This window comes from Pagrus major, chromosome 7, assembly GCF_040436345.1.
Source record: "Pagrus major chromosome 7, Pma_NU_1.0".
NCBI lineage: Eukaryota > Metazoa > Chordata > Actinopteri > Spariformes > Sparidae > Pagrus > Pagrus major.
The window spans coordinates 14,911,462-15,155,145 of NC_133221.1; the positions used below are offsets into that span (position 1 = coordinate 14,911,462).

Consider the following 243,684-nt stretch of genomic DNA (forward strand, 5'->3'; position numbering starts at 1 on the left):
GGCCAGGTAGTAGTTATGAGGACAACATAACAGAGCAAGAGGAAAAAGCACAAACCTTGCTGCACTTTCCTCTCATCCAGTATTATCAGCTATATACACTGTATAACTCCATTCAGGAACAGGACATATCAATCAATCAATCAATCAATCAACTTTATTTACACCCAAGAGATCATCAAAACAAAGGAAAGGAAGAACTATAACAAGGAAAAATAAAAATAAAAGCAAAAAAACCTATCTAACCTTATCTAATTAATAATAATAGTTGGAAGGAAAATAAAAGTACAGTTGTGTTAACTGGTGAATGGCGAAAAATACAGTTATTTAAAACATGTAGATGTCTTGATTCACGTTGTTGCAGTGGCAAAAAAAAAATAAAAAGGGCACCAGATGTATGCTGGGGGCCACCAGCGTGCAGAAAGTCGTGATATACTTGTAGTGAAGAGAGGGCCACGTTTTGTCCACTAGAGGGGCACCCTATAGGGCAGTGTTTTTTCAAACATGGGGGCACCAGGGGGGCGATCCCACTGCCCCCTCGAGTCCACCAGTGCATTATTGTCTGTTGCTTTACAGCAAATCCTACTGCAACAAACATTCCACAGAGAAATAAAGCAACCAAACATAATATTTCATGTGAGCTGATGCAAGTGTGAGCAATTCAGTGTTGGGAGTATGAGCTCTTTAATTTGTTAATCTGCCCGTGCAAAGACACAAAAGTATATCACTTAGACTAATGAACGTAATTAAAATGATAAAACGTTGAGTCGCGCTCAGTGTGTGAAGTGGTAATTTGCCGGCTGCTGTGCACTTGCTGTGTTGACTGGCTGGCTCCAGGTATAAGTTTTCAACAGTGAGCAGCTTTTTCTGTGGCTCAAAATGAAGAACAGAAGGTCGCCTGCAGATGCCAGAGTTACAAAAGCAGGAGGGATGGAGGGAGGGAGGGAAGGAGGAGGAGATGGACCGTTAATAAGGGAGAAAGGATGAATGGGTTGTCAAGAGGCAAGCAGATGACAAAGTTAACGCGGTTATGACAACAGAGAACATGCAGGGTCTGAATATGTGATGTGAGCACACACACATGCACACATATTTATACTCTTCACTCTCTCAGCTTGGGCGTGTAATCACATGTTAGATTTCTGCTCTCAGTCTTGTGCATGTGGTGCAGCCTCCATAATTGTACAGTCATTTTTACAAACAGCACATTACTGTCTAAGAAACTACACATTCACATTTATACTGCAGTTCCTACACGTACAGGCAGAGTCGAAGCTGTGCATAAAAACCGACCCAACTGCATCAGCCCTCTTTTTGCAGTTTCCCATCTTTGTTGCACAGATGGATGCTCCAGCTTTGATCTCAAATCCTCCAACCTCCCCTCCACAGCTTGTCACATGGGATATTTTCACATTTGACAGGCTTGCCACTTCAGTGCCGTCCATCACGCAGCGTGTGACATGGCTAAACTGTTAAACCTGCATCGCATCACACCAGACAGATGTTTCGCATCCCGCCGAGCTCAGGCCGGAGTCCGTTTGTGAGAGGTTGACCGGAGAGCGGTGTTGTGCTTTTCTTCTCACATGCTCTGCCTGTTCTACCCGGCTACAGCAGCTTCCTGTGTTTGTTATTGGAGGAGTGGGGGAGTGCTGGCCGATAAAATAAAAAGCACCAGTACACAGACACAGAGAAAAGCAGCTGAAGACTTATTTTCCCTGAGTTAGATGGCATCAAAAGCGGGTAAAGCGAGGCGAGGACGTCGTGTCTCATCCTACATGAGATTGGGTTCCAGTGTCAAGGGTCAACCCTTTGGAAACAAGAATGTGCTTACTTAACCGATCGGCCATTAGCCCCGGTGTGATCCTTTTATAGCCAGCAACTTTAATGACTATGAAATAAGCTTGTATTGGGCTGAAATCCAAAAACACAGAAACAACAATATGGTCAATATTATCTTTCTCTTCTCTCCCCTGCACACAAAGGCACACACACACACACTAACTGCATGGCAGCACCTACGCAAGAGAGCTAACAAGTGGGTGTGCTAATCTCTGGAGACACGTTAGCTGAACACTCGTAGGACAAAAAAGAGTTTAATTTGGATGCCAAGCCCTCTAGCTACAGACCAACACCATAATCAACTGAACCACAGTGAAAGAGAGCGAGAGAGACGGGCAGACAGCAGAGAAATAAGGAGTGAGAACCAGAGAGCGAGACTGAATCTACAAACTGAGAGAGGAAGCAGAGGGAGGAATGTTATCTGCAAAAGACCTTTATCAAAACTGTGTCCCCCGCCAACACCCCTGCAGGGCATTGATCTGGTCTGCATGCCTTTTCCGCCACTGTGGTTACTGCACTCTTTGAGAGAAAGAAACAAGGCAGGAGTGTCAGTCTCCTCATTTTAATAGAATTGATATGGGCGATGAGGGACATGATTATGATTTTAAAATGCTACTGAAGCAGCAGAGCTCGTGGATAATGTGTACAGATAACAGATAACTGCAAACGTCTGTGTGAGGCCGACTCTGCACAGGGCCGGGGAAGAGTTTCCAGATGGTGTGGCTTGCCAAACTCACTGCCTCTGCTCTGGGTGCTGGCAATACGGAGCAGAAATCAGAGAGAGTCAGTGAGAAAAACATTTCATCGTGCCAGGGCAAAATTTAATAGAAAACTGCAAGAAGACACAAAATCATACGTTTTATAAACACAGTGCTACAAATACTTTTTTTCCGCATGATTTTGGTGGAGTTGGGTGTGATCACAATGTCCTATCCAAGTACTAATCAGAGAGAAATGTGTTACTCGATGTTCCTGAACTGTGACAGACAACATAATAAAAACCGCTGAGAAGTATAAAGTAAGGATGCGTGATATTGATTTTTTTCAGCCAATAACGATAATAACCTGCTTCTCAAGACCGATACGGATAAGATTATCAATTATTTTCAAATTTTTGAATTGTAAAAAGAAGTTCAAAACCTGTAGTTTAAGAGGCTCAGATGCAGTGAGGAAAGACGGATGATTTAATGTCCAATATACAGTAGCTCTAATATGATTTGTTGTGTTAAAACTCTCGGGACACTTTGTCTGCTCTTCTGGTCCTTCTTCTCTTTGTTTATTGGCAGGTTGCAAACAAACTGTAAAGGTGCACACCTCTACTTACTTTATCTTGTTGAAGGGGCTCTATTTAACAGCTGGTTGCAGTTTACAATCACTTCTTGATCAGATTTAATTCCCAACCAGTCTTATCCCAGCTGTTCTGTAGTAGCTGCTTGTCTCTGTGCCTGGGAGACGTAACATCATTCAGGTGTTTAAAACTAGTGGCTAAAATGTTAAACTGCCCCCTACGACTACCGGAGGTATTGCTCAGTTGGTCCGTATCTGTAAAAGCTTCCAGAAAACAGAAATACAGACAAAATGAACGCAGAGTGTGGACAGAAGGCTCCATATCCATATGCCTTTCTAACATTGAGCATAAATGTGCCTTAAGCATATGTTGTTTAAAGCTGCTGGACTTTGGATTTCTTTGTGAAGGACTCGGGTGGATTTTCCTCAACAGTCCAATGGATGTGACTTTATGCAGAAGTTCCAAAGAGCCCCTTTAAGTCAATGAAAGCAATTTGGTTCGAATCATCCACATTTATCTGCTATAATTTCACCAATATGATAGCTATGATAAGAATTTCTCAATAGGGGGCCAATAAATTATCATCCAACGTAGAGTGGTGTAGGGATGACATATTTTTGTAGGATAACGCGAACGTTAGCATCTCCCTCGACAAAAAGCCCATGGGATATTTGAATTTGATTTTGGATTAATGCCATAAATAAACTCTGTGGCAAACACAAGGTTATGATACACGTTTTGTTCAGGAAGATAATCTTCAGACGAACACCACCTTTGTGATTTTCGAAGCGTAAATTAAATCACTAGACGTAAAAAGCTAACAGTGCGGTCACATGACTTGAACGTCACCACCACAGAGTCTTTCTACACAATTACTCCTTGCATTTTCTATAAACTGATTACTGTACAAGTTGTAAAGTTCAGGTTAGAATAGTTTGTAACTGAAGTTGGCCAGTAAAGACAGACTCGTGAGTAGATGAGTCTCCTTGTTCAGCGTGATGACGTTTAATGTCCCCGACTACCTCTGCAGTCTCATTTAGGCACTTGTTAGCAACCGCTATTTTTAAGACACGTAAGCGGTTTATAATCAAACTGTGGGACATTTAACGATGTATTTGGTGTCATAGAACAAAATGTGGTGACCACGTACCTTATTTCAGGCATTTAACTGAAAACCAATTCAAACAAATCCATTGACTTTGAAACAAGGGAGCTTTGGAACTGATTTCTGTGTTTTAGGACGCGTTACTACACCGTTTATTCCCCCTAAAAATTCAAATGGTGGCTACATAAAGCTAGGTTTACCCCACAAAACCCTCTCCGACACTGAGGTGATGCTGGGCAAAGAATCATATTAATGCCACTGCATAAAGACACATTAATCTTGCTCTTGACTTTAAGGTTTCATCCGAGGAGCGAAAATATTGTGGTTTCCCCGTGGTGTCACTGTAGGCCTGTGTCGCAATTACACTGCAGCGAAGTCTGTCTGAGACAATACCATGTTTTACTTTGTGTGCTAAGTGGTAGTGCGAAAATTACAATGTCTTTTCTCAGCAGTGTCTTCTGAAGCAAATTAATTACAGACCTCAGGCGCAAAGTTCAGACACAGAGCACCGTCTCCTTCTCTTTGTTCCTCTTGATGAGACATCACCATGATTTTACCATGGGGGCAATGTTTCATGTACTTGGAACAATCTCATTTAGTGGTTGCACACAGGTTACAAGCCAGCGATGCCATGAAATCGAAAATGTTTTTTTTGCTTGATGCCACTTTATGAACCATCTTAAGAGTGCCACTGACTTTATATAACTTTAATACTGTGCCAGCTACTATAGCAGCACAGAGGCACTGTACTCAGGCCTATCCTCCTCCTCCTCCTTCCTCCTTCCTCCATCCAAAAAGGGGAGAAAGGAGGCTGGCTCGCTAACTTTATGGGCTTGACCCCCCCACCCAGCTCTCAGTCATTTCCTCGGGTTTGGACTGGAGCGAGCACACACAGTGCCCTGACACGGTTCGCAGTGGCACACGTTGGCGGAGGAGCTGCGGTCGGATGTCAGAGGACCCCGGGGAAATACTGCAATAATCTCTAAATGTGATGAAAATATTAGACAAACTTTTTTTTTTTTTGGTTTAAAAAAAAAAAAGTCTCCGGGATAAAATCAGCCGCACAGAGAGAGAAAACACCCTTCAAGCTACAGTTTTTATTTTTTTTTTGGATTTGGAATTAATATCTAATTTCTGTCTATAAGGTAGGGGAGATGAACTTTAGACTGATTTTACTCGTATAAAAAAGAAAAGAATTATAAAGTTTGTCTGACGTCTAGAAACTGTTTAACTGTCGTTACATTGATTTGATATCAACATAATTTAGATTTAAAGTGCCTACAAAACTCTTCTGCTACATCTTGATATGCATTTTCACTTTTTTTTTGCACTTTTCATTTGTTTAACTTTTTCTTTCATTGTTGTCTAGTGTGCAGAATTTGCACCGCGCAGCGACACTTGCATCTCATTTTCTTGTTATTTCTCTGTCACGATTATTATAAGAGGAACATTATCCGTGTCATCGACCTACTTAACGCGACCTGTTTCATCCTCCGGCGCATCTGATGCTGGAACCTCTCGATCAGCTCTTTACTCCGGACTCGCACTAGATGGCGCAACGAGTCTCTGAACACTGCTCGGTGGAAGCTATCATTACTGGATGAGATTATAATTAAGCAAAAACTTTTCTCTCCACTCACTTTATTCTCTAATTAATGCACCTTTATGCTCTCACCGGGCTGTAAGTGCAGCAGGGTATGTGTAGCAGCTCTTTGAAGAGTCCCTGCAGCATCATTTAGGGAGAATAATTATAGTGAAACGTGCCAATCAAGTCAACCTCCTCTGGTACACACAGCCCTCTGCTGCCCTCAAATCCAGCCTCTGCACACACACATGGTGCTCAGATTGAAAAGTGTTGAGAGAGATGTTGCCTGAGGAATGTATTTGGTAGGATGATTGCTACGCCTTTCATCGCTGTGTTTTTGTCACATAATGTGACGCAGACAAACATATAGTTTTAATGGAAGGACTTTTTTCCCCTCATCTGTGTACGTCTCCAATAATTCTTAGCTGTCAGTGTATTTAACTAGGTCACCTTTAAAGGAAGGCGTCTGTGGAGTCAATGGTCGGCCAAGCTGATGCTCCAAATCCGTCTGTTTCCTTCCTGTCAATTAGCCAACCTGTGGGTTGACCACTCTGCACCTGCTCGCTAATCAAGTCTGTCTGTCCATCCACCTGTCTGTGTCAGCATTGTGTAAATCACAATTTTCTCTAACTTCCCCTGCAGCTTCATGTTTCCCGGGCAGAGTTCAGGTCTGAGGCCAAATCAGTGGTTACATTTTGAATTAAAGGCAGGGTTCAGCTTGAGCTCTGGAAATGTTTCATTTTCCATGTTTTCACAGTCAAATGTGCTGATTGTTCCCTTTTGGTGTTTGAAAAAGCAGCCATTGTTTACAGTCTCTATTCATAGCCCACTTATGAACTGTGGGATACGCCACATTCTTTGATTGAGGCTCATCTGCCCACAGGCACGGACCCTCAGGTCTTTTGTCTCTGATTCTGCCCTTCTTTGTTGTCCTGCATTGCTTTTTCTCTCTGTTCCTCTCTGGTTAGGCCTCGTCTCTGCAGCGTTGAGCAGCTTGCCACCACATCCAAGCTTGGCGGCAACAGAGAAGCTGCCAAACAGTTCCTTTTTTTAGGGATAGCAGTCACCAAATTACAGCCGCTGGGGCAGTTAACTCCACCCGAAACGCTCCTACCGGACCCGCCTAGCACTAACTTGTACTGTCTGAAAAGTACATGAAATTGGGTTGTGTGTTTTGTGTGTGTGTGTGTGTGTGTGTGTGTACCTGTCTGTCTGTGTGTGGAGGGAAGGAGACAGGGAATAAGGAAATGAGGGAGGCCAGCCAAATGACCACATCATTTTGGAGGTGGACTTCAGATTTTGAGACCAAAATTTATGGTTTACATACCATTCGTGTGTGTACATGTGAGTGTGTGTTTGGGCCACAAGCAAACATTTGTGTGGGTTTTCCATTTGTGATTTTTTGAGGTGTCAGTTTATTGAGCTTGGCTCCTGCTCAGAATACCATGATGGTTTGGGGGGGGGGGGGGGGGGGAATACAAAACTTCTATTGAAACAAACGAATATCCTGGAGCAACGCCCTTCAAATTAGATTTATTGTCTGCAACACAACACTGAACGTGTCAGATATTTTATGCTCCGTCAGCACTGCGATCATGTCGAGCTGCCATGTGAAGTTAATTGACACTGAGTGTTGACGTGGCGGAAGCCAGTACACCAGCGTTGTGGCGCCAGCTGGCACCTTTGGTAAGCTGCCTTCCCCACCTTAACTCTGCTCACATGACTGCAGACACAATCAAAGGAGTGCCCCTTAATGTGGACACAATGATAAAATGTGACTATAGTGTGAGGCTGCACGGATCTCCAGCTCTGAGGTTTCATTCTGGTGTCAAAGGGTTCAACGTCTGCTTAAGAGACAGACAGGAACACATAAAACGTGTGGTGATAAAAGGAGTTGTGTGATGGTATAATTTCATGATTTTACAGTCGTAGAAATTAAAACTTTCTCTGTGGGGAAAAGGTGGAAGCAACTCATATGAGCCAAGAGAAAACGGAGCTTGTGTGCACGAGTGGGTGGGAGGTATCACTGCGGTCATGGGAGACCAAACACTCCGAGAAGATGATTATTCTTGGCACCACGGAGAGCATATAGCTTAAATATATGTTTGTTTAGGTTGACGAGGGCAAAGGCCGCCTGGTGGGAACTCACATCAGAGTAATTGCGGTGGATGTGATGGCTGACATGTGCCCACCACTTGATGGATTGTGCGTATAGGAAATGTAAAGCTAATCTCAGACACCGAGTGTGGGAAACTCAAACAGCTGATGCACTCGTAGTGGTGGATCCCTGAAAGCACCATCTAACCCAGATGGTGCTTTCAGGGACAACTCAGCGTTTTATTATCAGTTGACATTAATCCATCCCTGTACCCTGTCTCATGTCTTTTTTCTCTGTTGCTCTTTTTCCCTCCTTAAGCCTGTTTTCCCCTTTTAAATCCAGGAGTAAACCACTGGAATTCACATCTTCATTCAAGTGTCTGTCTTCTGGTGCCTGTTGTAACAGCTTCAACCACTTTTGGATATGCCTGTGTGTGTGTGTGTGTGTGTGAAGAGACAGAGATTCACACTAGGCATGAGCCGACACACCTTCCACACAGACGGGGAATTTCCTCCTCTTTCCTCTCTTCTTTGTTCTCGATCGAAGGAAAGTAATCGTCGCTGCGGAGAGGATGGAAGCTAGACTGTATGGCCAAAAGTATGCGGACACCTGAGCATTAAATTCAAATGTAATTGTTTGAGCATCTCATTTAAAAAGCCATGGATGTCAGTCTGCTGCCATAACAGCTTCCACTCTTTTGGGAGAGAATCTAGCAAGACTTTTTAAAACTGGCTGCAGGGATTTGTTCCCATTTCAAGAACGTTAATGGGGTCAGACACTGATGCTGTGTGACGATTCCTGGATCGCAGCTGACGTCAGACGCTTCAGTATTATGATATCTGTCTATTTGAACTAAGAGGTGTATAAACAGCTCCAGACTAAAAAGAATGCATTTTTACACGGGTGTCCACATACTTTCAGCCACATAGTGCAGCTGCAAACTCTCACACATCCTTCTCGCCTACGCTGGTACACAACTCCTACTCTTTCTTTCTTTCCTTCTTTCTTTCTCTCCATCTGACCCCCCCCCTTACACCCCGCAGTGCCTCAGAGACAAACACAGTGCTCGAGACGAGAATAGCTGCCCATCCATCCATCCATTAAACCGCTCTTGGCCTTTTGGATGGGAGGAGAGGCCGAGGCAATAACAATTAAAATTGAAGCCTTGGGTTTTGTTTTCCTCGCAGACCGGATGTTTGACGGCTCGCGGCATAACTGCAGGGAGAGGAGAGGGATTCATACGTGCACACAGCAGGGCCAGATAAAAGTGGTTATTACAGCCAGAGAGGCTGCGTGATTGTGGGATGTAGTTTAGTCTTAACGTCATGTTGTGTTTATAGTAGTCTTACACGTCAGGATGATAGACTGTTCTTGTTCCGGTCTCCCCTTTTTTCTTCTCATCTATCATCCCCAACGCCTCTGCCTGCAAATCTCCATCCACTACCACGTCTCGACAAATCATCGGTTGGACGGATGAAAAATGGCTCCACAGATGAGAGCATGGGTGCCTTATTTTTAGATTTACGATATATAGCGTCGCTCTTATATGTTCCATAATGTTGCAGAGCACAAGTGCCGAAATTGTAGGCGTCTGAGGGTGTCTTCTGTGTACGTCCCATCTTTTGAGTGTTGCGTGTCATTGTGTGATGCTGACTATATATGCCCTCGCTGTGTCCTTTTGGCTGCATTCTTCTGGCCAAGCCAAGGCCAGTGGTGTTTTTTTCTTTTTCTGCAAAATGGTATAATTTGGCAGCTATTTTTATTGCATGGAGCAGACTACAGGGGCCAGTTATTCATGCTTCCAGACCAGGTCCATATCAAGCACAGGCTCTTTGTTTCACTGATTTTAATCTGGCGAAATAATACTTTTATTCCCTTGAATCTAGCTGAAACACTCAACAGTTGCAGTGGATTGCATAAGCAACTTAAACCACCTAAAAATGGATCCTTTTCTCATGAACAGTCCCCAAAGATTGGAGGTTATGAGAAGTCAGCAAGTGTTGAATTGATGTGTTGTAAAATCATCACCCACACGCTGCGATGTGTGTACTCTGACCACATTCTTCTTTGTGGGGTGTTTTTGTTGAGGCTCTACTTTTATAATTTAAAAGATCAGTATCAGTTTAGAGAGCATTTTTTTTCATGAAGCGTGGAATGAGAAGCATTTCCCCCCAACATTAAAAAGCCCTCAGAACCAAACTCACAAGCTTTATTATTGCAGCCTCCCTTTTAAGCCTTTCAAAGTTGAAAAAACTGAACAGTCAGTGCTGCTAAAAGTAGTCCAGGACATTAGGTCAAACAGGCAGGACGTGTGTTTAAATGGTTTCACATTAAGAAGAATGGGATTGAGACAAATTACTGTTTCAAGTTCGGGGATGTCGAAAGTTCTGACACATTTGAACAAATACTCTCAAAAACTCTGTCCAAAGTTTCACTCAAAGAAATTCGGTGGAAATGCTCTTCCTTGTTTTTAGTCTCTCTGTTTACCTTCACTCCCATTCATTACTGTTATCCCTCCCTCTCCCACCCTCTGCTCTTTAATTTGATCCATCTCTTGGTTCACAATAATGCTGACAACCAAACTTTGCATCCTGCTTCCAAAGAACATTAGATCATGTTGTGACAGGATCCTAAAACTTCCCTGGAAAGCCAACTTGCATGCTAACCACTGGCATCAAGACTTCGCAGCTGTAGGATTACGGAGCCGGGGATCAGAGGAGGAATTAACACGACGGGGTTAGAGATTATCGGGTTTTAGGTCACCCAAGGGTCCAGTGAAGGACTAGGCTTCACTTCACAGGATTAGCTTCAGGTTAGAGGTCACAGCTTCCTTGTCTGAGGATCAATTGGCCTGGTAATAATTTGTTTTTCTAGGCATTAGATCTTAGGTTGAGTGGGAGGGGCCGGCTGCTGAAGTGTTGGTTAGGTCAGTGCAGACGGGATAAAGGAAGGAAACAAACACGCATGTGCTTGCATGTCTGGTGACCTCAATTTGCAGTGTGTGTGTGTGTGTGTGTGTGTGTTTGCAGCTATGACATCATGGAGTCTGTGTTTCATGACATGAGGCTCACACACATGTACATGCACACAGACAAACTTGCACACCCAGTTTCCTCTCGAAATGAATGTCGGCTTTGTTTGACCGCTCGGCTGCAGGAATAAAGTTTTCCATCGCTGAGGTGATGTCCTGCAGACTGTATCTGATTGGCCGGTGAGAGGAGACTTGCCCTCCAGGGAATGGATTCGGTGTGCAGGAAGCAGACAGTGGCACTTCGTCAGTGTGGTTTAAGTGACTTTCTTTCCCAGAGTCGACTCCTGGCAAGTTTCCCCGGGGGAATGAGTGCATTTCTCCTCACCAGCCTGCACCTCCTGGTCTGCCTGTGAGGTGTGGTGTAAACACTGGGGCTTTGTAATTAAGGACAAGCAGACCATTTCATAATACTTCAATGTCCATTTATCGCTCACCATCACCCATAGCTATTAATTTAATGCCCTCGTGCACATGGTTGGATTAACCTGTGCAAAGGTTTGTTATTGGGCTCCTGGTGACGGCCCTCACAGTGTGCACACACACACCCGCTGTCGCTCACACGTTGCCAGTGCATTCAGCAGACTATACATGGCAGCATTATTATTTGCCCCTGAAACCAAACAGTACTTCTATGCTGGATTAAGATGGTGCCAGGTTTTTTGTGCAGTCGTCAGTCTGCGTGGATATTTGGAATAAACACAACTTGATTTAGGAATGTGTGCCACGTAAGCACAATATGACAATAAAGCTCTGAAAACTAGATTTCAGTTTTGTATTCATAACTATAATAACAAATTTACAATTAATTAAATTACAAGTATCAACTGATACACAGTAGGTGTGGGCACTGGTGGATTGGTGGCTCCCATGTTAAAAATGGATAATAATTGATATAAACAGGCTGGAAACACCTTTTAGCATCATGCAATTCAATTCAACAGCACCACAAACTAGGACAGCTCCAAAAAAGAATCAACACCTCTTTAAAAAACATAATCTAATGTTTTCATCACTGTCCATTAGTTGGTTGGTTAGTCAACAGGATTTACACAAAAACTACTGAACAGTACCATTAACTTTTGGTTTGGATCCAGATAAAGGGACGGATCCAGGAATTTTCTCACTTTCTTTAACATTGCGAGATTACAGGGCGTTTTTCTACATTTTTGCTAATTTCTCAGGGAATAATACATAAGTCTTCATCAGGTGTTTTCAGACGGCTGGTATCAAGTCAGGACAATTTGATGCAGATCCTAGTGGTGAGCTTAAATTATGGTTAAGCAGAAATGGGTGGTTGAAATTTTACAGGGCTACCGAGGTTGATATTAGATTAGGCTTGTTTGAATTAAATGGGACTGCAGGGCGTCGGCTCTGAGTGCCATTCTAATTTTGAATGCAGTATTTATTGTAGGGCTGCATTACTTCTGGATTGTTATAACCTATAAACTGCCTGCAGAGTGTATATATATTGATGTACAATAAAAGTGACACTGCTCTCCTTCCTCTTTGTGTTTCCCCATGTGTCCTCTTAGTTAAAGATGCTGCCCCATTGCTCCCTCCTGCTGCTGCTGTGCGTGGTCCGGCTGCTCTCCCCCTCCTCGGCCCTGCCCTTCGAGCAGAGAGGCTTCTGGGATTTCGCCATGGACAGCATGGACAGCATGGACAGCATGATGACGATGATGAGGGATGAGGAAGAAGGCTCGGCCGTAGAGGAGATCCTCCCCCCTGACATACCCATGTGCCCCTTCGGCTGCCACTGTCAGCTCCGGGTCGTCCAGTGCTCTGACCTCGGTCAGTGAGAGTGTGTGAAACAACAGAGATGCATGTCTGGGATGCTTGGTCATCATTTCAGAGTGTGTGTGTGTGCGTGTGTCCATGTGTGTGTGAGCAAGACCCACTCCAGCCTTGCATGACTATCATAGCTTCAGAGACTAAAGCCCCCCTTTGGTGTATTATATAAGGGAGGAATTTCTTCCTTGGAGATAATGCTGGTGTATTTTGACAAGGAAAGGCATGTCTTTGAGGGATTTTGTGTTCCAGACTTTGTGTGTAGATACTGGGTGGGAAAGGAAGACAGGGATGGTGTGAGCAGAAAAAGGAGAAAAGACTGGGACAAGAGGAGGAAGACAAAATAAGACGGAGAAAGACACAGTAGTCGACATAAAAAAGGGAAAAACTTTGATGGGAGGAGATGAAAAGTTTACAATTTCCTAACTGTCTTTAAGGAGCTGTTTCATGTTGTTTTTCGGGATGTAGACGGGATGTTTAAAGGAAAGCCAAAACAGGAGGAAGGGAGGATGGAGGGTTGGTTTTAAGGGATTTAAAGATGGAGGAGAGGTTAAAAGGAAAGGATGATAAAAGACATAGAAGTTGTGTTTATGTGTACACTTGAAGAGGTTTTGAATGAAAAAAAAAGGACGCGAGGATGATGAATATTTACAGTTATGAGTTCCAGGAGACAAATACACACATAGAGGAAAGGATACAAAAATATTTAGCCATTTCTCGATCTTAAAATATGATTTCCATGATGCTTTTACAGTCTGACTTAATTTTAGTCATGTTTCCATATAAGCACATGCTACAATTTCCCAACTGTGGATATAATAAGTGCACTCTGTTCTTCCTGTGTCTATTCTTACGGGAAGCTGCATGCACTCGTATTTGTGGATATAAAGATTCCTCACTTTATACTGGCTATATAACTCTAATAAGCTGTCTGTCTTTAGACATAATGGTTTTGCCGAATCATCATTTTACAAGCTCTATGTATTTACTGTCCCCAGTCTCTCTCTGCAGCGAGTAAATGTGGAAGCGTATAATTTCCGAGATGTCAAGTGCTTATTTAGAGCAGATGTATTTTGGCGATGGCGTCTGTCTCCTCTCAGTGTGCATCCCGGCATGATGTCGGGTATTTGTGTTCAGGGGCGCTGGGGTTTAGGAGGGTGCTAGTTTTGTCAGTTTGTGGTAAGGGCTTTGAGATTTGTGGCAGATGCGGGTGAGGTGCTGTGGTTTGGAGGGTTTAGAGGGTTAAGAGATTCAGTTAATCACGGTGTTGGCAAAAGTTTTTCTCAGGTCTGTTTATTGTGTCTGACACAGGCGTACGAATGAGAAGGTTTCCGAGAGCTGCAGGTGTTGACTGGAAGGTGAATATTTCCTACCACATGAATCCGCCTGGAAACATTCTGCACTTGTAGAGTCATATTTCTCTCACAGCAGCTGTAATAGCTTTATTATGTTTGAGAGAAGTAAATCATAGAGGCTGAGTTTGGTTTAAAACTTAATCTTGATCTTTCATCCACAACTTTAATGAATTGATCTGTGCTCCCTGGAGGCAAAAGGCTCATTTTCTTGGATGAGGCTACACCATGAAGTTTCTCTTCTCTCTCAGCACTGCGAGGACGTGGTTTGAGCAGAATGTCAGAGGGAGCTGCTCAGGGCTTGATCCTGTGTGGTGACACAGGAGGGTGTGGTGCAGTACAACCAAAGCCATATATCTAAACTTAACTCTAGATGGACAGCTCTGGGTAGAGTCCTGTGGGTCAGATGTGGTTGGTGGCAAACTGGATCCCAGTGGGACAGCTGGCGCTTTCTCACCAGCGAGTCTGGTTGCATCATGGTCGTGGTCCAGATGAGGTTGGGCCTGGTCGGGATTCGCTTACAGTGGGCTGTCTGCGCCGCTGACCACATCTGATACACCCGTCCACGTGGCTCTGTGATGTGGTCTTGTTAATGAGCACTGGTTGCTGTGTTTGTGCGTGTGCTGAGTCATTTTTCCAGAGACATCCCTTTGTGGAATTATGCAGGTGTATTTCTTAATGCTGACCAATTGATGCAACCAGTGGTGGAAACTAACTCAGTACAGTATTTGTACTTTATTTAAGTATTTCCATTTTCTGATACTTTTCGGATATTTCACTGTTCACAAGCAATTAAATGATTTTAAATTAAATTAAAATGACCAATAGAATGTGAAGAAATAAGAAATATCTACTGAAGATAGCATGCTAACCAGCTAGCCCTGGCCCGCCATGGTCATGGACCTATTACTACTGGACACAGCCTTGCTCAATGGCGCATGAAGCCAAAAGTGTGCACTACAGACTTCCCGCTAACCTACCCGGCTAACTTCTGGTATAGCGCCCGGCTAATTTGAATGGGAATAAAATAATGTAGTCGTGCGGCTCTTCTTGACTTTCCAAATGTTATTGGACCGAATGGCTCATGTTATGATAGTGAAACGAGTCATTTCTCGGGGGTTGTGAAAATGTATCCACCGTTTTACAGATGTTTCTTTCACAATATTAGCTTATGGGAAAAAGTCTTCTTGGGATGCAGTGCACCATGTAACGATGTAATTACATGGTTTGGCCACTACGAAAACTGGCTTCAAAGCCTGGCGCTCCTCCTGCGGGCTTGGTCACGGTCCAACACTCCCTTGCTGCTCCCAGTCCAAACTGCTAGCTGCAAAGCTTAGTGAGCTAACTACCTAATGGCAGCTACAGTTAGCACAGGTTACTCTTGTGATTTGCTGCCCCCTATGGGTTTGGAGGATGAATTTGACAGGCAGCCAATTCTTGCATATTGTACCTTTAAGCAAATGTAAAGGTTTATAAACATCAGCTGCAACTTTAAAATGATCATCCACATTCATATGTTCAACTTCATTAACAATCTCCAAAGTACTGTAAACAGTAATGTCAACTTTGCAACAATAATGCGTAATTAAATTTATAAAGCAATTCATTTTTTGTTACAGGGAAAAAACTCTCACCTAAGTTTATTTAACTATAAATTTACTATTTATTAATGATGGTTATCATAGTGTTTTTTTCTTCACTACATTTATTTTTACAACATCAGTTACTAGTTACTTTCCAGATTAAGTTTAATTCTACAAAATATAATCAACAGATAAATTATAATATTATTAAATCAATGGCCAATACACCTGATATATAATAGACATTATTTTGAAATGGGCAATTGTGTATACTGAGTACTTTTACCTTTTTATGCTCACACTTAAAATACTTTTACTTGAGTAAAAGTGTATTTCTACACTGTGGTAATAACAAAATCAAGAAAAAACTCCTGCACACTGTTCACTTCACTTGCAATTAAGTTTAATGACAACATTTCGGTACTCAGACCTTCATCAGGTTCTCTCATAACCATCAAACAACCTGATGAAGGTCTGAGTACCGAAATGTTGTCATTAAACTTAATTGCAAGTGAAGTGAACAGTGTGCAGGAGTTTTTTCCTGATTTTGTCGGCGCTTGGTCTTCTCCTACGCACCTGTCGATCCACAGGTGTGCAAAGGCTGTACTCCGTGAATCTTTCTACACTGTGGTATTGAAAATTTTAATTAAGAATAACATCCACTTGTTGCACCCTATTCTTGCCCTTTTTAATGTGTTGCTCGGTAATCAACACGTATAAACAACAGTAATCATAACAGCTTTTGGCAAACCTGTCACTGCGTGTGTGTCACGAAGAAGCTGAAATTAAGACACGTGCATTCCCACATGGAATGACAGCTGCACCGCTTACACATTAACACACAGCTTGTATAATTTCTCACTTTGTATGTGTCAGGGTTGTGCCCTCTCTTTTATTTGATGTGTGATTTTTTGATTTAAGTCGCATCCTTTGTGACTTCTGTCAAATGGAAACCAGATGGAAAACATCTGCTGTCCCCATCTGGCGTGAGGGGAACACACGTTTTTGTGTGTTTGAGAGAGTGTATATGTGTGTGTGTGTGTCGTTGTCAGTGACAAACGAGTAATGTTATGACGTCTCTGGGTGACCTCCATGATTGTGTCTGTGTCCACCTCTCATTAAAATAATAGTCGAGGTGGCCCAAAGTGCTCATTTGCGATTGTGTGGGTGTGATTGGGTGAATTTTTAGGCCTGAAGGAGGTTTTAAATCACACAGTGACTATTTATTTTCCAAGGTCTATGTCTGACTAAGACATCCTAAGAGCTCGCCCATTGAAAACAAACTGGTTTTTTGGGTGTTGGTTCAAAGTCATCCATGGAAGCATTTAATGGAGTGTGAGTCCCCTCTGTGTTTTTACTGGTCTTGTCCTCAGGTCTGACCGAGGTGCCAAAGAATATTCCTCGGGACACCAAGTTCCTGGACCTGCAGAACAACCGCATCACTGAGCTCAAAGAGAACGACTTCGCAGGACTCACTAACTTATACGTAAGAGACGCACACGGTCCGGTCACATTCATAATGTCCCTCTCAGCATTAGATCAGCACCTCTCAAGGATGTGTAATCGACTCAGCTCAGCTTGTGTTGGCCTCAGTGGTGTGAAATGTCATTATGACCCTCCGTTTCCTCAGAGATTTAGGGGTTCATTTCCTTTCTTTTTCGCCCTCCGCCGCCCTTTGCTCTGAGAGCTTTAATTGTATTAAAGTTGGAGCCCGAGGCCAAATGGGAGTATCCACGCTCACATCCTTGCCTCTCTGAGCAGAAAGGATTTGCTCACTCCTGACCTGCTTTCGAGAGCGCTGACCAAAAGCAATATTAAGTCTGGCAGTGTAGAAAACTCCAGACATGACATTGCACAATAACATCTCTATTAAGGTCTGTTTACCTCAGCCTACATCTGTCTCCATCTCCCAGCCAGCGCAGGTGGGAGACAGTCTGTTGGATGATGGACTGCTGTTCACACATTCAGCAGAGACAGAGGATGCAAACACGAACTCTTGTGCACACTTGTAAATTATTTTAGCCTTCTTTTTATTTTCCGCCTGTCTGGGTGATGTTTTCACACAAATCAAATGAAGTGGCTGTTGACTTTTGCCTCTCCGTTATTACTTTTTTTTATAGGGTCTGTCTCTAAGGAATAACCATATTTCCAAAGTCCACCCCAGAGCATTCGTGCCTCTGAAGCACATGCAGAAGCTCTACTTCTCCAAGAATCTGCTGACCACCATCCCCAAGAACCTGCCAGCTTCTCTGGTTGAGATGAGGATCCATGAGAACCGCATCAAGAAGGTGGCAGCTGGAGCCTTCGCAGGACTGAGCAACATGAACTGCATAGGTCAGAATTTCTGATGACTTTAACAAATTTAGGCTATATTCGGAGGTTCCCACCACTGTCTGACATTGGCAGTGGACTTTGAAGATTAAAGAGACTGTATTTTATTTCATGCCACAAATATTCTCTTCATTTCGCAGAAATGGGAGCAAACCCCATCCATAACAGTGGTTTTGAGCCTGGAGCCTTCAAGGGACTGAAACTGAATTTCCTGCGTATATCGGAGGCCAAACTGACCGGGGTGCCAAAAGGTAACAGCTCATCTGTGTGACTCACATATTTAAACATTCACACAGACATAACACAGGCTGTCTTTAAGGCAATAATATCTTAGAACACTGATACTACTGTGACATCTGGATGATAAAGATGAAGCCAGCAGCTAATAAGCTTCACACAAATGTTAGACACAAGAGGAAACAGGTGGCCTTGCTCAGAACCTCTAAAATCCATTAACATGATATATCTTATTTGTTTAATCCTTACAATGGTGTCTTCTCTGGTTGCCTGGCAACAACATAGTGACCACATGGCTCCAGGAGGTCACCATCCCCGGCAAAGAAATAATCTGCCACGCAACTGCCTACATAACCACATTTTTTTCAACAAAATCAAATCTCACACTAAAGTAAAGCCTTACAAGTTTGGTGTCTGCCTTTCAGATCTCCCAGAGAGTCTCCATGAGCTTCACCTGGACCACAACGAGATCCAGGCTGTGGAACTGGAGGACCTGAGCCGCTACAAAAACCTGTACAGGTATCTGTCGCACTTCGGCATCACACTCTTTTCCAACCACAACTAATTCCTTCCTCCCTGTGGGATTTGCTTGCATACCTGTTCTTGAGAGATACATGCCCAGCCGGCAGTGCCCCTCAGGGGTAATAATATGAACTACATTGACATGCTACTAAAAAGTGGCAGGATAACCGGTTTTAGCCAGTTCATGCTTATGAGGGATTTCCCACTATAATCAAAATAGCAGTTTCTCTCCCTCATCTATCATAAGGTGAACACTTTCTAACAAGTACCTTAAAGGGACACTTCAGCCCCAAATCAAAAATACTATCATACTGGTGTGAGTTTTGGAGATATTGGATTTAGAGATTTCTGACTTCCCTGTAATATAAAATGGAACTAGATGGCACTTGGCCTGCCAAAATATACATTTGCAAAACTCAACAGTCTCTTTCCCAAAAATCATGAGCCGGTTATAGAGCCGGACCTATTTGTGAGCAGTTTAATGTAACTATTTTCTTTCCGTATCACTGAACCACGCCTACATCGGGGTGTAAACATTAATCATTTGCTCAGCTTTAACGTTATCTTGCTTAGTTAGCTCAGTTAGCTAGCCTCTTATCCATTAGTAGATGCATGTTTTCGTCTCAAAACAAGGTCTGTGGATTATCCTGGGTGCCATCTATTTCCATTGTATTTCAAGAGAATGTCAACATCTGTAAAACTTAGCAACTCACACTCATCACACAATCTAGATGGATAAATCGCACCACAGACAAGAGGAAAAATATGTATTGTTATTTTGGGGTGAACTGTCCCTTTAAGCTGGTTTCTTTAGCAGGCCTTCTCAAAAGCACAGGCTTTCTCTTCTACTCCTTTCTTATATTACACTTCTGTAATGTAATGTGTTTTTTTATGGTCACAGGAGTATAAGGCTGATGTGGCCCTAATTCTCACCTGGCTTAGTACCTCCGCCTTGCACTGATATTTATCAGGGAATTTGCAGCTACTCATGCTCACACTCGTCAAACAGTTAAGCTAAATGTACCTTGCAGTGGCCTAATTTCTCCCAATTTCACATTTCTCCTTCTTGTCTCACTTTTTCCAGGCTGGGCCTTGGCTATAACCATATCCGTAACATAGAGAACGGCAGTCTGTCCTACCTCCCCAGACTCAGAGAGCTACATCTGGAGAACAACCGCCTCACCCGTGTCCCCAGAGGCCTCCCAGATATGAAATACCTCCAGGTGAGTCTCACATGCATAGATTTTGTTTCACACGATGCTCGACTCAACCTCTACGTCACCGCTCTGCTTTCTAGGTGGTGTACCTTCATTCCAACAACATCAACCAGGTGGCTGTGGATGACTTCTGCCCTCGGGGATTCGGGATGAAGAGGGCCTTCTATAACGGCATCAGCCTGTTTGCTAACCCTGTCAACTACTGGGAGGTGCAGCCTGCCACGTTCCGCTGCGTCAGTGACCGGCTGGCCATTCAGTTTGGCAATTATAAAAAGTAAAGATGCTGAGAGGCGGAGACAGAGAGGGGAAGGGGATGGAGGAGGAGCAGATAATTTAAATAATGAAAGAAACCTGAGAAACAGAGGGAGGGGAGTTCATATTTGAGATGATTATTATTATAATTACTATTGTTGTTTTCTGAGAGATGAGAACTGATGAGTTTGAAAGAGAAGTGAAAAATCCAAACACATAACTTGAAGGGAGTGGAAAGCAAAGTTTTTCTGCATTTTTGAATTTAAGGTTTTGAAGGTTTTGCCATCAGAAATGGATGAAACAGAGGAGACTCTCTGAGAAGAATGTTTTCCCCCGGCCTAAATCGATGAAAAATGAAAACTTGTGAAGCATTTCATTCCATGTTTTGTACACAATAGTTCTTATTGTGATAGAAGTCATTTTTCTTTTATTAACATTTTTAAGATTACGAGTTAAGAAATAGAAAAGCAATGCATTATAGATTTTTAAAAATATACATAAAAGGTGCTCTGTGTGACTTTCTGTGTGTGCTTGATTTGGGAAATATATCACATCGTCCTGTTTCACCGATGCAAAGCCATTTGGCCCTCATTTCTGTGATTAAATTGTACTGTATTCATAAACAAGTAGTCACAGATTTGGGGCTATTTTTTAATCATTTACAGTCACAAAAACCATCGTACGCAAAAAGTAGAAACTTAAATTCAAGTTAACCAGTTGAAAAACATTTTTGTACATATCATGGCAATAAGTACATTCTAAAATTCCCTCCGCCAATGCAAAACATTATTTTCTTATTGATCTGAGGTAACTGAACCACGAGCCTGCCTGTGCAAGGAGTCTATTCTGTGCCTTTACTAATATTATGCTGTCTGTATGATACTTTAATACAGTATTCCTTGAGGGGACACTGTAGTGGGGGTTTGCCCCAGTTAGAGAAAACACACATCCGCTTTGCTTTGAGACAATGAAGGCAGTGTGTTTACATAGTGCTACAAACAATAGTAGTGTTAATGCATTGTTTTGCACAGTTTTTCTGTTATGCTTTATCTGCTTCAGGGTTGTATTTAGGTTGGTAGACCTATGTGGAACTACTCTGGCCATAAGTATTCTGTCTCTGTTCTGTTTCTGTTCTGTAATCTGACAAGCTATACTGCTGCATGTGAATAAAGACATTTTTAGCCTGCTGCATAAAGCCAGAGAACAACTGATGCCCCTGGGTTGGATGCTGTGTGAATAATAAAGAAGAAATATCACTTTGTGTAGAGAAAGTTTGAGTCCACACTTTATAATGTACAATTTATAATACAAACACATACAGCAAGATGGAATGACGGGAAATTAGGTTTAGGAGGTGATATTGTGGACAGGATGTCATCAGGTCCTTAAGATGTCTTAAATTTAAATCTACTGATACTGGCCCGAAGTCATGAAATTGTCGTGGATTTGAATCCATTATTTTAAATTAATGTCAATATGAATATTTAATCTGATATTTAAAAATGGAAAACAAATTCGGAATAGCGACAATAACCATTTGTAATTTGCACACATACTTAAAGGATAAGTTCGCCCAAAAATTTAAATTCACTCATTATCTACTCACACACATGCCCATGGAAAGTCAGAGGATGTTTTGTAGTCCACACAACATTTCTGGGGCTTCACGGCAAAACAGCGTTGCAGCACTCTCCTAAACAACTGAAGTAGATGGGGACTTGTTTTAAGGTTAAAAAAAACAACAAGACAAAAAAAAAGAAATTGACCCATGCAGCTCATCCAGCATAATCCAAGTCTCTTGAAGCCCTTAGATCCCAAACTGATTTGAAAAGACATTATTCACAACCTCCACATGCCGTCAGGCTTGTGCACCGACTTCAGATGGGTGTGCTGTAACGCTTTTAGTTTAGCAGCTACAGCGGACATTTCTGCTTTAAAAAGGTGTGAATCAATTTGGGATGTCAGTACATTATGAGACTTGGATTGCACAATCGAGCCATTTTACATTTTAACATCGCATTACATTCTCAAAATTGCAATCCATGGATGTGTTGAAACTCTACACTTCCTTAGGGTGCAACTTTACAATTCTTAAGGATCCATTTTCTATTTTATGTCGTGACAATGCTGTGCTTATGATTTGGTTTGGTCTAGGAATAGAACACACTACACACGTTATGGTTCAGAAAAGATCATGTTTACTTGCTCAGCTAACAGTCTTTTTCAGATGAAAAGGATGAAAAGTGTTTAATTTATGCTCCGTGATTTTCATGTTCTTTGTGTTTGTGTCTGAGAATTATTTTTAGCTACTACACATGTACCGACTGGTCGCACCACAATTTTTTGGTCACATTCCTACTGTATTGTGAGATTCTTTTGTCTTTTCTGTGGGATTCAGTCCTACAATTTGAGGCTCTTCCCCAGATTTCCTAAGTCTGGTGCTTTCACAGAAGACTATTTACAGCAATAATGATGAACACTCACTCCCACACATTTTCACACTGGCAAAATACACTTAAACACGGGGTAACACTTTATAATATCCATCACTAATAATGGGAAATTCATAGTTAATTTAAAGCAACATCATGTCACTTCAGAATCATGTTGATGGTACAGTGTCTAGGATCACGGCGTTACATGCATGTTTACTTCAAGATACAAGTTTTCAACACATAACATTGTTATAATGTAATGAGACAGACCTGAGGTTTGTATTTACGACAGCGGTGTTGCACACAGAAACTGTGGAGGGCGCCAAACTGCACAAAGTGCCAATTTCTACATAATGTTACTTTAACGTTACTTAATAGTTATTTCACTGTTTACAGACAATGGAATGCTTAATAAACGTTTATAAACATAGGTTGTAACATTACAGCCATCCGGATAATGTTAAATCATGGTTTAAGTATTATTATTATTATTATTATTATTATTATTATTATTAATAATAATAATAATAATAATTAAAATAAACTTTATTCAGGCCAATATAACACTTTTCTTCACAAAGTTACAACGTGCTTAACAATAAGAAAATCAAACCAGACAAGGCAGATCAAACAGCAAAAGTGAAGATCAGTGAAGATCAATTAACTTAATAAAGTAATAAAGTGTTAATAAAGTGTCCCGTGTCTCTGATTTTCCATGACTTCCACACTGGCGCTGCATTCAGACGAATGAATGGCATTTATCATCCATAGGTGGCAAAAATCACCGCTTTTCAAATATGCCGCTGGACGCGTCACCGCCGCGCGCCCCGGCTCCATCTGATCCAATGGTACAGTGAGACAGCAGCGATGAGGCAGAGCGCACTTGCCTGTGTTGACACTGGACCGATATGCGGCGATGCTCTTGCGTGTGAACGCGTTTGCAGCGCTCTCTAAGCAGCCACGGGGAGATTTCGCCTCGGATGAGAGATTAGGAGGAGGAGGAGGAGGAGGAGGAGGAGGAACAGCGACCAGCATCAGGAGGAAAAAACGGTATCCGTCGGTCCATCTTCTCCTTCTCGGTGGTGGCGGCGGCGGCCCGTCGATTGTGAGAGGAAGCCGGGGGCTGGATTTGAAACGTCGCAGGGGATGTGCTGGTGAGTCGGCTGGCGCTGCAGAGCTCCAGTGCAGCCTAGAATAAAATCGTCGGATTTATAAGCGACCTTTGGGGTCTAGAGGAGAAATCCTGCAGCGTCCTGTCGAATAAATGTAAATAATGCATGCTGCCACTGGCTGCACAGGCCCAACGATGAATGCTGATAGGCTAATCACCTGAACTGGAGGCTATCCTGATAACCATGGCGCTGTTTTCTGCTCTATCGTGTGACAGCCACGATTCTAGTTTCCCACTGATGTATCCAGCTGCACAGGTTTTTCTTTAACATGTCACTGTTTGGACTGAGGCTAACTGTGGTGCTGGATTAATAGAGCTGCAGGCATCAGCGTATCTTCCATGCACGCCCCATGGAAATGTCACAGCTGAAAATAAGCCCTTCTAAATAAAGAAGCAAACATGACATTCGTTTGTAGCTGCTTGTCATTCCCCCAGCTTATTTTAGCTGACGGTAGATAATGCTGAGTACGGATGTGTTGCTGCTGTGCTCCCACTCATTCACATCTGCTCTTTTAAATCACAGAAAGCTTGATGATGAAAGGAGGAAGAGGAGGAGAGATGTGGAGCGAGCCCCTCCTGGCCCAGAAGAGGTTTTAATCAGAACCTGTGCAAATCCAGGTACATCCAGACTGACGTGATGCACAATAATAAGAAGCAATAAGTGCAATTAACCAAATATTTTTTTTTTTCTTGCTTCCCAGTGAGGTCAGGAGGTGATGGCAGTGCCGTCTGAGCTTCACCACCACTACTACCCGTTCCTACAGATGGACGCCCGCCTCCTGCACGCCTGAGCCTGCACTCAGCGCTGCCTCCTTCCCCTCCTCTCCTTCTGCCTCTCCTTGCTCATTTCCCACCTCTTCCTCCGCCCTCCTTATCCAGCTCTCCTCCCATCCCTCCATCCTTTTTCCCCTTGTTGAATTTTACTCAATTTTACTTTATTATGGCGTGCTTTGGCCGCTCTCTGGACTCCCCGTGCACACTAGCCTTGCTGGTGGGCTTCCAGTTTGCCTTTGTTCTCTACTTCTCCCTCGGGGGCTTCAGAGGCCTGGTGTCCGTCCTGGTGCACTCCACGGAGCCGGAGTTTGATTACTCTCGACCTCACGATGTCTATACCAACCTCAGTCATCTGGGAGTTCCGCCTCCCCCGCCTCGCAACTCTGGCACTGGACCCCCTGCCACGGGAGCACCGCTGAGAGACTGCCAGATCCCCTCCCCGCTGCTGGGTGTGTGCTGTTTTATGTAACACAACAGTGTGGCATTGTGCTATAGCCAGACAATCAATATCAGTCTTTTCCTTTCCCCTCCTCCAGTCGGACCTGTGTCCGTCCACCTCTCCTCTCCTCTGTCTCTGGAGGAGATCAGACAGAGGAATCCGTTGGTGATGCCAGGTGGACGCTACCGGCCTCCAGACTGTGAACCCCGTCACCACACAGCGATAGTGGTGCCATACCGGAACCGGCAGACGCACCTCCGTGCCCTCCTCTACCATCTCCATCCCTTCCTGCAAAGACAGCAGATCCACTACAGCATCTATATAGTACAGCAGGTCAGGACATCTATGAGTGAAATACTGGTGTGTTACATGTGAGGGATAATGCTTCACGAGGTGTCCATTAATCAGGAATTAATGTGGACGTGGAGGCCAGACCATTAATTCCTGATTATTGTGTCACTCTGTCACTTATCCAGAACCAGCGTTTTACATGGTAACAAGTCGCTAATCCTTGTTTCAGAGAGTGACTCGTGATTTAGTCCATGTTTCATTCATTCAAATCTAGGTTAGCGACTGTATTTAGTAAATACTGCTAACATTATTATTGCTTAGCCCACTAAGCTAACACTTCTAAAGCCTCGAAAGTACAAACAATTGTGTCAGTTATTATGATACTTTAGTTTAGTATCACCCATAATTGTTTCCCCGGTGACCTCCATGAGAAACTCATGGATGCCTTTGGCTCAGCTATTGCCAGAAAGCTAACATTACGTTATGGAAGCAAGATCGAAAATCAATAACGCTGTGTATTGTTGAATATAATCTGACGGTATGTTTATGAAAAAGACTAGCTAGCCAGCCATTTCATTGTCCCCAAAGCAATATAATTTAATATGATATAAGATTTCAACAAACAAATAATACGCCATGTGTACTGTCAGCTGCTGCCTGAAGTAGCGAGTCCGATAGCGATGGGAAGATTTTATCATTCCAGAAAGATGCAGGTGATTTTGTGGGAGATGTCAATGCACATCATTCATAGGCAACAAACACCCCAGCCAAGAACCCTTAAACCGGACTAAATTATGTAATGACGGACATCTCATGTAGATTAGTTGAGCAAAATTAGAGCTGTGCAAGTCGTGCTTTTGTTTCAAGCAGCAGAAAAGTTGTAGCATGACGTGTTTACTTGACATCGCACATCCTGCGATCTGACCATGAAGCCCTAATTAACTGGATATTTAAAATAACAATATTACAAAAAATATTATCACAAGCTGGCATCACAGTCAAGTGCTTTGTACTTAAGACTCCATGTGTAGCTGTGTGTTATATGTGTGACTGTTTTTCTTCAGTGGGGGAACGGTACCTTTAACCGAGCCAAGCTGCTTAACGTCGGCGTGCGGGAGGCCCTCAGAGATGAAGACTGGAGCTGCATCTTCCTGCATGATGTCGACCTGCTTCCTGAGAACGACCACAACACCTACACCTGCCACAAGCAGTTCCCCACACACCTGTCTGTGGCCATGGACAAGTTCAGATACAGGTAGAAGCACGGGGTGCATGTGTGCGTGGATGGACTCGTTTATAAATGTATTGTGCTGAGACATTATTTTCAAGATTGCACATTGGTGATGTGACCCTCCCAGGCTGCCGTACCCACAGTATTTTGGTGGGGTGTCTGCAGTGACCCCAGACCAGTACATGAAGATGAACGGCTTCCCTAACCAGTACTGGGGCTGGGGCGGAGAGGATGATGACATTGCTGCCAGGTGAGGAGGGTGAATCCACATACTGCATGAGTGATCTGTAAACTGTGCATGTTGACATGTTCAGCATCAGAGCGACATGCATGCGTTTCAGCCTCTCTGCTTCTTGTACTTTCTTTTACCCTCTTCTGTTACTCATTCATCTTTTTTTCTCATATTTGCTGTTTAGTTACCACATGTTCTCCTTTTCTTTGACTTTTGGTTTTATGTGTTCTCACATCATCTTTCATCTTCACATTCCCCTCCCTCTGCTCTGGCTTTGCTGTGTGTCTCTTGGAGTGGGCCCAGTGAGTACTTTGTTTGCATTGTTAAGCTCACAGTTTTGGGCTGGGTCAGTGCTGGAAGAAGTATTTAGATCCTTCACTTAAGTAAGTACTAAGTACTAAAACAACACTTTGAAAACACTCCCCCACAAGTGAAAGTCCTGGATACAAAACCTTAGTTAGTAATTAAGTATAATTAGCAAAATGTACTTCAAATTATATAAAGGAAAAGTACTAATTGTGCTGTCACTGTTATTACAAGATTATGTTTATTTTAACTACTTTGTAAACTGTTGGGTACTTTGATCAACAGCAAATGTTTATATTTTATTGGATCATCATATGTTTGTAGTGCACTGTCCTGTGAAAACCCCTTATTGGTAACACTATAATAACAATCATTAAATAAAGTTTATAGTTAAATAAGATTTAGTTAATAATTATTTAACTGTTAACAAACACTGAAATGCTTTATAAACCATTTATTAAGCATTTTTTAATTGTAAAGTTGAAACTGATGTTTATAACAATAAATGGTTGATAAATACTGTGTAGTTGATCTATAACATTTTTTAAGATGGCCATCATAAAGTTGAAACTGATGTTAATACATCTTTACAATTCAGCATTCAAAATCAACACATTAGGAGGTTGTCACTGGAAAGGCATTATGGATAACTGTATTCGGAAAAATAACTAGTAACTAATACTGTCGGACAAAAGTAGTGGAGTAAGTATAAAGCTGTATAAAATGGAAATATTTAATAGTATTTATAATTAAAGGGTAACTCCATCATGTTTGCAATATTAAGTGTGTCTACAGGTCTTGGGGAGTTCTACTTCATATGTGAAAAAAATAGTATAAAGTCTTTTGTGGCTCCAGAGGAAGCTGTGCATGTAAAAATTGCCTTTAGTGATGTCACTCAGTGGCTCACTTGCATTGTGGGTAATGAAGGCGCCAGGTTATGAAAAGCAGTCCACTGGTGTGCATTGTACTTGACTAACACTGTTGGACTCATTATGGACAGTTTTAAAACAAATTATCAATATCGATACAGAAGAGATATCAGAGATATCACCTCTGATATCACCTCTGATATATTCCTTTTTCAAAACCTGGCGCCTACATTACCCACAGACCAACCTCGCTACTGAGTGACATCACTGGAGGCAATTTATTGGATTACATGCAGCTTCCTCTGGAGCCACAAAAGGCTTTATACTACTTTTTTCCCATATGCAGTAGAAGTCCCCAAGAGCAAATTAGTGGAGTTACCTTTTAAGTACAGTACTTGAGTAAATGTGTGTACCACCACCGGGCTGGGCTGAGTGCTTACACGTTTTCAGACTAATGAGATTTCTGTGCTGTGGTCCTCTCTGCACTCTCTGCTTGTTAGCATTAACTCATTATGATAGAAACCGAATAGTACGATAAAATGTAAATTGAAAAGCATTCGCTTATTATTGCATGAAGCAAAAGTATAAAAGTGTTTTTCTTCTAGTTTTTGGAACACTTTGCCTTTCGTGCGTGCTGGTCACATCCTCAAATATATCATAAACTGCCTATACTTAGATATCTGGGGTGGTACAGAAGCAACAGAGATGGAAAAAGGGAACCACAGTGTTTCCACCTCCTATAGCCCATAAGAGTATGTTATTCTCATAAATCTCCCACAATTCTATGTTCGTTTTCTTTACTTTTCTGCTTTTAAACTAGAGGCTAGATGTACTCAGTACAGAGTGTTGCTGTTGTCTTTGGTTATAGAAAATAGCATAGAAAGTGCTAGGCTTTGTTGATGTAAGACTGCGCTGACTCGAAGATTTAGTTTTCCAGTTAAATTCCTGTGAATGAGAATCTGCGGTTCCTGTTGACCCCTGTTTTGTGCTGCTTATCCAGAGTACGTCTGTCTGGCATGAAGATCATGCGCCCTCCAGTGGCCATTGGTCATTACAAGATGATCAAGCATAAAGGAGACAGAGGCAATGAGCAGAACCCACGCAGGTACAGATGGACACACTCGCACACACACAGAAATTATGTAGGTATGTTTTCCCTTTGATATAATTTTAGGCGATAGTTTTGAACAATGAAACAGTGATTTTCACATTGTCATATAAACACTTACATCTGGCTTCATTCCCATTGATGGAGACATCAAATAATTATCAGAATGATGTTGTATTCCCCTTTTTGTCCCCACCCAGCCCTTCACATGATACGTTTCTACAGTAATGGTTGTTTCTTATTTTGCTGATACTGTTTTGTGTTGGGTTGACATTTCTGCTCTGCTTGTTCTGTCGAGCCAACAATTTCTCCTGCCTCAGGCGGCATGCTTATTTGTTTTCAGATTAAAAAAAACACATCATTTTTCTTGTCAGTGATGTTCAGCACGATTTTCTTGATTATAAAAACAAGCTCCTGCAAATCAGCTGTAGCGCCACAAGTCATATTCACATGGGAAAATATCTCAAACTTAATTAAGACTGACCTTGTTCCCTGTGTCAGGAGCACTTTATTAACTTGTAAGGAGAGGGATTGATGTGGCGTTGTTAGAGGAATAATTCGACATTTTGGGATGAAGGCTTCTTTCTTGCAGAGAATCACATGAAAAGATAAATCTCACTCTCATGTGTGTCTGTTAGCTTAGCCTAGCATGAAGACTGGAAACGGGGGGAAACTGCTAGCCTGGCTCTGTCAGGTAACAAAGTTAAAGGTGCAATATGTAAGAATTTTAGTTGAAAACATTCAATAATTCAAGTTATTCAATAATTCAGAGAGCCCAGCTCTTCCCACTCCAATGCTCCTGTTCCTAGCTTCCAGTCTGGACTGCTACCTAACGGTAGCTAAAGTTAGCAGGAGTTAGCAGTTATTCTGGTGATATGTTGACCACTATTTGTTTTGAATATGAATTCAACAGTACTCCAATTCTTAGATATTGCACTTTTAACAAAACCTGCCCACCAGAACCTTCGGATTTTGCTAAATCACACATTATATTTCTTTTATTTAGTCTGTACAAAAGCCAAAAAGGAAACAAAAATCTGTACTAAAGTGTAAAAATGACAAGTTGTGGTTTTGTAGGCCTTATGTGCTGGAACTACTTCTCTCTCAGAGCAGTGACTTCAAACACAAACTTGTTGCATTATATTCGTCTTTACAGATTTGACCTTCTGAAAAGGACCAGACTCAACTGGCGCTCTGACGGCCTCAACTCTCTGACCTACGAGCTCCTTTCCAGGGAGCTGGAGCCTCTCTACACCAACCTCACCGTCAACATTGGAGAAGACCCGCGTCTGCCCCCGGGGAAACTACCCATCATTGTGAAAGCAACAAACCCAGTCCACCAACGTAGCACCAGCAAGACCGGGGACAAACAGGAGAAGAGGCAAGAGACCAAAGGGGCTGTGGCGGCAAACGTGACTGTGGTCAAGCCTGTTGGTGAAAAGACAGAACCTGCCAGGTCGAAGGCAGCAAATCAGACAACACAGGAGAAGACAGGTGTGATGAAATAGGATGAGGTGAATAATAAAAAGACAGCATCACATCTGTAGCATAAAGTGGCTTCGCCCTTCGAAGGAGAGCAGTGTAGATCTGCTCTGTTGTGGGACATAAAGTGCACCAGCTATTTGTGCTCAGTGCAGGTCAGGGACGCTTGTGCAAAAGATCTGGTGAAGAAGCCACTTTTGTCTACAGGGGTGCGTTCAGGACCACGACTGAGTCACCTCTCAGTTTGACATCCAACGAATGTGACTCTGGCACTAGTGACTGACCCAAGTCTGTGGTTGGGCTCCCGGCCAATTTCAGGCCAGGCGAAGAATGGTGCAGGACTCAGTCAGATCCGAAACAAACTAAATGAAAGTATGACAGCAAATATATAAATCTCTGCTCTTTTCCAGACATCGCGAGTTGTAAGCAACCCATCTGCTGCCAGCAGACCTGCAGCTTCATCCAGTTAGCTCCTGAAAAACTGCTGCTGTCAGTCCGCCCCACTCCACGGTGGGTTTGTGTTTCTGTGCCTTCTCTCTTTTATGCGCATTTTATAGACTCGTATACTAGTTGCTTTTAGACGCTGACCTGGGGTTGATTTTTACCTCTCCTGCGTCGTGGCAAATGTTTGAAAGCAGGGAGGCTAAAGCTGATCCTAGATCAGAGCAAATGATTCGTTCCAGGACTGCCGTTTTATATTTGTGTGCATTGATCAGGCGCTGACCAACTCCATAGTTATCAGACAATTCCTAGAGTTTATATTTCTATAGAGAGACTTCTTTATTTGTTTACTGGTTTGTTTTACTCGTCTTTCCTTACAGTCTGGTGCCTCTCTCTCTCTCTCTCTTTCTCTCTCTCTCTCTCTGTCTGACATTTAGTTTCTAGACAATCAAATCATATGAGAACATAAATCTGTATCCAGCCACATAACGAAGTGAGGAAATATTATCATGACTATCTAGACTGTTTTCTATTATCATGGCATGATAGTTGTCGTCTAGTTTGACTATATTCTCGATACATGGATAGACCTGTGCTTCTGATATTATCTGTGATTTTATTCTTTTTCATTTAGATTAGTCAGGTACGGAAAAAAAGCAAACTTGCAGACAATATTGTAGGCACGTGGCTACACATTTTCCAATTTCAGATTGTGTTTTAATGACAATAATACTAAGAAATGGTCGTAGTCACAACAAAGCACTGTGTATAGATCTAGGTCAGCTTTTTACTAGAAGGCCTGATGTCCTCACAGAGGGTCTTTCAGTATACTACGAAAGATGCATCTAAAAGCTTATAAATGAGTCTCTCCTTGTCTTTGTTCATCTGCTTGAATGAGGCTTTTGTGTCTTGAAGGAAAGGAGACAAGGAAGAAGGAAACACGTATATATTAGACAAAAAATTTAGTAGTTTTTATTCTGAGGGTCAGTGATTTTCCTTTCATTTTTCATTGACATTCAGTTTGTTTGTCCACATCAGCTGTCTGGAATGTATTATTTAGAGTTTCGTGAAGGGAGAGTTTATCAGGTGAGCTCTCGTAGGGCATGAGGTTTGTTGCTGCTATTTGACTAGAGAAATGGTTAACTGTATAATTAATTAGCTTGAAAAATGACATACTGTAACACAGATTTTCTGGTGTGGAATTGTGTTTTTTCTCATACTAACAGGTAATGTGTTATATATGCTATTTTGAATGTATTTAATTTATTAATTTATTTGTCGAGTCACTGACAGAGCTAAATGCACCGCATTGTAGAGCAGATTATTATCCCTTTATACGACATCTCCATGTTTTTATGTTGACATTGTGCCTCATGAAATAAGACCATATTACTGAAGGACTGAAGGCATACATCTGGGTTATATGTGAGCGCCCTCAAGTGGCACAGTCTGGCATAGCGCCAGCCAAGAGGAACCAACAACTGAATGAAACTGCAGTGTTGTGACATGAATGTTAATCATTAACGTTGGCCATTCACAGGTTTCAGCCAATCACATCTTTGCATTGCTCTGTGTGGAGGGTTTCTCGTTTTGCGTAGTATCACATGATTGATCCTGCCGGCTTAAAGGCGTAGAGCAACTCTCTGATTTTCACTGGTTAATAGAACCAAAAAAGTACGTGGTGAGAGTTTTATGAATGGAAATAGTTTTATAGAAGGAATCTATGTTTATTTATGATTAAATATAAACTGTTTTAAACAAAGAGTGCTGTACAAACAGAGTAAACTGAGAGATAATAAGGCCTCATTTCTTAGCTTTATAATACATAATAGTTTAGTTGCATATCAATAGATAATATGTCCTCCATTTATCATATTGCCTGGGACAACGCCTGTATTACGTGAAGCAGCGACACACTGAAAGCTTTTAAGGACGTTATGTAATCTCAGCAGATTAATCAGCAACCTGTGTGCTTACCTGGAGATTGTTCTATATTTAATAAATAGGCTAGTTTTTATAAAGGATGTTTTCGCATAAATGTTGGAAATATATACTGTGTAGTTGAATGCAAACTCAGCAAACAGGATTGGAACTTCTTAGTAACATTTTTCATTTCATAGAGTCACGAGTTCATCCTGTCATTAATCAGTTTGAGGAGTGTAAATGTGATTGCCGAGAACAAATGAGACGTGATTAATACATTACATCACTCATAATGAAGGACCATGATATTTGTTTTTCGTCATCTTATGTTGCCTTATTTACTGACCTTGTCTGAATATGAAAACTTGTGTGTGTGAGACTGAATGTGTGTGTGTGTGTGTGTGTGTGTGTGTGTGTGTGTGTGTGTGTGTGTGTGTGTGGAGAGCAAGGTCATCAAAAAAGGCAACAGAAGCAGTGAACTGTGGACAGTGTTGTGACAGAAAGCAAATATGTCTACCAATAAAACACATGATGATAAAATGTGTCTCTTCCCATGTTTTCTCTCATGAATTCACAAAACACACTCATGCAATGACAGAAATGGAGATACACATAGACACACACATGAACAAACACTGTACTATAAATACATCTAAATACTTAGAGTGATGCTCAGTGATTACTCCCCCACAACACTCGAGGCCTCTTAATGAATACAGGCTTTAGCATTTTGATTAATGCTTCCACAGCTTTAACGTTGCGGAGATCAGATGCTCATGCTAGCCGGTAGATTAGCAGTCATATATCATCATCAACACATGAAGTAGGGCAATCTAAACCTGCGCTAACCTGTTACATCACCCTGTGTATTGCAGGCCTCAGCGTTCTATGTGGGCATAAAGAGCAGGATTAAAAAGTTGGATATGAGATCATACCTATAAATAGACAGTAACCCCCAGCTCTGTACGTTCGATCTGTTTCATAATCCAAAAAAGCTGTATGACTCACCGAGAGAGGGCAAAACACGAACTCATGAACCAGTTGGACAAAAAGAGCACCGTACCACAGATCCTGATGCAACTCCAGCACAGACTACAGCCTCAAATATAGCACATTATACTAACAGGCTTTCCTGTTCAGAAAAGGCATTAATACTATATACTGTAGCTTTACTTGAAAAGCAACCACCTTGGCAGGTGAAAAGGATGGGATAATGGTAAATGCCAAAACATGGTCTAACAGTCCCACAAGTAGAGGTAAGCCTTAAAGACAGCATTATCTCAGGGTTGATAACATTAGCTAACATTAGCCACCATAAGCTGCCAGATCGAGTCAGGCTGTAGCAGTGTGTGTTTCATCAACTCAACCCTTCATTTGTGAGAGAAAGACTGTATTATTTCCTATTTAAAAAATGTGCATAGTCCCTATTCAGCTTACTTTCTAAATAAATCATTGAACCATATTTTTTAGTGCTTGATCTCAGCTGTAGGCTGGAATTTTTGCTTAAACCCATCTCTCATGGGGAAGCAGACATAAACAAAATGGAGACAGCTTGCTGCATGTAGCGTGCTGTAACGTGTTTCAATGAGAAAATCAGAAGGTTAAACGAGTCTGGATGAGTGGAGAGACGTGGTCAACGCATGTTTTCTATTCCTCAGCGAGAACTGGAGGTGAGACATTAAGTTTCTGTCAACAGTAGTATGCTAGCCAGTGTTAGCCTCAAGGGCTACAACACAAAATAGAGATTAGCGTGGTGCAACAACTTGCTGCAGTATCACGTTGCAGTGAGAAAAAACAAAAGCAGAATGATAAATTATTCTGGATGAGTCACAGTCAACACGTTTTCAATACTTCATTGAGAACTGGAGGTGAGATTTTAATTTTCTGTCACAGACAGTATTATGCTGGCTAACATTAGTCTCAAGGGCTAGAATGTTTACCGTTGCTTGGCAGCACTGTCAGCTCAAACATGTTTGACATCAATGGACGACCCTGATAAGTTTGTGAGCAGTTCAGGAGGCTTAAGACTGAATCTGTAAACCCCTCACATTACCAGATAATATGTACCGTACAGCATATTTTGAACAGACACTACACTAGTAAGGGGAAATTAGGATCCTGGTGCCATTTCATACCTCAGCAACACAATAGGCATTTCCTTTTGGCCCATGGCCAACCATTAAATTTCAGTTTTGCCCCCTGAAGGGAAAATGGGCACCCCTGGTCTATACTAAACACACTATAGACGGATGTGGGCCTAATGTTATGAGACATCACAGCGTAATATCTTCTTTTAAAGTCGTCACACCTGGGCGTCTGTCTGCAGGACGTTCTGTGATGCTGTCACTCTGTGATGACAGCAGTGACAGGCTAGTTTGCACTTTCCCTCCAGTAGACTGACACACTGGCCTGCTGAAGTGACCGTGGCAGGCAGACGCAGAGGGCTGAGGCAGCCTTTAGTCACCTCCTGTTACTGTATAGGCCTAGGAGACACAGCTGACCTCTCATACCCTCAGCAATACTTCAGCCCTCTGAACACACACACATACACGCAAACAGAATGATATAGACATATGGTCCTAATATACTGCAGCACATAAGTCACACTAAAATGAACACAGGTGAGAAAATTGAGATAAGAAAAGAAAGAAAAACCTAAATCTTACCAGTGTTAAAATGTTTTGCTTTTATTTTGTCAATTTCCAGATCATTTCCTTATGATAATGGCATTTTCAGTTGTTTGTTTTTATTCTTTCAAGTTGACAGTGGGTTCACCATAGGACAGTCATTTTTACAAAGCTATACTAAGCATTGATCACTTTTCTTAAAGTCTAGTCTGCATCCATTTCATAACAGAAGAAATAGGTCATGCTGAATTACAGGGCAACACACATGCCCAAAATACTACTAACATGGTGAGCTGGGTTTTAATATTTGACTCAATCTCAGCTATGATATAACCTAAAAACAAAATCCTTGAAACAATCACGTAATGCCTATTCATATTCATGTCATAGTCATTCAGGGTGGTTTTACTATGGCACGTAATGCATATATACACTGTAAGTATTTGCATATGAGCTATTAAAGATCCAGTGTGTAGGATTTAGTGGCATCTAGCAGTGTGGTTGCAGATTGTAACCAACTGAACACCCCTCCTCTCAACCTCCCCTGCGGTGGCTGCTAAAAATGTTAAAGGTAGACCTCACCATCAGCTGAACATCAACACCATTACCAAGCGCCTGTGTTTGTTCGAAGGTAACATTACGAGGTAAAGTACCATTATATTGATGCCTCAATCCTCACAGACACATCATATTGTATATAGTCACATCTCAGGTTCGCTAACGTTTCTCAAACACTAGCTAACTACTTAGCTAACATATAACATTTCGCAACGTTACATTAAGAGTAGATAGTGTTCATAAAACTTCAGGGTGCACTGTAGTAAGATCTAATAAAAACTGTGGTGCCCAGCTGTACGGGACTGGCATTGTGATGTTTCTTACGGTCAAGCTTGTCCGACCTAGCAACAGTAACTAAGGGGGGTGGGACGTTCATAATCATTCATAATATCTCCATAACACAATGACAAAGGCCAAAACTTTTTAGATCAAAATTGGTTTTGAGTTTTAAAACTAGCGTCTGCTTTACGACAGGAGGAATCGAAGATTTTGCACCGCTGCCACTCTTTTAGTGTGATTCATTGCCATGCATCACTGTGACTATCCACGATAGTAGGTCAAAACATTTGGTTATATAACCACTCTTAATGTTCTGCTCTGAAAATCATCACATCATCATCGGATATGGGAATAAAAGAAAATGAGAGGATGTATCAAGATCCCGGGGGCGTCACACGCATGGGGGCTAAATAATGAGGAGGAAGCGGGATCAGCCGTCAGGGTCGACAGGGTTGGACCCTCGTCCCTGTGTCATCCCACGGCTGCTCAGCTGTTCCTGTCATCCATATTTGCAGCCTCAGTGGACAATTTGCTCAGCCGCAGGCCCTCTCAGTGCTCACAACAACACATAGATCAAGTGAATTAATTCTGCTATTGTGGCAGCGATGTGGAGATCTAGGTCATGCAGTCATGGCTCAGTTTTTTCTTGTGTGGCCACCTAAAGTCATGTCAACATCCTCCTATCCTCCTCCAACAATCTGACCTTGACATTCCCAGGTGATTTTCCACAGAGGTGTCTGTGTGCGTGTGTGTGTGTCTGTGAGCCTGTGACGGTGTGTGTAGGTGTGTGTGCCAACGTGCCTGTGGATACATGTGTGAGTATGTGTGTCTACATGTGTATGAGTGGTTTTATCTGTAGGTAGCAAAGGTATGATGAGATGTGTTATGAAAAAGAATGAGCCTGTCTATACTTAGGGCTTGCCTGCGGCTATGTGTGCATGGGAGAGAGGAAGAGAAGATAGAGAGCACAGGAGTGGATGTGGGAGGGTGAGCAGAGTGAGGGAGGCAGAGGGAGGATGACAGAGAAGTGAGTAGGGTGGGAGGGAGAGGAGGGAGTGTGCAGCGGAGGGGACTGTGACGCACGCTGATCGGCCGTGCTCGCCACTGATTGGCTGCCGCCGCTGACAGTCAGAGGAGCTGGGAGTCAGGCACTGCTAGGAGAGCAGATTATGAAGCGGAGCTCAACCAGCGGCAGTCTCCTTTCATTGTCTCAATGGCTGCACACGCGTTCCTCCTCTGCTCCCTCGCCTTGCTGTCTGCTCTCAGCCGGCCCGGGCTCTCCTTCACTGAGGAAGAGCTGCAGCCGGGACTCATCTATAACGAAGTGCCTGAAATCCTGGACAGAAGGTAAATCCATCCTCTCTATGGCTGTGAACAGAGGAGGGGTGTAGAGGAGGAGGGGGGAGGAGGGGGGGGGGGGAGGGGGGGTACGGGGAGATGCATGCAGGGATGCTGGGATGCTGATGTGGTCTCTCAGGGTCTTTCTTTCTCTCCCTCGCCTCTCCTCCCTTCTCCCCATCTCACCTTGGGTGCACCACAAATCGCAAATGCAGGCAGTGCTGGTGTGTCAGAGGGAGCTGAAGCTGCGAAGCTTTGTTTGTCTCAGTCTTGGGGACTGCATCAGACGCTGCTCATCGATCACGGATGGGGCTGTTGTCTCTGTACAGTAGTGTCGGTCTGGCAGAGGGGAGCTAAATAAGGCTGGGGCAGTGGGCCTGCAGGAGGAGAGAGGTACAAAGAGAGAGAGAGGAAAGGAGAGAGGAGAGAAGAGGGGGAGCAGCACGGAGGGAAGGTAAACAAGGATGGGACAGGGAGGAGAGGAGAGGATGCATCAGGGATGGTCTGTTGGGGTCTGTTTACTGATGCAGTCATTGAGAGAGAGAGAGACAGAGAGAGAGGGAGAGTGGAGAAGGGAATTCTAGCCGGCCATGTCTGCATAATGCACATGCAGTCCTGCAGGTCAAATCTGGATAAAATATTCAGGGCTCTAACCTGGAGGCACTCAGACCAGTGTCACAGGGACAGGACTGAGCCAGCAGCCGGGGCCTTTGCTAGTACCAGTCCCTGCCTGCTCACAGAGACATCAAGGCAATAATATTGTGCGAAAGCCATGTAAGGCTCTTGAAACTATGCCACGCTCACACAATCCTCTATAGCGCAAATGCTGCAATTTCTGACTTAATGCTGTTTAATCATTGTACACTTTCAGGACAGTAATACACTTCAGAGAATGAAAGATTATGGCTGTCATGCTTTCATTTAGTGCGCAAACAATCTTATCTGTACATATGTTAGGACACAGATAACTTGGATTAAGAATTCAATATACACTCTCAGGGGAATGCTCTCATTGCAGCTCAATCTGGCGTTTGTGAAACCCTGACAGATCCCTATCTTAACTTTTCACCGCAGTCACTCCGACAGAGACCGGCTGCGTTAATTTCTCCTGGGGTTTTGGGCCTATTCCCCAGATCAAACTTTTACGCAACTCTGCAACGTAACAGTTGCGGTCCCCAGTCGCAGCTCCATTCTCAGCTCTGACACACTCCAAGATGCTGTTATATAAGAGCAGCCTTTCATTTCAGAGGGCCTTGTAGGGTGCATAACATCGGTTGGAAATGCAGAGGGAAAGGTACAGCGAGTGCGAAGCCTCCGCTGCTGACAGACATGTGGGTTGCAGGAAGATAATGAAGAGAAAATGTTCAGTGAGCATGAGATACTATGACAAATATGGAACTGGACTGAGAATGATAGCCCAGAGCTTTACAAATAATTAAAAAATACCAACCAGAAAGGACCCACTGGATGGTTATATATTTTTCTGCTTTAACAACCCCATTCATCATCATCCAAATACTTTCTAGGAAATGTGTTAGAGGTACATTTTAGCTATAGTGATGACTTTTTCCTATTTAAAACAAAATAACTGCAGTTCAATAGGTCATAAATAATTCAACACATTCCCCATGTTTTATATAACTGTCATAATCTCTGTGCGAGCGATGTTTCAGAAACAATCCAAGCACAAACGCATTTACGCTGAAAATGAATATGGTCCAAATATGGCACCAGATTAGGGTCCAAAGACTAAATTGTAATTTTGGAAATGACCTCTTTTACTCATCCGAGGCAGAGATAGAGAATGAGAGGAGATTTTTGCAGCTGCAGCTCAAAGTTGTCGAAATTACACGATATTGATGCTGTTATAATCTTTTTATTGCATAACAACGACAAAACAATTATACATTCTGATAATAAAAACACTTGTAGGATTTGTAAACTACAAGTAACAAGTAAAAGATGCTTCTGCACTGCAAGACTTACTCGTATGAATATTTGTTCCTGTTCGTTAATCACCAGTGTCTTATGGGTTATTTTGTTTACTTTTGTTTACCTCTAAAGGTTTGTCAGTGTATCGTAACATGTGCTTAACTTTGTCTTAAAACTGTTAAAGACTGACAATCTGACACAAATATAGAAACAGATTAGTAATTTGTATTGGATTACCAGTCAGTTATCCCCTTTTCAAAGAAAGATTTTGGTTTATGGTTTTGCTAATTTTAGTAGTTTTTAAATATTTTTTAACTTCATAAGTATACATGCACTGTTGATTTTGCTGACAGACAGATTCAGAGACCAAAAAAGGGACGAAAAGTTCACATCAAAGGTGATAGTGCAGTTATGGTGTCAAAGGGTAAACACCAGCACTGGGGCACAGGAAGATTTAGATAATTCTTACACTTGACCTGAGGTCATATTCGACTCTACTATCAAAGCGACACTGAAATGGCAGCAGGTCTCTCTGAGCAGCATCCTGGTAAACTCCTAAAGCTTAATCTGCTCTAATAAATCTATTAATAGGCCAGCACCTGCACAGTGTGGGATTAAGACGTTTTCCTCCTGCATCAGAGACACTGTTTACCCAAGCATCCAGTACTTTTTAATGAACGAAATACGAAGATGCTTTACGTATACCCCCAAAATAATGCTGTCTTTGAGTGCATAGGTAGTTCAACCTGTACAGTGTGAAATACTATCATAGCTGGGTTTGAAATTTCATGTAGGCATAATATAAGGAAATCTGAGTACAAGAACATATCAGTGTAGTCTGATACACTATTGATATACACAATGACAATGGCTCTAGTCTCAGAAACTAAAATCTAATGGCTTAAGGTCCACATTCAATGGTTACCTTTGGTGTTCCTCTCATATTTCTAATACAAATAGTAATTCAACATCATGGGAAACAGTTAACTACTATACTCAACAAAACTAACAACTAGATATTACTCCCCAACACTGTATTCCTGTACACACGCTTGGATTGGCTGATCCTGGTTCACAGAGAGTCCGAGCGCAGAGTCTCAGCCCTCTGTCGTAGCAGAGGAGAGGAGGATTTGTTTACAAGTTTGGGAAGCAGGCACCACACCTTCCCTCTGCTCAGCAGCAAACAGCAGAGCCACAGATGAAGGATGATCATCAGCTATCCATCTACGATCTTGAATAAGGACGTCCAGTGAATATAAGTGTATTGATCGAGATACCATCAGTTGCATAGATGGTTCTCAGTGTTGTTAATATTTAAAGCCAGGCACTTACTTATCCAAAAGTAATTGTGATCACAGCAGACTAATAGACATTGTAATGTATTCCGGTTCATATTGTACTGTTAATATGTTATGTGTAGGGGCATGTTTGTACACTTGCGTGAGCCCATATTTAGGGCTATATGCAGAGGGAGCGAGGTGAGCCAAGGAGTGGCTCTGGCATGGCTTTGATTATATAAAGGGCCTGTTCAGCACCCAGGCACCGTGTGACAGGCTGAGCCAATGACGGGGCCGCAGCAGTCCTGGGTTGCTGACCTCGCGAAACTGGCACAGGAACAAACGACTGGGCTTTAGTTAGCACTCACACACACTCATGCTTGCACAGACTCCTCTGGCTCCTTTCAGCCAGCTGAGGCCTGGGTAGGTGCAGAGGAAGGAGTGCTTATTCACTTGAGTTTGGGATGGGCTGGGGCGAGGGGGAGGAGGCGGGTGCATATGCAGCTTGTTTGAAACGACACAAACAGTTGTTAATCGTGACTGTAGCTGAGCATTGTTAACATGGATTCATAAATATGTAAACCAGATATGACATTAAGATGTCTAGGGGGATTTTTTTAACCTTTGTGTTGTTCGGTTTCACATATCAGTGCAGGTGATAAGTGTGCAGCGTCCAAGTAGCTACCATGCTGCTGAGGTTTCAGTCACAACTGCCAAAGGCGTAGTGCTTTTGGCAGCTCATTCGTATACAAATGCTTACCCAGCATTCACCTGGGCAGATATAAATATTTAAGTAAACTGTCATTTGGTTACCCGTGAAATAGTAGATGCAGACATAGAAGGAAGCGGAATGTCTTGGTGCCAGCATGTGTGCACAGACGCAAACACACACGCAAATGCCAGAAGAGTCTCTAATTAGCCAATCGCGATGCTGACGTTGGGGCTGGCAACCGCATGGGTTAGGGTTAGACACCAGCATGTAGGCCGAAGAGTTTGTTTCCAGGAAATGACCTCAGAGTACTGTACTGTAGGTCCCTGCTGATCCCTTTCGACAAACATCATGAATTTCATTTGATGTATCGAGGAAACCCGCCTGCAAACTCTCCAGCAGTGTGACAGGCGACCCACCACAAAGTCCAAATCAATGCTAGACAATGAAAGAGTAGCCTGCATCTAAATGTTGCATACCGTGAGCTAGTCTTACTGCAGACTGTGAGCCCATCTGTTTTCTCAACCTCGTTCTTTGTTTTACTCAGTCAGTTGAGAACATGAAGTACTATTAATGGAAAAAAATCAATTATTTTTAAAAAGTACAATAGGATTATGGATGTAATGGATGAAATGGATATATTAAGTGAATATATGTGCGAAAAATTAATCCAATTATGAAGAAAAGTATATGTTTATGTTTGATTATATTCCACAAATGTGACTAAATAACCTTAAAGTGCTCCATTCAACTCAATTACAATGCTCGCGGTCAAAATTCAATTGTACTGGATGGGTGTGGAGCAGGTGCTGATTTATATTAACACTTGAACTGTCTAGAATACCGTCAGCTGTGACATCAGGCCTTAATCTCTTCATCTTGTTCACGGCCTACGTCTCTCCATATTTGGGCTCCAGTGGACCTGGCCTGTGCTTACCACTAATCCTAATCCATCTGGCACTAAACTACACAATATTGCCCAGGTGGAAACTGCACCAGACGGGTAGATAACTGCTGCAGGCTGCTGGAACTGATATGTCTGGACCTGCTAATACCTTTTCCATTTGTTAGCGGCTGCCCAATTCTGTTCACCTTAATCTTGGTCTTTAACTGCGCTGCTCTTCCAGGAACAATATGTATAATTGTTTTAAAAAATGTAAGAATGGACTAAAAGGATGCAAAAAAAGATGCCGACAGCTGTGTCTGACATCCATGGATGAATGAGCCAACAACACAGCCCTAGAGCCAATCAGTGAAAATGTCAAAGTGACGTGAGAAGATGCGCCTTTCCCTTGAATCTGTCCAAAATCAAGTTGAGATTTGAGCACGAAATGCAAGTGAAAAAACAAGCATCCCGAGATACGCACCTCCTCACACCCTTCACATTCTGAAAGGAAGAATATGAGAAGCTTTATGTGATTTTCTTGCCACCAACAACAATAACGACACCGCCATAAGCGCGATAATGTTACAATTTGAGATTACTTGTAAATCACAAGACAAAATGAAAATAAAAAGTAATGTAGTACAAATACAGGTTTTTGGTAGATTTCCTAACCCTTTCTATTACAAAAGGTTAGTGTTGCTCTTTATAGATCACTTATCTACAGTATATGGGGTAGTTCCACCATTGTCTGGTTCACTGTCTGAGAGAAACAAAGTGTGAACAGTCCATGACAACAGTAGTCACAGCTATTGACCGGCTTCTGTGCGTTTATATTTAGTATAAACATTCAGGTCATCCTCAGTCTATCTTGTGTATCTTCTTCTAAAAAGGCTTTTCCTCCAAGATCACAGCGTTACTATTCAACTAAAGATAACAGAGATGATATCACAGATGAACATCACTTTTGTTGTGCCGCAATTCATAAAATGATTTGAAAAACTCGTGACTGAAGCTGATAAACAAACAGACTGCCTGGTGACGGCACACTAAAGAAAGATTCTACTTGTCATGGTTTAGAGGTTTTAGGGTTTACCTTTAACAAGCCCATTATAACTGGCTATTGTGCGGAGATTAGCGAGCCTGGCCAGAAGATCACGGACAAGCAAGGACAGACCACACAGTCAGTCAGACTATTGGGTGGACCATCACAACAAGTAAAACTAGCCATGTCAGCGCCGCTCAGTAAGCCCATTGCTGGCGTATTATGTCTTTGATTAGACAGTTAAAAGGATCAGGCTAAGCTTTAAGAAGTCCAAGGCTATGCCGGGTTTAGTTGTAGGTGAGAGCACGACAGCGAGGGCAAGCACGTGAAGGAAAAGGAAGTGGTTTGTCCTCAGTCCCTTGTGCACTATGTAGGTCAGTCCAACATCAAAGATCTGTCATTTAGAAAAAGCAATATACCGCATGACGACTGAATTCCTGCAACATAGACACTGAACTTTTTTACTTTGTAAACTTATAATAAAATTCTGTGGGCAACTTAGTCTGTGTTTATACAGAGTGTTCTGCAGCTGTTCACTGTCCATATAAGACTTTATTGGTAATATGTTGCAAAATGTGTATATAATAGTCAGTAAATTGTACTAAAATCTTTATGCATTAAATTTAACATTATGGCCACTTCCATACATATTGAATACAACAATATACTTACACTACATTAGGGTAGTTTTGTAGCTACATATATTTTGTAAATACGATGCCATACATAGAGAATGTAATTACTTATATTATATTACTTATATTATGTTTTCACCCATGACCGGTTGATTGGTTGGTTGTTTTTTTGGTTGGTTGGTTTGTTGAGTGTTTTTTTGGTTGGTTAGTTAGTTTGTTGGTTGGTTAGTTGGTTTGTTGGTTGGTTGGTTGGCATGTCAGCAGAATTACACAAAAACTACTGAACAGATTTCCACAAAACTTAATAATAACTTTTGGTGAGGATCAGGATAAAGGGGTGGAGCTAAGGTGTGTAGGTGTGAATGTGAGCATGAATGGCTGTTTGTCCCTATATGTCAGCCCTGTGGTGAACTGGCGACTTATCCAGGGTGCACCCCGCCGTCGCCCAATGTCAGCTGGGATCGGTTCCAGCCCCCCTGTGACCATGAAAAGGATAAGCGAATTCAGATAATGGATGGATGGATAATGTATGGATCTTGATGAAAAGTAATCAGGCACATTTAGGTGGCTGGTATCTATGAGTGTGTACAATTAGATGTGGATTCTAGATCTTCAATTATGGTGAAGCAGTTATGGGTGATTTAAGTTTAGAGTGATACAGGGCTATTGATTTTGAAATTGGATCAGACTTGATTGAATTAAAGGGGACTGTTGGGCCCTGATGGAGGTATGCGCTCTACTGAGTACCATTATAGTTTCTGGTACTTAGCCTTTAATCATGTACCGTAACAAAACATGTTTTGTAGACACTAATAAAGTAGCATATAATTACACTAATATGTTGTGTGACATGTGTATAAATCATTATTGGACCAAATATGCAAACACTGTCTTCACAAAAACTTATATGTTTATTTATTTGACCACATGAAATGCTCTTGGAGGTGTTCTTTTATGTAGATGAGCCTGCAAAGCTTTTTTTGTCCCTGTGTTTGCTGCAGCTGCATCAGTACAAAATGAACTTTCCTGCTCAAGGGAAAATGCTAAATAAGCACCCCATACATTAAGGAGCATTATCAAAACAAAATAGAAAGGAACAAAGAAAACTTCCACGTTTCCCTGCATCTTGTAATAACAAGACCATGTTTTGTTTTCTGTCTTTTCCACAGCAAAGAAAACCCCAAACAAGCAACAAGAGTCACATCAAGTAAGTAACAAATGTGGTATGACACAAGGCCTGATTCAATCAGACCTGCCATGGTTATTTTGATGCTGATGTGTTGGATAGATAGTCCTGACAAAAGCATTTCATTCTTAATGCTGGAGACATCCTTGCCACACCGTAATACTAACAGATTTTGAAGCGTGACGTGTGTGTGTGTGTGTGTGTGTGTGTGTGTGATCCATACACCTCACTGGCAGTTCAGATGTGTTGTTATATTTAGACCTTTTGACAAAAGAAAAAAATGATGGTGTCGTTCCTTTAATTATGTGATTGCAAATCATATGTTTCTGGAACAGGATGAAGGGTATTTGTAAACACTGAACAATACTACCGTAACTGTGAAACAGACTGCTGATGAGTCACTGTGATGACGCAAAACAACTGGAAATAGATAGGAGCCTGAGCACCGAGGTGTATGCAGGATCTCGTTGTGCTTATGTGTGTGTGTCTGTCTGTCTGTGGCGTGTGTGGAATCGGCTGAACTTTTATGATTATGTTGCAATCTGCAATGCAGCATTGCAATCAGCTTAATATGTATACTGATATAATCTCTCTGAGTGCTGTAATGTGTGTACGTGTTTTCAGGTCAAGATGGTGGGTACGGCTTAGAAAGCGAAGAGGTTATTTTGACGCCTGAAGATGAAAACCCACTCAGGAGAATACTGCAGGTACGCACTCTTTTTCCTTCTCCCTCACTATCTCCACCATCTATCTTTAGCTGTACATGCAAACACATACACAAACAAAACAGGCCGCACTCACTCAGCCACACTGCGTGACCTTGGATGTAGGAATATTGTTGGTCTCACATTCACCAGAGGTAAGACATGCTTGCCACCCACACATATGGGAGCACTCTGACTAGACGAGGCACAGCTACATATGTTTCGTAGCCTCTCCTAAGCTACTGTATTCACTGCTGTTGCTTTAAAATGTAAATAAACAAATAATAATAACTACCTCATAACCACTGTGAGCGCCACTTTATGTGTCTTTTAAAATAGTGCTGGATTAGCCCAAATGCCCTCCAATGAGATGTGGCCTTTGAGAAAAAAGATTAAACAGCCAGAGGGGGCAGTTTTTAATATGCACAGCAAGGAAACGCACTCTAACAGCAACCAACGCTATTATGTGCAAATTCAGTAAGGAAACACTGCTCATCCCTCATTTGAGATTCAGCTGTTTGGAACACTGAACTTTACACATTACTGCCATTTCCTGGTCAGAATGAAGCTTATAAGACAGGGGCAGTTTTTTTTCTTTTTTAAAATCCCCTGTTAAATAATATATCACAGCATGAGAGGGAGCTGCAGTAGGCTATGCACCATGCAAGCTTGCTGTGGATCAGTTTTCTAGAATGAAGCAAGAGCTGCTAAATGGTGATATACAGATCACACCGACGCATGTTGTAGGAAAGGATGATCTGACTGAAATGGCTGCATATATATTGAAGAATGGGATAACATGAATGTGTCCCTGTTCAATATCTGAAACATCCAAAGACTGCATTTCCAGAATAAGGTTTTACAGTTTGCCACTTACATCAGTTGATGACTGGCCTTTATACATTTTGGCCATTTGTAGTCAACTTCCTGGTGAAAACTTGATTCAACAGTTGGATAAACAAATCATCTTCATAAAGCTAGACGCTCTTATTCAAAAAGAAAAAAACCTTTAGGGCATTTACCTTTTGTGGGCCACATCCTTTTAAGTATCCAGACACACAGCTCATGAGTATGTCTCTACATAAAAATCTGATCGCCCTCTAGAGGACAGTCAAAGAATACAAAGCTGCTCCTTCCCACACTTCAGTTGCCAGTTTACTGCAGCTTCTTTATTTCTCCTGTGCTTAATTCTTGTCTTCATATGTTTCACAGCCTTTTAACTGGCATCAGCCAGGGATGTCTCTCAGTAAGAGGAAGCTGCTCCAGTCTCTGATGGGGCCTTATGGCCCACTTAGCGTGTCTTACAATGGGAAGACCTGCATTCTGTTCAAGGCAAAGCGCCTGGCAATCCGCTACAGGAACCATACCTTCATTGACCTGACTGAGAGGGTCTTCAACCCCAACTCACCTGTAGACACTAAAGGCTCCATCTGCACCAAGGAAAAGGCGACGTAAGTCACTGACCGAATAAATGTTGGCAATTTATAAAAATATCATTTTTTTGTCACCACAAATGCAGCTGACACTGGGCTGGTATTAGAATTGGTGAGATAATACTAATAATAATAATAATAATAATAATAGCTTTTATAGCACCTTTCACAAAACCCAAGGGCGCTTTACACAGTAGGATAAAAACAGACAAACAAACAGACAACCTTATGACTGACAGCTACCTATGAAACATGGATAAAGAAACAATATGATCTAAGATACATGCTGTATCTAGAATAAAGTAATAATTTAATATTTGTTTTGATCAGCTGGGATTACCTCAGAGTTGCTGCACTAAATCAGAAGTTTTAATATCTGTGTTTTTGTTTTGCCACAGGCTTTCATTAAGGTTTGGTGATGTGGAGGACTTGCGAGGTCTAGTAATCAGGTAAAATACGTGTTTACCTTAAATACAAGTGAACATGTGTGGACTGTACATGTCACTAACTATCTGCCTTGTGTCTTCGGCCAGGCTTCAGATGTCCAACACTTTTTATGAGGCAGCTGGTCAAAACTGGTTCACACTAGACAGTGTCCACATCCACTACAACTGGACCCAGGAGGCCACATTTAACGCCAGCGAGGTCTACGCTCCTGCCACCTCATCCTACCATTGCCAGCACGTCAGCAGCCTGCACAAATATGACACCCTGCTAGTGCCCAGCTCCCACACTGACACATCAGCTAACTGGCACATCACTTTCACTGATTTCCAGGTACACTATCGCACAAGGGGCACTGCTTTTGTTGTGTAATTCTTCTCTTAATGTCGGCACATTCACTGTTATATCATAACCTTTTGCTTCCTGTTTCCAACATGTGCATGTGTCTGTATGTTTGCCAGCCATTTTACCTTTGTGCTCCGCCTGTTTGGCTGTCAGTCAGTCAGCCTGTCTGTTATCGTCTGTTTGGCAGTCTGTCAATCTGTCTGTACGCTGTCTGTTTAGCCATCTGCTAGGCTGTCTCAACCTGTCCATCTGCCCAGTGTCTCAGTGCCTGGTAAGCCAGTTGTCCTCTTTAGTTTAGCCTAATCTCATCTTTCCGCCTTCTTTCTGCGTTCTGGCAGATCCAGGCCTTCAACGTGCAGTCGGACAAGTTCGCGTCGGCCAGCGACTGTGCCACTTTCCTGACGCCGGCCATCCTGATGGGCTTGGTGACATCTCTGATCCTGCTCCTCGTCTTAGCCTATGCCCTGCACATGGTGGTACACCTCAAGCACATCGACCGCTACGAGGAGCACAAAGCCACCGTGTACTTTCCCCGCAGTCCAGAGGCCGAGTTGCCAGACAAGAACAGCCTGTGAGGGAAGCTGGAGGACGACAGTGGGGAGAGAGAAAGCTGAGAAGCAAAGCCGAGGGGAGTGCAAGTGAATACAAGAGTGAAAAAGTATCCTCCACAGAATATTTGTTCAACAAAATGACAACTTTGCCTGTTCATATGAAAACCCTCTAAGTCTTAACTACTTTAAGTAAACGCAGACCGTGGTTGGATACTTTTTCTTCTTTCCTCATTGACCTGCATTTTGGCATCCACATTTTGAAGAAGGCCTTTGGATGTTCAAGCCTCCCCCTGAGAGATGGTTCATGATCCTAATGTCAAAGGTCAAGGACAGACCCAGGGCCCTGAAGGGCAACAGCGTATACAGGCCTTTACCCCAGTCAGCCATTAAAACCACAAACGGCTAGCACCTGTAGCTAATACTGCTAACATCAGATGCTCCTGATTATACGTATGTATTACATGGTGTCATATTACAAGCGTCCATCACACACACATTGTCTTTCCAGCTTTCATTACAGTGTACTTTGTCTGATACTGCTGCAAGAAATATATACTTCAAACAGCCAGTTTTATAGCTGAAATAGCCGTATTAGCTGCATGCCATAAAAGGCTGGTCTATCTGGGCTAGCACAGTGTTTCCTAATTACAAGGATTACAGAGAGTCTTGCATGAGTACAGCTTAAAAATAAAACAACATGGCACAAAGCAAAGGGAGCTTAAAAAGCTTTGGAGTGAAGCAAAGGGAAAATATTGGGAACCACTGGTCTAGCATCTGGCTGGAGTGAACGGACCAGCAATACTGGCCCTTCAGAGCCTCTGGCGTCTCTCAACCCCACCCCTGAACAAGACTGCTGCTTGGGACTTAACTGTGAAACGGCCTTTTACAGACCAGCCAGACGAAGGGGGTTCGACAAACTAGCACAACATTGGTTAGCTGTGAAAGCACTAACTACAAACTATCAAAGACTATACAAGGAACTATGCTGCACAAGACTGCCCATCTGAGGGCGTGGCAGGAATGCGGGCCTTGCGCTGACTTGACTCTCTGAGAGTCAAGCGTTTGGACAAGGGAGGCCATGGGTTCTCCATCCACACCACTGGGTTTGACTGCCAAAGTGAAGCCACAAAGGAGTTGCCATTAAACATGGTGAGAGACGGAGTGAGACAATGTGAAAATGAAAGCTAACCGTTACAGCTATGTACAAAACAAAAACACATACATGTACAGAAGTGTCACTCTGCGGAGGTCTTTTTTTATATACAACGTAATCATGAACTACTATTAGGTACAGGATGAATATGCTAATCCTCATAACCAAAAGGATATACAAAGCTGTAGATACATTAAGATCTCTATACGATCATAGCTGTTTACTATCTTCAAAATATTGCACAACTAATAAACATAGGTACAAGTAAGACATTGTGCTATGAGGATTGGTGAAAGTATCAATGCATATGATTTTTTCTACAAAGTATTAACATAATACATTGTCTGTCTATTTGTTTTAAGCTGGGCCAGACAATGTGAGGTCCAGTCTCATCTAACTGTAAATTACAGTACAAATTCCTACCATAGAAGGACGATACTATGGAATGCCGTCCACCCACCGGGACTTATAGATGCCATTATTATGCCAGAAGCCACACTAGCAGCAGTAACAGCATCAGTAAGTCATTACTACTGATAAAAACACTCAGCATGACAGTAAATAGATATCTTAACATTCGATATGGCAGTTCTGTCAATCTGTAGCAGTGTGAAATGTGTTCTTTGGTCATAAATGTATCCTACAAACTATGAAATGAGCGGAGGCGGTTTGTCCAAGGACCGACTGATGTAGATTGAACAATAAATGATATTCAGAGGAAAAGGTGTGCTGTGTTTATATGTGTCAGAAGCTGTGTTGTACCGCATACAGGAGCACACTGATCACATATTTTTCACAGAGTTTTCCTTTCGGTTTTAATTGCATCATGTATTTCGCAAAATTTTTGATCATGTTAATTGTTACTTGACCCACAGCTTTCCTGACCAGTGTCCAGGTCTTCTGCCAACTCCATATCCCCTCCTGAGTGCCATCTGCTCTCTCCTCTCACCTCTCTGACCTAAAATGTCAGTAGCCCAACTAGGACAGTTTACCCACCGGCACCTGTCCAATCAAACCTCCCTCCGAGGAAATCATAGCCATATGATGGATTGCAATCTCAAACCAAGAGCTGCAATGTCTTTCTCATGTCTGCTGCTCATAAGATGCTGCATCCAAGAACCTTTTCCACCATTTCAACTATACAAATGAGATGCAGAGATGCATTTTCCTTATTACTCATCTTACAATGTCACACAGCATGTGCCCAGTGTAAGAGTTCAAGAGCAATCACTATCTATTGATTATTTTGAATCTGTCGGCATGCAAGGCTTCCATGACATCACATCAAAACACGTTGCTATGGTAATTTTATTCCTCAAATATTATTTTCGACTTTTTTCAACATCACAAACAGCAGTTGGACTGGATTCAATTAAAAAAAAATGATGTCCATGTCATTCACACCCCATCAAAACTCACAGTCACATTAAAAATTGGATTTTGAATGCTCAGTCAGACATGCTTGTGTGCTACAGTGACACCTAGTGGCTACAAGTGGTTCTGTAACCAGTCAAAGGAAAGGAAGTAGTAACGTGTTTTAGCCGTGTGATTAGCCTACTTTTGAATGGAGTCACAATTTAAAAGTCAGGATTAAGTTGCAGCTACTTATAGGCTCTATTGTTTTGACATCTCTGGGGTGGATTGATGGTTGGTTTCCTCAGGTGACGGACCGGAAGTGAGCAGCAAAATGAAGAGGACCTGCACACCATGAGGTAACCCAAATGTCTGCCCAGGAGTCGTCTTATTTAGGTGAAGCTAACATTACATGTTGTGTTTGAAAACTTAAAATGAGTAGTTTCTGTTTTCAGATCAGGAGTTCTGCAAGGGCGTCACTTTGTGTCTCATTTAAGTGTCCCCAGCATCCCCAGTGTAAATAGACCTCTTTCACAGCAGACATTTTGAGCGCAGGTGGAATTAATAACATTAATGATGGCTGCGTTCATTTAGGTGAGAAAAGGAATCCATTGCACCTGTGACTCGTCTCTTGGCTTGAAATGGTGAGCTTGATAAATGTACAGTACTCTGAGTTCAATCAAGTCATTAAAAGTAGCTTCTAAAAGTATCATACTAGCAGACTTCCCAGCATGCATTGTTTGAGAGTTAAAAAAAATATAATTTTAATGACATTTAACTAAAACTAATATATAGGTTCCTTGCCTAAAACATGGATATAAGCACTTTCCCTGGTTGCAAAGTCAGTGTTTTATTATTTTTTAACAATGGGTTTTTGGTTCAAAGCCCGTAATAAGGTCCACGGTTAACACAAGCTTAAGAGATTTTTATGTTTTGTTCCATTACATTTGAATCATAAAGTGTTTACGTGTCTTAAAAAAGGCGGTTGCTAAGGTTAGACCTTTCGGGGACACTAAATGTCATAATGCCAAATACGGAGACTTGTCCTTCTTTACAGGCCGACTATTACAGATTGGTCAGTGTGTAGTAGGAAGCTTATTGGTGATGACATCAAAGTCATGCGACCGCAGTGTAGTCTGTTTATAGCCTAACGTTAGCTTTTTACTTTTGCTGATTGCATTTTGCGCTTCAAAAATCATAGAAGTGAAGTGTGCGTTTGTGAAGATTATCTTTCTGAACAAAGTGTGGGAATATCGTACATTTTAGCTTGCCACAGAGCTTGCCTCAGGCCTACTTGTGTACCGAACTGAAGTTAATGAAATTTATAACTCAGCCCATGTCAAGTCGGTCCCTGATAGGAGGGCTGTGATTGCTTGTGTGACTCTAGTTAATGCACGGAGCATGTCAATTTATAATTCATCCACCAGAGGTTAAGAAAGCTATACATTCAGTAAGGTGCACAACAGTGAACATCGTAAGTCTATACTACAATACATTTACATTATTTTTCACATTGTTCATTGTCAAATGTGGTGATATTCTCCTTAATAGAGCGACCAGATACAATCAGGCCTAGTGTTTAACAGTGCTTTTTAATGTGTTGGAATTTATTTGAATTTTGCAGCAGATTATAACAAGTTTCATTAAGCTTTTCCATGAAAAGGATGTTTTTTGTTGGTTATCTGATGAATGATTTATGGGACTGTAACAAAGATGTAGTACAGAAACTATATAATAGGTTGTGTGGAAGTTTTGTCTACCCTTTAAAAGCCCAGTACTTAATTTTTTGACCATGTAGCTCTGGGCTTATTTCTCAGACATATTTATATTAATGGCTGTAATTTATGTAGAGCTGTTATCCAAAGCATTTTGCCATGTATTCACCTATACTTGCACACAATTTCGGGGAGGAGAAAGGCGTCAAACGGTGGACAACCCCCTTTACCTCCGAATGTACCTCAAATCTTTACATTTGAGTGGGACTCACAATGGTGCTTACAAAGTGTAGCGTCACACGACATGCTCTAGATGTCAGTGTTTGCTTGTGTCACAGTTCCTGTTGCTACCTCTGGTTGTTATAACTCCTGATAAATGAATTATAAAAGCCACAGTAAGTATAGCATCTACTATGAACAGTTATGAAAGGACAAGAGAGACAGGATTCAAATCTCTCTTATTCGATGCAGAGAGTAACACGGTCAGTGCCAATAACTTGTGATGACAACTTCAAATCAAATTAATCCGTGGCAGCTTGCAACATGACAGCGCCAAAGCTTCACATTAAATTGAACAAATAATGCGCGCAAACTTTCAAGGAGGATGAAAGAAGATTCGTCAACGGCTCTGAACGACTGGGGAAAAGATTCTATGTGGTGACAGTGAAGCTGGAGGCTTTTATTTAACCAAACTTCCCCTCAGTGATCCACAGTTCCTCTCTGAGACATGGACAGAAGAGTCATGTTTAGTGTTTGTTGTTAATCTCTCCCTGTGCAGAACTCCAGAGCGAGGATCCTCAGAGTGTTCCAAGCTGGGGATTCAGACTTTGTGGCCGCAGCCTGTGCAGAGGCAGATAGGCCTGCCTGTTTTATATGTAAAGCTGCCAGCCAGAAAGCACGGGCCCGCAGGGTACTCCGCACAACTCCTTTGTTGCAGCCAAACTGTGACGGGGTCCCACTGTCTAAGCTGCTTTGCATTCTGGGAGCACAAGAGATGGGAAGGACGCTAAGGATGGTAGGTGGGTAAAGTTGGACCTTTTAAGGAATCCGTGTTCTCGTGCTTTTTACGCAGCTTGCCGGGCCCCGGACGGCAGCGTCCTGTTTAAAATTGCACCGGCAGGAGACAGGAATACGCTCTCCCTCTAACTCTTTTATTCTCCAACCTTTTCTTCCATTTCTCTTTGTATATTCCTTGTTTGGCGTGTCCACCACCGCAAATACGTGGAGATAATGTAACTCAGCCCTTTCGTGGCTGGGATTACTCTGCACTGTCAATCACTGATTCAGCCCAATGGGGCACTTTGATGTGCGTTAGGACTCGATGAGTTGACTATTAATTGAACATCACAGTCGAGCCAATCAGAGCCTCCGAGTTCCTCATCCTCTATCAGCACCGCCGCAGTGAATGGCCTCATTTTAGCCTCTTGGGCATGTTATCATTGCAAATGAGTTTGTTATCAACAAGACAGCCTAGGCTAAACAAATAAACAGTCCAATGGTGGTTCGCAGGAGCTTCCCTACGTGCTGCTCGACAGTAGCTTGTATATTTTATGACTATGTGTGTTTTGTTTTGCTTTTCGGGTACAGATCGCGTGCCGTAGAGATAAATATTTGCTGTTATAAAAAGGCTGAAAATTGATTTTTGTGCCAAGTGCTTGGGCTGCGTTTCAGAATCTGACAAAATAACGCTAAACTAATATAATGACTGAGAATATACAGTGTTTGTCACTTGATTTGCAGCTGCGTAGCACAATGTTGCCAAACCAACACAGAGAAAGCGGACTGCAAGAAAGAGGCATGCTATCTGGTTCTGCTCAGTCTCACTGTAATTTCCTGTAACATGGGGCATGGCTCTGGTTCTCTAGGCAAACAGTTCGCCTTTGAAGAATGATTTGGAAATATACATTTTAATAAGGTGCACTGAGGCACGGCCAACCAGACACAAGAAAAAGATAAAAAGGAGATTGCATATCTGAAATAAGCTGATGACGGGAGGGAGGGGGAAATAAAGGAGAGACAGAAAATAATGGGGCTAAGGGAAGGACTTGTAACAGCAAGGTGTTTTTTCTTTAATTGAAGTGGCTGGGGAATGTAAAATGGAATAGCATGCTTTGGGCAAATCAGTTGTGAACATGTTGTGAATGTAGAGCACTTTTTAATCTGCTTCACAAAATAATGCAAATATTGCAGACGTCTTTGTCGGCTCGCCTGTTATTTCTCCACGTAATGAAGCCACCACTCCCATCAAGTCTTTTCTTCCAGGCAATCAGACAGCTGCTTGAGTCATTTCACACTGTTTTTTTGAAGATGGAAAAGCAAATTGACAAGTTTGCTCTTTAATACAAAAGTCAGACTTATCCAAACAGTTTGTGCAGTGGAGGGTTTTTTCTTCTTCTACTTTGTTATTGCCGTGGACATCCCTCATCCCAGCTCTCTGTCTGTCTCTCGTTTCTTCCTCTTCTCTTGTTTCTACCTCTCTACTCTCTCTTTCCGACCCCTCTATTTTTAGGTAGAGTGCTTTTAATTATGCATGTTGTCATAGTGCTTTTAGCATTACTGTCGTTTAAGAAGATGTGTGTAAGTGTGAGTGTGTCTGCGTGCGTGTGTGTATGTGTGAACATTCCCTACTTTCTGTTTGTTTACCCAGCTTGCTTTGCATCTGAACACAACCCTGGTGTGAGGACACCGTGTCAACTGTAAGCTATGAGAAGCTTTGGCCCTCAGGAGACCAGCAGTGCAGACATGACGGTTTAGAACAGGGCTGTCACCATGTTAGATATTCACTACACGATTGTTGTGGCCAAATGAATAAATGAATTTACAATAACATTATTGTTGCGATGTCTATAGGAAATTGAAAAAGAAGCGCCTTCAACCAAAATCATCTTTAACTTTGTGTTTTTGGCGAATAAATTACCCTCAAAGTACGAGTGTAGGGAGGTGGAGAAGGAGACAGTAACCAGAACTGTAAGACTGGCCTGGTTTCCTCACAGACCAGGAGTGTGTGGATCCATGCTGATTCGACACCAGGGTGACAGTCATTGATTTCCAACACACTCTAAACACCAGATTGAGACTGACAAATCTTCCTCTTTCTCTACCTCTGTCACTCTGTGCTCCAGTTTCTTATTTTTCAATTCACTGGCACCTTCTTGTTCCTTCTTGTTCATCAATCCTTGAAAGCAGATGACTCCTTCCCATCACTTCCAGTCTCTCTCTCTCTCTGTCGTCCTTTCACCTGTGTTCTCCAACTCCCTTGTTTTTCCCTTTTCCTCATTCAACACTATCCGCCCTCTTTGTCTTTGGCTTCTTTCATCTCCTCTCCAGCCATCTCTGTCCCTCCTCACCCAGGCGCTTCATTGTTTTGATATATGACCTAATTACTTGGCTAATTGAGGTTCTTGTAGCTGCCGCACAGTTTGGTGGCGGGGAACTCTGGTCGCCTTTAGAGTATGCATGAAGGTCGTGGTCGGTGTGAATGTTTGTCATTCTCCCGTTCTGCACAACTAAGGAAACTTAGTTTTGAATCGCATCGAAGGCACATAGATCATCGACTCTTAACAAAATATGCCAGTATTTCTTCGTTTCATAATGTTCTTTGTCAACTACTTTATAGTGGGTCCAAAAGACCACAATTCCCCTCCCCATTATGGGACTGGCAGTCCTCCATCGGCCTATTTCTTTTTCATAAAGGGTCTAATGTTCTGATTCTTATCTGCAAGCAAAGGAATTGACTGGTGTATAATTGCTTTTAAGCACAATTATGGTCACTAATATGCATCCCATTCTGTAGATTTTTTCAATGACAAATTAATCTTTGGCGTCCTTTAAGAGAGCCCGAAGCACTCATTTCACTCTTGTCTCCTCCTGTTGCTTTTCACAGGATATCTTGGCCTCTTCATTTCCCACTCTTTTCTTTTCTTTTGCTGAAGAAGCTGTGTCTTTCTCTCAACTATTGACTGTTTGTCAGAAGACACCAGATGTAGGACTGTGCTGGTCTGTGTCTCCTCCTGATCTGACTGCTGTACAGGAGCTTGTCTTACTTTAAACTACCTAAGTACTTGCTTAAGTAGCTATTTACTCACTTGTTGGTTAATCCGATCAGAACAGCTATGTTGATCTTGGAAGCATTTAATCAGTACATGCAATCATAAAGAGCATACATATGTACAGATACAAAATGCATTTTGGAACAGCTATACCTTTAAATATCAGCTTTAAAATCATTTTTATGGTATATTGACTTGGATTAAGGAGGATGGTTTCGTTCCCACTCCGTGCCTCAGACGTCTCTTCTTGCACAATGTAACTTCGGTCGAGCAGGCTTATTGTTAATCAGATCACCATGAACAAGAATTGTTGATTACCGTATAAAAACACAAATTTATAACGTCATTCACAGAATTTAGTGAAAGTAGATAATATTTTCTGACGTAACCCAAACCCAGTGGCCAAGGCTGGTGGAGGCAGAGTCAGCTCAAGGAATTGAGCTAACGACAGCTACAGATAGCAGCAGTTAGCGGTTACTTTAGCGAGAAGTTAAGCTATCTGTCCATCACAAAAACACTGTTTTCAGTGAGGCAGAGCAGCCTGAAGACATCAGAGGGGAAAAATTCCCCATAAAATATGATCCTGGTCGGAGCTGCTGCAGATTGCCTTGATGCGACAGTGGTGTAAAAGTGAATTGCACTGAAACTGTAGGAACACCAAATGGCAAAAAATACCAATTCTTGCACAATGCTGCGTTAAAGGTGTGACATTTAATATGCTCTTTTCAGAATGTATAATATGCAGTATAAAGAGATATAAATGAAATGTTTCATCCTTGAATAGAGTAATAAATTAGATGAGCCTTGTAGAGAGCCTTAAAAGACCAAACTATCTTGTTGTTATCTGACTTTTTTAGTAAGCACTTTTATCACAACTACATACCTCTAAGAAACCATGCTGGATGTGTTCATTAAAACCCTTCCAATCTAAACATGACCCAAGACATTTGGTTCCTAAGCAGAAAACGATATGACCGTGACTGAACAATACCCTTTCAGCAAAGTTCACTAAAGTGCAAACATAAAACATTGAAAAAAAAAGATGATTAATTAAAATACCTAAATTATTCAAAAACTGAATAGACGACTTCAAGTTTATGATCTGCTCCTGGAGGCTTTGGAGCCCTAAGCAGCTGCTAACTGTATTGTGCTTGTGCCTTAGGCCAGCAATGCAGATACTCTCAGGTGAAAGTTTGAGAGAAAATGGGAACATTAGCCATGATTGATCGTCTCTTGCGCCATTTATCCAAGAAGGAATTTCTGAACTTTTATCGCTCAGGAACTACTTTCAATCTTACAAACTGAAAAGTATATGGCATGCACCTTCTTTAATATCAGTCAGGTTTTCACACATGTCTAAAGTGTAGATTTTACATGTTATATAATAAATAATGAGTAGTTTTTTTAATGTGACTGAATTGCACCCTGTGGAGAAAACCTGCCTCACTTTTTCTAAATGTGTTAAAATGACATCTCAACATCCACAGCAATTTTCTAAAGAAGAGATGCCAGTCTGGAAAATTAGGCTACCTTTCAGCGGCACCGGAGGAATCTCAGAGTCTATCTCCGAGCATTTTGAATCATCTTTTCAACCTAGTGTACTGTATTCTGACAGCCATGATTTCTCCCAAAAGCCTTCATTCACTCTCCATCTGCTTTAACATTCCTTTTCAAAGAACTTACTTGTACAAGCACAGACAGCCTTTGCCAACATTAGACATCAAATGTTTAATTCAAGGACACACTTTCCAGTAATGGAGGAAAGCCCAGAAATCATCCTTTCTTCCAGTCCTGATTTCACAGGTGACACAGCAGGCATTAGCTCACCTCTCTCTCATCATGGCTACCACCGCCCCCTGCTGTTTGCCATGGCGAAGCTTGGTGCAGTTTGTCCTTGTTCTTCGGGCCCATGAATCTTGCATGCAGTGGATATTTTGATCCATGACAGTGCATATTCCACCGGCGGCTGCGTTCCATCTCATCAAATACGGTCGTCTGTTTCTTTGCCAGTGCTGATGGAGGAAAGACATCTCATTATTAATTGAATTAAGGGGAGTATTTCTGGAGCAAGGTGAGTTTTGAGCCTGGTAACAAAGAATTATTTATGGAGTGCTTTGAAATTCCCAGGCACTAATGGGACTGAGCTCCATCACTGTCTATACAGATAAGAACATCGATGCTGCCTCCCGCCTTCTAATGTAAATACAAACCAGCCTGAGCAGAGATGCTTTTGCTCAGCGATACCTCAAAGCATAGAATATAACAACCTAATCCCCATAATTTAACATAAAAATAGTGACTGAATGTCTAATGGAGACTGTTGTAGACCTTGAGGAAGGAAAACTTATCTGATTATGATGACCATAGCGCTGTCAGGGGTGCAATTCCCTATCCCCTGCTCACTATAGGCATGGGATCATTGCCAGTAGTCCAGTAAAAATCTGGACCATGAGGAGCATGATACAAAAGAAAAATCATACAGGAAGCTCATTGAAGTATCAGCATATCCAGTTCAATCATGCCAGTATGCCTGCGCCTTTGCCACTGATCCTTTATTCTGTAGTGGTATGCAGAATTGACCTTGCTGCTAATGAGCTGCTAGAGATACAGGATAGCTGCGAGCCCTGAGGTCAAGCTAGGGACAACAACAGAAAAGGCAACATGGCACAGTGATGAAGCTCTCATAGCCACATATAGTCATCTTTTAGTAAAGTCAACAGCATCTCATCAGCTTAGGATCAAGAACAACAACACAACATGTAGCTTCTTCGTGCAATAGTTGTTCCATATACGGTCGTCGGATGTTTTATGATAAATGCACTTTAGATGAATTATAAACATAGTTTTTTGTGTCTTTATATCCCTCCACCACAATATTAAAGATCAGCTCCAGTCAAACCTTTTTTTTTACTTGTTCCTACAGTTGAACATTTGAGCTTCACTGTGTAGAATGATGTGTGTGCAGAGTTTGACACTATGAGGCTGTTTTCTGTGTTCTGTTTTGTCTGTATTCACTGAAAAATCAGATTTTAAGGCCTATGAGCATGATTTGTGACATCACCAATAGGTTGAAAGTCAATTGAGGTCCAATCTCCAGCCAAAACAGGTGTTATGTAAGGACTTGAAGCCTCCAGTGTCAAAATGTTCTCACTCCCAATTCGTCAAATACAGCAGCTTGTTCAGTGGAACGTAAACTTCAAACTATAATACTCTGCCTACCCCTCTAGGAACAGTTTTGCATGTCGAGGGCTCTGCAGTCAGATTAGCAATAATGTCATAACATAATGTTAGGTTACACTTTCAAAATAAAGGCTCCATGGTCAAGTTAGCAATAATATGTAATATGCAACATCTGGCTACACTTTCAAAATAAAGATGGCTGACAAACAGTACGCTTACTATGACATATGATGATTTTTCGAATGTTATAAATGTTGTCAAACAGTCACAGTTTGGTTATATGTTTGGGCACAACAATGATTTTTGTCTCCAATATCTGGTTAGGCACTGGAAAGGATCATACTTTGAGTTAAAATAACTACATTCAGTCCTGCAACGTAAGTGACGTGAAGTATGTTTCGTCATTCACATATGTTAACTTACCTACGTAACATAACGTGAAAAAAAATCATTCTTGACTCTGAAGGGAAAGCCCAACCCGGCTCATCCCTGACTCGGACTCACTCTTTATACTGCTGCAGTAGAGGGACGCATCAAGGAGTGATACTAGAGGGCCAACTACAGCATCAACTTAGAAGCAAAAGGCCACTTACCAGGCTCCTGTATTTGACACACTGGAGGGAGAACGTGCTGCCAGTGCACATACACTGAGAAATCTTGTGTCCAGCAGTTAAACTTTTGGAAATTAAAAGATAATTACATATTCATAGATCCTGGAACTTTTATGGAAATTTTAATAAAGATAATTGAACTTTTGCGAGAAAAAAAAAGGACGTATCAGTCACGACTTATTATTCAAAATAGAGTGTTTTATGTACGTCTTAAAACTTGTCTGGAGGGGATCATTAATTCAGCAGAGTTGCAGCTAGTTGAGATGAGATGAGGCATTCAGGGACTCATTTATCTAGTCTTTAAAATGAACAAAAAATAATGCTCTTAGTGTAAAAAAAAAGGATAAGATAAGGATTTATCTTGTATTTGATGCTGCAGGTTTTACATTAGGGGGTCAGGGGGGATTTAAAGCCAACACTATTGGATAACAAAGGAATGGCACCATCACAGATGAATTTTCAGTATGTTTTTTTTTTTTTTTCTTCGCTGAAATGTCAGGTACAGTAGAGCCCAGTTACCACCAGCTTTGGTACACTCTGCTCTCCAAAGTCAGGTGTGATTACAGCGTTCAGCACCGAGGAAATGGCGGTTCAAGGAGAAACAAGAGGGGTTGTGGGCGTGTGAAGATGGAAACGAGCACTGGGTCATTAGTCTTTGATGTTTTTTTTTTTCCTCCTCTGATGTGACCCATGACTAATTCTTCTCCACACTCTTTGCATGAATTGTGGGTGTGTGCAGCACTTTATTATCTATGAATATATTAATAAATCTATCTATCACTGCATTATTTTGTTCATGATCTCTAATAATTTCAGGTCTTGCTCGCCACATTATTAACCTCATCCCCGTTGCGGCTGCATGCTACACCTCGGTTTCAAGGTTGACTATACTGTGTAGGAGAATCCCCTGCTAATCCAGACTTTAGCCTCCTACCTCAACGCCCCAACCATCCAGAAAATCTCCTGGGACATGTCTCTAGCTCACGTGCATGAATCTATCATTAGGAATTATGTGGAAAAATGGTCGGTCCCTGGATAGTTACAGAACTGACATTTTTTTTATGTTAATGAATAATATCACTGGAACGATTTTCTTCCCTCTCCAAACTAGCTGTATCTTTTGGAACATGGCTACAAGCTATTATAAGAATGGATTGGGAGACTAATGGCATCTCATGGGACATGAGTGGCTTTACATAGTGTTGTCTCAAGGGGGGTGAGACAGAAAGAAACAAGCCTTGGGAGTAGATAAGCCACATGAGGAATTTATGGCCATAATGTTATTATCATCAGACTTTTGTTTACCTTGAAACTGCTTCAGCGTTTACAAGTATTTGCTCAACTTAAGTTCACAAAATCATCTATCTGTATAATGGCTCCAAAAACTGGAGTAAACAAGGGAGAGCAGTCCAGACGTCTAGTGAAGGAGATCTGGAGGGTACGGCAATAAAAGGACCAGAATGGGATGAAAATAACAAATAAGAACCGAGGACAGAAATAACTTATCTTCATCCTATCCACCCTCTAGTCCTCATGGCGAAGCCTTTCTCGAACTGAACTGCACAGATATTTTTCTCCATTTCATGCTTTATGTCGGTTTTTACTTGGCCATCCTCTCCACTTACTGCTTTTATTCAGGCTGCGTAGAACTGTCAAGTGAAATGGCCCTGCTTCGCTTGGTAATATTCCTATAGACAAAAACACTCTCAGAGGAGACTTTGGCCTTGCGGATAAAACATACATTAGGTAAAGAAAAATCTGTCCGACTACAACAATTGTTGCGGGTTTCCAGGACATCTCATCTGTCATTTTGCAGATACTGTTCTTTGCAATCGTCTCCCTTAGTATGCATGAGTGTATGTGAGTGGATATGAATGTGTGGTTGTTTTTATCCTTCTTGTTTCGAGGACATTTTAAATTGTTTATTTGGTGACATTAGGAAGAGATCGAAATTTCACTGCACTGGTAACTTGTTTATTTCTGCACATCACAATAAAGGACTTGACTCCTTTGAATCCTTAAATCCAAAATAAATTTGTCCTGAACGCTGTTTGTCATCTCTTGACCTCAAGGGAGATGATGCTTAAAGGATAAGTTCACCCAAAAATTTAAATTCAGTCATTATCTACTCACCCTCAAGTCAATGGAAAGTTGGAGGAAGTTTTGTAGTCCACAAAACATTTCCGGATCTTCACAGAAAAACAGCGCTGCAGCATCCTCCTAAACAACTGAAGTAGATGGGGACTTGTTTTGAATTGTAAAAAAACAACTTTAAAATACATAAAATGGCTCCATTCAGCTCATCCGGCGTAATCCAACTCCCATTTTGACTTGAAAAGACGCTAAAAGCTTACCCATCTGAAGTGGGCAGTGTAAATATTGTCTTTTCAAATAAATTTAGCATCTTGGAGCTTCTGGAGACTGTATCCAGAGCCATTTTATGTTTTTTTCTTGTGTGTGTGTTTTTTATTTTAAAACAATCCCCATCTGTTAAGAGAGTAGTGCAAACATTGTTTTGGTGTGAAGCTCCAGAAATGTTTTGTGGACTAAGTAACTTGAACTCAGGCTGGATTTAGACCAAATCAGGTGGTGTGGCCAAAATCGCAGGTCTTCTCATTCATTTTAATGAAGATGGTAATTTTTGGTTTTGGCTGTGGCGGTGCTGGTCGCAGGGTGTTCTGGAGAAAAAAAAGTGCAGCCGGTTGCGGCGAAAAAGTTGAAACATGCTCAACTTTTGGAAGAACGCAGCTTGGACGTCACATTGCAGTGGCCAATCGCATAAACTGGTGATCAGATGTGCAGCGTGAATGACTGAAACCACAGTGGATTGTAACATCATGTGTCATGTGCAACGATCACTGTAGGACCAGCATGCTTAACCTACTCTGGCAGAGGCATGAGCGGAGATCATAAACAGAGCAGAAGGGGTCAGGAACACAACACTTTCTTTGTGTACCGCTATGTTTCTCTTCTGATCTCACTCGGTTTGGTCTTGACCCACATACTGCATGTCAAAGGTGAGGGAGGCCTGTAAGCAACAGGGCACCACCTCTGCAGGGGTAGAAATAGGCTGTTCAGTCGGTGTTGATCCCCTGACCGAGCATTGCCAGAATCCTTCCAGCTCTATGTGAAAGGGATCCGTCGCCTGGGGTCCGTCGCCTGGGGGCTCTCTCATCCTCTTTCACCGCCCATATGCCAGTGGCACAACGCTGCTGCAGAGCACACTCAACTGTCATGCTTTTTATGCAGCCTAACTGACTTATCATCGGGTTCTTCCCTGCTTCCGCCAAGAGCCCGGACACCCACGTTTCCCACCACACACATGCACGCACACACTTTTCTTTTCTCCTTTCCCCCTCTCTGTCTTTTGTCAGCACTTTGCCAGAAATTCCTGCTTCACTGAACTGGGCATACAGTGCATGACTTGATCTGACATGAAAGCTAAGGGCTAGCTATTATAGCCTCGTATTAGAGCCCATGAGTGGCTGAGGGAGAGAGAGAGAAAGAGAAAGAGAGAGGCAGAAGTATGGCGTAATTCAAAAACAACAATAACAGCATCCTCGGTAGCCTTTCTTCAGATCCTGGGAGTAAGGAGGAGAGAAAGTGAGAGAAGGGGGGAGAGGGAGGGAGGGAGTGAGAGAGGACGCTAGTCGCATCACTCAAGAGGAGTAGGCGTGCTCTCCAGTGCGCTGCATCGTTTGATGATCTCCCCGGTTCCCCCCCTCCTGAACCTCCACTCTCTGCTCTCTGCGGGTGAGGTCGGTCAAACAAAGCGTCTGAGCGGACTTTCCCTGCCGGAGGAGTCGAGCTCGACTTTCCGCCGAGCAGCAGCAGAGCCGTGAGCACGGCGCCGGTCAGCGGGGCCACACCGCGGCACTTTGGATAACTCACACAGCTGAGGATCCCGCTGCTTCGCCAGGGCGCATCGCGGCTCATCCGCGTCCCGCACCAAGAAACAGCTGAACACATTGCCATGAACGCTTCAGTCAGTCAGCATAGGTGACTTTTGATTCCCTCTCTCTTTTTTTTTTCTCCCTCTCCTTTTCTTTTCATTCTCTTGGATTCACTGGGAGAGAGAGGAGGGGGGATATCCACGGTGGCAGCATAAAAGCGCCAAACTCGCAGTGTGCGTGCAGGGAGGGTGCTTTCGCCCAAGATGCAGGTGGATCGGAGCTGCGTGGTCTCCAGTGCGTGGTGTGCGTGTCTGCTTTTACTTTTCTCAACTCTGAGCACCAGGGTCACCGAGGTGGGAGGAACCCACCAGAGCATCCCTCCGTCCGTGTAAGTACATGCTCTTTTACGCAGAGGTGCCGCGCATCAATTGATTCTCCAAGTTTCAAACCACGATTAAAAAAATACTCTGCACAGAATATTTGATGGCCTGTTTGGATCTCTGTTTGAATTGTTCCCACTGCTGTTAAATGGCGTGTGCATTGTGTGTGATGCCCCCCCATCCCCCCAAATATCTCACTTTTGTTGTATTAAATAAAAATTAGTAGGGTTGCAAATGAATGTTCATGCATCAGTCATCATCAGTCAAAAAACAGACAATCCCCTGTACTGTAGCCTATACTGTATGTATTTAGATGTTAAAATGTCTCTGTATCTTGCTCCTGTGTGTCTGCAGGGTGAAGCTCTGGGCTTCAGCCTTTGGTGGGGAAATGAAGTCCATCTCTGCAAAGTACTCCGGCTCCCAGCTGCTGCAGAAGGTGAGCGCTTTTACTGTCTGAATACAACTTCAGGTGTCAAATTGAAAGTACCTCCAGGAACCTAAAAGGATTCAAATATTATTCAAATATCCACATGGCTCAACTGGAGCAGGGTTTTCTTGTGGACAGGCAAACTCTGGCAAAATATTGAGTATGAAAGAGGAGAGGGGAGATTTCCTTTCAAAGAGGAGCTCAACTATCCATGAAATATATATATTTTTGGTTTTCTTACAGCATCCTAGTGTGTAAGAGACACACACTGCATTTACTGATTTCTTTTTTTGGCAAAGATGAAATTATGTGATGCTGTGTGTAAAGCAACTGTTTGTTTAAAAGCTTTAAGCAACCTTTTCAGACTGTTCAAATTGCCGTCAGAGAGGAAATGACTGCTGCTGAGTATTTTTTTTTTTTTTTTGCGTTGAGAGAAATGTCACTCTTCATCTCTTAAAACTGTGGGTCCTGTGCTTTTTTAGCCACTTGAGAATCGGTAATGCATGTCAACTAGGTAGGCGCAGATTTAAAAGCTTATTCAGAACGTGTGCCTTTCAAATGAGTGTCCAATTCTCAAGCACTCCGGCAGATGCATTCGCACGGGCGTACACACAGATACACTCTCCTGAAAGCAGCAATTTTTTTTTCGCTAAGCAACTGAATGTTCCTCACATTTCCAACACCCCCTTACCTCTTTCGTACCTCTCCGCGGTCCCTTTTACACTCCGCTTTGTTGCATTAATGCAAGATTTGAGTGTGATGGAATGCAAATTTTTCTAATGGAGGGTCAGTTGATGAAGCATGAGTCGAAACTGGCTAATGGATAGCCGGTGGATAAAAGGCCAAGCTGCACAGACACAATGCTGTGCTTGGGGGCAACAGTTCAGGGTACTGGTGGATGCAGAAGACCTGCTGCACAACCAGGACATGTGTCTGTCACTTCCATATGTGCCCTATACATGAGTGCACACACACACACACACACACACACACACACACGAAAGTATGCACATGACCACACACTGTATATCCACACGCAAAGCCTCGTAGACACACATGGGGCCGATAGCATGTATTTCATCAGCCGTTGAGAAGGCAGCGGAGTGGTGTTATCTTTTTGACAGGATAAAAACTGTTCCCCCCTCTCATCTTTTTCTGCCTCCAAAAAGGAGATAACCCTCCTACAGAGTGACGACCTCTTTATGAAATGCAAATGAAGGCCGCGGGGTTAATTGAGCAAAGAAAAGACTGGAGACCTCTTTGTGGGGAAAAAGTGCATCTTTTAGCCCAAACTGGTATGTTGCTGGATTGCATGGTATCGCCAGATGTGTGCAGGATGTATCAGCACACACATGCATTCACAGTGTCCTGTATGTTGTGCTCCATTGCGTGTCCGGTACAGTCTATTAGCTGCTGTCCAGAAAAGCTGAGGAGGGACCACAGTTCCCCTGAAGGCACATATGCTTTTAAATAGGCATAGAAAGAATGAGGGATGTACACTGTTGTACATAGAGGGGAGGATGGTACCGAAGAGAAAGGACCAAGGCTTGTGTGTGTGCATGAGTATGTGTGTGTGTGTGTGTGTGTGTGTGTGTGTGTGTGTGTGTGTGTGTGTTTGTGTGTGTTTGTGTATCCCCTGGGCATGGGACAGATGGACTGAGTCTCTCTTCAGTTATCTCTGTGACCCCAGCGTAACTAAATTCCCTCGGAAATAACCATACCTCTGCATAAGTCACACACACACAAACACACAAACACAAATACACTATGCATGCAACTCAACCTGAATCATGCTGCATACAAAGACACACGCAAGGAATTCTTTGATTGTTCAGGCATTTTGCTCACAGTGTACAGCATAGTATAATTTATTTATGTCTGAATGTTTGAAACCATCAGACCAGAACATAATGTAAACACATGTATTGAAATACTTTGAAATGTATGTTTTATATATATATATATGTATATATAAATATATATATATATATACCACCTTTTTCACTAAAACTCTACAATGGAAAAAAACAGTTGGAGCCAGCAAATGTGAAGCAACTTTTTTCTCCTGGTTTTATATTTAGTTCAAATTTTGGTCCAGTTTTCAAGTCTTGAATCCATCGTGGCTCACGCTGTTACTTTGTGTTCCAAGTCGAAACGCTACAATTAGAATTAGTTATTTCCTTTGTGCAGACTCTGCATTAATCTGATGCCAGATTTGGCTTCCAATTTAATCCTCTCCAATGAGAGTTATTCTTAAAAAAGTGCAAACGTGTGATAAATCATAATTGATAACGTAAAACCATGCAATAAATGACTTTCTAAATTGACTGACAGCCCTAATCCAAACACATTAGTAGCTTAATTTAATATTTTCATAGATAATTCATTAAGATGCTGTAAGTCATTTCACTCCAAATGAAACAGGGTTGTGGGATCAATTCTGAATAGACAATTAAATTATTTTATGACCATTAAGTTGTGAAACAATATAATTCCCAGACGAGCCTACTAGGGTAAATTGAAAAAGTTTAATATGACTTTTGTTAAAATAAGTGGATTTGTTGCTGCTGTTTTCACACACTTTTTTTTAAATATTCAATTTTTTTAAAAACTCCACTTGGCCTTTCATCTACCTTCCACCCCCACCCTCCTCTTTCCTCTCCTCTCCTGTCCTGATCTGTCCTCCCTTCCCACGCCACAGCCCGCTTCCTGTATCCATCGGAAACAGCTCTTGTTTCAAGGTTAGTCAGGGCATATGTGTGTGTGTGTGTGTGTGTGTGTGTATGCACAATTGTGTGTCCCTGAAGAACAAAAAAAAACCACATGATCAATAACTCCTCCAATTTGTTACACCAATCGGATGTTAGCAGTATTCTCATCACTGTATGTACAAATACATGCACTGTATGAACACATGAACACTGTACATTATTACATTATATAGACAATATGTATTGTATACACACATTCGTACTAAAGACGGGAGTCTTCTGCTTGAGACCCATTAAACATCTCCCACTGATTGTTAGAATTGGCTCTGTGTGTTTTACCCTCTTCACTGCTATTTTGTTGAAATCTTTAATTTCATGTATCATTGAGCAACCTGTCTATATGAGCCACTCTGGCTGCGATGGCTCAGTGTGTGTGGTGTGTGTGTGTGTGTGTGTGTGTGTGTGTGTTGTTGGCTGGACTGGTTTTCACCTCACTGATGTTATGGCTTCCTGGAATCAAAGTAGTGGGACATTATTCCACGCTGAAGTAACTTCAAGCCTCTTGGTAATGGAAGATACCAGACAAATGATCATTCTGTGGGATCGCCACCGCCGCTGTCTTGAAAGTTATCCTTGCACGTCTGCTTTCCTATTTTTAAAAGCATAAGCAGTAACCTGAGGGCGGGGGATAGTGTTTGCAGTTTGTGTGTGTGTGTGTGTGTGTGTGTGTGTGTGTGTGTGTGTGTTAAGTTTGCATACCTACTTAAAGCATGCTCAATCACACACACACACACACCCCCTCTCTCACACTCAAAGGCGCATATACAGAGCAAAAGAGCCGAGGATGATAGGAAGGTGTAATGATGTGTGACAAGAGTATGCTGGAATCGATTTGCCTGGGTGGGGAAGAAGAGTGTGTGTCTGGGTGGTGTGTGTGTGTGTGTGTGTGTGTATGTGTGTGTGTGTGTGTGTGTGCACACGTATGGTCACTGCTACAGAGTGGTGCCACACCGTTCTCCTTTACTACAGCGGGGCAGTCACATCTCTGCTGACAATATTCCTAAAGAATTAGCCTACAGAAGACAGAGTTGAGTGGTTCCTCAAAAAGAAGCGGTGGATGAAACATATATAGTATTAAAGTCATCCAGTGAAGAGGAAAAAGGCTTAGACAGAGATGCACCACATGCACAAGCTGGTTTATGGAGTATAGAGAGAAAGAGAGGGAGGAGACAAATGTCTTTACATTTGAATCCAGTGATGTCGGCAGTCATCAGCCTTTGCCACGAAATACTTAGTACTTACTTAATAATAAGTTTGTTATCGCTAAGTGATTTGTGTTCAAATGAATGTACGAGCATCAAGTAAAATACAGTTTAAAAATCTTCAGAAAAAAGAAAATATTTATTTATTCAGAGCCCGACTGATATATCAGTTGGCCGATGTCACTGGCCTATCCAAGATATATCAGTCTCTCTTACAGTATATGCAGCCCGAATGGCACCGATACGAAAACATTTTTTTTATAGAGATCAATTGCAGATAAAGGTGCTTGGGGTAATTTATAATTATTAAATTCCCAGTAAGTTAACTATATCAGTGCACTGATTTAAGACGATAAAGTTTATTGTTGAACTGTGAAGTACCATGCCTCAGTTACATATCTCTGTTACAAGTGTTTGATAGCCATATTTGATGGATCATCACAAAAAATGTGTGCGTATCGGCCGTCATGTCAGTATCGGAATTTTGCACTTACCTAATATAATCAAGTAACTTTACATATGCAGTATATTATGTTAGTTCTATACTATACAATATGATGACTGATAAAAAACCCGGAAATGAAACCTTACCAGTGTCATCTTTTCAAAAAAATAATAAAACCGACCTTTGTGCTTGAAACTCTATCAATCAATCTTTATTTATAAAGCATCCCTTGTACATGAATGCTCTGCTTGTCTATTTTGCTTGTGTTTCACATAATCTAATGTACTTAAGTAAGATCAGTGAATTTTGAATCACACAATGACGTAAGTGTCATGTACACACAACAGCGATGTGCGTTGATCTACTGCAGACTTGTGTGACAAAAACATGAATTGATATTTCTACAGAACGGGATCTCGGGATGTTTTGTCTGTTTGGGGAAAGAGATCTTTTTTTGTTCTGAATATGTATTTTAGTCACACTAACCAGATTTAAGAGCATGACTAATTACCTAATTCTGAAGTGGAAATGATTATGCATTTCAGTTTTTCACGTTCATTTAAAATTAATTACATATTTGGATGAGAACAGTGAACAGTGGAAGAATGACTCTCCCAATATGAGTTTTTTCCCCACTCAGTCCTCATATTAAACAGCACTTAAAGTTTTAATTTGATTTGGCCTTTCTTTTTTTATTTACAAACGCTCTGCATTTTTCATACTTGTGTCAAAGAAATGGATGTAGTTTGAGTGCCTTTTATTTCTTTTACCTAATTTTCTTTACCCTTCATTTGTTGAGAAAAAAGTTTTATTTAGATTAGAAATAGATTATGTCTTCAAGCTAATTTGCTAAACTCAATACAAGAATGATTTCTGTGTTATTCCTATTGTTCACATATACAGAGAGCCTATAGGAATCTAAGTGCCGCAGCTACAACTTAAGGACACTCAGTGCTGGATATCCACAGTATTGTTATGGGGAATGTGTGAATGTTCAGAGGTCGACATTCTTTAAATACTCACAAATGACACTTTAAAGGATGGTGCCGTCAATTTTTTAGATGCTTTTAAACAAATAAATCAAAATCTAAAACTATTTCTCCACCTGACTTGTATTCTTGAAGAAGGATTTTATACGATCCTATGGGGAGATATATAATCAGAAAGCTTTACAGACTTACTTGCTACTATGTTCTGGATGAATTTAGACAACCTCGGTGTTGACTGTATGGTAACTGTTGTGTTTCAGCTTGATAGGGAAAAATGAGGCACAAATGATAGCTTTCACCTGAGTTTTAGTTGTTACAGTAAGGGTTTTTTGTCCATGAAAAATTTAAAATGTGAGAACAAACTCCATCACTTTTCCTTCAGACTCATTTGAAAAGCATTTTACTTATTTCTCTTTTTGCCCTCTATTTGCTTTTCTTGCCCTATGGATGACATTGTATATATATATATATATTTATATATATATATATATATATATATATATATATATATATATATATATATGTGTGTGTGTGTGTGTGTGTGTGTTTGTGTGTTTGTGTGTGTGTGGAAGTGGAGAGGGAACTATGTGTGATGGTGCCAATCTGCTGCCAAGGGTGGGTGATGGCTGAGGCGTTCCAGTGTAACAGTGTGTCAGTGAGGGGGAGACGGCTGCAGATTAGATTTAGCTTTGGGAAAATTGAATAGCTGTCAGGTTTGGTTCAGCACGGCTGGCGATGAGGTGAGGGACGGGGGTGTGTAGGGGTGTGTACTGATGACTGTCCCTCTTTCCCTAACCTCCCCCTAACCCTCCCATCTCTTCTCCTGCTTCTCGCTCCCTCCCTCTCTTGCTCTCATTGACCAAAGCATGATCTTGCTAAATTTGATTCCTCCACTGCTCATAGTAGAAGGGAGAGGGAAGAGAAAGAGGTGTGTGTGTGTGTGTGTGTGTGTGTGTGTGTGTGTGTGTAAAGAGAGAGAGAGGAAAGAAGCAGGGAAAGAAGGAGGAATGTCGTGTCACAGAGTTAATTACAGCGTTAGCAGGCGGGAGTGCAGCCTGTGCTGCTATCCTTTCATGTCCTAGCAGGCCAGCTTTAGCCAACACAGCCACTCACTCATACTGTAATTAGTGCTTTGTTGGTGAGAAAAGCAGGAGAAAAGCCACTGTGAATCAAACACCCTGCCTTTACTGTGGAGAGCTCTGGAGCAGGGAGCGGGCCCTTTGCTACCGGATTAAAGACCTTAAATTCTTTAAGAGCACAACTGCTGACGCCGTGTTTGTGGGCTTAGAAAATCAAACGTCTTTTGATGACTTGTTGTGCGGTTTAACTCTTTGATTTATCCCCAATCTCTGTGACTAAGTTTATTTGCCAGCGTGAAAAGTGTTTGATTTAGTAGTTAATTTGTGTTAGTGAGGAAGTTGATTTTTCTTCCCAGTTTCCTGAAGTTTCTGCACAAGATACACGCACACACACACACATACACTCTCAGTGTTTGCATACAGTGTGTGTGTGTGTGTCTGTGTGTGTGTCTGTGCTGTTTGGATGATGAATGTGAACACTGAAGATAAATATCCACTGTCATCTGTCATCGGCTGTTCAGGTCTGGCTGTGCCTCTGTCGGCCTGCAGATAAAGAGAATCTCACCGTGGCTGTACACCGGACATTAATGGACACACACACGTATACACACACACACACACACGCACACACACACTCACAGATTTCTGTAATTATGACAGATTGTTCACCTGGTGTATGCAGCGAGTAAACATTAGCCAACTTGCTAAAGGGGCGGGACCAGTACTATTAAGCACATTAACGTGTGCGGCATTGTGTGAAGGACTGTCTGTGACTTGCTGCTGTCCACATCAATCATCCATGCCGGTTGTTTGGGTCCAGCCTGTGCGCTGTAGGTAAAGATGGCCCGCATAAAGCAATACACCGAACAGAAGAAAGGACAACAGACCCATTACAGCTGCTCCATCAATCACAAATACCTCCTTAAACCTCTGCATGCTCAGATAATTCTGGTTTATGCTCAGAATTAAACATGAACTGGCACCCCAGCTCGCTCTCTCTTTTGTCTTCCTCTCTTTCAACCTCTCTGTCAACTCTTCCCTCTATCAACATCTTCACCCATGTGTTTTTGCACCCCTGTTCCTCCCCCCAATTATTTTCCTCGGTCTCTCTCCCCTCCCCTCTCTATGTCTCTCCACCTCTCCCTCCATCCCTCTGCTTTAATAATGGATAGGATGCAGCTATGGCGCTAAAGAATACATGGGAGGGGATCTTGGGATATGCCAGCGTTTGGTGCAAGTGTCGATGCCCACACCCACTAAAAAAAAAAAAATTGTTCCGCTGGCCAAGCACAATGTCGTGCACTCGCTGCACTCTCGGGCGGCCTCACTATGCGTCCCAAGTCACCCCCCTCGGCCTCTACATCAGCTGTGCCAACGTACACACACACTCTCGCACAAACACACGCCTAGTTTGGCTGTACTTTATGGAGGCCCGCACTGCGCCCCATCTGCACAACACTTCTCATAGACTGTGAGAGTGCTGCCAAATCGAGCTCGGTGGGACAACAGCGGCCCCTCCTCCTAATGACCTTCACCTGTACTTGCTATCATCTTGCACAAACACAAACTGGGTGGTGGAGTACAGTAATGCACAAACAAACACATTTTAGGAGGTTCGTTTTTTTAACTCTTATCAGTGTATATTTTAGTTTCCTTTTGTGTCTCCTTTACATGCCCTGCAGTGCATTTATTGGCTAGAGGCCTGCGTTGGCTAATGTGCAGATGACACTGTGGTAATGCTGAGCACTGAGTAAGTGACAAATGATTACTTAGACACAGAGGATCAGTATGGATCGATGTTGAGCCGTATTGATTACATGGTGTTGTTGGCATGTGCAATAACAAAGACAGATACTGTGTGCAGAGTAAGAAGTCCACGTTTAGTCCTTTGAGAGGAAGTGTTGCTTCATCAATAAGGTTTAGCCCGTTTCTCAACTGCACATAACCCATTTTGAATTTAATTGAAATCAAGTAAGCTTTATTTTGGCATGAATGTTTAAGTTCCGTTATTGCCAAAGCTAAATCAAACATTAAAGAATGATTCTATTTAAAGGATTAATACATTTTTAATATCTTAATCACTTACAAACATTAAGTTTAGAGCTTGTTTCTCTCAACACATTTTGTAGCTACTACTGTACACTGACTTGTCTCCCCACATAGATAAGGTTGTATTTGAGTGATGGATGATACAAGGAAGGGTCTGTGGTGTGGTTTGGGTCTGTGGTGACAAAAGCCTTCAGTGGTCTCCTCAAACAGAGAAGTTTGAGTCCTGATGTCTCGTCGAGTTGCACTTCATAACCAGATCTGATTGAGCCATCTCAAGTTGAAGTACCAAAAATCCCCAGGGTGCACTGCGGTCTTCAGAACCAGAACTTTTGAGGTCGCTTCTTTCTGGGAAGTTGGCAGCAGAGATATTTCTCTTGGCATGTGGCCTGGGTATGTGAGACTATCCATAAGTAATATATGCTTTTATTGTTTGAGAGGGCTCACTGAACATAAGCAATTAGTTAAAATGTCAATTTATGGTAAAAGCTGCTAACAGTTCTATACTAAAACTGAATATTTCCATAAAATAAATGACTTGAATGAATACGTTTTCTGATTACAAACATTTGTTAGTTGTATATTTGAATTATATAGTTTTTGATATTGTCGTGTCAGTCACACACTTGTTTGCAAAAAAAAACAAAAGTTGTAGTGGGCATCTTAAACCCAAAATTGCTGATGAAAGTGTGAAAAGACGTCTGATGCGCTCAGACTTTGTTGAAAGCGGTGACAGTATGGATTAGTCGTGCAGTAGTACAAATTTGTAGTTGTCTTCTGGTGTGCGGAGTGATACTTGGCACTCTGACAGCTGAGAAACTGTCCTTAATTTTTAGGGATGCCTGATAATATAAGCTTTAAAATGAAATACTGACATTTGTCTTAAATGAACATTTCTGCTGATATGACAGGCAAGATAAGGCTTTAATTATGCGTACCTGCTGCGAGCTGTTAACTAAGTAGTTTTCTTGTTTTGCCCAATAAATTGGTATATTTTGGTAAGCGTTGTATCTCCACATCTGCCAGTGGGCCATAACAATAAGAAAATGCATTGAATATATGTTAATTCCACTACAGGAGAAACTTGATGTGTTCTGCAATTAGGTGTAAAAATAATATGTGAATATATCAGTATCAGCATTGGCAATTGGACACTTTGATGTGGAAGTTATTGGTATATTGGATATCGACAAAAATCCAGTATCCTGCATCCCTTCTTTTTTTTGAATGACAAAGCATTTCCTAACAGTGATGCTGACAGATGCTCCCCACACTGCTACCTTCTACATGAGACCCAGGATTGTTCTGAGTCTCAGCCCAGTGAGCTCTTGTGGCATGATGCAGAACAAAATGTTTACTTCTTGAAAGAGACAGAAAGATCATGATGTCATAGTGGACTATGTATTAGTGTGATTGGCATGGACCGATACTAGCTTATGTCAAATATATTTGGTAACAGTGTATATATCAGCAATGGATAACAAGAAAACTCAGCAAAGACAAGGTTTAATTTCAGAACAGTGTTTCCATTATATGGTTTGTCCAACAGACCGCAGTGACAAGTTGGTTTTTCAACTGTTAAATGTCCCGCTCATCTGTTTTGGTGACAATTCTTAAAAAACAAATCTAATTGATCTGTATCAAGATTGTTTGTTTATCTTTTTCTATAAATCAGTTATTGTATTATTATCTGGGCTGTAAACGTGTTGTGAATTGTTGATGTTGTTCATTTTCTTTAATATACCCTAAAACGAACTCTTCAGTTTAAACTTCATGTTCTACATTTACTTCAAATTATATTTATATGTTCAGTTCAACTTCACATTCTCCGCTGATGAACGTTTTGCAGTTCTTCGCCGCCACAGATGGTGCATTTATCCTCTCCCCCTTTCATTGTGAGGCTTCCAAAGCAAACTCGAATGAAACTGCAGGCCAGAAAGTGTAACTTCCCCTTATAACTCTCCACTTGCAAGGATGAATATTACCTTTATACATCTACCACAATGTTTTGCTCTCCCCTTCCACTTTCACGCTGGCTGCTGCTAGAATCAATTTGAGGCTGGGAGACTGCGTGGAGTGGAATAGGGAAGCAGCAGGCCGCATTGTGCATGCCGCTAAGCATGAAAAATGTTTTCCGCGACTCTGCTGAAACCAACTGAATGCAGGCAACTACAGATAGACTGTGGACTATTAATCAGTTCCATGTGAAAAGATTAGACCTGCTCGTGGTGCTATTAAGTTTTTTGGTGAAGTGAATTATGGCTGTCTGAAAGAAAAAGTGGAGAGGAGATAGTAGAGAGACTACTTCCTGTATTTGCCTCTTAAGTTTTGAAAGGCGAGGCTGCCTTCGCTTCATAAAGAGATTATTTCAGAGCAGATATGTTCCCATGCTGGCACCGATGATGTCAGCCTCAGCCTTTTAGGAACTTCTGTGCGCGTGTGTTTCTAGGTGGGGGGTACACCGTGATGGCAAGGCATGTGAGGACATTGAAAGATGGTGGTCATTAAAGAGAGCAGGGATTTGGCACCCACTCTGAGGGGCAATGGTGCATACCCAACAGACGCAGTGCACCCTGGGACAAACTCCTGAGCGTCGCTACCAGCTACGCCATAAGGCCTTGTGTGTGTGTGCGTGTTCGTATTAGTGTACAGCTGTTATTCTAGTGTTCCTCTCAATAGCCCTCAGGCAGCTGTTAAACACTCTATCAGTGCAGAAGCACCCATGAGCTGCGGGAGGATGAATGTGTTGAGGAGTGAAATGGGTGAGATGTTTAAGTGGTTTTAATTATGCTGGAATAAAAAGGAGCAACATGGGTTGTACGGGGTTAAACATCCGTCGTCAGCAGTAAGTAATGAAGCAGGGATTATTTTAATTTGACATTTTTGCCCTATAACCATCAAAGTTCTGTGATCTCTTCCCCGAGTTCCTGGTAGGATATGTTAGGACTATTTGTCCATTTGACCATATTTGTCACTGTATTGGAACAATAGAAAAAAGTTGCACACCACAAATCCTGTCCTCTAGAACATCTGTCTAATTACCGAATTATGCTCAGAAAAACTCAAAAGTGTAAGGAAAAATGAATTGCAAAGAAATGCAAACCAAAAGACCGGAAATACAGTCATGCTGAAGCTGTAATCTAATTTCACGTTGCAGTTTTTTTGACACATTTTGGGATAATCTTTCTCGAAGTTTTGTTGAATGGTTTGAAATCCCACATTTCTTTGGGTTTCATTTCATTTGAGCATACCTTTGCCCACAGGGAGGATGTGCATGAGGTATTGATTTTATTTGTTTTTCTGAGAGATGTTTCAGTTTTATGCTCCATGGAGGCAAACCACCATTTTCAGCTGGACCACCATCTGAAAATTAGCGGATTAATCAATTATTGACTGAAAGAAAATTAATTGTGCAACTATTTTGATGAGTAAAATGTATAATGAAACCTTTCAGTCATTTTTCAAGCAAAAATGTCAAACATTTTCTGGTTCCAGCTTCTTAAATGTGAAGATTTGCTGCTTTTCTGTTTCTTTTATGATTAGAGCCCGACCCACTCTGAATTTTCTGGGCCACTGCCTTTACCGATATTAGGTTATAAAGGAAACTCTGACATCACTATATAAGGAGATATTCTTGTATAGAATATAAATATAAACACACATTTTTAGCAATGATCCTGCAAATGTGGCTATCAAAAACCTGTGCCCCAGATACTCATGTCATGGAGGCAGAATATTTTAAAGTTTAACAATAAACTTTACTGTCAGAATGACTTCAGTGCACTGAAACAGTAAACTTCACTGGGAATTTAATAATTATATATTACCCCAAGCATGTTTTTCTGCATTATGGTCTGGAAAAAACAACAACAAAGTTTTCATATCAGCACATATTGGACAACATATATGAAGACATTGATATATGTGTGATAGGCCAATATCGATATATAGTGGCCGGGCTCTGTTTATGATATTAAAGGAAGAGTCTTTGGGTTTTGGACTGTTGGTTGGACAAAAGAAACAATTTGAAAATGTTACTTTAGGCTCTGGGAAATTGTGATGAGCATTTTCCTGAAATATTGATTTTTTTTTTTTTACCACACTCATAACCCCCTGCTAATTTCCATTTTTGAGTTGTAAGTGAAGCTATTTACTGTTTTCAACAGTAATTTCTGATTTTTGCTCTTCTAATGATAACACATTGACAGCTGCTGTCACTGCTGTTAACACACTGAAGAATAGGAAACCGGTGTGTCACAGTGATGATAAAGAAAGACTTGTAGGATCATTATTTAGCTGTTGTTATCTGTCTAGACGTAACAGAGCGTTAATCGATCAAAAGCGAAGAGATACCAGATTTGGAACATTGTTATTAAGCCCGACAGAAGGCAGAATTCAGTTATCTTTCGTTGTAATCAATCGTCAATGGAATTACGTTGCTTAAAAGATTCAGTGCTTCTATCTGGCAATCAAAATGCTGTCTGGGTGTAGTTTTGAATACTTACCGTATGTGGTCAAGCATGTCTGTTTAACAGGTGCTTTATAACGCCTCAGATGTGGCTCGATGAAGCAGAAATGAACACCAGATTTATTTGCTTTAAAAGAAAAAAATAGAGACCAGAGTGCCACCTGTTAGCCATCCCACAATCTGGTTTGCCTCTCCAGCCTCTTCGGCCTCTGACTGTGGGTCTGACCATCTGGTAGCCGTCCAAGGCCCAGCGGCAGACCGCAATTAAACTTTTCCAAGCTCACTTCTTGCAGCCCAGTCTATTTCCTATCAGTCGCTGCCCTCTTCTTACATGATTGAGTGGTCAGTCAAAGCTGTGTGTGCGTGCACGTGTTCTCACAATCCTCCCCATTCATTCACAGCGCATTGATCTGACTTTGCGACACCTCCGCGTTCTGATCGAATTCTGTATTCAGCCCCATTGATAGATTGCATTATGGTGAATGGAGCAGCGACGAAGGTGCGGCCAGTCAGGCGAGAAGAGTTTTATCCGTGTTTAAAGATGTCTTGTTTTTATGTCTGTGTGATTAGCATTTACACTAAGTGTTTAATTTACATTTTGTCTGTGCGCGCGTGTGTGTTTGTGTGTTTTACAATCCGCGGGGAGTGTCGCTGTGCCACCAGATACGGGACTCAGACCAACATGCTTTTGAGGCAGGGAGGACAAGCGTGAAATTAATTGTTCCACTTCATCTCCGGCCAGCGCTCTTCTTTTGAGGGAACAATTTGTCGGCTGGCATACAAGGGAGGGCATGAAAGGAGGAGGGCATAGCAACGATTTGCCGTTCCTGGGAGATCCTGTGATCCAGCAGTGATTTCCTGCTTTGGATTTGGGCTGACGCTCCTGTCCCCCGCGCGAGTAACAGACTTGTGTTTCACAGAATGCAACATCAGTCAAAGTGCAATTGTTTCTCACCCTCACTTTGTGTTTTTCCCTTGTTTCTGCACATACACACACTCAGACACACAGGCAGTAGTTGGCCCGGTGAAACTGTGGCAGAACGCAGAATTAACTTCAACCACGTGATGCCTCTGGGTCCTACCTCTTACCTTTTTCTCTTCTCACCTCCTCTCTCGTCCCTTGTTTCTCCACCCCTCCCCTCCTCCTCCCAGAGCCATGTTGGCTGTAATTACAAACACAGCTTTGGGGAATAAGTGGCGCTTTTATATGGAATGATGACAATGCAAGATGTTTGTCCTTGTGAACATGTTTGAGGAGAATACATGCTCTCGCACTGTAGGCACAAGAATGTAGCCAGCATAAATTATTAAAGTACAAGCACCAGTGGGAAAATACTCCCCATTTGTGGATTTCTGTCCTGGGATTTGAATGTTGAATAATTCAGGCAGGTCATGTCTGACAACATTTTATATTAAGTAATTAAGTTGTTTGGGAGAGATTAAGTTGACATATAGATTAGGCTGCAAATGTTTTGACTGTCTCATGTCAGATAGAGCTTAGATATTATATATCTTTCTGAGAACATCATTGAATTAAAGGGCTATTTTTGATGTGCAGTTATAATAGATGTATTTAGATCGTATAATTTAAGTTTGTTTTACATTGTTTTAAAGGTGCCAGTGTGTAGGATTAAGTGTCACCTAGTGGTGAAGATGTAGATTACAATGAACTGAACGCCACTCATCTCACCCTCCCCTACGGTGGTCTAGAGAGTGTTTGATTTGTCCATTCTAGGCTATTGTAGAAACATGCCGTTGCAACATGGAGGACTCTATAGGAAGAGGACCCGCTCACTCTGTAGGTATTAAAGTCTCATCCTTCCGTAACGAAGGCACAACGATTCTTAGGCTGTGTCCGAAATCACAAACTACCCACTATATAATGGACTATATAGTGAGTTTGTCATTTTGTAGTGCTGCCGGAATGTATAGGGAGATTTATTATACCCTATATAGTTGATTCAAAGTATCCCACAATGCATCGTGAAAAGAAGTACACAACTAATGGTCACTTACCATTATATACCATCATGCATTGCGCTGGAGGATAAAAAATGACGCGAGTGGTGTCCAAACGTGTTTTTCATTTGACCGACGAGCTCACTGTATAGTCCACTAGATCGAGCTCCCTGGGTAGTGAGTGGGGAGCAGTGAATGAGTGGGTGATTTCATGCACAACCTTAGTTTCATGTGATTATACACTCATGAAAAGATTACTATGAATATTGTATTCCATTTCTGCCCCTAACTCCTACACACTGGACATTTAATGTATTTATTTACCATTGTAAAGCTGTGATTTGCAGTTACACCCTAACCTAAGTGACATATGAATAAGAAAAGCTGGTCCTTAATATTGTTATTAGTGGATGTTGAATTGAGAATCCAACCATTAATGGACGAATGAAAGAAAGAAGAGTATCGTATTGAAAAGAGTGACAGGGAGTTCCTCATGTTCCAGTTCTTTTCATACCCCTTTTTTCATTTTTTCCTAAGTCTGTTGTTGTTGATCAGTTTCTTGAAACTTTCTTGATTATAAGACATGTTTACTCATTTCAAGGGCTATCAGTACATCAGAGAGTCTGTTAAGTGGACTTAATGGTCTCTATGTCCCTGTGTTGTCCCTCTTGTCTCCTCCAGCACACACACACACACACACACAAACACACACACGCATGTACACACACACACACACACACACACACATTAAGGGGCTTCTCTTAGCCTCGTCTCTTTTGTATATCAAACCAGACTCATCCGTTTGCAGTCAGACAAGCAGGCGCACAAGCACACAAAACAAACAAGGCTGCTTTTTGTGAATGAAAACCAAATAACACAGCTTGAATGATGCAGGATACTATAGCACACAGTCTTGTAATTCAGGGTCGCACGCTCGGCTCGTTGGCGCATGCTTCTGCCTCTTGCTGCTGCGAATGTTCTGCTTGATATACTGAGCCAGAGTGACAGAAAACATCTGAGCAGCAAACAACAAAATCAAATCAATAACACTGTTTATATGTTTGCTTTTAGTTGTTTACAGCTCACATGCTTCATGATTTTATAATTAATTTGAAATCATGATTCGCTCCTTCGACTTTTAACTATGTAACCCATATATGTGCTGAAAGCAATTTGATAATTAATAAGGGAAGAATCCAAGGAGATTGTTTGTGTCTGTGCACAGATGTTGGAGTGTAAACATACATCTTTTTGCCAGTGAATGTGTGTGTCTGTGTGTGTGAGAGGGAGACAGAGAGGGAAGGAAAGGAGAGATTCAAACAGCTGTGAGATTGTGTGAGAGTGGGCTGAGGTAAAGTGGGCTCTGGTGACGCGTAAAATGAGCTGGGATTTGGGGGATTGGGGTTCAGTCTTAGTGTGAAATGAAGTTTTTCCCCTTCATTAATCACTTTATTGTCAAGCCCCAAGGAAACGAATTACATAGATACAAACACATAAAGTATTATGTCATTCAGGAGTCTACTAGCACTTGATTATGACCAGCAGAAAGACACAAAGACAAACCGTGCTTGTGTGCATCTATGTGTCATACCGACTATGGAAAAATGTTTAGTATGAGAGCTGCCCTCTTCTATATCTTTTGGATCTACTGTATTACTTTGTTTTATTTATTGAGTTTGCATACATGTGGTTGCATGTGTGTTCATGCAGGGTGACACATGCCTATTTTTCTGTGTGCTAATACGCAGCCTGGATATTGGGATTCTAGCCTCTGATCGTTGTCCCACAGTCAGAGCGCACTGTGTAGGAGAGAGATTAGCAGCATCAGCTCATTCATGTGATGCAGCACAGCAAAGGGGGGTGGCAGAGTTACCACAGACCATACAGTATGTGTCACCACTGGTTGTCTTCAACACAGCTGAAACTGCTTTTTTCAGTGGATACATGAGGTAGCATTAGCAGCCTTATCGTGCCCGGGGAGAATAAATCTGTGACTGGGCTGCGATATTGTTCATGAGCACACAAAGTTATTTTTGCTTCGGAAGGCTCCGTCTGGAACTGAACCTTGAGCTGCTGTACTCAACCCGCCTCAATTGGCTGAATAAATGTTAAAAATATAAGTTTCTGCAAAAAACAGATATTTTGAAAGTTTTACATTTCTTTATGTTGCATTTCTTAAGGTTCAATTTTCAAAGGTTGCCAAGCCAGGAACACAGTTCGAGACCTCAGGAGAATGTCCAGCCATGTTTGTTGCAACAGAAACAGGTGTTTTTAACGAGATCTCCCGTAACGGACATCTCCGTTTGACTGTATACTTTATGCAAACACAGTGAGTCCCAGCACCCTAAACTGCTGCAGATCTCTTAGTGTGGTTAATGACATTATTGCTAGCTAACTGAAAACTGATTTTTTTTTTTTTTTTTTTTTTTAAATGATCCCTCTAGTGACTGTGTTGTAATCAATTAATTCATCAGTTCCTGACTGGACCCTTTGGTTAGGTTTCTGTAAGCACTGAGCACTCAGAGAACAAAGTGCCATGAAACAGAGTTCAGCTCAGCAATTTTCTAAAGTGTCATCATGAAGCACACAAGAATATCTACAGGCTAAAAGAGAAAGAAGCATATGGAACAAGGAGGTAGTTATAAAATGTCAAAACTGGTTACAAAACAACTGGGATGAGCGAGGAAGAGAAACGGCTTGAGTCAGAAGAATAAAGGTTGAATAAAATAGGGCTATGTTCAGGGTTCAGGATGTGCTGAGAATGGAATGTAACAGAAAGAGAAAAGTCATTCACAACAAAACTGAAAGTTGAAGTTGTGGCTTAAAAATGCTTATGAACAACATATCTAAAACCAAGGCAAACTAGACAATTTCTACAAGAGGTAGGCAAGAAAATGTTTTTGTTTTTTTTGTTATTTTACATATTTGCATGAACCGACCTTTACAGTACAGCCCACGTCTTAAATATATCTGGCCTACATACGTATATCTCAACAGCTAAGCTGGCAATTAAAATATTTTTTAAATCAAAAGGAATGAGGAACAAAACAAGAGCAATGGGATGTGAAATAGATAAATAAATAAATGAATAAAGGAACAGCTCCCTTGTTGGTTGCAAAAAATTTGATCTGAAGCCCAGCCCAGATTGTAGGTAAGCAGAAGTCTCCCTGTTGAAATGAGCAGTACATGCGTGACTGGTAAATCAGGTCAGTATCCAGGTGCACAAGCCTGAGCCATTTACAAAAAATGTAACAATCCTCTGGGAAAAGTGAAAGGGAACATTATTTTGTGCTCATATCAGCAGGAGTTAGCAGCGATAGTGGACATGAGCAGGTGCTCCAGCCAGGACATGTAGAATAACTAGTACATTGCCTGTTCAAAACATGACGTTTGGCACAGATTATCTAGTAATTTAAGGAGTTTACAGATCCAGTCTTAAGCCTCCTGAACTGCTCACGGACTCATTGATATTTATGATTTAAAATATCCATTACACCAGACCACAACAACCAATGAGAGAGGAATCCCAGAGCAAGTGATGGTGCCTTCAGGCAACGGTAAATATAGATATTTGACCTTAAATGGGTTTTTTAAACAGCCACAATATTTCTGATTCTGCAGTAGCAGCAACCCTGGAGCTGGAAGGGTGTTTCTCTGTCTGGCTCAAGGACACTTCAGCAGAGTCCTTATTAACCCAGGAGCATGAATCTGACTCCTCTGATTGTCGTCTTCTTCACTGCACCACTATCCTGCTGTTAAACTTGCCATTGAAGCCTGCTGTAGAAACTTTCCTCTGCCTCTCCTGGGAAATGGTAGTTCTGGATGTGTGTCAGTTGGCTTTCCTGTGAAGATGATGTGATGTGAAGAGGATAGCTTCAGGCTAATTAGGCCTGGTCTGCCCTGGTCTGCGCTGGTCAGCCTGAATGCACACAGCGCTGCAGACAGCCTGTGGTCAGCTGGACCCTCTCAGCCTCTCACTGACCACACAAACCTGATCGCAAACACATAAACACTTCGGTTCAGGCTGGAGGCACTCGGTGCTTTCCTTATGCCTCTGTGAAGTGTTTAATATGTGTCAGTTCTGGGCTAGTTTAGTAGAGCTGTGGCCAAAAATATACTGGTTTCAATAGAAAAGAGAGAACAATTCTTAGCTATGACTGCGTCCATGAAGTCAGCCCATTCATTTTTATAATTAGCAAAGGAAGTGGGTGCAGTAGAGAAGGAGGGAGATGAAAGAGAACGGGAGACACACAAAGTAGAGGGAAGAAGCCCTAGTGAGCCAGCAAAGGGAGAGAGGACAAAGAGAAAATTGGTGAAGAAACCAGTCAAGCCAGTTCAGGTTTGAGGTGCTGCTGACCTGTCAGCTTTAACAGCCCACAACCAGCAGCAGCCAGGAACCAGGATTGGCCTAAAAGATGGATGTTCTGTCGCTCTGACATGCTGCAGTTGTCTGTCAGGCAGAGGGATTATCGCTCTGATTTTCGTACGGTTACGGTCGCTGTGATTTGGCTTCTGAGTCATCAGCCAGTCACTTTGATTGGCCACAGAAGATGTTACTTGAGGCTGCAATTAATTAGCAGTGCGGTTGGGTGAGGGCTAAAGGTTTGTTTTAGGAAATGTCAAACTTGTGGTTGCGGTGGTTGGTGCGCAGCAGTTATGAAGAAGCATTTCTTTCTTTCTTTCTTTCTTTCTTTCTTTCTTTCTTTCTTTCTTTCTTTCTTTCTTTCTTTCTTTCTTTTCTTTCTTTTTCTTTCTTTTCTTTTCTTTTCTTTTCTTTCCCTCCTTGTGTCTGATGCAATCTTGCAAACCAAATGCGAGACAGAAGCACTTTTGGATGGCTGCACCGGGGCTTTTGAAGACAATTTTGATACTCCAAACTGTTTTGCCATGACATGCAAATGAATTTGGCAGCGAAGGCGCCACTTCGGCAGCATTTCAAAGACGCACAGACGGTTCAGTGTTATGGCTGTGAACAGGGTGTTGATGCTATGATATGGAGATAAAGATGAAACAGTGAGTGTTTCCCTTCATGAGCCTGATTTTATTCAACCTTCCCTGGCTTTTTATTGTCAGTTCCTGCTTCTCCTTGTCTTTAAATCTCTCTCCTGCCTCGCCTTCGCCTGGTGGAAGAACTTTTACACTCTCCCCTCCTCCCAGATTCCATTATACTATAAGTCAGACATTCATCTTCTCGAAAAGTACCTTGATGAATCAGACCCTCTTTCCTCTAATCACTATAATTGCTTAATCTCTCCTACCTTTGCTCTTATTTTAATTCTTTCCCAAGCACATTCCTCTTACACGATGGTTCTGACATCACAGGGATGTCGTACCTTCAGGCTCACTGGCCCTTGCACTTCTTATAATTGGTTGCTTGTAAGGATGAATGTAGTAATTAATGGATTTGACCTTAACCTATTGTCTTGTATAGTGTAAGTCATTCTGCTTACTATTTATGTCATAAAATATTAAAGTCAATGTGAATTTTGAACCTACTTCCCTCTGCTAGTGCCCAGCTGCAGCTCTACAAACACAGATAGCATTTCACACACCCCTCTAACCTCCCACTTCAACATTATCTCTACTTGCTCTTTCTTGTCATCAATCATTCCATTTCTCTAGTTTCTGCCTTCACTTTTCACCCTTCACATCCCTCCACCCTCCCTCTCTTTCTTTCTTTCTTTCTTTCTTTCTTTCTTTCTTTCTTTCTTTCTTTCTTTCTTTCTTCCTTCCTTCCTTCCTTCCTTCCTTCCTTCTTTCCTTCCTTCCTCTACCTGTCTTTGCATCTCTTGAATCCCTTTGCGCCCACACAGTGTTTGCTCTCGCTATCACACTCTCTCTATCTCGCTCATTCTCTCTTTTTTCTTCCTGTTATCTCTGGTTCCCCTTTCTCATATGTTTTTCTGTCTGGCTGTGGCTTTCTCTTGGGCTGAGGAGTGGAGAAAGCAATGCACTCATAATTCTAACAAGATAACAATCATTGATCAAACCCAGTGTCCCCTCTGAGTGTCCGTTTCTGTGCTTGATTGCTTGCACTTCCATTGCACAATAAACTGACTTGTCTTAGTTCACTAAGGGGACTGAACATTTTTGCAAAGCCTCTCTTCACTTGCTACCTTCAGCTACAACCACAGAGCCCACCCCCTTATAAAAAGTTCTTGGTATGAAGCAGAAAAATATCGCTCTCTGTTCAGCGATGTCCTGCAGTTTTACAGATGACTGCCTAAATCCAAAAGCTGCTTGCTGCCTGAGTGTCTGATGCTGTCCCCATTCCTCCTCCCACCGTGATCTCTCTCCCCTTCGCCCTGCTCCTGGTGTGTGTTGTTGCACAGGAGCAGCTGAGAGCATGCGTCTTAGCAGGTTGGCATAACATTAGAGGGGGCATGCTATTTGATATGGCGGTAATCTTCCGTTAAATCCCCCAAGAGTGAAACACAGCCGCCTTCAGCTTTGCACACATTTAAAAAATGGTTTTCTTATTTTTTCCATTTTTTTTCTGTACAAGTATACCCCCTGCTTACATCAGCTCTGCATATATAGTGTATGTGTGTGTGTGTGTGGCATGTATGGGTGTGGAATTAGCAGGACTTAATGTCACTGTCCCCGGCTAAGGCCCAGTTAAGTTAAGAACCCCGGTATTGGTTTGGAGCAGAATAATGTGATTTAGTGGAGTGCAGATACTGAGGACATTGGTGTGTCATCGATGCTTAATGTGTGGTTGGTAAAATCTGAAGGTGGTTGATAATTCTCTTGGCTGAGCTGATTGGTTTCCGTTTATATATAGATTAATTTGGGGAAGCAACTCCTACTGAGCTGTAGTCCACTGCTGAACCACTGATGCTGCATTCTTGGTATTATAGATGATGGTTGTATACTGTTATTATATTTTTCTATGTTGTAATTTTACCACTGCTGCATCTCTTAACCCTGATTGAATGTCTGCTCATTGATTGATTTTCTTTTATTTTCATGTCATGCACGCAAATGCCAAACCCTCATCGGTTAAAAAGACAACAGAAGCACAGTTGTAGCGTTCAAACATTTAATATCATTACAAAATTACTATTTTGCAGCTCGGTCTTAAATAAAATATTCTGCTAAAATATTCAGCAAAACAACACCTCATCCTTAATCTCACCTGGGTCACGCAACAAATAGAGTCTGTCCTCCTCTGGAGTGTGATTAAACCTGCCGGCCTCTTGGGCTAATGGTGGTGTTCCTTGGAGGTTCCCATCCATTCGCTCAGGTTTTTTTCCCTTGTTAAACTCTTATTTTATGTTTTTTCTATCAAAGATCTACTGTAAGAATAGATTGTGTCATACACTGTAAATTTGTGATTTTACATATTTAAAAAAACTAGGCTATATTGCATACTCACCTCCAAAATATACCTACAAACATATTAGAGCCTGACCAATATATGGGTCGATTTTGTTTGTCCAGTTTGGTCTATCACAGATATATTGCCTTAAGCGTATATTTTGACTGATTTGTACCATTATGAAAACTTTTTGACAGAACATTAAACAAAAAAACATGCTTTGGGTAATTTATATTTATTAAATTCCCAGCAAAGTTTACTGTTTTTGTTCATGGATATAATTTTGTCCAATAAAGCTTATTGCTTAACTGTAAAATATCCTGCCTTTGTTACATATCTTAATCACAAGTGCCTGATGACCACAATTGAGGGATCTTTGCAGGAATGTCTCTGTGTGGGTGCATATATATACTGAATATATATTAGACTGTGATGTCATTATTTTATTTCATAACTGATAAGTATGTATATTTTTACCACTTAACCTTATGACTCCAAGCTGTGCATATACAAGATTATCACATTTTCCCCATCATCTTACTTTTCCTGACATGTGAGAAAAACTATACTTAGTAAAATTACTGTAGATACGATTCTGAACATTTACATGAGCTCACACTGGGACATGCATGCTATTAAGTGTAAAATGTATTGCAAAGGAAAGGATTTTTCAGGTTCACTTTATTGGAATGAAAACACATCCTTTAGTGATTTAACTGGTGTGGTAACTGTGACCTGATAACATGAATGTGTGGTTTTCCTCCAGAAATACAAGGAGTTTGAGCGGGCGGTGCGGGTGGAGGAGATCGATGGGCTGCGGCTGGTGAAGAGGCTAGCAGAGGACATGGAGGAGATGTTTGACAAGAAAGCCCAGGCAATGAAGGTACTTGTTTTCTACTTGAATCTCTAATCTCTTGAACCTTTTAAATTAAAATACTAAACAACTCATATAAAAGCACTACAAAATGAGATGTATGTTATGTACTGTTGCACTGTTGTACATGACAAATAATGACTATGTAATTACAAAGAATGAGTCATTTTCAGTTGCATCGGTAGATCTATCACTAAAGCTGAAAGTGCTGGTCTGAGGTCCGTGAAATCACTTGGTGGAGTAGTTATTTCTGACCACTGTGCTGACCCCATTGGATGTCTGAAGAGGTGCTGTCATGTCACATTGCCACAGTGTGACGAGACACATCTTGGGTTTGCCGTGTGTGTGTGAGAGAGATATGTGAGAGACTGGCGGCTGTGGGTGAGGTGACAGACAGAGAGAGGCTGTGATCCACCAATCAGTGTCTGTGTCACTTTATTGATCTGCTCAGGTCAGACATCAGCATCTACTGTAAGAGGCCACTTAAGGACAACGCTCTATAAACTGAAAATCAAAATCATATTAAAAATCATAATATAGAATCATATTAATTAGGCTAATATCTAGGTTAGAGTGTGTCTCCATCATCTCATTTGTAAATTGACCTGCAATAACATGAAATGTTTTTTAAATCCATTAAGAGAGCAGAGTCCAACAGAGTCTGTTTATACCACCAATACACCAACCAAGACACATTCATCTCAGAGAGAATAAGAACAGGTGCCACTGTGACACAGGCAGTTAGCTCATTAATCCCTGGCAAAGCTCAGAACTCCTAGAACATCATTGATACCGACCTCAGCCACAGTCGGTTCACTGCTGCCGTCTGGCAAAAGATACAGAAGTACCTGCTGCCGTTCCAACGGACAACAAAATAGTTGTGTAACATAAAGGGACTACAAGTTGCATTTCATTTTACAACCCTGTGTTGTAGAATGACAAATAAATTAACTTTGAACTCTAAAGTTGATTCTTATTAGAGCCCAACCGATATATTGGTTAGCCAGTATTATTGGCTGATACTGACCATCACATATATATCGCTATCGGCGTCGATATGGACCGATATAATTCTTTTTTAAAAAAGATTATAATGCAGAAAAACATGCATCCGTATTTTATAATTATTATATTCCCAGTTAAATGTTAAACCACATTTGAGAGATCAGTGCAAAAAATGTTTTCCTCCCTAATAATGGTTATCGGTAAAAATCGAGTATTGGTCGGCCTCTAATTTTTATGCCTTTGGTAAAGCAAGAGCATGATGATGAGTTTGCCTGTGCAAGTTTGTCCACTTAAATGTCTGTTTCAATAGCAGGACAACAGAACACTGACAACTAACGTGAAACGTCACCGACATAATATCACTCAGCCAGCCTTAACCATCAAGGTTCACCATATTATGTAGTTCTAGTTAAGATTGCAGGTAATCCACAAAATAAATCTCCACAAAAATAAATCTAGCTACAGTACATAACATTGAACAACTCCATGATGTTTAAAAGTCTTATCATGGCGCAGATTAACCCGTTTCTGCTGCCCTCCCTGGGTGTCTAATAAAGAATTATTATTTCTAGTTTTTGTGCAAATTTATACCATGTACAGAGGGTTAATCCAACCATGTGAAATAGTGTCTAATAGCATACAAAGATCTCCTATTTGGTTTCTAATTAGAGTATCATTTGGTAATAAGGTCACAGTGTAGTATTTGGTCTCTGATCTGATCTGGATCTGAACGCTTCATTCATCACTGCTGTCAGTACAGTATGAACACACTTGTTCATATCTGCGTGCGAGCTAAATGTCTTTTAATAGTATACCTGTGTGTGTGTGTGTGCGCGTGTGTGTGTTTGTCAGTGTTGTAACAGGCGCAGTTCAGGATGTGTCCACGGTGCACTGCCTCTCTGGCAGCAGCTCTAGCTCCAGGTGATAGATCCTATCAGGACAACATGGTGCTGTTAACAGAAATTGGATTTCTCTCTGAGAGTCTGGTCCAAGGATACGAGCTGAAAGGAAAGCGAGGGAGGGAGAGAGAGGGGGCCACAGAGAGTGACACACCATTTCCATGCTTTAGCTGTGCTTCAGCCTGTGTCATTATACTTATGTATGATACCTGCGCCTGCTCGGGTTGCATGACCGTGCCTGTTTGACAGAGTTACCTCCGCTTTGGAAGCATCTCCACCTGTCCACATGCACAACAGTCTTCACCGAGCGCATAGGGAATATGATGTATTTCATGCTGACATGAGTCATCTGACATTTAAAAAATATGCCTCCTAGGCTTATACAGTGATTGCTGGCATGGAAGCAAGGTTCTAATTGAATATTGCTGAATGTTGTGTTATTAACTCCTGTAATAGAAAATTAAGGACTTAATCAGTTTTCTAATAATTATGAACATTGTTTTTGGATTCAATCACTGCTACACCCTTTCCAAACCAGTGTTAAATGTGTTCAACGAACATAACTATTTTTTTTATCTGAGAGAAACATGTCTTGTCAGCCCATTTCAACTGTCTGATAAACCTGCATGTTGACAAGCTTTGCGGTTTGTTATATTTAATCTTGTGACATAGTTGTCTGTGTGTGCCACCTCCACGAGAGTGAGCTAAACCCCTGGAGATTCTCTAAAACCGTCTGCCAGGATGCTGGATGCCTGATAATTGTACATCTCAGGGGGGTTGTGTGCGCCACTGTGCTTTCATACGTGTGTTGAATCAAAGTTATGGGGGTTGATGAGAAGATTAGAGGTAATATTGGTCACAGGCAGGATGGAATTGCGCTACTGAAACGACAGATGAAAGTCATGGGAGGAACAGAAGGAAAAAAGGCATCAAAAATTAAATAAACTGGAGGAGCGACAAAAAAGGCCCCGCGCTAACATCCATGGAGAATTTAACTCTCGTCAGCTGCCGTCATGATTCCACTTCACCTCCGCCTTCCTCATTTTGGCCGCTGCCAGTCGTCCCTGTGATGAATTGTTAGTCACGAACACACAATGGAAGTGTACGCGAGTCCTTTTCCCTCTTCTTCTCCATCTTTCTCCAATTTCTCTCCGCTTTTATTACCAAAACTCTCATCTGTCTGGCCCTAGTGTCTGCCCTTAAGCATCCCCTCGCTCCTTTGTCTGTCTCTGCCCTCTCTACTCCGCCTCTTCCCATCTCTCTGCTTTTTGCTAAAGTATATGTGGCGCTTCAGCGATTCAATTTCCGTGCAGGCGCTCTCCCCTGTCCGTCAACGTGGTTTTATCTAACCGTCTCCGCGTCGATTCCCCCCTCTTTATCGCTCGCAACCACCTGCTAAGAGACAGCAGCCTCTGCTGCTTTGAACGGGTTCACCTGTAAATATGTGTGTATGCCAGTTGATGTCATTCTTTTTAAGTGCATACAGGTCAGAGAAGGTTTATGTTTTCATTCTGCGTGTTAAGAATGATGGCTTTGATTTGGAGAGAGGATGATGATATGGTAGGGGAAGCTTAATTCATGGTATTTAAGCTTCCTGCAGGTTTTGGGTGTGGTACTGTGTGTGTGGAAGAGAGCGTGGCAGAGCATGTGTATGTGTGTGTAATTGCATTTAAAATGGTTGTTTGATTGTGTTTATGTTTCTGTCCTCTCTCCCTTATCATCTCTGCATTGTTGTGGCGAGCACAGCCTCCTCTCTGTCTGACAGAAAATAAAACTTTCTGTCTCTTTTTAGTCGCTTCAGCCAATTTAATTGCAACTCCGCTATTAAAGATAAGATTAAAGGCCAATCAGACGGTGTTTGAAAGTAAACATGGGCTTGTGTCCTTGTTTGTAGCCTGCGTGCGTGTGTGTCTGTACTGTAAATCCATAGCGACGTGTGTGTATTTGTGTGTTTATTCCTGGGCTCAGCAAGCATATTAGCTGAGCCATTGTTACTTTTTAATTGCTATTACCTCCATCAGTTCCTGAGTTGGTGGGATATTATCATCGTCTGGCAGACAGCAGCTCCTCTCCTCTCTTGTTCTCTACTCTTTCTATCTCTTGTGAAAAACTTGTCTGCTGGCTGGAAATGGAGGCGACAGCAGGCCGTTAAAGAAACAGTGAACATGTTGTTATCAAAGTTGAAAGGCGTGGAGCTATTGTAATGCCCTCTTTGAAGTCAAGCACGGCTGTGTTTCATGTGACAAATGCACTTCAAAGCAGAGTGGATGCCTTGCTGCTAGGGCTGTTTCTCCTGTAATGGCATTCGGGCGCCGCATGCTCTGTACCTGCTGATATCATTTACCTGTGGCAGCTACGCCTCTGTAGTCCTCAACATGATTACCAGTGTAGCGCAGGGGAAGTCTGCATGGGTGTATGTTAAAAATAAAAGGCACACACAGGACTTTAAATGAAATTTCTCTGCCAGCAAAAAACCTCCTATGAACTTTAATTTTGGTTTGCTGACATGCACAGGGAATTTTAAACACAGTTTTAGCATTTGAACAATGTGGCACAACTCGTCCTCTGCAGGAGAAGATTTCAATTAAGATGAACATTTGAAAAGAAATTCTTGTTTATGAAGACTTGGGTCTTATTTTCATACTTTTCGACTGTCATTTCTGTCGGTAGTGGTAACATTGCATCTTTAATTGCCAAGCACATGACAGCGCTGCTGGAAAGAAGTCTGAAAGAGCAGAAAATCAAACAATCAAACCTCAAGGTTGGCCAAACTTGGAGCCGGTCGAAGAATAATTTGGAGAACACGAAGACGAATGATAAAAACGGTTCTTTTTGCAGCCAACATCCGTCACAGTTTAAAGACTAACTTCTCGTTTCAAATTTGGTCGACCGTACTTGCGACCGTTTTAGTGCTCAAACACACAATTTTCTTCAACCATTACAGAGTGTTCACTTTTGATTTCGCTTCCAATAAAAGAGCTTTAGAAATTCTGGCCTCAGCTATAAAAATAAGACCCAGGTTGAAGTACACCACAAATGTCCTGTAATGTCACATGAAAGCCAAGTTGCCATGTAGCACGAACTTTATACGACGTTCCAGCAGATCAGTAAAAGAGAAGAAATGGATTGATGTGCGTTTCCATATTGTTTTTCATGCCGCTAATTCTATAGCTGGGTGCCATTAAACCATCATGAATGAGGTCCAGTACTAAACTGTTAATAAGAAGTTTCTTTTTAACTTCAATGTATCACTATGAAGTAAATGTTGATTGCACAGTGCAATGGCTATAGGACACCTTCTCACAGGGTAAATGCAGTCAGACCGGCAGCCTGGCACTGTTCCTATCTGCTTTCACACCTCCATCATAGACTATTTTCTGTATAAATAAGGTTACGTTTTGTCTTGTGTTGTTGGTATTTGCTTCTCTAAGGAAAATGGAAAATGTTTCAGTTTTATTTGTGAAAGCACAAATAAAACCATAAAATCAATAATACCACTTGGAAATGCTAGTGGGGGAAAGTTTGTTCCTCCTTAACCTGAACATTGGTTCATGCCAATATTTTCATAGCCTAAAGTGTGATTGATTGATCGGTTGACTGATTATAGCATATTCTTTTTTTATTCTCACACCAAATTTCCACCTCTGCCATGCATAAAAAAAACTTCTCTTTTGCAATATTTCCACTTTTTTATTTTTGAATTTCTGGTGCATTCACTCAACGTTTTCATACGCACATTAAAAATATGCATAAAACAGGTGGATAGAAACACACTTTTTTTATGGTGTGTACTTCTGTTCGGGATTATTATGGTGTGGTCCAGGCGGCAGTCTTGTCCTGCCCTTTCCTCCTGTCTGCCCTCCTCGCTGACATACCACGCTGTCACGCTGAGCTCACAGCACTGCTCCTCATTTCCCTCATTATATTAGCTGTCCTCAGTCTCAGATCATTGCCACGTCTGTGTGTGTCTGTCTGTGTGTGTATGTCTGTTAAGAGTGATGGCTACTAATGACAGGCAGAGGAGCCAGTCAGTGGATGTCAGGACAGCGGCAGTCTCTTCCTCCTTCTCCTTCTCTCTGGTTGTTTTTCTGTCACCAAGAAATCACAGAGATGGAATTGTTTTCTAGAATGATGAAATTGGGATGTGGACAGGAAGGAAGGGAAAGGTAAATGTCAGGGAAAAAAGTTGGCAAGTAGTATGACATGAAAGTGAAGTAAGTTTGAAGATAGAGACAATATGAGACAGAGGAGAGAGGGATGACAAGGCTGCAAGCACTCCATATCCTCTTCATATTCCCTTTCAGTCAGCAGAACCGCTGAGAACCTGTCAAGTATTGATTATTGGGACTTGACGTCTCAGAACTCCCCTCCCTCTCTCTTTCACATTCCCTTTGAATCTCTCCAGCATGCTCTGACTGCTTGGCTTGTGCCCAATCTAAATGTGCAAAATAGAGGAAGCAAAGTGTCACAGAGCACTTTTCCATTTTGTTGATGCTGCAACTCTCCCCTTGTTGGTTTGACAATATTAATTGCTGTCCCCAGTGCTATTGATGGGCTGACCCGAGCCAATCACGCTCAGCCCTGCTCAGGCCTCGATGGATCAGGCCTCTGGCAGGGCCGGGACCCTTAGGACCTGCTCTGATCCAGTAGGGCGAGGCTTAGTTAGCATTTATTCTCACAAAGGAGGAACAGAAGCCAAGTTATTTCAAGTGCATTAGCTTATGCATGTACACTTTATTTGTGTAAGGTCACACATGTCAAAGCTACTGTCTTCACCTGCAGACAGAGCTGATAAATGCTGCTGATCTAAGTAGCAACTCTGCTACTTCGAGGCCGATATGTTCAGATGTCCACCACAAATTATAACTCCAGAGGATGATTATGGAGAAAGAGAAAGGGAAAGGAAGAAAAGTTTAAACCCAAAGTACAAATGCATGCTGAACCAACAGCACACAGCACCTCTGGGAATGTTTTTTTATGTGAGTCTACTTAGAACTGGAGTTGACTGCGGTCTTGTTCTCGGCTACCTCGGGAGAACATTCAGATTCAGGCCACTGCCCTCCCCTCCCCTCGGTGGAGGGAATGTGCCGAGGCAAGGCTTAATGTACTGCTTCAAAAAATGTCCAGGACTTCCGCTACCAGTCAATAATGTATGTGACCCCCCATACACCCCTCCTCTGCCTCTCTGGCAGCGGCTGTGAGCGTAGCTCAGCTCTGTATGACAGCTTTCTCTAACTTTCACGGCTTTAGTGTTACATTTATAATGGATAGGCATTTGTTAAGGTCAGTGGCTTCAACCGTCTGGAAAGCTACCACACGGCACAAGAACAATAAGCCAATCAAGTTGACAGCTAAATGAGGGGGATCGTTTATGAACTTTTGAAAGTGTAAACAAGCGGAGTCCTTTGTCAGGCAAATCATAATCACAGGATGTCAGATAATGAAAGGGGGTAGATGAGAGCAAATGTCAGGGAAATAGACCGGGAGGGAGGAAAGGGGCGGATTGAAAAATGATGAAATAGGAACGGAAATTGTGTTTAATTGAGGGGGATGAGATTGCTTCAACTTGAACAAGGAAACTGGGGGAACATTTGGAAAGTAGGATTTGGTTCAGGCTCAAAAAAGTTACTTCTAAACCGGTCAGAACCAAAGAGAAGGACATTTTTAATAGGGACTGACATGAATCTAACAAAATGCAAAACCTGATCCTAATTTCTTCTTCATAGGTATCATATTCTGTGATGCTATGCATCACCTCAGCCAACCTGACAGCTTCAAAGCATCACTGAAAGCACCCACAAAGCAACAGAGGGGAGATGTGAGCTTGTCAACACAACACATTGCTTCCTGTGGTTAGTTTTAGGCCAAAAACAAAACGACAAATAAAAAGAGCCTGTGGGAGTTAAGAGAAAATGGAGTCTGACCCCAAGCGGACCAGACTGGTCCGGCTTAATCAGGTTTGTGCTGAGAAACAAAGCTCTGCAGTGTAGACAGAAACCAGCAGAAACACATCAGGGATCTGTAATCAGGTAGAAATGCCAGACTCTTCTTCCAGCGCTAACAAATCTAATCCAGTCACCACGGCAAGTCTTGTTAGCCCCGTGTGTTCGGCTTTTACCCTGTCAGCTCCAGTGAAGGCTTGTGAATGCGGATGTTTGTGTATGAGCGTGTGTGTGTGCGTGTGTTTGGGGAGACAACAGGGCCTGCCTCTCTGACTGTGTCAGTTTAATTATTGCTGTCATCTCGTACCAAGCCCGAGCCGCGGCAGAATGATTTGAGAAAAAAGGAAAAGTCATTTCCTCCCTCTTTTTAAACTGCATCATACACTTTGGCAGGACCACCTATTGACAAAAAGACATGACAGGCTCATTTGAATATATGCGAGAAAGACACACAAACACAGGCAGACAGATTCGCCCACAGCAACACAACATACACAGAAAGACAAACACACCACCTGGAGTGTTCATCCTGGTGATGTGCTGGAATTGAAATTCACAGGAGTGAGTAGTACCTACTTATCTCTGATCTGTTTTTCCAATTGAAAAAGTCCCTGCTACTATGCAAGTTATTTTTGACGGAGAGCTTTAACTCACATCTTCCTTCATGGTTAGTTACACTACATGAATGATATGCCAGAATAGATTGTCTGCAGGTGGAATCAAGTGGTTAAATATTCAGCAGTGCAGTAGAGATTAAATTACCATTGGTCATGTACGATGATGACATTTTGTGTAATTTTTACATTTTTTTCATTAAAGGCAATCGTTTTTCCTATGCACAGGAAGAAATAGACTCAATACTAATACACTGTTAACAAACAGCAGGTTTTCGCAATAAATTCTCACAGTAAACTACTGTAATTATGCTTTTGCAGTGCATGATGGGTAATAATTTTGAATGTAACAACAAAATGCTGCTGCTGCTGCTGAATTTGAGTTTAAGTGACATTCTGAAGCGACCATAAAAAAGTAAAAATGCTACACTACAAGGAAATACTGTAATTAGGCTACAGAACCATACAGTAATTTACCAATACAATTTTGTAGTTTTACAACAATGTACACATGCTAACATACTAAAAGCCTAACATGCTTACATGAAAATGTTAACGTGAAAACAGTACATTACTGTAATATTACTGTAAGTTGACTGTAACTTTGTAAATTTACAATAACTATCAGTGTTATTACAGCATCACAATGTAATTTTACATCAAAATGCAGTATTTTCACAGTAAACCTCTGATTAGGTTACTATAGAGACATAGTGTCTTACTGTGATTTTCATCAATATTACTGTAAAAATAATTACAGTATACTACTGTGAATTTACTACAATCATTAGTCAGTAATTTACTGCCAAATTACAGTAATAATCTTCACAGTTTAGTTTCACACATAGAGTTTCAATTTCAGATTACAGATTTTATTACACACACACACAGAGACACACTTGCATAATCTCACATTTGATGATTGGCATTTGCAAAAGCAGCTGCGAGACAGAAAAGGTCAAAGGGCTAATATCTTAACACGTGTCAGCGGAGAAAAACATTAACACTCGCGCACGCAAACACACACCATCACCCACTCGCTGAAAAGTGTGTTTCTATCGACACGGGCTTCACAGGCAGCGTCTGACATTTCGCTGGGAGTGTGAGGCTAAGCGTTCAGACCTTTAGAGAATGTTATTCTCTCATTCCTCTCTCATCCTCCCTTTATTCCACCGTCCTTATCTTTGTTTGTTCCAAGAGCGCACTTTGTTGTGGATCTCAAGCAGATGCACCTGCCGGAGGTTTTGCCTCTCAGTGCCCTGATGCACACACACACATGAGAAATTCCTGTTAAATTCCAAGTAAGATCTGACGAAGTCCAGGCCAGAGAGGACACAGAGGCATCCACTGTGTCTGTTGCTGTTCTCCATCAGACCAGGAAGTAATCAGAAAACAGCGTACACATGAATCAATAGCCAAACTGAGCCAAGCACAGAATGATATGCAACGATATGCAGTGGCCAGGTGTGTTGCTATGGTGAAGGAAATGATTGGCCAGGCTCTAGATTACAGTGTTCGCTTCCCAAAACAGCCTGCCTGCACACACACAGCAGCAGCACAACACACACACACACACACACACACACACACACACACACACACACACACACACACACACATAACCTCACACATGGCTCAGCTGAAATAAGCCGGCTGATTGCAGTAGTTTTACGGGTAAAGCCATTTGAATGGAAATGGAAGTGCATTACCAAAACTCATAGACACCAGGAGCAGCTGTGAATGAGAGAAATGACTTGCTATGAGAACATACTATGCACATCACAGTTGGAAGTAGAAAGAAGTGCTTGTGTGTATGTGGGGAGAGATCCCTGAGAGTCAAGCTGTTAGTCAGGGCCCGAAAAACCTTCCATCAGGTCCTTCACCTTTAGCCTGTTCGAAATGCTGCTGTTTGCCAGCTATTATAACCTTATGCTTCTTTTATTGAACACAATTTTCTTGGCGTCAGACCACAGGCCGTCACATCTTCAACCATCAACACCAGCATAAAAGCTTTTCATGGCAAAGCAGTTGCACAGATCAACACCTTTAAACATCAATGACTCATTACTCATTACCAATTCCAGCGCTGGTCGTCCTGCTTCTTTGTCGTGTTAAACAAACTCACCAGCATCCCACACAACGCCTCCAGAATGATTTCCCTCCCGTACCCCCAATCTTTCAGCCATGATCGACAGAGCCATGACACGCCTCGCACTCATAATAGCAAATGACACCGATCGCCCCCTCAGTGCATTCTCCAGGGCACTGCTCTCCGGTCGTAGAAACCGGACTTGATGACTTGTAGACTTGTTGACAATGTTTGTAAAGATGTAGACGTATCTGAGTGCATATATGTGTATTTGAGTATGGGTGAAGAGGGCAGGGTTATGAATGAGTATAGTATATGTACGGGCCCAGGTGTATGTTTTATGTATTGTGTATATTGTATGTTTCTTTGTGGAATATGCAAAGGATGTAAATTGAAATCTCTCCTAGCGACAGACACGCGCAACAGATGCATATTCACTAGTGCTAGGAGCATAAATGAATCATAAATGATTTATGAAAATATACAAAGGTGTCACTTTGTCAATTGTTTTATGTAACTTTTCACTAGTTTCCGGCTGTTGTTAAAATTGTTGATTAATTGTTAAAGGATAAGCACACCCTGAAATTAAAATTTTGCCATTATCTACTCACCCTCATGCCGATGCAAAGTCAGGTGAAGTTTTGTAGTTCACAAAACATTTCTGGAGCTTCACAGCAAAACAGCATTGCGGCATTCACCTTAACAACTGAAGTAGATGGGGACTTGTTATAAAACTTAAATAAAACAACTGAACACAATGTAAAATATCTCCAAACAGCTCGTCTGGCGTAATCCAAGTCTTAGGAAGCCCCCTAGAACAATACAGACCCGAATTAATTTGAAAAAACAATATTTACACACTCCACACGTGGTTGAGCTTTGGGTCCCCATTGACTTCAGTTGTTTAGGAGAATGTTTTGTGGACATTAAAACTTCACCCAACTTTCCCTTGGCGTGAGGGTAAGTCAATAATGACTGAATTTTCATTTTTTTGTGAACTGTTCCTTTAAGTCAGAACAAGAAACACTGATATATTTATTGATGAAATGTACTGATTATTTAAACATTTTTTAGAAAGATTAATTGATATTAAAAATCACAACTTTATGCCCTATGACACAGACATACTCAGTGTTTGCACACAAAACACACACTCATGCATTCAGTAATTATTGTCTTACAGCAGATATCCAAGTGCTTGAGTGACATGTGCTTCTCAAACACACCATCCATGAAGCCAGTGTGAAGGTTGGATTCTGATTCATATCAGCAGAATATGAAAAGGAAAGCAAAGGAAAATGCAGCTCATAAAGTAGGGAGAGAAGCAACTTACGTTTCTCCGTGATTATCTTTTATTTGAGAATGATGACAGTTACATGTTCCCTGCTTTTGACGAAAAAAAAGCTATTTCAAAAGATGATGTGAGAGAGTGAGAGAGCGAGAGAGAGAGCATAACATTGACTCAAAGGCACACAGATACCCACAACACCCTACAGGCACACACAGCAGACGGTAGCAGCGAGAGGGTGATGATGGAATGAGTGTGTGTGTGCTGTGGAGTGTATGAGAGAAAGAGTGCATGTGTAAAACAGCATGAACTGATGATGGAGTTTGTTGTGGTAGTGTCCAAAGAACCTGAGGCAGTCATTACCTCTACTGCCGAACCATTTAGGAAAATAGCCTCTTTTCACAAGATGGCCAAAAGTCTGTCCGCTATCACTGTCTGTATGTGTGTGTCCCGAGGGGTTGTAGTGTTGCTCCAGTGCTGAGGGGCACTTATACAGCCAGTTGTAAAGCTACTTTCTGCATGGGTGTTTCTCTGCCTATTATTATTTGACCCACTAATCAATTCACTTTTGTACTGGCACTATTACATTTCTCCTCTCTTCTTCTCCCTTAGAGACTGGTGGAGGCAGCAGAGTTAGCCCACCTACAGCACGAGGAGGATCCAGACCTACAGGTACGTGTATGCGTACTATGGATCTGACCACACATACATTACTACAGTCAACACGTTCACTCCCTGTTTTTGTAAGCTGATTAATTAAATCATGCTGTAAATAATTTTATCCTACAGAAGCCAGTGCTTGTGAGATTAGTGAGAGAAAAGGCCTAGCGATGACAAGGGCCTCTGTAAACACTACAGAGGAGAGACGGGCAGAAAAGGCATTAAGAGTCTTGTTCTTTAGTCTGTTTCGCTTGACTGGGCTTAACAGTCTTTTCTCTTGTAAAAGTGCATGTTAGCCCACATCTCTCTGTGATCAATTTTTTCAGCATAGGTCTCAGCCTGCTACCGTCACACTGTCAGGTATTCACAGTCCAGCACGAGCAGATGCGCCAACAAGCTTGCATACAAAAAAAACATTGGTGTTTTTCATTTAAGTAACGAGTGACGCAAACAGTGACACAGAGCTCACACTGTTTTTATGTGCTTATGGCTGTTAATGAATGGTGCCAACGTTTGCCAGACTCTGTCAGACTCACATGCGTCTGTGATGAGTGCCAGAAGTAATTCTAGTGTTCTCCAGCAAGTTGCTTTATTTCTAAATGCTAAAAAGGTCTTTATATAAACTATCACGACATTAAAGCAATGAGTTTCATACCCTCTGATTATCAGTCTGGCCGATTATTCAACATTTTTACAATTATCAGTATCTGTTCTTTTTGTTGCTGATTGCCGATCAGCACCGAATAATCTGAATTTGCTTGCTAAAGTTATTAGATGAAAGTGGGGCGAAGGTAAGTGTTAAGGAGCAGAAAATGGAAATACTGAAGCAAAGTACCTCCAAGTTGTACATAAGTACAGTAGTGGACTAAATTGTAGGTGGTTACATTCCATCACTGGTTATTCTCAATTTTGAGACTACATGTATATCAGTTCCAATTATTGGATATCGGTCTCCAGGATTACTAATAATCTGTGTCGGTATCAGCCCTGAAAAAAACAGTCAACGCCTACTCCATGCATCCTCGATTGTTTGTATTTGCAATTGTTTATATTGTTTGTTTTGATGTTTTCCAACTTGGGTGTAAGGTTTATCATTGTTGGCATCATTCAGTTCTGATTACTGCACACAGGTACTGATACACTGTTAACAGTCTAGTTAGCTGCCATAGGTTGTCAGCCATTATGATGTAGTGACTCTTGTAACTGTATATTAAAACATAAATGCCCAAACCTCACTGTAACCCAAATTTCTCAGTTGAAAACATGTTAGATACAAATATGTAAATATGAACTTAGCTCACTCAAATTTGTCATGTCTTACAGATCATGTTGGACAACCTTTACTGCACCCAGATCAGATGAGGTTAATATTTAGCAGGAAACCTATAGTCAAACTCCTCAGGTAGAACAAATATGCCACTCAGTCTGCATCATGCATCGTGATTGTGCCTACAGATGTATGATCGGACGTGGGAAGCATGCATATTTTGTCAGAGGTGAAGCAATTAATCCTCACGATTCTGTGCCAGAATTTACCCTGTGACAAACACATTTTGAGCCGGAAACATAAATTGTGAATTATTTATGGTTTTATATCACTGTCATATTGCTCCTCAAAAAAAATCAACACATTTCAAACTCTTTCCTGTGAGTTCCACCCTCGGTTCTGCAGACTTGGGCAAATGCATTCAGCTAATCATATCTGCATACACACCCCCAAACCCAGCCTCTGCTCTCATGGTTCTGCCTCAAATCCATTTGAGCAGCTTTAATTTTACAGCTTTGTATTGTGTGTGTGTGTGTGTGTGTGTGTGTGTGTGTGTGTGTGTGTGTGTGTGTGTGTGTGTGTGTGTGTGTGTGTGTGTGTGCGTGTGAGCCAGAGAGAGAGAGAGACAGTGCGCTTGTGATGTTTTCGCCTGAGTTCGCTGCGCCTCGTGCACATCTCAGAACAGAGTTTATAAAAGTAGGAGGAGCGACAGCAGAAACTTGAGTTTTAAAGAGGAAATATGATGCTAAGCTGACTTGGGAGTATTTGCTGCTAAACTACTTATAAAGTCTGTGGCGCGTGTGTTGTGTGTGCCTGTGTCTCTGCCTGTGGCGGTGAGTATGTGTTTACTCTGTCAGCTCTTTAAGGCCTTACAGTGAATGCCCAGAGGTTTTCTGCTGTCATGGGCCATTAAAGAGGATCAATTACTGAATTTAAGCACTGACTGCTGTCCACTCCTGAATCTTCCACTCATAGAGCCCCTTAACTTCTTTCTCTTGATTCTCCAAAGGCTGTGCAATTTCTGCTCCTTTTCCCTCTTTTTTAATTCAACAAAGGTAACAACAACGGACTGAGAATTTATTTTTGATCCTCAATTAATTGTTTAACCAATTTTTAAAAAGAAAACTTTCATATGATAATAAATGTATTGGTCGTCCTACATTGGCCTATCACAGATATATTGGTATTGGGGTATTGATATGATATATCAATATCAAAATTATTTAGTCCCGAGTGTAGGTATCTTTTCCATCAAAAAAACCTTTAGTGCTGTTCTTTGATCTACTTTTAATGAACAAAAGGTTGTTCAGTTCTGATAAAACTGCTGGGCCACTGTTGTTTACAAGCCAGCAGTCCCTTCTCACTGTCATCACATTTAAACTGTGCCAGTAGCTGCCGCCTCTATTTCCTCAAAGGATGCTGATTGGTCTGATCATTGTTTGACCGGCCACAAGCGTATAGCTTGAAGCCTGGCTAGACCAATTTGCGGGATAAAATATCTGGGATCTTGGGAACTCAGATGCCTCACAAGGTAAATGCCTTGGTCCCTTGTTAAAAATATCCAGCGGTTTCACACTTACAAATGTTGAAACACAGTCTTGAACTGCAGTCACCGGCTTAGCAGCCTTCTCGCTTAACGCTACCAACATCCCCACCGCCAACCAACACGAAAGTCATGTCACAACATATAATGTGAACATGATATGACACTTATTGTAGTCGTATCAGTTGTTTGCAGATACATTAACTTCCAACATTTTGTCGTGGCCACTGGGTTGCAGGTACACCAGGAGATCAGCCAATCGAAAATGTTGTGACATTTAATTGCAAAATGGCAATGTGTTTCTGTATTTAAAAAGTATAGACTGCCACCCACTCCCTATAACTGACAGTGAAGAAATTTACAACAGACCAAGAAACTAACACACTCAGTAGAAAGTTTATCTAATACAAAACACACTCTAATGAAACGAAATGGGTTGGTTACTGAAGAGTAAATTATGAGATTTATTGCTTCTTATAGAAATTATTGCTTCTTGTAAACTGTCAAGCAGGTGGAGCACATAAATGTATATTATATATGGTTACCTGAACAGGTTTTATATGAGGGTGTACTTGTTATCTTTTAATGTATCTCCCTTTATCTGTACTTGTGTATAAGTGTGTGTTGTTGTGCAAGTAAAACAAAATTGCCTTCACAGATACGTGTTTCTGTTTGTCAAGTATCTGTAAAGGCAATTTTGTGTGTTCTTGTGGTCATGTGTTTGTGCATCTGCATGTCTGTGTCACTTGGTGACGCTTGTCTGCGTATGTTTGTGTTGTCATATGCTGCTTGAGGGGCTGTAACACTGTGTGGGCTCACAGCGGTGCTTTATGCCAGTAATTACTTGGCGGCGATGAGATGAGCCCAGCAAAGTGAGTGTCCCTTTTGTTTCAGCTTAAATCACATAGCTAGAGAGCTGATAATGGCTGATAGAGAGCCTATATTGTAATGTAGAGTTTCACAATGTCTAGGACAGAGTGAGATGCCATTATCAGGCCAAAATTCCCTCTATTCAAGAAGACCAACATACCTGTATTATGTATGTAGGATGCCAAAAATGTAGGGATAGTAGGCAGGGGAAGGAGGAAAGAGAGAGGGAAGATGAGGGAGAGAAATAATACTATCAATTACATGTACCTGGCAGATGTTGGCATTGGTGTGTGACAATAGTAATAGCATTTACCTTAATCAGAGAATAACATAATGGCAGATGCAGCGTTACTTCATTACAGAGCTTACTCATGACGCTTTGCGTTCCACTGCACAGCAGGGGATGCAGGCAGGAAATTTGCATGATGGCAACACAGATAAACATGGAGAGTGAACAGAGAGGGACTCCAGCCAGCCAAAACACAAACGAAGAGATCGTCCCTAAAAGATGGGCTATGGTCGTCACATGGTCGTGGTTTGGATGTGAAAAGTCTGATATGGACCACAGAACTGTACTTTGCATATTATGTCGCAGATCAGTCCCCACAACAGACTCAAATATTAGTATATATTTTCTTGTTGGGTATGTACTGTTATTCAAAATGTAATAAGAAGTGACGTAAAATAAAAGATTACAGATATTTTTTCATTAACTTGTCCTTGCCATGTCCTTAAACGCATTGTTATCTGGATATAACATTGACCTATGTTGGGATATGAGATGAGGTCATATGGCACAGCCTTACAGCACAAACAGGTTTGCACCGCTTGCTAGTTCAGTAAACTCATCATCAACCTCGTCATCATCATAAATCAGTTAATCAAATTCAAATTCCAAGCAGCTTTATTGGCAGGACAATATAGATTTGTGTTCACATAACAATTATAATAATAAAATAAACCAACAGATCAGTAAAATCATAACAATACAAATACATAATATAAATACATAATGAGACTGAAACACATAACAAACATAATTATGTTCATGATGGCTGTATTCACTCAGATATGTGTGAATCCAACCTGCAAAATACCACCCGTCAGGGTTTGGTACAATTAAATCACCATATTACAAGTTTACCATAAGACCTCAGCATTGACAGCACAGAATGGTTAAAAGAAACATATGCCTACCTGCATAATGTTTATTATCATCCTCTCTCCTCTTTCATCCTCTCCATATTCTTCATCATTCTCTCCCTCCTCATCGTCACCCTGCCGATCCACTGAAGTTTGTTTGGCCTGCCTAAAGTCTCACTGACTGACTGACTGAAGCAAAGTTACGCTGACTTAAGCGATTACCAAGTAACATCAATGGGAAATAAAGGACCGACAGAAACACTTGCATCATATTTCTCAGAAAATGTATCAAAGTATTGAAAGATCTTGATAGTTACAGACGAAGTGTCAGTCCAAATGTGTGTGTGTGTGTGTGGGAGTGTTCAGCATTGTGTCCCAACACCCGTCACAAATCAATCACTGCTCCACAAGCTCGGTCGTTCTGCATCAATGCTAGAGTGTGTGTGTGTGTGTGTGTGTGTGTGTGTGTGTGTGTGCGTGTGCGTGTGTGCATGCGTGTGTGTGTGTCTTGGTATTTATCCTTAGTTAAGCAGGTTTTACAGAACCTCTTGGCAAACGATGTCGCAGCCATTAATTTGTCTTTGCTAATTGTGTTTTGATTGCCTGAGCGTAAAATGAAATGGTTGAACATTCTTTAGTTAGGATCGCAAACTGCTGTAGTGTTTTTATGTTGCCGTTTCATGCATGAATATTAATATGCATGTACATTCTGTGTGAACACTGTAGGTGTGCACCTGTGTGTGCGTGTGTGTGTCTGCACACACTGCTCTGATGGTGGCATTTCTAATGGAGCTTTTTACCGCAGAACATGGTGAATAGATGGTAATTATCACCAGCTGTGCTAAAAATATCACGTCTACGCTGTAGGGTGAAACCTCCTCCATCACTATTCGGGGGTTTATTATAAAATGTTTGTGTGTTTTTTTGCTATTGGATACATATTTGGCTGGCGGGGGTTTGATAGGAATTTCCTTATCTATCCTTTCCAGAGCTCTTCTGCTTCCATGTGAAATTGGCACGGTAATCTGCTGCGATTTTCCTCCCTTGCTCTTTTACCCGCAATGCTCGTGTACTGTAAATAGGAAAGCAGAGAGCAGTCTCCCATGCCCTCTGCAGCCAATGAAATCCTTCCTTGGAGGTTGGAGACAAACAGCCAATTGCCAAGCCCGATGTTGACTGAAAATGTAGCCCCAGTCTGGAGGGAGCAGCGGGAGAGAAATGCTTAATCTTTCCTTTCTCTTGCTCTCCCTCTTTTGTTGTCATATTCCCCTGTCTAGGGCATTACCATGGAGTGCAAGAGAGGTGGCCACATGCTTGTTGATTTGCCTATTTGCTCTTCTTATTACTGGCAAAAAATATTTGACCCGAGTGTATCCAGAGTATCTTCTGCTTCACGGCCAGTGATGCGAAGGTGTGATTTAAAAAAAAAAAAAAATTCAGCCATTTATTCAAGAGTGGGCCTTGTGTGTCCAACGTGGACTGCACAAACACACCACACACGCATAGACACCACTTCTTTCGCATCAAAAAACACATTCTTTTTCACCTGCTTGCCAAATCCAGACTCAAAGCATTTCAAGGCACCCTACACTACAATCTCAGAGAGACTGGTTCAAAAAGGTCCCCGACAGAGAGCCATGGTGCTACCTTGAATCACCCACGTCTGGAACGCTTATATGAAAAAATTAATCAGTTTAGTGGAACTCAGCTAATTGTTGCCCCTGCTTTTATATATTCATATCTCCACAATACAGTTTTGGGCCTGGAGAGATAAGCACCGACTTATCCAATTATTATTTTCCTTTGGACAGAGAACATTAGCCACTTATGATGGATAGAACTTGTTTTCATACTACTTTATGTATATTTCAACAAATTCACAGTTTTTTATTAACCTTAAATCTTTGTTAAGCATTACTTGTAACATCAAAAGTAAAACTTAGCTTTGATTACAGTTTATAACACTGATAATTGTTTGTCTCTTTCTCTGCCACACATACCAATCTGCAGCAGAATAGTTTTTAGCCTCACGTGCCTGCTGTAGAGTTTACTCATGTTTCCCAGAGTGGGCGAGCCCAACATTTAAGATGCGTGAAGAAGGATTTTAAGCACAGCGCATGAACCCCTACTTGGCCTTTCCTCTAAGTTGTTTTCTTAATCTGCTGTCTTGTTTGCTCGCTGATTACCTGTATCCATGCCCCCTGGTTGTTTTCCAGTCACATTTCCACACTCTGGGAGTGGTGTCTCCCCCTTCCCTGACTGTGGAGAAAGAGAGAAGGGAGGTGGGTGAACAGAAAGGGAGAGTTGAAGTGGAGATGAGAGTTTAAAGTGAACACCAGAGGGTGGAGCGTCACGGTCAAACCCCCGCTTCACATGTGGTCTCCTCTCTGTCTCGCTCTCTCTCTTCTCCCCTTGAGGATGTTGACTCACTGTTGTGCTCTTTGCAGCAAGAGTATTTATCAGAATCAACAAGAGTGGTGCACGTGGGTCGCACATATACTGTATGTGCTTGATGTGCACGTAGGCTATTAGGCTGCATAGGTGCTCTTCTATAAGGCAAATGGCACTCCTGCCTGTGTGCTTTTAATGCGGTGAAAGCAGGTGTGTCTTTTTGCCGTACACGTTTTTGCCAAGCTAAATTTTGAAAGTGTCCAATCCAAAAAATTCCATCCCCTTTCTTCAGGACTGCCCCCAGAGCCACTCCTCCAAAACATGTGAATGCTCACTGGCCGACTACACCAACACCCCCATAGTTCTCACTGGCCAGCTGGGAGATGAGGTGGCTAGTTTGCTACTTTCCGGAAGCTTTCTTAGCTTTTTCAGCCTTATAAATACATAAATAAATCATTGTCATCACTAATCATATCCAACCATATACCTCATGTCTCCCTCACATATAAGAAAACACCCAAAATTATCATAATGAACGTAAACAACAAAATAGTATGTTAGCATTGGGAAATTCTAGCTGCAATTTCTTTGCCGTTCTTGTGCCACTAGCTCGCTTATAGCTTTAGCAATATGTCCACCTAGCCTTGTGGAAGACTCCAGTCATGTGCAGTGAGTGCACGGGGAGATTGCGTGCTGGCAGGCAGGTTCATAAACAGATAAGTAGCCTGTCTAGTCTTTTCAGGGCTGAATTAAATGGCCTCATTAAAAGTCTACAGCAGTCACAGATCTTGATCTCTTTTCTTTCATTTGTCAGTGCGTTTGTTTTATTGATTGCTGTCGGGATGTTAAGAGATTTTCTACAAATATAACAAAAGATGCTTGTAGAATAACTTAGAAACCCTAGCTTTATAAGTAACATTGCTAAAAAGAGAGCCACTCAACTCAGTGATTGCAGGGAAAGACCTGTAAGTGTTGCCTCACTGTAGCGCCTCTATCTTCCTACACAAGTCTCACTCAGCAGGCACAAAAATATTCTGACAAGTCTGTAGAAACCAGTTGCATGCATGTAGAATGTGTATAGATGTAGCATAATTTCTTCTCCTTCTTTTCAAGTTGTTTTACATGCAATTAAACTTGAGAGAATATTAAAGGGAACATATTTAATGGATAAGGGTCTTCACCTGGCGATTATTTTCTTGATAAATCACATAATTTCTCCTCCTGTGAAATGTCAGGAAATGATAAATAACATATGTTTATTACAATTACTCAGAATTCAAGCTGAGGTGTTCACACACACAACAGTCCAAAAACCACAGATATTAGGTTTATTGTAATTAATAAAGAAAGGCAGCAAATCCTCATTTATTGATATGTAAATTGGAAATATTTTGCTTTTTTCCCCACTTGAAAAATGAAATGGTTCGTCAATTTAAAAAAGGTCATCATTTTATTTATGTAAATTGATTTAATCAAGTAATAGTTTCAGCTCTAAAATCAGAGGGTGTTTATTTTAGGCAATTAAACTCACGTATAGGCACAGCTGAAGCCTCACCTGATGACATATCGAACCACTTTTTTTTGGTTTGACCTTTTAGACCTGGTGAAGCAAAATGTATGAATGTATTCTGCTTCTTTAATACTTCCATTTAATTGTCATGTAAATGAATATGTATTGCTTCCTTTTTTGTGCCCTCATGGAGAACACTGTTAAAACATAAAAAGATACAAAGATTAATTCATTTCTAAATTATTCACCCACAGAAATGCAGGGAACAAACAAGACAACAGAGAACAGAATGATGTGATAACATATAATATAGTATAATTAATGCTAAACGTTTCCCTGAGCACATCGTACAAACATATCAGTTTTGTTGTCAAACCTTAGATCTATCCCATCTTTGGGCTTACTGTATGTTTTGAAACAGGAAATATGCTCCGCTGTTTACCTCCAGTAACCCCTCCTCATCCTCTCCCTCTGTGTCTGCACCACACTGAGTGAGTGGGTGCTGATAGAACGTGTGCGATCTCTCAGCGTAATGCACTGCAGCGTTAAAGATCAGGTTGTTAACACCATGATCAGGGACTGCATTAGTGGCACCGGGCACTCCTTCACTGTAAAGCTAAAATGGCATAATTGACTTACTCAACACATACACCCACACTTGGATACACACACACACACACACACACACACACACACACACACACACACACACACACACACACACACACACACACATTTCCACAGTTACTGTACACACACAGCTTCAGCTGATGCTCTAGAGCATGCACAAACAGGCACACACACTCCGTGGTTTGCCCCTGCCTCTATTCACACTCCCACGTTCACTCCCACACCGTTGAAACTCAAAAGCTGATGGGTGCCGTTTTGATCAAAATTAGAGCCCACATGCTGTGAATTTAAACAAAGTCTATTAGCAAACTCATTAGCTGTTGTTTGTCTAGCTTTTATTTACTTTACTTTATACTCTCTGTACTTTTAACTGCTAATGTCTCTGGTGGCGTTTTCTCCTGTCTCTGCCTTTTCTTCAAAGTATTTCAAGACACTTACTTTGGTGTATAGAGCCAGAACATCTGTGCAACTTCCATTGTTTCTCTGAATCGAGTCGTAACTGTTCTTTCTTGGATCCTGAGAAAGTCGCTGCCATTATAAAACCAACTTCTTTGCGTGAGTGTCTGTGTCTGTGTGTTTTGTTAAATTTGCTAGTCCACTGTCTGCATTTGGAGAAAAAATAGCTATAGCTGCTGGAGATTGCTTTTATTTAGGACCTAAAATGTATCCCATTTCCTTATTCCACCTATCATACACAGAGAGAGGAAAGCTGGAGCTCAGCCAGCGAAATGGGAGAGACAAACAAATAGAAAGTGAGACCAGACAGATACAACCTTGGCAATTGCAACAATGGTCTCACAGACAGAGCTGATAGTAGCCAAATCTTGCCAATGAGAGCTGCATGCACACGAGAGAACATTTGAGTTAGATACTGGGAAGAGACAGAGGGTGATGAGGAGCTTGATGAGGATTGCATGCAGCCCGTGAACAATGGGAAGAAGGAAGCAGGCTGAGCCAGAAAAGGAAAGGGATAAATCAGGACTGGAGGGAGAGACAGAGGAAGTGAGAGTGAGAATGATACAACAGGTACTAACGAGACAATGGCAGAAGGGAAGATGCGATGGGGCCTGGTCCGCTGCGGGTGCAGTCGGCTCTGCATCTGTGCACCGTGTGTGAGTATATGTTCCTAAGTGTCGTGTAAACAAAGCCCAAAATTTTTAAGAATCCTAATTTTGACTTCAGCCATTGAATATTTTAGCTTGAGGTCTTATCTTGTTTTTTTTTGGAAAGACGTTGTCATCTACTTTACGAGTCCCTCTGCACTGACAGTTATTGTGTTTTCATAAAAGCAACTCTGACACATCTGACTTGTGAAAACCTTTCTACAGCTCCCTGTTGCTCCGTTTTGCTTATTACACCATTTGCGGGGAGATAATTGTGCTTGTTCAAAGTGTTGAATGGTTTGAAAAGAACGCTTTTGGCTCAAAATGAAGCAATGAAATAAATGAATAAAATATAAGATAATTGAGCAATCACAAAAATAAAAGCAGGAGTCCTAATGCGCTGATTTTCAGTTGATGTCATTCAGGCATTCTTTGCATTTGTGTGTCTATGGATTTTTTGGAACAACATAGTGAGAGTGACCTGGCGAGGTTGTGAAGGTGATAATTAGTTGTGATTAAGGCTGTCTCTGGACACCAGGGCCTGTTTTGGCAGGAAGTAAAGATACAGTTGCCAGGGGAAGAGAAGTGAGGTGCAGAGCAAGCAAGAGATGGATGAACAGGACACGTAAGCAATTCTCCGCATTGAAAAACGGTGCCAGAGTTTCTCACCGCCTGAAGGTCGTCAATCCTGCAACCTCACCGAATTTCTATGCCATGGGACACTCTCTCATGTCAGCGGCGACCAATTTTTTGATTGCAGTTCAAATGCCAACAAGGTTTTGTAATCCTCAAGCTGCCTGTTCAATCTAAGAAGAATATTACAAAAATTGCAAAAGATATTAGGCCCAGTGAAACAAAACTGTGGGCACAACACTGGCATATTATCCCCTTTAAAGTTGATGTGGCAAACTTGTTAGCAAACAGTTGCCTGTTTATAAATTCAGCTGACACAGAGCAAAATTAGCATTCATTTGGAGCAAGGTTTCTGGACACCTGGTGGTCATCGTGAAACAAATTATAAACAACATTTAAATAAGTTAGGTATGGAAATGAAAAACATAATAAAAAAATAGAAAAAAGATACAGATACATATACTGTATACAACATCCAATCATATACATGCACACACACACATATCAGCCAATGGAGCAACTACAAAGGTGTGTTGGTTATGTGGTCATGTGGTTTCAGGCCAATCATTGTTAAAGACTGACAGAGAGGTGAGGGGAGTGTCCAATAAAGGACAGGGACGATACCATGTTTTGTCAATAAACTGGTCAAGAGCGACAAAGAGGTGGTACTTAAGTTTGTATAGAACAGATCTTTCATAACTTTTCATAAAGTGCTATACATGTACATAGAAAAAGTAGGAAGAGCAACAAAGAAAATCATAAAAAGCATAAAAAGGGTAAAAGAAAAAATGAACAACAAAAACAAAACAGTTTCTCATAAAAAAAATCTTCAAAACCTGATACAAAATTTCCTTGTAGCTCTATTTTGGTCTAATATCTGCCTCTTTAGCTGCTAAATACTCCAATAGATAAATACACCAAGGCCCTGACTTTGTCTTTATCTGCTGTTTGGTACTTGAAACTCGCATACTTTTGTTATTTTAGAGTCTTTTTTTCTTAAACAGTTACAGAAACGTTGCTTAAAGAGCGGTGAGCATGAACAGGTTTGAGGGAGGAAAACCAACATAATGAGCTGAAAGACGCGTTAATGCTCCATAATGTAAACCAGAGAATTACATGATAATTATCTGTTGGTTCTTCACTATGAATATACCATTTTCACAAACAAGTAGTCAAGTGATCCACTGTTGATATAAAAATATTAGATTATAGCTACTTTAGAGTAGCCAGAATGTCACCTTTGCTGCTGTCACAGCTAATTGTCCCATTTTCTTTCCTTTTTTATATGGAATCATATCATATCCTGTCCTGTCCTTTGCTTTTATCCATTCCTGTCATATCCTCTTACATTCTACTGTTTCCTATTCTGCCCTTTCTTTTTGCCTTATTGTATCACATCGTATCATATAATCTGTGCATGTCCTGTCCAGTCTTATCATATCTTATCCTTTATTCCTCTCAATGACTTCCTCTCATCTTCCTCACGTTATGTGGTATCATTAATAGAAGGTTATTTGAGATGGCTGAAGCTTTTTTAACTGATGTTTTGCTTTTATGTTGATGTTTTTCCATTTTGTTGCTTTTCTGTTTGTTAATATCCTGCCTGTGTGGTATTTATATCTAAATGCTATTATTTTGAAGCACTTTAATGTTTGTTTTGAAAAGTGCCACATAATTGAATTGAATTACACACTTACTAACCAAAAGTTTACCTCTCCTAGCTGAACTGCCAGGTTCAAAGCAGTCATTTTGAAGACATATGGACTTTTTCTTTTTCTAGTCTTCCTTGTTTATTCATTTCGGTCTATCCTTAAAAGCACAAGGCTGAAGTGGTTCCCCAAAGAAACAGCAAAACTCAAATAAGAATGTCCTTGTCAAAGTCAACTAATTTGGATTCTGTTCATCCTGTTGAGCTGATAAAAATAATAGGTACCATACTGGTCTTAGAAAAAGGCTGGTATCCCAAACATCGTAAAGGTCAATGTAGATCAGATTTTCACAATTGGTGGGTCAGGCAGACCCGAAGGTGAGTTGCATACTAATGTTTTGTACTGACAGAATGAAATGCTGACAATGCCATTTCTGCACTGACTGGCACTGTATGAGAGGCTGCCATATGTTTGTCTATTGAATCTCACTGTGGCTCTGTAACCTTTGGCCTCCCCAGACTATTTTGTTTTGCATCACTCATTACACAAAAAGCGAAGGGGGTTGTTCTTTTACAAAAACACTTCCGTCGAGAGAGGGGAAACATTGGCAGAAATATGCAACACTGTGCTCCCTCACCTTGAAATGGCAGTGTTCCCCTTGATAAAAGGCTAATAAGCCTAATCAGGCCTGATTAATTACACCGATAGGCACTGCGTTTGCCAGCCTAATTGATGGCTTTATCTGTGTTTTGCACCGGGCTGAGGGGATGATGGGGTTCCTCAGGAGGAGCTGGGAAGATTTAGCCCAAATGAAGGTTAGTGGTTGCTCGAATAGAGAGGGAAGGATCAGTGAGGCATTTAAAGAAACATCCACCAAAGTGAGTGGTGGGAGAATAAAATACCTTTGGTGTCAGGATTTGGTGATGAATCGAAAAGGTATGGTGACTTTTAAATGTGTTCTCTATGCTGTTTTCTCTGTGCAGATTCACCCTTTACTTGGACCTGCAGTCTCTAAAAAATCAAAGTCCAGAGAGTGTCTGTCCTCCTCTGAATGATAACACATGTACTGAGGCTCTGTATTGGACTCTTGAGAATAGCAATTCATTCTCCTCAGAGGCCTCTCTTCAAATCCTATTCTCTTGGTCATTACAACAGAAATCAATGTGGCCTTAAGCCATGCAATCACCAACGGTCACCTGTGTAGGGATTGAACCGCTGCCGCTGCTGCTGCTGCTGCTGCTGCTGCTGCTGCTGCTGCCGCTGCTGTGGCTGCTGCTGCCGCTGCTGCCACTGACAGTCAGAAAAGTAGAATCCCTTTTTATTGAAGTAGGAAATAAAGGCTGTTCTCCATCAACCAATTCATTAACAATTCAAAGCAAACTTCAGGTTGTTTTAAATGAGATAAAAGTACCTCCAAATACGTTGAAAGCACACAGGCTTCACACGTAGCAGTTTTATAGGCCAGCTACTGCACTGCACCTGTGCTTCTACAATGATGCAAGTGCCACTTTAGTCTTTTCAAGACTAAACTGTGAAGGATTAATATACAAAGACAGATGACACCTTAAAAAGTCGTTGGAGGTTCACTCTTTTCAGCTTGAATCGACATAATTTAATATTTAGTTTTATTGCATGTGTAACTGTTGTTCAATGAAATCTAAACATACAAAAGTATAGAAGCCTTTTTATTCTAAAATGTCAAATTTTTCCTTTATCTCTTTGTTGTCATTGATTCTGCATCGGCTGTAGCCTTTGCAGGCTGCGGCCCTGTGTGGTATCTCAGACTTCAGAGCCTTTGGGATGCAGGCAGCCATGTGCTCTATATTTATCTAGCTCTATGATTTATTAATAGTCTACCCAGTATGCGCAGTACTAAAAATACAGTGGAGGCAGAGCACCACATGCAGCATCTTGCTAGGAAGGGAGTGTTGGAGCTGAGAAGAGATTTGTCAACTCAGCAGCTTTCCACTGTAACAACATGCACGTCTGGGATGATCCAGGGCCTCGGGTTACCTCAGTACGCAAACTCCTCTCTGACTCAGCACTTAAGTGACCCAGTCATTCTTTGCAGTGGTAACACGATTCAGCAAGTCGAACATATTGACACCGAGGTGCACGATTCCGCGCAAAAGATTCAGTAAACGCCTGGATTTAGATTTATCTCACTGCATGTGGTATCTCATCACTGTCTCTCTCCTTCTGTTCTCCAGTATGAATACTTCAATGCAGTGTTGATCAATGAGGTGGACGAGGTGGGGAACAGTGTGGAGCTGGGAGGAGAATTCATCCTGCAACCAAACGACCACTTTAACAACATTTCAGTCAACCTCAGTCTCAGCGTGGTCCAGGTGCCCACCAACATGTACAACAAAGGTATGTTCAGCGCCTCTGACACCATCACCATAAAAATACGCACATATTTGCCACTCAGGAGCTGATATGTAAGTGGATTGTTCAATAATTTAGATAATTGAAACCCCAATCTAAACCGATCAGTCCAACAGTTAGTATGTGTGTTGCACATGGACGTACGTCTGCGTCAGGAGGAGGATTTGAGTTAATTAACCGTAACTCTTTGGATCATCCATACCACACACTGACTTAATTAGCAGTTAAATAATCAGACATTGTGCTAATTTACCATCCACTCAAGTCCAACCAATGAAGTCATGGCCCTGTACAATGCTCAGTGGACAGAGTGAATGTCATGTCGGCTTAGCCCAGCTACCAGAGGCAAAGAAATTATAAGGAGAGAGAAAGAGAGAGAGCGAGGAAAAGAGGGAGAGAAAGTAAATGAGAGAGAAAGTAGGTTAAGTCAGACTGATGGAAGGTCTGAGCAACAGATTAATTACCGCAAGGTGGAAAAAAGAGAAAAAGCAAGTGAGAGTGGCAGGAGGAGAGAGAATGAAATGGAAAGAAATTGAATGAAATGGCGAGGAGAGTGAGGCTGGCAGAGCGATACGGGGAGAGGAAGAGTAATTTTGATTTGATTCACGGGCAAATGTGTAGAATCACACACACACGCGTGCACGCACACACACACAGCTTCAAGAGTTTTAGATCCGCAGGCTTTGTTCACAAGCAGTGATAACGTGGATGTATTGGAGACTGCGGGGAGCTCGTTGGTGGGCAAAGTTCTGCAAAAGGATTCTGAGAGGCTTGCCTTGAGGAAAGGAACATGTGAGCAATTCCATAAAACTTTTGGAAACCTTTTTAAATTTCTGGCCTTTAACGGGCTTAAGTGTGTATGTCTGTTATTAACATAGCATTATCAGTATTGTGAGCAGGGCATCTCTCCTGTTCGGTGTTCACACAGAAAATAGTGTGTGCTATGCTACTGGTGCAGGTGTTTATAAATTATGATCCAGAAAGTGTTTACAAACCCGGGCACAACTTCAGAATTTTTTGAGCCTGTAAAGACTGTCTCGAAGGGTCCCAACAGGGTCTGGTCGGGTGTCCATGCTCAAGTGACACTCCGAACATCATGTCAGTCATTAATCCCCCAGTCATCTTATAAGTCGTAAGGGTCACATGAATTGCTAGGGACTCCCCACCAGTCCATTATAACCCAATAACCTTTCAGATGAGAGTCTGTCCAGTCCAGTTGCCTTCGTTCAGCACTTACAAGGAAGAGGCTGCGTTCTTTTTCACAGCTTTATTCTGTATCTCAATATGACTCTACCTTTCTCACACATATTACCAAATTGCTGTCCTCTGAACATGTTGTGTATGCTGCTGAAGAGCCAGCTGTAGCCTGTGCACTTCATAAATGGTTTGGTGGCAGCGGTGATGAATTAGAGGTTAAGTCCATGATAGCAGAGAGCTGCATGCCCCCGGAGATTAATCGCAGGAGGAACCACACCACGTCAAACATCCATCTTCTAAACTCACATCGCAACCACAACACGCCCCACACCATCATACTTCATGAGGCTACATGACAGGAACACGCATCGTGGATGCAGTGAAGCCATGCGCACATTTACAGCCGGTCGATACACTCTAATGTCCGTACATTTACCTTTATATAGTCACTGAGATGTTCACATTCATGTGAGCACATACACACACCCATCACTTCTCACTTCTCTCTGTTTCTGCTCATGCTTCCTCACTCCTCCTTGGTTAAAACCATCCTCCCTAATCATCCTCTAATGAAGTGAAGTTGATTTCAGCTCAGATTGCTCCAGCTGGTGCGGTGGTAAACCTACACAGTCTTCTTTTTTAATCTTAGTCCATGCTCCATGTGCGAATACATAGAATCACGGGGCACCTTTGATCAGATTGAATTAAAGAGTGCATTAGTTGAGATGAATTTAAATGACAGCTTAGGGGGAAAGTAGAGCCCGTGCTCTCTGCCTCATCATGACGAGTTCAGATCGTAATAGACACTCAAACTGTGCACCAGAAGTGACTGTATTGTTGTGTAAATGGAGCCTGGATCAAATCCAGCCTCCTCTCCACTCCACTCTATAGAGGTGGATGGGTGTTTACTATCAAGAGAGGGCTTTAGTGTGCTAGCTTCCAGAAGACTAATTCAATCATGGCTTATTGGCATGACTGTTGACAGCAGAACAATGTTGCCAGCATAGGAGATGATGGAAAATCTGTTATCTGCTTTTCTTTCTCTCTGTCCATTAGGTGCTTGTCTGTCCGGCTGTCTCCCAGTAATTTTCTGCCTGCCTTTCTGTCTGCTTTCCTTTTTTTTTTTTTTTTATCCCTCTCTAAAGGCTTTTGTGTATGTGTCCTACAGTACGATTGTGTCTGTCTGTCTGTTCATCCTTTTCCACTTCCATCTTCCCCACCCTGCCTCTGAACCAAGCAGAATTGTGGCGGTAAGCAGCCATAATAAGCTTGGCTGCGTGGTTGCCAACTAGTTACATACATGACACTCGCAGTCTGTAAATTGAAAATAAGCTTCAGCGATTGGATATGCCCCACTGTATATCACAATCAGTTTGGATAGACTTATAAGAAAAAAAGCTGCAACACATATTGTGTAGATGCACATGAGCATACTTGAAGAGACACACAACATATGATACACATGCACACACGTTAATACTGCCCTAGGAAGGCAGAGAGCAGCTAGCAAACTGCCTTCATTGCATGCCGTTTTAGGCTGATTTTTTTTTTTTACCCCCTTAAAGAATTGCAATAGAAGTAACATAATATTCTGGATTAATCTTAATGAAATACAAGGCAAACTGCAGTATCTCCAAGCAAAATTGGTTTCTCCAGGTTTCCTGTTCATTTAAAGCTGCTGTGAGCATTCATTTCTCATTAAAATAAGTGTTAAATAGCTCTATATTCCAACAGTAATCACTGTTATTGAGCGTTTGGTCAGTAACCCATGTCTCTCCTCCCCCTGCTCATGCAGCAAAAGAGAAATAAATGTTCTGGTATCCTTGCCCACTTTATCCAATCAGGACAGAGAACTCCATAAAAAGGCGGGGCTGTCTGCAGGATCCTCCTGTTTACTGGCAATGGCTGAATAGTGACAGCTGCCAATTCCAGCGCAGCTTATACTACCGAACACGCCAAGGGAAGACGAAAGAAGGTGGCAAAGAGAGCTGCCTTGAGCAAAAGAAAGGAGACGTCCAGGTGTTGTGACGTAGAGAGGAGGGAGGGGATTGCTAACTGCAAAACGGACAGGAAGTTAGCTTAGACGACAACAGCGCTTACGGCAGATCGTAGCTCTTAGAAATACAATTTCACAAAACAAAAAAAAATACAAAAAACAATTGAATGCTTTTTGATATGTGCTTTAAAGGTAGCTTAATGTTTACCACAACAAACTGCATCAGTTCTACTGGAGTCAAAAGCTTGAGATGGGAGCTACTTAGCTAGCTAGCTTCAGCGGAAGTTGTCGTCATGGTTTCAGGATTTAGCTGCTGCTGTGTGCTTGTGTTGAATGATGAACTGAAGTACCAAGATATCAGTTATTCAAAAGCTAAGGACAAATAAATAAAGGACATTTGTTTTCAGCTCGGCCGTCTGATAGATTTTGCTGTAGCTATCTATTCTGCTAGCTGTCTGTGGCAGAGCACTTTAGGTGAATTAAGTTCAGCACGTATTACTAAGCTTTAGTGCAGTTGCTGCAGCCAGAACGCAGGAAGTGCACGGCTAGAGTTTTTACAGAAATTGTACATTTCTATGGCATAACATTTTTATATAGTAAAACAGCTGACACAACGTCTTAACTCAGTTTTGACAAAATATGTACAGTAGCTCCTGCATTTCGCCTTAGTAGGGCAGAATAATCTACACTGTCTTCCTTTCATATCATCTTTTATCTCTCTAATTATTTCTCTCTACTCGCATCTTTTAACTCTATTTCACACTTTCTCTGTATCTCTGTGAAATTAATAAGGTCCTGATTGTGATCTGCGGAGGTGCAGTGTATGATATGTGGTTCAGCAGGCAATAGAGAAAGCCTGTTCCAACCTCCTGGACAATAAAACATTGTTAACCGTTTTTTACTCAAATAATGTTTTTCTTTCCTCTCCGTGCCTTATCTGTGTCTATCCTCGTTTTTCCCTCCAATCCTTAGACTCTGCAATTGTCAACGGAGTGTACTGGTCTGAGGCCTTGAATAAAGTGTTTGTGGAAAACTTCAAGAAGGACCCATCACTCATATGGCAATACTTCGGCAGTGCCAAAGGCTTTTTTAGGCAGTACCCAGGTAAGTATGTGTTTGCTTGAGAGGGCCGATGGCGTTAGCTATGTGTGTCTGTGGGTGTGTGTGTGTGTGTGTGTGTATGTTTGTAATTAAGTTGCTGTCTCCCCAAAGCAAAGGGTGGGGTATGTGGGAATCAGTGACTGACAGCTAGAGAGACTGGAGGCTAACAGGGTGAGAGAGCTGAGGAGGTTGAGGGGAGAGTAGATAGAAGAAGAGAGAGGGGCGCAGAGAAGAGAGACAGGTGAGAGAGTGTGTAGAGATTAGAAAGTGGGTGAAGAGGATGGGTAATATTAATATTTCCTTGATTGAATAAGAAGCAGCATAATAAAGAAAAGTGGCCTATTGAATGGAATTTGTGAATATATATTCTACATGGAAATCAATGGAAAGGCTTCCTCTCTTTCTTATTTTTTATCTTTTTAACCTCTTTGACCTGTATGGAAGTTATTTTAATTATGCTTTTGTAATGTCATACATTTCAGTATATATCTGACTATCAAAAGGCCTTCTCCACTGTCTTAGTTTTCTGACCTGAAGGTCATAACTACATACAGAGAAATTCCATTCAGCTGTATTCCTTAAAGCTCACTGAAAACACTGGTCATTGGGACCATTTCCTTCTATTTTTGGTGGACTACTTCGTGTAATTTGGACATGGGGAGAGTTTTCAGAAAAGGATGTTGCTGTTGAATTTTTTAGTGTAATTTTCCAAAGCTCTGAGCACTACATTCACCTCCATTGTACTGAGGTGGCAGCAGAATTTCAAATCTCTATCCAGAAGCCACACGAAGTACGTGACGAAATATATATTTTTGTAGTTCAGGTGAGCCAAATCTATAAAAATTGCATTCTGTAGGGGCAGAGGAAGTTTTGAAAAGAAGATGATGAATTAGGGGTCAAAGAGCAGATGTCATGCCCCCTTTTTATGTTTCAGCATTTTTGTGTCCCTTCATAAAGTTGATGCAGATTCTGCACTGTTGTAGTACCGCATTTATCTTTAAATTGTGATGCTGACTCTGTCTCTTCAAGGGATCAAGTGGAAGCCAGATGAACACGGAGTCATAGCTTTTGACTGTCGTAACCGGAAGTGGTACATCCAGGCTGCCACCTCTCCAAAGGATGTGGTCATCCTGGTGGATGTCAGTGGCAGCATGAAAGGCCTCAGGCTGACCATCGCCAGGCAGACTGTGTCCTCCATACTGGACACTCTTGGAGACGACGACTTTTTTAACATCATCGCTGTAAGTCTGTGCAGATGTTCACACAGCTGTGAGGGGGGCTACATGAACTGCTTCACCTCAGTGTTTTTGAGATACACACACACACAAACACACATCCTCCTCTCCTCAGATTAGAGGAAGTGCTGGAACGAATCAGCGTTCTCTCCTGTCACGCTCACAACCAATTAGTAGTCAGCTGAATGAAGATTTGAATTGCAAAAGAGACGGTTGTGATTGGATCCCGCCTCAGGCAACCAAACCATTGTTATCGCATCTCATGCTGATGATGTGTGTGTGTGTGTGTGTGTGTGTGTACGTGCGTGACAATGCACTTGCACATGTGTGTGTCTGATGGTATTTCACATCAAAACGTAGCAAGTCACTTTGCCAGCCTCCCTTCTCTTTCTCTATAGAACAAAGTCTTCATTATCATGTGATATCCTAATCATGTTATTTTGAAAATTATTCCTTTGAAAAATAAAGAAAAGGGGGATTTGGACAATCAGGCAGAAACATATTGTTTTCCCCAAACAGTCTTTAAAGGGATGTGTCATTTTGACTCATCAGTTTCTTCTTTCTTCTTTTAATTTGTGCTAACTTATAAATACATGGAGGAATTTCTCCCACAGAAGACAGGCAGTTGGGTAAAAGTTGTTATGGATTTCGTCTTAAGTAAAATGCAGAGAGAAGAAGTCTATCTCATACGGTGAGAGTTTGTGCACATGCATCTATGTGTGTGTCTGTCATTGTGTGTATGTGCTGTACATGCACACATTTGTGTGCAAATTGCTGGCTTTGGACGAACAGACTTTCATTCTCTTTCTTGGACTTTGAAGTCTAATTCATACTCATGCATTAAATGGTGAGTATTATCACAGAATGGCAGGCACTGGGTACATTGTGTACTGTACAGTGTGTGCATACCATGTGTGTGTGGGCTTTTCATCAAGATGAGTGAAGTTTTCACATTTTGTATTTTTAAACATTAGATTAAACATTTATATAGAGAACATTTTTAGTGACTCAAAATAATGATGTTAATTATTCCTTTTGTGTTCTTTCAGTACAACGAGGAGTTGCATTATGTGGAGTCGTGCCTAAATGGAACTCTGGTCCAAGCAGATGTCACCAACAAAGATGTAAGTCTCGTTTTCTCCTGTTACAGTCAATTAGGAATCATTGATGATTTTTTAATGATGGAGGCTCTGATTCATGGCTAATAGAAGAAAACACAAAAAGAATGCATTCACAACAGTAGAAAGAAACTTGACGTTGACGTTGTATTCTTTATTTATGTCTCAGTAGGAACCACAGGGATCTGCACAATGAAATTTTTGTACAAAGGCACTCTAATTTTAAAAACACAAAAATCTAAGCCATACAATACAGTACAATGTTGGAAATATGGTGAAGACAGTAAGAGATGTATACTATATGAAAAAATGTCACTGACATATTGGTATTGGCTGAGATACATTGTGCAGTGTGATTATTGTTCATTACGTCCAGTACTTATTCACAGTGTTACACAAATCTACATTGTGCATGCATGTGTGTGAGTGATGATGTGTGCGTGATCTGTTAGGCTTGCAAATAAACTGTCTCTGTGCCAGTTAGTGCGAGTGGTGACACTCTGATAACGATGTCCAGATGGCAAGAGACAGACTAGGGACTGATTGGCGTGACTGGAGTCCTCATGAGGGGAAATGCACTGATTTCACAAAAAAAGTCTGTGGACAAGTTTTGAGGTATACTACTGTGAGGAATACTAATACTACTACTAATACTACTGCTAGCCTAGCTGATGACTTAGCTCCACACCCTCATCCAAATATGGTCACTTTTGGTCACTCCAAAAAATGAAGATGGCAGTGGGTAAAATGACTCAAAGCTTGAGAACGATGGGCCAAACACTGATGAGTGACTTCAAGGTGGCTACATCCACTTCTTTAATACAGTCTATGGATTTGCTGAATAGATTGGAGACTTGGTTGTTTGTATATTTGATTGTGTTTGCGTTTATGTATACTGATTGGACTGTTCTTACCAGACGTTTTCATTAGGATGGCATATTTTAGAGTATTTGCTACTACTATGGCATGATGCTCCTTTTTATATCTGAGTCTGTGCTCCTCGCTGTTGCCTTTAGGCTCCACTTCAGAGTGCCCACTCAAAATTCCATCTCTTCTAAATTCTTAAGTCCATTTAGAAGTTCAATGTATAACTGGAATAAAAAAATTTTCATACCTCTAGTCCAGACCAAACCTTTGAGACACAGCTATTTACAAGCAAATGCATGGACTAGTTTCCATGCACCACATGCAAGTACTGTAGAATATTGTGTGTGTTCATGTTTGCACGTGTGCCTGTTGGTCTTAAAGTTAATTTATGTTTATTTCTAAGTGAGTGTACACTTATGCATATGGATTAGCATTATGTGTTTAATTCCAGATGGTAGTTTAATGTTGTGTAAGTCAGCCAGCTAAGAGAGGAAGGCAGTCTGTGCCAGCAGATAAGGCTAATGTCTTTTACTTCAGCTGAGGGCAGAAAGTGACTGTCACACTGGAGACTTAAACATTTTCAAAATCTGTTTTTTCGTACCCAAACTTCAACTGGGTCATAAATACCTGTTGTCAAGCTCCCATGGGACACACATTCATCTGGCAATATTACCACGAGTTGTTATTTCTCTAATTAGGCTTGTCAACAGGCGTTTGAAAAAGTTAAATCCGCCCAGCATGATTATTACTCACATGCACAACAGTTCCAGGCTAAAATTTAAAGCCTCAAAGGAAAACACTCACTGATTTTTAACATTATCTCCAAATAACAGTTGTTGAGCAGTTCTCTGAAATGTGACTGAAGGTGCTTCCTCCAGTTATTTCACAGAACTGACACCAACTGAACAAACAAGTGAGCTTCAGTGTCCCACTTGGGTATTTTGTTTGAATTTTGTTTTAGGTGAGTGCAGCTCAGACAAAATCAAGGATATCTAGGTTAGTATTCAACCAAGATAATCAATCAATGCCAATAGAACTTTGGGTGGCTATTTATATGCCCCCAAATCATTTACTCATATGATGTTGAACTACATGTTTGGAAAGTGTTTGATAATACATGTCAAAGCATGTCTATCAACTCACCTAACCACACTGGATTCACTGTTTTCGCTCAGCAAAACCAACCTCTTTTTCTGCTCTCTTGTTCGTGGATTTATCAGAATTCCACCTGCCACCATGATGGGATAAATACTTTGCCATAAAATGCAAAACCTCAGGCTTCAACAAGCTGCAATTTAAGATAATTTTGTTCATTCATCATTTTTTCCCTGTGGTCAGGCCTCATTAAGATGACCACTGTGATTATTACTGAGCATAAAAGGTTTCTGAAGCATTAAAGGATTTGATCTCCAATGTACATTTCAGAGCCTTGTGACGAAGCACAAAAGGTTATGCACATCTGGCATTGCATGTGCACGTACCCTTTCTGAATATGCCACTTAAGTACACTGCTGCACAAAGGGATTGAACATAACCTGCTGTGCTGAAACAAATCACTTCAATCTTAACTCACAATCACACACACACACATTCGCACGCAGCGTGTGAAGTTTGCTGCGCCCCAGGGTACAGCCTTTTCTTGGAACCGATTAACCTTTTTATCCACATCAAACGAAAGGTTGTGTCTTTTTGCCATATGGGGGTGTTGTTAGGGACGCTGGAGGATGTTTTGGCGCACATATTTTTTTGTGCTTATGCCTGTGTGTGGGTGGGTGTGATGCACGTTTGCATTTTTGTTCCCAAGGCAAGCTCTGATATGGCCTCACGCTGCTTGGGCTCCCTACTGTGTGTTGAGAGACTTTTCTTCTCCCGTCGGTAAAGCGCAGAAGAATAAGCCAGATGAACGTGAGTTAATGGAAAGGGAAGAAAAATAAGAGGCTGGGGAGATGATGATGTAGATGGTGGTGTAGGTCTGGGAACACCCCAGACATACATAAAAAGTGAGAGATAAGGCGTGTAATGCCTCTGTTGCCAGTGCTAATATAGCAGTATGTAAGAGGGATGCTCACCTACATAGGTGGAAATGGTTTTGACAGAAAGATTCAACAGGAAATTTTCAAAATGCCAACAACTGGATCTAAATAGCTATAAATAGATTGGACTGGATAATGGGATTTGTCCATCTGTGTGTGTGTGTGTGTGTGCATGAGTGCGTCTCGCCAATGGGCTGCTGCAAATAATGAGACAAGCACATGAGACCTGTTAGGTTGCTGACAACATTAAAATCATCATTAACTGCCATGTAGATAATGTACCCACATCTACAGTATGAAGAGACGCACACATTTGCGTACACAAGCGAAAAGAGGTCATTTGAACTCTTTTAGTCAGTGTGTGACATTTCACTCCAAGATAATGTGGCAGTTTGCCTCAAAAACAGGCTCAGGGCTGAGTTAAAGAGCCCATTAGACCGTTAAGGCCAATTCTGTTCCCACACAAATGATGGTAAATCAAGTTCACTGAGATACGATGAGTAAATTAAATCATATCTTTACATTTTTATCTTTTTACTGTTACTATCTCCTGCCTTTGTCTCCTTTATCCTCCTTAAAATTACTAATGCCTCTTCTTGTCTCCCTGTGTTTTTGGTGTCTTGTCACCTTGATCGTAATGTTTCCTCCCCAAACTTTTATTTTTTTCAGCATTTCCGGGAGCACCTCGACAAACTGTTTGCTCAAGGCATTGGTATGTTAGACATAGCTCTGACTGAGGCCTTCAATCTTCTCAGTGACGTAAGTAATACACTCGCGCAAGATCAAACACAGACACACTCACACGCACATGCACGTACACACAGCTTCATGCACAAAATTAATTAGCGAGCTGTAATTAATAGCTAAATCAACAAAATCATGCAGAAACCAAGTAAACACGGCACTTGATGAGTCAGGTTACTGGTTCGACATTTGCTCATTATGAACAAGCAATTAATCAAACACACAGGCGCACAAACACACACACACACTTACCTTCCCTTTGTAATGCTCATATTTTAATAACATGTACCTAGAGTGTACAAGTGTACACTAGAGTGACAAGTGTCTCCATTCTGCAAAATGACTCCTCTCTGTAATCTTAGGTTGTAATGAACTCTCAAGGTAGCTTGCAGTTTGTGTGCATGTGTGTATTTATAGTAAAAGGCATGTTGACATTTAATCAGCTTTTACAACATGGAAAGGTAAGTCATGTAAGTCACATTCTCTTATTGGAAGACACTAGATGAACTCTATCTCAGTGTTTGTTTGAATTTGAGGGAAGCTTCATTTTGTTTTTTGTTCACCTGCATTTACGACCCTGTTTCTCTCTTAAACTCCAGTTCAACGAGACCGGGAGGGGTAGTGAGTGTAGCCAGGCCATTATGTTGGTGACAGATGGGGCAGTGGACACATACGATGCCATCTTTGCCAAGTACAACTGGCCAGAGAGAAAGGTAGTGTATTAAACACACAAACACACAGATCACCAGAGGTGTCGTGTCCATTCGAGCAGGTGGGGCAAATGTACCACCACATTTTTGACATCTTGATTCTCTTATATTTTTATTTTTATTTTCTGTTATTACCTCCACCAAGGAGTTTATGTTTCTGTCCTTCTATAGGATAGTTGGTTGGTTTGTTAGCAGGAATACACAAAAACTACTGAACTGATTTCCACAAAACTTGGATGGAGGAGTCTCGGCCCATATTGACCCCATTAACATTTAATATGGATGATGATTTTTTTCTCACTTTCTTTGATATTGTGAGATAAGGCGTTTTTGTTAATGCATTCATCTACTCTACTCACTCTCTACTTCATCATACTATGAGCCAGACTTACTTTTGTAATTATGTCATCAAAAACCCTTTTTTCCTATGGTTTTGGTTTCTTCCAAAAATTGCCTGATGAATAGGTTTGCTAACAGCAGGTACGCATGCACACAACACTTACAGGTGAAGATGTGTTGCTGAAGTGGTTAGAAGAGCAAGATCCCAGTTTTAAACATGTGAAAATAAATTGAATTGTTATAATTGCCTTTGAGAAATATAGTGGGATCAGCTAAGCTCGATTTACCATTACACCTCTTTCGTAAACCTGGTGTTCCAGTGGAGGATAAGCAGTGGAGGGCAGCAGACTTATGCCCTCATGTGGCTATGGATGTCTTTTAAAGTGGTTTTTGAGAAAGCGCTGTCCAAAAATGTGTAATTAGGAAGTAGATCCATTTGACGTCATTTAAAATGGAAACCAGGGGATACATTATGGTCAATCCATCAATTAACAGATAAAATGTAGAGGGATTATGTTTCATAGAGTTAGTACATTGATTACAAATATTATACAGTACAACAGAAAGTTTCTAGAGAGAAACTTCACCTCATGCTTCATCTGACCAAGAGGACTGAAAGAAATAGCAAGCAGGATCACTCGAAAACAAAAAGTGTCAGTGTTTCCCATGCGGATATTTTGTTTTTTGTTGTTGTCACATTTCAGAGCATGTTTTTGCAAACTATTAGTATTTGGCTGAGTTGTTAGAGAAAGTTTTTGACAAGCAGAAGGTATTGAGCGGGCCCAGTATGGGGTCCTTTCAGGGTGCTCTAAAACAGAGTTAAGTATGGCCCTGTCTCTGAGGACTGAGCTGTCTCTCTGCTGTCCTGCAAGGTAATTGTGGTGCTCTTCTGACATGCCATGAAATGAAATGGGAGGAGAGAGGAGATGGGGAGGAAGAAAAAGGGTTATTCTTAGGTAATTTTCTTCTGTAAAAGAAAGCCTGCAGGGTCTTCACTCTTAAAAGGTCAAGGATAGAAGTACCGTACTAAAGGCAATGGTGGATGCATATACCGTAAATGCATGCTGTATTAAGGCATAAGAGTGTGACTGTAGGGGTACACATAGAGTACAAACTTCCATCTTTTTATACACATTATTGGCCTATCGTAATTGTGAATATGCTTGAGCGTAAATTTCTCTGCACTCATATGAGTGCCTTTATGTTACTGTAAATGCTGCACTTCTATTGTCATGTTTTTGTGTGTGTCTGGTGGTCGCTGTTTGCACCCCACCCCCTTTCTTCGCTCCTGCCTCAAGGCTGAACAGCAGTGAGCGGAGAGGGGACAAGGCTGCTAGATAGTTCCATTTAGAAGAAGCCCCGCTGATAATAGAAGTCTTCGGTCTCTGTCACTCTTTCCAGTTTCTCTCTCTCTCCACTGCTGCTGTTTTTTAATGGCTTCCTTCCAACCAGCCCTGCCAGATTCACCACTGTGTAGCATCACACTGAGAATATAGGCATGCTTCGGAAAAAAGCTGAATGCAAATATAACTATCTGCATACAGATGGAATTTATTACAAACGGCTCTGGATAAAAGATCATAAAGAAAGCATTGCCAAAATACAGAAAAACTTCAAATACATCCCATAATGACTTTTTATTTTATTTTAAACCAGTACTTTCAGAGTGATACAGAACACAGATAACTGCCTTTAGTAGATACAGAACATTTTTATGTCTGACCTCAAAAGGAATTATATATATTATTGATCACAATAATTGAGTTAAAACGAGAGATGAAAGTATCACACCCACTCCCAGACTCCAGACTAACTTTTCGTACTGGTTGCACTGATGTGTCTAATTTTTTTATTTAGGTGCACCAGCACATAATTTAGGTGCAAACAATAATCAATTTGAATTGTATTTCTTCATACAATATGTTAATGATTGTAAACAGGAATAAAGATGAAAATACATGTTTTTCGTCATTTAAATCACAGCACATGCAACAAGAAATTACAATGACCTCAACTGTTTAAGAAATAAATTGCTAAATTTCAGGCGCACCAGTGTGACCAACAAAAATGTTGACACTTGACAATGCTGACGCATTTGACAGATATTTGGGCACATGCGTGACCAAAGGAGCCTTGCATGCATCTGAACACACATAGCCATAGTCTCAGCTAGTCTTGTTTGAATGACAGCTATAATACTTTTCTGAGCATGTTTGCTTGTTGTCTTATTTATAATTCAGTACTGTCCTCCTTCACGTTTATTTTATATATATAGTTGAGAATTTGACTGCTCCAGTTATAGCTGCTCAGTTATCATAGGATTTGTGTTCCGTTGTCATTTTCATTACAGAAGATTTGTTCAGTTGTTTCCATGGCAGTTAAAAGCTTTAATTTCCAGGTCTCACTTGGTGTCACATTTTATTTTAGGTTGTTTTTTTGTTATGCAGAACAATACAGAGCAATTAAGCACAGTGCGACAAACTGCTACAAACAACCAGAGAATAATTAATCAAAGAGCACCTGGCGCTTGGTCACATGTGTGCGACCAAATGCTGTTTTAATATAATAGATGCTATGCATCTACCTTTGCCTAAAGTGGAAGTTCAGAGCCAAATACAATCAAACCCAGCAAGAATTACTTGATAAAATAAAATGGGGAATAATTATTGCCGGTGAATTGGGAATCTCACCACCTTTTAAAGTGCCAAATAATAAAATAGGGGAAGAGAACAGTAAAACATATGGCATTGATTAGAAAAGCAGTGGTTGTCTCCCCTTTAGAAAGGTTGACCACTTTCTGTCTGTAGCGGCGCCAAAAATTCTTTTTACCACCTGAACCCCAGAGTCCTCCGGGCCAGTTTGCATCGCGCTCCAGCCAGGGATGATAGCGGCCATTCTAAACAGTGCTTGTGGCTCCACCAGGTCCAACATGGTGTGTTTCAGAAGCGTCCCTGAAGTGGTCTCGACTCTGCTCCGTAGATCATGTGCGCGTAGTCTATTTATGACAGAAGCAGGAAGTCGGACAGAAACGACAGAGAGCATCTGGTCAATTTTCAAAATAAAACACCCCTTGCAGACTCAGGATCCAGTTTTGCCTTAATACATCATCATTAATTACATAGCCCATGGAAGATTCCCAAAAAAAAAAAGATTATGAAGCAGGAACAGCGCTCCACTTCTGAGGTGCTCCTGGTGGTGTCATCACAAAGATGGGCCCAGTGGAATCAAGGCTTGAGAGTGTAGCCTGCTTGGCTCTCCACAGACACCTGAGCTTCTGACAGATTGTCTGTGTTTGGCACATGGACCACGCTCGGGGACAAAAATCTGGGTTGTGCCATCAATGTATTATGAGAACAGGATATGGTGTTGCAAGATGGCACAGATTCATGCCAATTTAAGTTGTTCACTGGGTGCACTGAAAAAAGTTATTTAGCTATTTCAGTATCTTTACGCATGCACTGAAATGTCATAAAAATTAGTGTGTTCATATGGGTCTAGTCTAAAAAAAGGGATTTCTTTGTGATTTTTGAGCCAGAGCATTCACGTGATTTGCAGTTGGGACCGTGGCCACAATGCCAAAATCTCTGCACAGACCAGCACTGATTGTAGTGGCTTGTGGTGCATAGCCACAAATGTGGGCCATGTTGCAGAGGAAAGGGGAAGCTAAACAAAAACAGATGCTGCATGTTGTCTGTCCTTATTGGCATGGGCTGACCTTGAAGGTAAAGGTATGAAAAATCGTTGACTACATCTACTTCTCTCAGCTTGATATGCTGGGCTACACACAACCTTGCCCATGCCTGATTGTGCACCATCCTTCGTGCACTGCCCATACCTTATCTGTTGCCACCATTTGGCAGTGCATCATGAGACCCCAGTGCCCGTCCTTTGCCATCATTGTTTCTGTTGTCCCAATAGTTAAGGGCTAACCATCATTGCCTGGCGGACTCCAAACGAGAGGCACAGTTGTACATGTGTCAGCCAGAAGAACAACCTAGACTGGTGATACCATGAGCCTGAGGAGACAGGGTGACGGTCTCCATGTGGCCTTGTGTCCCGACCTGATATGTGTGAGGTACTCCCTGAGCTGTATCTGTGAGAGTCAGTAGTGCAACCTGGGAATCCACCACTATGATCAGAAACCATGTCCTCTGAAAAGACTCCAGCCTGCTCAGAGCCCGTCCTCTCACACAAACTCACTGTGTATTTCTTACATACACCTCAACCTGCTCTCTTAAAACCAGTCTCAGAAACACCAGAGAATATTACTACTTTTTTGTAAAAAGTTGAAGTTTGTTAAAAGTGATTATCAGCAATTCCTGAGCCTTTGCCAAGTGTGATCGAGTTGGACCTGTATTTCTTTAAAAGTGATGGTTCACCTGCTTTGAGTAATAGTAGAAGAAAGGCAGACTTTGAGATAAGGAATTTCATTAAAAGAGAAAAGATAGATTAATAAGATGTGTTGGTGAAGGAGAAATAAAATCAGTTGCTAGCTTCAGCAAGTGCGTCACAGGGTTATCAGGGTCTACTGATTTTCTAATGTTTAAAAGCTTGAATGCCTTGTGTACCACCGTGGTAGAAACAATTAAAATGAATTCAAGCTGACCTAGATTTGAAACCAGCTGGGCTTTTATAACCAACAGTAGACCTGTCTGGCCCTAGTTTATGCTACATATTAAATGAGACCATTAACATCAGAACAATTAACCCTCTTTTATTTTGTAACAGTGGGAATTGTGACTATGTTACCCGGAACATTAAAACACGTGTAGCCTCACAGAATCGCTTTAAACGTTTGTATGAATGTTTACGCTGGAGAATAACTTAATGAATTATTGATTTGAGTGCTGAATACATAATGTAGGAGCGTGAACAAACAAACATTTTTGCATATGTGTATACAAAAAAACGTGTTTTAAACGACTGTGCAGTGTGTGCATCAGCCTGACACTTGTACATGTGTTTCTCTCGTACATGCCTGTGCATCTGTGCGTGCATGGATACATACAGATATACTTGCATGTCTGTGCATTTGTATGTGTATGTAGTTTTACTGCTGCCTATGTAAAATTTGTGCAGTCAAGTAGGTTGAAGGTTGCATGCTGTGACTCAAGCCCATACTAGTTTTTATCTCCACTGAACTTAACTCAACTGTAAACCTCTTCAATATTTAATAACCAGTCCGCTGTAGTTTGACCTCCAACTTGGTAACGAGTGAAGGATAAAACATAAATAGAAAACCCCGCTGTGACACCTCTCACCCGTAGCCCTACATGGGGCAGTTTTTATCATATTGACTGTGTTGTGTTTTCCTGTCATTTTGGCAATGTTATTCAAATGGCTGAGGTTTGTATGAATAGAGGATGATTACGGTCTAGAAGATAATGAGGGCGGCTTAAAAATGACAGTCTGACAACTGCACTTATTCACAGTGAAACTCATTACAGCTGACAATAGAGCAGAAATATCCATACTAGAAAATGAGAGCCTAGAATTAACTGTCTGTAGTTTATATCTCTGTCAGCAGAAACTGTTACAATCGCTATGATTTATAAGGAGTTCATCTATCACACGCTGCAGTAACAATGAAATAAATATAATTTAATACAGAAGTATTCATCAAAAAAGAAATGGCATTCACATATAAATTATATTTTTGCAATTTTCAGACCCTTCTATTGAGAGCCAATCATCCAAAATCAGATAAAGACACACACATACCCACATACACACATGTCTGTATACATACACACAAACACAAATACGAACAGACACAGGCTGTCAGGGTGAAGGGAGGCAGTGAAAAATGCAGGCATGGGAGCTATGGCAGCTGTGCCCCCAGAGGCTTGCATCTGGTCCAATCCAGCAACCTGCTCTTCACACACACATACATACACACACCTGCCAACTACACCTGCTGCTAGAGCCAACTGAGTACTGGCGGGCAAAAATGGGTTTGGCAGCAGTGAGTTTAAAAGATTTTGTGGATTGAGCATATGAAGCTTGTGTTTGGCTTTTTTAACTCACAATATTTACTTCACAGATTTGTACTCCTAATTGCAGATTCTTGACATCGACATCTTATTTTGAAACCTCTATCTGTTAATCCTTAATTGTCTCGTTTCTTGAGTTGATAATATTGATTTGAGTTATTGAAACTTTAAATAAGATCTAAAAGACAAATTTCAGGCTTTCATGAGTCCATAATTGACTTTATTAAACAAGGAGAAAAGGTCTGCTAATCACTGGCAGATAAAGAATGAGTCTTCTGCCTGCCTTTGGCAGTGTTATCTTCTGTTTGGTGGTGTGGTGGGCCCTATCAAAATGCGATTAAAATGACTGACGGAAGCTATCTGCTCTCTCTCTGCAGGTCCGCATATTCCCTTACCTGATTGGTCGAGAGTCAGCCTTCGCAGATAATCTGAAATGGATGGCATGTGCTAACAAAGGTGGGATCTTACAACACATGCATAGACTGCTGTACTTTTTTTCCCCTTCTAATCTCTTTTTGCAGAAGAAAGTTGCTGCATGCTGCTGTCAGCTGGGCGAAAACGAATACATTATGGAGCTCAGGATTTGTTTGGGGGTGTTTGTGTATGTGTCTGTGCGTGTGCATGCAGTTACATAGACATGTGTTTGTCAGTGCTCATCAGTATTAGCACGTGTATTTGACAGCAGGCATCTGGTGCCAGTTGCACAGACCAGATATGTCACATTACATCTTCCTCTAAGCCTAAAGTCCAAACTATCTCGACGATACACCACTCTCCAGCTGCTTTGTGTGTGGTCATGGTTGTCTCAGTGCGTAGAGCACTTTCCTTCAGGTTCTATATTTAGCCTGGAGGTGGGTGACAGAGACAGTCTGGCTCCATTTCCTCAGGCAGCCGTAGATAAGACAGGCGAGCCACAGGTCACAGAAGGGGTGTGCATGTGTTTTTAGCTGTGTGTGTATGTGTGTGTAGATAAGAGAACAAGGGCATCCACAGTTACTTCGAAGTGATATCAGAGAACTCTAGTCAGTTTGAGGGTGTTAGTGCTGATGATGAGACCTTCGTGTGCGCGCTTGTGTTGCGCTACTTAAGTGCGTGTGTGTGTTTGTATGCCGCATGATGATTCAGACTTGTGAAGGCGACATCCTCTCCAGCCTGCAGGAGCTGTGCAGAACAGTCTCCTACAGAACATTTGGTTGTATTTCTTCACTGCTTTTGAATAGTTTCACAGGTGAAAAAAAGTACCATGTGTGCAATGTCACCAAAGGCTGTTATGTCAAAATCTCCCCCTATTGCCTTTGAGTGGTGCATAGAAAATTGTGAAGTGTCACAGCACATGGAGTAATGATAAAGTAATTGAAATAATTGTAGGTCTGTGGGATTTAATTACCGTTAACGCTTATGGCTGTACCAGCTACTAACAGGCCACACATATTGCCAATCAACTGAAGTTGGATGAGCTTGACTAACTTTCCGCCATTGCTCCACCAGTTCCCTGCAGTGTCGCTCACTCGATTCTTGGCTCACGTAGGTCCACTCTGGTCCTTTGTTGTTTTGTCAACCATGCATTGAGCTCATTTTGGTTTAGGGCTGCACTATATTGGAAAAAACCAACACTGGAATATTTTGGTTTCCTGCTAAATTTATTGCAATATGAAAAAAAAGATAACTTTGCTAGCTCTATTTGGAAATAATTAATCTTTCTAAAAAGATTGGGAGTACATTTTGTCAAACAATTGATTATGAATGAATGTGATTTGTGGTTGGCTGTGCATACACAGACTGTATGTCGCTCACAAGAAACAAACTCCCATATTATATCTATAAATCCGACTTAAGTATGTAATATCAGACAGACTTCTCTTGTAGATTAGTCATGAGATGAAAACAGTGTGATTTTCCTTTTGTATCACGTATAATGATAAATTATGCAGCCCTAGTTTGATTTTAGTTCAGCAACCACAGACTGAAACATAATACTTCAGGGATGAAGGTTATCATTCATTGTCCATCAAGGTCTTGACCAAAGCAGTTACGCCTTCAGCCACACTTTTTCCTCTACTCTCCCTACTCTCTAGACTCCCCTGGCATCTGCTAGGTTTGACTGGCTACCAACCAAATACCTTGTATACAACGCTTTTCATGGGACAAATAATTCAATTAAAAAGTTGATCACAAAAAGAAATCAGAGTGAAGTTCTCTTTAATGTCTATGGATTTGGAATCTTAAGGGTTTTTCGCCTCCACCTCGTCCATTATTTTCATGTACCGTGACACCTTGTTGTGTATTTTTGCTTACATATCACCTGAACCAAGGTCCCTTTTAAATAAATTAATGCCCTCATCCTGACCAGACCATGCTGAGGCTGTCCTGTCCTGTATGTACGACAGGTGCAACATGTCACTGAAAGCAGGGAGCATTCATTTTTTTCCCCACTCGGCTCATCTCGCTGGCCCCGGTGGCTCAGCCCGAAGGACGCCCTCAGCCTTCCAGAGGGAGCAGTCATTCTTCACTCACTGCTGTGATGAACGATGCAGTTAGACTGAGGCAGCTCGCTTTGTGTGCGACGTGAGTCTGTATGTGTGTGTTGTCATTGTACTGTCTGCTGGAATAATAGCTGGACCAGAATGTCTCTGAGGATGAAAAGGAGGAATCTGTCAAGGTTCACTTCCAGGTCAAGTTCGGGGGCAAGTGCATTCTTGTTGCCATAGTGATTGCAGTAGCCGTGTGATTTTAATGTTTCCAGTGTTGGTGTGAGATTTTTGTATTTGTTAATTTTTTTATGGTTGCAGATTTAAAATGAGATTATCAATGATTTAATCCTTACTGTAGTTATTGGAGAGGATACTCGGCATCCCTCATAGATCTGTGTCTAGACGCTAACTCTTCTCCCTGTGGAGTAAAGGTCGTTGCCGGGAACAATGACCCCAAAAATCTGTTTCCTCCAGCTATGATTTTCTCCTTGACTGCCTCACGGTGATGAAGGCACTTTGCTGTTTTTACGGATGGCTGGAAATGTGGTGGTCCCCCTCTTTTCCCTTATCTCTGTGTCACTTCTTGTCCTCTCTCTCCGTCTGTCTTCCTCTTGTCCTGATTCCTCACTTTCGTCTTCTTCTCCCTCTTTCTGTCCACCCCCTGCTGAGATAACAGTATATTCCCTCCTGCACATGCACATTAGCATCATAATGGCAGCATTACCATCGTAGGAAATGGCATTGCATTTGGTTTAACTGAGATGTTTGTTTTTTTTGTGCATTTACATACTACTTACCCATTCACAAACCCATTCTGGTTTGCTCTCACTTGTGTATCACTGTAGGGAATTCTTCAGCTATTCCTCACACATGTGTCAAGGTTTCCCTCTGCTTCATCAGGCAAATATCTGGTGCCTACCATACTGTATTGTACTGTATTTCAGATGTAATTTCTGCTTTGGTGTCAGTGTAAATGAAATTGGAGCGATGGCTTGGAAAAGCTCATATAGCCAAGCCTATACTGGATTTGCTGCAATGTGAAACTGTTTCTGAGACACACAGACTGTATTTCTGATCTCTGTTTCTGGGCAGCACAGTGAGTGACGAGACTGAACCTGTTCACTCTCCATTGTTTGCCAGCATCTTAGTTAAGTGATTCATCATCTTTTCTCTTTCTCTCTCTGCCCAACAGGCTACTTCACTCAGATTTCCACATTGGCTGATGTGCAGGAGAATGTGATGGAGTATCTGCACGTGCTGAGTCGCCCCAAGGTGATCGACCAGGAGCACGACACGGTGTGGACGGAGGCCTACATTGACAGCACTGTGAGTTGACTATGATGTCTCTCACATGGCACTCGACTCCAGTTCCCACAGTACTCGCTAAACACACACACACATCAGCTGGGTTGTGCCAGTATGGGTCCAGAATAATCTGTGATCAATTCAAAGATTTCAACTTAAAGGGACAGTCCACGCTAAAACCAAAAATGCATATTTTTCTGTTACCTGTGGTGCTATTTACCCATCTCGATTGTTTCAGAGATATTGATCGTGGAGATGTCTGCCCTTTCTATATATAATGGAACTAGATGGCACTCGGCTTGTTGTGTTCAAAGCACCCAAAAAATATTTGAAAAACTCAACAGAAACTTCTCTTTCCAGAAATCATGACTCAGTTACTCAAGATAAACCACAGATATTGTCAGGGGCAGTTTCATGTAGTTTTCACTGTTTTCTTCCTACGGACCACTCCCTCTAACTGTATCACCTGCAGAAGGAAGTGTACATGTAGTCATGGATCAGAGGCTCCTGCTTGTGACAGCATGAGACATTAATGGCCTCCTTTTCGGCTGAGCTGTAACACTTAGTTTGGTTAGCTTAGTTAGTTAGCCTGTCATCCATGAGCAGATGCAGGCCTGGTGGTTGGTGGGTTTACTTAGATAGAATAAAAATAGCTCCATTATAAAACTGTCTGTGGATTATTTTGAGCAACCAGGTCATGATTTCGGCAAAGAGACATTGCTTGTGAATTTTTAAAAATGTATTTTTTTGGCCCTTTATGCAAAACACATGCCGGGTGCCATCTAGTTCCAATAATTCATTATAATTGAGAGAAGGCAGATATGGCCAATATCCCAAAACTCTGCAATGTACATCAAAACAATCTCCCAAATCGGTCACACCAAAACAATCAAGATGGATAAACTGCACTTCAGGTAAGAGGAAAAATATGCATTTTGATTTTGGGGTGAACTGTCCTTGTAATCCATAATACACTTTGATTATAAAAGTACATTTGGGATTCTAATTAATTAAATAATCCAAATGAGAATAATAGCAAAGAAATGCAAGCAGAGGCTTGACAATGTGTTTTGCCTTTGTATGTCACTGGATGTGTGAAAGTGTGTGTGAGCAGCAGATGGAACCATTAAGTCAATGAGCCTCCTGTGTGTGTTTGGGAGTTGTGTAGCGTGAGTAGAACATACTGGGGCACAGTGGTGAGTTAGTCTCTGATCTCTCAACCTCATAGCCTGGCCAGACACGTATTATGAAATGGCAGTGAATAGGGGCTCAGCACACTCAGATAATCACATGCATAGCTAAATCCCCTGTACATGCTTTATAGTTTTCTCTGGCGCAGACAATATCACAGCTAAAACACCAGTGTAGGATCCTCTGCTGTCCCTAATACAAACACAATATACTACAGTATTCATACACGCTTCTCTTTTGTTAAAGTTAATGTGTTTGGCTGTAAAGAGTAAACAGCAGCCATTATTCCTCCACTGTTTCTGAATGGAGAACGTGAGAGAGAGCTTCAAAAATATAAGGAGACAAAGGCAATACATGCAGGAAATGGACTCTTTCTCTCTGAGATCTTTGTCATAACCCTCATTTTACCTTTTTTTGTTTTCCTCTGCTTATTTTGTTCTCTTTGCCCTCATTGTCCCCGTCCATTTATCACAGTTAAAGTACATCCACCCAACACTGACTCAACAGTAACAGCTTAAGTGTTGTTTCCTCTGCTGTGACCCTCCCAGCCATAAAGCTCTCCTCTCTTGACACAGTTGCTGTTTTTAAAGTCAAAGTCAATGTCAGTGGATTTTTATGCGCCTACTGGTGCTGGCACTCCATTCAGTGGAAACTGCACTGAAAGGCTTTCTCACACATATCCGCAAACGTATTGACCCTTTCTCTCCTCCCCTCCTCCTTAATCTGTTCTCCTCAGCTCCCCCAAGCTCAAAAGGTAAAAAAAATTCTGATGTGAGGTCATCGCTGTATTGTGCTGTGTTGAGTGCATTTCATGTGCATGTAAGTTTTGGTCTCTGGTCTCCGCGATACGACGACATAGTCTGGGTGAACTAACTACCATACTGACCCATGGCATTTTCTTTTGTGTCAGTGTCGTGTGTCGCTCCTCAACCACCCGATTCAAGCCATGCATCGTGGTTGTCATAGGTTCAGTTGATCGCTCTCTTCTGCACGCCTAATCAAGCACACGTCTTTGCTCACGCTCACACTCATTGATCATTGGTGATGCTGTGTTGGCCGTGCTTCACCAGTATCTCCAGGGGCTGGCAGTGTGATTATGTGTGTAAATGTGAGGCTATATTTTTGCTCTTGTGCCTGTGTGATTTTGGTGTGAAAACAAAATTGCCTGTCTTATTTGTTTTGGTAGAATCCTTACAGAATATGCTGTTTTGTCTTCTTCTGGGTGAAAATCCAATAGCCTATAATGACTGGCGGGATGATCTGTTCTGATGCCTTTTTTATCATTTTCAGTGTTTTATTTTTCAGTGTTTTATGAATCATATGTGGGTTGAGATAAGCAGCTCTATAATCATAACAATGATGATGAAGGCTGAACAGCAGAGTGCTCAGCCCCCCCGTCAGCATGAGCTGAGCATAGAGCAGTCCCATTAGACAGCTGGCAGACCATATGTCTGACATATTACTGTTAGTGTGATAGACTCGAGCTTATTGACATCGAAGCGGCTCAGCAGAAAACCGAAATAGATATCACATTGTCAGACATGATAATTGGGATTAGCAAGGAATCTGCACTGCTTCTTCGCATGTAATCACCCCGGCACAGCTCAGGCCTGGGTGCTGGGAGCGCACACCCACAACAGTCCCCTGAAATTAAAACAGACAGTGGCAGAGAGACACACACTCACCCACCCTGCAATGTCTGATAGCGTCTGATAAGAAGTTAGCAAAACTCCTGGGATTGGCTCAGGGTTAGGGAAGTGATCAGCATCTGGTATTTATGTCTCAGGGCTGATGTGTATCATCTTTCCAGATGTACCCTTCATCCTATCTTTTTCCTCTCCTCCTCCATCCCTCTCAGTGCAACCCAATAATCTTCCTGGCCTAGCATATCTCCCCTTTTTTCCCTGCATCTCCCTCTGCCTCCCCCCACCTGTACTCTCCCCTCCCTCCCCCTCCCTTTTCTCCCTCCTATCCTTCGTCTCACCAGCTTCATCCATCATTCTCTGGCTCATTTGGCTTTGTTTCCCACTCTGTCGGATGAACTGACACTGGAGCTCAGGGATGGTGGGAGGGAGGTGGGGGTGAGAGGAATGTGTCGGGAAGGGGATGGGGGTGTATTTGAGGACAAGTGTGGGGAGGGTGAGAGAAAGGATGTACAATATTTGAAGAGAAAGGATCTCAGTAAAAGTCAGGAAGAGGACGTGCACGTTTTGCACTGAAGACAGACAAATGGGAAAGCTGAGAGCAGCTGATTACCTTGTGATGACAAATTGAAGCAGTAAGCTGTTTAAGGTATTATGACTGATTAATAAATGCCATATTTAAAAGCAAAACTGTCAATATTAATCGAGATAATGTGAGATTTTGTACATATATCCCAAAACACCTGTGCATTAAAAATGTGTGCTAGGTACCATGCCCTCCACTGGGTCAGTCTGACACTCTGGCTCTCCCAGGAGCCGGCAGGGGGCCCTGGCACCAGGGCTTACACACACCAACATCATAAACCCGATCTCCGCAGAAACGAGGGTCACCTCGTCCACCAGAACACAATTTGTCATGGCAACCTAGATTACAAGGTGTCCTATGGGATACCAAACACAGGGCAGGGGTGTGTATCTGAGCCCTCTGAGGGGTGTAAGTGTGTGGGCATTTGTGTCAGTGCCCAAAGAGGTTCTTTTTCATTATTTGACCCACAGCAGGGGACAGGACTTACACACCCTGTTTGCTCTGACTTGTTCAGACAAAGCGAGACAATGATGATGCAGATTTGGCCCAAGTGTGCGTTGAGTTCTGACCTTGCATTGGAGGTTGTAGGTTATGTATGATAAGTCAGATTCTAGATACAGAGCACTCCCTCAGGGACTACTGTTGGAGGACACTCATTTAGGGTTCAAGGAAATCCCTCTCTCATCTCCTGGGTTAGGATAATGAAGCACAGGTTTAAAGGTCTGTCCTCCTCTGGGAAGGGTGAGTGAGTTTCCTCTGTAGCCGTGCTGTTGGCTTTGAATCCAACAGATGCAGTTGCTGGCTGCCTTTCGCCATGCAGCTCTTGTTATCTGCTTAATTACAGTATGTCATTTCCCAGAGCAGCTGGGCAAGCTTGATTTTCACCAAATGCACATAAACTGAAAGTAAGATTAGTAGTGAGGTACGAAGAGTACACATCTGATGAGGCTGCTCAACAACATTTCATGGGGATCCACAATAAACATCAGTCCATACGCTTGCACACCGTTGATATATGATAGACCTGAGCTTGGGAATAGATTTTGTATTTTTAGATGAGCCTTTGCCCGTTTTCCCTGTCCTTTGATCGATCCAGTTCTCCAGCAAGCAAGGCTGTCCATTGTTACAGCAGCTGTACTTAGGTGTGCTGTGTTCTCTTTTTGATGTATAATACTGCGTCCTGGATTTGCTATTACCAGCTGTCTGAGCACAGGTCACCAATTCCCCTTTCCCCACTGTCTAAGGGAGACAGAATGGATCCTTGCAGTTTCCTGTCATTACCTATTATTACTGGAGGTAAAGGGCGGGTTGAGCGCTGCAGGGAGGAGACTGTACAGGGGGCATGTAATGTTCAGTTAAGAGGATTGTTAAAATGGAGACGTTCCATCAGAAAAAAATGGTGCTGCGATCTGATATTTAAGTCAATCCAACAGAAAGATGCTCTTTTGGTCACTGCAGCAGAGCAGATCTCGTTCAACACACCATCTATCTTAACACAATTGTGGATGATGTTCTGGGATTCATATTGCACTTAACGGACCAATTACTTGAAAATGAACTGCGTGAGTGACTGACATTTAGACAGTTCCGACATTTCTGAGTGGGCAAGGTCAGACCACGTTTTTGCCGAGCGCGAAGCCTTCCTCCAGTATCTTCATAACAGTGTCAAGCTTTCATCTCTAATGGATCATCGTGAGATACAGACAGCCGCCGGAAAGATAAATATCATAATTATTCCAGCAGTCTTTAGGGAGAGAAGATACCCAGATCCGAACCAGAAGCACTGCCTTTGGATAAGCTTATTCTGCAAGAGATCAAAGCCAGGCTGTGATTGAACACATTTTAAGGCAAATAATAAACATGAATAAAACATGTCATGGAAGTTTTGTGGGTCCCGCACGAAGATAATATGACGAGGTCTGCTGCAGAATTCCTATCAGGTTCACCACTCAAGGAACGAGTGTTATGCAGCTTGAGATAATCACTCACTGGGCGTCACCAAGCAAGATGATTCATATAATATGTGGGATGCCATGTAATGTGCTGTGCAGTTGCATTTCCTATGTATAATGTTTCATCATTAGCTTCCCTCTTCTCCCCCCCTCTGTCTCCCCTTCTCTTCCTCACCCTCTCAATTGCTCTCTTTCACTGTTCTTCTCTCGTGACTCACTCAGCTGGAGGATGGCCAAAGTCCGGTTCTAATGACCACAGTCGCCATGCCAGTGTTCAGTACCAAGAACGAGACTGTAAGTTCAAATGGAGAGCCGTAGCACATTCACTGTCACTACTATCATGTTTCCCTAATTAGTTTTTCTTTTATCCAAAAAATTGCAGTTGGATTGAAAAACTGTGCAATAACTTATTGCATTAATCAAAAGGATTTCTGACAATAGACACAAATTGTGAAATAATGGTTAATTATGTTTTGTATTTGACAGACACTAATGTCAGTTTGATTGGAGTCTAAATTAGAATACAGTAAAGCATCACTAATTGAATTTACTACATAATAAACAGATTTTTTTAAAATCATAAACAGTGGGTCTGTAAGAGACGATGTTATGTAAGTAACCTTTCAAATCCGACTTCATAACATTTGTTATGTGTGTGTTTCCAGAGAAACCGTGGCATTCTACTAGGCGTGGTTGGGACAGACGTGCCTGTTTCTGAGTTGCTCAAGACCATCCCCAAATATAAGGTACCGCTCACAACATAATTTGCTGTGTCAAGAATGATTGGTCTCAAGGGTTCATTCCCTGACATAAGTGCATCTAGAAGAAAACTGGCTGGCTGGCAGTAAATGTTGTGGGCTTACCTCCAGTCAGCAAACAGCGATATACTAAAAATAGAAATATACTTTCAACACCTAGAATTATTGTCATTATTTTGAGTTTCTCTCAGTCAACGATGCAAAGATGTCCATTGATGTCCGTTGCAAACCTTGTGCAAGCGGGAAAGGTACAACATGTTTGATAAATTACTGAAGCATCTCATACAGCAGGACAGCAATGTGAAACTTGTCGAAAAAACACAGATGCTGGCAATGAGGCGTCGGACACGGTTGTGGAGAGACGTTTAGTGGATAAGATGAAAAACGCTTGTTGCTGGGTATATCGTTGAAGAGATGATAGCTATGTAAAAGTTATCTAGTAATATAACGACCAATGTAATTAATTACTTCTAATAATATGTAATAAATAAAGTAATATTATTACTTTTTAAAGAAGTAACAAGTTAAAAGTAATGTATTACACTTCCTGAGTAACTTGACCAACACTGTTTATCACATCTGAGCCACTGGGTTGATTGATAAGCCCTACCATCTATCAGCCAGCCAAGCCAAAGAAGAAAGTAATAATATGACAGCTGAAGAGCATACTGCTCAACCAAACATTAGTTACTCCTACAAGTAATTATAGATATCAATGGCTATAAAAAACACACCTTTTATAATCACAACAAAACTTATATCTTCACAAAGGGTTTAAAGGATTTTTTCTAAACTTATAGCGGCGCATATGACAGTCCACCTCCACAGTGCAGTAATTGAATGCCTGTAGTGGATGAGTCAGAGTTTTTGTTGAAGTTTTGACACTGATTATTCATGGCTCCTTCTTCAAGTCCAATTATAACAGGAAAATTATACACTTTGTATACTAATGCCATCTGATAGTATTCCCCCATCACATCCACTGAGTTAATTTCTTTTACTTCTAGATCTGAAGCTTGGTTGCGTGTAAAGTAAGGCTTTGACATTTGAAAGTGTGTGATTTGTCCAAGACGAATGACGCCACCCTCTTGTGTTGTGCTGTCCTGTGAGGTTTTAGTACAAAGACAAAAATTCTGCCAGTTACAAAGAGCTTGATTAGCCCAGATTTACAATTAGGTACCGATTTTGTCAAGCGTCAATTCGATGTGTATGTGTTTGTGTGTGTCTGTGTGTGTGTCCTAGCTGGGCATTCACGGCTACGCCTTCGCAATCACCAACAACGGCTACATCCTCACCCATCCAGATCTACGGCCACTTGTGAGTATTACCCCCAGCACCATTCAAATGAACCTTATTATCATAACAATCCCTTTTCGGGCGCAGAGATTGAAGTTCAAATGTATTAATTTATTTTGTACACGCGACTGAGGAATACTAACTCGTGAGTTCATGTCAAGTCAATTACTGATTTCGTTGTTACATTGAGATGACGATTGACGTAGAAAATTGGTGTGTAGTAAGTGTGGGTGCTCTATGTGCCTTGCAGCGTGCGTGTGTTGGCTGCGCGGCGGTATGTAGATGAGGAGAGTGTGTTCCAGGCCTCCGCTGTGCTGTGAATAGACAGAGATACAGCTTCTGAATGGCTGTGATTAACTCCATTGTACTCACTCACTCCTCTCACAAGAGGATGAGGGGAGAGAGTGCAGTGAGAGAGCGGAGGGAGACGGAGGAGAGCGAGGAACCTGCTTTAACGTGAGAATAGGTGCAGGGTAACAAAGCGGGGTGCAACAGTGGGTGAAAATGGAGGGATGAGAGCGGAGCAGACGTGGAAGAGAAGAGTTAGCAGACAGTGAGACAGACAGACAGATGGTTTGATAGCGGCCTAATTAAAGATGTTAATGAACAGTGTTTAACAACTAATGAGGGGTGGGAGGCTGTCCTCAGTGACAGATGAATGGAGCACAAGTACACACGTACAATAGACACATAAACATATATAATTCACATTAATAAGCTCAATATTCTGGGCACTGCCATCTTTTTATAATGTCAATATCAAACAGGCTCAGACAGGTAGACAGAGAGGAACATGGCGGGTGATTAAAGGACTAGTTTGACACTTTGGGGAATACACTTATCCCATTTCATTCATGTTGAGAATATTACGTCGTATGTGTCCATTCAGTGTAAAGCTACCACCAAGATACGCTTAGCCTAGCTTAGCCCACTTGCCTAGCAACCTCACAGTGATGAAAAGAAATATTTACAGCACGTAACTTCCTGTGAAACCACAACCTTTCTGTTTGTGTACAATTGAAATGCAATAATTGAGCTTTCGAGGGGCCAGTAGGGTGAGGGACAGAGACAATTTGAGATATGAGTTTTTTCACAGGCGTCTATTTATTAATGAGGGGTTTCTCCCAAAATTGTCCACATATTTAACATCCCTTCCGCTCACAGGACTGGTAAGTGCTGCAGGTTCCTAGGTTTAAGTTAATCTGAGAAAGACAGTGTACTTTGAAGCTTGATACTCTGGATGAAGTGGGTCAATACAGAAATCTAGCCCTTTCATGCATAAATTATTAGATCATTTTGATGGAGTAACGTAGATGTCCATGCATAAATGGTATCAAAAGTGATTTTGCATTAACTGTTAAATCATTTTATTCCAAGACCGGTAGAAACAATTTTTTTCGTGGACTGAAAAAACATCTGTCTAATTTAGTTTTTTTTAATTGTTTTTAATGGAATTTCTTAGATTATTCTCATTCATATCGTGTTTTTGTTAAGGAATTAATTTAATCATCACAACTGATTTTGTACATTTGAAACAGTTTCATGTTTAACACATACGAGATCTCAGTCTCAATGGGGTCTTTTACTTAATAGATAGTTCAAATGATTATTATGTGCAGCCCTAGTACAGAGCAGTATACTCTTTGTATTTCCTTTTCTTCAGTGTTTCTGTCTGTGCATGCATGTGTGTTTACATGGGCCTACATGTCCAGTACGGAGATGGCAAGAAGCGTAGGAAGCCAAACTACAGCAGCGTGGATCTGTCCGAGGTGGAATGGGAAGATAAGGATGACACGGTGAGGCACTTGTTGTAAATTTACACTAAGCATCATCACAGTACCCCTCGCAATAGAAATGTCATGTCTAAGTTCGCTATGTGTTTTGTGCTGTTAGCTGAGAAACGCCATGGTCAACAGGAAGACAGGGACCTTCTCCATGGAGGTGAAGAAGAGTGTTGACAAAGGGGTGAGCAATCCAAAATTCGGAATATGCACGAATACACACAAACAAGCACTTTTCCGATGGTCCCCAAGGATGTGCCAGGGAAAATACTCAGCAGGGAGAATCTACTCTGCCAAGGGGTTGTTACACTTGGCACAGTGATGTACAGGATTGACTTGGGGATTTTATTTTCAGATTTTGTTTGCTCTGCATGCACGAGTGTGTGTCTGTCTGTGTGTGTGAGCCCCTTATCTCCACCGAGCACATGTTGCTGAATACGGGAGAGACAGCAGCCCAATGATTCTCTTTTACTACTTGCCTATCTGAGAGAGAGAGAGAGAGAGAGAGAGAGAGAGAGAGAGAGAGAGAGAGAGAGAGAGAGAGGAGGGAGGGAGGAGAGAGAGAGAGAGAGAGCGAGAGAGAGAGAGAGAGAGAGAGAGAGAGAGGCATTCAGGTGTGTGCGTGTGTGTGTGTGTGCGTACTTTGCATTTTCAAAGCTTAGTGAAGAGCATTATATATTAGCCCGAATATTAGGCTTTCAATATGTAAATACAAATCTGCACCAATATACACATTCATATGTTCACACACATGCATATTCACAAACCTTCAAATCAAAATACTCAGAATGCCCAAAAAAAAACAAAAAACAGAAAAACTTCTGTCTGCAGAGTAACAGGTCATGTGGCCGACTGCCAACCGCAGCATGTACTCTCTGCACCACTAGATGGAGCCAGACTGCAGGGAATCACATCAGATAGCGACCATCGCTCTGCCTGCTGTTTACTGTAGCATATAATGGAATGTATTAATCTCTTTTATTTCAGAAACGTGTGCTGGTGTTGCATAATGATTACTACTACACAGACATCAAGGGGACTCCTTTCAGGTAAGAAAACTCGAGACGTTTCTGTGGGCAGTGAACTAAATTAAGATCAACTGAAGCGTCAGTTTTCCCAGTTTTCTTTGCACAACAAAGAATGGCGAGTTGTCATTTAAGGAAATATTCCTTTCTTATATTTAGTCTCGGGGTAGCTCTTTCCAGAGGCCACGGAAAGTTTTTCTTCAGAGGGAATGTCACAGTGGAGGAAGGTAGGACATCCGCCCTTATTCGTTCTCTTCTTTGCTCACTTTCAGTCTTTCATTGTCTTGGTGTGTCTGTTTCTCACTCAGCTGACACGTCTCACCCAGCTACAGTGGTGGTTGTCTGCAGATACTTCACTGAAGAAAAATGTAGACATATCACACTGTAGATATAATGCCAAATAATATACAGTATATATTATATTATACCATTACAATGCAAAGGTCCTGGTATAAGAAGCATAATGTACTTGTTTGTTTATAGTACATTTAGTAAATTAAATTTTTTATAGGTTAGATTTATACTTTGCCATATTTTTGTTTTAGGATAAGGAGCTCTATAATTTATTGCCAATGATTGCAGTCATTAATCACCTTGTTTATTAATAATTGCGCAAGCCTGGCAAGTCTTTGACATGCTAATAGTGTTGAATTATTTAATCCACTGTCATGTTTAATTTTTCTTTCGATTAATAAAGTTTTTCCAGTGAATGTTTGAAATGAAGAACATGAAATGCAGAATTCTTTTGAAGCAGGTGTCAAATATACGTTCAAATATACAGTGTCTATAGCTTCATTGTGCATCTTCATGAAATAGATGGAGCCACGCTAACATCACTAAAATATTACTAGTAAAAATACGCAGAATGGCCCCTTTCAGATCTTTATTTTTTTATAGGATTGTTATTACCAGTGGTGGAAAGAGCACTGAAAATCTATACTCAAGTAGGAGTACAGTTACACTATTGAAATATTACTCGATTACAGGTAAAACTACTTGTATTAAGATAATACTTAAGTAAAAGTAAAAAGTATGCTTCTCAAAATGCTACTCAGCATATTAGTTTTTTAATCATTGATGTTTAATGCAGTATCATTTCCAGGCATTCAGTCAAAGAGGTTTCTGTTTCTCCAAATCTTCAGTCTGAGTGACTCCCAACTCCTGTTCTGTTCTGCTCAGTGGTCGTGGGCACCTCTCCAAACCTGGGCCTGCTGCAGAGTTTTGTGTTTTTTTTGTCGGCATGTTAGGGTTTTCATTCGCCCGTTTGTGATCACATAGCATTATTGGCTTCAAGAATGCAGAATAAAGCTTTATATATTAATTGAGATTGTACTCATGTAATGCACACTTCAGTATGAGTAAAATTACAGACATGAAAAAATACTCGTAGAAGTACAAGAACCCCCCCCCCCCCAAAAAAAAAAAAAAAAGTTATTTGAGTAGCTGTAATTAGTTACATCCTACCCTGGTTATTACAGATAAATTAAAATGTAAGCAGTATTTCAATGTTGTAGCTAGCTTAGTAAGGTAAGGTGAAGGTAATTTTATCTACTTTATATACTGCTGATCAACAATCATACAACCTATTTTATAAGCTGATCATGTATCCATCTGAAATCTTCAAACTAACTTGTCAAAGTAGTTTTAAAATACGTTAATTTGTATGGTGTAGATCAGTAAAGAGTATAATATATAAGTACAAAGTAGAAGAAAATGGAAACAAAAAAAGTAGTGAACAAGTACCACAAAACTCTTTTTCCAATCCTAGTCTTTCCTTTCTCCCATTTTTTTTCTCTCTCTCTCTCTCTCTCTCTCTCTCTCCCTCTCTCTCTCTCTCTCTCTCTCACACACACACACACACACACACACACACACTACTCATTAGTAATGCAGTGATAATGAACTTGAAAGCCACAATTGGACAGGAAGTTAAATATTTCTTTACCGGCTCCTTAGGTGTGTTGTCCATGTCTTGACAGTGCGTATGTCTGCCTCTGTCTATGTGTGCCTCTGTGTGTCTATTTTCACGTCCAGCCTCATGCATGTTAATATTCATGTGGTGGTGGTGGTGGTGGAGGCGGTGTGTGTGTGTGTGTCTGTGTCTGTGTTTCTCTAAACATGTCCATCATGCGGAGCCCTCTGAGCATGACTTGGCTCTTCCTGATCTAATCAGACCTGTCACATCCATTCAAAAAACACATTTTTCACCCCTGGTGTGTGTGTTTAGGAGTGTGTGCATTTGAGGTGTAGATGCCTACCCCTATTATTATGAGTTCATATTGAGTGCTTTTGCTGATTTAGTTTGAGATATACGCTTTTTATTTTGTTACAGGGCTTCATGACTTGGAGCATCATGACGTAGCGCTGGCAGACGAATGGTAAGATCGACATTGCTGTATGTTTCTGTTCTGACAATATCATCATTCCTTATTTACGTGACATTGTGATTGGACTATATCCACCATAACTCCCTGATTATAAAAATCAAAGAAATCTAGAATCTGACTACAATACAACAGTTATACAACAGTTTTGGAATCTGCATGACTTTGACTTGATGCTTTGTGTCACTTGATGACTTGTGGTCACCACGATTGGGAACCAACATCTAAACAAATTACAGTAAACGCTTTTCAAACTAATGCCTCTAAATGGGAAAAACGTCTTTGTTTTACTTCACATTTTATTCATCATAGATGCCTTATAATGCAAAAGTAACTGAAAGAAAGTGGATTGTATGGAAGAGCTTTAGTTGAGGTTAGAATCAAAGGCAGATAATCACCTAGTGCGGCTTGGACCACATTTATTTGTCCGAACCCGACCAAGTCTAAAAGAGTAGTAACCGCATCCGACCCTAACTCGACAGGCAGTTTTTTTTACATCCGAACCTAACCTGAACCCAGTGCAGATAATGTAGGCCGAAGCATTGAGTTTGTGTTACCCTGTCTGTCACGTAGAGTCCCACATGAATATTTCCCGCGTGGAAAGTAACATAACATTGCCTCTGTGTTGCTTTCAAAATGACATGTAAATAGCAAACCCCAACCCCAGTTATCATTTAATATCACCTATCACTTATTTTTTACACTATATTTATTTCTTCTTACACTACATTTTCAGCAAAAGAACCTGAAAGCACCATGTCAATTTAATGACGACGGGTCCTGACAGGTTCAGGTCCGGTATCCATGCTCTATTATCATCTAAAAACTGAGTGACTGTGTTAAATGTTCTTATAAGTTGTAACCAATGTCCATATCACCCTTCCTTGTTATATTGCAGGACATACTGCAACACAGATGAGCACCCAGAGCACCGCTACCTGTCCCAGATAAAGGCAATCAAACTCTACCTCAGTGGACACGAAGGTGACCTGCAGTGTAAGTAACAAACTCTTTTACAAACCCAACATTCCTCTCTCTGCTCATAGAATTAAATAAAGATCATGGTCAGGGGCCAGTGCATGTTTTGTGGCTGATTTGTGTTAAAAATATATATATATTTACCTTGTTAGGTGACAAGGAGCTGATTCAGGAGGTTCTCTTTGACGCAGTGGTGACTGCCCCTTTGGAGGCCTACTGGACGAGCCTCGTGCTCAATAAGTCTGAGTGAGTCACTTACTCTTCTTTTTCCATGCTCTGATTAAAAGTTGTTTCTTTATATATATATAGTCGCAACACAAACTGAATTGCTTTCACAGAAAACCAAAAATCTAAGGCTCTTGTTAAAGCTTTGGTTCTGTTTTAAAGGGGATTTTTTTATTATTTTTAACCCTGCCCTATATTTAAATATTTTTGTGCTTCAATCATTTATACTTACCAAAAGTTTTGGAAATCGGTCCAGTAGATCGCCTCAGCTGGAAGCCAGGACACGCCTGCAATGGCTGCAATCGATTTCTTTGGGGCAACTCCCCCTGTCAAAGTTACATCTACCAAAAGTGATTGTTTTTGCCACTTACAGGCTGAGGTTGTTATTCTGAGTGTGTGACTGACAACATTACAGAAGCGATTTCTGCGAATATAGATAACCATGACTTTGGAAATAAATTCTTGCTGGCAATTCCTCTAGGTAAACTCCAAACTCCTCTCTCCAACTCTGACTCAAGCTTCCACCGTCTTCTCCCTCCAGCAGCAGATATTTCAGAGCAAGACTTCTCCTTAAGTGAGTCTTGTGCTTCAGCTTACAAAAAGAATCTTACTTCTATTTTATTGTCAGACACTGATAGTAACAACCTCAGCCTGTCAGTGACAAAAACAAGCACTTTCAGTGGACGTACTGTAACTTTGACAGTCAGAGTTGCCCCAAAGGATTGCATTGCAGCCGTTGCAGGTATGTCGCGGCTGCCAGCTGAGGCGATCTACTCGAGCGATTCCAAAACCTTTGGTAAGTATGAATCATTTACACACCAACACATGTATGTATAGGGCCCAGGTTTAAAAATACCATAATTCCCCTTTAATGGTGAACTTATGGCTGTGCAAAAATGCAGGTAACTGTCTGTATTTGTCGTACTACACAGGAACTCTGACAGAGGGGTGGAGATAGCCTACCTGGGCACACGAACAGGCCTGTCCAGAATTAATCTGTTTGTGATGCCTGACGAGCTTACAAACCAGTAAGTATGCTGAGTGTATGTATTCAATGTATGTATACACAGATATAAGCTCAGAAGTGTGTGTGTTTATTGTCTTTTCCCTTGTGATTCAAATGAGTAGCTATTATGTTTTATGTTTGCATCCTCTGTATCATCATCACGTCTGTGTCCTGTCTGCTTCAAGAGACTTCCTGACAGCTGAAGACAAAGAGGGAGTGTTCAACGCCGACCACTTTCCTCTGTGGTACAAGAGAGCAGCAGAGCAAGTTCCTGGTACCTTTGTCTACTCTCTACCTTTCAACACAGGTTAGTTGTGAATCTCAGTTTTCAAAAGATAATTAATCAATTCTCCCCAGAAAGTCACATTCATTTTTAGGGATAAGTCTGTTATTGCTTACATTAGCTATTATTAGTGTAATATAATGAAAGGAACCAATTATTGTCTGGAAGTTTACCAAGAATGAAGTGGGCAAGAGTTCCAATAAGGTAATTCACATTTTGTTAAATCCACAAATAAAACTGGATACCCACTCGTGTTAGATAGAGCCCTTTTCAAATTTCATCCACCCCCTCTTTTCCTCTTTCACCCATATTTGGTCGTTTTCTCTCGCCATGCATCTCTACCTCCCCTTCCTCTCTTATTAATTCTGGGCTGTGTTCTTGTGGACAGGACTGATTGCTGTGGGTTGAAATAAGATATGTTAGGAAGAGGTTCAGCCCTTTCCATAGTGACTTGGCCAGAACACACACACACACACACACACACACACACACACACACACACACACACACACACAAACAGACAGAAACATACACACACACATACACACAGGCACCTCAATCCTGTGCAGTTTAACAATGTCTCTAAAAAATGGTTTCCCCTCCAAAGGGAGGATGTGTTCTCATCTGTCCTTAGCCTCAGGCTTTCCATTAGTGCCAGCTAATACAAGTGATCTGAAAGCCTCTTATTTACTCACTGGACTTGCCTTGGATGCACTCTTCCTCTCAGGACTGTTGCAGTAAGCTAGCCATCTAATAGTACTCTGTGGTATTTATGTTCGGTGTTTCTCTCTCCAATCACCCTGTGGTCAGTTAGAACTAATATGAGGAATTGTGATATGACTCTAATGTGAACTCTAATATGTGTGTGCCTGTGTGTGCTGTGTTTGTGTGTGCTTTTATATGTGTGGCTTAGGATCAGAAAACAAGAGCGTTGTATTGGCCAGCACTGCCATTCAGCTTCTGGATGAGAGGAAATCACCCATAGCTGCGGGTAAGTGGGGGCTCAAGTAGCTCTCTCTTTCTCACACACTTCTACATCGACAGCGGCTGTGATACTGTCTTTCTTACACTGCTGCAAGACTTTGTTTTTCTGGTCGACACTTGTCTACCCCTACTTATTTCCCTCTTTTTGAGATGAAACACTCGCTGCCCACATATACTGACTGTATAGGCGAGAGAGCAACACAGCACAGCGCTCACATCCATGAGTATTTATGCCTCAATGTATTAATAGAACTCAGTTTCATAAACGCCTTTTTGTTCGTTTGCCTCTGTGTTTATTTAAGGCATATTGTGGTCTAGAGGATTTCATTGTGGCCGGCCTCGTCTCACGTCCTGGTGACTCAGAAGCCCCACAGTGTCACGCCCTTACAATGCATTTTGGTGCAATCAGCAAGTTGATGGGATAAAGAACAGCCCATGTTCTGTTAGCCATCAACGTGGTTACAGAGGAAAGGAACTGCAGATTAAGCGGAAGAAATGGGTAAAAAGGGGGAGGATGCAGATATAGACATATGGTTTCACAGTACCTAGGGTTTTATCTTCAGGGGAGTGATATGTAATCTTTCATCACCACTAGCAGGACTCCAGGGTGCGACTATTCTGGTCGCATTGCATATGTGCTGACATAAAAGTACGACTAAACATTTTCATTGGTTGTACCAGTGCGCCAAGTATTCAGTAGCTCAGATTTAAATATGTGTAAACATATATTTTTAACAAACACCATTAGGTTGTGTAAACAGTTGCCTTTAGCCTGTGAACCTTTTTTGTAAATGATTTTGTCCACATATGGCAGGATTTTATATACATCTTGCACATGTGCAGTCCATGTCTATATCTGTGCATGTGTGTGACCATACCCTGTACTGCTCCTTAATTCCTTGCACATAAACGAGACAAATTGGTAGACACCACAACCTTCAAGCATAGTTCTCTTAATTTTTAAGTAGGCCATTGATTATTTCCTGTCATGAAAATCCCAGACCACACATCATCACAACGGTAACCATTCCACCTGTCTCAGGTCCGAAGATGTGTAATCCTTAACAAACAGTTGAGGTTCATTCTTTTTGCATGTGCTGTGAATTAAATGAAGAAAAACATTTATCTGCACCTGAATTCCTGTTTACACTTATTTACATAATGTGTTAAAAATTAAGTTCTATCGGGTGCACCTAAATGAAAAAGTTAGGGGCACCAGTGCTACCACTGTAAAAGGTTGGACTGAAGTCCTGCCTAGGGCTGCACAATTAATTGTAATATAATCAAAATCACTGAATGGTCAAGTGCAATATCCAATTTGCAAAAAGCTGCAATTTTTCGTTAAAGGTAAATTGTGTGACAACTCAGCATTTTAATGAACTACTGTGGCGCTGCTTTGATGGCCTGGCCTATAGATCTTGTTCTCCCGATGTAAGGAAACATGTTTGGTGCAGACCCAAACAAATGTCACCTCATCATTATTAAAATAAGCACAATATGATTTTTTTGTCCCCCTCTTCCTAAAGGCACTAGATGACTTCTTGGAGTCAACATTTTGTGAATCATGCATTAATGTAATTAGGCAATTTTCTTCAATTGATTGTCAGGTGCTTTAACAATCAATTATCAGTTAATTATTAATGATGTATTAAATACAGTATTTTTGTTGCCTTTCCATTAGAAAACTGATTGAACCACTGAATCACTCTATGTTCAATCCAAAATCAGAGTTAAAAAAACAAACAAACAAACAAAAAAAAAATATATATATATATATATATATATATATATATATAATAAACACCAAATTACTTAAATGATGACCTCTATAACACAAAATAGTGACTTCATTTTTAACTGCTCCCATCAACAACTGGCCCAACAAAATCTAACCCATACTAAGGCTACTAAATGACTAAAATGTAATGATATCTGTTTGTTTATAAAGCCTTTTTTGATTTTTTTAAATTCCAAACTACTCATATTTTAGTTAAATATACTTCTCATACTGGTCTTTTGTATGTTATTTTGATATATTTCATTGGCCAGTATTCATAATTTGTAACGGGTACTTTTTGATGTATTTGTGCCCATCTCAGATTGTCAGTAAATACATTTTTAATCGCTTGAATTCTTAATGCCGATTAATCAGTCAGTAATCATTAACATCCCTAAATGCAATGATGACGATGATGAGTTAGGAAATAGACTTATACTTTTGTTTGCAAGGAGTTAACATAAAGAAAATTGGAAGCACCTTGTTTGCAAAAATGAGATTCCTTAATTCCTTATTATAGATTCAGACACTGAGCAAAATGTGAACATACAAAGTTGCTAAAACATGCAGAGAGGTGTTTCTGGCCCAGTGCTATTCCTCAGGCAGCTCTGCTTACAGTAAGGTGCCTCCAACTGTCTTTATGTTTATTCTCAGCAGGTCTTTTGGAAGTCCTGTTTTACATTAGTAGCTTTAGTGATCACATTGTACAGATGTCTATTCCTATCCAAATACAGTCAACGGTATGTGGAGTATTGTAATCCTTTCCACTGTCCATCATATGTGACAGGGACTAATGTGGAGCCCAGCTTTTGCCTCATATTGAAAACTTTGATGATTATCTACGTAAGGACTCCTGTCAACAAATGAGGACCACTATTGCCAGTAGAGGAATCACAGAAAAAGATCTGGACAGAGGAGAGAGGGGGAAAAAAAAACAAAGAGAGGAGAAAGAGGAAAATCTTTTGGAAATGCAGTGGTAAAATAAGAGAAGAAATAAAAGGGCAGAGAAAGAGAAAATTATTTCACGGTGCCTGAATGCGTTGACATGAAAGCAGTGCATTGTGGGTACTCTTGGCCCGGGGGAAACCACTGGAGCAGAAGGACAGAAATGGGAGAGTCTGTGCAGTGCCACAGCACACATGCACACAGAGTATGCATCAGTTTTGTAGCAGAGCGGTACACAAGCAGCCCACAGTTTGCACCAGCCCACAGAATTACTTGACCCTGATGACTTGATCTCTATTGTTTTAAGATGGTATCATTCTCTCAAATCCTGTTAAGCAGCAATCCAAATGACTAATCAGTAACAAGGTCTCATGAATACCCTATTGTTTCATCGGATGCTGATATGCAGTGATGACGATCTTTCTTGTCAGATCGGGGGATGTCGGTAAGGATGATTTTATATAAGAGAGTGAGATGGGAGGAGAGATGTAGGCTAGAATGCAAATTTAGCGTGGGCCGGTTAGGGCCAGTTTTCACTGCCCTGCGCTCCACTGAGCTGTAGACTTGTGAATACGCTAATACACTAACTTAACAGGACAGGCTGATGACATCACACACCACGGGCCCTGCAGACATCGCTTGAGTCACAATGTTACGGTGTTCGTACATACACACGTGTGTGTGCCAGCATGGCTCTGTGTGTGTGTGCCAGTGGTTGTGGTCACATCCTGAGCCACGTGCAGCGAGTCTGCTGCTGTAATATAAAGAGCCATAAAACTCAGGTCAAGCGTTAAAGGCATCTGTGTACATTCATGTGCCTCCACACTAGACTGAGTGAGCAAGTAATCACTGCTGAGCACAAATTATCAATATTTGCATAATAATGATGGATGTTTGTGTTAGACACAGCAAGCTACATTTTAAATATAATCTAAAAACATTGCCTGATTATCCTCTCGATGACATTTTAAGTATATTAGAATTAAAAGAGAAAGAAATCTGATTCACCAATGACCTGATCTTGTGTTGTATAATACTTCAGCATTCCAGTGATAGTACCAATGAACTCCATGAGGTAAGAAAAAAGAGGTTGTGCAATATCCTCAAGGGAAAAATAATGTTATAGATACAAACATATATATCTCTCACAAGTAGATAAAGATCAAAATAATATCAAGTAATATTTTCATAGAAATATGTGTTTCTATCACCACTTTCTCCTGTCATGTTATCTGACATAATGACGCAATGGAAACTTCCTGTGGCACTTTGGACAGAAAGCTGCAGGGCTGCAGAATTAATGGAAATATAATCAAAATGCCAATGTAGCCAAGTGCATTATCCAAATTGCAGAAGCTGACTTTTTTGAATATGGTCAATAGTGTGACAAAACAGCATTACAGTGTTAAATACTGTAGTTCTGCAGAGATGCCCTGGTCTGTCTGATATTGCCGTGCTGGTGTTGTTCCTAGAACATCATAATTAAAAGACATGTTCTAAATGTGACAATATTTTTATGTAGACAAATTATTTGAAAAATTGTGAATTGACAATTTAAAAAAAATTGTTGGTTCCAAAATGATTGTTTTGTTTATATCTGTGTAAGAATTCTGACAGTTGGCTTTGCTAAGGTTTGGCTATCGATACCATCATGTGGTATCTGTGTTTTGTCAGCATCCAGAGTCTTGGTAAACAAGTTGCCCTGTAAAAAAAAAAAACAGTTAGCAAAAAACATTGCTAGTGTTAGCAATGTTAACGTTCACTAGCTAGCATCAGCAATGTTAGGTAGTACAACAAACTGGCAACCACTTGAGGGGGCAGAGGATTTGAACAACAGCCATGTTTTGATGTGAATGCAATGCAAGGGGGGAGATGAGATGCCACATTTATTGTCTGAGTGTTATCAATAACACCTTTAATGTTGTTCCAGAGTCATCACTGCAACTCACCAATCATGTTGTGATCTCATAGCTTTGTGGTTCTGGTTGGTGTTATTCCTCGATCATGATTAATGTTGCCCACTCATGGGACTAGGATTTGTAGCTCGTTTAGGATATATTGTTATACTGTTCATTTAATATTTTTAACACAAGTTCACTTGTATTTTGGTGGTTTTCTGTCGCAGTTTGGCTAAGTTTAGGCAACTATAATACTTGTTTAGGTTTGGTAAAAGAGGTTTTGGACTAAAACAGACCCTTTCAACCACGTGTCAGAAAGGCTGTCCTCATATGTCAGATTTTTCCAGTCTTTTTCCCAGAGTCACAAATCTATGACATCATAAAAACATTATGATTGGTCAATTGCGTTGATGGTCCTGAAGCAACATTAATTATAATGTTCCAGCAACAACACCAGCATGACGACACAAATCTTGTTCTCCAGCTCAAAAAAACATGTTTGTTTCGCAAAGCCCAACAAATGTCACATCATCGTCATTTTAATAGTTTTGTAAGTGAAAATAAAAATTGCAGTGCTGAAATAATCATTCCCACAAATCGTGAATCATATCCCAATCGTAACATCTGCCAAAATATTCTCTGTTTTTTTTCTCCATGTAATGCTGTGCTTCTGTGTCAGCAGTACATTAAATTGAGAGGGGCAAAAACACCCATGCATGTATACTTATTTCAAGATCAACACTCTAAAGCTTTAAATGAGGGGTAGTTTCCTGCTTTTTGAGAAGTTGGTATTACTATCTGAAGAAATTGCACCAAGGTGGCAAAATGCCTTGTTTACTATAAATGGTACGTTTTCTTGCACGTGGACATCAGAATCACTCTGAAGTGGACATCTCATTCTTTCAAAATACCCCTCTTTTAAAGATACTTACTCCATTTATGCCTTCTCAAATTAGTCGCCAGTATACATACAGCAAACAGGTCAATTGTTCCCCTTTATTTTATATAATACATACTAAAGGACATGACTACCATTATGTGATCAGCTTTAACTCACAAACAAGTCTTAAACTGTAGATGTAAAACTGTGTGTCTGTGGGTGTGACTGTGTGCAGCAGGTTGATACTTCAGAGTTATGAACCCGTAAAGTCAGAGAAAAACAACAAGGCTGAGTCCAGGTTTTGTTGTTGTTTTCGTTTTAGTTTGTTTCATTATTGCTTCAACGAATCTTCCCTTCAGTTGTCAGAAAAATATCCTCTAAGAAAACATATATCTTCTTCAAAACTATATCACGTTATTAGGCACAAACTCTTAAATTCTCTATAAACATGTGTGTACACACACACACACTCAAGCACAGATGAAACACTGACACAAACAATGACTCTTGTTCTCACACTCTCACATTAATGATACAAACAACTTAGAACAGAATTTAACTGACAGCAGCTGCCTACTATGAGTTTTAAAATTGACCTCAAAATCACACTCAGAAGAGCATAAGACAACCAACTCTGATATATATATATATTTTTTTAAATACCAGAGCTTTACTATAATACCTACAAATACACAATTATAAATATATAGCGATTTGTTCATATCTGTGATATGCATTTCTCAGACAAAATGGAATTGATTCCTTTTGGATTCTTTGGCCTGCCCCTCAAACCCGCATACAGTAGAAGATACTCTTCTCATCAGTGCATAGTCAAATACCTGTGGAGTTTAGCTACCCAAGTCTCAGACAGGAGGTGAACATACACACACGCTCACACATAAAGAATCTCCCTCGCTTTCTTGTTTTCTCATGCACTAACACGCACATGGCATCCAGAGAGGATTAGGTTAAAGGGTTGAGGCCCAGATTTTTATGTCCAGGGTTCATGTTATCGTCTCCTAGGCGATAGCATTCTCCAGTGGTTCCTTCTCATCTGCTGTGGCATGATCTGCCCTCTGCGCGGCTGCCAACTCCTCGTTCTTCTTTAGCTCCCGCTGATATTTGGCCATGATAGCAGCGTAGGCGCAGCCGTACACTGCTGCAGCCAGCATCATCAGACACACGATCCCACACACAACGCCAGTGATGATTACTGTGGCGATTGCGTGGCGTAAGTTGACAGGCCGATGCCGCTGCTTAGGTTCACACTCTGGAACACTCCCTCCCCCTCCTCCTCCTCCTCCCCCGCCACCAAATCCCTCCCCCATTGCCATGGGGATGTGGAGAGCGTGGCTGGAGGGATGAGCATGGTTGCCATGGGTGTGGCCTCGCAGTAACCTCTCAGATTCCAGGTGGTGTATGTTCGCAAACAGGTAATGGTAGCTTGTGGTCATGCAGGCGTGGAAGAGCTGGTAGGGGACTTTCTGCAGGTCTCTCTCCCTCATTTCTTCTGGCTGTGAGCAAATCACCTCATCCATCACTCCACCTTTGGATCAGAGGTAAATAGTTGGATCAGGGAGAGATGGTAGGAAGGAATAAGGAGGCATGCATCAGTCAGCTGCTGTTTATTACAAGCACATTATCTGCTACTAATTGGCCATTTCCTTTGTGGCAGCTTACTCCAAGGACACCATCATAATCATCATACCTGAGTCTGAACCAGCCTATTACTTAAAATATTTAATAATCTAGGGTGTAATGTCTTATTTTAATAGGCCATATTAGCAATATAGTGATATGATTAAAAGCTAAACCACAGGAGCCAAAGAATCAAGCATATTGGAGTGTTAAGATAGGACTGCCCTCTGTTTGTCCCGTAAATCTCTTTATTAATCACCTCTCTCTGTAACCATCTCAAGCTTGCTCGGTCACACGCTGCCTGCCTGATTAACCACTGGCTTTCTATTAAGCACACATCCTTGTATCTGGGTCCATTGTTCTGTTTTGCAGTAATTAGAATTTTCAGCCTTTAAGACAAAAGCAGTGTCAGGGTAACATTGGCATGTAGGCGGGCCAGCCGACTCTGAACGAGGCTAGCTTTCACTGTACAGTGGTTATTTTGTTATCTAATGCACGCTAGGGTTGGTCTAGCATAGAAAATAATGTAGCCTGCAATTTAACTCTTAATCACCCATGTTCAATCTATCTCTGGCTGTAGAGATCAGCACCATGGCTGGAGGAGCTGCTGCATAGAGTATCTAACATCACAATGTCTCACGGGAGAGTGTTAATGCTGCATGGCACTTTTTTGCTCAGCTTAAAGGTCATAACATGTTACAATGAAGACTTGGTAATAATAGTATAAAAGCTGCAACAACCTAAATTCCTTCCACGGCTACAACCAATAACATGAGACACACACACGCACGCATTCCACCAACTTTAATATCTGGACAGAGCTTTTAGCCTGGTCTTAACTCCACCATGTCAGTCTCTCCAAGGACAAAATATATAAACACTATATCCATTTGGGGTTTATTTTAATCCCTGAAAGAGACTCTTGTCTCATTGTGTGAACTGGCATACAGTCCTGACATTTCTACTCTGGTACACTAGTAGTTTTAGGATACTTAAAGGTTAGTATTACCATAATGTATTATTAACATAATTTTATGGCAGGAAAGGCATTAAGATGGACGGCTGCTGGAAACATTACAGACATTGCCCAGCTATAGCCTAAAGCTACAAGTGGTCTAACCTTTAAAGACGTAGGTCTCCAGCCAGAGTTTGAGGCCTATGAGCTGGCAGTCACACCTCCAGGGGTTGCCTCGAAGTGTGAGGCTGTCCAGGCGGGTCAGAGCCTCCAACAGGGAGCGGTCCACTCGTGTTAACCTGTTGTGCGCTAGCCCCAGGTGGCTAAGGTTCCTCAAACTGTCCCCCATGGCTCCAGGAAAGCCCCACAGGCTGGAGAAAATGACATGGCAGGGGAATAAGATACAATGAGTTTACAGTGTGTATCGAAAATGGGTGAATAACAAAAATCTGTTCCAGTTTTGTTGCTTAACCTGTTGTGTGAGAGGTCAAGGTGTGAAAGCGAGCGGATAGGTCCAAGCAACCGCTTGTCAAGCTCTCTCAGGTTGTTGTTGGCCAGGCTGAGGCGCTGTAGAGTTCTGAGACCCAGCAGAGCAGTTGGTGAAACAGACGTTATAGAGTTATTAGATAGATCAAGAATGCGTACAAGGGGTATTTCTCGAAAAGCCATTGATCCCAGGCCCCTGATGCGGTTATCTTGGAGATACAGTTCTTGGGTGTCTGGATGCAGTCGTCGGGGGATGTCATATAGGCCTCGACCCCGGCAGTCTACTACTTTGGTGTTGCTGTTGCAGACACACTCCTTTGGGCAGCCGTGCGACAAAGACAGGAGGGAGAGGAGGGCACACACCAGTACCACTGTGGAGACAGGGGGACGCAATATTGGATGAGAAATTTAAAGCTAAATATAAAAAAAATACAGCTACATTTATGTTTTTTAAAGTTATTTCTAAAGATGTGATCTCCTTCATCAATACCCGAGACTACTATTACATAACTGCATGGGCTACATTCAAACCACAGTGTTCAACTGCCATTGTGACCACCATCTCTGTAAATAAGTAAGTAAATAAATGTCACAGCAGACTTTTGGTTTGGCATAAATATTTGAAATGTACGTATAAATACAGTTGAAAATGAAGTCTTCAGAAAACTGTCCCCGAGCATTAGTGAAACAGAAAACTTTGTTTTTGCTCACATAGCACTGTTCTTTGTCTGATAAACAAGAAAGTAAACTTATTACTAATATGCCAACTCCCACCTCCCACCCTCCCTTAGACAGTGGCCCTTGGTGACTTCACCAAAGCTTCATAACCCTTCACCCACACTCCACCCACACACAAATCCATACACAGCAGATATTGGGTGTCTGATTCCCTTTGAGATGACTTCACATGTCCATTGCTTGTGGAACATTACGGCAGTATTTATAGCACTGGCTTGACTAGCTCGAGGCTCGATGAAATGAATCTCAAGCCTGGGCATGTAACTAGCTCACAAGTTACACTCCCAGAATCTGAACCAATAGATTAGCTGCGCGATGTTCATGTCTGTAAACACAACAGCTAAAATGTTCTTCTGAATGGTTCAGCAGCTAATTGGGAATGGTTTAAGTGAAATGGGAATTATCTCATTTTTTCCCACCAGAAGCTCCCACTAGAATCTTTACCTAAATGATGCCTTTGTGATGAGGCAACTATGATTCTCATATCACTGTAACTTATATCCACATCAAATTATGGAAACACTGTGCAGCCATTAACTGTAATAACCATGAAACCATTGACAAATGTTGAGTTAAAGGGGCACTATGTCGTTTTGGAGAAGAAATTCAAACTCAGAATTTAAACATTTACAATATTAATGATGTAATAATACACTCAGAAATATTTTTCCACAACTGAATAACAAGCTGCTCTCGGAGGAAAATAAGGTCCCTGGAACACTGTTAAGCTAGAAAGGTGGCAGGGTCCGCCAAATATAAACAAAGTAAAATGGTATGAAATTGTGTTGTCCTTTAAGTTCAGTTTGTTTGTCAGTTTATTCAGTCATGAAAAGAAAAAGAAAAGAAGATTTGTTTATTTAGTTTGTTTAGGCATAAAGAATGAGTCAATGATGATCTTTCTCTTCTGATTTAAATTTCATCCCCAAAACTACATAGTTCACCTTTATATTGGACAGCACAATCTAATTGTTCAAATGCTGTGGTCACACATGGAAAATGTAATGCGTTTGCGTCCATATTCTTTATATAAACACTATTGTAACATAGTCTACTAATTAGACTGACATCTACAAGCATGTAAAAATCACTTTGTCTGCCTGACTGTTGGACTGCTTGTAATGGGCTGTGATTTAAAGGTTTAGAGAAGGCGCAGGTGTTCCCAGGTCTAATCTCAGGTGTTAGTTCGGTACAGTGGCAGTGTTGCTGTTATAATATTGCTTCAACAAAACCCATCAGAACATGGCTGGGTTGAGATTTAGCGCGCTAAAGTGCAAAGCCCCGTGTTAATTGCATATTCGCTAGTGCACGGAGAGAGTGTGTGTGTATGCAAGAATGTTTTCAATCACACCTGCTTACACATGGGTGCACTTACTCATAAACAAACTCATATACATACGATGCATACATGGACACACATAAACAGCATCAGCCCAGTGGAGCGTTGTAACAGCAGCTCTGGAATGAGGTCAACACAGGAGAATGGCTCTTTGCTCTGATGTGTCCCTCCAGCCCCAAAGTACACACACAGAAGCTTGCAATGACATGCACACACAACCCACATTAAGTACCACTTCAAATCAGCTCTTTAGCGATGTCAATAACAGGGAACACTCAGAGGCAATTTTTGATGTACAGCTATAAGCAGAAAAGTATGAAAGTAATGCTGCCATGTGTGTTGAATCCACTCAGTTATACAACAGTTTACACAACATACTGATCTCAGCAGCCCACCTTGCCATGTAAATATACAAATACACACAAACGTACGCACAGATGCATTCATGTTGATATTCTTCCCCTACCTCTCATATCTGCCAGTCGTCCTTGGGCCGCTTGCATTCGATCTTCTTTTAGCTCCCCCTTTGGATTCTATCGACTGTCATTGGTTGATGATCCATTAGCCATCAGTAAGGTTGTGATGAGCTGTCCTGACTCTCATCTGTGTAGGCGGATATTTTCAATATGAAAGGTATGAATTTGAGAGGCCAAGATCAGAGGCAGGAACCTGTGTTGCCCTCAGGATCCCCAACACTGCCGGCGAGGGCATGAAACCCCATCAGAGCGGGCAGATCAGAGCGCAGAGCTTACTGCCAGCCAGCCAGCCAGTCTGGGAATCACTGGAGTTAGGGAGCTCTGCCTCTATCTCTCTTTCTCTCTCTCTCTCTCTCTCTATCTCACTCTCACTCTATATCTCTCTGTGTAGCTCTCTCACTCTCTCTCAACCCTCTCTTTCTGTCTCTTGTATTTTTCTTCATGCTGTTTTTTCGCCTTTGTTTCTATTTTCCCTATCTTCCTCGCTTGATTCGATTTTATCTCTGCTCCTCTGTCGAATCCAAATCCACACTCTGACCTATGTATCTGTGTGTGTGTGTCTCTCTCTCTCTCTATCTCTCTTCATGTTTTGCTCTCTGGCTCTCCCTGTCCCCAGTTGTATTGGTGAGTGTGACGGTGTGTCAGCTCCCAGCGGACAGCTGTGCCTCTTAAATCACACACACAACACGTACGCTGACATTATCGCTGCCTCCTATTGCTCTGGCAAGAGTTGAGCAAGACAGAATTAGATCTGCGTTGTGTTGCGTTGCGTCTACACAAATACTCAAACACTTTTCAACACACAGTGAACACAGTCGGAGGATGCCCGTTGCTGTGGCACGCTCTGATGATGTTATGCATGAGCCGTGGGCAGAAGGGCTGGCAGAACACGCCCCCAGCACAGCAACACAAAACGCACGAATGCACACTTACACATGCACACACGCACACAGCAGGATATTAAGCTGTTGCAGTAAATTTACATGGATTTTTTTTATTTTATTTATTTATTTATTTTGTGCATGTAAATGGATTGACTGTTAAGCTTATATGAGTTCATGGGTCGCTTGAAGGAGAAGCAAAAAATGAACAAAGGAAGAGACAGGAAGAGATTAATGATCAAATCATTTCTAACGATGGAGTATGATTAAGCTTACACGCTGACCTTGGCATGTAGTACCCTCCCTTGTATTTGCCCTCCTGTCCATCCATATTTGTATCCTTTCTTTCTGCTGAAGGGCATGACAATTATTTTCATTATGTCATATACAGTAAAAACTGAAGTCAATTTGTGTCTTCAGCTTATATTTAGTTAATTTATTGTGGTGAATGTGTGAAGATATCAGCCTCAAGAGGAATTAATGCACACCTGAAGATGCTTTAAAAATACATGAATGCACCTCACACACGCACACACACACACTCGCATCCACACTCATGCTCATACATGCACGCTTGGGTGCTCATGTGCAGCTACATAGGAAAATACATCCTCAAATGTGTGATGACACCTTTCTATTGGCTAAAAGCCCATACGGGTGATGTGTACAGACAGTCTGTTGTGTTTTTGCCGCACCGTCTAAAAATGTTAACCATCAAGTTAGAGGGGAAAAGCAACATGCCCTACTATTCCTCCTCTGCAGATTGTCATAAATTATCACCATGTGGATCTGCTGTGACGCATTTTATGCATGTGGCATGAAGGCCTTAAGGGCAATCGACAGAGATGTTTTGCATGATTTGAATATTATCTTTTCTATTAAATATTACGCCGCATTCACTGCTAGATAGTTTTTAAGATAATTTGAATCGCTTTGCTGGATTTTCGAGCACCGATTAGTCAAGTCTCAATTTTCTCTCAATAAGAGTGCACAGGAGAGGAGAAGCCAGCGGAGCCCAAGTTTTGTAGAGTATCAGCATCCTTAACAACATCCTCATGATCTGCTCATCGTCCGAATGTTGCTCAGCATCTTGACATGATCCAACCCTGTGCTCAAATTCAACACCATTTGCGAATCAGACAGCCCTGTCGGTTTTTATGACACTTTTATGTCGGTTTATGTTTGTCCTAGAGGTGCTTTTGCTGTCACTAAGATGTGAATTGATGCAAGAAAAGAGAAACACACATACATGATACACATGAGCATGTAACCCACACAAACTCAGATGCACTCTTGCTCTGATGGATGTACACATTTGTACAATCCTTATTAGAATCCCAAATACCTGTAGGATTTAAAGCGTTTGTCAGCTCTTCCTGCCTGGGATTGTTCCGATAGGAGATTGGTGATGGGGTGGATTTGGAGAGGATTTGATGTCTCTTCATCTTTGGACTTATAAACCCAGCTCAGGGCATAAATAGCCCCAAGTTCTTAAATCATAGCAAGGGAAATTAAATGTTCCCCCGTAGTACAGAAAATTCCCGAGCATTAGTGAGACAGATTTGGGCTTTTGTCTTTTTGTTCTGAGCCGACTTCCAGGTGGCAGCCAACACCAGTGCACTTTTAACCCGAATGCAGTTTTGCAAAGCAAACTCTCATGTACTGCTCATACTGGATTTATTTTTCGATGAATTATTTTCCTTGCAGTATAAGAAACTATATTATATTACTATATTATATTGCGATATTCTCTTTAAACATTAGATGTCAGATGTTGTTTTTACATCTTTAAATTATTTGAAGGTTTCATGTGTCATAATTCACAGTATTTTCCGACAACTTAATTCGACCTCCTTATCTTTTTTCCGTCTCAGTCCCTATTTGCTTTATTTTTACAGCTTTTTTATTTTACAGTAGATGATCCTGTCTTTTATTGGCTTAATGATCTAGGTTCTCCCTGGTTTTATACCATGTGTGTTTCCATTGCTGTTGCCCAGCATCTTAAATTAGCCTCTCCTCCTGGGTTTTCCATGTGGGTGTAGAAATGGTGGGCTGCTGAAAGGATCTGGCAAAGCTTATGACGGGATAATCTGCACCTGTTCCTCTGGGCAGGGGCTAAAACAGGCCGCAGCAGCGCCCCGCTGCACTTAAACAATCACGCAAACACACAATCACACAATCAAACTGCAAGCCAATAGAATATTTCTCTCTGATAATGTTCCCTTCATGTGTTGACATCCAGTGAAGCTTTCTGTATTTATTTGGTTTTAAACTACTGCTTCAAGCTTTAAGTGAGGAATTTTTTTTTTGTTTTATTCGGATCCCATCTACAGTACGTGCACACTCACTTTACTGAATCTTTCACAAACAACACAGTCACACAAAAAATATGCCTCTTTGGAAGCCAATATATACCAATATATAAACAGTATGTTACCTCTAATGACCAACAACATAGTTTTAGGAAGATTTACTCTGAAATGCAGTATATTATGGTAATAGTATTAGCTGTTTGTGTACATGTGTATACAGAATCAGTATTTGTGCAATATGAGAATCGTTATTTTTTCATTAATAACTCAATGAGGTTATGTTTTCATCCATGTCCAATTGGGGGTTTGGATCCGGTCCAGATAAAGGGACGGATCCAGATATTTTTTCTGACTTTCTTTAATATTGCAAGACATTTTTGTTTATTTCTCAGGGAATAATGCGTGGATCTTGCTGAAAAACATCAGGGGTATTTAGGTGACTGGCATCTATAAGTGAGTACAATTTGATGCAGATCCAATCTGGATCTAGCAGAATTAAATATGTTTTATTTGATATTGGATTAGGCTTGATTGAATAAAAAGGGACTGTTGGGCCTTGGCGGAGGCGTGAGTGTCATTCTAGTTATATAAAGATATTAAATATCTAATTGACAAATTGGATTATATTAATCATATGGCAGTAAGACAACACTGACTTAATATTTGTACTAACACAAGAGTAAGATATTGATCCCAATCCGGTCAAATATTTCCTCTTTAATAGCTTCTAATTAATGGATAGGTTGTTCATGTGCACTTTGAGATGATACAAACATGATGCATTAATTGTCAGATACCTCCCCCCATAAATCCATAATTTACAACATAACTAGTTTTTGCAAAAGGAATGAACTTTAATTTGCAGGTGTGGGACACCCAGGTTGGGAATTAAATGTGTGAGCAAAGGATTTTTTATTGTTTTTTCTGTATCTAATGATAGGCTGATTGTCTATTAACTCCATACAGTAAATCCAATCAATACACTGTACCTGCCTTAATGTATTTTAATGTCCCAACTCAAATGCCACATTCTCTTTCATTCAGTTTACTACCTGCGGCTGCTCTGCATTTATATGACGCTCTAAGATTTTCTCCTGGAAAGACTTACAGACCCCCAAAAGCATGGTAACCCCCCCACTGAGAGAAAGCCAGGGTCTGAGTCTTAGTAGCAGGGGGTAGAGGGAGAGGAGGACTAGGAGGAGAGGAGGGAAGTTAAAGCCTGTGGTGAATGTGTCAATCTTTCCTCTGCCGGCTCTGGAAAAAAAACTGACACATTTAATGTCAGCGACTTTTTTTTTCCAGTCAAGGAATTCTGGTCAGATCTGTGCATTTAGGGACCTGCTGGGATGAGGCTTATGGGAGAGAGAGCAGCTCTGTATACCAACTCTGGAAATGCCTGTCGGGGTAACAACAGGGAGGCAGACTGAGGAATGGGATGGATTTCATGTGGGCACGGGGAGAGCGGTCTGGTTCAGAATCGTGTGAAACTGCATTTAAAGTGTGGTTAGAGGCATCTGTGAACATGTGAGCAAATAGTACAGTGTTATGCACACATACACTAAGCCTTCCAGAGAAATAAGCTGACACATGTATGATGCAGGGTGTAATTGCTCTTTTGGCCCATTTTGGCCAGCAGGGTTTTGTTGCAATGGATGTGTTCCCTCACTAGGGGTTAATGAAAGATGCACTTTGACACTGTGTGTATAGTAATAATCTCTCTCTTGCCTGTAGGATGACTTCTTGTGTGATACAGATCACAGTGCACTTGCACACAGAGCACACGCATGTCCTGTCACTTCATCTCAGTGACTGTGTTGTTCTCTTTCAGCTGTGGGCATCCAGATGAAACTGGATTTCTTTCAGAAGAAATTCTGGACAGCCAGCAGACAGGTACACATGGATAAACACTCACATAATTTAGCACACTAAATTTGCTTTGTCATAGAGTGTCCTTTATGTACTTGAATAATAACTTAACATATTTCTACATGTTGTAATGTTGTTTGGATTTTTTTTGGTCGAACTTTAAAGGTACAATATGTAAGAATTGGCCACTGCTAAGCTTGGGAAGCGTTGGTGTTTACACACCTAGCGCAGGAGCTTCTAACCAGGACAGGCTGGGGCTAGCTGGTTAGCATGCTAACTTTAGTAGATATCACTGCATCACAGTACATAAACATAATCTTACTTATTGCAACTTCAACACATAAAGGTCATCAATCTGTTTCTTTCCATTTATTCATCTGAAAATGATTTTAGAGGACAGTAAAGGTTTTCAGCTGACAAAAGGAATCAATGTTCTCGGCTAAACAGCCCAAATATTTGCTGTGACACGTCGATACAGACATCTATTTTCTTATCTTACAGTGTGCAGCATTAGATGGGAAATGCTCTATAAGCTGTGACGACGAGGTCAGTCTGCCTTCCTCTCTCCGATCAACCGTCCTTGCTTTTGTCGCTTTAACTTCTCACAGCTTTTTTAACACTTTGTTTTCTGTTTTACAGAACATTAACTGCTACCTCATTGACAACAATGGCTTCATTCTGGTGGCAGAGGACTATACTTTGGTAAGATGAGACTGTGTAATACTCTGTTTGAACGTAGTCATAGTTGTAATTTTCAAATGTATTTTGATTCATTATCCATTCACAGTACAGAATTGTATTGTCTGCTTTTCACAAACGAGGCCCAACATGGGCTAGCTACTCCATAACATTTCCAAGCTTTTGCATCCGCGTTCCACCTCTTGACCACTCAGATCAACCAACCAAGGCCTCTTACTGTGAGTCTACTCTGTGCCCTCTGAAAATCCAAGGGTGATTGTGCCTTTGCTGTTAGGGCTCTGTCACTCTGGAATAGTCAACCCCTCCTCAGATCTGCTGAGTCTGTGCACAGCTTTCCAAAACTTCTTAAAACCCATTTTTACTAAATTGCTTTCCTGGTAACGGGGCTTCACTTTATGTAATAAGGACTTTGTACTATTTATTTATATTGTTTTACGTGTAGGCCATTTATTTATCTGTATGCTGTTCAGCAATTTGTAACTTTAGGTCATTTTATAAATACAATTTTATCTAACAATTAAATGTTGTTTTGGGGAAGAAGAGAATCAGAAGAGAAAGATCTTCATTGACTGTTTTTTTTTAATGCCTAAACAAACTTCCTTCATTCTCATGACTGAATAAACTGAATAAACAAACTGACCTTAAAGGACAACACAGTTTCATACTGTTTTACTTTTTATATTTGCCGGACCCTGAAGTTCCACCTTTCTAACCTAATAGACACAATTGTGATTGTGCCAAGTGCGAGTATACAAGTTATACTGTATGTAAGAGAGGTTTAAGATCACATCAGAGCACATGCGGTGAGTCAGTAATGAACATGTTGAAGTCCAACAATGAGCTAAAAATTTATCTGCCTCCCTTTTTATACAATATCCTTCCTACGTCTCATGCATATTGTTGTTTCGACTGCTCTCAAGGAGACATGGTGCTGCCCCAGCAGATACCCTCTGCTTAGCTGTCACCAGACATGCTGTCACTCCAGCTTTGGCTCATCTAGAAGCCAGTCCGCTGGCTGTCACTGCCCTTCCTTTCCCCTGCATGTTCTTTTCACGTGTCTCTCACTCGCTGGCTCCTCATTCCATCTTAATTTGGAGGTGATGGGGGGATAAAGGGTCCGCATGTCAAGTTGTTTCATCTCATGTGAAAAGTGCCATTGACTTTACAAGGTAACATTAATGTGATCCGGCAACATTTTGTATTAAACTTGTGAGTGGTCTTGAGTTGGGCTTTTGAGGCAATTCCACGCTGTTTTTAGGAGGTTTCAGGGGTGAGATGCAGCTGGTGGGATTCTCTGCCTCACAGGTGTCAAGAAAATTACAATGCAGAGGGATGGAGGGTATGTCTCGCCCTCCCGGTCCCAGTCTGATAAGGCTAATGGATGCTGATGGTTTCATAGCTTTTTTCCCTGTGGCGTCACCTGGCCTGGAGCAGTTTGGACAGCCAGGAGGTCTTGAATCATGTTAGTCGGTCAGGGTTCACATGGGTCCTTATAATCCTTGATAGTTGGAAAAAAATCAAGGCAATGGAAGTTTTTGAAAATAGAAATAAACTGACATGGGCCACTGAAAGTAGTTGAATTTATATATTAGAATATATATAATTTGCTGTTATGCTGAGACAATTCATTGTTAACATAAAGGTAATGGACAATATAGTCAATCAATGATTCAAGTCTTTTATCAAGCTTCTCGAATGATACGATCTATAGCAACACAACTTCAGCCACTTTCAAGGTGCATGGAGAAAGCAAAATGTCTGAAAAGGTCAAAAACCTCAACAACAATTCTTGTATGAAGAACTCAACTGATAGACCAAAGCGTTTCGGCTTGTGGCCTACATCAGGTTCTTTATTTCTATTTGGATAGGATGAGGTGAAGAGAAGGTTGTTCTCTCTGCAGACAATCAGAAACTGCCTCAAATGTATTTGTGCAACATCATGTAAGATTGAAAATGACCAAATATTTGTTTGTGCTGTGGGAAGCTTAATGTGCGGTAAATGTCATTCATAGTTCAGTCCCTAAAAAGACAGTGAGTACAATTGAATCACTGATTTTTCTCTTGACCACATGGTCATTTGCAGAACAGATAAAGGGCAACCATGGGCCATTTAACAATGTCAGGGGGATGGTGCCTGCATGCTTTAGGGTTTAGTAATTGACAGTTTCTCTCATGCAGTTTGATCTGGACTTTGCAAGTGACAACTGTTGTACCTGTAAGAGCTTCTAGCATTTTAAACACAGTTTTGATGTGATGTTAGTTTTACATTTACATTTTGTTATGACTTGTTTCATTAAATAAAATAAAATCCCTTTACCCTCTTTTCTCAGACAGGGAAATTCTTTGGAGAAGCAGAGGGAGCTGTAATGAGTAAGCTTCTACAGATGGGATCTTTCAAGAGGTAAGTATTTCAAACTGCACGTGTGTGTGGGTGTTTGAGTTTGTACTTATAAGTGCCAGCACAAGTGCATGTTTGAGTGTGTGTGTGTGTGTGTGTGTGTGTGTGTGTGTGTGTGTGTGTGTAGGCATGTGTGTAAATGTATGTGCATAATATCAGGCAGGCCACAGAATGAGAGCATGTCTCCCCTTGCGCTGACAGCTCTTAACTTGGCCAATCGTGTTGAGCTATTCAGCGGTGAACTCCGACCCCTCGCTCAGCAGAGTTCTCCGTTTGGGGATTACAGCAAATCTTTTCCTGAAACGAAGGAATTAGGCAAAACTTGAAGTCACACACATGTAGACACATTCACGCATATACTGCTTGTTGCAGAGCTGTGTCTCCTGGAAAACGCCAGGAGCGGTGGGTGGCGACTTTCTGCCATTAATTTGGAAATTTAACCCAGGAGGATAACTTTACCAGTTTAAGAGAACAGAAGTGCAGAGAAATAGACACAGACGGACACATATTGCAGTTTGACATTGGAGTTAAACTGGTTTAATCTAAAAAATCTTGGCATTTTAAGAACTTAGTTGCACAGTTCAACATTTAATTTACATTCAGATAGAAGCTCCACTACATTTCTAGTGTTGCATTAGCATTCAGTTGTGCCTTTGGGATGTGGGCGAGGAGATTTTAGCCACACTGTCTCAGTGCATAAAAATCATTGGTGACAAATCATCGCACAAGTCGACAACCACGCCTGTTTATCATCGGGATGAAGCTCAAAAGCTGACAGCGAATAGTTTACAGTCCCACTCATAAAAGACAAAGAGGCCTACGAGTGCCTTCGCTGAATCTTTAAATGTCGGATGATGAGGGATTGTTCAAAATTAAGGACGACAAATGATGAATGAATAATACGACCCGTGTCGGTGAAGCATTAGCATGATGAGTAATACAGCTCATAGGTTCTAACACTAATAAATCCAATATGATCTGTCTTAACCCAGTGCCATCTGCTGGGAATAAATCTGCTAAGTTGCGGCATGTTTTTTTTGTCTTGATTAAAAAACATTAAAGACGTTTTAAAGTGTTCCACTTAAAGTTGACACAAGCTGCCAGCCTCGATTTATCTGTCAGCGTCAGGGCTGCCGATGAAGACGTGCACGTGCGCAGATTATTTTGAATTACTTCAGGTTTATCCATCTTTTTCAAATGAGCGATAGAAAGAGAAATCAATGAAAAGCTCCCATGCAGAGCAAATGAAGGCCACGCTCACACAGTGTCCACACAACTATGCAACCACAAACTCATAGACAGATATTACACTGGTCTGAGTTTGCTGCTAACACCATTATGTGGCCTGGCTTAGTGCTAATTGGTTCCTGGCTGTGTGTTGGAGCTGTGTGTCACCGGTTCCGCGACTGAGGTTTGAACGTCGCCTCGGGCTGCGGATAGACCGGGCCGACTCAGGCATCACACACATGCTTGCACACAAAGCATTGTCAAGTATATAGGGACTTATCCACAGGCTATGAGAAAGACTGTCCAGTGTGTAGGTGTGCATGCATATATGTGTGTTAGGAACCCCTTCAATAACCTCTCACAGACAGACCCAGACCTCACACCCTCAGGGTCCACTAAGCCTTTAAATCCTCTGATATCCCCCCAATATCCCCAAATCATCTGCGCACACACACACACACACACACACACCTTCCTACATCACTTTGAGGAACCTCTGGGGAAGCTCTCTGCTTTCACTCGCTTTCCTTTTCCCATTCTTGCCACATCCATCCAATATATTATCCGTAGGTAAAGCGCCAGTTATAGCAGAGGTGGGATCTTTGCTTCCTGCTCCCACACAGCCGTCCAGAAGGCCCCGCAGGCGTGTAATAGTAGAGATAATGTGTGAATCAAGGCTTATATCACCTTATCCGGGATGTATCTTCCCTGACAAATGCATTGCTTATTAAAGTCAAATCTGTGAAAACATTCTCTCTATCTTTACCTCGTTTTATCTCTATTTCTGATGTCTCACTCTCTGTCCTGTCTTTATCTACTCAGGGTCACTCTGTATGACTACCAGGCTCTATGTTGGGTTTATTCAGAGAGCAGTGACAGCGGCCACACACTGTTGGATGTGAGTACTGCATTTTTTACTGCACAGATCAACCTTTGCAAAGCTGGAAGAACATATTATGTGTCTTTAATGTCTGATCGCTATTTCCTCTCTTTTTTCTTTAGCCTTACTTTGCTTTCTTTTCCGTCATGAAGTGGATCGTGACTGAGCTTGTCATGTAAGACTTTCTGTGTATGTGAGTGTGTCTTTTGTCCGTTTGTAACAGCACACGCTTGCCGCATACATGCGCTCTCTTGAGGACTCGTACGGTGGCCTCCCCTGTCAGATGAGGTTAACCGTGTGTTTGTGACTGCACATCAACTGTATGTTTGTTTACGAGCTCTTCCACATGTATGACGACTTGGTCATCAGTGATCATGAGCTGTAATGGCTACCTGATGTTTCCTGTTGTGCGGGTGCTCCTCTGATGCCATGTTGTGGTTGCAGAGTCTTCCTGGGTGGTCTGTTGTGGCCACAGTGCATCATGGGAGGTTTGAGTTGTCTGTGCGGATATTACAGGCTGTCACAGTGCAGAAAGTTGTTTCGTCTTTGAAATATTAGTGATTTTTAGATTTATGTGTTTGATTTTCCATGCATGCTTTACTGCGCTTTATTTAGTTAAGATATGAATTATCACAAATGAGTCAGTGGACTATATGTAAAAGTTAGAAACGTTCAAAGCTTTGTAGTTATTAACTTTGTAAGATCAGAACTGCAGGGACAAAATAAAACCCAATCATCTGTATGCACAAGGTGATTTATGAGAGAAAGAATTTTACTGTTTTGGACAAGTCATACAAGAGTGAGTTGGAAAAAAAAAGCTTGCTCTAACTATTAAATTGATTCACCACTTAAAGTTGCACTCTGTAGTTTTAAGATCATCACAGCCTAAACAAACTAAATAAACAAACTCTCTTCGTTTCCATGACTATATTTATATAAAATATTTTATATATATTTATATTTCCCACCACCTTTCTAGCTTCAGTGTTTTTCCTCTGAGGACAGCTTGTTTATTAAGTTATCGAAAAAATAAATATTTTAGAGTTTACCTCATTAATATTGTAAATATTACAATTTGGATTGAATTTATTCTCTAAACTACATAGTGCCCCTTTTACTCACATGATACATTTGAGATTCAGCCCAAAGCTGCATGGTCTGAAAGACATACCAATAATTGACATTTCTCCGAAGATATTTAAGTTCCACTTTTTTAAAAAGTTTGTCATGATTTGATTGATGATTTGACTTTGAGGCATCTAAGGAGCATATAAACCTGGTGTGTCAATGTGTCAATGTGCAGGGTTTCATATCAGTGCCATGTCTTCTTTAAAATAAACATTTTCCTCACCATAGTTGTTGAGGAACTTTTATCTTTTATGTAAAACGTGGTTGGAATGCAGCAGAGGGAGTTACAGTATGTATTATATAAGCGTGTGTTAGAGTGTATTGTTATGGCCGATGTCTCCTCCATATTTAGATTCCTGGTCGAGTTTAACTTGTACAGCTGGTGGCACTCTGACCTCACAGCTAAAGGTAAGGATGCACTCTTCAGTAATCTGCTTGTTCTCTCTCACTCATGCGCACACTCATATAAAAGTATACAGTTTATACTGTAATTTTAATGATAGTTTATATACAAAAAGCACTGTTTATGTACATACCGAATGAATTTGATGCATGCACACAGCACTGTATAATAAGTACTATAAGAGCTGCTCAAATCACTCATCATATTTTATTTTGAATGTCTGCTGAAGTTGAGAATAGTCAAAAAGGTTATATTTGATATGTGAAGTGCTAAATAATTTTCATCCTCAAATAACAATCACTGTCCAAAAATGATGATTTACCTAGAAAAAGAATCATTCCAACTGCACATTTATGTAATTTGTCGTACGTTGTTATGATGATATATATATATACATATAGATATATATGTGTGTGTGTGTGTGTGTGTGTATATCATTATTATTTATCTATTTATTTTTTAATAGAATCCTTTACTACTAAAAAGCTGATTTTTGCTGGAACAAAAAATCTCTGTAGCAGCATTCATTACAGACGTTAATTACATGTCAAATGGGTCTGTATGAATTTATATATTTATTTTTTTATGGTCTTTAATTTCAGTAACAGAAATAACCATTGGGGAAAAAAACAAAACCAAATGGAAAAAGTTGTTTTTCGTTCAAAGATACTAAACAATTGTTTTCCTCTTTTGTAAAACAAAAAAAAAGAAAAAACACAAAAACAAAACTATTCTTTATTCTAATTGTTTTGAACTTAATGAATGTTATCTCAAGGGTTATCACTCAACATATCCATGTGCAACAAAAAACAAATAAGACTTAATTTTTCAGTTTCATAAAAAGACTGTTTTAATTATAGTAAACGTTGCTGTCTCACTAAGAAGAGAGAGAAAGTTTTAAAATGTCTCACATCTTCTCAGGTAAAAAATGCACATAACATAAATGTTATTTTTATCCACATTTGCGTATTTATTTCTCAAAGAATAATGACGAAAACATTCACTGACGCGTACACTGTCTGTTTTTTTATACAAACGCTTGAGTTCACATGGAACAAAGTTCATTTCATACAGAATAAACAATCAGTGTTCTCACCGCTGACCTTCTGTCTTCATGTTCGCCATCTACCCTCCATTTCCTCCCTGGTCTGCGTCAGTGTGACCACTGGAAAAACAGAATAAAGAGGCACAATCCAAACCCTAAAAGTAAAAATGGCAGAACACAGAATTACCTCAAGTGACCTCAGTTTGAGAGAAAGTGTGTGTGTGCATATTTGTATTTGTTTGTGTGTCCAGAGGGGGTTATACTCTATGGTTTTATGATCTGTAAGGATGTGTGTCATATTGGAAGTGGTGGGACTCAATATCCGCTCTGTAACAGGAGTTAAAGGCTTCTCTCGCTCTCTTTCCTCACTCTGTCTATCCCTCTTTCTCTCCCTCTCTGGTTTTATGTCTTTCCTTTCTTTTTCTGTCTCACTTTCTTCCACAAGCGCACACACATCCTCATATGATTACCGCCAAGCTCTGAATTCTGCGATGCCTTTTGCTTTATGGAGTGTTGAATACTGTTTGCCTGTCTGAAATTAAAGCCTCACTAAGCAGCATCACAATGTAGTATTAATTCCAGCCAAAACTAATATGAAAATATTTGAATGTGAACGTGAGAGAGGGGGAGAGAGAGAGAGAGTGAGTGAGAGAGAGAGAGAGAGAGAGAGAAAGAGAGAAAGAACCACAAAATGAAAGTCTATAAAATGCTTTCCCTGCACACTCTTATCCCGAATGAAGTGAAGCTGGCCATCGCTGCTCGCCAAGCAGTCGAGACAATTTCACAGCTGGCTAGCCTCAGGTCTTAGCAGCACTTTCTATATCTTTTTACAATAGAGACACAGGCCTGTGACACACAGCTGAAACACCCCAATTTAGCAGCCCGTAACCCAATCTACACAGCCTCTCAGCCTGAACTAATCCCAGACGTTTATACGTGTAGGCTGCATTTCTCACATGCACGTAGTTAATATACAACCACACACACATACACACACACACACACACACACACACACACACACGCACACACACACACATTTCTTTCATGCAATAATGCTGCACTGCTAATTAAACCGCTCCATTTGAATCACACACATAATCCACCATCTTTAGAAATCTGTGCCAAGCCGAACTTGAAAAATAAAACAACATGTCTTTAAATGCAAATTTGGATTATATCGGTAGCTGCTTTAATAAGCCAGCGTCAAAAGTATTGACTGAAACAGAGGACTTTTCCATCCTGCAGTCTTGTTTTAAACCTCTGGGTGGCAGGAGAGTTCAAGCAATGTTGCATAAATGTCTGGCCTAGATTTACTCTGGAAATGTATCAGGACGAGATGCAGCTCTGGTCCAGAAGTGCTGCTTTCTTTCAAACGTGTATATTTGCAAGGATGTGGTGTGTTTGCTTACAATCTATTTGCATAAGTATTTTAAATATATATTTGACTTTGAAATGGATGTTTTATGACTGTCTCACTCTTTCCATTCTTTCTTTCTTTCTTTCTTTCTTTCTTTCTTTCTTTCTTTCTTTCTTTCTTTCTTTCTTTTTTCCTTCCTTTCTTCCTTCCTCAAGCTCAGAGGATGGGTCGGACCATGCAGGTTCCATGTGACACAGAGTACCCGGCCTTCATCTCTGAGAGAACCATCAAAGAGAACACAGGCAACCTCGACTGTGATGGCTGCATCAAGTATGAGACACACAGACGTGCGAAAACATATCAACAACAACACAATAAATATTTGTCTGCTGTCACAAAAAGCATTTTTTATGTCAGCTAGCTGCTACGCTCCATAACATAAGCTAACACTGGAAAATAAATGATCCTGTTAACACTGATAATTGCAAAATAATTTTAATCTCCATAATCCCTGATAATGAGGAACACGTTTAAATCATTTGTTGTCTGATGAAAACACTTTTATCCAGGCAATCCATCACACACAGACACTCACTCTCTACTCCTGCAGTATGAAATACGAGGCATTCAGAGATGAGTGAGAGAGGTGGAAAAAAGGCTTCCTTTAAAAATGGGAAAATGAGTGTGGTCCCCATTAACAATTTGGGCTTTTCTGTCAGGCAATTGTGGGGTGTTCTCTGGATCCCTCCAATGGGCCCTTCATTGCTCCCAGCTGTGGAGCTGCCAGGGAAGCTCAGAACCCTGTGTTTGTGTGTGTGTGTGTGTGTGTGTGTGTGTGTGTGTGTGTGTGTGTGTGTGTGTGTGTGTGTGTATGTGTGTGTGTTTTCCTTGTGTGTCCGCTGCCGGTAAAGCCCCACAAGGTCAGCAGGGTAACCACTGCCCTGGGTGCTAGGAGTAAAATGCGGTCGGGGATGCAGTCAGACCCCAAACACACACACATGCATACACACACACACACACACACACACACACACACACAGCACCCTCTCTCACACACTCAGACCCACCTTCCCACCCGCCCGCGAGAAGCGTGCTGCAGAGAAAAATGGCCTCATCTCCATTGATGACACCAGAGCCAGATTAGCGGGCAGGGCTGTGCGCTCTGAGCAACATGCCACCTTCAAATAAATCTTTTTTAAAGCACAATGAATTTGACAAAGTGAAATGGAGTTTTTATTTCAGTTATGTGGAATTTTATAGCTCATATTAGTAATAGAGGATATTGGTGATAAACATCTGTTTCACGTTACAGGCTGACTGAGGCCCTTTTCTCTCATATTTTCATCGAGACGCGTGTGTGTGTGCTATATGCTTTGGGAAATATACCCTAAGCTTTCGCCTTTTAAACCTCTCTTTACTGTATTATGACTGTGTGTGCACGCGTGTGTGCGTGACATCGGTATTTGTATTTGTCCACGACTTCCTGATGGGTGAGACAGACTGACAGAGCAGAAGAAACAATGAAATCTGGTGGATGATATAATAGCTTAAGTGGCCCTATAGGATGATTTAACCTCCATTAATGTGTTGCCAGCTTCTCTAGACTGTAATATGAGATTTGGGACAAAGAGTGTGTCGTGTGTATAACCAGAGAAGGTCTTCAAGGGGACTATTAGCAACAATACTCACAGCCATATATCCTACAGCTCCCCGTGCTCTTTTTCTTTCTCCCAACCGTCCCAGATGAGCAATGTCCCGAAATGAGAGGGGTTCAAAGCCGCAACGAGCAACAGTTTCAGAGCTACACTCAGATGTGTAGACGTGGTTTCATCTGGTAGAGATTCTTGAAATATCTTTTTGTTCTGGGTCACATAAATAATCATAGTATTTCTATAGTTGTGCATGTTATGATGTTGTCACTCTCAGCGTGTTAGAAGGAAAGTTTTGTTTCTTTAATCCAGCTTTTAAATCAGCTACACCTGCAGAAGAGAAGTCATTTTTATGATATATCTACCAAAAAAAACAATCTTTACAGAGACAGCATTTATAATTAAATAGTTAGGTAATTAAAACAGTTATGGGCACTCCCTGATTAACATTTATATTTTAGTATCAATAATCGTTTTAAAAATGTTATTATGTGCAAGTGTTTTTACATGTTGAATTAAGGTCTATTTTCAGTTTTCTGTCTAACTTTTCATAGCAAAAAGTCCCCTTTTGACATTTTTTGATGAAATATCCCATATTTTTGTATTTGATGTTTCTATTTTTAAATCTTTTCATAGCTTATGTTACTCAGCCTTTGTTATAAGCAGGCTTGGGGAGTAACAGAATACATGTAACGGGATTACATAATTAGGATACAAAAAAAGGTGACTGTATTCTGGTAAAGTTACAGAAAAAAAGATGTAATTAGATGGATTACTAACAGGATTCCAATTTTAAAATAAAGAATGAAATACTAGTCTGTAACAATGCACATGCACACACAGGACGACACTTCATGAGTCTGACACAACATCAATCTCATCTTGCCTGACTGATGAATACACAGGTGTGTATTTTTACAGAATACTTGTTATTAAGATTTTCTCTGGTCTTTATTTGAATGTGTTTGGTACTGAAGTCATCCAAAAGTAACAGAAAGTAATCAAGTTACATCATTTAATATTGTGATACTTGGATATGTTACTGACTACATTTTTTAACAGGTAATTAGTAACTATCGTAATTCATTTTTAAAGAAACCCTTCCAACTCTGGTTATAAGCTTTCAGCTGCATTTGCGTCAACAGCAGCTGAAAGGTAAAAATCCAGAAATCATTTCAACATTTCAAATATAGTCCCCCTAAATTTAATTTGTGTCTTGGCATCATATAAAATGTGTAAAAAGGCCGCAAGAAGAGAAACCTGGAATCATGGTGCCCATGTTCTCCAAAACTAATAAGAGAAATGGAAACAAAATGAAAGCATTGCTCTGAAAGCTCGCCAGTCCATTTGTTGAGATTTTATTGGAGCAACTTCAACTCATTGAATAAGTAATTGCTAAATTACACATAGTAATTACTGGTCAAATTTCCCAACTGCGATGACAGGTATTTCTTAAAACCATACAGTGCATGCAGTTATGGTTATGGATAGTTATGCAACGATTAAATCATTGGAAAAATGTGAACATTCTCTACAGAACACACACACACAAAAACACTGCATTTCACCAAACCCTAGCTCAGACAGATTTTACTATGAAAGGCAGAAAAAACTTTGCTACTGTTCTGCATCAAAAGCATGTGTGAAACATAATGCATTGTGAAATATTATGAGTTTAAGTACAGCCGACACTGCAAAGATAAAACATTTTTTCTTCATGATCAAAAAGTGTTGATAAGCTCTACTTTATATCAGCTTCAGCTACAGACTGTGTGAAATGTTTCGTCAGAACTCGAGAAGAAGAAATGTTCTGTCACCACTTCTTTGTGTGTGTCTTCATCTCTTGCTACAGAACAACAGCTTTATACTTTACATCTTTCTAAATCCTTATTTCTTTTTCTTTCTCTGCTTTATCTTTTCTTGTGTGTCACTCACTACCTGACTATGCCATTCTCTCTTTTCTCAACATATTGGACTTCTTTGTTGTTCGTTTCTCTCACAGGAATCCATAGCACTAGGAGACCATGTCAAGAAGACGACACAGTCTTTACCGTCCGTCTATTTGTGAGAGAGAGTATGCATCAGTGTCTGTCTATTTGCACAGTGCGCACATCCTTGTGTGTGTGCATCCATATGTGGTGTAGTGCTCCCTTTCCCAGTGCTGGGTATGTTCAAGGCCAGCAGCTGTGCTGTCAGGATGTGTTTAAGTCTTTTCTCCAAGAACACTTGCTCTGCTTTCTATCAGCGGGCTGAGCTGGGCCGGCACGGCGCTGTGCAGGGGTGAGCATGGATTATTAAACATCAGTAGGTCCTAATTCACCCTGATTGGATCTGGCTTTGCCTATTTGCTGTGATAGTTTGGTTGGGTTTGGTTGGTCACGGTGGGCTGGCTGTATTAGGTTGCGGTGGATTGGTGCTACTCTGGGATTGGATGCTGTTTGTGGTCAGATGAAATTGGTCATAGTATTGAATTAAGGATGGAGATATTCCTGATACTAGGTCTGTTTAAAGGGATCAGGTCTCTCCCTCTTGCCTTCACAAGCGCTAAGAAAGTGTATGCATGTGTACAGGATTTCTGTGCGTGTGTGTTCACTCAGTCAGACGTGCATGTTCTCATACGTGTCTGATAAATGCCTCACGGTGAACTCAATAAATCACCCAGCTGCGGCAGAAGAGAGGGAGGCAGAGAAGCGAGAGATAAAGAAAGAAAGGGTGACAGAAAGAAAAAATCATCTTTACGGCCTCTTTTCTTCATAAAGCTCATCCACGGTCATAAATCACTGGTCTTGAGGCCGAGGCGAGGCCTGATCTCTCAGGCCACTAAAACACAGCCATGGGAAGCTATGAGCACAAAAGTGTGGTTCCCATTTGTCTCCCTTTGGAGTGTTTTATATTCGGCAACACTTCATTGGTGCTCGCCTTGGATAGGATATAACAAAGACAAAAAGGGAGGGGAGAGATGGGGGGGGGTGTATACTTTCTATGTGTGTCTGTTGGTGTGAGTCTGTCTCTGTATGTTTATTGACAGCTGGCAGTGAGACAAGTCATCTTCTTGACATGCATCCAGTGGAGTCTCTTCAGTGCATCCCCCCTCTGCCACAGGAGAATGCGAACACTCACAACACAAATTCTCTGACACACACATGGAAATTTACATCATACCCGTGCGCCTTGTCTACTTGCCAATCCAGCTCTCAACCCTCCCTCGCTCCATCTCCCTTCTTCCTTCCTCATCTTTTTCTTTGTTTCTGGCTGTTTGCTCTGTGATTGGCAGGTCCTTTGTGATCCAGCAGATCCCCAGCAGTAATCTCTTCATGGTGGTGGTGGACAACAAGTGTGACTGCAGCATGTTCGAGCCAATCACCATGGACCCCATCGAAATCATGTATATCCTTCACTGGCCAAAAACTTGAGAGGTGGGGGTGATTGAGCGCAGGACCTCAGTGTGCATATTCTTGTCTGTTGGTGTCCTGAAAGAGAGGGAGGATGATTTTAAAGCCTGAGAACTACATTTGACAAGGATGTTAAGATGAGTAAAGCAACAGCTACAATAAAACCTTCATAGATTAAAAACCACAAAAACTGATAATTGTCACGGCTCAAATGTCAATTGGATGATGAATTTTGCAATAAACTGACTCAAGGGAAGACGAATGAGTGACTAAATGAATTAGTGCTTTTTGTGGACGACTTGAATGTGTTGTACAGCTGGCCTGCTGCAGTCTTTCCCATTTCTCCTGCCCTGGGAAAATAACAGAATTACCCACTTATGGTTTTTAAAGAAGTCTATTTTCACGCTCCTGTGATTGTAACCATTCTGCAGTGGTAGAAAGTAACTAAGAACATTTACCATTCATCATAATGAATACTTTTACTTTGTAAAAGGATATTTTGATGCTAATTACTTTTGTACTTTTACTTAAGTAAAAAATGTAATGCATGACTTTTACTTGTAACAGATTTTTTCTACACTGTGGTTTTGACACTTTTACTTAAGTACAAGCTTTGAGTATTCCTTCCACCTCTGTCAGTGTGTGTCCATCAATGATAGAGGGATGTAAGTGGCATAGAGTATTTAATTTGTGGCGAAGCCATGGGGAGTCTGTTTGCACTCTGCCCCTCCAGTGGTTCAAAGAGATGAGAGCGTTCTGTGGGACAGATCTGAAGCTAAGGCTTAGAGGCAGCACTCTACTAGACGTCGGTTTCACAGAGCTGTGTGTGTCTGTGTTTGGGCTGTGTTACACAATAGCCCACGCTATGATGGGATACTGATCGATAGCAGACACAGCTCGGAGTGGAGTTTGACTGAAAGTACTTAGCTCGTCACCGCATAGCTGAGCTCGGTTCTCTTGCAATGTGCATTTCTCTGGATTTTATGCAGTACAGTCACGCTGTATATACATGTCCACCGCTGTTTATTTTGTTGCGGAGTGCTTACTGTAGCATAAAGCCTGCTATTCCGTTGCTATGCGACAAAGGAAAACTCCTCAAACATTGCTAAGACTCTGCTTTCCTTTTCTCTTCTTGCTCTTCATGCTGTGAACCAAAGTATCAGCGCATCCATAAGAACCTCTCTTTTCATGGTGCAATCAAAAACATGCGTTCCTTTCCATTATAAACAAGAAATACACTCCAGCAGGAAAACACCCTGCAGAGGCTACACATTTTCTGTTATTGCCTTAACGTCAGCTGCACATAATGAATCTCTCAAGTGCGAGAGGTTGAAGATGCAAAAGGACAGGAGGCGCCCAGATACCTGTCACCCTTTTCACCCTGAGGTACTTGCTCCACGAACACTACACACACGCACACACAGATCACTCACTGTTACCGTACTTTCTCTCATAATATATCCCCCCGCTAATTCTGCTTTTGTGTTTTATTAAAATATTTCACATCTGTCTGTATGTTGCCCCCCTCTCTTTTCAGGAGAACTCAATGGAGTGCGGAGGAGCTTTGGGTCTCACCCCGTCTCTCACAGCAACACTGCTCTGCCTCCTCCTGGCGCTGTTCCCTAGGTGACCAGAGCTGCAGAGCTGGCCACGCCTCTCCATCCAGAACTCGGCTTGGATCGGCTTGGCTCAGCATGCAAACCAATCGCAACAATGCCACAGAAAAAAACACTCCTGCCCCTTACAAAATTGCGCCCAATTCCAACTCACCACCTACAAGGCCCCTAGCCCTGAGGTTCCTCCCTACAAGGCACTTATTTGAAAGGATTGATAATGGATAGCTATTACAGCTGCTAAGTAGTGATCATTAAGGTGCTTTAGCAATATCACATGAGCCACACGGAGGGGAGAAGGTTTTGAACATAGTAATAAAGCCAACAATGCACATAGTAGCTTGAAAACTGCACAAGTGGTCCCACTGACACTCACACTGCTACGTTCAGTCCTTTCAGGTAGTAGCAAAGGGCTGGGGTCTGTAGCTGGGCTTGGAACTGGGCATTAGAGCCACGTAACACCCATGTGGAGAAAGACAGGCGCACCTTCCCTCCCCGGCCCACTTTGACTTTTCAAGTACAATAATGATTCTGAGGATAAAAAAAAGAGAAAAAAAAAACTGAAGATGATTCTATGTGGCTGGGGTTACAATGAAATGTTTGTCTAATGATCTTTTTTTTCATGATGAGAAAAAAAATAAGTTATAGTCTATATATGAAGAAAAAAGAAAAGAGTTTTATTTATGATTTGCAAGTGGTACCCATAAACTGTGACTATGAGATTTCGAGTCCTCTGATGTGAGTGGTTGTTAATATTTGAGCTTTGCCTTATTGAACAATATTGGTCCTGTTTGTGTACTTTTGAAATAAAAAGATGTTCAAAATTTATGCTGCTGTTGAAAGGCTTTTAGTGAAGCAGAACAAAAGAGTTAATATAAAGCATCAGTTCTCACCCGTATAGATAGTCTGTTGGCAGATCTGACTGATTAATACAGTATCTGCTCTTAGTGGTTTATTGTGTGGAAATGTTTGGCCTGCACATGCATGTATTTGTGTGTGTGTGTGTCTGGTGTTTCGCTCTTGTCTCAGTCATGTCAGCCGCTGCCCCAGAGGCCTATCCCCCACACAAAGAGAGACAATAAAGACCATGACACCAGAACTGAAGGCCAACCACAACATACATCTGTATTTGTTTAAAAATAGACACAAACAATCCTTTGACATTTTCTGACAAACATTCACATACATGCAAGAACAGGATTCCTGTGACATCCCCTGTGTCTGCATACAGAAGAGTACAATAAGTAAAAACAACAGAAGTTCTCAAAGACCCCGTCAGTGCCTGCAGGAGGCCGCTCTGCTGTGGTTTCCATGTCAACACCGAGGTCCCTGTGGTCAACAACGGGCCATGCTTCGTCTCCATCTCTTTCCCCAACTCTCAACCAGCCAGACCTACTAAAGCTACTTCCTCCATTGTAAAGGTAATTCTCACCGTCCTAGTGGTTTAATCTGTTCTCGACTGCTTCCCTGATCCTGTCCCTTGAGCAAAACTGTGTCACTCTAATCATTTCCAGTTGATCCGGATCTCCCTCTATGGTCCAAAAGACTCCCCGACTTGCTGATGGGTCGTTTATCACTGCATAATGGGACTGGAGCTGTTTTGGGTCACGCATCCAATCCGTTCTGTGATTCCTTCCTGTTTGCCAGATGAGTTATGGGAAAGTGCATCCAATGTGTGTACAAAAGACAGACTTGGGAATGCAATCTACTTTCTCAGGGCTGTTGCTGCAATGGCAGCCTTGTTGCCACCTCGGGGTCCTGTGAGTGATAAATGCTCATCTTTGTTTTCTGTAAGCAGTTTTTCCCCACGGACTGGAAGGGCAAATGTAACCCAAGCAGATGCCAAAAGAAGCTCTTTTCCAAATATCCCCACGACACACAGCTCAAATGCGCTTGTTATGCAGTCGAGAAGGGTATTCAGCTAGTTGTCTTTGTGTGACTATGTTGCAGGGTGAAATAGTAAGTCACACTTTTACCATTTTACACCAACATTAGTGTGTATATGCAGATTTTTTAAATGCATGTAAACCCTTGAAAAATAGGCAATTGACTCTGTTCCCATTGGCAGTAGACGAGCTTGCCTTTCTGTTTTTTTTTTTCGGTATGTCACCTTTTTATCTCACAAACGCACATAAAAACAGGGAACAGTTGAAAGCAGCATAGAGACCAGTGTGATGTATTTTTTTAAATATCTTTTACATCAGTTTCTCTTTCAAACTAAATTTTGACTGAGCGCTGTTCGAGCATTGCTTGAACGTAGATGGATGGAAAAGTATTAACGCGCCAACAGTTTTGTACAAGTTACTTCCAAAATGCAGTGTTACATATTACTAGTTACTTTCATTCAGTCGTAATAACTTACTTTACACATATTACTGTCTGTGTAGCGTAATGTGTTACTTATTATACTACTTTTGCATTACTTTCACCAAAAGGACCACAGATGTATGACTAAGCATTATACAATGGAGGAGGTTAATATTGTTTCATGGAAAGTAATTTAAAAAATGTATTGCATTTCATTACAAATCCAGTGTTGGCCAAAATTGTATAGCCTAATAAAAGTCCTTCTCCAGAGCGCAGATCTGACAGTGGTTACCACTACATGTATGTATTAAAACAACAATATGTAGAAAATTGGCATTTTGTGCGATTTGGCGCCCCCCACAGTTTATGATTGAACACCACGGTCGTAAATACAAAAGTAAAACAGTTAAATAATGTTGCTTAAAACTTATTACCAAAATCCTGTTTGAAACATGTTATATAACTCCATTTCTGCTTAAAGTAATATATAACTGTTACTATTGTACCGCGTTGCCCTCAACATTTGACGGCAACATCCAGAACTTAACTGTTTATAATAGCATCACACCAGAAAAGGTGTCTCCCACTCGAGACAAAAGCCAGACATATGGCTGTCCAGTGTGAAAGGTTTTTTGTATCCATTTAAAACCGAAAGAAAAAGGAAAAGACAACAGAAAAATAAAAAGAAACAAAATCAAAGACTGTGTTGGGAATCCATTGACAAAGACATCTCTGGTTTTGTTGAAACATATGTGTTTTTACAAGTCTGGCTCAGCACTCAAATGTTCATGTGGACAAGCCGGTTCAAACCTATAACCCCTGTTCATCAAAAGAGACACACTCAAAGACAGAGCGAGTGAGAGAAACACCACTGAAGGTATTTTATGAGCAGGCGTCCACATTCCTCCCCAATGATCCGATCTAAGCTGCTGTTTGTTGTGGGAAGGAACCCCTGAGAGAGGAGTCACTGATCACTGGGACACAATGCCCCGGAGGGGCCCTGCAGTTCAAAACACACCCATCCATCAGCACTCACACCACTCCAACTCTGTTTGCTCGCCATTATCTTGACTACATGAGAAATCTCTGTCGGAAGACAGATGACAGTGAATCACACACAAATTCACACATTCAAGCGTTTGTGCAAACATCCACAGTCTTAACCATGCATTAACACACATTTATGAACTCAACGTACACACACAGCGGCGGTCACGCAGAGGGCAAAGCTTTTGGTGTTACCTCCAATGGAGTAGATAACATTGGTGGTTTGCATTGAGGACCACAGATATGTTTAAATGGAAATGATTCTGAGCAGCTGAACCACACCAGGACCACACACAGGCCTGGTGACCACAACACGCCACAGCTAAGACAAGCTGGGAAAACACACACACACACACACACACACACATGATTCTGTCAGCATTGTAATGAGTTGGTATTTAAATTCTAGTAGGATTTTATTCCTATGGATTGTGCATTTGCTGCATCACTGTCATCCATTAAATTTGTTTAACATGGAGTCATTATTTTCATCTCTTGCACCGTAAGCATCTCAACTCTATCCTTATTCACCTCCCTCTGCACCTTTCCTTTACCTTTTTCCTGCTGCTCCCTGGCTGAAGTGGTGATAATGACCAGACCTCTTGACTACCTCCCCCACACATGTACGTACCCATACACATACACACACACACACACACACACACACACACACACACACACATCAGAGACTTAACCGAACGAAAACCCCAAAGACAAATTTGTAACTGTGTGTGCCAGGAGACACGCTAGTGCCAAGGTTGAGAGATGCCAGCTGAAAACATACTCTCAACACACACACACACACTCATACACAGAGTTAGTTGTGTACCCCATGCTGTGATAGGAAGAAAAGCCTTCAGTACTTATGGACCTCTCGGTGAGCTTGAGGACCTGACAGCCAGCTGTACTAATACTGTGTGTGTATGTGTGCATGCGTGCGTGTGTGTGTGTGTGTGTTCAAGAAAGAATGAGAAAATAAATGAGAGTCTGAGAAACTTTGCTGTGATCAGGATTAGCACGCAGTATATATTTGGGAGGAAGAGTGCACATAATTCACCAGCTTGTCGTTCATCAGTTTTCTCTCGGACAGGCAGCTTACTCTCCTCAGCCAAATATTGAATAACAAAACCAGAACAAATCATAGGCATATATTTAGCATTCCACTCTGTGTTTGTGCAAACAAGCTGAGGGAGATTTTTCAACATTAGCATATTCAGCGGAGTCTTTGTAGCTGTGATCTGAGCTCTGCCAGCCAGTCGAGTCAAGGAAAAAAAAGCCTCATTCGGTTACACATGGCAAGCCGAGCAATGGCCTGGAGGGGCATACATATTGGCTCCCTCAAACAGGAAGTGGCTAAATGGAGACCCAGGAGCCCCTTGCCTTGCCTCTGCCACTCAAATGCGCCCAGGCTGTTTTTAGAGCGTAGGACAGTTTAACAGAATGGACAGTCAGAAAGAGGAGAGAGGGGAGGGTAAGCAGCGAGGGAGGGAGGGAGGAAAGCTAGATTGGAGGTCAGGGAGGCAATGGAGGGAAAAGGCGGGCTGATTGCAACCGAGTAGGTGGTCTAACAATATCATAGCTGGAAGCAAGCAACACCACTGGCTCTCAGCCGCAGTTTGTCCCTAGGTCTCTGTGCTGGATTAGGATTGCGAACCACCACAAGTGTATGAGCAATTTAAAGTTCCCTCGGATCACAGTTCATCAGCATCAGCATGTTTGTCTTGGATGGAGGACCGATCAATGAGTTAGGGACTATTGGCTGTTGGCTCCCCCATGCCTGCTATAAATCCTGCTGCGCTGATGAACACTGAATGTTGATGTGATAATTGATGCAGTGTTTTTTTGTACATGGCGTCTCTGGGCATGGTGTGGTTACATCAAACTTTTATAGAAGTCTGTGTGTGTGTATGTGTGTGTGTGTGTGTGTGTGTGTGCGTGTGTGCATTTGTGTGCGTGTGTGCGTGTCCATCTGTCGTGTTTGATTTGTATCTTTATACCCCAGCTGGAGAGCTGCTCCTGCTAACTCTCTATGAACTCAGTGTGGACAGGACTAAATGGTTGCTCTTATTGGCACATTAGTGTGTATGTGTGAGTGTGTGGGTGTGTGCGTGTGTGTGTGTGTGTGTGTGTGTGTATGTATGGGAGTGTGCAAGCATCGATTATACTGGTTTTGCCTTTTTAATGGAGTACATACATCTACACTGTATCTAACCATAAATAAAACTATAAAGCAAGGAATCTGTCTGCATGTTATCTAACTAGCTCAAGAACTGTTCATCCAATCTACTTCGTACTTGGCAGGTTTGTTGCTGAGGACCTAAGGAAGTGCAGTGTCAAATTTGGTGCAATCTAGACATGCCACACGTTCAATATTAAGGCCGTAGATATACTTGCTTTTAATGACGTGTTTAGGTACGCATCAGGGCTGGCTTGCTTATCCTACGTCCAATTGAAGCGTCGGTTGTGCACGTCCAGAAATTATCGCTGCAGGTCTGTATGTCTGCACGTAATGCGATATGCACATGAACGGTAGGAGCAATGCAGTGCAAGTGCGGGGATGTGCCAGAGTCAGGAGTCAGTGAGCAAGTCAGCAGCAGCAGGGATAACAATGAGACAACGAGCTAACGTGCCATCTAGCAGCATCCTCCATTAACACAGCTACCATCACGACACAGTCAGTTGTCAGTGCAAAAGTGTAGTTCAACAGCAAGTATATCTCCGGTCTAATGAATTTTGACTGAACAGCGAACACCACTCTGTGCAGCAGCGGGGGGGGGGTTGCTTCAGCACTCTGTCTTCATGGCTCTGCAGACTGAAGCTGAAAAAAAAAAACAAAAGTAGAAGGTTAAACAAGTCTGGATGGGTTGGGAGATGCAGCCAACACAGGTTTTCTATTCTTCTGAGAGAACTGGAAGTGAGATTTCAAGTTTTTGTCAACAGTAGTATGCTAGCTAACGTTGGCCTCAGGGTCTAGAGTGTCTACCTTTGCTTGGCAGCATCCTCAGCTGTTCTGGGATGTCTCTGTCATTGGTTGTTTAGGTCCAGCTCAGAAAGTACTCAGATTTTTAATCATAAATATCAAACAGGGTTAGGGTTGTGTGCATGCGTGTGTGTGTGTGTGTGTGTGTTTGGCCAGACCAATGAGCCGCATGTTCTGTGCACGCTTGGCCCTGGGACTTCAACGCCCTTATTTTGCATAGCAGAGCAGTGAAAGGAAGGCTAAGATTACAACCACAGGGCCTGACAGAAAAATCACTGCAGCAATGTGACATTTATATACCCTGGTGTCCCCCACTCACCCCCTCCCTCACCCTTCCCTCACCCATCATTACCCTCTTGACCGAAGGAATATCCGAAGCCTCGCTCTTGACACCGACCGCAGCCCTGCACGTCCTCCTGTTCTCTCTCACCCTAACCACCATCACGGCCCTCTGTATCTCTGATCTGTGTGTCAGTGCGCACACAGCGCAATACATTTATGCTTATGCGTATAGTATGCACTTGTGTGTGTGTGTGTGTGTGTGTGTGTGTGTCGGTTTCATGCATGTGGTCCTCCTGCTCTCTCTCACCCTAACTGTCTGGAGCATTTAGAGGACATGACATCACGGAGGGGTAATGTTGGGCGCTGACGTGTGTTTTGCGGTAGAGGCAAGCTGAGCTGTGACGCCGTCTGTTTGTTTTTCGAGATCCACAGTCGGGGGAAGGCCCGGGGAGCTGGTTGATTACGGCTCTCATTTATGTAACTGCTGCAGTGCCACAGTTAAAGGCCATGTTGTAATTAAAAATAATCAGGGCTGTAAATATACTGTGGATATGATCTCGTCATAGCTCAGAGGGAGTGTGTGAGTGTGCTCGTGTGTGTGTATGGTCTGTCTGTGGGCGGATATGAGTGTTTGTGATTCATATTGCTTATTAGTGGGTGTATGAAGTGTATTATTAATGAGCTGTGTAATCTAAGAGGCCTGCAGTGTGTCATTACTGAGAGAGGAAAAGAGGAAGTGAACACACAATTGTCCAAAAACAGGGAGAGGACGAGAAGGTGAGGCTGAAAGAGGCCGAGGCCAAGAGAAGCAGAAAGAGAAGACAAGTCAGAAATGATGGACGAGGGAGCAGAAAAGTGTGTTGGTAAATGAAAAATATGCACATACAAACAGACAGTGGTAGTATTCCTCCAGAAATGCTGGCATCATTCATGATATGTACATACACACTGCGCTGCTTTGACCCTGACATGTTGCTGTGAGCTTTTTTCTTCCCTGGTTCTGCCTGAGCCCAAATCACAACATCTGCTTGTGTGGTTTGTAGTCTTCTCCCATTTTTTTCTTGCCACCTTATTTCCTTCCCTTGTCAGTGGACCTTATCCCCCTTTATTATTGACCTTTATTTCCCTCCCTTCTTCCTAAATGAATTTCCTCCTCTTTTCATATGACCTAATTTCTTCCCCTCTCAATGGATCATATCCCGTGTTCAGTTAACTTTGCATAGAAATGGCCAGTAGTATCCTTCAGAGGGATACCGTTACATTTTAGTGCCTGTACTTTCTTACTTTTCCTTGAGTAAAGAATGTGTGTACTTTTGCCACCTGATGAAAGCACATCCTTTAGGCTGAATTTAACTGTCCGTGTTTGTAAATCCACACGGAGAAATCTCGGCTTACACACAAAGTTATAATCAGACATAAAAAATCTCTCAGCTTCTGGGCTCGTCATACTGTTCTAACCATCGCCATCACAGCCAGGGTTAAGGACACAGGGTGGGGCTGCTGCTCTATGCAGTGCCTCCCAATCAACTCTGAGGCCTGGAGCTGTTTATCTGAGAAAATAATTCCATTGTAAACCATTCAAACACAGCCCAACCCAGTCTCACCAGCCAAATGCCCTGCCATTGTGTTGATGGAGAAGAAATGGGCCTGATCCTAATAAACTATGTATTTATGGACTGGGGGTAACAAGTTGAGTCAGAATGGTAATTTTGGCAAGCATTTGTTTATATACTTTTTAACAATCTTCCCTGGTGTAAACAATGTGTGCGGTTTTGCGAGCGCTAAATGCCCACTCCATTAAACAATCAGACCTCTGCTACTTCTAAGAAACTCCGTCGCTGCGAAGGCATAAACTTGATGATCACCTGGTCGATAAATCTTCCAAAGAAATTACAGCTTGATCTTTAGAAGCAGCGAGAGGTAGCATTGTTAAAGGAAGGTAAAAAAGAATGATGTTTCAGTAGTTCAAGAGCTTTCACAAGAAATCAGTATATGTGGTTGAAACCAATGATTTATAGATTTTCTTAACAAAAGAAGAAAATGGATTCCACAGTATATTTACACTGTGCCAGTCCAGAAAAAAGGTCTGATTATTCTGGGATACGTGAGAAAATGTTTTCGGTTGTTTGGACGTCTTAAACCACTCAGAATGATCAAGAATGGCCCTCGACACTGCTAAATTCACTAATGCTCTTACTGAACAGTGCTGGGGGAGGATGTGTCCTTGTTTCTCAATGAAAACTATAAGAGAAGTAGGTGATGTGAAAGGATGATGGAGTACAAGTGATTAATAGATGAATGGTACCTGCAGCACTCGAGCTGGTCCGTAAGGAGCTCCTTAATAAGAAAAAAATGAAGTGAAATGTCAGAGAAAAGTAGAAGAAAGTTGATGATTATCTGCCATATGTCATCACTCAAGTATCCTCTCAAAGGGGTGATAGAAATGTTTCTACTTTGTTGTGCTTTGTCGAGACATTTTTCCTGAACGACTATACAGGCGAATGAAATGTCAATCATTTAGTCAATAACAGAAATGGATCGCCAGTTAACCTTTCTTTTCATGGGTGGCCATAAAATTTTACAGCGATAGCGAGGTTTATAGGGAGCCAGTTTAAATGCTGATGGATTCATTTTTCTCTATCCACTACATCCACATTGCAATCAACATTTCATTCATAATGATATGTTGAAGCAGAAAACCAGTTTAAATTAGTGCAAATTCATTACAATAAGTGGCTTTATTCTATATTTTGTACAGTGAAAGTTAGCAAAAGCTACCTTGATAGGTGCGAAAGAAATCTGATGGATTGATATGTCGACAAAATGTCAGACAAAACAGAGCGAATGATGCTTATGTCCCTCTTGAGCAATGAAGTGTTCCAGTAAACTTGTGAATAACTGCTTTACTTGGACCATCAGAGCAGGAGTGAGGCGAAGGTTTAACCTCAGGAATGACCTTTAAATGTTTTATTGTCACTGGACTGGTGAACTTGAACAGTGCAGTTTATTATCTGCTCTGCTCTAGCTGCCCTACACATAATCTACACATACACACAACCCAATAACTCAGTGACCCGACTCAATTGCTGACCACGTTTTTCCTTTTTCCAAAGCCTCCTGACTTAAGGATTAAGTTCTGCTTGCAGAGCCCCCTGCTTCTCAAACAGGTGTGTCTGAAAATTTGATGTGGGTCTTGTAGTTGTCAACTGTGATCAGTGTGTGTGACAAGAGGCACACTCGCCTGCTGGGTCCAGTCTCTGCACCCCACCGGCTGCCTGTGACGAGGTGCACACCTGGCAGCTTGCATACACACGTGTGATTGAACACACACCTGGTACAGACACACCTGCCCCTGTTGTCAAAGTTGTTGAGTGGAGACAGGGCGCAGGCAAGGAGGTCCACCAGAACAGCCAAATAAAAACGTTCAATTATAGAGTCAAAAGAGCACAAGAGAGATTCAGAGGGCTGCCTAACAATTTATGCCTTCTTTCACCTTCAATTCACCTTCACCCAAGGGCGTAATTTACATTTTAACTTTTGGGGAGACATCTGGGAACTACTCAAGACTCCTCAATTATAGTCTGATTCATGTTCATAACACAAGGCATATGCTATGTAACCCTTTGGCACTCAACACAAATTAGAAGTATATAAACATAATTGCTGAGAGACAGAGTTGCACTTAACTTGACATCCTGACCTGGACAGTGTACAGAGAAAGGGGCACAATAGTAAGTGAGCAGGATATGAATGTGGTAGTGGAAGTGCCAATTTAAATCGACATCTCTAGTGTTGCAGAAGAATTAAGACACGTCCAATTATTGACTGAAGAAACATGAGCAAGAAAAAGGAAATAATGATACAAAAAACTTCCATTCCCTTCCAAATGTTATGATGATTTTTAGATAACAAGTAAAAACGTGTGTCAAGTAGAAAAGGTCACACAGTTGCCTTCACTGTAGGTGTACTTAAAATCAACACCTACTCCACCGTTGAACTCTGCTGCTCTGGGAAAAAGTGTCAGCCGAACACCTTAAATGTAATGTTTTCATAACATGAACTATGTTCTATGATAAAATTCACTAAAGTTTATTTTTGCAAATGTTTAATGAATACCCACTTCCCTCATTAATCTCCCGGCTAAGCACACCGAAGATAAACAGTAAAGCTGTTAAACAGCTGAGCTGTCCCACATATTCAGCCCTTCTTATAAAAACCTGGAGGGCCGATACGCACTCCAGACTTGGCAGATCAGTCTAACTTTGGTTTGAGGACTTCCCTAGTCTTTTTCTCCTGTAGTTCTCTGTCTCTCTTCCTCTCTCGCTCTCTCTTTCTTTTTCTTTTTTGGAATTCACCTCCGTAATTTATTTCATGCAGGAAAAAAGACATTGTGGGCTCATAAATCACAAGCACTTTATATAAAAAGAAATGAAAGCCGCCTGCATGTGGGATGTTTTAACTCACATTCTTAGCAATTCAACATGTAATAAAAGAAATATGGAATTTTCACCTCAGGTCTCTATCAATAAAACAAATGTGAGCAGTGAATATGCTCTGTGTTCCTGTGCTCACACCGTATTATGACATTTACATAACTTGATTTGTAAGCCAAGTCTGCAACAGTGAGGCAAACAAAGTGCATGTACAGTAACTCTGAGTGTGATCTACACCCGGGCAAAGATAATTCTTATCACAGCAGATATATGGTTTAAGACCCTTTGATGACCGAGTTTCCCAGAACACTAAAAAAGGTTTGTCCACGGACAGGTTTATACTTCAGCTTAAATTTCATGCTTAAATCTTCTGCACTAGACATTACTTGTACACTAATTTTTGCTTCATTGCCAAAACAAAACCAGAGAGACTAAATACACTGTAGATGGAATTTCTGGAAAGCAACATGGGCTGACATTCATTAATCACTCATACATAAGTGAGGTAATCAAAATAAATGAATCCTCACACACTTTTTGATGTGTGTTCACCCTTAAAGGAGCCTACCTATGGTCTCAGGCTAATTTGGGCGCTATACACTACGTGGCAGCTTCATTTTATTTTCCCCTGTCACATTGAATCCATCATTCTGCATACCATTTGACTTATAGCATAACTGCCAGTCTGCTAAAGCCAGCCCTGATCACTTTAATCTGTGCTGCTGTTTGCGGGTTTTAAACGATCAGGTTGTACGAGGCTACAGCGATCTCCCCCGTGGAGAGATCGTGTTACTCTGGGACACCACTGGCAGCTCCTACTACCTTCTCTCGCTCATTTATCATCTGATGGTTGTAGATAGCCACTTATCCTCAAGATATGAAGGGAAACACATGATTTTCTGGTTGTGCAAAGGCAAAAGGAAGCGCATGATTTTCAAAGTGTGTAACTGATGAGAGATGTTAACCTGCTCTTATTCCTGGAAATGTATGTAAAATTATCCTAAAGGCCTATCCCAGTCTATCCCAAGTAAATTCAAAGCTGTTGTTGAACCCTTTGGAGCACATGCATGATTTTGGGCTCTTTTGAGAGGTTGTAAGCTGACTCTTTTCCCCAAGCTGTCAGATGTTTGAACACTGAATTATTTAGTTTTTTTTTCTCGCCTATATGTTTCAATGCAAAAATAAGCCTTGTCTGCGCGATCATTCATTGGCTGTCATAGGCTCTAGGGCAGGCATAGAAGCTCATATCTGCTCAAATGAGCTGTCAATCAAACGGCTGCCATCTCAGGTGCTCCGGTGTCGAGGTATAATGGCGTCTGCGGTGAAATGAGGAGGTTTTGTTGTTTTTTTCCAGATAAAAGCATGACAAATATATTAATATGCATAGCATATACATTACTTGTTACTGAAATGGATCTAGTGGACATTTAGGAATAAGAGAAGACAGTTTTTGTTGGAGTTTGATGCACCACTGAAACACCCACTTAATTGGTGAGTTGGCAAAACTTTGTACATGCTAGTTTGTTAGCTTGTTTGTTTGTTTGTTTGTTGATTGTACCTTCCTGATGTGGTTTTATCTTGCATGAATACAATCATGAGAACCTTAGCCTTCTAACGATGTATGGCATGACTATACACAAATTGAGCCATTTGCCTGTTTGCTTGTAAAGTTTGTTGAACTAGCCGACCGGGCTGCTTGAGTCTCTTTCAGTCATAAATGTGGATTGTTGCTTTTGAATATGCCTCTACTGGCTGGGGGATGGACATAGACTCCTTAACATCTTGCTAAAGCCGGACGGCATGTAGTTCTAGCTACTTGTGCGTGTGTGCATGCTTGTATCGATGCATGGTGGTGATTTGTGTTCTCTCAAAGCCCTCTATGTTCAGGGGAACAGCCATATATAACCATAGTGAAGAAGACAGCCGTGTCCTCCCACTGTGTCTGTACAACCCTCACCTTTATTCTGAAAAAGCAGACTATGAGGTTGAAATATGGCGTTATGCATGTAATGCTGTCTGACTTTTACAGCAGAGGCTGCAGAACGCATCTGATGTTGCTGTGACATTGCAGCAAAAAATACACGTTTGCAATGCTTTGAAATAAAGTTCTGTAGACTAACACCGTTAATGAAAAGTAAAAGAAGAAGTCTGTGAGCTGGTTACAGCAGTAGGTTAAGTAAGTACACAGTCTCCCTCAAGCTACAGTGCAGAGGGACAGGTCTAAAAGGAATGTCAGTCTCCTAAAGCCCTTCGGGTAAGGACGTAGGAACCACGGTCTGACCGAGAACACCTGCACCTTATAGAGGCCAGTGTACAGAGAGCTTCAACATCCTGATCCAACATACACATTATGAATGTACGCTTTCACGCAAACACACATGCATGGGCTGAACACACATGCACACACACACACACAAATATGCATAAAAGCCATTTGTGCTTACACACACAGCACAAATCCATACAAATATATAAATATACACCGCTTGTGTCATCTTTTCCATGGCTTCCTAACCTTTTTCTAACTTCAGTAACATTTTTTGCATCTTTTCCCTCAAAAGGTAAAGTGCAATGAAATACTATCCCCATGTTATAGAGATGGACAAGACCCAAAAATGCTCTACACTCCCAAAGAAACTTCCCCTCTGCTCCTTTTCAGACTTTCAGGAGGAAAAAAAAGCCTCTTCTGGAGACAGTGAGTTATTTGTACAGGTCTGCAGCATGTCTGCAAGCTGGGATGGGTGACTGGTTTTACTGGTCTACCTCTGCTCCCCTCAGAGAGACAAAGTGAGCGGAACAGAATGATCTTGGGCGTAATGGTGGAAACAATTTTCCTGGGCAGACCTGTATGTGGGGCCTTTCAGTGAACTTCCTCATTAGTGTAGCTTGCTAGAAATGCTATTGATTGTGCAGGATGTCTTCAGACTGAGTTCAGATTTATTAAGTCTGAGATTCCAACACAATGTACAGAAGCAAGCTCTGTCCTCTGCATGGCCATTCGAATTGTAACACCTGGCGTATTTCAGGTTTCTCTCGTCAAAACGAGAGTTTAGCTGAGATTCAAACAACTTCCAATATGTGTGTTTTGGTTCGTCGCCATCTTATGTGGTTTCATTCAAGCGGTATAAAAAGAGGTGGCACAGCGGGATACCTTTATAATCTAATCGTTTCTCATTAGCCTTGCCTCAGGGCTGATGGCAGACGGCACTATGCATCAGGTTAACACACCGCCTAAGTTAGTCTTAGCTTGTTTTCCTAGGCAGACGGCGCTTCGTGGCTCTCCAGCAGTCATTAAGAACCACAGCACGAGTGATGAGCTAAAGGCTAAACTGGAGACCGGCCGGGAATCAGAGCGCTAAAAACACACACAGCTTTCAGACAGTGACGGCTGGGCCCCATCCAACACCAACCTTTAACGCTGTAGCACCTGATGTAGCTCCTTGTAAAATGGCCGCCCACGCATGAGACTCCACAGGATCAGAACGATGCCCTACATTGTTACAAGGACAGAGGACTGTTCTCACTTTCTTTTCTGGCTGTCTTCTGTGTAAACAGGAAATCATTTTTCATTTTTGTTGACATCCAAAAGAAAGAAGAGAGGGAGAGATATATGGTAGAAAGGGGCTGAGAAGAGAAGGGAGACAGTGAGGGAACTATTGAGACCAGATATTTCCCCTGTTTTGCTGCAGGGCTGCATACATTTTGTCCATGTTGTATATTTGAGCTTTGGTGTCGGAAAGGCCTTCCTTATTGCATTATCCACCTCCGAAGCCGATCTGACATGCTTTCAGGTTTTGACCTAAGTAGCGTTTTGTTTTTTCATCATTACAGTTTTTTCTTGACAACTCTGGACATTTATCCATTAATAATCAATAAAATAGGAGAAAAAGAAAAAAGGATTAATGCCACATTATGTTTGTGCCGAAAACCAGAACTGAATGTGCTTTAGGGGGTAATACACTATGTCACATGCATTTTACATTTAGAATTGAAAAGTCAAACATGGTTTCTATGCCATTTACCGCTGCTGTTTCATCTTGTTTGCTGTGAAATCGACTCCCACTCGGCATATATGAGCTGGACTGGAAAACGAATAGAGATTCCAAGCGCATGTGAGGTATGTGTTTCCTATGAATAAGATAACTGGCCTTTCTCTCAGCTTTGAGCTCATGTCAGACTATATGAAGTCAAAGTATACAAGTTTTTTGGAATCAAAAGTGCATTATTATTCCCCATGTCAGTAATGAATAATGTTTTCCATCCTTCAAGGATGAAGACCTCGGAGAACTTTACATGTAATGATGTGCACTGTTGTGCAGTATGTATTTATGTGTGCGTGTGTGCGTGTGTGTATGTGTGTGGGTGGGTGGGTGGGTGTGTGCATACATTTCTGAATGTGTCTGAGAGACCCTGGGGAAGCCAATTTCTGGGTGTAAGAAGACCTAAAGCTGGTCCTCTCATTCAGCTTGACACTGTGGCCAATCATAACCTTTCCCTGGGTTCCCTCTGTAACTCAGATCAAGCTTAAGGGGGCCCAGAAAGCCACTCCATGGGCTTGCACACACACACAAACTCACACACATCACCAGCCCGGTGCCAGAACCCATTCATCAGGCCCTCATAGCTGGGCCCTGTCAACCTCCAGCCCCAGGCCTGTAGGCCTCAAGCCAGGGGCTTGAGTTCCGGGCTCCCCGCCAGTCTGTCATGGTGCTGGGCCACGGGCCAGCCTTCCATCAGCTTTGATGTGCGCTGCATAACCAAATGGCTAAAGAAGGGTGGCCCCTCAGCACAGGAGTTACGCAGCACACTGAGCGGGTCAGTGAGCAACCATAAGCATTTAGCGTATGCATACACACACCAAGGGTAGACTTCTCCAAAACATGGTTTGGGGAAGGGTTTTGGATTTTTTTTTTTTTTTATTGAAGTTTCCATAGCATATGCTCCCTGTTATAAAATTAAATTGAAGCTTGAAATATTTTGTATTCTAATATGATTAAGTGGGCTTAATTGTTTGATTTGGAGGATTTATAGAACTACCTAATTAACATTGCGATAAATACACATTTTTTTATTGCTCCACATGCTGAGCTATAATTTGTCAGATTTTCATCATGTTGAAGACTGAAATGCAGCGTTTATGGCACTGGTGCACTGGAGGCCTGAGAGATTGATTACATTGGAGGAAAGCAGGCAGAGCCAATGAACCGTTGAATTATGTTGTGTTTTAAAGTCGTGTGCCAACTCTCATCTGCATAGACAGGTTAGTCCCCCTCTCTCCATCTCACTCTTTCACCCAACACATAAATAGTCACAGGCACTCATGTACAAAAACCCCACATTTACACCCTCACACACGAATGTAACAACAGATTGCGCAATACTCATTGCGAAAGAGTAAAAACAACATTCACGTTTCAAGAACAACAAACGTTGATAAGTATGTATGTGCTGATCGACAGTTGTTGGGTATTTCCAATATGATATGAACAATGAATGGAAAAAATGTGGTGTTTTGATCTAATCTGAACCATAGTTTTTGTAACCGTTGTCTGACCTTGATACCGCTAGAGGAGGAAATGTTTTTACCAAAACACTGGACCGCAGCATCACCTCATATCTCTGGCTGCTTTTTATTTGTTTTGTTTTGTTTTTGGTCCCTCTCTATCTCCCGTTTTTTCTTATCTTACATTTTTCGTTTCTTCTCTCAATGCTTTATATCACGAGGAATGTTTTCTGAGCAGCTCCTCTGTCATCTTGTTAAACAGAATCAATTAGAGCTGATGAGAAAGAGTATCCATCTTTCTCTGAGGTTAGTGGGGCTAGGCTGGACAGGCTACTGGAACCAGCGACTCCGATGCATTGGTCTTAAACTCGGTTCCTCTTTAGGGAACCCAAGAAACGAACAATGCTCTTGTTTGAAAAATTCAAAATCTCCCTTCCAGTGTTTATCTGCAGGAGTGGTCTTAAAACAACAGTAAAGAAGTACTACTAATATGTGACGGCAATATTTCAGAAAATCTTTCGTCCTTGCCAAATCAGACAAATAAACACGACATACAATATGTGGGAATAAGGCGGCCTTTCTGAGCCCCCCTCTAAGAAAAGTCAAAGCCAATAGGAAGTGCGAATGTTCCACGAGCAGACACAGGGCCTTACAGAAGGATATTCACCTTTAAAAAGGTGTTAGGTTTATTGGATCTAGTGGGACATTACCTGCATATCCAGCTATGCCATTTTCCGTCTGCACTGTGTTGATTCATTAACCACAAAGACCTCAGTGTAAAGACCCTGTTTAAACACCTTATTTCATTAAGTGCTTTTTAATGAGGGCGCTAACTAGCCCGGGTGTCAGTCATCAGGAAAAAGACGGCCAAAGCTTTTGGAAAAATGTGTTTTTTTGTGGTCTATTACATTTTTCCTGTGATGGTAAAAGTTATGATGAGTGTGTGTGTCGATTCTTCTCTGCTTCTCAGTCCAAGCGCATCTTGTGTGACCTGTGTTGGCGTGTTTTTTTTTTTTTTTTGCATGGCTGTTCCTCAATAAAGGAACTGGCAGTGGAACAGTTCTTTCTGCTTCACAATTGCATGACTGGGGCTTCATGCTCTCTTGCAGTAGTGAAACGGCCCATTTACTGTGTTTGTTTTCAACACAGCAAATTGGTTTGTCTTGTTCTCCGATTGATTTGACAAATCTTCAGGCCGTGGCTCATCTTCACTCAGCGCTTAATTCTTGGCACTCAGTTTCCATCCATTTCGAGTATCAGGTTTTCCCTGTGCTCGACTGTAAAAAGGCTATGTCCCGCTCTACACACCAGCCATTTACAATTCTAGTTCTTTATACCGAATACATTCCGTTATTTCATTTTCTCATTCGGCATAATCAATTTCATGTCAGTGGCAGGAGAAAGGAATCATTTTCGTCGTATTTTTATTCTATTCTCTGTAATATTTTTTCAGAGATTGGTTGGTTTGGATGAGAGTCTATGGGAGAACTGGCCCCCAGTTGACTGATTGCCACTGTTGGCCAACGACTCACAGGGATCCCTCTAAAACCTGAACATCAACACTTCTCTGATATGCTTCATTAATATGAGCATTAAAGCAAATTACTTCATCTCAGAGACCGGGAGCGCATCAGTCACTGTCCATCTGCTTCCCCTGCTGTTTCCTCTGCCTGTTTTTAACCCCTCAGTGCAGTGAGAGTGAGTGTGTTCGGCTTCTTTTAAAGTATGACATGACTGCAACCACAATACAGGTTTGTCTTCTGTACCTGCTGTAGTCATGTTTCACAACAAGTTTGTGCTACTTGCTTTCAATTTGCATAAACAAGTTCTGCTTCTGCAAGGCTGAGGGTCATGTAAGGTGCAACTTCAAACATATTCTTTAAAATATTCATACCCAGAGCGATATCAGTAAATTAACTTTTTGAGGTGGGTTTGACAGGGTAACATAAAAAGTGTGTAAAAGGTCGCTCATAGTGTTGTATCTACAGAAAACTGCCACCAGAATTTAGAGCCCCCCTTGTCTTTTAGATGCTTTAAAGCAACTTTCTGCTATATGGCCAATAAATTTACTGTTTTGGTTCACTTTCACTGCTCTAATTGCAAGAAGTGAAAAAACTGACTTGGTAGAGACCAAAAAAGAGGTAAAAGAAGGTGAATATTGGACTTACATTTGCAAAAGTGGACAGAAACATTATTCCAAATGAATGCTCATGTTATTCTGTTGACACCTGGATGAGTAAATGAGCAACTGTTTGCTACCAGGTTTGCCAACCTAAAAGGTGCTGAAATGCCGAAGCTGTGATCACGAGCTGTGTCCAAAAAACGTTATTCTAGGTTTAAAGTTGAAATTTGAAAGAAATGGCCAGAATTCAGAGGTAACTCCAAAATTGTTGGGGGCAGCATAACTGCTTCATACTGCTTACTAGCAGCAATAGCTTCTCTTTGCTGTAGCTATCTGTAGTGTTAAGCTGCAGATAGCAAGTAGCTCAGTTAGCCTTGGAGTCTGCCTGCACCACAACCCTGGGTGATGGGGGAGTCACAGTGGGCAAAAGGGCTCAGTCACGACGACTGGACACCAGGCTAGGACTGAACACAGCACATGAGACTGACGGATGCCAGTTCACAGACTGGGGTTAGAGAACGGAGGCGATTTACAGCGGCTCTGACCAGGACTAACTACAAGTATGAGAAGAAGAGGCATGAATCAGCAGAGAACAGAGAGAGATTGTGGGCAAAAACGGCATTAATTTTCACATCTTACTCTGTGAATTGTGGATTTCTAGTATGTTTCACATTAAGTTTGAAACTTGAATTCAGACATGTACAGCTGTATTTTCTTTTTTAGTAAGGGAAATAGATTTAAAAATATCTCCTTTTCTTACATTTTGTGAGTTTATTTTGTTTACCTGTTAGACTAAGTAGCAAGCTCTCTGCTTTTATCTCCCAACTGAAACTACGGAGGCTATCAAAATATCACATCTTCAGGTAAACGTCAACACTGTTGTTTCTTTCTGATACTTTTAGTTACAATTTTGAATATTTTAAACAACAATTCTGGCCCTATCTTACAAATTGCCCCAGTAAATGACCATATACTGTAGGATATATTCTGTACTATGAACACCCCAGAGGGTTGCAAGAAAAATACTTTTCTCATGGAGATAAGTAACATGTTGTGCTCCCCGAAGCTCTCAAATTTCTGCCCGTGTTTCCTGCATATATCCGGAGTTTGCTTTTATAGGTAATATCTTTTTCAACACATATTTTGCTGCGTGTCATGTTGCATAGTACAGTTTGTTTTTTACATTGCATTCAGCCATCTCTTACAAATATTGGGGAGCATCATGGGAGATGTAGATGTAAAGTTAGTGGTAGACACCAAGGATGAGGATGGAAAAGGAAGCTCAATAACTACCATATGATAGTTTAACCATAACTGGGCTGAGCTGCACTGATGTCGGAGCAACCCCAGGGGCCCACTTTAGCGTAATCCACGAAGGCTTAGCAGGCTGACAGAATCACTCAGCTACTGGCTCTGACCTGGCACTCAGCTCCCTGTGGGGCAGGGCTACACACACACACACACACACACACAGAAACACATATACACATCACTACCACCGCCAGAGAGCAGAAAAGAAAGAGAAGATCCCATGGCAAACCACAAACAAGTACGTTTGTTCTGGGCTTGTAAACATGTGTCATTTTGTAATATATTGCATGCAAGGAAGCCATAACGCGAAGATGTGATGACAGTGAGTGTGTATGTAACCAACACTAACTTAAAAGGGAGTGGAAGCACAAAGCATCAGTGTGTGGAAGAACAGCAGATCAGATGTGGAAGTGGAATAGGCCACAGTGAATGTTTACCTTTTTCATGAAAGGTCTGTGAAATCGATTAAAGCAAAAATTGATTAAAATGATGAAAAACATAATTTGGCAAGACCGTCATTCTGCATGACGCTTGAGTCAGAATAACAGATTGTGATCTTTTACTGTCCTGTGAAGGTGAATATGTTTCCACATCTGTGAGCAATAAAGTGAGATGATCTGCAGTGCGCTACTTCAGTGCTGCACACACACACACACACACACACACACCAACAGCTTTTCTGCCGTGTTTACATTTCCAGTCACAATTATATCCTCCATCCTGCTGCTTTGCAACTATATTAACTACTAAAAGCTCTGGTAGACGACTATAGCCAGTCCAGCACTGCTTAAGAACTCACTTGTGGATTGGTATAAATAATTGAACTGATCCTGACTCCTCTTCTCTAACACACACACTCATGCACACACACACAAAAGCCTCAGTCATGCACATTGAGGAATTGTGACCTATATGTATAACCTTTCTATTTTCAGCCCGAGTTGTGCCCCATTGAAACAACTTGTGGTGCGAGTGGTTTCTGGGGGGAACACTGGGATAGAGCTGGCAGTGAGGGAAGGGGGGAGCCGGTAACTCTGTGGCACCGACCCGTCTCTCTGATCCAGTCCAGACTGTTTGCGACGTCACGGTGCGGCGTCCTGCCCTCTCTCTCTAAAACACGCGACCACAATCCCAAATAGCTCTAAATGCAGCTCTGCGGAGCGCTCTCATTTTGGCCCCGTTGACGCTTTATGAGACTTTTACAGTAAGAGCCGGGGAATGGAACAAGCTCCACTCTGGTCAGGAGGGATGAGCTTTGCCAGGGCTGTTGCACTGACAGCTCATGTATTCTGTTTTCTGAGCACAAAACTGGCCTGCGCTGATCAATAGAGTGTTTGTGGAATTGTTTTCTGTTGTGACAGTTTTATGGGGCCACAAGGTAGAGTCTCATGACATATACACCAGAATTTACCCAGCCATGATGTAGAGTGGTAAAAAAAGGGGGCTAGGCCAGAGTTCAGGCTGAGGTTTTGTTTCACAGATGGTAAAATGTGGTGTTAATGTATTACATACATACAGTACGTGCAGCCTGGTATATTGCAGCTACGGTAGAATATTACTTCAGCCTTTTCAACGGCAGGAACAGAATCAACAAAATATTTATGAATCTACAAAGTTGCGGTCAGCAGATCTGGCTTCAGCAGAGCGTGGTTGCCTTATATCAACCAGCTGCTTTGTTTTAGGAAAACACAACTTGTCACGTAATCGTCCTGAAGAACCCCGGAGGAATTTTAATGCAGGGGAAGAAGAATAGAGTAAAACCACTTGATAAGCCGAGCGAACCTCAGTTTTTATCCAGCCTGTCCCATTCATCATCATAATTATCACCTTTGCATGAATACAAAAACACGCACGCACGCACAGAGATGCAACCAAGCATTTAAGGCACAGTAAATGCTTGAGTTATTTGCATATTTCAACATGATTCTTTTCGGGGAAGAAAAACTTTTCTGTAAACATTTGTTACTGTTTATTTTCTTTGAGAAAATGAGATTTAAAAAGAATGTAGCGCAAAGTGAGAAGGATGGAAGACAGGCTGCTGTTTTCTTGGATAAACTGTGAAGAGCGGATGACAAAGGGGTGCAGAGGTTTACGGCGGCTTAAAATATCTTCCGAGCGCCTCCTTCTCTAAGTGTGTGTGCACTTGCGAAGCTCTTGCGGCGAATGCTCAATTGTGTGTGTGCAAAAGCCAAAAAAAGACACCATTGTTCTCTGCAGAACAGGCGTGTAAATATTTACACAGTTGCCCGCACTATCTGTCAAACGGTAGGTGGGAGCAGAGGCAGGGGCAGGTGGAGAAAGGCCTGCCAAGTTCAGACATCCAAGCATTTCGTTTGAACATTTGGAAGTATCCGCACCTCCTCCTCCTCTGGCTGAGTGAGTTAGGTTAAGTCATACCTGTGCACCTGTGGGTTTCAGGTTGCCTAGGCCTGGTCTATCTGTACACCTGGGTTTCTGTTTATGCTACCGCTGGAGGAGTCCTGCTGGTATGAAGTCAGTCAGTCACTCTGACATCCCAAGGAGCCTCATCCAGCATGTGCAAGTAGTTTCTCACCTTCATGTGTATAAGAAATCCAGAGTTGAAAGGTCATGTCATATCTTTATAAACCCTGCTGTTGACAGAAGGTTCAAATAAAAAAAATAATGAATAAAATAAACTTTTTGGCCTATGTGACACCGATCAGAAACTTAAAAAGTTGTCATGATGTAACATATTTTGTGCAAGTGGGTGCACATGCAAGTGCGCAGACACACACATACATACACACACACACACACACACACACACACACACGGGCCAGTTGACAGGGTCACATATGGGATGTGCTCCTAAAGTCAGTATCATTTTACCAATGTAAATATTAGTCAATGTCAGGACCGTTTATACTGTAATGGCAGTCCTTCAGCTCTACTTTCCTTGAAGCACTTTCTCTGCGCTCCTCCCCCCTCCTTATTACTCCCCTCTCATCCAGCCCTCATGTAATCCCCTGTCTCTCATTACCCAATCTTCTCTCCTGTTCTCTGCATCTCCTCTTGAGCTCCAGCAGTCCCTGACAAGGCCCAGTCGTCTTCCAGACAGCCCCGTTCCCCCTGCACTAAAAAAAAATCCCCCTCTTCCTATTCTCCTGACACATTATGATTAATCATTCCATTAACTGATCCACCGTCGTTGGATCGTTGAGGGGCGCTTACGATACAACCTCAACCGTCCTCGTGAGAGACACCCAATCTTCAGGCCATCTTCCAAAGCTCTCAAGCAAACCCTCGTCGTCTTTGTTCACTGCACGCCTAAAACAGCTGTCATCCAATGTGGGTTTGACGGTCTGTCACTAAATCTGCCCAAGGGTGAGGAGACTGAATGAAGAAATGTAACCTGGTGCAGAAAAATCCTAAAATGCTGTTTTGAGTTAAAAGAAAAGGAAAAGTTACATGTTGCTGTGTGGAATCTGTGATCAAATCTTTAAGGGGATTCAGTAATGTAAATGCAGAAAGGAAAATGTTTATGCAAGAAGATTAAAGGGACCATTCACCCCAAAATCCAAAAGCTACATTCTTCTTACCTGTAGGGATATTTATCCCCTAGATTGTTTTGGTGTGAGCTGCCGAGTTGTGGAGCTATTGGCTGAAGAGATGTCTGCCTTCTCTCAAAAAAACAAAACAAAAAAAATGGAACTAGATAGCACTTGTGGAGCTAAAAATACCAAGAAATTACTTTTGAAAAACAAAAACAGCAACGTCTCTCTCCAGAAGTCATAACCCGGTTAACCCGGAACTAATCTTTCTCTACCGAAGTACAATGTATCACTGCACAGAAAGAAGTGTGCATCTACCCAGCACGTGAACGGGGTCCTGCTTGGCGGAGTACGTGTTTCGTAAGCCAGCTAAATTAGCTAGCCTCTTGTCCATGAGTAGGTGCACACTTCCTACTGCGGAGTGATACAGAGAGAATGTAGATCCTTCATGAAACTGCTCACAACAAATTCTGTGGATTATCATGAGTTATGATTTCTGGAAAGACACATAGCTGTTGAACTTTTCAGACGTATTTATTTGCCACTTTGAGCTCCTTAGCAGAGTGCCATCTAGTTCTATTGTATTGTGTCAAGAGAAGGCAGACATCTCTACAGTCAGTATCTCAAAACTCTGCAACTCACGCCAAAACAATCTTGATGGATAAATAGCACTGCAGGCAAGAGGAAAAATATGTATCTTTGATATTGGGGTGAACTGTCCCTTTAAAGAAAATGTAGTAAAAGGCACAGACATAGAACAATACTTCAATAATAATGAATACTGTGAGTAAATACTTCTCTGCTGGTTTTACATTTGATATTTATTGAAACAAAAGTAGAGCATTGAGCCAATTTGTAAAAAGTAACAAAATATCAGCTATAACACATTACATTTAACAAACCTCAAATTCATGGAGAAGCTTATAAATATACATAGTTGGATTGGTAGAAACTGTTGGTCTATTGAGAATCATCACAGGGATAGTGAGCAGTTCACTGGAGTGGTACTGGAAATCTGTGGAGACGATCAAATCTGAACATCTGTGATATATATATTTATATATACGTGTGTGTGAAGCTGAACTTGAGTGAGAAGAAAGAATCTGTGTGTCAAAACAATAAGGTGCATTTCCCTTTACAAAAACAGTGAAGAGCCGCATTAGTGACAACTAAATCTTTTTTAGAAAAAGTGACTTCAAAACTTGGGGATGACCGACTTGATATTGATCTATGATGGAGATGTTTTTCTGTTTTAAGCTTAAAAGGAGGATGTGGTTAAAGAAAATAAATACAGTTTACTGATTGGTTGGATAGACATACTATATACACAGAGCATGGAATATTTCACCACTGTAACCACAACATTGCCCATATATATTCAAACCATGTTAAGTATTGTAGAATAATGTTAAATGGATAATCTGAATTAATATGGAAAACAATGTAGGCTATAATATTGATATATTTGCTGATGCACATTAGTAAAAAAAAAACAAAAAAACAAAACAGCTGAACAGACACGTACAGACAGTTTTAAGCCTCTGTATCAAAGTGCATAATGGTGGAGGGCTTGTTGCAGCACCTGGGGAACTCTAAGGCTTCTGGGACAGCTTAATAAATGGCCCAATCCCCAAAACAGCCCTCATATTGTACCCACTGTACTCCAAGGACTCATACCAACAGTGTTCCTTACTCTATATACGTGTTGAGAGGGGACAAGTAGACTTTGGTAAGGATGTGAAGGTTGGTTAGGGACTGGACCCGTGAAAACACATCCGTACACTACAGCACACAGGTGGTCTCCTCTCAACACAGTCATTCTCAAACAACAAAACCAGGACCTCTTGGTCGACTGTGCCACAGATATCAAACTCTACTCTTGTTAGGAAATGGAAAGCCCAGTCCTATTTCGCAATCAGCGTGTCTCATCTGACAAGAAAAATGGTGTTTTCTGAAATTAAAAACAGGGTGGGAGTTGGGTGGGTGAGATTTCCAGCCAGTTTTAGGCACTCAAAGGGGTTAAAATCGGCTGGTGATGACTGGGGGCCAAAATAAAACATAACAATCTCAAAATAAATATTTCACGATACTCTCAGTTTCTGAAGACATAAGATTTTTTTTTTTAAAAAGAGTCAGTCTTTTTGCAATGGCATAATTGTTTAACTCTATAAATATAATTTATATAGTTTCTTCCATTCTCTCTCTGTGTTCAACTCTGTTGCTCCTCTGCTCATGAATACATACAGATGTATGCCCATCGTCTGCAAGCAAACACACGCAGGCAACAATCCTCTGCTCACTTGCAGACGAATTGGTCTACGATTTTGGTGCAGCGCTTGCACTTGACGTAGCAGCACCAGTGGAACTTGCAGTGGCAGCGCTCCACTATCTGGGCCTTGTACTGGTCATAACCGCGGCCGCAGCACATCAGCTCACACCCGTCCATGCCCTCCGAGGTCTTGTTGCAAAGGCGCCCCACTGTGCCCAGGGAGCCTGTGGTTTGGTTCTTCAGGCAGTAGTCTGGACTGGACTCGATGTACACCAGATCGTGGCTCGTGGGAGCGTTGTACCTGCTGTGCATCTGCACCATCTTCCCACGTGTGTTGAGCCTCATGGCAGCGGCGCTGTCGTACTTTTCCTTGAGTGCGTCGCCCACCTTACGGAAGTCAGCCAGCTGCAGCCAGCAAGTCTTCAGGCTGCAGGAGCCTGATACCCCGTGGCACTTGCAGGACACGTGGGCAAGGTCCGACACCGTCTGAGTTGAAGAGAAAAGAAATAACTATTTGATTAACCAGATGAAGAACATCTTCTTTTTATGTGGCAAACTGCAGACATGTACAAATGACACATGCTTCATATTTCTTTTTGACCTGTCTTCGTAAATATTTGCACAATGTGCTGCTCATGATCTCATTTGGCATAACTCTGCCATAAAGGACCGAATGAGCCTGTCCATGTCTCCACTGGTGCATGGAATAAACCATTGTCCAGTCATTTGTCCTACTTGAAAGAGAACAGCCTGGCAACAGATATCTGGCATTACGTTTCCTCAGAGGTGGTTTCAAGATGTTTGGAAAGGAAAAGAAATCCCAGATCTGCCTTCAATGACTCCATCTCCCAACAGATCAAAGCCTCAGGAGGGGAAAGCTAACAGAGCTGTTACACAGATGATCAGCCGGGATCTAACTGATTGACCTGGATTGTCTCACTTCCAGCTCCTCTTGTTCTTTTATCACGGGTTGGTGTCATTCTGGGGCCTGTAGTCTTATATCTTTCTGCTTTTTTCTTATCTGATTACACCTTAAGACCTTTGTTTGTGTGCATGCATATAACATCAGCGTCTTACCCTCCTTCCCGCCTCGTTATTGTGCAGATTCATCTGCAGCCGGGCGCTCTCATACGAGCCCTTGGGGTAGCTCTTCTCCCTCTCGCGCGCGTCCACAAACTCCTTGGAGAACCTGTAGCCGTAGTTGAGGTTGTCTCCACAGCCGCCCCACAGCCAGTCTCGAGGCAGGTCTTTGGGGCGAGCCGCACGGCTGCACCCACAGCTGGAGAGCTCCCCCTCTCTGCAGGCACGGCTCACCGCGTTCACCACCCCTGCTGCGCTGATGGCATACGTGAATGCTGTCTCTCGACTGCCTGCAGACACACAAACAGGAACATCACGTCAAATGAGAGTAAATGAAAGTTGCCTCAAAGTATCCCACAATGCTTCTTGAAATCAGTGTACAACTGATGGTGACTAACCAAGCATTAGCAGCTGGCTAGCTAGCAACCCCTAGGAAAGGAGTTTTTCCCTTTTTGCTCTTTTCACTTTAAGGCTGTTAAGCTACAAGTCAGACAGGTCAGCTGAAATCATTTTAATTCAGTGAATACACAACCTTCTAATACAAATATCAAAAAGTTGTAAGATAAGGTGTACGAGTTGAAATAAGGTAGACTAAAATTCTACATGGCTACATAGCCAATTTACACATGTATTAACTAAAAGGATTTGATTAAAATACAGTGAAGCAACATTACAAGGTGTTTCAGTTACAGCAGGGTAATCAGTACATTGATTTTTTTTCTTGGCAGGCACGAAAAAGGTCAAAGGAAGAGAAAGCCAAAAAAAACAAAGGTTGGTTTATAGGTCAATGTATTGGTCTACACAGTCACAAAAACAGTATATTTTATTTAGAATAATATACTGTATCTACTTACAAAAAGCCAATTTAGAAAGTAGGTGAAATAAATACTTTTAATGCTGACACATAAAACATTTAAGGCGGATATTGCAATAATTCTCACAATGATAACAATACTGTTTGACTTTAAAAGCAGTGTATATGGTTTGGCAAGGGAATCACATTCCAGTTCTGGTGTTGGACTGGTTTTTGGGCTGGTTTTATTGGCCACTGGGCTAGTTTGGTTACACAGACCTGGCAACCCATCCAAATGCATGCATCATTTGGCATAATCGTCTGCTGCATCCATTTTTGGAGCTCAAGTACAGTACGTATATTTATTTTATGCTGAATGTGTTCAACTGTCATTTCATTTTAAGAATTTGAACCGTGTTATGAGACATGATGTCATATGACAGCATTCACCAAGCGATTACAGAGCACTTCAGCCAAGAGCTGCAGGCTCCTCATCACCATTATGTTGAACGATGGAATCTGGTTTGCTGTTTTTGGGCCTCAGCCAGAGAGAAGAGAGCGCCCTCCAGTGACGGAGATTCTTCTTAACAAGCAGCTTGCCTCGCACCCAAATTCAAAGTGACAACAGCTCTTTCACTTTATCTGTCATGACAGACTCATTCTGGAGCCATTGCTCATTACATCCCACTGTTTCTACCCACAACATTTCCTCTATAGAGACAAGAGTGAGAAAAACAAAAAGAGACTATGCAGTTTTTTCTGTCACCGAATGCTCGATCCATTACTACCACCGTACAAAGCCACAGACTAGAGGAGAAAACCGAGATGAGGAGATAAGCGACTATAGAAGAAGCAGCCGACCAAACTATAAGTACGCGTGTTGACATTGAAAACTGGGGCTGCTACGAAATAAAAATGCACAGCTCATATACCTGCTGGGCCAAACCTTTAGAGAGCACGCCGTAACGACAATAACAGATGGACAGAGAGCGGGAGATGAGGGAGGCGAAACAAAAGACAACTGAAGAGATAAGTCAAGAAGAAGACATTGAAGAAAAGAACAGAAAGAGGAAAAAATGGAAAAGGAGACACATGCATGCACTTTATATCATAAAAGGCAGTAAAAGACTGACAAAGAAGTGAAAGGATGGATAAAGAAACCATTTGGAAAGGCTGAAAGATGTTCTAGAGGGGGAATCTGGCAGGAGCGGAGGTGATCACAGACGGTGGGGGATTTATTAGTTCAGTGCAACTTTTAATCCAGCCTGAGGATATTGGCCTAATAGTGGACCTGTGGATGGACAAACTGTCATCTCCCACACTGCTGCCTCCCTTCCCCCTGTACCCCATCCTGGAGCTATAGCCAAGCCAGAGGAGAGGGTCTGAACTCCAACCACGCCAGCACCCCCTGGAGCTCAGTTTTAAATCGCCAGCAGCCTCCGAATCCAGCAGACAGACAGACATATAGACAAGGTTTTCAGATAGACAGCTATAGAGGGGAGGACGTGTTTACTTGGCCAGAACGGACTCAAATGGGGGAGGAAGAAGAGGAATGGGAGAATGGCGGCTGATGAGGTTTCTATGAAGACTGATCTGTGGAAGGGGAGTCAGCAGCAGCAGAGACACTGACAGAGAATAAGCGAGAAAAGTGTGAAAACATAGACACACCTCATGCAGGATGCAGCACATCAAAGGGTCATTTCACCTATGTTACGAAAAAAACTACCGAAAAAAACATGTGTCACCTCTGGTATTCCTCCATGCTGTTACAGTTTATGATATCATCCCGATAATCATCAATATATGCTTAAAACTTTAAAATTAAAACTGCATACTGGAATCACTTTAACCTTGCAGTTTTTGAGGAACAAATATTTTTATTGCATCACAGATAGGACACACGTCTTTTTATTTTAGTGAAAACAATCAACTGTAGAATCTTAAAAAGTAATCATAAATCATAAGGTCTTCCTGCACAAATAAAGGTTAAATAAATGTGGTGGTATTTTTAAGCTTGGAATCCGCAGTAGTAACACACATCTGATTCAAGTTGTTTTTGTTGGCGATACAATGTGCAAACCATGCCTTCAGCCATGGCAACAGGCTTAGGCAATTCAAAATAAGCCAGGAAACCAATATAGGACTGTACGTCAATAAGATAGACAACTTTTTCAAGTCATTCGTTTGAGGATATTCACGATTATCAACCCATCCATAGTCTGGATTCTCGTCATCTGATCAGTTTTCAGTGGAACTGCTTTCTACCAAAAATTAAAAACGAAAAGAAAAGAAAAAAATTGTCACCGAGTGTTGACAGTGTGTTCTGTGGATTATCCAGAGTCATGAGAACAAACTTTCTGGACAGACGCGCTGCTGTTGAGTGCATTAAATGTTATTTTTAAAACCTGTGAGCACCACAAATTCCATTCATCATTAATTCCATTAAGTGCAGAAATGGATGGATGGATATCTCATAGCCTGGAGAAAGGCGTGCAATCGGAGTATGTGAGAAAAAGGTTTTATTTATATAATTTTGTTTAAGGAATTTGGGTGAACTGACCCTTTAAAGACCACCAACGTGAGCAAAACACGCACCCCTCCGCATGGTCTTACTCAAGAGGAATTTGAAAGATTCCCAAAATGTGTGCACCAGAGGCGCTGACCAGTCTCGGAAACATCAAAATGTGATCCATTCAGATTTTGGTGCTACGCAGCCGAGCCTGCTGTATCTCTGCTATAATCACAATACTGACATTGCATAGATTCATTATAATTGAGCTGGAGAGTTATGATCAATAAACGTTAAACCCACCTTTACTTTAGCCCCTGAGGTAAGCTCCCATCCAAAACAAAACTAAAACAAACCATGTCGAATGAGCCTCAGATCCAGACGTTGGATTCGCTTTTAAGAAAGGATTATAACGCTCTTAAACTTTCTGTAAGAGATCTACACACACGCGCGCACAAGTTCATATAGACAGACAGTGTAATCTCTGATAAGTGATATATTGGTGCGTACACTCGCTGCACTCTCATTCCTTGTAAATACAGGGCAGCCATACTCAGCGCCACAGTGCGCGTCTCTATGTGTGTGTGTGTGTTAAATGAGATTAGATTGTGTCCCATTCATCAGGGGAAAAGCAGCTTCTCTGCCTCCCTCCTGCTCCATGTCGGGAGCTGGTTTAGCAGGCCAAAGCCACATGTGATTTATCCAGCAACCTCACCCACCAACTATTCCCTCCACACAGCTGCTGAGAATCAGCAGCTCCATACATTTCACACACACACACACACACGCACACACACACACACACACACACAGAGGGTAAGTGAATCAGAGGGAGGGACAATGGAGAAAGAAACACACAGGATGTACAGAATTTGAATAACACTGGTGAATCTGACTGCCTACTTTTATGACACACATTGTAGTACTCCTGTGTGTTCATGTACATTTTTTCAAGACTATGTGATATTTGATACATCCTTTGCTCATTTCTTACCTATTTGCATGACCCGTCCAAAAACAGATGAGTTGTCCACAGTGCTGCAGTTCCAGCGGCGGTGTCTGAACTGGTACTGGCACTCTCTGATGCCTGTCTTGGCACCTTCGCCGATGTACTGCATGTGGTCCTGGTAGAGCTGGCACAACTTCTTCTGGCCCTGCGACAGGCCCACCAGCTGGCTGCACAGAGGCTGGGCACCAATGATGTAGGCCTCGGGGATCAGTAAAGGGTTCATGGCCAGAGACCTGGATGAGAGGCACAAGTAATGAAGTTATTTTCACTCATTATGCCATTAGGATCCAAGTATATGCAAGTTTTCAGGCCAAAGTCACAACCGACCGCTGATTTCTCCTGATAAGTTATGATGATCAGAGAAACAAGGTGCTATTATTTATTAAATGGAGTAAAACCCCGCATACACGGTCATGTGCTATTTCAGGCCAAGATCACGCAGCAACAAAGAAAAGAAGAGTCAGAGTGGAACAGGGGAATGATGAGGAAAAGTAGAGAACAGCCCACCCTAAGGCTCAATGTGGACCAAAAAAATTAATCAAAGAGAACATTATTTGTGAGTAAAAATACACTTTAAATATGTCAAAACCATAATGATTAATTATTTCTTTAAGCATGGTGGACAGAGTCATAATTTGCACAGGAAGTCAGTCAATTAAGGGAATTTGGGATTGTGGCACCATTTTGCATCTAAACAATACAAGAGGTGTTTGCTTTTGGCCCATGGCTCACCATTAAGTTTCAGTTTAGGCCGTCAAAGGGAAAAAGATTGGCCACCTCTGGAATGGAGTAAAATAAATAGCACATGAAGTAAAAGGGGCTAAAAAGAGCAAATCTGACACTTTTTTATATATTTAACTTTTTTAATGCGTCACCCTTTATAGCTAAGCAATGCCTGTCCTGACCCCTCAACACAAGTTCCCATTTCTGATTTTTTTTTTAAAGAGGCATTAGGAGGAAAAAAACCTTGTCAGAAAAGTCAGAGAAAATGTACATCATTTTGTTTGGCAGAAATGTGTTTTTCACCTCTCTCAACTTGTCATAAAGTCTTAAAGGATGGCATTTACTTAGCTGACTAAAAAAGACACTATGTCCATTTTTGCTGAGGTGCATTTGATGATGGCGGCTCCCTCACATCGACTCAGCACACCAAGTAGTTAACTCTGCGCTATGAAAGTTGCATACCTTTTTACAGAACCACAAAATTTAAGTAACAGCTCCATACATTTTGTGCAAGAGAAAGAAAAAGGAGAAAGACGGGGACAAACGCAGTAGAAGCAGAGAAGAGGAACACCAGTATGAGCATCTGGTTCCAGGCCACAGGACAATTAGAGGAGCCCATCCCTGAGCCCTAAGAGAAAGACAATTAGCCCCCAGTGTAACCTGATCGACTGGGGAAAGTCAGCAGCGGGGGAACCCAACATATACACACACCAGAAAAAAAAAAAAATTAACATACACATGCAGGCTGACACTCACACACATACAGTCGGCCGGCTCACTGCTCTGACATTCTAAATCATTCACACCTGTGTGTCCTCTCACAGAGGAAACGGAAAGACACACACAGTTTGAGCTCCAAACGCAGCTTTCCAAAGGCTCTGCGGTAACTTGTTATTTGAACTATAATGTAGTCGCCACTACACATGAGTCCACATGAGACCATTAAAATGTGTTTATCTGGACAAATCCTCTTTAAATTATTTGTTTGAATGATTATTTTCATATAATTTCACCATCACCACATGATGTCAACACCGGCTTTGATCTGCTCATTTGAAGTGAACACGGTGAGTGTGGCTTTCCTGTAAATGTTCTTCTACAAGCACTCAAGCTGCGATACACGAGCGCACAATTAGACAAAAACACAAACAGCCACAGGATGTAAAGAGCTGTGATTTGCTTTAAGTAGTGCTTCTTTGGTGCCTGGTAAACAGTATTTTCCCCTATCAGAAGCACTCAAAGTGCGGTAAGCTCAAATATAGACTTTTCTAATGGCAGCAAGACGCGTTTCTACACACACACACGCACGAACACACATGTACGCGCAGTCACACACAGTGCTCGTGTTTGCACATATTTGGACGGCGACTCATAAACCACAACTTTCTATGTTTTCTATAATATTCATAATTTTGGTTTTGGCAATATGCGAAGAAAGAAAATAAGGGAGAAAAAAGGTCTTCCTGCAAAACTAATGTGCTACAGTCAGCATGTTGTGTTGCTTCATATGTGGTGCAACTGAAGCTGAGGAGGCTTACTGAGCAAACACGCACGCACACTCACTCGCACACAAGCCTGAAAGTGAGTCTGAAACTAAGACAAATATAAACACTAACAAAATGTTCTCTAAAAATCAATATTACCCTAAATATTTGGCTTTCTTCACATCTTATTTACTCTCCTAAGGCACTGCTATTTAAAAATGTGACTCATCTAAGAGCGTAAAGGGAAGTGGCCTTTTGAAAGCTGACAATCAACATACACAATAAGACACACACAGACATGCTATACATATGGAGACAAAATGAATGCATACCACCATGAGTTGGCCTCCACCACCACCTGCATGAGGAGTGTGAGGAGTGTGAGGGCAAAGACACAGTGTCTGGAGTCCAACAGCCTGCCAAAGGGCCAGCAAACCGGCCGACACACACAGCGCAGCCCCAGGTTCATACTGCCGCTGATCTGAGGGAGGACAGAGAAAAAGGTTTCACGTCAGTCTGCCTGCCTGCCTGTGTGGTGGCTTGTCTTACACACTTTATTCTGCTTAGTACAGTGAAAACACAGAGGCAGATATCAGGGATGTCAGAATGTATGAAGGGAATGCAGGAAAAATCCTCTCTTTTACATGCAAACAGCACTGTGGATGTCAGTGTGTGTATGGGTGTGTGTGTGTGATGAGAGGCCCTAGGCCATCAGTGCCTCTACAGCAGAGCAGTCATTTGGCAGCAGGTCTGAGTGTGATTCACATAAGGCTGATAGACGTGCAGCCGGAGAAGACACAACGACCATGAAACCCCATCTAGACACATTCCTGACAGTTCACTTTACTCAGAGACAGAGAGCCCAGGAGAGTCCTACTCAGATAGTGAGTGTGTGTTTGTTACTTTGAATCTACTTCAGTCTACATATTAACTTTTAACATAAAGGTCAGAAGTAAACCGTAAAAACTGTAACTATTTTAAATGTTTTAAACGTTATTTTGTTTTAGTTTGACAATAAAATAAGATTAAAAATATGAGCTAGAATAAAACACATGATTTTGTTTTTTTGTCCTCTTTGGATCTGCAGCCCAGCTGTATCTGTTCCTTGTGACAGGGAATTCAATTTGCTCAGTTATGTTAATAAGAAACAAAAAAAATTAACAATTAAATTGCTATTTCATTATGGTTAAATTAAAACACGTTTAATCTGATTCAAAGAGAACTGGCTTTTTATACAAAACGTGTAAATAAAGAAAACATTAGATTTTTAAAAAAAAATACTTTCCTTTGCGGGAAATGTAGGCCTGTATGCTTATTTATTACGTAATTTAACAAATAACGGTTATGTCGGTCTTTAAATCATCATAATTAATTTTTATGGGCATTAATTGACTGTGGATCAGACAGAAATGAGCCACGTCAGCGGATGACAGATTATGGCCCTGGCCATACTGTGTAGGTCTTTACCCTAACGAAACATACAGGGAATTAAAAAAGGAAAAATGAATCATGCGTGGTGATATAGTTTGGTTGCTCTGACTTAAAATAATTAGCCTTGGATTTGCGAGTTAAACCGACGTGCCAGCCTTCCACTTGGGCCGTGTGTGAATTTTGGGACTGAGAGCAGCTCTAATTTGTCACGCTGCGTTATTTTCCAGGGTTGAGTCGTGCAGACCTGGGCCTGCCTAATACTCATTAAAGACCAGGCCAAGTTCACCATCACTCACCCAGCGCGCGCGCACACACACACACACACACACACGAGCATGTGCTTTGAGTTTGCGCGCCCCTGCACTAATAGTTGGTGAGGTTATGTTATGTTCCTTGTAGTTCCTCCACATAAATTAAAGCATTAATCCACAGAGGGCGGCGGTTTTACACTGATTTTTTTTTTAGTTTTTTTTTTTAAAGCAGCTAGTTGGAGCTGCTCCGCTGCTTTTAAAAATGTGTTTTAATTTACGATTATTAATTAGGTTCGACAATTAAAATTGTTGCGCCAAGCAGCGGGAGAGACTCAGCAGCAGGGGAGAGAAATGACGCACAGGACTCATCCTGCATGTTAAAGTAACTGTCATGATGCTACAGGTGCGCGCAATTATCTGACATTCCACAACTGAGTCTCAGCCAATCAGAGCAGAGAACGGTAATTATTCGTTTTAAGAAAAAAAAACAACAAAAAAACAAAACGCGAGGCTTCTCTTTTCTTTTAATTCTTTAATAGCCTCATATGTCTTCATTTCATTGGCTGCAGCAATTCAACACTGTACACTGCTTTTGTTTTTGTTTTTTTCTTAAATATGCATTCCTGCATTTGGCATCCACACGCACGCTGCGTAAATCCTGCGCTCCGTGACCCCTGGAAACGATCTGACCCGAGTGAAAAAAATTCACAAGCACTTGACTGGGTGACTGACGGCTACCTTGCAGATTTTTGTCGGCAAAAGTGGCATCAAATTGGGCAAATTTCAGGAAGAGAAATAATTAGAGCCCCGTCTGCAGGATGATAAAACACCGGGCGCTGCTCGTGCAGTGGATCATTTAGGAGGCTTTTCTTTTTCTTTTTTAAACGAGCCATGTGAAATTAAATCGATTTACATTAAACCTGAGAGCTGAAGGGGAAAAAAGTTACCTGCCGTTTATTTTAAATGAGAAAAATGTTCTTGGATTATTTAAACATTTTGGGCCTGTGTCTTTTCTTAGTTTTGGTTTTCTTTGGCCCAAACATCTCATCCATTATTATATTTAAATAAAACAGAATTCGAACGATCTGAGCAACGAATGCCTGTGAAATCTGTGAAGGAAAAAAGCATTATGGTGCAAGTTTTAATGCATGATAGGACTTTTTTAAGCGATTATATTCACAGTGTGGCCTGCCTCTTGAAACATTTGGAATTTTACGCCTGGTGACAATGAATTATTAGTTTTTTGAGGGTGTAGGTGGGCAAAAAAATATAGAATTAAATCAAGGAGGAAGTGAATAAAAAGCCCCTTTCTCACAATGCACGGCTCCGTCATTTACTGACCGAGTGAAATATTATCCGCATTTAATAGCGCAAATGAGGAGCCTCTTTTCCTGCCTGTCCTGTTGTTTAAAAAACCAGGAGAGGGAGCCAGGTACAAGGATTTGATGAGGAGAAGCAGCACAAAGAACAGTACCTGACTCTTTCATGGGGACCGTTAACAATTGACAGAGAAAGCAGATCGCTCTTTTCTCATCTACATGGCTTTAAAACATGCAACTTCTGGTTATTTTTTTTTGGCTTGATGCGTAATTTGTCCAACAGGACTCTGAAATATGGGGTCACAGTTAGAGGAGGAGGAGAGAGAGGGAGGGAGCAGCATGTTTCACACATCACATCTGTCAAGAACTTTGTCCACATCCATTTTGGAGGCAGTATTATTCCAAAAAACTAAAAAAGGTCCCACTGAAACAAGCATTTTCCACTCTGCAGGATAAACTGCGGTTGCATGGAAAAGCGAGTGAACCAGGAGACCTTTAGGCTACTCACCAGGGAGCACAGCCCGTTAGAAGTTGTAATCCACTTTCTGCAGACGATATCAAACCAATAATCCCAGTGCAGGCCAGGTGGATTTAAGATTTCCTTTTCTGCCAAGTCTGGTCGTTTTATCCGGATCTCTTGTTGGAAAGTGCTTGGTTGGGGTGGTGGGGGGGTGAAGAGAGTGTAATGCTACAAGTGAGAGTTCTTCAGGTTTGGTGTTTTGGTTAACACGGACGCCACAACAATCACTGAATGCGCTCCGTGCGCCAAACAGTTCAGAGGGCCGGGAGGAAGCAGCGGGATGTGTAAAATGTCCAAAGACAGTGTGAGGGAATGATCAGTTCCTTTAACGAATCAGTGCGTGACTTTGCGGTAACTGTTAACAACATAAAACCATCTACGGCAACCCAAAGTGCCACTGGCGGAAACGTCTGGTGTACTCTGTCGATTCTCTTCTAATTTAAAGCGGCCTACTTTTATAGTCCCTATCCAAGTAAAAAAAAAAAAAAAAAAAGATTATATCTATGTCAAACCAAAACCATGGAGGATCTCGTTCTGAGCATTAAATCCAGCCGCTAACACGCTCAGGTCATCGCGCGTTTTCACCTGCGGAAAGATCCACACGGTGATCCTCGCCACAAACGACTTGTCAATTTACCTTCCATTCTGTGCAGAAACAAAACAACAAAACGACTGTGACAATTCCTCCGCTCGAGTTAAAAGTCCTCACATGCAAAGCAAAAAAAAAAAAAAAAAAAAAAAAGTAAGTCACCCGCCTCGCAAAAAGAAAAAAGAAAAAAGAAAGAAAACAGATGCCACAATTAATCGGCTCCAGACAGTATGCTCCAAAAACTTTCCGCGCGGACTATCTCCAAACAGTGCGGCTTGGCGAGCGCGCACAGTGCCAGGGGGAGGAAAAGAGCACAGCGTGTGAACAACAGCGGCTCTGCGGAGGCTCCGAGTCTGTCGTCCTCCCGCACCGTATGTGTGCGTCTCAGTGTGCTGGAACTGCAGAAAAGTATCGCCGACGACTCTTCCCTCCTCCCTCTCTCACCTGCTCCAGTCGCCTCCTTCTCCCAAACTAGCACGCCGCGGCACGGATGCGCAGCGCAAAACCTTCAGATGGCGCATGCGCTTCACATTTCTCCTCAGATGTGCCTCTTTTTTTTTTTTTACACTCCTCGCAGTCACCCAACTTTCAAGAAGCGAGGAATTTCTGTGTAGGTAAAAAAAAAAAAAAAAAAAAAAAATGTGGAGGGAGACAGAGAGAAAGAGAGAGAAGGGCGGAACAGGCTGTAACAAAACAAGCGTCTCTATTACCTAAAATAAACTTATAAAGCACCCGAGGCTATTACCCTATCCATACCAGAGCAGAGTTAGAGATTTTCACTGGCAGCAGATCGAGTTACCACTCAAGAAAAATCAAGACAAGCAGGTCCATATCGTGTGCTTACACAGGCTGCTCTCATCACCTGAAGGCCTGGTGAGCACTACGGTCATTACGGTAATTATTATTTTATGGTACATTATCTCAAAACATGCTGCAGGAATCCTCCGGCTCACAGTTCCATATTTTTCAATGAACCCGATGATGAGTGTCAGAGGGCAAAGTGTTTAATAGTTTCACGTGTGTGTGTGTGTGTGTCACTGTAGATTTCTCCAGGTCCGCACACACTGAAGGCATTCAAGGGTGAAAGCCGTGTTATCCTCGATTGGAGGAGCTGGACAGAATTTGGTCTGGATTGAGGAAATGGAGATAGAATAACAGTCGGTAAAAGAAGTAAAACAATGCTAAAATTAATGGAATCACCTGAATGTCTGGCTGGATGCCCAAGTGAAGGCTTGCCTCAGGTGATAGAGGGAGGTGAGGAAGGGTGGAGATGGATTCAGACATTTTTATGATGCTGATCTTGTTGCAGCGTTAGTCATGTACAGTCAATCTTATAGGTGTGCTACAGATCTAATTAAAAATCAGTGCCTCAACCCAGTGGCGGAGTCAGGATGTTCCAGGGGCAGGGGCGGAAGAAATAATAAGGGCACCAGCACGCTCGTGCCACATCTATAGTAAAGAGAGGGCGCCTCACCACGTTTTCTGGTTTCACAACCTTTCACAACCTTTTTAACAACACAGACCAAGCACAAGCTGTAGTTTTTCTGGTGGCCTGAGAGGGGGGGCACCCTCCGTTTGCGTAAATAAACATTCTAATGTTAAATGAAAATTATTATTTAAATTTTTTTAAAATTTAAAAGTCGGTGTGGCAATTACATCAGCTACCTTAGTTCCTACTGGGTGTTTGAGGCCCAGTGCTGACCCAGACCCATTCCTGGTCCATGGTCTGCGGGTTGGGAATCCCTGCCTGAGAAATGCAGCCTAAAGGGCTAGAGGGCACTTTATCATGCTTTATCTACCATAGGGGCATCCAAGAGGGCACTTTCGCTGCATTTTTCAAACATGGGGCACCTGGAGGGTAACCGTATGTGATAAAGAATGGTTCGTTTGGCTTCCAGCATGCTCAGCTTTTTGGCTTTAAGCTGTATTTGCCTTTGCCATACATTGTACATGGGCACTGCAATATTGTGGAATATTCTCATTTCTGTGTCTCTAAAAACAAAACGGAATTGTACATGAAAAGCTTAATTTTAAGTGCCTATAATGGAAAAAAATCACAAAAAAGATCAGCAACTTAAAAAAAAAAAAAGAAGCTGATTCCACCCCTCCACAAAAATCCTTTAATATAACTAATAGTGCTTCTGGAGTGACTTTTCATTCTGTCACATTTTTCCACAAAGTGAACATCTCCAGGAATGAGAGTCTTCGTGTGACTGTGAATACCTGTGGCAGGACCGGGTGTGTGTGTGGCGTGTGCCCTGCAATACCGTGCAAAAGTTCTGTTCCCAGCTAATGTTACCGTGGTGGATGCTGGAGGCTGCGACTGCGTCAAAGAGCACTTAAAACATGCTCGGCCACATTTCTGATCCCTCACCATGCCTCGCTACCCCTCCCTCCACCACGTTCCCCTAGGAAGAAAACTGGGCAACATCTGGCTGAGTTTATGAGAGAGTGAGAGAGAGAGAGAATTGGTAGACCATGAAAACTGGGGAGAATTCTTTCTTGGGCAGTGCAAGAGTCTATTGTTGTAGTTGCCATTAGTGGCGGTGAAACTTTAATCTTGTGAAAATACCCATTGTTGCGATCAAATTTACCAATAACACTGCAGATGTCAATGTTCACATTATTGTCTTTCCGATAAAACACACGTTGCAGTTCTTGTGAAAACAACTTTTATTCACACAACAGAAACACGCTGACCACTGCAAAACACTGTGGAACAAGGGTGGATACTGCTACCCCCAAACTTTCACAGTCCTCACAGTCATGGAACCACACACACACACACACGCACACATGCACACACATACTGTACAAAAACTGTACATATTAAGGAAGGGCCAGATGGAAACACTGTTGAATCAAAACACAATACTGTACATTAATATCAGCTCAGGTCAACCTCTGGTACAGTGAAAAAAAGATGACACAGTGTTTTAAAATGCAAGTCACTTCATTATAAACAAATCAGCCACTCAGAGTCACAGGATTAATATATAGACAACAAAATAATACATCACTCATCAGTGTAATGAGTCACACAACTTAAAAAAAGAAGAAGAGTGGCACTCAAAACTGTTTCGGACGTAGAAAAGCAAACAGAACATGATATTGGTTCATTAAACAAACGCACAGCAGGCTAAAAGAACACAAGGAGAAATGTATAAACAGACTGCTCTTACAGTAAGCTGGCTCATTTGAGGTCAGCGATGTTTCCTTCCCTTTTAATAAAGGTCCTGATTTTTAGAGAAGGTGTAAGCTGATCCTCAAACTGATTTTTTTGTGTTGCATCTCTAAGCCCGACTTTGCCTTTTTTTGTTGATCCCTCCGCAGGAAGTGGGAGACAGTCAAACAAACGAGTGACTGTGGTGGTTTTGTGGGTAGTCCGAGTGATTCAGATGCACGTCAGTAATTTGTTTCAGCAGACAGGGTTGTCTCCTTTGGCACGGTACATTGAGAAGGTCTCTGTGGATTGTGGATTTTGAGGTCCATGTTGTGATATTTACAAAAAAGATTTAGCTGCAGAAGTAAACACATTCATGCCATCATAAACCAGTTCGGGATTGGCATGGAGTTTACGGCTAGTTCCACTGGCTCAGCTCAGCCACACTGGTAGTCGACAGCGGTGCAGTGATTGTCGGTTGATGTGGAGCCAGAACTCTGTAGCACCGCAGTACTGTAAAATGAATCCAGCTCCCAGTCTATTGAAAACAGCTAGGGAAATGAAGGCAGTGGACTGCTTGCCAATACCTTGGAGCTGCACGCTGATGACTGATGCTCTGGTGAGGGACATTCAACCACATTGGGCTCAGGTCCTCAGTGAAGGTGACATTCATCGGTAAGCAGGAGACGTTCTGACCGGCTGAGCAGTCAAATGGTGGGCCCTTGAGTATGTGTTCATCTGTTTATATGTACGTCTGATGGTCATGATGGTGGGGAAGTATGGGCCGGCTGAGTGTTCATGCTCGCAGTTGAAGCTGTTGAACCTCTTGGTACCTGGCTCAACAAGCAGCTGTGGAAAGAAACATTGAGAAAGAATAATCAGTATGAGAGATCAACCGCAAAAAAATGAAAAACAAATGCTGAAACCCACACAGGGATATGAAGATGCATCATTAAGCCAAGGATATCAAGTTATTTTTAATTTCTTCAGTCGTCTTCCAAAAAGGTTACGTCAGACAATTACATTGCTTGGTAATGGACAAAGAGAGCTCAGACACTCAGGTCTAGTGTAGATCCTTTGTTTTTTCTTAGGTTTAGGTCGACCATTTTCTTCCTCTAACTGTCTGGCGAGCCTCCAGAGCTCCTTAAGAATGCTCTAAATGCAGCTGGCAGCAGCCCAAACATCAAGTGCTCATTAATAAAAAGAAGAAAAAAAAAACTATTGGAATGTGTCTGTTATTCAGGCTGCACAGCAGTCAGCAACAACTCACTTCTTTCCTGAGGGTTAGGTTGGAGGAAAAAAAAGAAAACAATGATGTATGTCTAGCTTGCTGGGGGCGCCTCATTGGCTGAGCAAACAGGCCCCAAAATAACTACCAATCACTGAGGACGTTATCATCAGTCACTCAGAAAGGGCGTAGTGGAAGAACTCTAATACAAACTTTGTATGTAGGGACCAGAGATGTTCACAGGTAAAACGGGAATATGCTGCAAGATATTTTTTGAGCTGTGCAATGACCCTAAAATCAATTACCGAATGGTAGCCTCTTAAGTTAGTGTGTGTTGTGTATGAAGAGGAATGTCAAATCTTATGTCCAGTTCTGCAGGGCTGCTCACACTCTTCCTGTCTCCCTCTGATTGGCTGCCAGGCAGAGAAGGACCATCCATTACAGCCAGGAGTAAATAAACATGCACAGCAATTAAAGGTGCCATCATTTGTTATGCAACACAGGGCGTGTGTGTGTGCATGTGTGTGTACACATAAGCCTGCTTGTGTGTGAGTATGATCAAATGTGTGTCTGTGCATGTACATGTTTGTGTGTGCAAATGTGTGTGTTTGTTGGACGCCATTCTCAGGTTTCTCAGCCGTCGTCTGCACTTAAATTAATGATTTGGGGGCCAGAGAATCAACAAATATGGCCCCCGGCAGGGTATAATGGAGAGCACGACCTGCCTGTGGATGTGTTTGAAGACCGCTCCTCTTTCTTCTCTGTCAACACCTCACTACCTCCACACAACAGACACATTCACTACACAAACTTACGTGTGACGCCTGTGTTCGTGTTGGTAATGAGGAAGTGCGTGTCGCGATGTGGTCATGAATGTGTGTACGCTTATCGGCCTATGATTATTTTACATGTCAGCGTGTTGTGACGGAGTGTTAAAATCATATGGAATTTTATGTTCCCAAGTGTAAGTCCGGCATTTGTGGTCATGATTATGCCAGCTTTAGAAACATGTGACAAAGCAAAGCATATTATATCAGCCAGGAAAGCTACAACCGCACTCGGGATAATTTAGTGAGCTCAAATGGCTCCGACAGGCTGCTTAAAGCTGTTTCAGCCCAAAGGTCATTGTCCACAATTTTCTGCATCATCAGCTGCTAAAAGCAGCAAGAAAAGCCAGCTATGCGCACACCTCAGTGCACAAAGAGAACTTTTCACACAAGTTGTACAATGGGTAGCACCTTCTCTGTAACTGATTCAAAGAATTTTTTGAAAATTAGTATAATATGATTGAAAACAACCAAACTTAAACCAGATGTCTTGACTGTTTGTGTCCAGATGATTGCTTGAAGTGACTTATTCCAATGGATATATTTCCATTGTTACCTGAAGATAATTCTTTAAGCAACAATGCATGATGTGCAGTGGTTTGGCAGCTTAAAGGTATACTATGCAGGATTTTCCCAAAAAACAATATATAGACTCATACAAAAGTAATCCCTTTCAGTCATCACTTATGACACACTAGAAGCATGTGGCAGGTCTGTATGTCTGTTTGACCAAGGGCGGGGCTGAGATACATACACACACTCACAGAGCAGAGAGGCTAAAAAGGTTTGCGTTTTGGCTAAATTCACACAAAATCCAGCGTTGTAGCACCTTAATGCAGGGTTGCATGAAGGTGTGCGGAGGTGTGGGCATGAGTATTTGCACTTTCGAGTGTTACCCCCTGTGAAACAACCACAAAATAATGTTTTGCTTCTTGGATTTACCGCTTTGTTCTCTCCATATACTCTCTCGCTCGTTTGCTGCTGCTCTCTGTCTAGCTGAGCCAGGGAGGAGGGGCCAACTTTAAATGGTTTGTTTTCAAACATCAACCAACAAGTCCTGCCCAGTATGCGTGTAAGGACTGTATGGGTTGGAAAGTGATAAATTGCACTATAATATCAAAACCGTGACCTGAAACTTCACGGGAATGACTACTGATAAAACTAACATTAACACTTGACACTGACTCCAACAGATCAGAGGCAACCCTACCATTATCACATTGAGCCACTTCACTTAAAGTAGGTCAAAGCACATTTTCTCATGGCTTCACTCACACATATGAATGTACATATTTCCGTGTCTCTTCTGAGATTTGTTTTAGGTCATGATTGCATGTACTTTCCTATTAAATCAAAAATTGCTACCATATCAATGCATACCTTTGATTTGGCAGAATATAAATCCATCTCCCTCTTGCAGCACTCAGCCATCATCTTCCTTGAACTCAAATCAGCCATTCCTATCTTCTACTCCCTGCGTAACCCTCATCCTCATCCCCACTCCTCCACTCACAGTGTGCTTAATGGTGGGATCAGACAGGGTGAACACATTCTTATAATAATACTGGTTGAGTCACCATCTGGAAAATGATTGACTGAATGTTTGAACCATTTATATTGTTTATTAATTAAAACATTTGTTACCAGTATTGTGTATCTACCTATAGAACATACCAGATCAATGTCCTAGTAAGTGGATAGGTAATCTAAATGAGGCTGTAAGGCACCTGTATTTCTCCCAAATCCTACTAGTCTGTCTTTCTGTCTTTGTCCTGAGGAGTGGGTATCAAGCCTGAGAGTCTGGATATGAGCGACTGAACCTCTTCTTGTCTTTAAGTGCTACTAATATAAACTGCCTGTTAAATGGATCCTTGCAAAGTTTTGGGACCACCAATGTAAAAGTGCTGGTCTTTCACTTGGAATTACCCTGTGGTTGGTGTCCTTTCACTCCCACAGAAAAAGAGAAACAGACCAAATTCAATTAGCAGTACAAAGATTGGTACACCCCCCCAACTGCCTCACCTCGGTCTGCCAAGAGGAGAAAGGTGAAACAAGCCATGTGGTGGTATGAAGGGGCAGATTTACAACAGAAATGAAACAAGAGATAAGTGACAACTGGCGACTGAGCTGACTTTCTCACCATTCTTTCTAAATAGTCATACATATTTCTTTGTGTTGAGACACTTGAATGCAGGACTTCTTATGTGACCACAGAAGAAAAGATCATGTTTCTGATAGGATTTAACCCCAGAGAAGAAGGTCAGAAGAGAGGCAAGTTTGACAAAAGGCCTTGCAAAGAAAACAAATCACTCTTATCATATGTCTGACTTATTGAATGCAATGAGTTAATGTGATGGAGATTCAACCTGCTAACTGATGGTAAAAAAGACACAATGCAGCATTTATATTGCTTCATTGCAAGGCAGTGTCTCAGGTAATCCATTATAACAAGTGCGATAAGAAAAGCAATTCAAATTTGGTCGACGTCCAGTTCGATGATTTGAGGTCACAGGTTGCCATGACCTAAAACCTCATATTAGATGGGAAAAAAAAAAAAAAAGGTTTGTGTGCACATGCCCATCCAATCATTTCTACACCATAGCCCTTTAGAAGGCTTTAAATATGGTCTACATCAAGCCATCCCAGGAAGAGAGAACATCTTCTCTGCAACAATTGCTTCAAGAGCTCGCTCTTTCTTCACCACATTTCTCCCTTTTTTCCCTCTCTCTTTCTTTTTTCCTGCCTGACTTTTACAACTTCCTCCTGGTTGGGGCTGCAGCTCTAACCCAAACAAAACTCCATTTTTTAGTTATTGGCCCTCATGGCATGTAATGGAGAATCAAGCTAATTATCCCTACAGCTGTTTTCACTTGCTTTTTATGTAAGCAATACCTGGCTGATCCAGAGAGCAACAGTGAGGCCCTTCTTAGCGCTCCAGGCCTCCAGGCCGGCTGGAATTAGAGAGCAAAATGCCAGGTTTTCCTCCCCCCAATACTGCCCGTGTGTACCCCTGCACCCATCTCCCAGCACACAACCCAACCCAAGCAAAGCCCAGCCCGACTCAACCCCCTAACACACCCAAACGCTTTCATTTCCACTCCCTTGTACACCTCTCAAAACTCCCCCTTTGATGTTGAACAAAGCTGCTCTTCAGCAGCTAAGATGGATCTGTATGACAAGCGCTCATTTTCTTCCACTGATGGTCCCTGGCAATTAATGAAGGAGGTGAGCTAGGGTGTGGCTCGGATTAAATAGTAACCATCTCCTGCTGTCATAGGACTAGAAAGAGAGCGGGTGCAAAAAAAAGAAGAGGTGGGGAAAGAAAGACAGCGGGGTAAAGGCGGGAGAGAGGGGGGTAAAGAGTGAAAGAAAACAATCCCTCAAAGGCTAATTACATAATTTCCTTCATCTGAGCAAACACATGCTGGGTGAAAGCAAGTGTGAGCAAGCCTCACAGATGCCAGGCAAAGAGGTGCTGAGGAGACCTACTAACACAGTCTGCAACTGCTTCCAGCAATAGTCAGCCTACGCCACAGAGGCACTGAGCCAGATCTCAGCAACATTATCTGCACTATGTGTAGCTTTTGTAGGACTCATATCCAAAACCTTAGTATTGATCCTCCCTTCTGTAGCAGTCTCAGAGTAAAGTTATCTGTGCAGATAAACAAGTGCTGGTGTAATGTTTCCTTCATTCGTCACTGCAGCCAGAAATCTGTTCAGTACAAACACCACTAGGTGGAGTTGACTGTTGATGAAAAAAAAAAAAAAAAATCTCATGTATCAAACTCATTAAACTCCCATGGAGAGGAAGTGTGCATCTGTAAGGGAGTCAGTCACGGTGCACGCTTCACATGTGCCATTTTCTGAGAGCTGTCTTTTTGTTCTAACACTGGCGTGCATCAACTCCTCATGTCTCCTCAAACTGACATCTGTTTTGATATTAACAGAGACGGAGAGGGAGAAAGACAGAAGGAGACACTGGTAGCAATTTAAAGACTTCTTTTATTTCAGCTAAGTTATAGTAACGACTCTGCCAGCTACAAAAAGTAAAAGAGCAATCCCTCCCTTGAACTCTCTCCCTCTCCCTTTCTCTCTTTTTTGTCTCTAATCCTGTGAGGAATGATGGAGGGCTCTCTGTGGAATGGTGGTGAGTTCCCTGAGTCCGGCTAAGGTGTGCCAGCGTACGAATGAAAGGGGTGGAATCTGCAGTACCTGCTTCTAATGTGGAGGCTGTTTTGACATAATTTGCCCTCACAAACACAAGCACCCCTGCACGGGCACATATGCATGTATGTACTGTATCTATGCTTGCATAAAAGCAGTACATGTGCATGAATGTTGAGATTCTTGCACACAAATATAAAGTCACAAGTATCAGAAAGGAAGATTCAAAACATGTTATTGGCAGGACAAGTTCAAATATTCATTTATCGCTCAAAAGCCCCAAGGTGAAAAATTATCTATGTTCATAAAAGTGCATAATGTTCATGCAGATCCAAAATACAGGTTTGCGCAACATCAATAAAAGGCGCATGGAATTCTCTCTGCTCCCAAATTCCTCCCTCCCCCTTTCTGTCTCTCTTGATCCGTCTCTCTTAGCACTCAGGAGTTCCTCTGACTAATCTCACTCATTTACTCCTTCCAGCTTTTTTGTCTTATCATAACAGGATTCCACCTCTTTTCCCTTCTCTCACTCTGAGCACAGTATGAGTGGCAGTACTTATGTTATTGAGGGTAATGTGGAGAGCTCTACTGCATGTGTCAAAGTCTGCCTGTGAGTGCCCGAGTGCCTGTGTACACAACCCTACATTGCACTTATTTTTCACATTAAGAGTAGTGCTGGGACCCTGGTGAGATTGTGTCCCGTCATATTGACCTGGAGATAAGCCGTGAAGTGGAGCAGCGGCAGCCCGTCAGAACCTAGGCCGACCAGCCCTGAACGCGCCTGCATCCTGACACCAGTGCAGGCCCAGCCAGACAGGGGAGACAAGTGAAACCCGAGCCCACATTAAAGCACCTCCATCAGGTAGGAGATCAGGGGAGGCCTCCATGCTCTCAGTGTCTGCGGGGGTCCGGGCCTCTGAGGCCCTATCTCACCTCCATCTGGAAAGAGAATCTGAGGGTAGTCTGATGGTCTGATAAGAGGCCATGCCGACTGACACGGTAACAGCCTCTCACCCCCATTCGCATAAACCAGAGTGGGTGCAAGCGTAGCTGTGGTGCACTCTCATGCGGGTATGAAAGGGAGGGTGGAAGGCTTGGCGTGGGGGGTGTGGGTGCATGATGGCATTCATTTTGCTTTGAAGGTTTGACCCAGGAGCCGTAAATGTGCGTACAGGCGCTACGCTTGCAGAGAGAAGTTATAGCGTAACGTTAAAACATTAAGAGCTTCTTTTGTGCTTTCTTTATTTTCTGTGTATCCAAAAAAGACATGATGTCATAATTAATTTGTGTGTTTAATATGGGAGGAAAGTTTCCATGCAAGAAATACAGCATATGCTGGAGTCAAGACCTTGTTCCCGAAAGACGGAAAAGAAGGACAGAGAGCCAGACAAATGGTGACAGGCCAACTCGGAAACATATCTTTGTTCACAAAAAGTGTTTCTTCTCAACTACCTTCCTTTTCATATTTGTGTTTGCATGTGTGCATAATCCCAAAATACCACTTTGCTATGGAAGTGCTATTAATGCTCCACCCTCCTCTTGATGTCTTCTCAAGATGACACCAACTCTACTGACCCATCAGTCCTCTGTCCTGACCCGACTCGTCGCTTCCTCTCTCTCGCTGCCCACAGACTCACAGTTTCTCCATCTGTTTTATTTATTGTCCATAGTTCAGTTCCGTTTCTTAACTGATTTGCCCTTCTACCAAACCAAGCTGGAGACAGAGAAGCAAGTTTCTTCCAGATCTTTGTTTCTACAGTATAAAAACTGATTTAGCAAACTTGACAGAAAACAGACAAAAAACTGCACCTCACATTTAATAAACTCCTGCCTGACTTATGTAACACGAATAAGAAAAGGCTGATTACTGAGCTTCATCTGGGTTATGGCAATAGAGATTTTTGGATGTGAGCCTAATATGTAAGTAGAACAGGGAGTAAAGTCTGTGTATGTGTGTATGTGTGTGTGCTTGCTATGGAATGGGCACAGAGACAATGAAGCTGGAGCGCTGGATTTAAAGTGGTTTGGTTTGGTCTGGTTTGGTCATCTCAGATCTATTTCGGATCACTTGAACCAGTTAAGCAAATAAATGTGATCCTTCAGATCTCAATCTTCTCCGAAGGAAAAACACGCTCACCTTTACATAGGTGTGTGTTGGTGCGTGTATCTGCGCCTTCATGTGTGTGTTTGCCTATGAATCTGTATCTGTGTGTGTGTGTGTGTGTGTGAGACACTTGTGTCAACACAATCTGATAATAATGTCTATTCAGTAGCTACAAGTATTTGAGGTAGACAGGTTCAGACAGAGATTTACACAGTCAGCTAAGATTTTTGTTTGGTCATCAAACATTACAGCCCCTGCCCATCCAACGTTAACAATGTGTTCATTTATTCACCCATCCCTCTATGGACGAGGGGTTAACTGATTTTGTTTTGTGGTTTATTATTCTCTCTTAAATATGCGTGTGCCTCTTTCTTGCAAATCACGGACAGGCTTGGCCTATTTTACTTCGCTGTATTAAACCCAATGCAAAGTGTGTCTACAAACAGGATCTGAGACAGAGTGACAAAGTTGAGGTTGATGTCAAGTGGAGTCAGTGTGTTTATGCAAGCACAGCTGCACTGTGGTGCTTAATACTATTTAAGTCCGGTCTCAGGAAGAACCAATCATGTTGTTGGCCGAGTCTGTTTGGTGCTCCTGGGGTCAGTATAGCCCCAGGACATGAGACACATAGGATATATGGTGGGGATAAGGAGGGAGTCTTTTATAATGCCCGGTGGTCTGCTAGTGATCTCTACCTCAGTCTGACCTGTTTGTCAGTGGGTAAGAGAAAAGGGTTGAAGAAACATGCAGAAAAGATGCCAACAATTAATTTTAAAGTTGCTAATGATAAGCATCACTCTCTCGCAGGTGAGATGAACTGCAGGTAAAGAAATACCTCCTCATTAGAAAGAGAGCAAAGAAAACATTGATAACTAAATCTTAAAGTTTAAATAATGATGCATTCCTGGTTTAGCTAGATTCCTTAAATACATATAAATATCACAGCAAATGGAGAGGAGTGTCTTTGTTAGTCTGTGTTTGCATGTGTGTGGTAGGTAGACCAGGTTGTGGGGTCTAACTGCTAGAAGGGGGATAATCAAAAAAGTGGTAAGGGGGAATTTTGGAGGGGATAACCCACTTTTGCAGCCTCAGGCTTGAGAGATGGTGTGTGTAGTGTGGCAGTGTGTGTGAGATAAGCTGCGTTTCGAACCAGAACTCCCACTTTTCAAGGAACTAAAAGGTTCCTTTAGCTCGTAGTTGTTTTGTTTCCACCATGTTTTATTTAAATAACCACCAAAAGATTAGGCGCATTTTACTCACAATGAACTGAGGGCCATACCTCAACAATAAAGAAAAGTCATTTTTGTGTGTGAATACACAACCATGACGAACGTTGGTCCATAAATTGGATGCTTTCTTCCGCAACTCCATGTTGATGTGTGCAAGTACAAGGAACAAAAACACAAACAGGTTGGCGGCTGCAAATTGTTTTCAAATGGCAGCTGAAATAAAATTCTCAGTCTACTCACCGGCAGCCTCATACAGAAATGTGCAGCGCTCTAAACCACCACCCCCAAAGTTTCTGTGCTTTTGGAAAGTACTACCCTTCAAGGAGGGACTCTTTGGACAGTAAAGTTAAGGGTGCAGTTGATAGTCACTTCCGATCTCCTTTCCTTATGAATTTTCGTTGACGTTGATGGAAAATGCCACGAGTTCAAGGAAAGATGTGAATGTGAAAGCATACAGAGGAGAATGCAACTGCACTTACTCTAGGCTATGTAATTATGCAATGGTGGACGTTACTAACGTGGATCTGTCGTGGTGAAACTAAAATGCTCTGAAGATGGACTACTTAAGGTACACCTAGATATATAAAAACTTTCTTTGTTCATAAAGCTTAAAATTCTGTGACTTATCAGAGAAGTGTGTGAATATACTGCAGACAGAGTCTCTGTCAGTGACAAACAGATGGATCCATGTTATGTATGCTCCTCTCCTCTATAAAACATCTCCATCCTCACTGCGCTGCTTTAAAGTGTGATAAATCGTCCAGGCACTGTCTCTCCCTCTTCATCTCCTTGTATTGTTCACGCATTAGTTCCTTGTTGTTAATTTGCTGTGGCATGCAGTTTGTCTGCTGTAGTTTTAAATGTTCACAAAGTTGTATGGAAATAATTAACTTTATGCAAGACAGGCATAACATGGAAGGGAATCTACTACTGTACACATAATCATCAATCATCAAGTTTCAACCACGTTGAAGTAAAAACATCTGGATAAAACGTCTCCTATCGCTTTTGCTTCCTGATTATGATCTGATTGTGCTTTAGTTGTTATGGCTGATACAGGCTGTGGATGTGTGGCAGTTATCTCCTTTCTTTTCCTAAAGGATGGTCCAGTGAATTGAATGCTAAAGGAGATACAGAAGGAGGCACTGAAGCACTTTGCCTCAGCATTTAGAGAATTCGAACAGCTCTTATCATGGCTGCCACTTCCGATACTTCGGGGTCATTTCACACAAGCAAAAAAGACTTAGTGACCACAGCTTAAGTCCCTGGAACTTAAGTAAGACACTGGTCCCTGTGGTGGAAACACAATGACTTCCTCCAAAGGTTCCCAGTCCTTGTGTAAAGTTCCTGCAGTGGAAATGCAGCCATAGAAGGAAAAGGAAGACAGTGGGATAGGGTGAAACAGGCTAGAGGGGTCCCTAATAAGACAGACATTAAAAAACACTTAAGATATCTGAGCCAGTTATGATTCCTGAGACTACTCTGAACTAAAAAAACCCTCTACAACACCAAGCCCCAAAACATGTAAAAAATTGTTCACGGTGACTTAAAGCACCGACACTCCTTGTGCAGCCATCTTGAACCTTTAACAACCTTTTGGAGCGCTCCATATGACACTGTGGAAAGCCCTGCCAGTGAAACTTTAAGGGAGATACTGCGGAATCGTAAATAAGCATCGTAGAAAGTGACAGAGGTTTGGCTCTGTGCGCAGATACAGAGTAAATAATCTTCATTAGTTTTGACAAAGTGACTCATAGTTTTGTGATATTTACTGCAGAAACACACTGTACCCATTAAATAAGCGCTGATAGAGCCATCCACACTGACAGCGCTAAGGCTCGCACTTAACGTTTAGTCTTGCTGTGGGATTAATGCAGCAGGTTTTGATGCAAATCCTCCTTATTATGATAGCCAGGGATGATATAGAGCGTAACATATGTAAACCTGTCCTCACTCTGTTTGTGAAAGTCTGTGATTTGGAATATTGATGTGCTGGCTAAGTTAGGGATCACTTTTCAACTCTGGTTCATTTGACTCATGACGTGCTATTCCAAACATCTTGTTGACATCAGGACAGAAAAATAGATGCTGATAGTTTGCACTCTAATGAACTGTGAAAAGGTGATTTAGTGAAGCGTTTGCAGACTTGCAGAAACTCTTAAAATTAACAGTATGATATGTTGTGTGTGTGTGACTGTGTATGTCTGTGTGTGAACTTGGTCCATTTTGTCTGGGTGGTACTGGGAATAGTATCGGCTTAAGGCTGAAAGAATTCAGGCCTCCCAAGCAAGGTCATGTGCTGATGTTTAGTACGAGCTTTCTCAGGTCACAGACTGTGACTTTCAACCATCACTCACATTACCCCACATCTTTGAGTAGTTCTGTTTAACTGGCATACCCCACATCTCTCCCCCAGTTTGCTGTAATGACAGGTGACAGCCGTCTCAGTCCACTTACATAGTTGAAGGAGAAGTCAACCCGAATAGTTGCTCCATATGAAATGGACATTGCATGGTAGATTTGGTATGAGAGCTTTAAGTAGGGCAAATATTTGTAACTGAAAAAATGTCTTATTTGGAATTCCTGAAAAGCACCTTCACCCCTCAAGATAATATTTCTGTATTTAAAGGTCATATTGATAACGTTTTTACGTAGACACATAATTAAAAAACAATAATACATATACAGAGCTTGTTGAAAGGTGCAGAATAAAAATATCCTTCAAAACATTATCATGATTGTGAATTAATAATTTCATGAATGTTATCAATAACACCTTTAAAAATATAATAATAAAAAATATAAACAGAAATATGAGTTGCTGGTTCTCGTCACTTGCATTAAATTTCCCTGACACATACACATGTAACTAAAAAATACAGCTTATGAATTGAAGCAATTGGGCAGCACACTCACATCACAGGTTCACATTTTTCTAGTCCTTCTTAATTAGGGAAATAAAAAACAAAACAAAAATACCTGGTATCAAACTGAACTGAGGTGCTGGATAATAAAACACCAAATTAGGCCATAAAAAAAGCATACGCACACTCAATCTGTGCAAAAATCTGGTCAAGTTGGTTCAAGTCCGTCTCAAAACAATACTTATATGCCCTATAAAAATTGATGCGGTGAAATAAAGTTCAGTTCTGTTTTTGCTTGCTGTATCATGCCCCCTATTAAATGTGAACCTTTACTAATGTGAGTGCATTGGAGGTGATTGGGGAGAAAACCCTCAGCCCTCATTCAGGGCAAAAATATATTCTAAAGGTCAGCTGAAGCTAATATGAGGTTTCAGCGGTCTGAATTACACAATCAAGTGGGTTTATTCCAAAGTCTTTTCAGTACAAAATTCCCTCTTTGTGCTTTCCCAGACAGTGCTTATCTTGCTGAGCTACAGTGGAGGGATAATAACAAAAAAGAGAGAATTGTCTACTAAAGAGACAGTAACATTGGAAGATAACCACTTGATCTTTAGCTGAACTTTGGGATATATTTTTTCAGGGAATGAGGAATGTGGACTTTGTTCTCCATCATTTCCATTGCATTAGGAAAGGATCTCTCAAAGGATAACTCCACCAATTTTACACATTGAAGTGTGTTTATAGGTCTTGGGGAGTACTACTGCATATGCGAAAAAAAGACGTTTAAAGCCTTTTGTGGATGCATGTAATCTGATAAATTTCCTCCAGTGATGTCACTCAGTGGTTAAGTTGCTTTGTGGGTAATGTAGGCGCCAAGTTTTGAACAGGAAGAAAAATGTGTGGAATAAAAAAGGCGATATCTCTGGCTCTGTAGTATGGATTTGGATTATTTGTTTCAAAACTGTCCGTAACAGTGCAATAGGAGTGTAATGCTAGATCAGTCAACTGTTTCAAAACCTGGTGCCTACATTACCCACAATGCCACTGGAGACAATTCACATATGCGGTAGTACTCACCAAGACCTGTAAATACACTTCAGTGTATAAAATTGGTGGAATTACACTTGAAGAAGGAGAAAATGTTTCTTTTTCGCATATAATCACACTCAGTACAATAGAATGAAACTTCTCTACATTTAACCCATCCCTGAGGAGCAGTAGGCAACCATTGTACCAATGGACCAGCTCCAGCTTTAGGCCAGTGCCTTGGTCCAGGAGGATTAACCTAATATACAACCTAATCTACATGAGCACCTGGGGGAAACCCACACAAGCACAGGGAGAATGTGCAAACTCCACACTGAAAGGCCCTGCCTCAGCAGGGAATCAAACACTAAACCATCTTGCTGAGAGGCGACAGTGCTAACCACTGAGCCACTGTGATAAAAACAGCCAGTATGAAAAGCAAGCAAAATCTGTTTCAATGTTAATATGGGCACCTGACTGTTGCTTTAAGACAGACTTGTAAGCCTATCTTTTCGGAATGTGTGTTTTGAGTGAGATGCCTATGTCGGATGACGTTTCTGAGCCAGCTGAGTGGTAAATGTGCCCAGCGGTGGTTAAGCAAACAGGGATTGCTCCCTGAAGTGCCCTGGCCTCACTATACCCACTGCTTAGCTTGGCATCAACTCTGCTGCACACTGTATAGTAAAGCTCCACACCGCAGCTTGATTCCTACTCTTTAGGTCAAAGACGAACTCTAACTCTAACAAGCGCCTCCGTCTCGCTCCCCCGTCCGTTTGACTCAACATCTCTTCTTGTCGTCCTTTTTAGGTCTGCAGAATGGTGCATTTGACATGTTACAGCTCACCACAATAAATTAGCATCAGCCCCTGTAACGGCTAGTGCACATGTGTGCAGTGTTTGTGTTACATGGGTAGTGTTTCTCAGGGATAATTGCATTGTGTCTCTCCCCACCTGGACCCTGACACATGTTCAACAGCTCAGACAGACACGCCCAACCTAACACACTCACGTCAGAACGGCCAGAGCTCCCAGAGCTCCCAGAGAAAGAGGGCGAGGGAGTGAGAGAGTTTGTGCCTCTCTCATCTCCCCTGTTAGAATCAGAATCAGGCTTATTGCCAAGTACGTTTTTCACATACGAGGAATTTGCCTGGGTGTTATGGTGCATAAAAAGTGAACACGTTTAAATGCTGAGAAAAAGCAAGTACTGCTGTAGAGACACAAATCTAAAAAAAAAAAAAAATGACAATAAAATATTACAAAATATAAAAATATGTATAATAGGTTATTTAAATGACAGAGTTGTACAGTTTTGAGCATGAATGTGCACAAGTTCATAGTATAGTGAATACTTCAAATGTGCAAGATAGTTATCTAACTTAGAGTTATAAAGAGGAAGTTGGTGGAGCCAGTCCTCAATTCTCACATCCATGAAAACTCGTGCGCTCACACACATTCCTGAATGTTCATAAACTTGGAATGCCATGTGCACCATTATATCAGGTCCAATTTTTCCTCCTAGAAGTATGCATTGTTTCCCACACATATAGTTTCCTTGGGCAGATATATTAACATCTGCCCAGGTATATCTAGCGACCAATTATAGCATTTTATAGAGTACTTTTATTTTTTGATCTGAATATGAGAACAGTGCCATCCGCTATCAATGAACTAGTGGACAATCATCCCTCGCTCTTCCCCTCTCATCTACTGTCAATCACACATGTTCTGCAAAGAGAGCGAAGCTCTCTTGTATTACATCCCTGCTATAAACGCACTGATTGTGATGCAACCTCTCCTATTTAATGTAAGCCTATTATGTCATTTTGTAGCAACTTGTAAGTGCATTTGATTGTTGTGATGTCGTTCGATGTACGTTGGTTTTGATCGGCTACATATCAAGCTTCCTTTCACCTCACCTGCTGTTATGACAACGGAAAAAATCCTAAACGGGAGGTGTGTTTTTTGGTTGACTTAATAAAACCTACTGCTGACGGAGAAAGCAGATAACGTTGCTGGGAGAGAGAAACAGAAAGACAAGCCAAGCCACACTAATGTAGATAAACTCCTCTGAAGAAAGTTGATTTTTGAATCTCATTCTCAGGTCGCCAAATACCCCCCTGCTACAGGTACACTGCCATTCTGTGGGAAACACTGGTATGAATACATGATGAAGAAAAAATAAGCAAGGCCGCTGTCTTGTTTGATTCCTCACCTACCTCTACACATCTGTTCTCAAGCAAAATCATGGGTAACCTTGGCTTTAACTGCGCACTAAGTGGCTCTTTGACTCCAGCTACAACTGAATGCAACGGCTTCTGCGGTGAATATAACAGAAAATCCCCTCCAATTTAAGATTTACGTACACTTACAAGCACATTCAGAGCACATGTAAGGAAGCAGCAAATGACAAAGACGGAACAAGACGGGAAGAATAAGAGAGAGAGGGAGAGAGAGAGAGAGACAAACAAGCAGTGATGTTTAAAAAAATGAGCGTAATAACAGTGGTTAAAGCCTGCTCTTTCATTGAGTAAATCTGGCCGGGGCTATTTCACACTGTAGGAATCTCCTGTCGACCAGATCAAAGGCTCGCCCAGAGACAGAGCTCGCACAGAGCACAAGGAACAGGTGACAGCTCCGACACACACGGAGGCATTTACACACGCACACACAAACCCCCTACCACCGCACACACACTCACATATTTTAATGAACACACAGTGAGATCAGAAAGCAGACAGTGACAGCTCCTTTTGTGTCTGGATGAGCCTGTGGGGAAGTCTTTCTAAGGGAACCCATACGTCTATCATCTGCGCTTCGAAAACCACTTAAAGAGAGTCAATACAGGCTACACACACACACAAACACACACTCTAAGTATGCAGTGGGTATGACAAAGTACATTCGGCCAAGTATGAGCGTGACATGTACCATATGAGTAGAACATTGATGAGACTAACACATGTACGGTGGACATCTAGCTAGTATAGGAAGCATGTGGGACTCGAGTGCAGCCTTATGATGGATAGATCTAATATAGAGTGGGCCATATCCAGAGGGGGTGAACATAAGGCTATGTCATCACGGGCCCATCTCTCTCCATACCTTCCATCACTTTTCACTCCCTCCCATAAACAGCAGGATGGGGGATACTGTAACTCCCACACACAAGGACACAAGCATTTGCAGGGAAAACACACGGGGATTTAGGCGTATGCGCACAGAGGCCTACTCCTTTAATTGCAGTAGAGTCCAGACGCACACACAAAAGCATGCATGCATATACACAATAACATTTTCACAAAGAGAAATTAATCCCGGGTGGTCTTAGACGCAGCAATGTTTCCACTTGAGAAAGCTCTGGTTTTGAAATCACGCGATCCAGTACATACTGGGTTCAAACTGCATTCACACACACATACACGCACACAAACACACACACAACTGTCGAGTGATTTCCATGGAATAAAAGGGAAATAAATGTGTACAGTAGAGAATGGAGACAGAAAATATGACTGCAGGGCTTCTGGTGTACACCCAAGTTCACACACCCCACCCTCTGTCTCTCAGCTATTCAGTCCCAGACCGTATCAAGCTGAGATGCTGTATGTTTAACATGGGAAGGTCCCACCTTAAACATGGCCATTATGCCCAATAGCTTTCGCTGTTTTCATAGAATATGAGAAGATTACACAGCACTATGACGGGCCAATTACGTCCTCCGCTAAAACACACCTCTGTAGCAACAACTCTCTAATGATGATGGCTTAAACGTTTTCACCAATAGAGCCCTTTCAGCTGCCCGGGCAGTCACACACAAACTGCTGGTATACCTACACACACGTAGGTACACACACACACATACACAGCCAGAGATGCTGACTGAGTCAAATTGAATCCTTGTGTTAAGTGTATAGAGCATCCCTCCACACCACAAAGGGCTGTCTGTTTTTGTGTGTGAGTTTGTGTGAATGTGCATGGCATCCCCACGGGCCAACTTCTGCAATCAGGTCA

At 41.6% G+C, this 243,684-nt stretch overlaps 6 protein-coding genes across 6 annotated transcripts; 4 read left to right on the forward strand and 2 right to left on the reverse strand.

The window, feature by feature from the left end:
- The first annotated feature begins 5,091 nt into the window (after positions 1–5,091).
- bgnb (biglycan b) lies at positions 5,092–21,481 on the forward strand. The gene is made up of 8 exons (XM_073470736.1): positions 5,092–5,374; positions 12,476–12,734; positions 17,040–17,152; positions 17,787–18,000; positions 18,138–18,248; positions 18,660–18,753; positions 19,841–19,979; positions 20,054–21,481. Exons 2-8 carry the CDS (start codon positions 12,482–12,484, stop codon positions 20,249–20,251), a joined length of 1,122 nt encoding a protein of 373 aa, XP_073326837.1. The 5' UTR covers positions 5,092–5,374; positions 12,476–12,481; the 3' UTR covers positions 20,252–21,481.
- A 3,290-nt stretch (positions 21,482–24,771) lies between these two features.
- b4galt3 (UDP-Gal:betaGlcNAc beta 1,4- galactosyltransferase, polypeptide 3) lies at positions 24,772–30,589 on the forward strand. Its single transcript, XM_073470700.1, has 6 exons — positions 24,772–25,054; positions 25,142–25,377; positions 26,400–26,590; positions 26,694–26,816; positions 28,974–29,078; positions 30,238–30,589. The coding sequence occupies exons 1-6, from the start codon at positions 24,772–24,774 to the stop codon at positions 30,587–30,589; spliced, it is 1,290 nt and encodes a 429-aa protein (XP_073326801.1).
- Positions 30,590–37,604: 7,015 nt separating this feature from the next.
- atp6ap1lb (ATPase H+ transporting accessory protein 1 like b) lies at positions 37,605–48,897 on the forward strand. Its single transcript, XM_073469738.1, has 7 exons — positions 37,605–37,738; positions 45,380–45,417; positions 46,021–46,103; positions 47,313–47,551; positions 47,932–47,982; positions 48,067–48,310; positions 48,661–48,897. Exons 1-7 carry the CDS (start codon positions 37,605–37,607, stop codon positions 48,895–48,897), a joined length of 1,026 nt encoding a protein of 341 aa, XP_073325839.1.
- A 16,193-nt stretch (positions 48,898–65,090) lies between these two features.
- On the forward strand, positions 65,091–185,611 carry cacna2d3a (calcium channel, voltage-dependent, alpha 2/delta subunit 3a). Its single transcript, XM_073470501.1, has 37 exons — positions 65,091–65,215; positions 65,562–65,643; positions 88,681–88,797; positions 101,238–101,297; positions 116,235–116,397; positions 120,578–120,709; positions 121,736–121,947; positions 122,991–123,065; positions 126,629–126,718; positions 127,303–127,416; positions 134,123–134,201; positions 137,409–137,542; positions 139,449–139,466; positions 143,116–143,187; positions 143,559–143,639; positions 144,894–144,968; positions 146,660–146,743; positions 146,841–146,912; positions 147,716–147,777; positions 147,913–147,980; positions 150,086–150,131; positions 151,036–151,133; positions 151,268–151,361; positions 152,273–152,368; positions 152,532–152,653; positions 153,543–153,620; positions 169,764–169,825; positions 170,303–170,347; positions 170,441–170,503; positions 172,831–172,901; positions 174,948–175,023; positions 175,128–175,180; positions 176,486–176,541; positions 179,156–179,270; positions 183,864–183,976; positions 185,285–185,367; positions 185,519–185,611. The coding sequence occupies exons 1-37, from the start codon at positions 65,091–65,093 to the stop codon at positions 185,609–185,611; spliced, it is 3,279 nt and encodes a 1,092-aa protein (XP_073326602.1).
- On the reverse strand, positions 160,133–162,742 carry lrtm1 (leucine rich repeats and transmembrane domains 1). The gene is made up of 4 exons (XM_073469577.1): positions 162,724–162,742; positions 162,179–162,563; positions 161,872–162,077; positions 160,133–160,659 (listed from the first exon to the last, which is right to left on the reverse strand). Exons 1-4 carry the CDS (start codon positions 162,740–162,742, stop codon positions 160,133–160,135), a joined length of 1,137 nt encoding a protein of 378 aa, XP_073325678.1.
- A 24,283-nt stretch (positions 185,612–209,894) lies between the features above and the next one.
- On the reverse strand, positions 209,895–222,594 carry wnt5a (wingless-type MMTV integration site family, member 5a). The gene is made up of 5 exons (XM_073471123.1): positions 222,468–222,594; positions 219,291–219,439; positions 216,737–216,984; positions 212,438–212,730; positions 209,895–211,846 (listed from the first exon to the last, which is right to left on the reverse strand). The coding sequence occupies exons 2-5, from the start codon at positions 219,425–219,427 to the stop codon at positions 211,388–211,390; spliced, it is 1,137 nt and encodes a 378-aa protein (XP_073327224.1). The 5' UTR covers positions 219,428–219,439; positions 222,468–222,594; the 3' UTR covers positions 209,895–211,387.
- Positions 222,595–243,684: the final 21,090 nt, after the last annotated feature.

Excerpts from the sequence above, each read along its gene's own strand:
- atp6ap1lb (XM_073469738.1), top strand. The coding sequence starts at position 37,605 with ATGGCTGCACACGCGTTCCTCCTCTGCTCCCTCGCCTTGCTGTCTGCT. Across the intron at positions 47,552-47,931 it reads TGCACCAAGGAAAAGGCGAC|GCTTTCATTAAGGTTTGGTG; the intron begins GTAAGTCACTGA and ends GTTTTGCCACAG. Across the intron at positions 48,311-48,660 it reads TCACTTTCACTGATTTCCAG|ATCCAGGCCTTCAACGTGCA; the intron begins GTACACTATCGC and ends GCGTTCTGGCAG.
- wnt5a (XM_073471123.1), bottom strand. The coding sequence starts at position 219,427 with ATGAACCTGGGGCTGCGCTGTGTGTGTCGGCCGGTTTGCTGGCCCTTT. Across the intron at positions 212,731-216,736 it reads TGGACGGGTCATGCAAATAG|GCAGTCGAGAGACAGCATTC; the intron begins GTAAGAAATGAG and ends GTGTGTCTGCAG. Across the intron at positions 211,847-212,437 it reads ATAACGAGGCGGGAAGGAGG|ACGGTGTCGGACCTTGCCCA; the intron begins GTAAGACGCTGA and ends TCTTCAACTCAG.
- cacna2d3a (XM_073470501.1), top strand. The coding sequence starts at position 65,091 with ATGCAGGTGGATCGGAGCTGCGTGGTCTCCAGTGCGTGGTGTGCGTGT. Across the intron at positions 147,778-147,912 it reads ATCAAGGGGACTCCTTTCAG|TCTCGGGGTAGCTCTTTCCA; the intron begins GTAAGAAAACTC and ends TCTTATATTTAG. Across the intron at positions 147,981-150,085 it reads GAATGTCACAGTGGAGGAAG|GGCTTCATGACTTGGAGCAT; the intron begins GTAGGACATCCG and ends ATTTTGTTACAG.
- b4galt3 (XM_073470700.1), top strand. The coding sequence starts at position 24,772 with ATGGCGTGCTTTGGCCGCTCTCTGGACTCCCCGTGCACACTAGCCTTG. Across the intron at positions 25,055-25,141 it reads GATCCCCTCCCCGCTGCTGG|TCGGACCTGTGTCCGTCCAC; the intron begins GTGTGTGCTGTT and ends CCCCTCCTCCAG. Across the intron at positions 25,378-26,399 it reads GCATCTATATAGTACAGCAG|TGGGGGAACGGTACCTTTAA; the intron begins GTCAGGACATCT and ends GTTTTTCTTCAG.
- bgnb (XM_073470736.1), top strand. The coding sequence starts at position 12,482 with ATGCTGCCCCATTGCTCCCTCCTGCTGCTGCTGTGCGTGGTCCGGCTG. Across the intron at positions 12,735-17,039 it reads CGTCCAGTGCTCTGACCTCG|GTCTGACCGAGGTGCCAAAG; the intron begins GTCAGTGAGAGT and ends TCTTGTCCTCAG. Across the intron at positions 17,153-17,786 it reads CAGGACTCACTAACTTATAC|GGTCTGTCTCTAAGGAATAA; the intron begins GTAAGAGACGCA and ends TTTTTTTTATAG.
- lrtm1 (XM_073469577.1), bottom strand. Across the intron at positions 162,078-162,178 it reads CTTGACCTCTCACACAACAG|CCTGTGGGGCTTTCCTGGAG; the intron begins GTTAAGCAACAA and ends CATTTTCTCCAG. Across the intron at positions 160,660-161,871 it reads GGAGACCTACGTCTTTAAAG|GTGGAGTGATGGATGAGGTG; the intron begins GTTAGACCACTT and ends TCTGATCCAAAG.